The sequence below is a fragment of the Barbus barbus genome (genome assembly GCF_936440315.1).
Source record: "Barbus barbus genome assembly, chromosome: 36".
NCBI classification, from domain to species: Eukaryota; Metazoa; Chordata; class Actinopteri; order Cypriniformes; family Cyprinidae; genus Barbus; species Barbus barbus.
Window position 1 is genome coordinate 8,881,955 of NC_136714.1, and position 268,934 is coordinate 9,150,888.

At 39.6% G+C, this 268,934-nt stretch overlaps 2 protein-coding genes and 1 pseudogene across 4 annotated transcripts; 2 read left to right on the plus strand and 1 right to left on the minus strand.

Moving 5' to 3' along the window:
- The first annotated feature begins 29,922 nt into the window (after positions 1 to 29,922).
- Positions 29,923 to 31,116, plus strand: LOC306855597 (transmembrane and immunoglobulin domain-containing protein 1-like; annotated as a pseudogene). Its single transcript has 3 exons — positions 29,923 to 30,168; positions 30,637 to 30,921; positions 31,043 to 31,116. The product of its transcript is annotated as a transmembrane and immunoglobulin domain-containing protein 1-like (transcript).
- Positions 31,117 to 34,751: 3,635 nt separating this feature from the next.
- LOC306856128 (protein PIMREG-like) lies at positions 34,752 to 53,207 on the plus strand. Of its 2 annotated transcripts, XM_079395159.1 has the most exons (6): positions 34,752 to 34,870; positions 35,368 to 35,683; positions 35,793 to 36,088; positions 37,018 to 37,113; positions 37,930 to 37,961; positions 51,765 to 53,207. In XM_079395159.1, the coding sequence occupies exons 2-5, from the start codon at positions 35,396 to 35,398 to the stop codon at positions 37,952 to 37,954; spliced, it is 705 nt and encodes a 234-aa protein (XP_079251285.1). In that variant the 5' UTR covers positions 34,752 to 34,870; positions 35,368 to 35,395; the 3' UTR covers positions 37,955 to 37,961; positions 51,765 to 53,207. The 2 variants fall into 2 exon arrangements, with proteins under 2 accessions (XP_079251285.1, XP_079251284.1); XM_079395158.1 differs by lacking the exon at positions 37,930 to 37,961 and having other exon boundaries at positions 34,757 to 34,870; positions 51,765 to 52,842.
- Positions 53,208 to 60,609: 7,402 nt separating this feature from the next.
- On the minus strand, positions 60,610 to 219,632 carry LOC306855602 (membrane-associated phosphatidylinositol transfer protein 3-like; the record flags this gene model as incomplete). The annotated part of the gene is made up of 19 exons (XM_079394375.1): positions 60,610 to 60,960; positions 62,698 to 62,826; positions 63,053 to 63,236; positions 64,634 to 64,783; positions 64,920 to 65,068; positions 65,238 to 65,354; positions 71,487 to 71,603; positions 77,572 to 77,720; positions 77,884 to 78,069; positions 108,089 to 108,259; positions 108,412 to 108,554; positions 123,478 to 123,677; positions 126,100 to 126,222; positions 156,873 to 157,062; positions 166,771 to 166,991; positions 167,075 to 167,145; positions 197,562 to 197,666; positions 214,883 to 214,978; positions 219,509 to 219,632. The coding sequence occupies 19 exons, from the start codon at positions 219,630 to 219,632 to the stop codon at positions 60,610 to 60,612; spliced, it is 2,976 nt and encodes a 991-aa protein (XP_079250501.1).
- Positions 219,633 to 268,934: the final 49,302 nt, after the last annotated feature.

Below are 268,934 nucleotides of genomic sequence, written 5' to 3' on the forward strand. Positions count from 1 at the left end.
CATGAATTTTGTAGAGCAAAAAGTAACATTTGTTGGTATTACAAATAGTCATGACATTGACATAATAACTACACATAATGCTTACAAAAATTGACTTTGCCCCTCAGAGAAAGAGCTCAAGAAGCGGTGGGATTCATTGCGAACCCAGTACATGCGTTACAAGACACATGGACCCTCAGGAAGTTTTGGAGCTCAGAAGACTGGCAGGCAGCAATGGATACTGAACCGCCTGCAGTTTCTAGAGCCTCACACAAAAAGGAAGGAGAGCACTTCAAATCTAACGATCAGGGTAAATAAACAAATCTCTCTCTTTTTTTTTTTATATATTGTATTGCAGAATTATACAAACTATTTTAGTCATTATACATATTCCTGCATAGTTTTTAAATTATAAAATAATAGACAGAATTTTAGACATCATATAAGTGATTTATTTGAGCACAAAAAAAAATACAAAAATAATTATTTGAGTAATAAAGGAAAACAAAATAGAAAAAAATTGCTTTGTATATAGTATGTATAATGAAGTATATATTCTGATTGCCAGACATGAAGTGATATTGGCAGACATGGTCATATAGTCAGTAATCACACCCTAATGTGCGTCCATACAGATGAGTCCACAGACATGAGAAAGGAGCCTTTGCAAAGCACATACATAAAGCCAAATACTCCAAGGCCTAATGGGAAGCGCAGGAAGCTGCAGGACGAATCTTCCAGCGAGGAGTCCACATACTTGATACGCACCATCGGCAAAACTCTGGAAAAGTTGGCATCTCAGCTTACTGCAGAAATTTAGAACACAGAATGCGGAATTTGCCACCACGTGTACTGCCACATTTCCAGCATGAGGTTGACAATTTCATTTCAGATACTCAGTGGGCCACAACCAAGCACTGGATGCATCTGCCAATCAGTAAACACACCTGTAATACATATAGCAAACGTGTAAACAGATTTTTTTTAGCATATTGTAAGCTGCATTGTTAATATGTTATGCACAGTTGTAATTATAGTTCTTGCAGTCATTATAGTTCTTGCAGAATTCTATGTAGACTTTAAAGTATCTATTGATTTTTTTTTTTTTTTCTTAAATTTGGATAATCTTGGATTTTTTACTGATTTTAGTATCTAAACAGATTTGTTTATCATATTGTAAGCTGTATTGTAAATATGGCATGCACAGTTTTATTATATTATAATTCTTGCAGAAATCTGTGTAGACTTTAAAGTATCTACTGTTTGTGTTCATTTTATATCATTGCCTTGTAGCAAATTTTCTTTTAAATAAAACACTTTTGACTTTGGGTAAAAGGTACTTGCATTCACAATTCTTTATGTAAAAAAGGATCACAAAACACAATGATGTAAAAACCTAACCTTTATTTAGCAATGTCACACCACCTTCATAAAACAGAAACCAAGGTTTTTATCAAAGACTGGAAACAAACAAGTTTGTCACATGCTTATATTTTGCCCCACTGAAAGGGCACTGCACCAATGTCTGAATTAAAATACTGGCACAGTTTATCCCTGAGCTATTTGGCGTGTGTTGTACTGTTGGTTGTGTGTGGCAGAGAGGCCTGCTGTAGGCCAGGGTCTTGTCTCCATCTTCCTGGTAGAGTGTCATGATCTAGTCCTTCCTGGTCGATTCCTGCCATGTATACTTCACAGCACTCTGTACGCAGAAAGTTGTGCAAGGCACAGCAAGCCAAAACAATGTCCTCCACTTTGGTGTTGTTTTGGATATTTATGGTGGTTAGAAGGACTCGAAATCGATTTGCCAGGATGCCAAATGCATTTTCAACCACCCTCCGAGCTCGCGAAACCCTGTAATTGAATATGCGTTGCTCTACAGATAGCCTGCGGTTCAGATATGGCTTCATTAAGTAGTCCTTCAAGGGAAATGCCTCATCTGCCACAATGCAGTAAGGGGCCAGCTGGTCAGATTCAGGAAGTGGTGCAGGGGCAGGTATGTTTGATGTTCTTTTCTCCAAGGCATCCTGCAATGAGCATCCACCAAATACTCCACCATCTGAAATACGCCCATTGCAGCCCACATCAACATACAGGAATCTGTAATTGCTGTCAACCAGTGCCATTAGAACTATGGAAAATGAATGCTTGTAATTGTAAAATGTTGATCCAGTTCCTGGTGGGGGACGAATGTTGATGTGCTTCCCATCCAGAGCACCCATTAGGAAACAGTTTGGGAAGTTCCACTGAGCCTGGAATCCAATGGCTATTTGCTGCCACTCTTCCACTGTGCCTGGGCACTGAAAAACAACAGAATTAAAACAAAAAGTAGTTTTAATTGTCGACCCTTGATGACTTGTAGTCATTTTGGCATATTTCACTGTCGGAATGTGTACAAACTGCCCTATCAATGTTGAAGAAGAAAAAAGTAATAAAACCGATGCATGTATACCTTCAGGTATTTCTCTTTTAAGACCTGGTAGATTGCTGCACAGGTTTCAGGAACGAATTGCCGAATTGTAGTCATTCCCACTCGGAACTGGTAAGAAAGGCTCTTGAAGCTTTCTCCTGCAAAGATTACAATCACATAACTCTATTATCGTTGTTCCACACCTTTTACAGAGTCAAATCAAACACTTTTAATGCATTTTCATTACATTACATTAAATCAGATTATTGTTATCAATTATTAAAGGCATTGTGCTATAAACAACCACAATTATGTTTTATGTTGTCTCTTTTTAATAATGAAGGGAATTTATTTACGTTTGCAGACTTTTTCCTCAAGATACAAAATACCTATTACATTACAATTCAAGGTGCTTACTAGGGCCATACCTGCAGGTGTACATATGCAGTTCAAAAGCAGTGTATGTACATCTGCACTTTCTGTCCGTCCTCCTAGACCTGAACATACCTCAGTCGGCTCTCTGTTTCTCTGGGTTAAAGCCTAACAACTATAAAATTTCTACACCTTGTTATTTTTTTACTGGAATAATATCTTTAGTAATGTAAATTGGACTCAAGTTTGGCCATTACCTCAAAAATTCCTCCTTATAAATAAGCTTACGGAAATCTCACAAATTAATTCATAGAGTTTATCCTACAAAAGAATTCCTACAAAAATTTAAAATTGATGTTGATTTAAAATGCTCTTTCTGTGAATGCTCCACTGAAACAATTTATCATTTGTTTTGGTCCTGCCAATATACCCAGTATTTTTGGAATAATGTAGAGGTTTCCGTTGCTGATAATATTTTTAAAACATTTTCTTTATCATATAACCATGTGATTTTGGGTTATTATAGCAAGGATCACTCTTTAAAGGATGTTAGTTTTATTATAAATTTTATTTTTATTTAAATTTCACATTCATAAATGCAAGTTTACAAAAGGCAAACCTCTTTATGGTGCTTGAAAAAGAGATTACTATTTTTAGATTTTGATATCTACATACATTTTAAAGCAATTAAAATGATTAATATATGCTCCTCCTTTAACATTTTCACATAATATATATATAAAAAAATTAAATTAATGGTGCTGACCTGCAAAGTATATTTCTGTATTTAAACTGCATTGTAATATCCTATGGAAATATATATGTACAATATATATTTGTCTGAAAACGGATGCTTATGTACCCTCTCTTCTTTTTTTTTTTCTTCCTTGTTCCTTCTTGTTGAGGCATGTGAAATGTTTTTGTTATATAGTGGGATATGGCACTCTACATGCTACATGTTGACAATAAAGCATAATTTTTTTTAAAAAACTCATTCAGTTTAACCCTATAAACCCTACTGTATTATATTTGATATGGAAATGTCTAAAGCCTCAAATTGTTAACCTGAAAACCTGTTACAGTCTTCTACACAGTCTTCTGTCATCTGATTGATAGTTTACACTTTTGTTAACATGTTTTAGTATACCATAATTGTAAAAAATGCCAACCTTCAGGTTGTGGTACACATGTATTTTAGCTGTGAAATCCTTGCATATTTTAATAAGTAAATGTAAGAATAACTTTCATATTGTTAGTTTCAGAATGAACACCTATAGGATTGAAACAATTTAGGTTTACTTGATTATAGTTAAAAAGATCTCATTGATTTACATTACATTTCATTTTACTTTTTGGTCATATGAATATCAGCAACTGCACTAAATGGCATGCCTTTGATAATTGAGTTTCTGAATAAATCTGAGGGGTTTTTTTCCCCCACTGCGAGTTTGAGCTCTGTATTCTCCCATATCACACATGGGCCATAAAAGCCTGATGTATCAAAATATGATACTTGACTAAATCAATCAAATAGTCAATCAATATTTTATCCATTTCATTTCAAATAATATTTTTTTTTTCTGACTATTACGGTTAATCAGAAATACAACACAAGACAACACAAATGTGTGAAACCCCCTTCACACATCTACACACCTGCAAGGAAACCTCCGATCTCATAGACCCACCACTCAAAACAGAGCATGAGAGTGCTGGGAATAGCCAGTTTCATGCAAGAGCCCCACTCCTGCAGTGCTGCAGTAGGCCAGCCTGTAGGGGGCGACAAAGACAAACAGACACATTCTTTTAACCACACCAGTCATGTTCATAGTCTACATATCGCCTGTCATTATTGATTGACTAGCTATGCAGAATAATTGTGTTTGTGATCTGTGTTTTTTCATGTTTTCCTATTCACAGTGGTCATTGTGAACAGATCAAAATCTGATTTTGGATTTGGACATTTGGGAAAACAGCCTCACAAATAAATAAACAAAAAGTATTTTCTTTCACTGGAAAAATGGCAATTGGTGTCCATAACAAGTAGGAATTCATAGTAATAGATTAAATTACTGACAGTCTCTCTTGCTGTTTGCTGCTAGTAAGTCTTCCGAGGGCTGGGAGTCCAAAGCAAAATTGATTGTTTGATTCTGAGGCACTGTTAAATGCGAGTCCTTTGGACCTGCGGAGAAGATTTCACTCAAGCAAATTGACTTTACTGAAGGCCATCTCTGGGCATGATATGATTCAGACTGTGCCTATTATCAGCTAGGGTTCATCATAGTTCACCAAATAGATTTGTTGACGGATTCTTTTGGTGAATATTTTTGTAGGTTACATCACACCAGTAGGCGGCGACTAATATGTGGTAATTAAAAAAAAGGCAGCGGCTATTTGCACTAAGTGTAAATAGCGATAGACGCTATTTACACTAAGTGCAAATAGCAATAGATGCTATTTACACCAAGTGTGTCACGGTTCATGAATTCACTGGTTTCTTCATGTCTCGTGTATTGTTGTTCTCTGTGTGTGTGTGTGTGTGTGTGTGTGTGTGTATGAGTGGGCGTGACCGCTCACTCCAGTCATCAGCGCGCCAGCTGATCTCTATTCCCGCACCAGCTGCTGCCAATCTACTCACCTTTAAAGTCTCACCGCACTTTCCTCTCCTTGTCAGATCGTTGGTTGATGTCCTCCGTGTTGTTCATCGTGTGCCGTCTGCTTCAGTGTTCCTGGTCCTCGTCTGTCTGGAGTCTCCGTGGTTTTCGTCTCGTCTGGATGTTCACCTGCACTGGATTCACCATCACCACTCGTCACCAGCACGCTGTTCATCTAGTCCCTGCGTCACCAACCCACCCGAGAGACTTTGCTCAATTTGTGTCCTCTGACCAATAAAAACTAATTCTCACTTGCATCTTTGCTTCCTCCTCTTTTGTTGTGACAGAACGATCTGACCACGCTATGGAAGCAGCAAGTGGTTCCTCTCCCTCGCTGGAGGATTTCTTCAGAACCAGTGTTTTTCAGATGGAGACTCAGGAGAGGAACATGAAGGACTCGGGTCGGGCTATTCAAGCTCTTGTGGCGCAGGTGTCTGAGCTCACCCAGCAAATGCAACATCTGCAAAATCCCGCTGCGCCACCCACACCGCCAGCTCCCTTCGTACCACCGGAAAGCGTCTCCCAGTCAGAGCCCTGCCTACCAACTCCGGAACTATACAGCGGTGAGCCGAACTTTTGCCGTGCCTTTCTGACTCGCTGTGCTATGCATTTCTCCCTGCAGCCTAAGACCTTTGCCAGCGAGCAGACCAAGGTGGCGTTTGTGCTCACGCTGCTGACTGGGAGAGCAGCACTATGGGGAACAGCGGTGTGGGAGAACCAGGATCCATGCTGCGCCTCGTTTCAGACACTCTCCGCCGAGATGAAGAGAGTGTTTGACCGCGCGGTCGCTGGGAGAGAAGCCGCGCGGATTCTGGCGGATCTCAAACAGGGGGAGAGATCCGTCTCTGATTACTCCATTGAGTTCAGGACCTTGGCGGCAGAGTGTCAGTGGAACGAGGAGGCGCAGTGGGATATGTTCCTGCATGGGCTGGCTGATCGCGTCCAGAATGAGATCTATGCCCTGGACCTACCCCCCACACTCAATGGGCTTGTCGATCTGGCGTTGCGTGTAGACTCCCGACTCTCTCGAGTCGAGCGGCGAGGTTACCCGCTCGGCTTCCTGGGGAGACGTCTACACCACGAGCCAGCGGCAGGGACGCGGTCAGTCCCGTCTACGATCACGAGCCCATGCAGGTCGGGTGAGCTCGGCTTTCCCGGGAGGAGAAGGAGAGGCGGAGATCCCAGGGCTTGTGCCTGTACTGTGGCACGGCAGGACATTTCGCCACCAACTGTCCAGTAAAAGGGGCAAGCCCGGCAGTAAGTCTGAGGCTACTGTCAGGTGGGATCTCCGCTGAGAAGACCTCATCGACATCTACACTCCTCCCGGTAAGACTACGATGGTCAGCCCACACTCAGGACTGTCACGCACTGCTGGATTCTGGGGCTGAGGGTAATTTCATGGACTCTGCTTTTGCACATAGGACTCAAGTTCCCCTTCTACCCCTCACACAGACCATCGCAGTTCAGCCCTTCCCATCATTTCCTTCACCACCGGACCCGTCACACTCATCGTATCTGGCAACCACTCTGAAACGATCTCCTTCTACATTCTGGACTCCCCCCTCGCACCCATTGTTTTAGGTCACCCCTGGCTCACCAAGCACAACACCAGAATCGATTGGCAGCAGAGAACAGTATCGGAGTGGAGCAGTAAATATTATGAGTCTTGTCTTATGTCTGCTTGTCCGTCTGTTTCTGTTTCTACGTTTCAGGAGGAGGCAGTGGATTGGTCAAACGTGCCCACGGAGTATCACGACCTGAAGGAGGTGTTCAGTAAGTCTCGTGCTGCTTCTCTCCCTCCGCATCGTCCCTATGACTGTGCTATAGAGTTACTGCCAGGTACGTCTCCGCCTAAGGGCAAGTTATATTCACTTTCTGTTCCAGAGAGAGAGGCTATGGAGAAATATATTTCTGATTCTCTAGCAGCAGGGTTCATCCGTCCCTCCTCTTCTCCAGCGGGGGAGGGGTTCTTTTTTGTGGGGAAGAAGGACGGGTCCCTGCGACCTTGTATTGACTACCGGGGGCTGAACAACATCACGGTAAAGAATACGTATCCTTTGCCGCTGATGTCCTCAGCCTTCGAGAGGTTGCAGGAAGCGTCAATCTTCACTAAACTGGACTTACATAATGCTTATCATTTGGTCCGCATTAGGAGGGGGGATGAATGGAAGACTGCCTTTAACACCCCCAGGGGGCACTTTGAATACTTGGTCATGCCCTTCGGTCTGTCCAACTCCCCGGCAGTCTTCCAGGCACTCGTCAACGACGTGCTGCGAGATATGGGTGATCAATTCATATATGTTTACCTGGATGACATATTGATTTTTTCTTCTTCTCTCCAGGAGCACGTGCAGCACGTTCGACGAGTGCTTCAGAGGCTGTTAGAGAATGGGCTTTTTGTCAAGGCGGAGAAAGTCTGTTCCCTTCTTAGGGTACATTGTGTCGTCTGAGGGAGTGCGTATGGATCCTGAGAAGGTTAAGGCTGTGGTGGATTGGCCAAGTCCAGATTCCCGTAAGGCCCTACAGAGGTTTCTGGGGTTCGCCAATTTCTACCGGCGGTTCATTCGCAATTTCAGCCAACTAGCCTCGCCTCTGACCGCCTTGACCTCCCCCAGAACTACGTTCAGGTGGTCAAACGCAGCTGAGGCTGCGTTTGCCAAACTGAAAGGCCGCTTTGTTTCAGCCCCCATCTTAGTTACCCCTGATCCATCACGTCAGTTCATGGTGGAGGTCGATGCGTCAGAGGTGGGGGTAGGTGCAGTGCTATCCCAACGTTCTCCGGCAGACGACAGAATGCATCCGTGCGCGTTTTTGGCTCACCGTTTGTCCCCTGCCGAAAGTAATTATGACATTGGTAACAGAGAATTGTTGGCAGTCAAATTAGCATTGGAAGAATGGCGTCACTGGTTAGAAGGGTCGGGGGTACCTTTTATCGTATGGACCGATCATAAGAATTTGGAATACATCAGAACTGCTAAAAGATTGAACTCCAGGCAGGCTCGGTGGGCACTTTTTTTTTTTCGGACGTTTTGACTTTACTCTCTCGTATCGCCCGGGTTCCAAGAACATCAAACCCGATTCTTTATCACGTATTTTTGACCGTTCCGATCGCCCGTCTACTCCCGAGTGCATTTTTCCGGAGACCCTAATTGTCTCCACACTCACATGGGAGGTCGAATCGAAGGTCAAGACAGCCTTACAAGGGGTAACGCCTCCGGTCGGCTGCCCACCGAACCGGTTATTTGTGCCAGAGGGATTACGGTCCGACGTTATTCAGTGGGGTCATTGTTCCAGTGTGGCTTGTCATCCAGGAGTCAGTCGCACTACATCTTTAGTCAAGCAACGATTTTGGTGGCCACTCATGGCTCGCGATGTTCACAGTTTTGTTTTGGCTTGCTCAGTTTGTGCCACTGGTAAGACTTCCAATAGACCCCCAGATGGGCTCCTTCAACCGCTGCCGGTCCCTTCGAGACCCTGGTCCCATATCGCTCTAGATTTTGTCACCGCCCTCCCACCCTCTCAGGGTAACACGGTAGTTTTGACCGTGGTGGACCGGTTCTCAAAGGCGGCCCACTTTATTCCCTTGCCCAAATTACCCTCAGCCAAGGAGACAGCGTTAACAGTCGTTAACCACGTCTTTCGGTTACATGGCCTCCCGACGGACGTGGTTTCCGACAGAGGACCCCAATTCGTGTCCAAATTTTGGCAAGAGTTTTGTAAGTTACTGGGTGCTACTGTTAGTCTGTCCTCAGGGTTTCAAGGTTTTTTGCCCTTATTAATCCGCCAGCCCCGGTTCCCCCACCGCCGCGACTCGTAGAAGGGGAACCTGCTTATTCGGTTAATCGTATTCTGGACTCAAGGCGGAGGGGACGCGGATTTCAGTACTTGGTGGACTGGGAAGGTTACGGTCCGGAGGAGAGAAGTTGGGTGCCTGCTAGAGACATTCTGGATCACTCCCTTATTGATGATTACAATCGACAGGTAAGGGAGTCTGGGAACACCAGGAGGCGTTCCTAGGAGGGAGGGTACTGTCACGGTTCATGAATTCACTGGTTTCTTCATGTCTCGTGTATTGTTGTTCTCTGTGTGTGTGTGTGTGTGTGTGTGTATGAGTGGGCGTGATCGCTCACTCCAGTCATCAGCGCGCCAGCTGATCTCTATTCCCGCACCAGCTGCTGCCAATCTACTCACCTTTAAAGTCTCACCGCACTTTCCTCTCCTTGTCAGATCGTTGGTTGATGTCCTCCGTATTGTTCATCGTGTGCCGTCTGCTTCAGTGTTCCTGGTCCTCGTCTGTCTGGAGTCTCCGTGGTTTTCGTCTCGTCTGGATGTTCACCTGCACTGGATTCACCATCACCACTCGTCACCAGCACGCTGTTCATCTAGTCCCTGCGTCACCAACCCACCCGAGAGACTTTGCTCAATTTGTGTCCTCTGACCAATAAAAACTAATTCTCACTTGCATCTTTGCTTCCTTCTCTTTTGTCGTGACAAAGTGCAAATAGCATATTTTTTAGTGACAGATGCTATTTACACTAAGTGCAAATAGCGATGGATTCTATTTACACTAAGTGCAAATAGCAATGGATTCTATTTACACCAAGTGAAAATAGCAGTATTTTTTAACGATATGCTATTTATACTACTTATTGCAAATAGTGGCAATTATCTGCACTTCAGTATTGTAGTACATTATAAAACAGTACAATTAAAACATTATAAAACAGTGTAAATTTTAATTCAAATTTATTAAATGGATGCCACCTTATTGGGACAATAAAGCCCTCCCTACACCTACCCTAACCCTACCCGATACTTTATTTTCAACTTTTTGATTATTTCCTTCATTTTTATTGAAAATAAATGCCTTTCTGATGCGATATGAGATTTGAAAAGGGAAAAAAAAATGTTTGGCAAAAGGTGGGCTCGAACTTGGGTCGATCGTGTCAAAAAAGCATGTGCCTTACCATCTACGCCACTGAAACTGATGTTGAACTAACTTCTTTTTTTATTCTTGACTAACCCAATCACACGTTAGTGGGCGGAGTTAGTGTAAATAGCTTTTGCCAACAAGATGGGCTATTTGCACTTAGTGTAAATAGACACTCCGTTAAAAAAATTCTTGAGAGTCACTACAACAGACAACTTGCCGTTTTACAAATCAAAAAGACTGAGAAAAGACACTGCACTGAATTTCCTCAAACTTTTAAAAATTGATCTAATTCTATGTGAATAAGTAAGCATATACAGGTAAGCAGAAGGAAGATTTTGTTGGAATCGCTTTCAGAATATATATTTTTTCAGCTGATAAATTATATATATAAAAAAAAACACACAACAGCCAATCAGAATCAACTTTAAAGAGCACAAGCATGGACTCTAATCTAGCTTTCATTATAATTATGTTTAGAGGTATTGTTAGTTAACTATAAAGATGACTATAACACACGATGCTGCTCTGTTTAATATAAGTACACACCTTTAAGTACAGTATATAAGTACAGTACTTTAAATAGTCAAGTTCAAAGCTGCATTGATTCTGATTGGCTGTCAATGCTTTTTTGTTTCGTTTTTTTTATCGTTCATCAGCTGAGCTGGTAAAAAAAAAAAAAATTGAAATAGATTCCAACAATATAATTCCTCTGTGCCGGTATTGTTATAATTGTGGTGAGGATTCTGGTGTTCTTTTAAATGAGTTTAAAAATTAAATCATATTGTTATCGTTATAGTTTGTATTGTATATCATTATCGGCCTTTAGTCTGGAATCAGCTTCAATTCCAGTATCAGCACTACTGTAGGTCTTATTTTACCATTGTATCCAAATATATCAGATGAGGCATCACTGTCTGCACTCCTATTGCTGCTCATCTGCATACACTGGAGCTCCTCTAACTTTCCTGCATTGGTAACATCTCTCTAACTCACAACATTAAAAGTTAATCACTTTGTCGCTGTTGGATGTGAACACCCCCTTAGGGTATAATAATTATAGTTGGCTTAATGTAAAAATTGTATAAGTCAGTGACTCCATAATGACATAAAATCAAACATGAGTGTCTCTATGTGTGCAGCTTTCAATATATATTCCTCACCACCCCATGTGTTCACAATATGCAGCCTTTTCCAGCGTATGGAGCAGTGGCGGATGCAGAACGTGACAGATGGGTGGGCCTGGATTAAGTCGAGGTGGGCCTGAATCTATGGGTGTTCCGAAATCAAGGCTGGGTTTCCCGATAACGTTGTCTCTTAGCGCGCTACGAAGACTCTTAAGGTATAACTTATAAAAGGCATACCATTTATAGGCGTGTTCCCTGAACAATACATTAGGAAGCTGTTTAAGATATACCTTCTTACGTGCGACTCTACCAGGTGCTGTCCGTGGTGATAGTGCTGAATTGGTTGATATCGATTCCACGGCTCCAGAATCAATTATTCTCTGATGCACGGGCTGCTTCACTGCGTTATGTGAGAAAGCGGTGTTCTTTATAAAATAATCACTTCAGAAATAGTTGAAATTGCATGTATTAGGATAGCCTAGCCTACATATTTTAAAATTGTATCATATATTGCTGCCACAATAACCATTTAAATTTTTTACGTGCTTTCTTCTAGTTCACATTTGTTGTTTGTTGTGGTGAAGCTGCGATGAAATATTGTTCTTGTAAATACTTTCCAGCATTTCAGTAAAAAAAAAAAAAGTGTAGCCTAAATAAGAAGGTTTCGGGAAACGCTGAAACCTTGAGTCCTCTGACGTTACTAGGTGCTGTAGCCATTAAAGAAAACGTATTTAGGTTCATATATATGTTCAATATTATAATATATGTTTTTATTTATTTAATCTATTTTGGTTATGAAAAGTGAACACTGAACAGCATTATAAGAGGCGCAATATGACATGGTCAGACATGATTATGACCACTTCATAGGTTTGTTTTGTAGAAAGACTTTCTTTAAAGTGAATTTCGTTTTGTATAAATTGTATCTTAATTTTAATAAATTTTTCATCAACCAATTGCCTGGATTTAATGAAGAAGCAAATATACCAGACAATATAATCATGGAGGCGCCCGCGCGGTCACTTGCACTGCATGTTAACTGGAGCGCATCTCATCCTAACTTAACGAAACTCAGTGTATGCCTCACACAGACATGAGAAATACATCAAATGCACAAAGCTTGAAATGTCTTTAAACTAAATAATTCAAAACGAAAAAAAAATTAAGGTTATAACGTGGTGTTATTCAAAATACGTTTTCCACTTGTCTAGTTCAGGGTGCTTGCAAGAAAAGTTCTCAAAGTGATCATAGCTGAAAGTTGCTCGGGAATACTTTTCTCATTAGAACCATACTGTAACACAAAGAAACATTCAAATTGCTTTATAATGGTAAAAAAAATAGTTTATTAGCCTATTTATTTTGTAATTTAAATTGAATCTACTGTCAAAACTGAGCTAAATACATAAGCCTGTATAACATAGGCTATGGCTACCGAGCCAGGAACATATCATTCATAAAAAGGCAACATTGTGATGTGACAAAAAAACAACCACAACATAACACTCTATTCAGTGAACATTTAAAGTAATGACATGTTAACTGAACGAATATTTAGGCCTTGAACAAGAGGCTGAGGTCAACCCCCACGTACACGTTTAGCTTTCTAAAAAAGCAACATTATTTGAGCTCAGAGGCTCAAAGTAGCCTACTTAATAGTCTCATCCTGCTATCAAGCCACGGCCTACATGTAAAGAAAACCATGGCCTATACCTTACCCGGCTACACAAGGCGGAGTCGCCTGGGTTTTGAATTAAAGATGCTTATGATCTCGTCATAATCCAGTGTTTCTGTCAGTTCTCTTTCGAAAGATAACGGTCAAATTGTTCAAGCGTTCAGTCACCATTGATGCTCTCAAGCGAGTGTTGATCCTGTGAGTAGCGGAGAAAAGTCTTTCAACACTGCAGGACGTCATGGGTAGTGTGATGATGGCCCTTAACAGACGGTTCATTCCAGGGAAAATATCAGCGGCGCAGGCATCCAACAATTCAATTAGTGAGGGCATTTTGTCTTTGTCAGCTTTGCCCTTGATGAATTGGGTAAAAAAGGCAAATTCCGCATCACAGACTGTTATCCAATACAAGCTGCAAGGAGATTTGATCAGTTCTTGTGTGCCAAAAGTGGTGGATCCTGGGATGAGGGCAGCTGAAGCTCGCATTATTCCGTAGGTGTCGTCTTTAAATCGGCTGTTCAATTCAGCCATCTCGTTATCCAGAATACAGTTCCAGAGTGCTCTCAGATCACCATTATTCTTAATAGCGGATATTTTTCCCAATGTTGTGGTGACAATAGACTGACTAAACTTTGCAGGCAGCTTTCGCTCACGAGACATTATCAGATCCCAGCATGCTATCTCGTATTTATCCTTCAACTCCTCCGTCAATCTGAGAACTTTGTCAAAGTCACCATCTGAATCATCTCGAAAAGTGGCAAGGGTGGCTTTCAATGTTTCAATTAAGGAGATGCAGTCTGTCACACAGATTGCTGGACCTTGCAGCCCCTTTGTGGCAAAATCGCTGCACTGAAACAACTTGCAAAACAAAACAAGCATGAAAATTAACTTTTTTGTTTGCATCTGTTGTAATAGGTTATCTGCATCTAGTTTTGTCGGTCCGCTTGTCTCAGAATACTCAGCAAGAGTCTCAAGTAACACGTCTAGCATTTCTAAAACTTTATGAACAGATCCTGATTTAGAGCTCCACCTGGTGTCACATGACCTTTCCAGTTCCTTGCATGGGCGTTCTGGATGCATTTCCTTCTGAAGTTCCACAAACCGAGCGTGCCTCTGGGCCCCAGTGAAGAAGTTGTGTATCTGATTGATGACAGTGAAAAAAGTACTGACGTGTCCAGATGATTCCGCAGCAGCACAAAGCACTAAATTCAGTCTGTGGGAATTACAGTGTATGCACAGCTTTGGGAAATGTCTCTTTTAAGATAGATTGAACGCCTCCTCTGTGCCCAGACATGACCGATGCCCCATCAAAACAGAACCCGACACAGAGAGAAGGGTCCAAACCAAGTGGTTCTAGAATTTCAAGGATCCTCTGCGATATTCCTTGAGCAGACAGGTCAGCTGTTTTGACAAAGCCTAGCGCTCGTTCTTTGATTGTCCCACTATGAATAAATCGAACACAGACAGCAACTAGCTCGCGTTTCGAAACATCTTTAAACTCATCTGCAAGTATGGCAAAATATGTGGGCCTAGGCTGTTCTTGCATCTCCGTTTTTATCTTCCTGAGTAGAAGTGAAGCGGCAGCCTCAAGCAGCTTGTCCTGAATGTGGTGGGACATGAGTGAAGCATTTCGTGGCAGTTCAACAAGTTTTTTTTTATTTCTGGGTCGTACTTCGATATAAACTCGAATAGCTCCAAAAAATTCCCCTTGTTTAACGCTTCTTGAGTTTCCAGATGCCCTCTCAGGGGTATCTCCATTTTGGCACACTGCATGACAACATCCAGCACAACTTTGACGTGCTGTTGATTACGTTCAATGAACGAAATGGAATCTCCGTGCATCTGATTTAATACAGTACCGCTGCCTTGTTGCGCATGATTTGTTTGTAGGAGAGTAATTTTACAAGTGCAGAAGCATGTAGCTTGCTAGACTGATGCTTCTCACAGACCTGGCCGATACGTTTCCAATTTTTGAAACCCTCTTTAGTAAAAGTCCCCTCAGTGTGCTGTTCAGGAAAATGCCGACAGGCTTTACAAAAAGTCAGGTCTTTCGACTGGCTATATTCAATCCAGTTGAACCTTTCATACCACTTGGCGTTGAAGCTTCGATATTTCCCATCAATTATGGTACTCGGGAATGCTTGTAGATGAGGTTGGGTAGCAGGTTCCCCCAGAGCTGACAGATCCGACGGTGCAATCAAGTGTAGCAGTGATCGTCGATTAGCCATAGGCAGATCTGCTTGCCGGTTAGCATCAGTGGAGGTCGTCGGTTCGGAGTTAATCTCCGCTCCATTCTCAGAGCCAGCGGTTGTTCCATTACGATCCACAGATTGGTCCTCCAAATAATTATTAATCTCAATACGAGGTTTTTAAAAAAAATGAGTGAGAGTAACTTCTTTGGCCATACTAAGAAAAATCAAGATACCGTAAACTTCTAGCGAACGTTATAACCGTTGGTTGTTCGCGTCATAGATGGTTCGCGCCAGATTACAATAGAGCGTGCTACGTTGATGTTGCATTGACCAATGAAAACACGTCACCAACACACTTAAATTTTAAAGTTATCAGGCTTGCTTATAATTTTACTGTTTTTAACATAACATGTTATAGATGAAATACACCACATAAAGTAGTATCCATGTTTAACAATACAGAGTAGTATTTTATTTAATTTTTTTATTTCTGATTGGGCGGGCCAGCTGTCAATGTGGGCGGGCCCAGGCCCGCCCAGGCCCACCCACAGCTCCGCGCCTGGTATGGAGGCAGATGGAGATCTGTGAGATACTGTTAGCTGCAGCAGAGACACAAGCACCTGCTTATACTAAAGATCATTTATTTCCTGGCTTATGGCCATCACTAATTTATAGTGTGTCATGAATCTGGTCCATGCTCTCCCTGTCAACCACCACTAGAGGTCACCCGTTCACCACAGTGACTTTTACACTCACAGCACATTGGACTCCATTTCCCAAAATCCATTGCACAGATCACAGCTGTCACCATTCACACATCACACACACCTGATCACCATTTTCCAATCACCACCACACACCATATAAGCCTGGGACTTGCTCTTGCTCAGGGCCGAGTATTGTTTAGCATTTATCACTCCCCAAGCGATAGCTACTCTACAGAGCCATATTCTTAGTCTTGTCTTGCCTTGTTTATCTTGCCGTGTCTGACCCTGCCTTTGTTTCCTGGATTTACCCCTTTGCCTTGCCGTTTGGACTCTGGTCGCTCCCCGTTTGGATTATTGCTCTCGTCTCTGGATTATCTCTCTGCCTTGCCCCTTTGGATACTGTTCGCCGATCATCGACCCACGCTTGCGCCCCGGATTGCTCTGTCTTGCCTCTGCCATACCTGTTTGCTGTCTCCTGACCCTGCCTGTATGACCATGTTTTCTAATAAAGCTTTGCACATGGATCCGCATGTCTCACGTCTCGTCAGCCCCGTAACATAGTGCATGTATTGCGGTTTAGTATTGATAAAATGAATAGTAAGCATACATAAATAGTTTCATTGAGTGAAGGAGGATGTAGTTTGTTGCTACATTTAAAACGTTGGCAGCAACTGCTGTGTACATCTGTGGCAGGATGATGCCCTGAAACATAACAGTACATTATTTGTTGAGTTTACATGTTTTTTGCCGTCTTTTGTCCAGTGCAACATCTTGAGCTTACTAAGAGGTTGTACCTGGTTTTGCAGATAAGACACCTGCAGATGGTGCAGAAACATGGCCTAGAAAATTGAAGGATGGACAGTAAAAGACATCAGTACTGTCAGCAGTAGGGAAACTTGTGACAGTGACTGTGTGGTTAGGCTGTTTAAAGGAGCATAACAGTCTTTGAACAGTGTGATACCCCAAAAAACTGGATAATTGACACACTCCATAAATAGGATAGAATTACTTTTTTTTAAGCATTAAGGGCACAAATCAGATTGGTTTTGTGCAGTGTCGGGGAAAGTTACTTTTAAAAGTAATGCATTACAATATTGCGTTACTTCCTAAAAAAGTAAGTAATTACGTTACTTAGCTACTTTTCATGGAAATTAATACGTTACGTTACTTTTGCATTACTTTTTAAATATGAGCAGGGCTTGATTGTTTTTAATACAAGAAGTTCTATTTATAGCAAATGTAAAAGCCCTTTCACACCAAAAAGTGTAATGAATAAACCTCAGGCTGAAGGAAAAGTAAATTGACGTCTGTACAGTAGAACGCAGGAGAAGAAGGTTCAACACTCTTCAGAAATAAATAAAAAAATGAAGCACAATTGTTAGTTTATCTAAAGTCATTTTTGCTTATTAGTATGGTTGAACTGGATCATCAAAGGTCAGCAGCAAAGACATTGGTTAATAATAATGGGATTAGATACATTTGTGTTGTTTAACATATTTAATTATTGCAGGTTTGCGTCATATTCTGAGTTTGCACTTCACTGTTTTAATTCATTTTGATGAATACTAAATCTGTTTTTTGTGAGTGGGATGAATTAATACACATTCACGTTTAGTCTAGAACTACAGTAACAGCATGTTCACACAGCGCACTGTCAGTCAATAAATGGGGAAAAAAGTAATTGGCGTTACTTTTTTGAAAAAGTAACTCAGATATTTTCTTGTAAATTAAAAAGTAATGCGTTACTTTACTAGTTACTTGAAAAACGTAATATTATTACGTAACTCGCGTTACTTGTAATGCGTTACACCCAACACTGGTTTTGTGAGACCAATTAGATATCCCTTGCGGGAAAAAAGTAACTTTAGTATTACAATCATGAACTTAAATGTGCTCTATTTTCTTACATGAAATTAATTTGGATGCATTCATACGGCTAGGTGCCACTTCCTTTTTTAAACAAATCATTTAATCTCATTTCAAATCGTGATTTCATCTGGCTCAACATTAAAAATAAAAATTATGGAGTGCAACTTTAGGATTTAAAATGTGTATGTTAAAAAATAAGCAAGAAAATCCTTGGTTATCTCATTTCATTGGAGTGAAGCAAAAACTGATTACCCAGCTAATACTGCATTCCTCAATTAAATAAACTTATAGGTCATATGCAGACCTCTGTAGGTCATAAACCAATTTATTTTAAACTATCTGGACTCATTTTCACAGACCTACAGCTCAGAGAAATAAATAGAAAAGGTTATACATTGTTACACTAGTAACAATGACCATACTAAAAGTTCTGATTTAATAATCTAGTCCTGGATCAGTCTAACCTGGCCACCTCTGACTCTTGCTTCAGGGTGAGTAGTATTGACTCAGCGTTGATGAGTATGGCCCAGCATGGCAGGCAGAAGAGTAAGAGGATGACAATGCTTCTCTGGAGAATCTCCCCCACACGATTAAGGTTCTTAATGCCAAATGTCTGGACATCAACAACAGATAATTAGTTCATAATATAGATTAATTTAATGCCAAAAAAAAAAAAACACTGTAGATGTGCACAATTATGGTTGGTTCACCCAAAATGATTGAATGGTTCACCCCAAAATGAAAATTTTCTGAAAATTTACTTCAGATCATCCAAGAAGTAGATGAGAACAGGCACGTGCAGAAGGGGGGGCAGCGAACGGCAGCGTGAATTTCTCAAATTTTGGAGATGGTCCTCACTGCAGTACACAAGATCCAGGGGGTGTGGTTGGATCTAGATCCAACTCCTCCCACCTTACATTTACCTAAACCTACCCATCTCCACCCCCTGATCCCTAAACTCACCCATCCCCACCCCTAAACCTACCAATCTCCACCCCCTTGATGTAGATCAAACCCCGCCCCCTGGATATTTGTTCTGCAGTGAGGGGCTACTGAAATTTTGCAGGGAACTAACCTCAGCCTCATCTTCGGTATTGGTCCGGTCTTCTGTCACAATGCACTCTGGCGAAGGGAAACGAGGAGGTGTAGGAACTTCTTTCAAAACACTAAGACTTTATTTTACAAACTCACTGGAGACATGGAAGTACACAAATTGACAGTAAAACCAGACACAGACACAGGGAAACGCAGGGCTTATGAAGGGCAGACTAAACTAGATAAATGATAACAGAGGGCTGGGAACTAATTAACTAATGAAGACAAACGAGGAAAGGAACGGGAAGACCAAATATGGGCATGGAAACACAGGGAGCACGTGGAAACACAAGACACAGGGAAACAAGGTCTGACAAAAATATTATTACAATTAAAAAAAAATGTTTATCTATTTTTGCAGCAGCCATATCACCCTGCAGCCCAAGACTGGTTGCCCACTGAAGCTAAGCAGGGTTGAGCCTGGTCAGTACCTGGATGGGAGACCTCCTGGGAAAACTAGGTTGCTGTTGCAAGAGGTGTTAGTGAGGCCAGCAGGGGGTGCTCACGCTGCAGTCTGTGTGGGTCCTAACGCCCCAGTGTAGTGACGGGGACACTATACTGTAAAAAAGCACCGTCCTTCGGATGAGACGTTAAACCGAGGTCCTGACTCTCTGTGGTCATTAAAAATCCCAAATTTCCCCATTGGCCTCTGACCATCATGGCCTCCTAATCATCTCCATACACTGATTGGCTTCATCACTCTGTCTCCTCTCCACCAATAAGCTGGTGTGTGGTGGGCGTTCTGGTGCAATATGGCTGCCGTCGCATCATCCAGGTGGATGCTGCACATTGGTGGTGGTTGAGGAGGCCCCCCCCCCCTTCTATGTAAAGTGATTTGAGTGCCCAGAAAAGCGCTATATAAATGTAACAAATTATTATTATTATAAATTATTTTAATATACTTTAAAATATCATTTATTTCTGTGATGCAAAGCTAAACTTTCAGCATCATTACTCCAGTCTTCAGTGCATGATCCTTCAGAAATCATTCTAATATGCTGATATAATATAAATATTGGAAACAGTTGTGCTGCTTTATTTATGTATTTATTCTTTGGAACACATGATGCTTTTTGGGGGTTCATTGATAAATAAAAAATTAAAAAGAACAACATTTATTCAAAATAGCGATGTTTTCTAGCAATATCAATCTTTACTATCACTGTTTATATCAATTTAGCAACTCTTTGCTGAATGAAAACTAATTTCTAACAATCAAATATTCGTTCACTTTAATGATGCACAGATATCATTAAAACCTTTTCATTTATGGAGTCAGATGAAACAACGAGTTATTACATGTGAAAGAAATATATTGCATTTAATCTTGTTGTGTTGCTAAAAGGAAAGACAAGCAATACGCAGAGAAACCTTCCTCGTATTATTGGGAACCTCCATTGGACCAATAGACGAGCCTTACAAGCTCTATTTTTGCTGCGTTTGAGGTAGATGTCCTGCAGAGAGGGGAGCGCAGACCCTGAGATGCGCTAAGCGCACAACTCTCTGTAGTGCTTTGCAGTCCTGATTGGAGCTGTTTCCATACCACACTGAGATGCACTGAGTCAATACACTTTCTATGGTCCCTGAATAGAAAGTTTTCAGGATTGCTGGTGAGACCCTGAATTTCCTCAGCTGTCGCAGGTGGTACAGTCTTTTCTTGGCTTTCTTAACCTGTGTTTGGATGTGTGTAGTCCAAGTCAGGTTCTCAGAGATGTTTACACCGAGGTACTTGAAGCTACTCACCCTCTCCACAGGGGTCCCACTGATCATAAGAGGAGTGTAGGGCCGCTGCTGTCTCTTCCTAAAGTCCATGATCAGCTCTTTAGTTTTGCTCACATTCAGAGAGAGACAGTTGTCCTGGCACCATGATGTGAGTCTCTCTACCTCATCCAAGTATGCAGTCTCATCATTGTTGGAGATGAAGCCCAGAACCTCAGTATCATCAACGAATTTGATAATAGATGTGGAGCTGTGAGAGGATATGCAGTCATGCGTGTAGAGAGAGTAAAGCAGGGGACTCAGGACACAGCCCTGTAGGGCTCCTACATTCAGGGTGATGGAGTTTGAGGTGAACTGGCCAACTTTCACCACTTGAGGTCTGCCGGTGAGGAAGTCTTGAATCCAGTCACAGAGTGAGGAGTTTAGGCCGAGGTCTGTGAGTTTAGAAGCCAGCTTGATGGGGACTATAGTGTTGAAAGCTGAGCTAGTCAATGAATAGCAGCCTTACATAATTCCCATTGTTGCTGTCCAAGTGTGTGAGGGAAGAGTGGAGGACGTGAGAGATGGCATCGTCAGTAGATCTATTTGGGCGATAGGCCAACTGAAGAGGGTCCAATGTATCAGGTATGGAGGAGCAAATGTGGCTCTTTACAAGTCTTTCAAAAACCTTCATGACTATAGATGTGAGGGCAACTGGGCGATAATCATTCAGGAAAGAGGGTTTATTGTTCTTTGGCACAGGGATAATGACGGATTTTTTAAATGAGGTGGGAACCACGGATGTAGCAAGGGACTCATTAAAGATGGAAGTGAACAAACCAGGTACATCGTAAATCAGACAGTTTTAGATACTATTGACTTCCATAGTATAAAGTCAATGGTATCTAAAACTGTCTGATTACTGACATTCTTCTAAATATCTTCCTTTCTGTTCAGCAGAAGAAAGAAATTCATACAGGTTTGAAACAACATGAGGCTGAGTATATGATGACAGAATTTTCATTTTTCAGTAGAGTATCCCTTTAACAGTATAATAGCCATGATCTAGACTAGTGTTGTTCACTTCTTGATCTAGTATAATAAAAAGTGTCTGTGGTATTTATTTCATTTCATTTTTACTTAAAGACATCTCAAGATCGAAGGATGAAGAACCTGTTCAGCCATGTCTTGCCAGGTTTCCACGAACCCCATTTGGAAATTTTACAAGGTCATTCAACAGCTTTTGGTATAAGGGCAATCCATGGCTAGAGTACTCTGTAAGTCAAAATGCGAGTTACTGCTTTGCCTGCCGCCACTTTTGCCTCCCAGGTTCCACAGAATCTTCCTTTACATCTGAATGTGGGTTTTCCAACTGGAAAAAGGCATTATTTAAAGATTCTGGTTTTAAATGTCACTCAAGATCAGACCAACATGCAAATGCAATGTATGCTTGGGCAGAATACAAAAGAAGCAGGGAAAGTGAGAAATCAATATTTGATGCCTTAAATGAGAATAGAAAACAGCAAGTTGAGAAAAATAAAAATTACATCAAGACAATTGCCGAGGTCTTACTCTTAACTGCTACTCAAAACATTGCACAGAGGGGCCACAGGGAGGGTGGTGAGTCTGAGAATGAAGGCAATTTCTTATCCATTTTGAATCTCGTTGCAAAGCATGACCCCTTTATTGATGAAAGACTTGCTGCACAGGGCAATGCTAAGTACACTAACCACCAAATCCAAAATGAGATGCTTCAGGTTTTAGCAGATATGGTGCAGAAGCAAATTGTTGCTGAAGTAAAAGAAAGCGAAGTGTTCAGTGTATTGGCAGATGAAACAAAAAAAAAAAAATTGGCAGACTTGCAAAAAAAAGAACAAATGTCTTTACTGCTGCGATACTATTACAGCGGTGCTGTACACGAAAGCTTCTTGCACTTTCAGTCAGCAGAAAGCTTGGATGCAGAAGGTCTAACCAAAATGATAGTTGACGATAGTCCCGACCAGCGCGTCAGGAAGCAGCAGGCAGAGCAGCGATGATCCTGTAATCACCGTGTCGGAGGATGAGGTTTGGAGGGTGCTAAAGAGAGGGAACGTCAGGAAAGCAGCCGGACCTGATGGGATAACCGGCCGTGTTCTGAGGTCCTGCGCCGATCAGCTCGCTGGTTTGTTCACGTCTATCTTTAATGAGTCCCTTGCTACCTCCGTGGTTCCCACCTCATTCAAAAAATCCATCATTATCCCTGTGCCAAAGAACAATAAACCCTCTTGCCTGAATGACTATCGCCCAGTTGCCCTCACATCTATAGTCATGAAGGTTTTTGAGAGACTTGTAAAGAGCCACATTTGCTCCTCCATCCCTGATACTCTGGACCCTCTTCAGTTTGCCTATCGCCCAAACAGATCCACGGACGGTGCCATTTCTCACGTTCTCCACTCTTCCCTCACACACTTGGACAGCAACAATGGGAATTATGTAAGGCTGCTATTCATTGACTATAGCTCAGCTTGCAACACTATAGTCCCCATCAAGCTGGCATCTAAACTCACAGACCTCGGCCTAAACTCCTCACTCTGTGACTGGATTCAAGACTTCCTCACCGGCAGACCTCAAGTGGTGAAAGTTGGCCAGTTCACCTCAAACTCCATCACTCTGAACATAGGAGCCCCACAGGGCTGTGTCCTGAGTCCCCTGCTCTACTCTCTCTACACGCATGACTGCGTGTCCTCTCACACCTCCACATCTATTGTCAAATTCGCTGATGATACTGTGGTTCTGGGCCTCATCTCCAACAACGATGAGACCGCATACTTGGATGAGGTAGAGAGTCTCACATCATGGTGCCAGGACAACTGTCTCTCTCTGAATGTGTGCAAAACTAAAGAGCTGATCATGGACTTTAGGAAGAGACAGCAGCAGCCCTACACTCCTCTTATGATCAGTGGGACCCCTGTGGAGAGGGTGAGTAGCTTCAAGTACCTCGGTGTAAACATCTCTGAGAACCTGACTTGGACTACACACATCCAAACACAGGTTAAGAAAGCCAGGCAAAGACTGTACCATCTGCGACAGCTGAGGAAATTCAGGGTCTCAGCAGCAATCCTGAAAACTTTCTATTCAGGGACCATAGAAAGTGTATTGACTCAGTGCATCTCAGTGTGGTATGGAAACAGCTCCAATCAGGACTGCAAAGCTCTACAGAGAGTTGTGCGCTTAGCTGAGCGCATCTCAGGGTCTGCTCTCCCCTCTCTGCAGGACATCTACCTCAAACGCTGCAAAAATAGAGCTGTTAAAATCTTCAAGGACTCTAATCACCCTGGTAACCGTCTATTCACTTTGCTTCCATCTGGTAAGCGCTTCCGTAGCCTGATGGCAAAAACTGAGAGACTTAGGAGGAGCTTCTTCCCCCAGGCCACCAGGCTCCTAAACTCTAACTCTGTGTCATAACATCACTTGACTCCATGTAAATATCACCATATCAATAAGCTATTCATGATTTTTCTCTACCTCATATTGCAGCTATTTAAATACCCTGTACAACTTTTTTGCACATTATTTTTGCACATTCCTCTTATATTACTATTTAAGTCAACAACATACTGACCTGCACATTTATATTTATATTTTTTATCTTATCTTTTATTTTATTTTATTCTTTTATTTTATTTTTTCTACTTTTCTTCTCTTAATATTTGTATACTTTATAATTGCACTGTCCTTGGAGCGGACCTGACCTACATTTCACTGCTGGTTATACTCTGTATAATTGTGTATGTGACAAATAAAACTCTTGAATCTTGAATCCTCATCAATTATAAAATAACTATACTAAATCCAACACTAACTTAAGTTACAGGCATAGGTCAAAACTAAACATTCAACCAGAACCAGTCTCAGTTGGCAAATCTTTTGAATTTAAAGTTTAAAGTGAGTTGCAACACTTGGAGTACATGAGAGAGACATGGAACAAAGAGAGGACTCACCAGGGGCCCGGACAGATGCAGGACGTGGTAGAGCTCCTCTCTGTAGGCCAGGGGAACCCAGCAATGCACACAGCTGCAGCGGAAGAGTTTAGAACTAGGTGCTGTTGCCTCAGTGATTTGTTCATGGCTTGCCAGGGGCCCGCAAGCCTCAGGCATCCCAGCTTTATCCATTCAGCCGTTCAGTGCAAGAAAATAAGACAAAAAGGATGAAGAGAGAGCGGGACAGAGAAAATAATAGGAGCAATATAGGAATGAGACAGCCTCTCTGTTGCAGTGATTTTTCCAAAAATGTTGTTATCAGTCCATGGAGGCAGAAACAATCAAATCAAATAGCGCTGAGACACACTGTCTAGACTGTTTAGGTTTGAATCCCACAAGGATAATATGTCTTGTTGTCTGCCTGTGTTCCCTTCCTGTTTGCCCATATTTGGTTTGGTTCCTGTTCTCATTAGTTCATTGTCTTGTTATTAGTTGATCGCCTTCATTGTGTCCACCTGTCTGACCCTCGTTATCTGCCCTATATTAGTTCCTGTCCATTGAGTTCTAGTTTGTCAGTTATTGCTTATGTTATCTTGTGTGTGTATGTGTTGGATTTCTTCATCTTTGGATTATGTTAAATGGATTATTCTCTTCAATTGTTCATTGTGTGACTATTGTGTGTGCATAGCACAGAGACTGTGACAGAATAACCAAAGAGGAAAGCATAGCGCTGTTTCCCTTTTTTTTTTTTTTTCATTATCCTGCTGTCCTCGTCCTCCTGCTGGAGCAGGGGAACCACTCACTCGAGGACTTTGTTCCTGTCAAATTACACGCATTACCGGGACAGCTGCCTCTGCTTGTTTTATCAAGCTGAACTGAACACCTCCACGTGAGCACAGTTGTCCGGGAATGGTCCTCGGGAGAGCCTCGCCACCTTCATCGAGTGGGTACTGGTGTCCTGCAAGTCCCATCTAACAGTGGACATGGCAGACGATGAAACCAGCCCCACTCGGGACCCAGAGCCCAGTCATCTACCATCCTGCAGCACGGAGCTGCCCAAGCCTACCTCAGACGGAGAGCAGAGCCTGCCTCGGTCATTGAGCCATCAAGAGCGACAGAGCGGTTGACCGTCCCGGAGCTTGAGCCCAAAATGTCTGACCAAGTGCAAGAGCTGACGGCACAAGCGATGGTGGCTACAGCTGTGGAGATCGCGGGGGCCATGGAAAGCCCCGCCCATGGTGCCACCGCTGGGGTGAGCACAAACTGGACCTGGGAGATTTACTAGACTTTCACTACTTGAGATTCTTGTCCTTCAGCCATCACCTGAACTGTGTGCCTGGGAAAACATCCCACTCAACCTCCCTCTCCCACTGCCTCTCATTGATCCGTTCCCTTCCTCAATGCCCTTTCCGCTGGATCATGTCAGCCCCTCTGCTCACCATCTGTGGCGTGGGCTCGCCGCTGGTCTGCACCATCTCCAGCTCCATTGGCGTTGAGTCTGGAGGATCCCTCGACTCCGCCTTCAGCCTCCGAGGCCCAGACTCCACCTCGGTCCTGCGACCCAGATTTCAAGATTCAAGATTTTTATTTGTTACATACACAATTATACAGGGTATAACCAGCAGTGAAATCTCATCAGTCCACCAACTCTGCTGGGCTCCCTCGTCCCTCCGGCTCCGCCTTGGTCAGTCATACCCCTACCTCCACCTCGGAACTGCACTCCTCCAGCTTTGCTCCGTCCCTCTGGCTCCATTGGGCTCCTCCTTCCCTCCAGCTCCACTTCAGTCATCTGTCACTCTGGCTCCGCTGCGGCCTTCCGGATCTCCGCCTACACCTCGGTCGCTGAAGCCTCCGGCTCCGCCTTGGCCCTCCTGATCATCTGCTTCATCCTGGCTCTTTGGCTCTGTTGCCGCCTCGGGCTCCGCTGCCGTTGGTCGGCCCCCTGGAGTCGGCAGCCATTCCTCCACCATGGCTCCTCTGTGGGCCACCATCGTGACTGTGGCCTGGATCCCGCCTGGCTCCTCCCTCCATCTGATCCACCCTGGACTCTGTTAGTCGTCCTCTTCCCGGGTGTCCGTCCTCCACCTGAAGCTCCTCCAGGGTTGTCTTCCTGCCAGCTCTTTGCCGTCCCGTGTCACCATCCCACGTCCACTCCTTTATCCTCTTAAGTCCCTCCCTTTGTTCCACGGTGTGAGATCATGCCTTCTGGGAGGGGGGCGAACTGTCACCACCCGTTAGACTCATGTTTTGTTGTCTGCCTTTGTTCCCTTCCTGTTTGCACCTATTTGGTTTGGTTCCTATTCTCATTAGTTCATTGTCTTATTAATCACCTTCATTGTGTCCACCTGTCTGCCCCTATTTATCTGCCCTATATTAGTTTTTTTTTTTTTTGCTACAACTTTCATTTCTTCTTTAACATCATTAGCTTACAGTGGTCAAACTAGGCCCCCTGGTGGATAATAATCCGTGCCCTCCCATCGTTATATTTATGTAAACCACATATTGCATCTTTTGTTTTCAAATTGGGGCAATATGTGTAACCTACAACATGCACTAGAAAAAAGTATTGTTATATTTTGTAACGATTATTAATTTGCTTTTCAACCATCTGGTTGTTAACTATGCAATTATATACAGTACAGAATGCTACTTAAGATAACAGTATTTGTATTACTGTATAATTTGCTGTACATGTCCATAATATCATTACACTGTGTCACATTCACTCAGCACAGATATAACATAACCACTAAAAGAATGTATGATTCATTTTGGATTGGGACATATATTTTTATATTTAATGCTTTTGGCATTGACATTCATTATAGAACATTACATTCCTCTTATTACAAATGTTTTATGAGACTGTATCTTTATAGGATTTTTCTCTTTTCATCCTTCCCATTCCTTCTGGGGAGATTGAGATGACACTAAAAAAACATTCAGCCTATTTTTGCACAAGACTAAAAGGTCTGTGACCGTGAGGGGAGGTGATTTAAATTCCTGTTAAGTGCTGTAAAGCGACATAATATAAAGCATTGGTGTGAAGACACAAGCCCCTCCAGACTTCACGCAACCTTTGGATTTGGCATTGTCGTACAAAGCTTTGGTAAGTAAACGGTTTTTAAAAGGGGCTCTGAATTTCTGAGAACGCAATTAAGAATGCATATATTCTGTTAATAAAATCAAATGATTCAAGGACACAGAACCAGTACACAGTACACACAAAACACAGAATTGTTGACATTTTTGGAGATTTATTAAAAAAGAAAAACTGAAATATCACATGGTCCTAAGTATTCAGACCCTTTGCTCAGTATTTAGTAGAAGCACCCTTTTGATCTAATACAGCCATGAGTCTTTTTGGGAAAGATGCAACAAGTTTTTCACACCTGGATTTGGGGATCCTCTGCCATTTCTCCTTGCAGATCCTCTCCAGTTCTGTCAAGTTGATGGTAAACGTTAGTGGACAGCCATTTTTAGGTCTTTCCAGAGATGCTCAATTGGGTTTAAGTCAGGGCTCTGGCTGGGCCATTCAAGAACAGTCACGGAGTTGTTGTGAAGCCACTCCTTCGTTATTTTAGCTGTGTGCTTAGGGTCATTGTCTTGTTGGAAGGTAAACCTTCGGCCCAGTCTGAGGTCCTGAGCACTCTGGAGAAGGTTTTCGTCCAGGATATCCCTGTACTTGGCCGCATTCATCTTTCCTTCGATTGCAACCAGTCGTCCTGTCCCTGCAGCTGAAAAACACCCCCACAGCATGATGCTGCCACCACCATGCTTCACTGTTGGGACTGTATTGGACAGGTGATGAGCAGTGCCTGGTTTTCTCCACACATACCGCTTAGAATTAAGGCCAAAAAGTTCTCATCAGACCAGAGAATCTTATTTCTCACCATCTTGTGGTCCTTCAGGTGTTTTTTTGTGTCTTGCACTGAGGAGAGGCTTCCGTCGGGCCACTCTGCCATAAAGCCCCGACTGGTGGAGGGCTGCAGTGATGGTTGACTTTCTACAACTTTCTCCCATCTCCCGACTGCATCTCTGGAGGTCAGCCACAGTGATCTTTGGGTTCTTCTTTACCTCTCTCACCAAGGCTCTTCTCCCCCGATAGCTCAGTTTGGCCGGACAGCCCGCTCTAAGAAGGGTTCTGGTCATCCCAAACGTCATCCATTTAAGGATTATGGATGCCACTGTGCTCTTAGGAACCTTATGTACAGCAGAATTTTTTTTGTAACCTTGGCCAGATCTGTGCCTTGCCACAATTCTGTCTCTGAGCTCTTCAGGCAGTTCCTTTGACCTCATGATTCTCATTTGCTCTGACATGCACTGTGAGCTGTAAGGTCTTATATAGACAGGTGTGTGGCTTTCCTAATCAAGTCCAGTCAGTATAATCAAACACAACTGGACTCAAATGAAGGTGTAGAACCATCTCAAGGATGATCCGAAGAAATGGACAGCACCTGAGTTAAAAATATGAGTGTCACAGCAAAGGGTCTGAATACTTATGACCATGTGATATTTCAGTTTTTCTTTTTTAATAAATCTTCAAAATGACAATTCTGTGTTTTTCTGTCAATATGGGGTGCTGTGTGTACATTAATGAGGAAAAAAATTAACTTAAATGATTTTAGCAAATGGCTGCAATATAACAAAGAGTGAAAAATTTAAGGGGGTCTGAATACTTTCCGTACCCACTGTATATATATATATATATATATATATATATATATATATATTTTTTTTTTTTTTTTATATATATATATGATTGAAATTCAATAGGATTCAGTGTTGTTTAAGACCCTGTGCACCGACACTGAGTTTAAAATTATTTTCTTAGATATTTCTGGCAAAATATGAATTAAGTTGAAGAAAGTTTCCACATTGCAGACTTTTCATACATTTTTCCAGACTTTTTAGATGTCTTTTTGTCATTCAGGATATCTGGAAGACATACGAAGATGAAAGTATCGGTTAGTGTTTCTCTGCTCCTGCTGTGCTTTGCCTGTCGTGTAAAAGATAATGTATTACTACGTGTTTTCAAAGCCTGATGCTTCCAAGGAGATCCAAATACTGCTTGTTCTAACATTTCACTAGATGTTGTTCAGTATCAAAACAGAAAGAGTGTTTTAACCTGTAAGAGTATTAACCTGAGTATTATTATAGGACATATACAGAGTATTAGCATGTACTGCAAAAGTTTTAGTTTGTTATGCCTGAACGAATTGCTCAATAGTTAATTCTCTCTAAACAGCAGTCACCGTTGAGTCATGCTTCGGACAGAGGTTGAGAAAACCGTCACTCTGACTTGTATGACTGATAAAGGTATCGACCCATCCAACCAAAATTAATTGCAGTGGTTCCACAATGGTGCCCGGGTGAACCTGGCAGAAGAAAACGGTCCCGGAGTAGACTTTGTGTACAGCCTGTCACTAAAGAGGACAACAGAGTTGTCTTTATCTGTCAGCTGAAGGGTGATGCAAGTGTGAACAGCTCCATCGAGCTTGACGTTCAGTGTAAATTTAATGTTTACAATACTTGGGGGAATATAAGCAAACAAAAACATTTTGAAGGGTCAGCTGGCAGGTTTGGGAGCCATTTCATTTCCGTTCAGCAGATTCAGCATGAACTCCACAAGGAATCTATTTTCATTAAATGTACTCTGTTAACCAAGTTAAGGAATCCAAGGTTATATCCATTTTTACAACTTCATTGCAATGATTATGGGTCTCCAAACCCTAAACAGTTTTACAGTTTAAACAATAAAAATGCTTTAAATGTGTTATTAATGTAAGTGTTTTAAACTGACTGTAAAACTTTAAATCGGCCTTGGATTGGAATCTGGAATATGCCTCAAATATAAACTGGAATGGAACTGAGCCAAACTCTTGTGATAAATATGCTGCTGTAATGTGGGAGTAGCTGGTGTTTGCAAAACAAAATAGTTTGTTTTATTTTAAGCTTTGAATGCCATTATATTACAGATCCCCCAGACCTTAATGACACTAAGGAAGTATTTGTTGAAGAAACAAGTGATGTTGTTCTGTCCTGTGATGTCTGTGCCAACCCACCTGTAACTGTGGCTTGGAAAAAGGATGGTGAAGTTCTGGATCTGACGTCTGGCAGTTACAAAACGACCAATAACGGCATTACCGCTTAGTTATCAATCACAAAAGCTAAGCGCAATGTACATCAAGGAACATACATCTGCAAAGAAAATTCATCTGTCTATGGAATTATGGGCAGGGCATTTAATGTTACGGTTGAAGGTTTGTGTTCCTGTTTTATCCTTATTTGAACTTTGACTTTTTGTACTCTGTTTTACTTTTATAATTTATTTTCAATTATGTTAAATTTTTGAAAGGTATATTTAATTTTCTTATTCCTTAGATAAAGTGATCCCTGTAGGACCCATAATTGCTGGAGTGGTGGTGGTTTTATGTTGTATTCGCACTCATTTCTAGGAGGATTACAATTATTAAGGTAAGTCAGCTTCATTTATGATTATCGTCATGATAAAAATAAAGACAATGAGCATGTTTAAAATAAAAATATATAACTATATAAAATATATATATAAATATATAAAAGTTTATATAACAGATTTTTTTTTATTTTTTTTTTTATAAAGGCTTTGTCTTTTTGGTGTCCTATAGTGCATTAAATCAAACTGAACGTCTCCACATGGAATTGGAATTCTCAAGAATTCAGACCACAGCTCTTTGAGATGTTGAGCATGGAGAGGATCAGACTGGAACACAAATAACCATTACTGAACTGGCAAATGGGCCACCACTCTTAAATATAAATTAGTAATTCAAAAACAAACATCTCCTTTCATTCCTGGTTAGCCCCTTTGTTTTGTTATTGTTAAATTAGAATGTGAAAAGAAGTCTGTTAAACAACCTATTATACTTTTTTTTAAAGTTTTCATTGTGTGTTTCTTCTCAGATTCTAATGTTATTGAGCAATTGCACTAAAAAAGACATTATACTTTGTCTCTGAGCCAGCAAAGAGACAACCCACTGTTTTCACACCTAGATTGATGGCTGTGTTTGTTAGAGACACAGAAATAATCTCATTAAAGTGAATTGCAGGGTATTTTACATTCTCAAGGGCAAGATTTTTATATAAATTGGCCTGTTAAATGTACCTAGAAGTCACCTGTACCAAAATGTACCTGTTAACCTTCAACCCCATTTAGGGCCTCGCAGGTGAAAATAACCTACCTGAATTAAAATGGTAACAGTTTGTGACAAAGTGTGCTTACACAAACAAATTAGGTATCTTTGGAAAGAAGAGACTCTGGGCTTTACTATCTATCATCCAGAGTTGATAATGCTCAAAAAGATAAAAAGTTATAGACACTGACGTGCCTTGAAAAATATTTTTCCACACTGAATGTTTTTTTATTTCATATACAAATACATGAAATAAGTCCTGGAGCAATCCAGAAAAGTAATGGATCGAAAGCCATGTGTCTCATCAGTTCATATTTCAAATTTGAAGAAGATACCATGAAAAATGAGATTCCTGCAATATTTTTTCTGAAACTATTTATAGTCCCCCCCACCCCCCTGTTTGAGGAAAAATAACCACCAAATGGATTACAGAATTATACAAGCTATTTTAGTCATTATACATGTTCCTGCATAGTTTTTCAATTATAAAATAATAGACAGATTTATTTGAGCACTAAAAAATACAAAAATAATTATTTGAGTAATAAAAAAGGAAAAAAAATAGAAAAAAAATGCTTTGTATATAGTATGTATACTGAAGTATTCTTCGTTATTCGTTATTACAATGATAAATATCACTGCCAGACGTGAAGTGATATTGCCAGACATGGTCATAGAGTCAGTAAACACACGCTGATGTGCTTCCATTCAGATTATAATCAAACAGATGGGCCATATAATCAATAATAGCTGATCAATGAATCACAATGATAGCCGTCATAGAGTCGCTAATAAACACGCTGATGTGCGTCCATACATATTATAATCATGCAGACACGGCCACATTCCCCACACAATACACACACACACACATATAAAAAATGTAGAAGAAAAAAAAACAGTTTTTTATGGATAAAGCAGATCGCTAAATTATGCCCCGCTCAGATGACAGCGTGCGTCACAGAAGCGTCACTGCCGGCAGGAGGGAGCGCCAAATTCAAATAATCTATATTCCGCTTTTCTGAGACTTTTTTTTCCGTAGACGGTCTCATTATGTTTGTAAGACCGTATTCTACAACATCGTTTTGTTTTTTTACCACCAAGACGCTGTTTTTGAGCGTAATTTATTCCATAACGGACGCGAACAATAACTCTCTGAAGAAATGAAACGTAAACAAAGGAATATTCATCCTTATTACAACGTTATTGTTTCGCTGGACTAAAAGTGCTCGCTGGGATGTTGTTCTGTGGACCCTTACCTCTCTAACTAAACTGGGATTTCAGCAGTGGACGCGTTTGTGGCTCGTTATTACAATGATAAAGGTACGTACGGCTTTTTTACTCTGCGTGTTTGGATGTGTACTGCTTACACAAATGTAGCAAATTTGTGCCACTCATTCCTTATAAGCTTTCCATCGAAAAACAGCGATCTGTCGTCGATGCTTGAGGCTTAGACCCTCAGAATGATATATAGTTTGTCAAGATTAACTTTGTCCCGTTTCATTTATTCTATTAGAAAACAATGACACATGCAAACAAAGAGCGTTCAGTGCGAGGTCGCTCTGGTGAAGGCTAACAGGTTCCTTTAACCATCCACTCAGATCATAAATAATATGTGGTTGTAAACATAAAGAAATGTTCCATTCTATTCTAATAAGGCTGAAATAATTATATTTCAGATTTGTTGAACACACCTAATTTGAGTTTTTCAGTTGGCTAGATCAGTGGTTCCCAACCCTGGTCCTGGAGGCACTCTAATAGAGTTTTCAGGTGAGTCGCAGCAGGGAACGGAAAGTATCGGACTACAGGTCAAACAACTTCTCACATTCGACACCCATTACAGCATCCTCCGTCTGTTTCGCACAAAGGAGAGCAGCCAAACATTCAGGATCAAGCGGAATATTGTGTTAATTCTGGGAAGTCTCAAGGTAACTGTTATTGTGAGCAAACTTTCCTGTAGCTCAAATAGTAGAGCATGGCGCTAGCAACGCCAAGATCATGGGTTTGATTCCCAGCGAAAGCAAGAGCTGAATGTAAAAACTGTAACTTGAATGCAATGTAAGTCGCTTTGGATAAACGCATCTGCTAAATATGTAAATGTAAATGCAAGCAAAAGTGCACTCTCATTATCTGGAGGAGGGGATGAGCCAGCCAATCCCTGTGCAGCTGCTTTGATTTGGCGACGGCGATTGGCTGTAAAGTAAAAAGGTGTGGCAGCCACCTGCACGCTCATACTGTTAAAACATGCATCTGAAATATTGGGATATCCGCCCATAGAGACTCACATTTTGTTCGTGGGCGTTTTTCATTGATTGCACAAAGAGATATTACTCGCGTGTTTTGTATATTTTGCATGTCTCCTTAATCAAACACACCTGATTCAGGTCATCAGCTCATATAGAGACCTCCAAGACCTGGAATTGGTGTGCCAGAGAAAGGAGACATGCAAAATGTGCAGTGTTGGGCAAGGGCGTAAATTTTGTCTAACAGTAGGGGTGACAATAAACATAAAATTTCCCAAGAGCAGTTTTTGAAGGGGACACAAATAATACAACTAAAATTGTGCTTGTAAGGATACACAGAGGAAAGCTACTACTATTAGTGTAGCATGGAGACTAACGGCGTGTACTTGGCATCAAAAAGGTCTTGTGAAGTGGAACCTGATTTACAACGTCAAAAATAAATCAATCACAGCCGTTTTGGAAATATTTTGGGCATATTAAACACTTTAGAGGACTCCTAGTTAGTGTGTTAATTATAAGCTTTGGTATTTCTGGAATTAACAGTTCAAATTGGGCTCTATGAAAAGAGTTTATCAGAACAATGCAAGCGAAGCGCTCCAAATCAAAGAACCGGGCGTTATGTCACATTTCGAATGCGACGCAACGACACGTTCGGCCAATCAGCAGTGAGGAAACGGGACACAGTGGGCGAGTCTCTCTTCCACAGGGAGCGGTCCACCAAATTCAAACAGCCACAAGAAACAAAGCAAAGGATAGTCCGATTTCATCAGACTCTGCGGTGTGGAAAAACAACGGTAAGTTTCCATTTTAAAGTCGATGAAATGTAATAGTAAATGCAATTTCACGTTATAGATCTTTTTTATGGATTCTTTTTTGCGCGGTTTTGCGTGGAGTAAGGTAACTTTTCAGATGATCATTGTGCTGTGCTCTACACTCTGCTCAGCGTAAACATATTGGAGTAACGTTACTGTTTAGTTTCATTTTATTTCTTTACATTTTTCTTTTACAAATATAAAGATTCTGGGTTTTATACGTTTGTTTATCATTTCAAACTGAGGTGAAGCACTTCACAATAAACATCGCAGGGTTGCCACAGTCATGGAAAAACCTTAAGTGACTATTCTAATATACTTTTAACAGAAAAATGTTTACAGTAAAAACTTGTATAGAGTGAAATTCTGTTCGATTTAACTGAAAATGACATGCAACGTTACTGAACTGCTATAAATACAAATGAAAAACATGTACTTTTTATAGTTCAGTATTTGTAATATTTTTTTGGCGCAAACAGGCAATTTTCATCTCTCTAATATCTCATTATGACGTGCACGATTGTGAGCGGGGTCTGGAGGTCGCATGCAGTCCTCGATGAGTCAGAACCTGACAGCTCGCCCGTAGCAGCACAGCAGTTTAAGAAGATGCGCTCCTCCAGCTCGCTGAACTCACTGAGAATGTCTCTGCGCAAGCGGCTGCCCTTGAAACCAGTGCAATCCAACGTGAACATCTCTGAGACCCCCACATGGGAGTCACTACAGATGAACCAAAAGACTAGTGCTGTCCACAAAATGACCCGCAGTGCCAAAAACTCCATTGGAAGCGTCTATCAGGTGTGCTTTGTTTTCTTTGAATCTATGAATGCAGATTCATTCAATCAATTGTTGTAGTTATTCATGTAAGACAGGTGTTTAAAAATATATATTTTTATCTTCTAATCAGAGGTTTCAAAGGAGCAGACAGTCACGTCAGGAGTGTCTAGTCATGACACCTGGTAGAACGTCAGATGGTGAGGAATGTGATTGCATTGGGACATCACAAACCCCAAAACGATATACTGCTCGTACTACCATCACCCCCAGGCGAACTCCAAGGTCAACCAGCAAGCAGACCCCTCGAGGGGCCTGTACCCTAGAAGCCATTAGGACTGTGAAGACCACGGGCACCAGGAGGCAGCTGGTGCGAATGGCTGCACTCAGAAGCCCTTTTGCATCACCCAACACAATGAATAGTAGGAGGTGAGACTGCTCAACATCACATTTTTGCTTCTTTTTTTTTCTCATTTGCCATGACATCATTTGACGACAACATTTTTTTGTTCTTAGTAGTGACATATTTCTTTGTGACAGGAAGTTTGGTTGGGACATGCAGAAGGGATCAACCTTTTTTTTCACTTGTGATTTGCTACTTGCAGGCAGTATATTAGAGGAAAGGACTTTCACATTCTAGAGAGCATTTGATTGACTGTATTTGCCAAAATATTCAGTATAACAACAACAACACACTGTGTAGAATACTGGATCCCACAATTCTGTAAAAAAATAATAAATTATGATTGATTATATTAGTCAGCCAAACGTTTAGACATTTACATCAGATAGAATAAAAATTATTTTTTTATGAAAGATTCAGTGTTATTTTAGTACCATTGAGATACAATTTTAGTTTTTAATATTTTGAATTAGTTTTTATTTTTATATTTGCATTTTTGTTTTAAAATATCCATAGTTTCTATTCTTTGTTTCTTATTTTAGTTGTAGTTATTTACGTACATCAACTAAATAACTATTTGAAATAATAACATTTTACATTTTATTTCAGTTAACATTTATTTTAAGTAATGAAAATGTGTTTAAGGTTTAAGTTTTTAACAATAATAACTCCAAGCTGGATATTCTCAAACACTCACTTAACGAATAAATATTTGACTGACAGAATTTTTATATTGCTGCCTACCCTTCCCTATACTGTGTAGTATTCAGTATAAATAGTATGCTTGTATTTCATTCCAAACATATCTCATGTGACTGTAGATTTTAAATTATCCGTCTTTGAAGTACATTAGCATATAGATAACATTAACACCACAAAACATTATGGATGAGAAGTTCTGCAGATATGAACACAACACATGTATCACATAATGGTCCTCTCCATCCTGTGACAGGCAGTTTGATGAGGATCTGGATTGTGTATCCAAAGGCCTCCGGAGGCTGAAGCGTCTCTCTCAAGCCTTTGATAATGCGATTGGGAAAGATGATCGGTGAGTACAACAGAAGCCCAATTCAGTTCTCATTCTGTAAATAAAGAAAAGAATTACCCCACTGTTTGTTTTAATCTTTACATTTTATTAGCTTTATTTCTGTCATTTCGTGAGATTGGGTGAAATGTTGTGCTCACTCAGGCATAATATGGTTTTAGTTCCTGCTCATGACATTTGGCCTGTTTCCTGTTTGAGAGTGTGGGCCTGTTTTTTTTTTTTTTCCCGCCAACGGATGACTATACAGCAGCTGCTCTGTACTGAACCCTCCTTAAAAAGCCTTAATTTTGCACTTCTTAAAACTGAATAAGAATATGTCCTTTACTGCAGTTAAAGGAGTTTGCTTTTGGGAATTGTTGTATAAATGAAAGAACTGGAAGAACTGATCACCGCTCAACTGCTCTCGATTGGGCAGCAATGTGATTTAATTGTTTAATTCAAAGGATTCTGTCTTTAAGACACTGGTTTTGAAGCTGTTTTGTTCGCTAAGATTAGATGGTTTTATTATGCTGTTAATGTTAATATCTTCCAGCCTTTCCTCCTTATCTGAGGGACCCCATTCCCACCCCCCTTTGAATTTCACACAACTTTCTTCCCGCCAAGATTTTCAAATGGCTCAAAACTTTAATTCCTTGGTGGGAAGCCACTCTTAATCAATCCAGCTAAATGGGACAAGAGGATTTTAGGGCTGATTGAAATCCATTGTATTGCAGTCAGCAACTACAATTAAAAAAAAAAAAAACTTTTATGCATATCAACTTGTGACATCTTTCTGAATGAAGTCAATTCATAATTTTTCTCCTATTCTACAAACGACAGATTCAGGGAGTGTCTTATGGAGTAAAGCCAAGGTAAATGTTTTTAAGTATCTTTCTGAAGTGTTTTCTTGAAAATGTATAATTGTGTGCAAAATGCAATATTTATTCCAATTTGTGACTATCCATGCTAGTAAATTTACTGTAGCTCATTGGATCTGATGCAGTCAGTGCCACACTAAAGTTTATTTGTGTTGCATGTTTTAGTTATTAACCTACACCAAATACTTAAGGAGCTTTACTTTCTAATATCAAGAACTAAAACTCAATTTACAATGGCTGCTGCTTGTTTGACTATTTTCTCCCTTTTTCTTTTTACAATTATTTTACTTCTATATTGTGGTTCAGTTTTTCCTGTATAACACACAAGGTATTATTGTTCAAATGTCGAAGCTGCTCTTTTCCATATAATGATAACATGTATGCTGATCACAGCACGTTTGCTTGTTATACAGTATATACACCACTAAGTCAGACCTGTCTTGCACTTATATAAAGAACTTTTCATAAGTTGTTTTTTTTTTTTTTTAGTCATGGTGTCATATAAGATCCTATTTCCCTTCGTCCATGTCTGATCAGAAAGTTATCATGATATTTTGTCCTAGCTAATCAGAAAAAAGTCTTTTGTAGCCCGTTAGCAGTAAGCTCATAGGCTAAAGTCCAAAATATATTTAGTTTTTTTACACTGTATGCTAGGCATGGGACGATAACCGGTTTCAAGGTATACTGCGGTTTGGAAAAGTCACGGTTTCAAAACCATTTAAATTTTTTGTTATACCGTTTCTGCGCTATGCACAGTTTTTTATGTGTCGTCAAAGATGGAAAGTGCAGGACTCCCTCAGTTGTGTGCAGCGAAGAGTGAGTCGCACGACCCCTCCCCCTCCGGTTGGTGCGAGCAGTCAGTGGCTACGTTTACATGCAACCAAATAATCCGTTTGTAATCAGATTGATGGCTCAATCGGACTGAAAAGGCTTCAAGTAAACACCTTAATCAATCCGATTGAGCTCGATCGGAATGAAATTTCGATCGGATTGAAGGGGGTGGTTTATTCCTTTTCTAATCCAATTGAGCGTGCATGTAAACACTCTGCGCATGTGCAATGATGCAGAAATAGCATAATGACGTATGACGCGCGGAACGAGCGGTTCATCCTTTTGAATAAAGTGTTGTATAAATGGTTGTCCTGTCATTATAAAACTCTCCTTTCACTCGGCAACTGTGAAGTGGAGCAGGACAACCTCCCAACAGTCATTGTTTCAGACTCTCATCCACAGGCAACCCATTTTGTGCGTTGGGAGGGGCATTTTTCTGCGTGATAAATATGAGCAGCACTGCACTGCGGTTTATATGAATATTTATCCAGAAATGGAAAAATATTTATTCTGCTGTTAAAAACAAATAAAGAAACATGGAGTTTCTCACTTTTTGCACATAATAACCACTCTCCTACACTATTTATGCAGTGTGTGCATGTAAAACAAAAATTATTCCGATTTGAAGCCTGTGACATATAATCACGCACATCGACCCGATCACTTTATTTAGCGTTCATGTAAACACTACATTCAGATTCATAAATCGGAATGAATTGTGCATGTAAACATAGCCACTGAGAGTCACTGTGGGAAGGATGATGGCCGAAGGAGATGAATCCCTGGAACTTTTTCCCCCGTCGAAAAACACGAAGTCTGCCATATGGGATTTTTCCGGTAACAGACTAATCACAACGAGTTCCGTACAGATGACGTTTTAGAGCCGATCACTAAATAAATACTTCCAGGTTGTACATAAACCCTGTCATCTTCATTTCTCCCTCTTTTCACCCCTGATCAAGACAGAGACCCATTCGCTGTTTGTTTCAGTGTTGAAATAAATAGTATTTGGCTTGCTACCGAGGCAGATAACATGGCTAACACGTGCATGTACACGTTAAATGCAGAGCACAAATTCCGAGTATGGGTCACCATACTTGGCCACACACCATACTTGGCCTTCCCCTTTCCCTTATGGGGCAGTTGTGGCCTAATGGATAGAGAGCTGGACTTGTAACCCAAAGGTTGTGGGTTTGAGTCTCAGCAGAGACTGAAACTGACAGTGTGTTTCTGCTTCCCGAACAGCGCTAAATAGGAAAACGATCTCTCGCCCGCAGTTGATTTTGATATTCTAGGTATTATCAAATGGCCAGAGTTTTGCGATTGCAGTGGACGTGGAGGACTATAATGCGATAAGAGCTCACTCAAATACTGAGGTGCCAAACCATTCAGGGCTTTATAGGTAATTAACAAGATCTTAAAATGTATACAATGTTTAATAGAGAGCCAGTGCAATGTTGACAGAACCGGGCTAATGTGGTCAAACTTCCTGGTTCTAGTAAGAACTCTAGCTGCTGGAGTTTGAACGTGCAGAGCAAACCACCCAATAAAGCATTACGATAATCTAGCCTTGAGGTCATGAATGAATGAATTCATGTTTCTGCATTTGACATTGAGAGCATAGGCCGTAATTTACATATATTTTTAGATGGAAAAATGCAGTTTTACAAATGCTAGAAACATGTTTTTGAAGGAAAGATTGCTATCAAAAAGTATGCCTAGGTTCCTAACTGATGACGAAGAATTTACAGAGCAGCCATCAAGTAATAGACAGTGATCTAGGTTATTACATGCAAATGTTTTTGGTCCAATAATTAACACCTCTGTTTTTTCAGAATTTAGCAGTAAGAAATTGCTAGTCATCCAGTTTTTGATATCAACTATACATTCCATTAGTTTTGCAAATTGGTAAGTTTCATCAGGTCGCGAAGAAATATAGAGCTGGGTATCATCAGCATAACAGTGAAAGCTAACACCATGTTTCCTAATGATATCTCACAAGGGTAACATGTAAAGCATGAAAAGTAAGGGGCCAAGTCCTGAGCCTTGAGGTACTCCATACTGCACTTGTGACTGGTATGATACTTCTTCATTTACTGCCACAAATTGATGGCGGTCGAATGTTGTGGTCGATAGTGTCAAACGCGGCACTAAGATCCAGTAGCACTAACAGAGAGATACAACCACGATCAGATGATAAAAGCAGGTCGTTTGTAACTCTTATGAGAGCAGTCTCAGAACTATGATATGGTCTAAAACCTGACTGGAAATCCTCACATATATCATTTTTCTCTAAGAAGGAAAATAGTTGTGATGATACTACCTTTTCTAATATCTTTGACAGAAAAGGGAGATTTGAGATCGGTCTGTAATTAATTCATTCTTTGGAGTCAAGTTGTGGTTTATTAACGAGAGGCTTAATAACAGCCAGTTTGAAGGTTTTTGGGACATATCCTAATGACAATGACGAGTTAATATTCAGAAGAGTATCTATTACTTCTGGAAGCACCTCTTTTAGGAGCTTAGATGGAACAGGGTCTAAAATAGAGGTTGTTGGTTTAGATGATTTAACAAGTTTATACAATTCTTAATTTCCAATAGAAGAGAATGAGTGGAATTATTCCTCAGGGGATCTATAATGCTGCGATACTGTGGCTGACAGGTGCATGGTTACAATTTTATCTCTAATAGTTTCAATCTTGGAAGTAAAGTAGTTCATAAAGTCATTACTACTGTGCTGCTGGGTAATATCTGCACCTGCTGATGTTATATTTTTTGTTAATTTAGCCACTGTATTAAATTAATACTTGGGGTTGTGTTTGTTTTTTTCTAAAAGAGACGCAAAGTAAGCAGATCTAGCAGTATTTAATGCTTTTCTGTAGGATAGGGTACTTTCCCGCCAAGCAATACGAAATACCTCTAATTTTGTTTTTCTCCAGCTGCGCTCCATTTCCCGGGCTGCTCTCTTTAGGGCCCTAGTGTGCTCATTATACCACGGTGTTTGACTCTTTTCCTTTATCTTCCTTAAGCGTAAAGGAGCAACCGTATCTAAAATGCTAGAAAAGTGAGAGTCAATAGTTTCTGTTACATCATCAAGTTGTTCTGAGCTATTGGATATGCTGAGGAATTGAGATAAGTCAGGAAGATTATTTATAAAGTAGTCGTTTGTAGTAGAAGGGATGGTTCTACCATATTTGTAATAAGGAGTTGGCTTTACAGCTTTAGCTATATGCAATATACACAAAACTAGATAATGATCTGAGATATCATGAGATATCATCACTAACACAATTTAGCAAAATCAGACAATATTCTGTCTAATATATACCACATTAACTTCTTATTAAATTCTAGTAAATAAATATCACATTTGCAACTGGTCAGTGTTAAAAAATGCTGGGAATTCACTTCATGTAGCCCTACAAGAGTGATTATTGATAAACTACCTGAAAAAAAAAAAAGAAAGTCACGTTTTAGAGAAGAAAAAAATTACCCACTGAAGCTGCCACATAGTAATGACCTTGATAGAAATGTAGTGGAGTGAAAAGTACAATATTTGACAAAGCCATAAGTTTCCAGAAAAAATAATACTCAAGTACACTTTTTGAGTATCTGTACTTTACTTAAGTACAATACTCAAGTAAATGTACTTAGTTACTGTCCGCCTCTGCTCGTCATCTCCTTATAGACACGACTTTAGAGAGAAGTGCATCTTTATGGATTATGATTGTAATTAAAGAGTTTTTGTTTTCGATTTGTTTTATTTGGTTAAGTAGTAATTTAAAGCTTTCTATAGATATATTTATCATGTCTGTAAGGCATGTATCTGCTGAGTTTCGGTTAAGGGTGTTCAATATGACGATTTTTGATCGTGGACGATAAAAATCTCTCCACGATCTGCTTTTGAAGAGATATCGTATGCTACCGAGCACATTCTATCAATTACCGTTTTGGCGCCTCCGTCTCTATATACTGTACAACAGGACATACAGCTGTAGAGTTACTCTGACAAGACACTGCATTTATTCGCGATCGCAAAAGTACATTATTTGCATACAAGCCTTGCCTGTTAAATGTTTCATTCGCGCACTGGTCTGATGTGCGCTTTTTCTGAGCGCATGTATCAGAAGCGCGCGCTAAAAAGCCTGTCTAACAGCGCCTGATTGTGTGAGAGAGTTTACTGAGAGAGTGTTGGTTATTCACTCCACCACCTACTAGTGTTGTCAAAAATATCGATATTTCGATAAATATCGATACTGAAATATCTGAACGGTACCAATATTAATTTCCCGAAGTATCGATATACCGATACTAGCCGAGCTGTCACTTTCACTTCTCTCCAAAGGCGCGTGGACAAGCATCACACGTGACCGCACTCGTCTCCTTCGCTCTGGTTAAATAGCAAAAGTGAAGTGAATAGAAAGATGACTGTTCTGGTTGTTAAAGAACACAGCAGGAGCGCTATCTGTAGGGATCTATGATCTCCGCGATGCAGAGAACGCGCACGGAATCCAGTCATAAAAACGGAATTTAGTTTAATGCGGAATGTCACGGAATTTGTCAAAGTTTGGATGAATTAATCAAAAGTAGGTCATTACACTTAAACAAATCGCGATATGGACTAGTATCTGTAAATATTAAGCTGCAAAAGTCAATTTAAATATGAATCCTGCATGTTCTGCGCATCTCTGTGTGAATGTGCTGCACGTGCGGTTGTTTACTAATGTGGCGCTCGTGGTGATTTCAGCGTCTGCCGTCTCAATGAGGACATAAATACATCAACAATATCTCCAGAACTGATCTGAAAGGCACTTTACGAGCATTTTACCGTTTAATTTGAGCAAAACTAGCGTCATATCATACACACACAGAACTTTAAAAGTATTCACGGCAACCCGTCAAAATAAAAGTTGGGTTTAACTTAGCCTATTAAAGACCGTGTGCCAGAAATAGGCTATATTACTATTATTTAGTAGAATGTACATAATACTACTATTTACTACTACTGTTAATTTTTTTTAAAGAAATAATCACAAAATATTTAAATTTTAATAGTAAATCCCCTTCATTTGCCAAAAATGTAAATGTTTAATTTTCATTAATTCAAATATAAATTAATTAAAATTGTTTTATGCCTTCATCTGATATCCAGTAAAATTTAAATACACAACACAGAATTTCTGAGGGGGAAAACACAGTTCATAAGGCTACTGTAAGAATAAATAAAAATAGTTTGTATGCATTCAAATAATAGACATGCTAAAACACAGAATTTGGTAACAATAAAACATAAGGTGAGAAAAAAATAAAACATTTCATACGGCCCTAAACGTGTCATTTTTGTTACACTTTTAGTAAATTAAATGTTAAATTGTATAATTTTCATGATTTTAATGAATTAGACATGCTTTTAGATTAATAGCATTTAATTTGACCATTAAAAAAAAGAGTCCAGAAAAATTCAAACAGAAAAAAAACGGAATCCAGAAAAATAAAAAATTGAATGTAGAAAAAAATTAAACGGAATTTGGGGAAAAATAAAACGGATTTCATAGGGGCCTATATCTGGAAATATTTTGGTTATGAAGCAAATGATAATATCAACAAATAGAACATTGGATTTTAATTAGTACATGTATTAGTAAACGTTAGTTTCAATTAACATTTAACTAAGATTAATAAAAGATTAATAAATAAATCAACAAATGCAGTACCTCAAGACATTTTTTTGTTCATGTAAAATATACCGCATGTTCTCGACTTGTTACATTTATCTTTAAATTAAAAAAATTACCCCCTTAATATTGTGGCAGTTTTTTTCTCCGTGGTATCGAAAATGGTATCGAATTAGGGATGGGCGATATGGCCTAAAAAAATTATCACGATAATTTCAGGTATTTATTGCGATAACGATACACATGACGATAATATATATATATATATATATATATATATATATATATATAAATAGATTGTTTTAAAGATTAAGATTATTTCATATAGTATTATTAATGCAATTAACTTGAAACTTTCTGTACACAGCCAACTTATGGCCATGCTAATTATGATCAACAGCTCATCTACATTAATTGCTCTTATCAACCATAATAATGCGTTACGGACGCTTCATATTAAATCATATGCATAGGCTACTGGCACACGTTTACCACGTTGCTGATGACTGAAAGCCTGTGTATGGCTATACTGCTGTGATCTGTTTCAGGCTTTCCATATCATAACATTTTAGAAATTAATTCATTGTAATATCTCAGAAATGGCATATTTAACGAGAACATCGCGGAGATTTAGACTGCTTTGCTGTTTGGGTCAGAAATGCACAGGCGGACTGAAGGAAAAATCGCCAAAACTATTTTAAATGTCATATAATGTTCATTGTTAATATTATTATCTTATCTAAACTTTTTATGTGTTTCAAACAAACTTATGTCGCCATCTGCGTTGCATTCATGCAGAGAGCAAGATTTTTCGTGTTCACGCGCATGCTGAGTGAGACGCTCAAGAGATGTGGGCTACATCATTCTTATTTGTCTACATTTTTTTTTTCTTCATTACAAATCTTGTTTGGTTTTATTTTGTATCATTGCATGTTAAAAATAATTCACTGTTATGCAGATGCAAAACGCTAGACTGCGAATAAGATTAGCTACAGTTTCACATTTTATAAATATTTGAACAATATATTCAGCATATTTAACAACCTGTTTTGTATCTTTATTTAATGCATAAGCGATATATTAAAACAAGTTTATGAGGCTATGCTCTAGAGTCTAGACTATTATTCATATGCAAGTGTTTGTGCGGAAAATAATGCGCATGCATGACAGTGAGGTGCTCGCGCGGATCACTTGCATTTTTTCCTGATAATGAAACAACTTAAAATAATAATAATTAAAAAAAGAAAACTTAAAATTGGGGCTCGTCACATACATGAGAAATATTTCTCAGGGCTCTACGTTTACTTTTCTTTTTAGGAGCGCTTGTGCTTCTAATTTAAAATATTTAGGAGCACGGTCAAAAATTTAGCAGCACCTTCAAATCAATAATCAACAATTCTGATCAAAAATGAACCTTCCCATTACGAGGTGATATTTGACTCCTTAAAGTGATTTACAGGGAATTTTGTTTTTACCTTTGTAATGGCATTTTTCTAACTTTATTAAAAGTATGGCATCTTTTATGTCAAATTCAAATTGGACGTGTTTCCACTCTTTGTAACCACCATTTTTCTGTACACTTTGCATATTACGGTAGTTTGCTCCTCATCTGATTTTCTGTAACCAAACCAGTTGCAAATTGTGGAGGTAGCTCCTCGCGTAACAACAAGCTCCTCCTCATGCTGCGTTCACACCAGACGCGAATGAAGCGTTAAGCGCGAGTGATTTACATGTTAAGTCAATGCAAAGACACGAATAGACATCCTGCCGCGCAATTTGCGCGAATGACGCAGCGCGAATTGAGCGTTTAGAGCGAAATTCTATACATATGCTCTCTGTGGCAGTCATACATGTGCGCCTGGCAGAAGCCCCGCCCATGACGCGAATTCGCGTCTGTTGTGCAGTGAAATGTTCACGCGTCCAACTACGCGCGAATAGCGCGATCTATTCGCGCCCGGTGTGAACGCACTGTCAGCCTCACGTCCGCCTTCCGCCATGCTTGTTTTCACTCCGCACGTGAACAGTGAATCGGGCGCGCACAAAACTACGTCATCAACTAGACTTATCGTTATTATCGTGAGGAGACAAATTTTTATCGTGAGGAGAATTTTCAACGGTATATCGCAAACGATAAGATATCGCCCATCCCTATATCGAATATCGATATTTTTCAAGGTATCGTATCGAAGTTAGAAATTCCAGTATCGTGACAACACTACCACCTACAATCCCTGCCGGACCCGAGACTCGAACCCACGACCTTCAGGTTACAAGTCCAACTCTCTATCCATTAGGCCACGACTGCCCCTTTGAACATACTTTGGTTAAAAATTCTCAATGGTAGTGTAAAAAACACCTTTTTAAACCCGTCAAAATCAGCTCTGTCTTTAGCATGCTGATCTGCTTCATGTTTCTTTAAATCCTAGTGAGCTCTGCTGACTCCGGCCCTCTCTTCTGTGGAGTGACGAGCAGACCATAGATAGTGTAGATTCCCTATTCGACTGCTCCAGATACGTTGACGCGTCAGCCATCTCGCATTCACCATAATAATCACTGAATTTTCAAAGATATACAAGCGTATAACTTGCTGTTGTAGATGCACACAGTCAATGCGCTCAAAGATTTGCAGACTGTTCCAAAAATGGCGAATGGCTTACGTATCGCAGCCCATTGAAACAGTCCATAATGAGGCATCTAGGTATGTATATCTATGGAGCATACTAAACTTCATTTTGTCTTCCCCTGCACTGGAGCTGACACAATGGCTGACGGATGACAGCTCATTCAGGGCGGGTCTAAAGTAAGACGCTAGTGTCAATCAACTCTCGTGGGAGCGGCCTGTAAAGAACTACGTCATTCTGACAGGAACCTCAGAACAGCCTGATTTGAGAGAGGGGATTTTAAAATGGGGATTTAACAAAAAAAAAAAACACTGGGTGGATTTTTATCATTATAGGATAGATGTGTACACACTTCCAACACACATTTATGTTCAAACAATTTGAAAAGTTAATTTTGCATCCGATGACCCCTCTAATAAGACAACAAAACGCAAAGAGAAAAATCACTCACTACTCTTGACTGAAAAACTTTAAAACAGTTGCTTTTGGAATCAGTCTATATAGTTTTTTATTTTTTATTTGTTCATTCACGCTAAAACACCTATTGTACCTGAAAATAAAGCACAGTTTGTTTTATTTGTATTTTATGTGTATTTGTAATGTGTATCTTTTGTTCTTATTTTTTAATAAGAAAGATAAAATAATGACAAAGATTTTTATGTACACCCACTTTGGCCTAAATATCTGCCATTCTTTTCTTTCTTTTTTTTTGTTACCTTGAAAGGCTTTGTCTTTTTATAATAGGGAAATTAGTTTGGCTGTAATGCTCAGGCAACTTGCAAAATAGTAAATCCAACATGACAAAGAATCGTGATATTTCTTTAAAAAAAAAACGTGATATATTTTTTCAATATCACCCACCCCTAATTTCAGTTCATTTTTGTGAAGCGCTCCTGTTCAAGACGAGATGGCAGAAAGTGCATCATGTTTGTTTTCTTTATTTTATAAAAGCACAATGTTTTGTTGATATTGTGAGTGCACACAAATAAAAGTAGACACTTTACAGTTCCGAATGATGTATTACTCTTATGAGCAAAATGACGGCGTATTTTATGTTGTTTCCACTGAAAAAAATGCAAGTGATTGCGCTGGCATCTCCATGTTCTGCAAAGCGCGCTTAAGCCCTCTCTGCACAAACGTTTGGATATAGCACACATGCTTGAACTGTTTTAGTATATCTAGAGATTTTATTTTAGGCAAGTCGTGATGATTTGAGAAGGCTAAATTGATCAAACATGCTATCAGCTCACTGTCTGCCGATGGCCGCTTGGTTGTTACTTAAAATACGTATATTTAAAGCTGCAGCCCATAACATTTTTGGGTTAAAATTATCCGAAATCAAAATTTGAGCAAGTACATAATCAGCCAGTGTTCAAAACTACCGCCTTACTTTAGCCCGATTCACAACGGTTAGTTTATAATGTTTTCTAATTTGAGTGGTACAGGTAGGTTTCTGCGTGAAATTCGAGCATGGCACTGCTCATTACGTCATGTCTGTAAACATAAAGAAGTTGTACCAGCTTAGTAAGATATCGCATGTGAGGATCCTGCAGGTGGCAGATCGTTTAGCCTTTTCTCACAGCAACTAGAATAATTAAATGTATCATTTTGATGGGCAGATTGTAATCCAGAAAGGATTATGTTTATGAAACACATGTGAATGAAATTAAATTATATTCCAGTTTTAAATATGCTTCTGACTACAGATAGCCTGGGATTACACAGGATTTTTATTTTAAAGACAACCAGTTTCGAAGGGAGCATAGTTTGCTTTTTGGGTCAAAAGAATTTATTAATATGAAATTTGAATGGTATGACAATTAGATTGTCTGTACAAAATTAAAATCTGCATGCTAATACACACTATATTCATTTTCACGCAATGCTGATGTTGTTAACATGAATAATTTGAGAAAGTATAACAATAATGATTTGCACGGTTTGATGTGATATGAGCTAACCGATCGTTAGATTTAATAACCATTGGTAGCGCGATTTATTGTAATTCTTTTTTCCTCAGTTGGTCAGAACAAACATGGCAGACTTCTTACTTGTTCAGATGGCAATATATGGTGAAAATTCTTATTTGAGTCATATATCATATATATCCACGGGAAGTCGTGGCCTAATGGTTAGAGAGTCAGACTTGTAATCCAAAGGTTGCGGGTTCGAGTCAGTCGGACTTGTAATCCAAAGGTTGCGGGTTCGAGTCTCCGGCCGGCAGGAATTGTAGGTGGGGGGAGTGAATGTCCAGCGCTCTCTCCACCCTCAATACCACGACTGAGGTGCCCTTGAGCAAGGCACCGAACCCCCAACTGCTCCCCGGGCGCCGCAGCATAAATGGCTGCCCACTGCTCCGGGTGTGTGTTCACGGTGTGTGTGTGTGTTCACTGCTGTGTGTGTGCACGATGGATGGGTTAAATGCAGAGCACCAATTCCGAGTATGGGTCACCATACTTGGCTGAATGTCACTTCACTTCACTCATATTCCAAGACGTAGGCTAGAATCTTTGATTCCTGAGTACAGTATCCACACCGGTGCGGTTACTGACAGTTACACATTCACCTCAAAACATTAGATTCATCCACGCTGGAGTCGTGCCGGAACACCAGATCACAACCCAGCGCACGGAAGATAATTCCGCACAGAGCTGCAATTCCAGGTTTTCAAACAAATGGCGACAAAGAGGTCAAACTTACGGACTGCAACTTTAACGCACAAAAACTGCTCCAAACGTTTTTCTAAATTATATATATATTTATTTTTTTGTTGTTGTTGTTGTTGTTAATCACTTTGCCATTAGATACAAAACTATAGAACTATGTTAATAGCTGAAACAGTATAAGCGGTTTTGGGAGAAGGGGGAAAAAATAAGGGCTCTGGTTGTAGTCGGGCCAGTAATTCTGATAAGTTGTCTGACACAGGCCGGGCTAGGGCCTAAATTTGAGGTCCGTGCAGGGCTCTAGGGTTCCATTTGGGACAGAGTTAGCACATGACCACAGTCGGGAAAAGAAATGGAGGGGATAGAACAAGACCAACAACAAACTGTGTCCTGTTGTAGTCTTCAGTAGTGTTGACGAGTGCTTGTGTGAGGAGATTAAGAGAGACATGCAATTCCAGTTAAATGGAGTACAGAGACATTTTATCTGTCAACATGTCCGGAGAGAAATAGAGCAGACATGAGACGAACACTGTAAAAAATGCAATTGCACATTTTCCAGTTTACGAAACCTTTCGAGTCTCAAATACAAAAAAAATGCTATTTTCTTAAATCTACATAAAAACCCTTGTCATTCCAACAAAATAACCCCAAATGTTGTCCCAACTAGTCAAACACAGTTGTCTGAACAAATAATTTCATATCATTGAAATTTTAAGGCTTTGAGTTCCCAGCATGCATTGCAGCATGGAAAAAATATGCAGTTACTGTTATAGGATTATTGTTTTGCTGTTTGCTGACTTAATTTAAACAATTTTTGTTGTTGTTTTTTGTCATTATTGTTGACGTAAAGAGCTCATCTAACAGTATTTGTTGGTTGTCACCGTTCTTGAGGTTAGTGTGTCTAGTTTTGAGACCTAGAGAATGTTCAGCCACCTATGTACCTATATACCCTTTTCTTGGAAATCTTTTTCTTTGCTTGTAAAACAACTTACAAGACTATGTTGTCTACATATGATACTAAATTATCATTAAGGTTTATCATTCGTAAATATAAAATCAAAAATATGGTGACTTTCTAAACATTCTTTTTTTTTCTTCCAGGAAACAGAAAAACATTAACTCCAATGACATTAATTGTTTTTTCAGTTGCTGTGACAATTATATCTGGTAGCAAAATAAGACAATCAGCATTGCATGAACAAACAAATTTGCATTGGCTAAACAAAGTATCTTTCCTGAGAATAACTAAAATGCTATTGTTGAGAGAACTCAAAAGTCTTACTGCATCAAGTTAACCTTATTTTTTATTTTTTTTTTTTCTCAACTATTTATTTTTTATATTGAAGATAAATCTTTCTCGTTTCTAACTTTCTAAAACTTTTCTCTGTATTCGCATGACAACCTTGGACTTTTTGTCATTAATTACTCAGCATGTCATTCCAAACCCGAAAGACATTCGTTCATCTTCGGAACACAAATTAAGATATTTGTGATGAAATCCGAGAGCTTTCTGACCCTCCATAGATAGATATATAACTGAAACTTTCCCTGGCCCAGAAAGATGATAAGGACATCGTTAAAATAGTCCTTGTGACATCAGTGGTTCAACCTTAATTTTACGAAGCTACGACTATACTTTTTGTGCAAAAAGAAAACAAAATAATAACTTTATTCAACAATTCTTCTCCTCCGCATCACCATCTTCCATAGAGTATTTTGGGTGAACTATCCCTTTTAAAAGCTGTTGGCATAAAGACAAGGAATTGTTTAATTTGACCATCTTTATTTTTGGTTATCATGTGAATGTGTAAAATTAAAATACACAAATTAACTTATTTTTATATTTTTATAAGCATTTGTTTGTTTATAGTTTTTAATTAGGCACCAAATAGCTAGAGTACACTTAAAAATGTATTGGATATACATTAATGGGGAATAGGATATACAAACACACCTTCATCTTGTAATTTGCTCTATAAATAACCATTATTGGTGATGTGACTGCAGGGTCCAGGCCTTGGAGCACTACAAAGCGGTCATGAACATGGGCTATAGCTCCACCAAGAGCAACATTTCCAGAGGACTGAACAGGGCTTCCATCCGAAAACAGATCCAGCACATCCAGCAGACCGTCAGCAGCTGGACTGATGTGGCAAACATCCACAAAACCTCTTAAAAGAGGCACCTGTTTTCATTATGCTACTAAACATTTTATGTCGTCTTGCGTTTCTCAGTATATGCCAGAAGAGGCCTTGTCCAGTATTTTGAATGGACTCTTTTCCTATCTCTCTATATCTTTTAAGTGTTTAAAGCAAAGGGCAACTGAATACACTGTATCACTATTTAGGAATATTTTGCATTTACAGCTGCTAATTGTCAGATGTATGTGCATGACTTTAGTTAATACACATTCAAGGCTCAGTGTGCTTGACGTAATGAAGCATTTAGCAATTCTGCTGTGAAAAACCACCAAAAGATGTGAATACCAAATGTAAGCATATTTGAAATGCATGTGTGGAGAGGTTAGAAAAAAAATAGAAAAAAAAAGCTGAATGTTATTCATCAAAGACAAGACACAATATTCAGGTTTTTGGTGGATTTAGTTTTTTTGTAAAAATAAATATCCATCCGACACTAAACTGACATAGATACTGACTATGGGAGATGATACTAATGTTATTATGTTTGCTAACTGTCTAACCTATTTAGTTGAAGTTTATTAACAGTAAAATACCAAAGTAGTAAAATACTGAGTTTACAGTAAAACGTTAGTATTTGTGTAAAGGGAGAATAAAATGCAAATATGACATTTTCACAAATTCACCAAGCAAATATTAAGACACTATTATCATCGATTGTAATTATAATATAGTGATTCATATATGAACATTACCAAAGGAGAATAAGAGAATTCAAATGTGAGGTAAATTGTCTACAAAAGTATTACATGCATTTGAGTTTGTTTCAAAGTTGAAATGATGTTTACATGTATTGCTTTGCATTATGCATGTGATTTGTTTAGAAAAGGACAAAAACAGCAGAATTGTTTGCTTTTTTATACTTAATAAAAAACTGTTGAATATTTGATACATTTAAATGATTCATTACTTTTCACCATAATAACCAATAAATCATTTTAAAGGGTTACTTCACCCAAAAATGAAAATTAATTACTCACCATCATGTCGATCCAAACCCTTCGGTGTAAACTTTTCGGGGGTAAAGAATTAAATTGTGTTTTCTGAAGATGAATGTAAGATGAAGTCTTATGGTTTGGAACAACATGAGGGTGAGTAATTAATGACAGAATTTTCATTTTTGGGTGAACTGTCCCTTTAAGTATTTTTGAGTAAGATTTTTTTTCCATATCCCCTCATGGTTGTTTTTGTTTTATTTTGTTTTTGATTGACTCTAAAATGCAATAAAATAACTGGGATACAATTTGCTTTTAAAATTGCAGTCAGCCTCAGCAATGACCCATCAGTTTAAAAATGCTGCTTTACATGTCTGTTTTAAGGATGTGTAGTGATGTCCGATGTTAGATTGCCTAACACGGGGCACCACTAAATGCAGTGATTTTAGATTTAAGTAGCACCACTAGTGTAATGGCTTTGGGCTTAAATATTAATATTTAGTCTTGGTCATAATATTTTATGGGGCACCAGCCAAGGAATTGCACCTTGACGTTAAAGAACAATCATGGAAGATTGTTGAATAAATAAGAATTATAATTAAATTATAGGAAGTTGTAGTCTGACCAATCTGAAGGATTAATTTGTAGAGCCTTTTAACTGTATTATCAACACAAGGAAGACACAAGTGTAATAAAATAAAAAAAGTTTTATTAAGAAAGGGATAGACCAGAGTAACTAACAACTACTAAATGGATACAATGAATGGATAAAGTGCAAAGATTGATAAATGGAAGTGACTGAGTTGGAGGTTACTACGGACATAATCTTAATGAAAGATAAACGGAAGTTTCCTGGAAGTAATAAGGTATTCTAGGTTCACCTTATTCTAGGTTCAACAAATAAATCGAGGGATTATCTATTATTAACTGACATCAGTTATATAGAATCTAATGCAAATTAGATAATCATAAACTGACAGTACACTGATGCCAATGGTCTCTGGAAAGAGGTTTGGAAACAGTGATATTTACGTTCTGCCTGGTCATGTGCTGAGTCTGAGCAGCAACGTCTTCCTCTAGTCGTCGCAGTGGAATGAAAGGAGTTGGGGGGGGGGGGGGGGCTTCTTGCAGAACTTCTTTGTTTCTCCTTGGAACAACTTAGCTTAGCATAACTTAACGTACGGTTGACCACACCACTTAGTAGTCTAACTTAGCAACAACATCTTAGCACAAGAGCATAATTTACTGTACGGTTGACCACACCACTTAGTACACTTCTTTGTCTTGGAGAGAACCTTTTATTCCTTCCTTTGCAAGTTGGCACCTTTCAGATCCAGTATCCTGATTAGCTGATGCTATCAGAGGTGTCATGGCATGGCCTCTCTCTGGCATGAGATCTATTTACATAGCTTAAAGACCACATTTGCAACAATGTCTTAAAAGATTTTCCTATGCATCATTCACTCTCCAAACCAATTCCAGATTAACCTACACATTATGCTGAAAATATGAAGACCAAACACCAATGGGTAATGCTGAGCATTGATCCCCGCATTCATATATACAGTATATACATTAACAGGTAATGTTGCATGCCTGGTTGTATCACACACAGACTCGGTATATAAAGTTCTGTAAATTGATATGAGGAAGGTTTAGTCAATTTTGTGTCCCTTCTGTGTTCCCTTTTGTGGCTTTGGCCACATGGTAAAACTGTGAGGGGAATTTGTGATCATTCACACTTTGATAAGAGTAGTGGAGAATAAAAGAAGTTCCTAGGTGGAGGTTACAGTATGATAATGTTAACCCCCCTTTCCACAAGGTAAAACCGGTTTGGTCAGTCTGAGGTAGCGATTGATTGTTCACACTTTAGTCTCAAAAATGAAGAACTGTGATCAGTGAAAGACCACATGGTGATTGGATCAGTCTTTAATCCATGAAATACTGATATCCTTATCCTTCCATGAATTATAAGTTTGAGGGAGACTAAGGTAGTTCCTGCCTGGGGGTTGATGTATGTTAATGTTAACCCCCCTCTCCAAAAGAGGTAGTGTTGTTATGTTAAAACAAAAGGCATCCTTTATTGTCAACACGCCTAATGTCATCAGAACATAACTTTACATGTGTTGTGTGGAAAGGAGTCTTCCCATCTTGACCGTTGTTCACTACAGATGGTAAATGTTTGAAACTCCAGAGGGAGCAGCTGTGAAACCACATGCAAGGTTTCAGCTCATTCAACAATTTTATCAAAAATATTTTAATTGGTTTTGCCATCTTACTGTGTTGAAGGGAAGTTTAGGCTGGATTCTAGAGTTAAACGCTCATTCTGTGGTTGCAAATAATTGTTTACATAGGCTCAATCAATACAAGTGAAGCTATCAATGTTAAGGTGCAGCCATATTAATCATTGTACTACAATTTTTTGTGGACAAAATCTAGTCATTTTAATAGGAATCAAGGGGATGAGGTTTTCAAATTGGCTTCAGTTGGTCATGCAGATTCAACATCTTGACCAACAGAATTCTTTTTGTTTTTCATGGCATTAAATTCTTAAATCAAGATATCATCATGAGATGCAAAACAAATAATGTTTGAACAAAATTAAGTTATTTTATGCTTAAAACAAGAACAAATACTGAAAACTTATTTTTCATTTGAATTATTTTTTTTATTTAAGTCTATTAGCATATTAATTCCTTTTTTATTCAAACTTCATTTGGATCAGTTTGCCATAAAACAAGACTTATGTTATTTTTGTAACTTCATGTATCTTGATTTAAGAATCTTCAGACGTGTGATCCTGGACCACAAAACCAGTCATAAGTATCACGGGTATACATTTGTACTGGAAAACAAGACAAAATACTGAGGGTAACCACCCAACTCAACCCCCCCACATCCAAACCCCCCCCCCCCCCCCCTCCCTCCCTCGCTCTCCCTCTCCCTAAGTAGTTTTATAACATCTAATATCACAAAAAAAAAAACATGTACACAATTATATACAGTTTTTGTGCAATAGTCATTTTCACAGAACAGATTCTCTCTGAAAATGCCACAGATGTCAAACCACAGCAGGACATGTTTAAAGACTGTCAGCACATAATCTATTAGCACATACAGCACCGTAGATGAACAGTAGAACAGTAGCTGTAGTATTTACATAATGAATGGGTATGCAGCAACATTTTGACAAAGATAATCTAGGTTCAGCAAAACATGCAGACAGGAGTCCAAAACATTATATATATTTATAATGGCAGTTGGAATGCTCCTGGTGGTTCATTCTCCATCTAAGCTCATTTTACCTTACAGCTGTTAAAATCAGTGAGGAAACAAAGGGTCTTCTGAGAAGTGTGTGGGTCACCAAAAAATCGTAAAGAACACAAAGCCTCAGATTGGAGGACTGCTATAAATAGATGCAGTTCAGGTGCTCATGGATTTAAAATAATAATGGATAGATGACTTCTGAAATGTAATGTGGTACTGTGGTAGCTATTAGGCAACAACATGATATTATTGTACAAAGTAAAATACCAGTTCTGCAACTACTAGGTAATCCCCGTTACAAGCTAACATTTTAAAGCAATGTTAACTAGTGACTACCTTATGTAATTTGGTACCGATCACAAATTAAACAACTAAAATTGTCATCAGTAACACAAATATTTTGCATTTTAGTGATCATTTAATCATGATTTTCTCATGAGACCCAACCAATTAATTGTCATGTCTTAAATATTATTTTATAACCATGCAGATTATATTTGAAAATTATATATATTTATAATGGCAGCTGGAATGCTCCTGGTGGTTCATTCTTCATCTAAGCTCCTTTTACCTTACAGCTAGTTAAAATCAGCGAGAAAACAAAGGGTCTTCTGAGAAATGTGTGGGTCACCAAAAAATCGTAAAGAACACAAAGCCTCAGATTGGAAGACTGCTATACATAGATGCAGTTCAGGTGCTCATGTCCATGGTTACCTTCACAAAATACCATAACAGGAGTCTGTAGAAACCTTCGCCACACATGGAATAAAAGTAAATAAAAGATAACCCTGACACTACATTCTATAACTGCTCTCTGTCGTACTTCTGTCCTTGTCTCAATTATGACATCTATAAGAGTCACAGGGTGTTGTTAAAGCATTTAGTGTTGTTAAAGCATTCAGTCTTTAATGTTGCTGGTCTCAGACCAGGGTGATTGTTTGTTTTGGAGGTAATTTGCAGATCCTTGTGGCTCATCCAGTCTTGTCTACCATGGAGCTCATCTATTGAGTCTACAGATCATATGAACAAAAGGTCTTCTGGTTTGAGATGAGATCTTGATGTGTTTGAAATTATACTTCTTCTGTGTGTGCTGTGGATAGAGAAAAAATATGAAATTAGTATAGAAGGTTTGAGAGATTTACTACAGATGGTTTTTCAGCCTTACCAGCTCTAGTCAAATCCCGAACTGTTGAACCCACTTAAATATATAACACATGGTAGCAATGTCAGATATTAATATGGAATTCAATTCGAATTTAGAATACACATTTGAAGCATCTATATTCAATCTCATGAATTTAATTTGAATTTATAACAAGTCAGATATAAATAAAGTTTGTTTATATCTATATAATCTGCAGATGCTATTTCCAAAGAAAGTAAGTCTTACATCCCCAGAAATACAGCATTAAAAAGTTTAAAACCTGTAACCTGTGTAATTTAAAGAAGAGTATTAATTTAATTTGTAATAACAAAAAGACACAGAGAAACTAAAATATGTAAGCCTAAATTTATGTATTTGAACAGCATATACAACTTCTATCCATTTTGACTACAGAGTTTTAAAATAAACAAAGTAATAAACTTAATGTGATGCATATTTTTCAATCACACATAAATGAAATGGGTAAAAAATATATAAAAATTCTGCATTCCAAAAAATTGCATCTATTTTAATAATGATTTTCAAATTGCATTTATTCAGATTGCTCAGAATCGGAATAAATCTTTTGATGCCAAAACAATTTATTCATATATGAACATATATAATAATATACATATATATAATATATAAAATATGGTTGGCTGTGGAACACGCAATATTCATTTAGTTAAAATGTATGAGATTTAAGTAATATTAATTAAATAGAACAAAAGTGTTCAGTACAGTAATATTATTTTAAAGTTTTTTTTATTATTTAGCTCAGAAAACGTGAACTGCTACATGTTAAAATTATATTGTAGAAACAATTTTCACTCAAATTACTAGTAAATTTCACAATTAATTACTAAAGAAACGGCAAGTAACAATTTAAAAAAAAAAATACATTTTTTATCCTAATACCTTCAACGAGAAGAGATGAGAGGGCAGAACAGAGAGCGGACATGACCCCATTTAGAGCAGCAATAGATTAATATTGGCACATAACTTGAATAGTTTTGTATTGTAAATAGTCTATTAATGGCCCATAATTAATAAAGTAAGATTTAATTTACTTTCTTTACCCCTGTGCTATTCAGGGCCATCCACAAGGGATTCAGAGCGTAGGGCTACTGCTCAGAGCACTGGATTTAAGCACTTCTACCACAATTACTTGCTCCAACAGACTGTGAAAGAGAAACAACTCAAACCTCAGCCAAGAGGAACAGAATCTCAAAGTGTTCATCAGTGTTTCTAGAAACCAATTAAGCCCCTCCCTAAAAGTTGAAGACAAAGCCAACATTCGCACCCGCCCCGTCGCCAAATCACAGCTGGCAATAAGACAGCTGTTCCCCGGGCCTCTGGGCTGCCACGTATAGACACATGGACTCTTTCAGCCTGTGACAGTGAGTGGGGACCAGGGCGAACCAGAACAACTCAAGTGCATCACAGCAACCCAGATGGGAGCCAGTGGTCTTTTGTGAGCCAATGGGCTACTCGGGCTCTAAGTGTTGCAATACAATCGATGGCCAATTTCCAAATGACAATCTGCTCACTGCATTACAGGAGTATTTGTCAACGTACATCAAATATTACTGTGAATTTCTGCAGGTTTGTAGATTGAATGGAGCTCTACATTGGAGCACTTTCAAATTAATCACAAAACAGGTGTCTCCATGACAACAACCGAGAAACATCTCCAATGATAATGTCAGCATGCTGTCAATGCTAAACCATGTAGGGCATACAGATGAGTTGTGCATAGTTGATATTTAAAATCAGTGACCAAAAATAAGGATTTAAAATAACTCATGAAATAATAATGGATAGATGACTTCTGAAATGTAATGTGGTACTGTGGTAGCTATTAGGCAACAACATGATATTATTGTACAAAGTAAAATACCAGTTCTGCAACTACTAGTTGTAGGTAATCCCTGTTACAAGCTAACATTTTAAAGCAATGTTAACTAGTGACTACCTTATGTAATTTGGTACGATCACAAATTAAACAACTAAAATTGTCATCAGTAACACAAATATTTTGCATTTTAGTGATCATTTAATCATAATTTTCTCACGAGACCCAACCAATTAATTGTCATGTGTTAAATATTATTTTATAACCATGCATATGTCCTGTTCTCTCAAGGTGGATGGCAATGAAATTGACCACATTTTCTGAGTATTTATAGTGTGTATGATGATAAATTTGTTGCCTCCATCTCCATCTGTAGCCACCACACTTATTTGGAAGTGCTCTATCACTGACAGACAGAATTATTTCAACATGATTGAGTCCCTGATCAAAGTAGAAGTGAATTCTCTCAGCCATGATGCAGAGGTATACTATACTGCACTTCAAACTGCTTTTGTTACACTCAAGCTAGAAAAAGATTGGGAGAAGATATGTCAAGATCTTGAGAAAGCAGCTTTTATGTTGTAATCATGACAAAACAAGACAGAAAAAAAAATGCATGGTCACACTTCCCTACCTTTGGATTAATTTTAATCTAACTTTTATTTATTTGGCAGAACATGGAAGAATACTCTTTAAGTATATTTTAAGTAGTTAAGGTTGCACTTTAATTTTGGGACCAATTCCTAACTAGTTAATTAGCAACCAAGTCATCTGTTAACTGGTAAAAGTCAAAGTTAAATATAACTATTAGTTCACAATTTAATGAAAATGTCCTTAATAAGAGAAGTTAACTATTATTATACTTGAGTACAATAATATGACGTGTTTTTTCTAATTGTTTATGTAACTGATTTATAATTCATATCATCCAGATTTTGTCTAATGTAGTGAAAATCTAACTACTTATAAATGCATTAAAGAGCAATTAATACATATTTCATTATACATGAGTAAACTAGTTAAGCTGGTAAAGTTTAACTAGTTACTGTTATTAATTGTCACATGCAAGAATAACCCTGTGCTAATTGGACAAAAAGTAAAGTAGTAACTTAACTAACAACTAGTGTGCATTTGGCTCTGTCTTTAAATTATCAGTTTGCTAACTAGTTAACTAGCAAATTAGTCACTTGTCAACTAATAACTACTATTTAACAACTATGTTGAAAATTAAATTTGTTGGTAAGAGAAGGTAATTAGTAGTAGTAATAGAAGTAGTTAACAAGTATTTTACTTGATTAGAACATTAATATGACTTAACTAGCTATGTAATCAATTACTGATGGTAGCCCATTCACTGTCAGTGATAAAATGTGCTTAATGAGCAATTACTGTAATAAACAAAGGGCGTTGTTCCTTAACATACCTTTTCCCCACAACTCATGGAGTTCCTTTACAGTACAACATCCTGTATTCTCCCCTCCTCTTCCTCCTCTTCATCTTGATCATCGGTCTGTATGCGAATCTCTGGTCCATCTTTATGAGATTCAGGCTGGCTCTGAGCACGCTCAGGTTTGGGGGTGGATACAGATGATGAAGGCGGTGATGGATGCTGAACAGACATGGCTCGACGCAGCAGCGGAGTATGCTTGCAGGATAGGAAGTCCGGGGGTGGAGATAGGAATTCTGTTTTGGAGGAAAGGCCAAAAGATCCTTGACGAAGCACCATTCGGGTTTTTTTGGAGCGTGAGCCATGCTCAAACTCAAGAGTGGAGAGGTGAGCTGCATAGCCTTCACTCAGAAACTAAGTCAGATGAAATGGGAACAAAGGAGGACAAATTGTGCATGAAAAAATAGAGTACTGTTAAGTAATTGAGTAGACTAAGAGGAAAACACCTTAAGCTGGTAAACTAAAATGACTGTTGCATGAAAGCTAAAAAGAAATCCCTTAGTTATAAGGTTAAGGGTACCCTTAGTGAAACTTGGGTTGCTAGAAAAAACCTAAGGTCAACTTAAGGAACCTTAAAGTCTGCGTGAGCCAGAATGTGCTGCCGACTTTATTTGTGTAGTGACGTATTTCCAGATGAAACAGAATATTGAATAAAGGGTGTGGTTTTATTTGTGCACTCCTCCTCTCTGTCTCTCACTCATAGCAACCTAACAGTGTGTATTCTGCCCAAGCCATCAAACTGACGTCAGAGAAGGAATGCCATTCGAGCGGAAGCAAACGTTCAGGATTAATTTATGGATTTTTCACATCAAGATTAGCAATGTGTGCTAATAAAGTAAATAAAGTCCATTTTGATTTCATGCTGACTTTAAGGCTGTCATTAAGTATCCCCCCTTAATCATTTAAGTGTTCCCTTAAGTGTTGCTACAAAGTACTTCCCTGTTGACAGCTGGTTTGAGCTTAGTTGGTCATGAGCTGGTTCTGAGCTGTTCCTGAGCAGGAGCTAGTTTCTTAGGACCAGCACATGACCAATTTAAACTAGCTTATGACCATCTTAAATCAGCTCAAACCATTTACCATGCTTCAAAAGATACCAAACCAGCATATGCTTGTTTTTTTGTTGTTGGTTTTATTACAGGGTTAGTAACCATTTCACCTTAATAAATTTAAGGAACCAAAACAGCTCCCTTAAGTCATCTTAAACTCAAACACGATGGCTGACTTTATGTTAACTGAAGAGGAGGAAGTACCAAGGTGTGTTTTTAATGTTCAGAATAATCCCTTATTCGATCAATGAATGATGTGTAATTATTGAGAGAGTATCCGTTTGACCGTCAGTAAATCCTTCGTCTCACCACAGTCTAATTTGGTTTAGGTTTTTTTGTTTTCTGTGTTCTTGGTATTCTCCATAATGACAATATTTTACTACAACTGTGGTTGTAGCAAAGGTTAAGTTTGTGATTGGTTATGTTCTGTTTATTGTGAGATGTAGTAACTATAGCAATGGTGGCACCCCTTTTCAATATGTTGCCAGAAATGCCACTGGGGGCAGTCGTGGCCTAATGGATAGAGAGTTGGACTTAACCCAAAGGTTGTGGGATCGAGTCTCAGTACCTGCAGGGAATGGCTACCCACTGCTCCAGGTGTGTGTGCATTTTTGTGACAAATGAGGACATAAATTAGTATAATGACATGGGTATGACATTATACTAATTACAAGGAGAAGGGGACTTATGAGGACATTGCCCCATGTCCCCACTTTTCAAAATGCTTATAAATCATACAGAGTGAGTTTTTTTGTTTGTTTTTTTGAGAAAGTAAAAATGCACAGTTTCCTGTGAGGGGTAGGTTGAGGTGTAGGGTTGGTGCAGGGCAATAGCATACACGGTTAGTACAGTATAAAAACCATTACGCCTATGGGATGTCCCCACTTTAAAGAAATATATAAAAATGTGTGTGTGTGTGTACAAAAACAAACGTGTGTGTGTGTGTGTGTGTTCACTACTCACTTCTGTGTGTGTGCACTTGGATGGGTGAAATGTAGAGCCCAAGGCAAATTACTCAAGGGCTTTCATTCCAAGAGAGCTTTACCTGGCACTGATGCTGATGTTTCTTGGATGGCCTGCCCACAATGTATATCTGATTAGGTGCCAGTCCCAATGTGCTGTACACAGACATGTCCTTCATAGAGCCATACGCTGCACTGATCTTAATGTGACACTATGTGGAAAAACAAATTTATTCAGCATGTTTTTCCATCCCAATGGATAATTGAGGCATGCAAAAATAGCAAGCTAAAGATGAATTTATTTGTTTTTAAATAAATCTAAATAAAATATTATGTGGCTAATCATTACTAAAAACCAACAAAATTATCTTGTAATGTAACATATTATAATGTATAATGCAAATGTCCTGCTGTGTTGTGTACACGCCATCGGCAGACCTCGTTTACTAGACTCTTCAGAAAAATGGTTTTCTGACGCAAGGGGTCATGGACGAGTCCTTCTGAGAAGAAGACCATGCCATGAGGGAAGTTGTGCTGAGAGAGCCAAGACACCACCCTCTGCTTTTGCATGTCAGGACGGCCAGTAATGTAGATGATCAGATACCCAAGATCCTGCCAGTGTCTACAGAATAATCAAATCACAGTTATACAGGGGCTAACGACATCTATGAATAGTGTACAAAATAGGACCTTAAACTTGATCTGTGAAAGTAGTCTTACCCTTCAGAAATTGTATCTCTCATCAAATAAAATATAGCCCTGCCCCTAAACTTAGCAAACTTATCTAATACAGAGGTGCCATCACATTAGCAAAGTTTTGTGTGAAGGAATTGACAACAGTCAATAGGACTATTGTCACTAATGATGAATGAAGCACAGCTCAGTCACTTTCAAGCTAAACTGCTTTCTGTTTGTAAACTTGGCATAACCAGCTTGAACCCATTTTGAAATCTGTGGGGAAATGTTTCGCTACTACACAATAAATTTTCCATCACGTGGATTCAGAGGCGTCATGCCCATTCAAAATGCCCCTCAGATTTTTGAGCCAAGTGGATTTTGAATGCAGCTTCCAAAAGACAAAAAATAGCCGATTAATATGTTATATACTTAATACAATCACACCAGCGTGATTAGATCTTTCAGCGCGTCATATCATCAGCTGATAAATTCAAATCTGTGTTCGCTGGCTGGCACTGAGCCAGAGACAGACGTGTTTTTACAGCACTGCGCATTATAACCCTCTATGATTATAACCTATCACACGATGCTGTTGAGCTTATGAGTGCAATGACCAATCAGAAGTGTTCAGATGAGTCATTGCTAAAATGTTTAAATGTTTTTGTCACTCGCTCTCTGACTGAATACCTTTATCTGGCAAATTCTCTCATTAGAAACAATAAAGTGCAGATGTGTGTATGAATCTGTAAGATATTCATTTCACAGTGTAAACAGCTTCAGTGATTTTAATGGGAGTTTTTGAGAGTGCTTGAACTCTAGACTGTCAGTGAAAATGTGCTTTGATAATGTAAATGTTATTTGCTCTCTTTCTGTACAATGAAACTGTTATGATAAGTAGCCTAACTTTCAATGTTTTTATTCATATTAACTTTCAATGTTAATTCACATTAAATATAAAGTCAGTCGTATTAAAACTATGTTATGGCATGATGCCATATGTGTTACTTAAGTAAACAGACAGGTTTTTATACATAGGCTAGTCAATAGATTACATTATTAGGCTACTTTAACCATCGTCCACTACAGATCAACTAACATATAAAGGTGAGAATCGAGATTATTTCATGTTGTAGTTAATGCGTTTGGGAATGTTTCGAATAAAAAGGAAAAAAAATTAAAAAACATAAGAACATAAGTGCTATTGTGGCTGCTGGCAACATCCCCCCCCCCCCCCCCCCCCCCGCACTCGTGCCCCCTCAAAAATAATCTGTTTTGCACATGAAAAACAGTAAACCACACATTAAGACTTGTCTAACTGTTTATCATCAGTCACACATTTACCTGACCACATCCACAGCTCCAGGGCGAACTTTGGGATCACTGCCCATAAGGGAGACACTAGCAGCAAAGGAGCCATCAATACTAAACACCACACACTCCATTCCCCGTGGCAACACTGTGAGGAATGCCTCTGCATTTGTCTGATCACCTCTGTAAGGACAAATAAGGAAATGCAACCAACTCAGGTTAGAAATTCCTCCATTATTTATAAAGTGTTTTAAAAACACAATCTATAGATTGATATTACAGTTATTTACTGTGTTGTGATGAGAATGTGAATACTTACTTGACCACCATTTTGATAGGGTAGACACCCACCCCGAGTCTTTTATTATCAGGGATGGTGTAGGACACCCGTCCGCTGCTGCTGGTCACCACAGTGTCGAACAGCACCCAACGACCAGAGGCAGGCTGTGTCTTTAAAAACACATCCACCTGACAGACAGGATATTTGAACTCATAAAAATATATACCAGATCATAATTTTAGTTTCAGTGAAACTGTTTTGTGCTGTCTATCCATCAGAGTGGTAATGCTAACAGTTGTCTTTAATTTTGTAGCATTGGTCATGACAACAATACAGTTATGACAATGGCCATCTTACCTTCTCTCCCGTTAGGGTCACCATGTCAAGAGGGCCATACATAAACCGCCCTACCAGTGTCTGCGGGCCATCTTCTGTCACGATGACATCATGAACTCTGTGATTCGCCGTTACATTCTGATAATGAATAATAATAATAAGACAGACCTCCAAATCAAAGGGATGCTAATAAAACTATTAAAATCTATTTTAACAGGATTATTATAGTTAGCTAAAACTAAAAACACACACAAAAAACGTAAAATAAACATTAACTGAAATTAAATAAAGTATTAAAAAATATGTAGATATATTTTATTCAACTAGCTGCCAAGACGACATTTCTCACTTTGATTTAGTTAAAACTAAAACTGAAATAAAAAATTCATATAAATGATATAGACACATTAAAAAAAGCACATAACAAAATTGCCAAAACTTTAAATAATATAAAAAATAAATAAGATTAAAAATATTAATAAAAACTATAATAGTATCACAATCGTACTAAAATAACACCCATATATGAAGTGTTGTCTTCTTCATGAAAAAATTGACATCAGAAATGTTTTAATGGTTCTCCAGCACAGTGATGAAATAAATACTGCAGTAGATGAGCTTCAACATGATAAAACATTAATTTGCATCAGTTATGTAAAAACTCCTACAGTTTGAGCAAGGGGAGTTTAAAATGAGCTCTTACAGTTCGACTGACACTAACAGGAATTTCATCTGTACACTTTTACTCATATCACCCCTTAGAACGTATATTGCATACACTACTGTTCAAAAGTTTGATGTCAGTAAGAGATTACTGTAAGTTTTTGTAAGAGTTTTTTTTATGCATTCTTTCTGAGTAAAGGTATTCATTTAAGATAAAAATGGCAGTGAATACATATTATTATTATATTACAAAGGATTTCAAATAAATGTTGTCCTTTGGACCTTTTTATTCATCAAATAATCCTGGAGGGAAAATAGATTTTATGGTTTCCTCAAAATATTAAGCACCACAACTAATTCAGCATTGACAAGCAGAAATGTTTCCTGAGCAGCAAATATCCGCATAGACTGCTGTAATGATTTTTAAAAGATCTTGTGGGACTGAAGACTGGAGTAATGGCTGCAGAAAATTCAGCTTTGTCATCACAGGAACACATTTTAAAATATATAAAAATAGAAAAGTTATTTTAAATTGTAAAAATATTTTTTTAAATATTACTATTTTTACCATATTTGTGATCAGATAAATGCAGCATTGGTGAGCATAAAAGACTTCTTACAGAAAAATCTTACAGACGCCAAACAGTAATTTGAAACGTGATGCTCTGCAAGGGCATTATTTTTTTAATAATAATAATAATATATTATATTGCTATTGTTTTTATTATTAAAACCCTCAAAGACAGAGACAGCCGCCCGTGGCTAAAAATAACTATTGTTCTTAAATGTTTCATAACTTTTGAACCTCTAATCCTATCTGAGCTTTAAAAAGTGTTTTTAAACCAATGTTTTATACCACATTTGTCTTGTTTGGATATTCAGAGACTCCGTAGCGTACGTAATTACGTCATCACATTTTGATAACATTAGGCGCGTTCGACTTGAAGAGGCGCTGCGCAGAATGATCAGTGTATGACATCAAAGTACTGCGAGAGCGATAAGAGAGCAGATGGATCTTTATGCTTTCGAATAGCTCTCACGGAACCTTGATATCATACACTAATCATTCTGTGCAGTGCCACTTCAAGTCGAACACACCTTCCCTGCATCCCAATGTGCATACTATCCACCCTATCTGCCCTAAATAGTATTGAAAATAACTACTATCACATAGAATTTAAGATGGATAGTATGCACTTTGGGACGCAGGCCTAATAGAGTGGTGGAACTATGATGTCACTTTGTAGGTGAAAACCCGGAAGCGAGTTAGCATTTTAGCACTTCCGAACCGGAGTCCCAGAGTCAATGTTTTTTTTTTAATGAGATTTTGGTTAAATCCCTTAAAAAAGGTCCGTGGTTCACACAGGCTCAAGATACTTTCACGTTTTATTCTACGACATAAACACTAGTTACACCCCACTCATGATTTTTTTCAAACTGTTGTTTCTTAAAAAAGACGATCGCTAATATGTTGCTAAATGTGACTACAGGCGCTGTCGGAGACATTAAACGTCATCACGCCGAACAGTTTATCAATTTACAGCAGGGCTTGAAAAAGAAATAAAAAAGTCAATCGCTTCACTCCGAGCAGAATCGATATTTTAACGTTTCTGTTCCTGCGTTCCTCTGTATTATTACCATTCCGAAACCGGTTCGAGTAGAAAAAATAACGGTTAATACTGTTATTTTTAAAATTGTCTTTGCCTATAATAATAATAATAATATAGTACAGTGTTTTCTTTACAGAAAAAGAAAAAGATGGTATCTTAACCGGCTGCGCTTCGTCACAGCCAATACAGCATCATCTTTTCTAGATTTTTAAATTTCTAAATGTAGGCTTGTTTTAAAGACATTAAACTATTTTTTTTTAAGATATTTAAAAATGTTTGCTGCAAATTGTAAAAAAAAAAAAATGCTACTTGTATAAAATTACGTTTTGAAGAAAAAACAAACAAGCATAGGCTAAGCCGCATCGCATTTTATTAGGCTATTATTAAGAAATTATGTAGGCTAAAATGCTGGTAAATCAAAAATGTTTACAAACATTATAAACACAGTTATTAGTTTCTCTCCACAACAAATCCTCTAAATTTAAGGCTGCTATAAAAGGCTATAAAAACGTCAATCCAAAATCAAATTAAAGGTGAAACTGATGCCTACCTGTCTCACTCGGCACGAATCCAAATGCTTCAATATTCTCGACGTATACTAAAATATTAATTATTGGCTTTTACTTTCATCGACATAAAGCATCATCCTTCACATCGGCAATAACAGCACAGTGAGGCGATGGTCACGCTGAACGGAACAGATTGGACAACGGAGCATTTTAACTTTTTACACGTTCCTTTAACTGTATTTTATTTTGATAATGAACTGGCTGCAATGTCGCAAAAATATGTGTCAAAAATATGCACCGGCGCGATATGGCCATACCAATGCTGGTTGGTTATACAGATGCAAGACATCATTCAAAACTGTCAGCTATTGCAAAACACATAAAACTGTAAAGCTTTTGCAAAATAAAGAAAACTATGTTCTGCCATTTCGTTTTCCTTTCCGAAAATGTTGGAATGTGTCACAATGAACCGTAGACCTAACTCAGCATATATATTTTTTCTTTCGTTTTGTTAATCTGTCAATGATTTATGTGAAATATATTTATAGGCATATATATATATTCCTTTTTATGTAAGCCTATAGTTTTATTGTGTTTTCTCCGTTCACAGAAGCGCCGCAGGTGCGTAAGATCTGTTAAATCCATCTTACACTGTCGTTGGATAAACTTTAACGCCGGTGTTCTCAAGATTTTTGCTACCCTGTCAGATTTTGCTACCTCCCGTTAAAACAGATGGTAGCAGAATTCATTGCCATTGCGACTAGAGTTCACAGCTGAGCACGGGCAGGCATTTCACTTGCTGGATGCGTCAGCATCACATTTGCATAGTCTGTACTACTGGAATTCCTGATTGGTTGACAGCAAATTTCAAATATTAAATGGAACGATAAAATAACGTTATTAACCGGTTAATGGCCATTTCAAATTTTCGATTCTGTTCGGAAATATAAAATTTGATTTAGTTTCTGTTTCCAGTTCTGTTCCAGTCAAAATTTTGTTCGTTTACGATTTTCGTTTTCCTGCCTTGAACCGGTTCAGAGCTCTGATTTTCAGTATTTTCCAGTTGTAGTATAATTTATAATTCAATTCATTGTAGAATAACCAACGAATAGTTTCCTGCATTTTATATTGTCGTTCGACAATGTTTTTTTGTTTTGCCCCCCAAAATGCAACATGTCTTCGGATGGAAGATGCTCATTTTATCGCTTGCTGATTCGGCGACTCTGGGTAAGGTAAACTCATATTACGATTATTACATGTAAACACCACATTTGCTGGCTTTACTTGGTGAAAGTGAAACTTTAACGATGCATAGTGCTTAAAGCCACGTTAAAATTAAATGTTTACGGCCACATGAAGCTGTTAGAAAGCATAGATGGAGGATTTCCTAGAAGCAAGGATAAAATAACATTTTGTGTAACCACCCTAACAAAATGAGAGCTGAAATGTGGTACTTTGTTCACTAAAATAAGTTTAATCTTAACATATCCAAAAACTCGCTCACTCTGCTGTTATTTAAAAGATTACCCAGACAGCAACATAGTGTTGGCCCAGATCCGGCCCACATCTGGCCCGTGTGAAATCCATGCGGGCCAAGTGTGGGCCGGATCTGGGCTGGCACTGCTTGCTGTCTGGGTAAATACGTCAAGGATTTGTGGACAATCAAGGATTTATGGACTTTTAATGCACCTTATTTCGAAATGTACAGAAGTACGTGCTTTGAATGTCCTTTAGTTAAGATTATTTCATTTATTCACTATACTATTTATTACTAATGTCTCATTTCAGTTTTAGTTTGGCTCTAGTTTTGTATTTATTCCAGTTTATATGAAACGGTTCATGTAGTGTGGATTAAAATTCATATACAAGAGTAAATCCTTTTCCCTGAACTGTTAAAAATAAATTTGAAAAAGTTGTCGGGAGCGTGGTGGTGGTGACGTTGAAGGCAAGCGACCGTGGTGCAGTAGTTTGTTTATAGCTTAAGTTTAGCTTTTAAGTTCTGGCGCTTTTATTTAGGCTTCAAAATTCATCAAAGTTATATTATTTCGTGAAGATTATCTTGATGGGCAAAATGTGTAAATTTCATGAACTATGATTGAACACAGAGCTTATTTTTTGCGATAATCCAAAAGCCTATGGAAAAATCCTATTGACTTTTTGTCGAGGGAACCAGTTTCATGCTAACAGCCGATCCACCTACAAAGTGACGTCATAGTTCTCCCACTCTATGATTCCTCAGAAGAAACCAATGCATTTCGTCCCTCTGAGCCAAACATGAACGATTGTTGACGCTTAGTCCCACCCCCCGTGCCCAGATTGTCTGAAACTGTCACATATTCAACCAATAGGTCTTTTGAACCACCATTTACGGTGTTTCATTGGAAATTTGAGTTATGTGTGCATGAAAACAAACACAAAATAAAACATTTGATTGAGAGAACTCTCTGGAAAAGCCCAGAAAAACACACAACTGAGTACTTTGACATAAAACAAATGCAAAAACAAGGATGAAACAGCGGTACATATAGGATAAAGCACTGGAATTCATCTTCGCGTCGCTAGGCGATGTCCCGGTAAAATCGATTCCGAGGTAGAGTACAGCCAGCGGATCAATCCATTTATATTATTTATGTAAACAATAATTTTATAGTTCATAAAGATAATTTTCACTATTTTATTCTGTTGCACTCTGTATATTTCTCACTCATTTTGTGTGTAGTTTGCAAATAATTTGCACTGTTTGTATTTTTGTTGCAGAAGAATTTGTGCAGTTCTGTTCACTATTAGCTGCACAGTTTGTGTTTGTTGTTCATACTCAGATTGAAAATATATTTGTCTGAAAAAAGTAACTTTTTTACTGTTTTGTTATTATATAACACTGATTCCATTTTCTTTTCTCCCTAAATGTTTTTTTATATAGATACTGACACATCTATATTGTTAGTAAATTATATAGACCTGTTTTTTCTCTAAAAATCGCTTACAACAATATTGTAATAAATGGCTTGGGGAATGTTATATGTAGACTAAATTTAATTCGGAAGTGTAAAACACCCCGATACAACTTTCTAAAGAAAAAAATCCAAACTTCGGGATTTTCTGTTTGAGTACACAGTAAAATAGCACCCAATTGTTGCTTGCGTTTTTCTTAAAATTCAAAAAATTCATTCATTCTTAGAGATAACAAAAGGAAAATTGGGACTTTAAATTAGCTAAACTGAAACTTCAGGTTCTTCTGTTTATAATGATATATTGCACTTGATGCTGACTGCAAGAATAGGTCTTATAAAACAAAGAAAAGTGCAGGCGTGTCAGGTGCCCCAAAAATATTCTAGGTCTTTAAGGGTTAATTGCTTTTAAAAAGTTTTTTTTTTTTTTTTTTTTTTTTACATATATTTCCCAGTAAAGGAGATGTGTTAAAAAAATATTCACACTGTACAACTTTGTTTTATCTTAACTAATTGCAGGTAAGCTCTTGTGATACTCACCCGTAGTTTGACATGTGTCCGTCTGCGAAGCCACTTCTCGCGGGGGCTGGATGGAGAGATGGGAATAGCATCCGAACAATCGCCTTCCTCAGCCTTCAGACAGTCGCATCGCATTACCTGACAAAGTAGCAGAAAAACTGATGCTGTAAATTCCCAGTCTTATAAATTCAAGGCTTAGTCTGAATTAATCCCAACTCTGAAGAGTCTGAGACCATTATGGTAAAAACGTTTCTATTTTGTATTTTCTTTTTCTTTTTTCCTTCTTTTTTTCTCATTGCATATAACATTTTCATTCAAAAATGTCTTCTTTTTTTTGTCAAATTAAAATGTTTATTTTCAAATTTAAATGAAAGGATGTACACAGACACCACTGTAAATTTAATTATAAAATGTGTTTTATGTAGTATGCTTATAAGAACTGTATGAACTTTTTGTATTTAAGGTTATTTATTTAGTGTGTCTTTCTGCTCCTTTCTACTACATATTTCTCAATAATGTGTTGTTAAATCTGCTCCCGTGAGTCTGTGTCCTCTCTGGCATGACATTAGCCAACAATTGCTGAACACATTAGACATAAAGAGCCACAGTTCTTCTTGTCTTTTGACCGGATCAATGCACTTCTACACGTTTCTAAATATAGTCACTGGATGACTCATTTCAGCATTATTACATAGCTTGTGCTGTTTGGCCTTCTCAAATTTGCGGAAAGAATCTCTTTTGATCTAATCAGTCAAATGGGTTTGACTGAAAAAAGGTCTAAAGCTGTTTTTGGTTCAGTTTAATTCATTAAGAAACGTGTGTTGGTACAGCTTCAAACTGGGTGATGCTAGCCAAGCTAAACAGACTTGCTCTCAGCCCTTCAAAGTGACCTAGAGATTTGATCAGCTGTGTATTGGGCACCAATGTGTTAGAAACATTCAGAAAGCTGGCCTTCATATTTCAAGATGTAAGCTGTAAAAAATAATTTACTGATCCAGTTCAAATCTAAGGAAGCCCCAGAACCTTCAATACCAATTTAGTCAACAAAAAGAGAAAGATGTTTTTATGCCAATCTTTTCCCATTCATAAGGGTGTTTGCAGGTGACTACTAACAATACAATTCTTGAAAACAACTGACTATAGCTGACTGTAGAAACCAGGAATGACAGCCCTATTTCATTCAGTTCTGATTCCCATCTGTGTTATTGTCTGATCTGAAGCAAGTTAAAGGGGGCATATGATGCAATTTCAAGTTTTCCTTTGTCTTTGGAGTGCTGCAAGCTCTTCGTGCATATATAAGATCCGTAAAGTTGCAAAGACGAAAGTCTCAAAGCCAAAGATATAATCTTTATAAAATGCCTCATTTAAACACACCTCCACCTATCTACGTAACTGTTTGGAAAATATGCATCAGAGGTGTAAAATTCTTGAGTACTTTTACTTGATTACTGTACTTAAGTATTATTTTGGGGGATTTTTACTTCAAGAACAATTAAAAAACTGACTACTTGTACTTTCACTTGATTACATTTATGAAGAAAAAACAGCACTTTTTACTCCCTACAATTTTTGTTTTCAACTTAAAAAGTACATTACATATTTAATTGTATCTTATGCACATTAAATATGGGAAACGGAAGCTCAATCGTGCATGCTTGATGTGAGAACATTGTTTTCACGCATCAAGCACACAGTTCTACTTCAGTTATGACTTTCATCAGGTAAATGTCTGGATTCAAATGCTAACCATCAAATCTGAGGAAGCATGTTGAGGTAACAAAGTTGTGTTTTCCCCAAAAAAAGTTTATTCGTTATTCTTTCTGTTTTGATAGAGCCATTAGCTGTGTAATATATTAGCTGAATGCACAAGATTGAGTGCAAATAAAATCAGTGATAAACATTTAAATGTAATTAATATTTTTGTGGGAATTATTTTTTTAATTAAATGTTACAAATCTCCAAAAAAAAGTGTTTAAATGAACATTGTATGTTTACCTAATTGTAATTCATGTTTAGTGATGTTCTTACCAGGTATAGTGGATAAGTTGTATTAATAATCTGTTGTTATATGACACATTGAGTAGGAATTTGGACACAATTAATATTTTTTTAATCTTAATAATTACATGATTTGCTCAATCATTAATATATTTACTCACAAACAATTATGTAGCAATATTTGCTGAGAAAAATGCCAAACAATATGCCCCAAATAAACAATTAAAATATTAATTATCATTTTAGACAGTGACGTAGACAATACAAAAAAGTGGCCAAAACGTTAATGTTGTATGTTTTAATTCTATGACTCTCCTCATTAATTCAACCCATTCTTGCATTCTGTCTGGAATATGTTTCTAACCTCTGCATCACATTGTTATTAAAAGTGATAGTTCACCCAAAAATTAAGATTCTCATGCCGTCCCAGATGTTTATGACTTTCTTTCTTCAGATGAACACAAGCAAATATTTTTTTTGTCCGTATAATGCAAGGGGACAGGACCACTTCAGAAACCACACAAAGTGAACTCGACGGTAAAGTTTAAAAGATTAGTCTTTGTAATTTTCTTACATATGCGTTTCACTTAAGAAGACACTGATTCATTAACAGGCGTTGTATTAGTTACTGTCATATTCACTTTGTGTAGTTTCTGAAGTGTCATTTTTGGATGTCCCATACTTGTCATATGCAGAAAGATGATTTAGATCTTAGTTTGTGTACATCTGATAAATGAAAGTTATATATATATTTTAACTAACTGCATGGTTCTTACTCTACCACCAATAACCTACTCCTAAGTATAATGTAGAAACTTAAATTTTCTGTAAAGCTGCTTTGCAACAATTTGTATCGTGAAAAGCGCTATACAAATAAATTTGACTGAAAAAACCTGTGTGTGTGTATATACACTCACCTAAAGGATTATTAGGAACACCATACTAATACTGTGTTTGACCCCCTTTCGCCTTCAGAACTGCCTTAATTCTACGTGGCATTGATTCAACAAGGTGCTGAAAGCATTCTTTAGAAATGTTGGCCCATATTGATAGGATAGCATCTTGCAGTTGATGGAGATTTGTGGGATGCACATCCAGGGCACGAAGCTCCCGTTCCACCACATCCCAAAGATGATCTATTGGGTTGAGATCTGGTGACTGTGGGGGCCATTTTAGTACAGTGAACTCATTGTCATGTTCAAGAAACCAATTTGAAATGATTCGAGCTTTGTGACATGGTGCATTATCCTGCTGGAAGTAGCCATCAGAAGATGGGTACATGGTGGTCATAAAGGGATGGACTTGATCAGAAACAATGCTCAGGTAGGCCGTGGCATTTAAACGATGCCCAATTGGCACTAAGGGGCCTAAAGTGTGCCAAGAAAACATCCCCCACACCATTACACCACCACCACCAGCCTGCACAGTGGTAACAAGGCATGATGGATCCATGTTCTCATTCTGTTTACGCCTAATTCTGACTCTACCATCTGAATATCTCAACAGAAATCGAGACTCATCAGACCAGGCAACATTTTTCCAGTCTTCAACCGTCCAATTTTGGTGAGCTCGTGCAAATTGTAGCCTCTTTTTCCTATTTGTAGTGGAGATGAGTGGTACCCGGTGGGGTCTTCTGCTGTTGTAGCCCATCCACCTCAAGGTTGTGCGTGTTGTGGCTTCACAAATGCTTTGCTGCATACCTCGGTTGTAACGAGTGGTTATTTCAGTCAAAGTTGTCTTTGACTGAAATAACTTCTATCAGCTTGAATCAGTCGGCCCATTCTCTTCTGACCTCTAGCATCAACAAAGCATTTTCGCCCACAGGTCTGCCGCATACTGGATGTTTTTCCCTTTTCACACCATTCTTTGTAAACCCTAGAAATGGTTGTGCGTGAAAATCCCAGTAACTGAGCAGATTGTGAAATACTCAGACCGGCCCGTCTGGCACCAACAACCATGCCACGCTCAAAATTGCTTAAATCACCTTTCTTTCCCATTCTGACATTCAGTTTGCCGTTCAGGAGATTGTCTTGACCAGGACCACAGCCCTAAATGCATTGAAGCAACTGCCATGTGATTGGTTGATTAGATAACTGCATTAATGAGAAATTGAACAGGTGTTCCTAATAATCCTTTAGGTGAGTGTATGTATATATATATATATATATATATATATATATATGGGATGGCATGAGGGTGGAAAGGATGGAGTTTTCTTTTAATCCCTTTCCCTGCTATTTTTATGTGTATGTGTGTTTCACTGTGCTGCATTTGAATTTTTATTGCTGCACTAGATATATGTGTTTGACCTGTGCCATTGCATTTTGTTTCCAAATATGGAGTGAATTCCAAACGTCTTTTTTGCGCCTTTCAAGGGCACTTCGGGAAAGAGATGCCATTTGTAGAGACGTTCCAAATGAAAGTGAGCAACTGAATCCCTTCACAAAGGGCCTTTCCATAAGTCTGTTAGCGAAGGGAACATACAATGCTCACTTTACGGAAGTGATTTCCGTTTGTGATCATGTGATCTTCAGTTATTAGCTCTTATTATCTCATTTTAAAGCAAAGTTGGGGTTGATTTCGACTTCACATACAAACATAAGTAGAATAGGCTGATCAAATTTGTCTTTATTTTAATATGATACACAATATTTTTGTCAGTGATAGAAATATGATATAAGATGGTAGTGTAAATTTAAGTACATTTAGTTTCAAAAAGTTTAATAGTAAATACGACACAGTGAGACAATATTTAAATAAAATTAATATAATAATAATAATAATAATGAGAAGAAATATTATTTGCAACAACTGAAGGAGTGCTGAATGCTGCATGCACGCTCAGCGTTGTCAAAGTAACACAAGTTGAAAAAAGAACACACTTCAAAGGGCTCTGCCCGTCGAATGGAGTAGGGAATAGGAATGCTCACTTCCGTTTGGAATTCCCCCATGGTGTAACATTTCCGTCACATGCTTGAGGTATTCAGTCAGTCACAATACACTGGATAGCTGCAGCGAAGCGATGCATGATGCCATGGCCAATCAGAGCACACCACGCTTTTCAGAACGATGAGCTTTGTAAAAATCAATGCAATTCAAAGGCGGGGCAGAGAGGAGTAACAATATTGTATGTGGAAAATAATGTGTTTCTTGAACCTTAAACTGCGTAAACACATAGCATTACACCAAATAATGTTATTTTTAGCATTGTCAATGGCCCTTTTAAGGCTGAACTTTAGACTTTTTTGTACTATTGTTATGCTAGAGGGAAAAGCAGCAAGCATGAGTGAATAAAAAAGCAAATCAACCACTTTTCCAGAAGTTATGCAAATATTTGGGGAAATCTGGAGACAACACAAAGTTTATTGTGATATTCATGAGAACTCCAGCTTGTAGTTTCTGGCAGTAAGACCTTAAAGTCAGCCTGAAATAAAAATTAATATCGACCTCTTTCTTAAAATGGACATTTTTCATTCAGATCCATCCATCAACAACCGAAGGATTCCGCCAAGACCCCACCCTATAATCACTTGGGTCACAATATGGATCACATGCTACTTCTGTTAAATTGCAACTTTGATGTTATCTTAAAGGGATATCCATCTAAAATATGGAAATTCTGTCATCATTTACTTAACCCCATGTTATTCAAAGCCTGTTTTTTTTTTTTTTTTTTTTTTCTGTGGAACATAAAATATGGTATTCTGAGGAATAAGCAACACTGGAGTCATTTTACTTCCATTCTGTGAAAAACACTGAAACATTTCTTAAAATGTTTTCTTTCATGTTCTAAAACAAAAGTCATTTACAAAAACATTTTTGTAAAACATGAGTAAAATTATGATAGAATTTTTCACTTTTAAAGTTTAGTACATGTGATAATTGACAGGTGTGTAGGCATTCCTTTAACCCTGTCCCAGATACATGAGGATTAATTACAGTTTACACTACATATGCGATGTGGTCTGAATGTGGTTTACACCTAGTGCCGCTCACTTCAGATAACTCAAGATAGATATTAATATATAGTGTAAACAAGGCTTTTTTCCTCAAGTTGTGCTATTATATGTTATGCAACCTTTGTAGTAGAGCAGAGAACTCTACTTACCTGTCTAAGAATAAAAGCCACAGCATCCATGGACTCCCAGTATGATGCATGGAAAAGGTGAGGCAGTGCTATAGTGGGAAAGGTGGTGAGCACATCTGGACAGAACAGCACATAATCTAACCGCTTCAACCCCCACCACCTGCAACATACTGAGTGAGAAAGAAAAGAGAGGATTTATGGTATACATGCCTGAACCACACTTATTGATAGCCTATTTTTCCATAGCGTCTGACTTCCATGTGGAAATTAATAAAATATATGAACAGCCTGAAAGCACCTGTTTCAAGGACATGTTGTGGTCTTGAGACTCACTGTGTGAGATGCTAACAGGCTCGCTAGGGGCAGTTTCAGACCCCCCAGCATCAGTGCCAGAGTGGGCGGGGCCAAGTGGAACAACTCGATCGCTGCCCCTGCAGGACACACTTCCTCCACAGCACTGCTCTGGGGGTCCATCCACAGAAACACTCCTGTCTGAGAAGTGTCTGAGCACGGTGTCCACTTTGAGGAAAAATAAATAAAACACAACAGTTCCAATTTATTGACTCTAAGAATGTCTTGTGACATACCATCAAGTAATAACATATTTTCCACACACCTTGAATACATATATATATTTATATTTCTCTCTCTCTCTCTATATATATATATATATAGTGAGATATGGTTCCGTTTAAAACAGGTTTGGTGGTACGGTTAGGTTTTGGTTAGGTTTAAATGTGGGTTAACAATGGTGCCCTTTAAGGTGCTATTGTGCTCATTATACCACAGAGTTTTCTTTGATCTTCCTTAAGCGTAAAGGAGCAACTGTATCTAAAGTGCTAGAAAAGAGAGAGTCCATAGTTTCTGTTACATCATCAAGTTTTTCTGCGCTTTTGGATATGCTGAGGAATTGAGATAAATCAGGAAGTTTACTTACAAAGCAGTCTTTTGTGGTAGAGGTGATGGTTCTTCCATACTTGTAACAAGGTGTAGAATTTACAGTTTTAGCTATATGGAGTTTACACAAGACTAGATAATGATCTGAGATATCATCACTTTGCTGAAGAATTTCAACACCACTAACTTCAATTCCATGTGACAGTATTAAATCTAGAGTATGATTTCGACAATCAAAGAAAACAGTCCGACTCCGTGGTATAATGAGCACACTCACACCTTAAAGAGAGCAGCCCGGAAAATGGAGCGCAGATGGAGGAAAACAAAACTAGAGATATTTTGAATAGCCTGGCGGGAAAATACCCTATCCTACAGAAAAGCATTAAAAACTGCTAGATCTGATTACTTTTCGTCTCTTCTAGAAGAAAACAAATATAACCCCCGGTATTTATTCAATACAGTCACTAAATTAATGAAAAATAAAGCATCAACAGGTCTTGGCATTTCCCAAGAGCATAGCGGTAATGACTTTATGAACTACTTTACTTCCAAGATCGATTCTATCAGAGATAAAATTGTAACCTTGCAGCCGTTAGCCACAGTATCGCATCAGATAGTGCACTATAGATCCCCTGAGGAACAATTCCACTCATTCTCTACTATAGGAGAGGAAGAATTGTATAAATTTATTAAATCATCTAAACCAACAACATGTATGTTAGACCCTTTTCCATCTAAAAGATCTTCTTCCAGAAGTCATAGATCCTCTTTTAGCTATTATTAATTCATCACTGTCAATAGGATATGTCCCCAAAACCCAAAACCTTCAAACCTTTAAGCCTCTCATTAAAAAAACACAACTTGGCCCCAAAGGTCTAGTTAACTACAGACCGATCTCAAATCTCCCTTTTCTGTCAAAGATACTAGAAAAGGTAGTATCCTCGCAATTATATTCCTTCTTAGAGAAAAATAGTATTTGTGAGGAATTCCAGTCAGGATTTAGACCGTATCATAGTACTGAGACTGCTCTCATTAGAGTTGCAAATTACCTGCTTCTATCATCTGATCGTGGTTATATCTCTTTATTAGTTCTACTGGATCTTAGCGCTGCGTTCGACACTATCGACCACAACATTCTTTTAAATAGACTAGAACACTTTGTTGACATTAGTGGAAGTGCATTAGCATGGTTCAAATCGTACTTATCTGAACGCCATCAGTTCGTAGCAGTGAATGAAGAGGTATCATATCGATCACAAGTGCAGTACGGAGTACCTCAAGGCTCAGTACTAGGGCCGTTACTTTTCACGCTTTACATGTTACCCTTGGGAGATATTATCAGGAGACATGGTGTTAGCTTTCACTGTTATGCTGATGATACTCAGCTCTATATTTCTTCGCGGCCCAGTGAAACACACCAAACTGAGAAACTAACGGAATGCATAGTCGATATAAAAAACTGGATGACGAGTAACTTCTTACTGCTAAATTCTGAAAAAACAGAGGTGTTAATTACCAGACATAAAAACCCCACATGTAATAACCTAGAACACTATCTAACACTTGACGGCTGCTCTGTCAATTCTTCTTCATCAGTTAGGAACCTAGGTGTGCTGTTTGATAGCAATTTTTCATTTGAAAGCCATGTTTCTAGCATCTGTAAAACTGCATTTTTCCATCTCAAAAACATATCTAAATTGCGACCTATGCTCTCAACGTCAAATGCAGAAATACTAATTCATGCATTTATGACCTCAAGGTTAGACTATTGTAATGCTTTATTGGGTGGTTGTACTGCACGCTTGATCAACAAATTACAGTTGGTCAAAAATGCAGCAGCTAGAGTCCTTACTAGAACCAGGAAGTACGACCATATTAGCCCGGTTCTGTCAACACTACATTGGCTCCCTATCAAAGCTTGTATAGATTTTAAAATCTTGTTAATTACTTATAAAGCCCTGAATGGCTTAGCACCTCAGTACTTTAGTGAGCTCTTATCACATTATAGTCCTCTACGTCCGCTGACTGAGCCTGGTTTCTCCCAAGTTTTCATTTTTCTCCATTCTGTCACGGAGGGAGTTTTGGTTCCTTGCCACTGTCGCCTCTAGCTTGCTCAGTTGGGAGCAAGCTAGACAATCTAGCGATTATTGTCAATTTGATTTCACAGATACTATTTAAACTAAACTCAGCCAGACAATGACATCTCTGAATTCAACAATGAAATGCCTTTAACTGAAAATTTTGTGTTTAATCTTATTATTATACATTACTGACACTCTATCCTCCAATTTGATACTGTTAAGTGCTTTGACACAATCTGTATTGTTAAAAGCGCTATATAAATAAAGGTGACTTGACTTGACTTTTTCAAAACTACATTAGAACTCATTAAGATCGTCTGTCAGTTGTTGATTCTCCACAGTGCTGGGGGATGGTGTCTTGTAATTGGTGATGTTTTTTAGACCTTTCAACACTGAAGCCGTGTTACTGGAAGAGAATTGGATCCTTAACTTATCAGAATAATTCCTCTTTGCCACTCTGATCTCCTTTTCCAGTGTGTATTTGGCCTGTTTGTACAAGATTCTGTCCCCATTCCCGTAAGCATCTTCTTTGGCCTGACGGAGCTGTCTGAGTTTTGCAGTGAACCATGGTTTGTCGTTGTTATAAGTTAGATGAGTCCTGGTAGGAATGCACATATCCTCACAGAAACTGATATATGATGTTACAGTCTCTGTGAGCTCATCCAGATCATCAGCAGCTTCAAAAACACTCCAATAAGTAAGGTCAAGACAGGCTTGTAAAGCCCGCTCTGTCTCATTATTCCATCTCTTTACAGTCCTTAACACTAGAAGTCCCAGAGATTTGTAACCCTCCTTTAGCCAAATGGATGCTAACTGGCTAGTCTTTTGGCTATCATTAGCATCAATTCATGTGTAAATGTGGTCATTACCTGAGCAATCTGCAGGGGGGTTGGGGGTGTGTGTGTGAATGGTTGCTGGTGGCTTGTTTGTATGTGTGGGGGAGGGAGGGCTGCTATGCAGAAAATGCAGAGAAGACTCACCACTCGGCAGGCCTTGCAAATGATCCTGAGTGAAGTAAACCCTTGTGACTCAGATGGAGAAGACATAGAACTTCAGCCGGATTCGGACTCAGAGCTGTCTGATCTGTCTTCAGGTTAAGTTTCATTTCATATTATTTCCTATTTCATTTCAAACCAGTAAGTGGAAAACACCAAAAAAGCAGAGTGGAGTGACATAAATATTTACTCTGCCTTTTTTGTATTGTCCACTTTTTTGTTTGTACTACTTAGCAGACATTCACTACCATCTGAAGTGCAAAACATTATTAGTTGTTTCTTTGCTTTAGTTGTATCTTTTTATTTAGGAAGATATTTCAGACATTATTCCGATACAGAGAAGGAGACACTGGAATTATTATTAGTATCTATGCATGCATTTGTGATATCATTTGACTTTTCCATTGCTCACAATTTGAATTTGTTCACACTGCAGATGAGGAGACTGCTCCTCAACCAAAAAAGAAAGCCCGTTTGGGGACTGACCTGACAGAGACAGCGAAAGATGGCACAGTGTGGCGTGAAGAACAGGTGGGGACGCGTCTCCATTTCACCCCAAAGCGTACGCTGCAGATGGAGAGCCAACGGCTAAGGCCAGGAAAAGTATCTCGAGTCGCCTTCAGAGCTTCCTGTGTGTCATCACTCTTGACATGCTTCATAGCATTCAAGAATGGACTATTCAACATGCACAGGAAACGGAGCATGTTCATTGGTTCATGGCCCTCCACCCGGAGTGATCGAGCAAAGACTGATAAGTTTGCTGCAATTTCCAGTGTTTGGGGACCAAACGGAAGAAGACCGTCTACATTCTTAGCAGCATGCACAGCGTGATTCAGACTGATAATACCACCAAAAGGAAGCCAAACACTGTCACCCTTTACAACACCACAAAGTGCGGCGTGGATGTGATGGACTAGATGGTGCGCTGGCCAGTTGCCGTGTTCTATAACATGATTGACATGGCAGCACTGAATGCACATGTGCTGTATCAAGCATGCACCGGAAGGCAGGAAAGACGGGTGGACTTCCTGGTGGAGCTTGCAAGAGAGTTGGCTAACTCTCATATGTGTGCGAAGAAGGCAAGAAAAGAACAATTGCTTCGGACACAACCCTCCACACCTAGCCCTGGAAAAAGAGCCATGTGTCAGGTCAAACACCAATGCAAGAACAATCATGCCACTGTGCGATGTGTTCACTGCTACAGATACACATGTGGTAAATGCAGGCGGGAGATACCATGGCAGTGCCAGGATTGTGAGTGATTGCTGGAATGTACTCACTCACTTTTTAATATTATTTGTAAATATGTGTACAAATGGTTGGTTTCTTTTTTATTTTATTTATTTTACTGTTTTTATCAATAAATCTCAGCAACAAAGGAAAAAAAAAACATGTGTGTTGATTTCTCCCTAAGATGGCAAAGTGAAACACAAGTTTCCTTGAAGTGGCTCAGCATGGCCCCACATTGTTTACATAACAAAAGCAACTGTTCACAGCTGATTAAGGATATTAGCCTAAAGCCTTCCAGCCCATCGGCTGTCCTGCGGGTTTTATAGGTAGAAAAGCCAAATGGCTGCTCTCTGGGACTTCTAGTAATACTTGTTTAACAGATTTAAGTTTCTGCCTGTAGGTTGGAATAAAATGGACCAAACGGTGTTCAGAGAGTCCTAAAGCTGCCCGTGGGACAGAGTGATATACATCCTTTATTGCTGTGTAACAGTGATCCAATATATTACTGTCTCTGGTGGGACATATAACATGCTGTCTGTATTTTGGCAGTTCATGGGAGAGATTTGCTTTATTAAAGTCCCCTAGAATGATTAAAACAGAGTCTGTGTGTTGTTGTTCTGTGTTTGTGATCAGATCAGTGAGTTTCTGTAAAGCTGAGCTCACGTGCCTTGCGGTGGATTGTAGACACTCACGAGAATGAACGAGCAGAACTCCCGCAGCGAGTAGAAAGGTTTACAGTTGATGAAGAGCGTTTCTAGATCTGAACAGCACATCTTCTTATAGTCTCTCACCTCTGCTGCGATCTCAAAACTCTGGCCATTTGATAATGCATAGAATGTCAAAATCAACTGCGGGGGCAGGAGATTGTTTTCCTATTTAGCGCCCAAACTCTGGAACAATCTACCTAACACTGTTCGGGAAGCAGACACACTCTGTCAGTTTAAATCTATATTAAAGACCCATCTCTTTAACCTGGTTTACACATAATACACTATCGCATTTCTATAATTCAAATCCATTAAACGATTGTTAGGCTGCATTAATTAGGTCAACCGGAAACGGGAACACTTCCCAAAACACCCGATGTACTTGTTATGTCGTTAGAAGAATGGCATCTACGCTAATATTAGTCTGTTTCTTTCTTATTCCGAGGTCACCGTAGCCACCCAGATCCAGACTGTATTCAGATCAGATGGTGGATCAGCACCTAGAGATGACCTCTACAGCCAGTACACCTAGATGAGCCCCAGAGACTGATCCCCAGTGAAGACCCTGTCTCCAAGACGGCAATCGGGACAAGACCACAGGAACCAGATGAGTCCTTTGCACTGGCTAAAATCTAATGTGTTTAGTTACAGTGCATTTATTAAGCATTTCTCTAAAATTTCCAAACTCATTATATAGGTTTGATATTAAGGTTTTATCATGATAGACTGCGATTTAACACACAACATGCCTTTGTTAAAATTAAATTTAACCACTTCTCATAAAGAACATGAACATGGTGTTCTTTTTAATGAAATTTAAATGAATTATATAGGCTAATTATGCATTCTTTATAACAACTTGTTTACCATATTCTTCATTCTTTCAAGCAGACATATTTATTTCTATACATAAATTTAGATTAATCTTTAGGGCTACTAAAGTATTTCAGTCAAGAGCAGTGGGTGATTATATGTCTTTCTTTTGTCGCACTAATAGAGAGATACAACCACGATCAGATGATAAAAGCAGGTCGTTTGTAACTCTAATGAGAGCAGTCTCAGTACTATGATATGATCTAAAACCTTGACTGGAAATCCTCACATATATCATTTTTCTCTATGAAGGAACATAGTTGTGATGATACTACCTTTTCTAATATCTTTGACAGAAAAGGGAGATTCGAGATAGGTCTGTAATTAATTCATTATTTGGGGTCAAGTTGTAGTTTTTTAATGAGAGGCTTAATAACAGCCAGTTTGAAGGTTTTTGGGACATATCCTAATGACAATGATGAGTTAATAACATTCAGAAGAGGATCTATTGCTTCTGGAAGCACCTCTTTTAGGAGCTTAGATGGAACAGGGTCTAAAATACAGGTTGTTGGTTTAGATTATTTAACAAGTTTATACAATTCTTCATTTCCAATAGAAGAGAATGAGTGGAATTGTTCCTTGGAGGATCTATAGTGCACTATCTGATGCGATACTGTGGCTGACAAACTGTGTGCTTTCAAAATGAACACTGCTTACAACAAACCCCTTAGCGTGCCGTAGGTTTTGTGGGGGGTAATTGAGAATGAATGGGGAAAAATCACGTGAGAGGAGGCAATGATCATTGGATATAATCGGTTGTGATTGGTTCATGCGATAAATCCCACTTCTTGTTTTCATGCAAGCCCTCGGCCGGAATGAAGAAAATTATGGCATTATTGACTATTTATAAAGTAAGTAAACAAATCACCCGCTTAGATAGCACTGCTGTCTCACGTCAAAAAAAAACTTGAACTGGCCTGAAAACGTGGTGACTGTGATGAAATTAATGATGTATCTTAGTTTCTGTGACAGTGTTTAAGCTTTTATGACGATGACTCGAAAACAATTTGAATATTAAAAAGAACAGCTGAACATCAGTTCACTATTAAAAAAACTATTACAGCAGAGTGTCTATTAAAGCAAGTGCATATGGTTGACGAAGAGTATTAACACTAACTCCGCCCTTCAATGTAAGTTTATTACAAAAGACAATGGTTAATTTACAAGTCCAGTGACAAAGTCATTTTTGATGCGATCGACCCGGGTTCGATTCCACCCTTAACCAAACTTTTTTTTTCCCTCCATTTTCTCATATCACATCGAGTAGGTGTAGGGGGGGGGGGGGGGCTTATATTGCCCAGATACAGTGGCATCCATTTAATAATTTCAATTAAAATGATATTTTGTGACTCAATATGTTACTATTGCATACTAATTTAGCCAGCAGCCATACCACCCTGAGGGCGCAACTGAGCTAATCAGGAAGTGAGTGTACTGGTGCAGAGAGCTGGTGGAGAGTGATTGTTTGAAGAAAGATTCAGATTTTATTTCGGTTTAGTTTGTTTTTATCTTGAAAAGTGTTTTTTTTTTAGTTGTGTAGCTTAATTGCCCAGACAGCTTTTTGCTGTTTGGGGAACTTTTCTTTTTTTGTGTCGATAAACGATACAGACAGATAATAGGAAGATGGACAAAGGGCAAGGCATACGGAATTTGAGAGAGAATGAAGAAGAAGTATCAAAAAGATTAAACTATGAGAAGAGATTAACAGTGTTGGTGGAGATATTTTGCACTCTATCTGCCAGGCGCCTTATGCCACTTTATCGATCTAATTCTTGTTTTTTTTTCTACAATATCCTCATTTGTATATTTGTATAGTTGTATGTACATATGTTTAAACTGTATTTATCTGTATCTGAACGTGTTTAATGTTAACTGTATGCACCAAGGGTCTGAGAGTAACGCAATTTAAATTCTCTGTATGTATGTGCTGTACATGTGGAAGAATTGACAATAAAGCTGACTTGACTTGAGATTGTGGGGGAAGACAGAATTACTATGATGCAGTTACTGAAAAAAGTAAGAAAAGAATGTGGAGTGGTAATCGGTTGTAGATTGTGGAGTGGTAATCGGTTGTATTTATCTGTATCTGAACGTGTTTAATGTTAACTGTATGCACCAAGGGTCTGAGAGTAACGCAATTTCAATTCTCTGTATGTATGTGCTGTACATGTGGAAGAATTGACAATAAAGCTGACTTGACTTGACTTGAGATTGTGGGGGAAGACAGAATTACTATGATGCAGTTACTGAAAAAAGTAAGAGAAGAATGTGGAGTGGTAATCGGTTGTAGACATAAAAACCCATGAGAATATGAACTGACAATGAATGAAAACAAAGGAAAAGATCAAATACTGGATGGGCTAAAGATAAAAAATAGTCGGATAATGGCAAAGGAAATCAGCAACAATGAGAAGGTGGTTTCGTTCCTAAACTTGCTAACATATATTCAAGATGAGGAGATAGTGGGTGGAACAAGATTCCTGAAAGTCAAGATCACAGATACTGTTAAATCGCTGCCATACTCAACAAAGTTTGAGACGCTGGGAGGAACGGAGCACTTTCGAGTCATCCATGACAGACAGGTAAAGGTTTGCCGTCTGTGCATTCAACCTGGACATATAGTGAGAGACTGTCCAAACTTTAAATGTTTTAATTGTGGCAATCAGGGACACTATGTGCGGGAATGCAATGAAGGAAAATGCAGTGTGTGCAGGAGGAGAACTGCATTTTACACATGCAAAATTTCAGAAGAGAGGAAGGAGGATGAAAGTGTGGGAAGCTCCGTGGATCTGTATGAAGAGGTGGAGGAACTTTTAACAGAGGAGGAAGAGGAGAGAGAGGACACATGGATCGAAGGAGATATAACAGCAGGACAACAGACTGGTGAGAAAGAGAGCAGAGGAGAGGATGTCGACTCAAACCGAGAGGGGATGGAAAGTTTTAAGGAAGGCAATGGGAGAAACTTGAGGGAACAGATCACCGAAGAGGAAGATGGAGGGACAACCAAAAGTGATGGCAAAAGTGAAGGGGGTGATCGTAAAAAGAACCAAGGAACAAATCTCCATGAAGAGGAAAGTCTGAAGGAGAAAGAAAAAGGAAGAGGAAATGGACACAAGTGAAGGAAGTTTCAAGCTGCTGAAAAGGAAAATGAAAGGGGACGAAGAAAGCATTGCAAAAAGTAAGAAATTGGGATTTTAAATGTGTTGTCTCTTTCTTACATTTGTATTATGTGCAATGTGTGACATAATGAGCATTACCTGTTCAAACTGTAATACGTTTGAGCAGGTTATTGGAAAGCTGAAAACAGATGTAATTTGTTTACAAGAGACACATTGGTCTGAAGACATGATGGTTAATATAAAAAAAGTCTGTGAAGATGATATTTATGGAAATCAGAGGGCTTGTGGTGTGGCGATTCTGATAAAAAGAGGGAAAATGTATAATGTAATGATGGTAAAGGAAGACTGTTAGGAATAGATTTTATGTTCTACAATGAATTATTTAGATTAATTAATTTATATGCACCTAATGCAGAAATTGAAAGGAAATGAGTTTTTAAGCAAATGAAGCCTTTATGTACAGGCAACTGCATAGTAGTTGGAGATTTTAATGTATGGTGCACAAGACTTGATGTGTCTAGAAGTGCAAATTTTAAATCATATGCATCCAGACAGTGTTTAAATGAATTAATGCAAAGTGAGGTCATGGTAGATGCCTGGAGAGAGGAGAACCCATTTAAAAGGGAATTTTCAAGAAGGCAAATGGTGCTGGGAAACTGTCAAAAAAAGTCGAATAGATTTATGTTTAGTTAAAAGGGAAATATTACATTATGTGAAAAATGTGAGATATAAGTTTATTGGAGTAAGTGATCATGCTGCTATGATGGTAAAGATGGGTGTAATATGGAAGCAAGGGGAGGGGGAATGTGGTGTCTGAATTCATCTTTATTAAAGGAAGAAGCTTACAGGAAAAGTATTAATGGATGTATAAGGTGTGAAATGGAAAATCCATTATTTGATGAGAATGTGTGTGAGTGGTGGGAAATGATGAAAGGGAAAATAAAAAAAAAGTATAAGATATTCAAAACAGAGGAATTTTATGAAAAAGAGAGAAATGGAGGTCATGGAAGGCATGTTGGAGAAAGAAGCAGAGAAAATAGAAAATAACCCTGAGTCTACAAAATAAAATTTATTTCAGATAAAATCAGAAATTGAGATGTTCGAAAAGGAAAAGTGCGAGGGTGCAATAGTGAGGAGTAGAGCACAGTATGCGGTGAAGGGGGAAAGGTGCACAAAGTTCTTTCTGAATCTAGAAAAAAAAGCAGAGAAAAAAATATATTACAGAGTTGGAAAATGAAGGAACAGAATTAAAAGGTAACAGATTTTGTAGAAATAATATAACTAGTAGAATCATGTTATAAGAAACTCTTCAAGAAGGAAAATGTAAAACAAGAATGTGTGGAGGGAGTTTTAAATACTGTAAGTGCTAGGTTAACTGATGTAGAAAGAAATATGCACCGGTATTGACAAGGTTATTTAGGAGTATGGAAGAGAGAAGGGAGGTACCAGAATCAATGGGTTTGGGAGTAATTACTATACTGTACAAGAATAAAGGTAGTCTACTGAGTTTGAAGAATTACAGACCTTTGAGTCTTTTAAACACTGATTATAAAATTCTGACAAAAGTTATAGCCAATAGAATAAAAGGAGTAGTGGGGAGCATAATATCACCAAATCAAGCATACAGTATACCAGGAAGAGATATTACAGATACAATATGTACAATAAGGGATGTAGTGGACAGTATGGATAAAGATGGGGAAGGGGAGTTGGTGTTATGCATGGATCTAAATAAAGCCTTTGATAGGGTAGAACACTGTTTTATGGAACAAGCAATGAGGAAATTTGGATTTGGGGAGAGGATTCTGGGATGGATAAAGCTGTTATATAATAATGCAAAAAGTTGTGTAAAAGTGAATGGTGTTTTAACAAATCCGTTTCAACTAGAAAGATCAGTGAGGCAGGGATGTCCGCTGTCTGCAATGCTGTATTCAATATCAGTTGAGCCGCTGGCAACAATGGTAAAGAGTGATGGGGAAATAAGAGGAATTCCAGTACCACATGGGGGAATTAGTTTAATTCACCAGCATGCAGATGACACAACATTTACATTAAGAGATATGGAAAGTATAACAAGAATAATGAAACACATGGAAACATACGGAAAAGCATCAGGAGCAAAAATTAATATAGAAAAATCAGAAATAATGAGTATAGGAGGGGTAGATATGAGCAAGTGTGATGTTCCTTTTAAAGTGACAAAATAATATATATTGATTTTGGGAGTGAATATAGGAGTAAACGCAAAAGAAGCAAGAGATGCTACATGGACAGGGATCTTAAATAAAATAAAACAAGTATTACGATTTTGGAAATTAAGAGATTTAAGATTAAGGGGTAAAGTAATAGTTGTTAATTCCTTGCTGTTTACTAAATGTAATTATGTTTTGGGCGCAGTTGACTTACCAGTGTGGGTGTTAAATGAGATGCAGGAGGTCCTGAATAATTTTTTATGGGGAGGAAAGGGGGTTAAAATTTCAAAAAGAACATTAGTAGCAGAGTACATGGAAGGAGGTTTAAAGCTGATTGATTTAGAGGTCAAAACAAAAGCAATAAGAGTGAAAACAATGAAGAAGTACTTGTATGGAAAAGTGGAATAGGTTTTATGAGAGATTTTTTGGATAAAAGTAGTGGATGCGGAGAAGAAGGGGTATTTATGGCCTTAAAGAAGCCAATGTTTGAAATTATATCCTTATTTTATCAAGAAGTATTTAGTGCATGGGCAGAGTTTTTAATGGATGTGGGATATGAGTGCGAAAATATAAATCAAATACACAAGCAGCCAATATTTTTGAATCCAAAGATACAGATGAAAGGAAAAATGTTTTATAATAGTTTGTACATGAAAGCGGGAGTAAGACAAGTAAGGGATATGGAATATGAATATGTAAGAGTTTTTTTGCCAAATAGAGCTATTTATGACTATGTGGTGGATTGGGATGATGAAATTGAAAAATCAAAAGTGGATTCTGTATCTGAAAATATTCAAACGAGCTTGCCCAGGATTTGGGTAGAAATTATTGAGAGAGAGACTGTTAAACTGGGGAATTGGGGAATGCCAAAAAAAATTATTTTGGGAAAAAAATGTGAAAATAAATTTCTTATTGATATAACGACAAAAATTATATATAAAATATTTGTGAAAAAGGAAATTAAATTGCCTGCGTCAGAAGCTGTGTGGCCAAAACTGTTCCCAGGATTTAATGTAAAGACAATATGGAAGAACTTAAGTGTGAAGTATAATAGTCTGGAGTGTGAACATTTAGATTTTAAATGAAGACATAATAGAATATATACAAAGGCGGTGATTCATCAAATTAATAAAAATGAGAATAGAGAATGTGATGTATGTAAGACTGATACAGAAACTTTAATGCATGTCTTTTTTGAATGTAAAGAGCTGGATGTATTTCATGAAAAATTAAAAAAATTGATCAAGGATAACTGGACAAAAGAGGTAAAAGAAGATGAATGGAGAAAATTGTTCTTATTTGGTGAATGTAACAATTGCAAAGACACTAAGGTTAATTTGAGTAATTCTATTTTAAGTCATGCAAGATATGCAATTTGGGCGAGAAGGAATTTAGCATATTTTGAAGGAAAAAAGTGGACATTATTGTGATGTTTAAAACTGTGATGAGAAAGAATGTTTTTCTAATGTGGAAATATCTGAACAAGGATGTTTTTGAAAAAGTTTTCATTAATGGGTGTGGACTTATAAGTGTGGATGACAAAGGAGGATTAAGTTTAAATTTCTAAAAGGGAAGAAACATAAATATAAGGACAAATAAGACGTAGGAATGGGATTGATGGATCAGGGATTCATGTAATACTTTGATGGATATGCTATTCTATTTTGAGTGCGATTTGTATTGACTTGATTGTGTAACAAATATTTTGATAATAAAAAATAAAAGAAATGTAGCCCAAGACTGGTTGCCCACTGAAGCTAAAGAGGGTTGAGCCTGGTCAGTACCTGGATGGGAGACCTCCTGGGAAAACTAGGTTGCTGCTGGAAGAGGTGTTAGTGAGGCCAGCAGGGGGTGCTCACCCTGCGGTCTGAGTGGGTCCTAGCGCCCCAGTATAGTGATGGGGACACTATGGCTGTGTCCAAATTCAGGGTCTGCATCCTCCTTAGGATCCTTCCTACCCGGTTGAAGGAGGAGGGATCCTCCGACGTCCGCAAAACCTGGAAGTCGGTGTTTGTGAATTTGGACAGCCTACCCTTCTTTCAGTTCCCTCCCTTACCCGTTGCTCATATCCTGTCGCCTAGCAACCGTGACAGCGCCAAGCAAGAAGCGGGAAAATGGACAAACAAAGAGTTATTCTCCTCATTTTAATTCTTTTGGAAGAAATAAAGCAATTAAATAAATTAAATACTTTCTTTGCTCGTTGTCGGAGAGTTTTTTATATCAGACTACAAGACAGTCACATCCAGGTAAGCCATTATAGCCTATTTTTATTTGTTTTTAAGTATTCTACTAATTTCTCCTACAAATTCATTGAGCCGAAGCATAAACTTTAGCTTGTTTTGTCAGAGAAACTCCTCTCCCACTCCGCTACCGCTCGCTTCGTCCGCCATTACGGTCTGCCGAAAAGAATTATGGGATAGGTAGGACGGGAAAGGATCCACCACACCCATCCTTCCAATTCGGGGAAAAGGAGGACGTATTTGTGGGCCGCATTTGAAGGATCCTACGAATTTGGACAGCCTTCGTTGCGGCGCTGTGACGTAACATCCTTCAAATAAGTACTCCGAAGGATGCAGACCCTGAATTTGGACACAGCCTATACTGTGAAAAGCACCGTCCTTCGGATGAGACATTAAACCGAGGTCCTGACTCTCTGTGGTCATAAAAAATCCCAGGATGTCCTTCAAAAAAGAGTAGGGGTGTAACCCCTGCATCCTGGCCAAATTTGCCCATTGGACTCTGACCAACATGGCCTCCTAACCATTCCCATATCTACTGATTGGCTTCATCACTGTCTCCTCTCCACCAATAAGCTGGTGTGTGGTGGGCGTTCTGGCGCACTATGGCTGCCGTCTCATCATCCAGGTGGATGCTGCACACTGGTGTTGGATGAGGAGATACCCCCCTTACTATGTAAAGCGCTTTGAGTGCCTAGAAAAGTGCTATATAAATGTAACAAATTATTATTATTATTATGTTCTACAATACTTAGGTGCAGATAATTGCCACTATTTGAAATAAGCAGCAAATCCTGCTATTTTAACATAGTGTAAATCTATAATTATTTGCACAGTGTAAATAGCATATCACTAGGAAAATACTGCTATTTTCACTAAGTGTAAATAGAATCTAATTTAGATTAATAAATGCAGTAGAAGAACTAATGTTAGCCTAACTAATGAAGTCTTTCCAATATATTGTTCAAATTGATATCGCCTTTCGTTATTTTGGAATAAATGTAAAAATGCATAAAAACACTGAAATGCATAATTATTATTTAAAATATAAAAAACTAATGTTAATAAAATACGAATGCATCAGGGACATGCATTTTATTTATTTTATATATAGATTATGAACACGATATCGCGTAGCTTGTCAGTGTAAGTGTTTTTATTAATGCCATTAATGTTTTTGTTATATAGCCTACACTGTAGCACTAGTAAACTAAATGAATATAACATCGCAAAGACTGATTGAATGTATTTTTAGTCCAGTGCCTGTATATAAGATTAGTATTGACCAAGTTCAGAAGCTGTCATATGTGGATCAACTTACTTTGTTGTGTATTTTAAATATGAAAAAAACTTTTATATTGATTCAATGGATTTAGTGCATTTTTACAAGAGTTTTTATAATGAATCTTTGAAAATCAAAATCTGGATTTGAATTTTTAATGTTACTATAACCTAAATATGCTATGTGAAAGTTTGAAACAGAAAATAGTGGTTTTCATTTTGCCACTTTCTTGGTAGAGAAAACACATTTTTACTCAAATTAATCAAAATGGATTTACAGCGTTTTGGAACCAAAAAACTCTTCTCATATATATATATATATATATATATATATATATAAATATATATATATGTGTGTGTGTGTGTGTGTGTGTGTGTGTATGTATGTATGTATATATATATATATATATATATATATATATATATATATATATATATATATATATATACAGAGCTGGGTAGATTACTTACAAATTGTAATCCGTTACTGATTCCAGATTACATGACAAAAATTGTAGTCAGTAACATAATCTGTTACATTACACATTTTAGGTAATATAATCAGATTACTTTTAGATTACTTTTTATTTAACTCATTAATCACATTGATTTAAATAGCATTATCTTGTACCATAATGATGTAAAAAATGTGAAGAGTAAGAAAACTTGTTCCATTCATTGTAATTTACAACATAAAGTGCATGAAACATTATATTACATCAAGGTTTCCCAAACTAGGGGTCGTAAAGGAACTGCAGGGGGGTTGTGTGTTTAATGAAAAGCTGACAATTAATTAAATCATAAAAAAAAAAATTATAATAATTTTAAAACAAACTCCTTTTCGAGGAAAGTCTCTTCACTCGGCGGCCATATTTGCAACGCATTCTTAATCTTAATGAATGGGGGAATCCAGAAATCTTCAAAACTGCTTGCTGAACTCACAATTAAATTACATATGTCAAATCAGCAACAAAAATCTGAAATTAATGGCCCAATGAATGTTGTTTCTTATGCTCAAATAGCATTTAAAAAGCTTATTTTTCAGGCTAGATCAGCCAATGTGCATGCTGAATCATAACCTGCTTATACTGTACATGTGCATTAGCTGGTCTAGTCAGGTTTCTATGGGAAATTTGGCCCTTTCATTGAGAAGGTGGGACTATTCCTACATATTGCGCATTGCAGTTTCTTCCATTCATAAGTAGGCCTATAGGAGTGAATCGTCTTTGTATTTCTATAGTCTTTGTTTTAAATAAAACACTTACTAAAAAAGATTAAATATTTTTATTTACCTGCATGCCATGTGATCATTAATCAACATCAAAGAAACCGTGAAGATGCAAATGTGATACTTAATTATTGAAATATTTATTTAAAAATTTCAGGGGTACTTAAAGCAAATATATTCGGTGAATAAGGTATAGATGACAAAAAGTTTTGGAATGCCTGCATTAAATGTAACTAAGAAATAATGTGACTATGTGCATTTTAATTAGTTAATAACACATGGTTAAAAAAAACCTACAGAGTAATAATTCAAATAAAAATGAATGTGTTTATCAGTAGTTGATGCAATGTTGAAACCCTTCTTAAACCTGAAATTATTTTTGTAAATCCAGTGGTCAAATGCTGTCTCTGTGTGAATGTCCACAAAACTGGACTACATATACATGTATAATATGTATATAATCGCTAGGCTATTTTAGAAAGGAAAATGCAAAAGAGAAATTAGGGAGAATTAATCATTTATGAATAATTTATTGCAATTGTATGACTAATATGCAATCATGTAATCCATAAAAAAGTAACTGTAGTCTGATTACGAGTACTTTAAAATGTAATTTACTCTAATTACAAGTACTTCATTTTTGGAATCTGATTACGTAATCCAGATTACATGTAATCAGTTACTACCCAGCTCTGTATATATACTGTATATATATATATATATATATATATATATATATATATATATATATATATATATATATATCTACAGTGCCTTCCAAATGTATTGGAACAGTAAGGCCAATTCCTTTATTTTCGCTGTAGACTGTAAACATTTGGGTTTGACATCAAAAAATTAATATGAGATGAGAGATTAACATTTAAGATTTTATTTACAGGTATTTTCATCTGGATCTGATACACAATTTAGAAGATAGCACCTTTTGTTTGAACCCACCCATTTTTCATGTTACCAAAAGTATTGGAACATGTGACTGAAAGGTGTGTTTTGTTGCCCTGGTGTGTCCTATTAATTGATTATTCAAACAATAAATAGCACTGAATGTCTGCGCTCAGTTTCAGATCCGTGCAAACTGCATTTATAGTTAGTTAGATGTTTAACCAACATGAAAACCAGAGAGGTGTCTATGGGTGAAAAAAGAGCAATTGTGAAGCTGAGAAAAGATGAAAAATCAATCAAACCATTGCACTGGCAATAGCAAGTACAACCATTTGGAATTTCCTGAGGAAGAAAGAAATCACTGGTGTACTAAGTAACACACCTCAAACGGGTAGATCAAGGAAAACATCTGCAGTTGATGACAGAAACATTGTGACAGCTGTTTTCTGAATTTGCAAAAAAAAAAAGTTGTTTTCTAAAAAAGACCCTAAAACAACTGTTAGTGACATCAGCAACAACCTCCAGAGGGCAGGAGTGAAGGTGTCACAATATACTGTTCGCAGAAGACTTCATGAACAAAAGTACAGAGGCTACACCAGAAGATGCAAACCACTCATTAGCAAGAAGAATAGGAGATGAGTCTCAAAAATTCTGGGAAAAGGTTTTATGGACTGATTTTATGGACCAAAGTGATGGGAAGGCTAAAATTTGGAGAAAGAAAGGATCTGCTCATGTTCCCAAACATACAAGCTCATCTGAAACACAGTGTACACAGGTGTACATTATAGTACACATTACACAAGTAATGTAATGGCTTGGGCTTTCATCGCTTCTTCTGGGACAGGCTCATTAATCTTCATTAATGTAACACATGATGGCAGCAGCAAAATTAACTCAGAAGTCTACAGAAATATTTTGTCGGACAATTTACAGAAAGATGCAACCAAACTGATTGGGAGATCCTTCATCATGCAGCAAGATAATGACCCAAAACATAGTGCCAAAACAACAAAGGAGTTCATCAGGGGCAAGAAGTGGAAGGTTTTAGACTGGCCAAGTCAATCTCCACACTTAAACCCTGTAGAGTATGGATTTTACCTGCTAAAGAAGAGACTGAAGGGAGTGACCCCCAAAACTAAAAGAGGCTGCGCTGAAAGCCTAGGAAAGCATCACAAAAGACAAATGCAAAAGTTTGGTGATGTCAATGGGTCACAGGCTTGATGCAGTTATTGAAAGCAAAGGATCTGCAACTAAATATTAAGTCTTTTTACTTTAATCTATGTTAATTCTATCTGTTCCAATACTTTTGGTAACATGAAAAATGGGTGGGTTCAAACAAAAGGTGCTATCTTCTAAGTTGTGTATCAGATCCAGATGAAAATACCTGTAAATAAAAGCTGAAATGTTAATCTCTCATCTCATATTCATCTTTTGATGTCAAACCCAAATGTTTTCAGTCTACAGCAAAAATAAAGAAATTGGCCTTACTGGCCAATACTTTTGTAGGGCCCTGTATGTACATGTGTGTATGTATATATATATACACACAGTCATGGCAAAAATTTCGGCACCCTTGGAAAATATGATCAAAGGAGGCTGTGAAAATTAATTTGCATTGTTAATTACGGTGGCCGAGATGTGCAAAACAAATCCCGATTCTGAAAACAAATTACAAACACAAATGCAAATCTACAAAACAAAATAACAATTCAGAAAACACAACAACAAATCGGAAAACAAAATAACAATTCAGAAAACACAACAACAAATCGGAAAACAAAATAACAAGTCAGAAAACACAACGACAAATCAGACAAACCGGAAGAGGTAGGTATAGTTTGAGACAGCGCCATTGGTTTGGGAATAGATTACTCACCGCTGACTAGACGAGACATCTGTCAATCAAGGTGTACAGGAAGTACGAGAAGAACAGCAGAGTCAACTATTGGAATGCATCAGCTACAGTGGTGCAGATGGTAGATTGTGTGTCATTGTCTGTTTTGACGCGATCGACCCGGGTTCGATCTCACCTTTTGCCAAACTTTTTTTTTCTCCCTTTTCAAATCTCGTATCGCATCGGAAAGGCATTTATTTTCAATAAAAATTAAGGAAATTATCAAAGAGTTGAAAATGAAGTATCGGCTAGCGTTAGGGTAGGTGTAGGGAGGGCTTTATTGTACCAGTAAGGTGGCATCCATTTAATAATTTGAATTAAAATTATAATTTACACTCAGTACGTTATTATTGCATACTGTTTTTTTTTTTTTTACTACAATACTGAGGTGCAGATAATTGCCACTATTTGCAACAAGTAGTATACATAGCACAAAATCCTGCTATTTTAACAGTGCAAATACGCTATCGCTATTTGACAGAACTATGTCAAATTTACAGTTTTTTTTGTATTCTGATTCAAAGGTAATATAATACAGAGTGTTGTAAATGTACATGCATGTACATTTTTAGGCATCAGATATTTGCACTGTGTAAATAGCGATAGAGGCTATTTAACTAAGTGCAATATAGTAATAGATGCTATTTACACTAAGGGCAAATACCTATTTACACTATGTTAAAATAGCAGGATTTTGTGCTATGTATACTACTTGTTGCAAATAGTGGCAATTATCTGCACCTCAGTATTGTAGTAAAAAAAAAACAGTATGCAATAATAACGTATTGAGTGTAAATTATAATTTTAATTCAAATTATTAATTGGATGCCACCTTATTGGGACAATAAAGCCCTCCCTACACCTACCCTAACCCCAGCCGATACTTTATTTTCAACTTTTTGATAATTTCCTTAATTTTTATTGAAAATAAATGCCTTTCCGATGCGATACGAGATTTGAAAAGGGAGGAAAAAAAAGTTTGGCAAAAGGCGGGATCGAACCCGTGTCGATCGCATCAAAATAGACAATGACACATGATCTACCATCTGCACCACCAGAGCTGATGTATCAATTGACTCTGCTGTTCTTCTTCTTGTTCTTCCTGTACACCTTGATTGACAGATGTCTCGTCTAGTCAGCGGTGAGTAATCTATTCCCAAACCAATGGCGCTCTCTCAAACCATACCTACCTCTTCCGGTTTGTCTGATTTGTCGTTGTGTTTTCTGACTTCTTGTTTTGTTTTCGGATTTGTCGTTGTGTTTTCTGACTTGTTATAATGTTTTCTGAATTGTTGTTGTGTTTTCTGAATTGTTATTTTGTTTTTTAGATTAGCATTTGCGTTTGTAATTGGTTATTTTGTTTTCAGAATTGTGATTTGTTTTGCACTTCTCGGCCACCGTAGTTAATCCTTTTGATCTTTTATTTAAAGACAATTCACAAAAATCTAACATTTCATTGGATAATTTGAGAAATGGGGAGAAATATCATTATGAAATATGAGAGAGTGAGAGCGATAACACCAAATTTAACATACCTGCTCCCCATTCACACTTGAGACTGTGTAACACTAACGAGTCGCATGAAACCGGGGAGAGAAAATGGCTAATTGGGCCCAATTTGGACATTTTCACTTAGGGGACATCTTCCACAAAAGTACTCACTTTTGTGGCCAGCGGTTTAGACATTAATGGCTGTGTGTTTATGGCGTTATTTTACTGCCAAATATCGAGAGCGCATTTTTGTAGCGTGAAAGTAGATTAATATAATGCGCGAGCGCAAATCTTCCCGCTCGCACGCGGATTTCCTTTGCTCTCGCACAAAACAGAACGTGTTAATACGTGTCTCTCCTCTCGCTCAAGTGTGCGTGTGCGTGTTCAAACTTTGTCCTGTGCACTCGCACATCTCTACGTGCTCTTGCGCTAAATATTCATTCTTTTCGCACCTGGATTAAACGTCAAAAGTTATCAACTAATCAGATTTTTCTATGACTGACCTGATGAAAATACTAAGCCTACGTGAAGAGGGAACTGATCATGGAATTTCTCTACAATTTAATAATATTTAGTCATATCAAATGTATGTTAGAAATGGCTAGGAATCGGGTGCTTGGATGATTTACATATATATATATAACTAGTTAGTAATTGTTTGGTCAAACCCCTCTGAGCAATTTATCTAAACAAATAAACAAAAAAAAAGTATATGATTCTTAAAGTTCATGTGACCATACATGTATTGTGTACTTGGGTTGATATATATATATATATATATATATATATATATACAGTATTGGATAAGTATTGGAAGTATTGGAACAGTAAAGACAAAATTGCTCTGTTGGCTGTGGAGTCAAGACATTTACAAATATGATTAAAAGATGAATATGAGACAAAACTACAGAATGTCACATTTTATTATTGGGTGATTCAACACATAGATGTTTTACCAGCTAAGAAGTTCAGCACTTTTAGAGTTTCATCCCTCTATCTGATGTGAGCATAAGTATTGGAACCGTTGCCTCACAGGTCTTTCTAAGTGATCAGCTATGTCCTGTTGCATGAATTCTCCAGATATTAAAAGCAGGGAATATGTTGTATCAGTTATATCCATTACTTCTGTATTCTGAATCTTGCATTCGATGATGACACACACAAACCAGGATGAAGACGAGGAAGCTGACTTTGAGAGAAAAGCAAGCAATTTAGATGAAAATCTAAAAGAAAATCTAACTAAAATCAGAACTGAAAACAAAAACTGGATTTAAAAAAATAAATAGTTAAAAAAAAAAACTCCCAATAAATGTCCAAACAGCGATTCTATCAGAGCATTTAGTGTGTTATGATATCATCGTTTACAACTGTTTTTGCATTTGATAGGAATTGTTACTTACTATTGCCAACAACTAAGAATTTATTGCAATGATTTTAAATTAGGTTGAGATATCTGACATAATATGACATAACATTGACCTTTTATATGATGTCCTTAGAGCTATGGGCTGTTTTTAGAGAAATCGAGGGGTTTGACCAACCATAGTTGGACAGAGGTTATTTATACGTACAAATCATCCAAGCACCTCATTTCCAGCCATTTAAAATATACATTTGATTAACATTGCTAAATATTATTAAACTGGAAAGAAACATTTTGACAAAGAACAAAATACAAACATAAAAGATATAAAGTAAAACAAAGTAGCCTACAATAACCAGTGTGTTAAAACAAAAATGCAACAATAATAAAAAAATAAATCAAGGAAAGTCCCTAATGAAGAAATCTGTTTCAAGATACTTTTTAAAAAGTGCATAATGATAACTTTTGACAACGTTTAATTCAGGTGCGAAAATTATTTATCTTCATATATACCAGTGGTGGCTGCTGGTCTTTCAAAGAGGGGAAGCTCATTGTAGGCTCGGCCTACATCATAAAAATTGTCCATTTATTTATACATAAAGTCTGCCCTACATTCCCAGCAGTACATTTTCTCTGTCACAGCACTTCCAGTCAGCCAGCTAACTTTGTCATACCAGGAGAGCTGAAAAGACCTGTTACTTTTCCCTATCTTTTGCACTAAATCAATCTTAGGTGTTGATCTGCACTGCAGTTTAATTCTAAGTTTCTCCTCATAAGGAAGACTTTCTAATGGCTTCGCCAAAATCAGGTCGACAATATTAGCACTGTCTGCCATCGTGTGCTGTTTGCTAGCTGGCTAGTTCACCCCTACGACACTCGCCTAGCCTACTGTATGAATGAATGAACAAACAATCTAAAAAAAGAAAGATATTATACTCGACGGAGGAAATGTGGGAATTAGGTTAAACTGAAACAAGGAATGTGGTGTATAATTGTGTGAAATGTATGATGAAAATTGGCTAGCAATTTCGCCAAGCAAATACCAAGAAATAGATTGCAGCAGTTTGTCTTTCGACTGCACTTGCAAAATCCACTATGGGACTGAGCTCGAATAGCTTCAACGTCAGCGACTTTTTATAATACAAAATCGCTGTCAATCAAAAGGAGATGCAGTCTTTCGACTTTTCCACTCCTCCATTCACCCCCAGAGATGCTGAGCGTCCGTGGGCGGGACATAATCGCAGCATTTATCCAATGGCCGTCTAGTTTCGAAGCACTGAAAAAAACTGTTCAAAGCAGTCCCATTGAAGTCAATGGACGCTAGGCTTCAACAGGGAAATACACTGACGCTACAGGAATGTATGAGAAGGAAATTGAGTCAGCCGACCTACTATATGTAGCTGATTCTGAACGAACTCATCTTCGAGATGAACATGTTCTAACGCATTTTTACGTCAATAAAATGTTAACACAATAGTACATATTTGACCATTCATTTTTTGACATTATAGGGGAAGCCGAGCTTCCCTTGCAGTCTTAAAGAAATCCCCACTGATATATACATATATAGCTTATATATATATATATATATATATATATATATATATTTAATCCTAAGTACACAATACATGTATGGCCACATGAACTTTAAGAATCATATACTTTTTTGTTTGTTTGTTTAGATAAATCGCTCAGAGGGGTTTGACCAAATAATTAAACAAACTAGGTTTTTTTTGTTTTTTTTTATAAATCATCCAAGCACCCGATCCTAGCCATTTCTAATATACATTTGATATGACTAAATATTATTAAATTGTAAAGGAATTCCCTCTTTCTTTTGCCATTTAATCCAGGTGTGAAAATAATTAATATCTAGCGCAAGAGCACGGAGAGATGTGCGAGTGCACAGGACAAAGTTTGAGCGCGCACACGCACACTTGAGCGAGAGGAGAGACACTTTTAAGTGAGCGCTCTCGGATATACGCTGCTCTTAAAAGCGTCCGGTTTTGTGCTAGAGCAAAGGAAATCTGCGTGCGAACAGGGAGATTCGCGCTCGCGGCACTATATTAATCTACTTTCGCGCTACAAAAATGCGCTCTCGACATTTGGCAGTAAAATAACGCCATATGTGTTGAGTTATTTTGAGAGGACAGCAAATTTACACTCTTATACAAGTTGCACACTCACTACTTTAATTTCTAGTTTTAGTTTAATTTCTTCAGTGTTGTCACATGAAAAGATATAATAAAATATTTACAAAAATGTGAGGGGTGTACTCACTTCTGTGAGATGCTGTATACACACACACACACACACATACATATATATATATATATATATATATATATGTATGTATACACACACACACACACATATACAGAGCCCTCCAAAAGTATTGGAACAGTAAGGCCAATTCCTTTATTTTTGCTGTAGACATTTGGGTTTGGCATCAAAAGATGAATATGAGATGGGAGATTAACATTTCAGCTTTTATTTACAGGTATTTTCATCTGGATCTGATACACAACTTAGAAGATAGCACCTTTTGTAAGATATCAGAGACTGAATCAGACAAAGTGAAGAGGCGATCAGAACATTGAAACCTGAGGAGCTGGAATTCAGAGAGGCTCCAAGAAACAGGATGTAATAAATCTGTCCAGAGCCGAGCACCAGCTAGTTTGAAGCAAAATAACCAGCAAGCCTCTTTCACAGAATTGCTTGCAACATTGAGACAAAAGAACACTTATTAATAATTCCAATTCAGGAAGGAGACTGTCAAATTTGTTGCAAGTAATCAAGACTGATGGTCACATGTAAACCTGTGATAGAAAATCACGAGCTACAGACTCGCTTGGGCAGGTCTCCACACATAGAACACAGACCAAACCAAAATTCCTTTGTCTAAAAGAACATGCCTTCGTTCTCCATAGAACTACATAAAATACTTTCATTTTCAATTTTTAATGAAACTAATCATTTCTATGCATAACTGCATATTGTGTATGTAACACACATTTGAATATCATGCTTTAATCAAATATTATGTATGGTCTTTTTAATCATTATTGAATAGCTGAAGGATTCAAATGCATGATTGGTATGTATGAGTTTGAAAATTCATGCTTTAAATGTTTCTTCCAATTAATTCTTTGTCAAATGCATCATAGTCTTGTTATAGAAATCATGCTCAAAAGGTATACTTTGCAAGAGCCTGTAAAGTTCGGACCTCTGACTGAACAGATAACAAGTTGATTTATTAGGGGGGGTGGAGAAACAAAGCAATACCCCAAGCAAGGACAGTATCTAATTGGTCAAGACGTCCAGATGGGATGGTCTGAAAGCAGAGTTTAAAAACTCAGGACATCCATCAAACGCTCTCTTAGTCTCCTCTTAGTCTCTCTTACTCTCTTACGCTTTTGTGCTTCACTTTTGCCACCGCGTGCTGCTCTTTGAGCGTGCTCTGGCCCACATGCCAGCTGCTACCGCGATGGAAAGAAAACCAACCTAGTCTCGTTACATCCTCATTCTCGTTTGGCTCTGTTCGAAGGCGGTCGCATTTTTCTTCCCTCCCTCCCTCCCTCCTGAACTTCCCTGCTTGCTCTCTTGTATTGTCCTGTCCTTCTTAAGAGACTCTCGCTGCACTATTTACAAAACCGAAATTATGGATCTGATCAACTGGTCTCTTAACGCAATTGACACCATCTTCTCGACTAGGAAAGCGGGATCTGGAGAACCGGAATGTCCCGCTGGGACGTTTGCTGCTGGCTACACGATGGACGCATGGGAGAGATGGCGGGTCGTGTGTCTGGCGGCTCTCTCCGTGGAGGACATTGAAGACATCTTCTTATTCGGAACAATGATAACTGGGTTTCTGCTATTTGGATTAGGCGTTGCCCTAAATTATCAGAAAATTAAGGAGACAGGACTGGCTATCCAAAACCTCTCACGGCTGCCCGTCATGATGGAGGCTGTAGGCAGAGCGGTCACCTCGGAGACAGAGGCGATTAACCGCAATATGGATTCGATCACGGCTAAGCTCTCGGCTTTGGAAAGAAAAATTGATGGACAAGCAGATCAGAATGGACAATGAGAATAGCTGTGAAACTGGAAGACAGCTGTTCGCCCTAAGACAAAACAATCTTATCTCTTTCCGGCTTCCCACAACAGAACGGCTTGGCAAGGCCGCTCTGGTATCAACTCTCCGGTGAATACTGCAGGGAGACGCTCTTTCTTCCATTCCCTCCCCCCATCAAACACCTTGTTATTGTCGGGCGCTTGTGCTCTGTCCAAGGTCGTTTCCATGGCAATTGCTATGTCGCATCACAACCTGCGAACTGAGTCGACTGGTTTGGAGTGCTGGCGAAATGGATTTCAAGGCATACGAACTCACACGAACTTACACATACACACACTCATACACCTCCCTACCCCCATCCCACGCCTTCGTCGCTTCATCCTGTCAGTGATAACGGGTCCGTGTGTTTGCGCTGTAATGGCTGCTGGCCGGATGGCTGTTTCGTCTGAACTAGGATTACTATGCAAGTTATGTTCCTGTGTTGACTGTGCTTTATGCTGAGGTTTTTGTCTGTTCTCACACTGCACTCTCGTCCAGGAGCGTAGTGTGAGGACAATTTTTTTCTCCTCTCTTTCCTCATGTTATGCTGTATTTCTTCTTCTTTATTGCATTTCGTTGCCTTGTACCTACATGTGCAATGACAATAAATTGAATCCAATCCAATCCTTTTATTATTTTACTTTAGTTTATTTTCTTTCCGTGGAGTTTCGTGTTCTAATGTAAGTTTGCTACAAAGTCCAGCTCCGACTGCACTTGCTTCAAACTTCGACCAGACCAACTCTGCATCCTCAGCCAACGCCCAAGACCTCACTTCAAAGACTATTGAACTTCCAGCCAATCAGACACTTCGGGGAACCCCCCTGTCTGCAATGAGACACAAAGGAAACCCGTAACACAGGCAATGCAAGCAAGTAACGCCTCCAAGTTCTGAATTGGTGACTTTAATATAAATCTTAACCTCATTGAGAAACTTAAAGCGAGGGTTGATTGATGGTTGTTCAGGTCTATGCAATTGAACATATTGCTGTAAACTTGGGATTTCACATTTTCATTCTCTTAAACTCATCCTTTCCTCACTTTCTCTCTTTCTGCAACGTGTGAATGTGTGAATGCTTGTGTTCATGTGTTAGATTAGTTTATGTCTCAGGTTTATATAAATAAAATCTAATTTATATTGAAAAGAGAAATATCTTGTGTTTTCTGCTCACAAGTTAATGTCTTAATCTGCCGATTTTCTTACTGTGCTATTTAATAGTGTTTTCACTATATTTGAATTTTAATATCCAGTGCAGAGTTTGTTATACGGCTCGTTCAGTGAATCGCCGTAACAGTGAGTCTGTTCAAATCCCTATAAAAATCATAAATTATTCCCTTTGAGCTAAATTAAACTATTTCTTTAAATTACATATTAATATTACTTGTATTACGTTACACCTGCCAAGCAGGACCGGGTCACCTGTTCCTGGACTGACACGTGAGAAAAAGGTGGAAGGGGTGGTGTTGAAACATTCACCAACTCCCCCTGGAGAACTTTACCTCACGTTACCTCAGCCAAAAGAATCTGCTGCAGCCAGCCACAGATCATTGCATGGCTTGGACCTAAAAGACCTCGACAAGTTCACCAGGAACATTGGCAAATTCACCCTGAGCGTGCCAAGGGCACCTCAGTCGTGGTATTGAGGGTGGAGAGAGCGCTGGACATTCACTCCCCCCACCTACAATCCCTGCCGGCCTGAGACTCGAACCCGCAACCTTTGGATTACGAGTCCGACTCTCTAACCATTAGGCCACGACTTCCCCCGATATGATATGAGCAGGAGACAGATGTGCCTGCCTTGTTGTCGAATTCCATACCACGCCCAGATAAGTGGCTCTCTGTGGTGGAGAAAGCACACTTTTCCTGGCATGTAGCCTTAATCCCAGCTCTTGGGTGAGGGCGTGAGGATGACATCTCGATGCCGAGCCGCCAACTGCTCCGGCTGAGCTAAAATCAACCAATCATTGATGTGGTTGGTGAAAGTGCAGGGTGAGAGCACTCGAGTTAGTGACTCGGACTCGAGACGCACTCGAGTCGCATTTTTATAGACTTCAGACTTGACTCAGACTCGACCTGAAATGACTCCAGACTCGACTCAACTCGAGGAAAAGGGTCTTCAGGGACGATGCTGACAACAGGGAGAGATAGCTCGCAAGCATCTGTTCCACCACTGTTACACCTTTAACTGGTACAGATCTTAACTGTACAGACTGGTACACTGGTACTGAATGGGTGCTGTCAAAATGAAAGCTGATAAAAAAATTACAATAATCCACAAATAAATTACTTGACTCCAGTTCATCAATTAATTTCTTGTGAAAAAGTTCTGTGTTTGTCAGAAGCAAGTTTTATCATCAAGGCGTTTTAACTTGAAACAGTTCTGGCTAAAATATGAATCCACAATAATGCTTCTTCCAGTGAAAAGTCTATCCCATGTCGTCCGACATAATTGTTTAAAATTGTTTTGGTACTAGTTTTCACTTGTAAAGGATGCATGATTGTGCATATTTCTCTCCTGATAAGATGAGACAACTTTTTCACTGGATAAAGCAATATTATGAAGGAATGCCAAGTTTTGTCACGAAACTCTAGATGGTACAGGTTGATGGTTTGTTAATGCAAACTGATGATATTCATGACATTAAACTACTTGGCTCAAGCTGATCTGCCAAAACGACAGGTTGTGGCCAAACCCGACCACCGATTTGCACATGTAGTGTAAATAACGAGAGAGGCAAAAGCAGGTCTATGCAGAAATCAAACGATAAAGATGGGACCGAAGACAAAGAAGTGTATAGTATAACTTGGTATAGTGCCAAGTTGTGTTCTTACAATACCTTCCTTCTGATCCCAACATTAGAAAAGAGTGGATGAACTTTATTTTTAATAAAGTTCTAGACCACGTCACTAAGAACCTTTGTTCACTTCATCTTACCACAGATTCATTTACAAACAGAGCACAATTTGACACTGGATTTTCAGAAAGATTGAAACTAAAAGGCGATGCTGTGCGGATTATATTGGATCTGACAGTAATGTTGTACTACACAAATGTGAATCACTATTGCTTTGTCTGTTATTACAGATCATTTGATATGTACTGAGTATTAATATATTTTAACCTAAAACACAGCAGCATCCATCTGTGAAGGTATTTACTTCTGAGTCTACAATCTGCCACGCCTATTCAAACAGAGTGTTCCGATGAGGGGGGTCAAAACTGGATGGAAAATAGCCTATTACTTTAAAATTATGTTTTTTATGTAAAAACCTTGATAACATTATGAGGGCAATAAAAAAGGCAGCTCATGATGCCTTTAATACTTAAAGCACTGTATCGGCATATGTATTGGCAGTTTCAAGTTCCTGTACTTGCTTTGCTGCAGCAAAAATCTACAACAACAGCAATAACCAACAGCAGCAGCAATTCAGCAGCAGCAGTGTAGCAGATCTGTTCTGCAAAGGCCAAATACATTGTCATATCCATTACCATGCTAAAATCTTAAGAGAGTTGTCATGATAGAACAGTTTGAAGTTAAAAACATCCTAATAGTGGATATGTTCATTACAAACATGCTGCTTTTAGCTTTAAAAGATGACTGAACTAGTTGTGTGGATTACTTGTGGATTATTAAGATGTTTTATCAACTGTTTAGACTCATCGCCCATTCAAGTATCCGTTGGTGAACAGATGATGTAATGCTAAATTTATCAAAATCTGTTCCAATGAAAAAACAAACTCATCTAAATTCTCAGCAAATAATTTTTTTAGGTGAATTCTTTTATGTTAAATTAAATGTATGTACATTGTTCACTTTATTTACATGGTTAAAACAAATATTTTTGTTTTAAATTGTTAAAAATACAGCAGGATTTACTGGGTCATTTTACACAATAATTCAGCGATGCCTGTTGGGAAACTTAAAGAAAATTCTTACCCATGAGATTGGAGCGCCCATCACCCAGAGGGTACCGCTGGTAACGAGGAACGGGAAAGGGGGGCAGTTGTGTGAGAATTGGATGCAGTAAAGGTTCCAGACGTGAGGCAGAAGGATCCGATGGGTAGAACAGATTAAAAATCTGAGAACAAGCTGGCTGGAGCTGAGCCACTAAAAGAGATGAGATAACAGAGTAACCATTTATCAGACAATTATTAAAACATGACAATAAAAAAATCACAATAAATCACATTTTGTAGTTTGGTAAAAATTTTATATTTCTTTAACAATGAACCATTTGACTGTGTGCATGTGATTTGTACCATCAGTGGCAGGTAAAACAGTTCTCCTCATCGCTAGCACCAGCCCCAGTGGGCATCCCAGCAGAAAGCAGTCTGACACTTCAAACTCAAAGCAGCCTGGATTGAGAGCCTGCCTGGAGCCACACTGGTCGTCCTGCGACAGACTGTGAGACAGCGGGCATGAAAAGTGAGTTATCTTCATTTCTCATTAACTCTTTATTAATAATTAATCACAATTAATGCTTTAATTTTATGCTAATGACATCAAAGAGGCCCTCTGCACTCCCATGATAGGTCTGTTCTTTATCCTTGATATATTCCATAGCAATCATCAAATTCAAAATAATTTCTTAAGCATAGAGTTTATACATATTTTATAGGCCTAAAAATTCAAACCAATACATTTGTGTCTTATCAGTTAACAATCACCTTATTTCCTACTTTTTTTCTTCCAACTGTTGCCCGTCCCCTGTCCCACTTTAATAAAATGTAAATCCGTCCCCTGCACTTTTTTCAGGCAAGTGTGTTCACGTAGAGGTTTTCAAGGGCCAGTGTGAACAAATTTAGATTTAAATTCAAAGAGACAAGATAGTCTATGCTTGACCTGATATTTTATTCATATCCAAAATGGGGCAATGTGAATGTTATGGAGCGCTAAACACTCTCATGCAGAGTATGTTTCATTCATACTCGAAGCCAGAGGGCACTCTTCTGCACAGAAAATCCAAAACAGACTCATATACCTAATAAAAGTAATTGAGATCCAAAAATAACTACTGACCATGTCAAGAGTTGAAAAGAAAAGTTTTGAGTAAGGAAAAGAAGGGTTCAGTTCTGGCTTTACTGGCAGAGGGATACAGTAAGCGTCAGGTTGCTTCCATCCTTAAAATTTCAAAGACAGCCGTTTATAAGAACAAGGTCAAGCTGCTGATTTTGGGGACAAATCTATAGACTGGCATAGGGCAAAATATGGTGATATGGCTGCGCTATTCAAAATGTCTCGAGATTACATATGCAACTATGGTTACCTGAAGGGAACGAAAAGCTGCGTCGAACACTTTGGGAATGCCCTGGCGAGACCACGTTCTGAAGCATGTGTGAAATCAGTCCAATAGAGAAGCAAGACGTCACGAGCAAGGTGACGTGAGCAACCAGGAAGCATAAAGGTGCATCCAGCAAGTGCACGTGAGCTTCTACGGAAGCGAGCACCTGCAGGGAGTATGAGTAGTTGTAACCAATACCATGTGTCCGATTGATGATTTATGTCAGCGTTGATTGACAGGTTGTCATGTTTCAAATGTGTACATGATCAGATTTATGACCTGATTTATGTCTATATGACCCCTCTGTCACCCTGACTGTCATGTCACCAGGGTCCTGTCACCCCTGTTTGACATGACAGTAGGGTGTGTAAATCAAAAGTTCAAAACAGATGTTAGATTTGACTTTTGATGGATTTATGATGTTTTTATCTCTCACCTGTGAGTTTTTATGGAGTTCCTACATCACTATTTTGATTGTATGAAAACTGAAACATAGAATTAAAGAAAAGGTGCTATGTCCAGGCATGTTTTTGTTTATCAGCTCTGTGTGTATGCTAACACCTCTGTAGGATCAGAACAATCTAATCTGTTGGTTGAATAGATAAACTTATGAGAAGCAGTCTTAAAGGGGTCATATAATGCTACATGCACTTTTACAGGTAGTTTGAACTGAAATGTGTGTTGGCAGTGTGTGTACACAACCACCCTATAATGATAAACATCGGGGTCAGCAGAGCTCATTAACATTTAAAGAGCTGTTTTTGACACAATAAAAAAGGTGTTTTTTACACTACCAATGAAAAGTTTTAACCAAACTGTGTTACAGACTTTTCATTAAGACCCCAAAGAATAATATAAACTTGTGGAAAATTAGCATTATAGACCCCTTTAAGTTAAAAATTATTCAAACCACCAACTTCGCAGACCGCCCACCCTATCCATTTCCTTCTAACAGTGAAGGTGGTTGTGGGGTCTAACTGACAGTGGATATCCTCTATGTGCTTGTGTTAATGGCTTTACAACATCCACCTCATATAGATGTGCACAGAATCATGCTTTAGTTCAGTTCAGTTCACTTCATTTTATTTATAAAGCACAATAAAACAACAATGGTTGACCACTGTGCTGAACAATATCGTTTAAAAGAAATCTAATTACATTACATGATATGACAAGACAAACAAATAGACATTTTAAATAAGCCCTGCTTTAGACAAATAATCAACAGTTTGGCTGATTATTTGGGCTCTCTCACACACACACATGTTGGGTATCCATGTTTTATGGGACATTCCATAGGCGTAATGGTTTTTATACTCTACAAACTGATTTCCCATCACCCTACACCAACCTTGCACATAAACCTACCCCTTACAGAAAACTTTGTGCGTTTTAAGATTTTCAAAAACTTCATTCTGCATGATTTATAAGCTTGTTTCCTCATGGGGACAAAGAAAAAATGTCCTCACAAGGACAAGGATTTTGAATATTGCCATCTTTGTCCCCATAAAGTAGGGTATACCTGAGCCACACACAAACAGACAAATCTGAATATGTTAAATTTTAAATATGAGCAAAATCGTGTGTTATTTTTACTTTTTGTTGTTATTTAAGAAATGTTTTCATTTTAATCTAGCCTGTTGATAGTATGTGTACTATAAAAGAACAAATATACATTTCACTTAAAACTTCTCAGTAAAATAATTACACCTACAATTTTAAATGTTTAAAAGTTTAAACACGTTGTGTGTCACTAAAGCAAGTCATGCCGTCTATTGTCTTTAAATTAAACATTAGTTTCATTCTTTAATTTCTTTAAAATAGCCTGATGATAATGCACCCAAGTGCTTTTCTCACATGAGTAGAAAACTCTTTGGATGTGTTTGTGAAAAACACAAAGTTTTTACTTCAGAAAAGCTTTTGAAATGTATACTGAACTTTTCTCATTTGACAGACCTACGTTTCAAATTATTTACCCGAGGTGTTTAACAGCCACAGGGAATACATGTTGTTTTCTAATGTTCATGAAACCTTTATTGGTGTAAATTTCTCACCTAGAACACATGTCATTTGAAATGGTTTACTAAAATACTAAAGTGCCAGGATCTGTGTTTTCAACATGAAAGAGATGTACAAGCATGTTTCAACTATTATCGTCATTTCTTTTTGACCCTAATAAACTGGCAATTAATTTTCTATGGCAAGTGATACAATGTACAGTTCTCATACTGTGTGTGTAAATAGCTGTGCTAAAACATTTCTGAGTATTTTTGCATGCCAACAGATTTTATTAGGGATGCGTCGCATCTAAGAATCACAATCTTTTGTAAATTACATTTTTACTACTCCACTAGTTTTAGTCATATTATCAAGATTTCAGATGGCCGTTTACAATTTGTTTGTTGGCCTGTGTATGTTTTTAGATGAAGACAACTCTTTGTGAGCTGTCATCATAATAGGAATAAATGAAAATTAAGAAATTAAGTAACAGTCTTTTCTCTTTGAGATATTTCTTTTAGTACAACTTTGTGTCTGTCCACGATGTGCGAACACATGAAGCATCAACACGAAAATTAAGTCTTGCTGTTTTACCCTTAAAACTATGACAACTGAAACAAATCAAACTATTGCACTGAAAGCTGCACATTCATTTATGTTTGAGCATGCTAAAATTTCCACACTCTTGTAAAGAGTATTGATAAATTTCATCCATAACCTTTCATACATTCAAGAGACAAAATCACTAAGGAAGAGAGTATAGCAAGACAAGAAAATGTTTGGTAACACTTTAGAATACTGTTTCTTACTTACTGCATAACTAATAAGGAATTACTGAAGAACTAACAGGTAATGATTCATTAACACCTAACTCACTACTGTTAACTACTAAGGAAGATGTGTTAACTAATCAGTATGTAATACAATTTTATGATTGTGTTAAGTAACAGTTAGCTAAACAATAACTAATGTATTCTGTCACACCTCCTGAAGAACTACTATTAATTATCTACTAGTTAAGGTTCAATAAAAATAATTATGAAGTAACTACTAATGAACAGTCATACACAATTACATTGAGTTGTGACCCTTTCATATAAATGTTATTAGCAGTAGTAGCAGTATGAAAATGCAATATTAATAAATGCAATAAATTCTACAGAGGTTTTGCCTGTATAGTGAATTGTTTTGAGTTTGTTTTGTAAGAAATCAGCATCCAATAGGAACCCCACCACCTCCAGTGCCATTATTTTATTACATATTTTATATAAAGTACTGTATGTGTGCCTCCTCAGCATATACCATATTACTATTAATTCAATTTCTGTATGTAACGCAAGAACTGAGGGAGAGTGAAAATACAGGTAACCCATTAGTAATTAATAAAGGATTATTAGATAATTCCGCAAGAATTACTTAGAACCTGAAACAGTATTCTAAAGTGAAAACATAGGGAGCCCATTAGTAATTAATAAATAATTATCAAATAATTATGCAGGACTTATTTTGAACCTGCAAGAGTAGACCTATTCTAAAGTGAAAATATAGCGAAAACTTTAGTAATTAATAAATAATTATTAGATAATTCTTCAAGAATTACTTAGAACCTGAAACAGTATTCTAAAGTGAAAACATAGGGAGCCCATTAGTAATTAATAAATAATTATCAAATAATTATGCAGGACTTATTTTGAACCTGCAAGAGTAGGCCTATTCTAAAGTGAAAATATGGCGAAACCTTTAGTAATTAATAAATAATTATTAGATAATTCTTCAAGAATTACTTAGAACCTGAAACAGTATTCTAAAGTGAAAACATAGGGAGCCCATTAGTAATTAATAAATAATTATCAAATAATTATGCAGGACTTATTTTGAACCTGCAAGAGTAGGCCTATTCTAAAGTGAAAATATAGCGAAACCTTTAGTAATTAATAAGGAATTAAGTCGTTTAAGTCGTGACGTATTGTCAAGTATGGTGACCCATACTCGAAATTGGTGCTCTGCGTTTAACCCATCCAAGTGCACACACACAGCAGTGAGTAGTGAACAAATGCACACACACACACACACACACACCGTGAACACACACACAGAGCAGTGGGCAGCCATGCTGCAGCGCCCGGGGAGCAGTTGGGGGTTCGGTGCCTTGCTCAAGGGCACCTCAGTCGTGGTATTGAGGATGGAGAGAGCGCTGTACATTCACTCCCCCCACCTACAATCCCTGCCGGCCGGGGACTCGAACCCGCAACCTTTCGATTACGAGTCCGACTCTCTAACCATTAGGCCACGACTTCCCCAATTAATTACTTATACGGGAGCTGGGCTCAGGGAAACTGCCGTTAACTAGGCATTAACACAACACAAAAACTACCTAAGACTAAAAAACAAATATGACCCAACAGCTTCATCCCAGTGTTTCAGAAAATAAATAAATAAATTAATTGATTAATTAACAAACCACCATTTTACAGAGTGTACTGTATCTGTAGTAAGTTGAATAGTTATGGCAAGACAGTTGAGTTGCGGTTCCTTTCCGAAGCAGATTTCAGAACAAGAACAAGAAACAGAACAAGGAAATTATTTACCATACAGGCAAAAACATAAGGGGTGAGAACCAGAAAGGCTTAAGTGACATTTCACTAACTTTACAGGAGGGCCAAAACAAAAACTTACCATAGGTTGATCTGACTTTGTGCACTGATTTCAATCGTTTATAATAAAAATTTGTATACTCATGGATGACAGTATACTTTTGCCGGTATATATATATATATATATATATATAATCCATTTCACCCAAAATGTCACTTATGCCCTTCTGGTTCTCACCCCTCGTTATGTACAATTATAGTAATGAGTCCTTTTGGGTGTGCAGCAAACAAAATGCATATTTCATTTCCATTATAGGCTAATAATAGTAGTAGTGGACTGTAACAAAGTTGGTACTATAGTGTCCTTTTACTAAAGTAATTTTGAAAATGGATAGGCCTTATAATTTTACTGGAGTAATATTTTATTGGGTATCTGTACTTTTGCTCAAGTACTTGATTTGTTTATTATAGTGACTATTTGCGTATAATTGTTCATTAGTAGTTACTTCATAATTATTTTTATTGAACCTTAACTAGTAGATAATTAATAGTAGTTCTTCAGGAGGTGTGACAGAATACATTAGTTATTGTTTAGCTAACTGTTACTTAACACAATCATAAAATTGTATTACATACTGATTAGTTAACACATCTTCCTTAGTAGTTAACAGTAGTGCGCTAAGTGTTAATGAATCATTACCTGTTAGTTCTTCAATAATTCCTTATTAGTTATGCAGTAAGTAAGAAACAGTATTCTAAAGTGTTACCAAATGTTTATATATAGAATTGCATATAGAATTCAGAAAATATGTTTCATAAACAATTGTGAAAGTTTATTAAACTATATTTTTATTACTCCACTGGATTTAATCATCTTGCTCAGATAGCAGATAGCAGACAACACAATTCACATTTCACATTTCCTTTGTTTGGCCAAATTTGTTTTAAGACTCCTCCGCAAGTTCATGCTAATCCTTGCATGGGAAAGAGAGCATAACGAGCACATACTTATTCATTTAAGAAAATTAATGAACATTTGACTGAACTTTATTATTTTGACAAACCTCCACTTCAAATTATTTCCCTTGAGGTGTTTGTTCTCAGAATCTTTTTCAACACAACAACATTAAACATTAAAGAGTGTTATTAGTCACTATCGCCATCATCTTTGACTCAAATAAAGCAACATCTCTGGTGTACATCTACAATGTGTGCATGTGCTAAACATCTTTGTTTCTCCACTTCTGTCATATTTATTTGATGTAATGCAAACATATGAACTATGATGTGCCACGCATTTGTAAAGGTAATAGAAATAATTCAAACATAATCTTTGCATAGAAATTGTCTTTGCACAAAACGAATTGACTATGCTGATCGATTGCTTCTGTCCGTCCATGTCTTGTCATGCTGCTGAGAGGTTTGCGATTGTAGCTCCGTGTAGCTTCGCTTTTCTATATTATATATTTTGATAATATATAACTTAATTCCCACCATATTTCTGGTATTATCTATCAAACTAATTTGATCGTTTGCTTTTAAAAACCGCGAGTGCACCGCACGTGCATTGCGTTAGCATTTGTTAGCCGGTTAGCTTGTCACTCGCGCCTATTATTGATTTATTTTTTCTCGCTCCGTTTTTCAGGAGTTCATCAAACAACAGCGAATCATTCTTCAATCACGGTGCGTAATGGCTTCTTCTCCTGCTATTGCGGTTTGCACTGTTTGCCACATGTACAGTTTATCTCTCTCTGTCGGCAACGAGGGATTCACATGTGATAAATGCTGGGAAATAGTTAGGCTGACAGAGAAGATTTCAGATTTAGAGACATGCATCCAAACTTTAGTTGAGGACAGTAAGAATGTGAGGGCTGTAGATACTGCTTTGGATGCGACTAGCTCAGGGAGTCCTGTACATTGTTCGGTTCCGGTAGAGCCCGTGTAGCAGGGCAACTGGGTGACTGTGAGGCGGCCTAGTCGCAGGTCAAAACACCACTCTTTCGTTCCGATCAAAACATCAAACAGGTTCTCCCCACTCAGTGATGCACCTACTGAGAAACCTGATGAAAGTGCTCTAGTTATTGGCGATTCTATTGTACGGAAACGTGAGATACATGAGATACATAGCAGTCTGTCGTCACTCAATAGCTGTCTTAAGTAGGGCTGGGTATCGTTCAAAAATTTTCGATACCGATACCGATACCTTGAGTTCGATATCGGTTCCTGAACGATACTTTTTTCGATACCAGTTTTATGAAATCAGTTTTAATAAGATTACATTATCTCAAAAAACTATTTTTTTTAGCTTGTTGATATTTAAACAGACTCAAAGCCTCATCTCCTGAGCCAATGCACAAAGGAACAAAATATATCCAACACAATAAATAAATAAATTATTTTAATAAAGTTCAAATAGTTTTCAGTTTACACATCTGTTAGGCTACGTTTACATTAGTGCGTGTTCATTTTAAAACAAGTAGCTCAGACAGAATCATCATTTCTAGGTTGTTAAAGACTTCAAGAAATTTTAAATCTTCATCCACTTTCATAAGTGGGTGTTTTATTTTCTTTCACCATATGTTTTATTGTTATTAAATTCTGGTGTAATATGTCTAATTATTTGAATGCATAAAAACAACTTAGTTTATTTAAATTTATTCTTAAAATAGCCTTATGAAATGTTTTATTTTTCCTCAGAAATTCTGTGTTCTGTATCTGGTTTTCAAATGAAGACATAAAACATTAATTTATCTTTAAATTATTGAAAATCAAAGTTTATTTATTTTGGCAAACAAAGGGGGGTTACTATTAAAATTAAAACATGGAATAACTGTTGTGTGATCATTACTAAAAAAAAAAAAATGTAATTTTAATAGTAGCCTAGTAGTAGCAGTATGTACTGTCTGCTGAACAATATTAATATATTTCTGCCGCAGTCTTCCAAGTTAAACCAAACTTTTATTTTGACGGGTCGCCTGGAATACCTTTACAGTTCTGTGTGTATATGATATGACGTTAGTTTTACTCGAATCAAATGGTAAAATGCTCATTAATTGACTCTCACAGCAGTTCTGGAGATGTTGTTCATGTGTTTATGTCCTGATGTAGTGAGGCGGCAGACGCTGAAATGACCGCGAGCGTCACGCGAGCTTCAGTCTGTGTATAATAAACAAACCGCGCAATATAGAGAGTGGACTGCTCCGTACGCTTTATAATCGCTCTCGCGGAGGTCAAACACTGATCAATCAGCGCCGCGCCGCTTCTAGTCAAACACACCTAGTGCTGCAGGATTATTGGCTCACTGACGGTGATGAGATTAACCCCTTAGGTATCGAAATTTGGTACCGAACGACAAGACGTTTTTCGATACTCGGTGGTATCGAGGCAATTCGGTCGGTGCCTAAAAAGTATCGAACTCGATACCCAGCCCTACTCTACTTAATAACATAGGTTTCATAGACAATTGGAAGAATTTTTGGGGCAGACCTGACCTGTTGAAAAGAGATGGTCTTCATCCCTCTTGGGGTGGTGCCGCTCTTCTCTCTAGAAATATGGCACATAGTCTTAGAGTTCGTACTTGACTAACTGGGGCCCAGGTCAGGAAGCAGACAGACTGGCTAAACCGACTGTCTGCTAGCCGCCTCGTGTCACAGAAGTCAGTTAATTCTCAGCACATAGAGACTATAGAGACTGCGTCTGTTCTCCGAACTAGAAAATACAGAGAAAACATCCAAACCAAAGTAAGACTAACAATTTAATTGATGTTCAACAAATAAAAAACTGATATAATACACATGAACAAATGATAAAGCTTGGCTTATTGAATATTAGATCCCTTTCTATAAAAGCACTTTTTGTAAATGATATGATCACTGACCATAAACTAGATGTGCTTTGTTTGACAGAAACCTGGCTAAAACCAGATGACTACATTACTTTAAACGAGTCTACCCCCCAAGATTGCAGTTACAAACATGAACCGCGTCCAAAAGGTAAAGGGGGAGGTGTTGCCACAATTTATAGCAATATTTTCAGTATTTCTGAGGTCGGGTTTCAAGTATAATTCGTTCGAAGTAATGTTGCTTCATATAACGTTATCCAAAGAAAGAAGTGTTAATGATAAATCCCCTGCGATGTTTGTACTGGCTACTGTATACAGGCCACCAGGGCACCATACAGACTTTATTAAAGAATTTGCTGATTTTCGATCTGAGGTAGTGCTGGCTGCAGATAAAGTCCTAATTGCTGGTGATTTTAATATCCATGTTGATAATGAAAGAGATTCGTTGGGATCAGCTTTTATAGACATTCTAAACTCCATTGGTGTTAAACAGCACATTTCAGGACGTACTCATTGTCGAAATCATACTCTAGATTTAATATTGTCATATAGAATTGATGGTAGTGGTGTTGAAATATTGCAGCAGAGCGATGATATCTCAGATCATTATCTAGTTTCGTGTATATTCCATATAGCTAAAGCTGTAAAGCCAACTCCTTGTTACAAATATGGTAGAACCATCACTTCTACCACAAAAGACTACTTTATAAATAATCTTCCTGATATATCTCAATTCCTCAGCATATCCAATAGCTCAGAACAATTTGATGTTGTAACAGAAACTATTGACTCTCACTTTTCTAGCACTTTAGATACGGTTGCTCCTTTAAACTTAAGGAAGATTAAGGAAAAGCACACTCGGGCCCTAAAGAGAGCAGCCCGGAAAATGGAGTGCAGCTGGAGAAAAACAAAATTAGAGGGATTTCGTATTGCTCGGCGGGAAAGTACTCTATCCTACAGAAAAGCATTAAAAACTGCTAGATCTGCTTACTTTACATCTGTTTTAGAAGAAAACAAACACAAGTCCAAGTATTTATTTAATACTATGGCTAAATTAACAAAAAATAGAACATCAGCAGGTGCAGACATTACCCAGCAGCACAGTAGTAATGACTTTATGAACTACTTTACTTCCAAGATCGAAACTATTAGAGATAAAATTGTAACCATGCAGCTGTCAGCCACAGTATCGCATCAGATAGTGCACTATAGATCCCCTGAGGAACAATTCAACTCATTCTCTTCTATTGGAAATTAAGAATTGTATAATCTTGTTAAATCATCTAAACCAACAAACTGTATTTTAGACCCTGTTCCATCTAAGCTCCTAAAAGAGGTGCTTCCAGAAGTAATAGATCCTCTTCTGAATATTATTAACTCATCATTGCCATTAGGATATGTCCCAAAAACCTTCAAACTGTTATTAAGCCTCTCATTAAAAAAACACAACTTGACCCCAAAGAATTAATTAATTACAGACCGATCTCGAATCTCCCTTTTCTGTCAAAGATATTATAAAAGGTAGTATTATCAAAACTATGTTCCTTCTTAGAGAACATTATGTATGTGAGGATTTCCAGTCAGGTTTTAAACCATATTATAGTTCTGAGACTGCTTTCATAAGAGTTACAAACGACCTGCTTTTATCATCTGACCGTGGTTGTATCTCTCTATTAGTGCTATTGGATCTTAGCGCTGCGTTTGACACTATCGACCACAAAATTCTTTTAAATAGACTAGAAAATTCTGTTGCCATTAGAGGAAGCACACTGGCATGGTTCAAATCACACTTATCTGACCGCCATCAATTTGTGGCATTGAAGATATATTTGTCTATATTTCTTCGCGACCTGATGAAACTTGCCAATTTGCAAAACTAACGGAATGTATAGTTGATTTCAAAAACTGGATGACTAGCAATTTCTTACTGCTAAATTCTGAAAAAACAGAGATGTTAATTATTGGACTAAAAACTTTTGCATGTAATAACCAAGATCACTCTCTAATACTTGATGGCTGCTCTATAAATTCTTCGTCATCAGCTAGGTGCCAGGGTTCTGTCACTTCGGTCTAGTTTATTCATGGTTTTGTGACGGAGCCCTGACACTCCCTTCTTGTCTTGTTTTCTGGTGAGCGCGCGGCTTCGAGTGTGCTCGAGCTGCGCGCTCTCTCGTCTACGTGCTCTATTTCATGTTGAGGCGTGGTGTTCGGATCCCGGCACTCCTGTCTTGTTCAGACTCAGTTCTGGTTTCGTGTCAGGGTTCGGACACTCACGCTCCAGGTTTGTTCTCGCTGTGGGAGCGTGCGATTTCGAGTTCGCTCAGACCGTGCGCTCCTCTGTCCTCTGTGTGTGTGTTTTGTTCGGCACGCGGTTCGGTTTCGGCCGCATGCTTTTTTTCTCTTGTTTTGTCTTGTTCTGTGTGGCACGCAGCTTGTGTTTTTCACTGGATGCGTGCTTTCATGTTTGTCATGTTCTGTGAACATGCAGCTTATGAGTCTCCTCATTAGCTGCGTGTTCGTGTCCTGCTTTGCTCATGGCTAGTGATTTTGTTTTGCTGGCCATGTGCTTGTGTTTTTGTTTTGTGTGAGCACATGTCTTGTCTTGTTTGGTTCGAAGTGCCATGTCCACCTGTGTTTACTCATTACCCTCCTCATTTGCTCCCTTTTTCCTCCTGCAAGTGAGTCCTCATCCCTCTCATCACCCACACCTGACACTAGGAACCTAGGCGTACTGCAGTCGTATAAGCCTTCCCAACCAGGTTAGATGTTAGGTTTACGGGCCTAGTGGGAAGCTTCAGGGCTTTCAGGGACAATGCTGAGGACAGGGAGAGATAACTCATGAGCGTCTGCTCCACCGTCGGCATCGCCCCATAACCCTTCTCATTCAGCCCCATGACGTTTGAGTAGTTGATGACTGTAGGGCTGAAGAGTCAGGCTGAATACGGTTTCTCCCACGATCTTGACACCTTGGCATGGAGATCGGGAAACATGGAAGGCCCCGACGTGAAGGTTGTGATCTGGCTTTAAGGAAGCGCTCATCCAGTTTCCTTTTGGGATGAGCATCCTGTTTCTCGGCTGGCCAATCGATGTTGAGTTTGGCTACAGTGCAAGTCACAACCTCTCAGTACAAACCTACTTTTAACCATTAAAACCATTAAAAAAATGGTTTTCTGTTCTGTGTTTTGGGACATATTCCATTAGGATTTTTTGGTTTTAACAAGCCACCAATAGAGGGTGACCAGTTACCAGTAGAGACCAACAGGGTCCATTACAGTTTCCATTAAAACCAATACAAGTCCCATTACAACCAGTAAAACCATTACAAATTCTGTCCTGGTGTCTATTGTTTATTTCAGCAGCATATGCTAAAAAAAAGTAAAACCAGAGAAACATGTTTTGCTTACAGCATTTTAATTTGAGACATGAAATATATATATATAATGTAAAACAAACAAACAAACACACACACACACACATATATATATATATATATATATATATATTACACACACACACACACACACAAACATATATATGTATATTTCTGTATATATCTGCTATGGGTTATTTTATATGCTATTTGTGCAGCAGCAGTATGTCTTAAATAATCACAGCATTGTATCGCCATATGCATTGGCAGTAGCAAGTTCCCATACTTGCTTGCAGCAGCAGCAATAATCTACAATTACAACAATAACCATCAGCAGCAGCACTTTAGCAGATCTATTCCGCCAAGACCAAGTACATTAACATTGTCATAACCATTACCATGCTAAAATCTTCTGAGAGTTGTCATGATTGATATATATATATATATATATATATATATATATATATATATATATATATATAATACAAACCCGATTCAAAAAAAGTTGGGACACTGTACAAATTGTGAATAAAAACAGACTGCAATGATGTGGAAGTTTCAAATTTCAATATTTTATTCAGAATACAACATAGATGACATATCAAATGTTTAAACTGAGAAAATGTATCGTTTTAATTTCATGGCATCAACACATCTCAAAAAAGTTGGGACAAGGCCATGTTTACCACTGTGTGGCATCCCCTCTTCTTTTTATAACAGTCTGCAAACGTCTGGGGACTGAGGAGACAAGTTGCTCAAGTTTAGGAATAGGAATGGTGTCCCATTCTTGTCTAATACAGGCTTCTAGTTGCTCAACTCTCTTTGTCGCATCTTCCTCTTTATGATGCGCCAAATGTTTTCTATGGGTGAAAGATCTGGACTGCAGGCTGGCCATTTCAGTACCCGGATCCTCCTTCTATGCAGCCATGATGTTGTAATTGATGCAGTATGTGGTCTGGCATTGTCATGTTGGAAAATGCAAGGTCTTCCCAGAAAGAGACAACGTCTGGATGGGAGCATATGTTGTTCTAGAACTTGGATATACCTTTCAGCATTGATGGTGCCTTTCCAGATGTGTAAGCTGCCCATGCCACACGCACTCATGCAACCCCATACCATCAGAGATGCAGGCTTCTGAACTAAGCGCTGATAACAACTTGGGTTGTCCTTGTCCTCTTTAACTGGGACGCCATGTCATCCGGACTTTCCAAAAAGAACTTCAAATTTTGATTCGTCTGACCACAGAACAGTTTTCCACTTTGCCACAGTCCATTTTAAATAAGCCTTGGCCCAGAGAAAACGCCTGCGCTTCTGGATCATGTTTAGATATGGCTTCTTTTTTGACCTATAGAGTTTTAGCCGACAACGGCGAATGGCACGGTGGATTGTGTTCACCGACAATGTTTTCTGGAAGTATTCCTGAGCCCATGTTGTGATTTCCATTACAGTAGCATTCCTGTATGTGATTCAGTGCCGTCTAAGGGCCCGAAGATCACAGGCATCCAGTATGGTTTTCCGGCCTTGACCTTTACGCACAGAGATTGTTCCAGATTCTCTGAATCTTTGGATGATATTATGCACTGTAGATGATGATAACTTCAAACTCTTTGCAATTTTTCTCTGAGAAACTCCTTTCTGATATTGCTCCACTATTTTTTGCCGCAGCATTGGGGGAATTGGTGATCCTCATGCCATCTTGACTTCTGAGAGACACTGCCACTCTGAGAGGCTCTTTTTATACCCAATCATGTTGCCAAATGACCTAATAAGTTGCAAATTGGTCCTCCAGCTGTTCCTTATATGTACATTTAACTTTTACGGCCTCTTATTGCTACCTGTCCCAACTTTTTTGGAATGTGTAGCTCTCATGAAATCCAAAATGAGCCAATATTTGGCATGCCATTTCAAAATGTCTCACTTTCAACATTTGATATGTTATCTATATTCTATTGTGAATAAAATATAAGTTTATGAGAGTTGTAAATTATTGCATTCCTTTTTTATTCGTAATTTGTACAGTGTCCCAACTTTTTTGGAATCGGTTTGTATATGTAATTTCTAGTTTTTTCGTATTAGATCTTAGAAATGCACCTGCCATGTGCTCCAGGACATGGCACAAATGAATATATTTGTTCCAACTAAATTAGTGAAAAGATTTAAAGTACATCTATGTGCAACCCTTTCCCATCATATGATGAACAATGACACGTCAGTGAAAAAATGGACAAACCCATATCTCACCTGCTGATAAAGACTTCACGCTGACCACTGGCCACGTCTGCATCACACGAGTCACTTTGCTTACGGATGAGTCCAGACAAACTGTCTGGACAGACTCCAGACAGTGCATCACATGGGATTGAAACATCAATGTTGCTCTTACTCAGGCGCTTACTGCCTCGGAGAGTGGGGCTCAGAGAGCTCACCACACCTGGCTTTTCCTGAAAAAAAAAACACTGTATCCAAAATCAGTGGTACAGCCAGAAGTGTATGTTCCTCATTATCAAAATTTCATAGCTGTGGGTGTCATCTTGCTCCCTTATTATTATTATTTATTTTTCCTTTAGGTTAAAGTTCCCACCATCTAATATGTTTTCATATTCACAAATGGCCTCTAGAAACACTGTGGTCCTTAAGTGAGGATATATGCTTCTATAGATGCCACAAATTATGTGTGATTTCAATGTAAATTCTTAAAAAAGTAATAACCAAATTCCCATAACTGTTTAATAACTACATTACCTATAATCAGATAACCCATACCCATATACACTCACTGGCCACTTTATTATGTACACCTTGCTAGTACCGGGTTGGACCCCCTTTTGCCTTCAGAACTGCCTTAATTCTTCGAGGCATAGATTCAACAAGGTGTTGGAAACATTCCTCAGAGGTTTTGGTCCATATTGTCAGGATAGCATCACGCAGTTGCTGTAGATTTGTCGGCTGCACATCCATGATGTGAATCTCCCGTTCCACCACATCCCAAAGGTGCTCTATTGGATTGAGATCTGGTGACTGTGGAGGCCATTTGAGTAAAGTGAACTGATTGTCATGTTCAAGAAATCAAAAGATGATTTGAGCTTTGTGACATGGTGCATTATCCTGCTGGAAGTAGCCATCAGAAGATGGGTACACTGTAGTCATAAAGGGATGGCCATGGTCAGCAACAATACTCAGGTAAGCTGTGGCATTTAAACGATGCTCAATTGGTACTAAGGGGCCTAAAGTGTGCCAAGAAAATATCCCCCACACCATTACACCACCACCAGCAGCCTGAACCATTGAGACAAGGCAGGATGGATCCATGCTTTCATGTTCTTTACGCCAAATTCTGACCCTACCATCTAAATGTTGCAGCAGAAATTGAGACTCATCAGACCAGGTAACGTTTTTCCAATTCTCTATTGTCCAATTTTGGTGAGCCTGTGCGAATTGTAGCCTCCGTTTCCTGACAGGAGCGCCACCCGGTGTGGTCTTCTGCTGCTGTAGCCCATCTGCTTCAGGTTTCGGCGTGTTGTGCGCTCAGAGATGGTATTCTGCATACCTTGGTTGTAACAAGTGGTTATTTGAGTTACTGTTGCCTTGCTATCATCTCTAACCAGTCTGCCCATTCTCCTCTGACATCAACAAGGCATTTTCGTCCAGACAACTGCCGCTCACTGGATATTTTCTCTTTTTCTGACCATTCTCTGTAAACCCTAGAGATGGTTGTGCATGAAAATCTCAGTAGATCAGCAGTTTTTCAAATACTCACACCAGCCTGTCTGGCACCAACAACCACGTTCAAAGTCACTTAAATTCCCTTTCTTCCCCATTCTGATGCTCAGTTTGAACTTCAGCAAGTCGTCTTCACCACATCTAGATGCCTAAATGCATTGAGTTGCTGCCATGTGATTGGCTGACAATTTGTGTTACCAAGCAATTGAACAGGTGTACCTAATAAAGTGGCCGGTGAGTGTATATACATATTTTCTTTATAATTTCAGAGACTTTCAAGATATTAATTTTGTTTCATTGTTTCTGTCTTCATATTTCCTGTTTATTTCCCGTTCTCTTGGTTTCCTTGGTTCTGGTATATGCTGTGTATTTGTAATAAATTGCATCTGGGAGTTACTCTTTTGGTTTATCTTCTTGTTTCATTAAAAAAAAAAAACTACAGCTAGATCATCAGTTTCACTCCTTTCAGCTCAGCACACCCCATTTTTTGTCTTTTTTTTCTCCCAATTGTTTTCTCCTAATTCAATTCTTCCTTCGGTCTCCAAGGCTGCTGTAAAAGTAACTGGGTAATTTAACTCTTCAACAATGCACCTCAAGCAACTCTGATACATGTGTAACAGAGTGACTCATTGACCCCTAAACTGGGTTGTCTGTCTCTGTTCCACTGTTGCTGAGGCATCTGCTCATCAACTGATGTGTCATGTGGTGTATCTTTATCACACGCTGGCACTGCACAGGTGACTGAGCTTTTATTAAACCATCAGCACCAAGAAGCACAGATAGACATGGTCACTAGAAATCTGGCAATACTGTTGCAAATAGTAGACACACTGGGTAAAAATTAAACTCTGGACAGAAGGAAAGCAATATGAGTTGAAATAACATGAAGTATAACAAATTCAGAAACAAATCTTTAAAGACAGGGAGAGAGCTGAGGAGGAGACCAACTAGAATGGAAAAAAAAAATCCCTATGACATTTAGTCATGAGAATGGATAAAAAGCTTTGAAGGGTAGAGATGTGATGGATTCACTCAAGCAGACATGGATTTATGTCAGATGAGGACAGAATGACAGTCAGCTCTAAACAGAATTGAAAGGCAGGAGTTCAGGGTGGTTTTGTGTGTGTGCATGTTCATCTGAACCTTTAGACTCTCTGTACTGTTGTTTGTGCTGCCACCCTCAGGGCTTCTGTGCTGCTTGTCGCCACTGAAACACAAGGCGTCAAAACAAAGAACCCCACCAACACAATCTGCCACCAGGCACACCTGAAACAAGAACACAGCACAATATAAGCAGCAGAGAGAGACAACCTATATTCCCATTTAATCATTATACTTTTTAAACATATAAACAATGTTTGTGATGTTATCTACATTTCCTATTTTAAGAAAAACTGAAATATATTTTAAAGGAATAATTCACACAAAAATTACAGTTTGCTTAAAATTTTCTCATTATCAGGCTATCAAATATATACCAAATTCCCTTGTAGTTAAGGTCTGTGCTGATGCACAAATGCAAGATTTGGCCGCTATTTTGCCTAGGAGGTTGAGTGGAGATGCTTTAGCTTACTGGCTCTCCCTGTTTCCTGACATACAGCAACTATGAACTGTGTTGCTGCATTAAATTATGTGTGTTAACTGTGTTGCTGCATTAAGGTGGGCGATCTGGAGGCCTCCAGGGATCAAGGGGCAGGGCTACCTGCCTCCAGAGCGGGGGACAAATTTACAAAACTGAAATGGACAAAAATGTCCATAAGGTCGAACAAGGGTTAACTTAACTGACGCCCTCCGGCCTGCAAACTCGGGATCTGTAAAATGACCGTCTCATGACTCGCTCCCTGCTCTCCTGCGTGTTCATCTTCAACAATGGACAGAAAAGTTTAAAATAAACGATTTCAAAAGAAAATCATTTAAAATAATTTAAAGTATTGGAGCAATATACTTACTAATAATTGTGTTCTATGCCCTTTTATGCGCAATGTGTTTTATTGTAATCTTTGCCTTATAACGTCTCCCTTTTAAGCAGATAACCATTGTTTAGTTTTGTATGAATGGTCACGATAATTGCAAATCATTGGTGCAGATGAAATGGTCATATTATATAAACAGTAAGCATGTGATAATACTTTTATAAGAAGTTATTAAAGCTGGTAGAAATACTCCTCACGTGCATATAATGGATGCACAGAAAAGGAGCAGCACGGAACGTGGCTCCACCCTGCTGGGCCAATTTGATTGGATTACTCGCCGTGGGACGGACAAAAATCAGCCCACTTTAAGAACCAAGGAAACACAGCCCTCCGCTGCTCTGCGCTCTTGGCTTACTGCTCTGCGCTCTTGGCTCGCTGCTTACTCTCACTCGAATTTTGGCCCTTTCGTCTGCGTCTGATGACGGCAAGTGGTTGGCTGTGAGCGCACCCACTTGCGCTCACAGCCGTAACATCATTGGGTCATTGGGATTGGGTCATCCAACAAAACACTCCGTCAAACTTCTGACTGAAGAAACTTTTAGAAACCTGAAGCCACTCAAAGAAATCTGAGAAGAATTCCCAGAGCATCATCACGTCACTCTCAAGGAACCAGGCAACAGCCAGTCACCAGAGGGCATCCCCATAGTGGCATCACCCAACAGTGGCAACCTACAGCCGGGGTTCCCTCAAGCAGCCATCCAGGAAACCAGCCGCTGCATGTGTCAACTTGAACACAAGTAAAACAGATCTCCATTCTTTCTGAAGACTGGGCGAATTAATCGTTAAGTAGTAAAGATCGCTGAGAATCTCTGCTTGTGATCTTCCTCAGGTTGAACTTTAACGAACTAGCAAACGAGTGCTAGACTTAGGATTTTCTTCAAATCGCAAAAACTAATTTTCCTGAACTGTGTGTGTGTGTCACGAATCCAGTTCGTGGTCTTTTGTCCAACTGCCACAAGAGGTCGCCTCTTCATCATATTGGCTCTCACACCACACAGACTGTCATATATTACCCTGGACTGCATTTCCCAGCATTCATTGCACACAAGTACACACAGCTGTCTCAATCACACGCTCACACCTGAGAACCATCTCACAATCACACACCCTTTATAAACCATGGTCTTCTTTTCACAGATCGCCGTGTATTGTTCTGCGTATAGCACTCCCCAAGTGTTAGCTGCCTTACCGATCCATTCTGTGTTTATGTGTAGCTCCGAGTCTGGTTCTGCATTTAGCACTCCCCAAGTGTTAGCTGCCTTACCGAGCCTTCTGTGTTTATGTCTAGCTCTGAGTCTGGTTCTGCGTTTAGCACTCTCCAAGTGTTAGCTGCCTTACCGAGCCATTCTGTGTTCTCTAAGTCTAAGTTTAGTTTATTTTGTTTAGTCTCGTTTCCTGTTTCCCGCCCTTGTATCGTGGATTAACCCCTGTCTCACCGTTTCGGACTCTGTGTTTACCTCGTTTGGATTATTGCTCAGGTTATCGGACTACCCCTCTCCTCAAGCCCTCTGGATATTGTTCACCGATCGAGGACCCACACATGCCCTAGGATTACTCTTGTGTCTTGCCCGTGGCATACCAGTTTGCTGGTGTTTTGACCCTGTCTGTTATTTTTCTATGTTTATTAATAAAAGCTTGCAAATGGATCCGCACGTCTCACGTCTCGTTCACCCCGTTACAGTGTGTGTGTGTGTGTGTGTGTTTTCAATAGGTTTAGTTCATGTCTTGTAGACTAGTAGAATAGCAAATAAACATCTGTTTAATTTACAAAGAATCCTTGTGTTGTGTATTTTAAAATCAAACTTTGCCCAGATCATGTTACCTTTGCTCAAAGTTAACCCAAAGTACTTTAATAATAACTCTGTATTATTATCATTGGCCACGAAATAAGCAGAATTGATAAGATACACTAAGTGCTAGACACTGGACGAATAGTCGAAGTGTATGCTATAAATTTTGAATCAGTCTAATCAAATCAACCCGAATCTTTAAGATTCGATTCCCTAAAAGCTTAAATAAGAGCTAAAAGTCCTTACAACACGTTCAAGGCCCAGAAAGGTACCAAAAGCATAGTCAAAGTAGTCCATGTAACATCAGTGGTTCAATCGGAATGTTATGAAGCAACGAGAATACTTTTTGGGTGAAAAAATAAAATAAAATTAATGACTTAATTCTACATTTTCTTTCCGGTATGCCATGCTTTTTTTACTGTTGTAGGAAGACCACACTGGTTTAAGCCCCTTTCACACCAAAAACGATAACTATAAAGATAAATATAAAGATAACAAGCGTCCACACCAGCGAACGATATTGTCCGTTTATTCTAGGGAAAACTGGTTCACATTATCACTAGAGCCCACACACTCCACACAGAACACAAGTCTGTGCTGATTAGAGAAAGGGTTTAATACAACCCATTGAAATCCCCTGACTGTAAGTCATTTACACATTTATTCACTTGACAGCAAATCATTTCTTTTTTTTAAAAATAGCATAATAGCTGCAGGAATTTCATATACTATCCCACAATGAGCAATCAAATAAACTAATTTCAAGATGAAGCTAAAGTCTTCCCCTTCTCCGAACCATCACGAGTGCTAAGTTAATTGTCACTACCACTGATGTCAAAATTCTTTAGTGGATTTCTGTCAGCGTTTTCGTCTCTATTCAGAATGGTGATAATGACTAACTTAATCAGGAAAATAACAAAGATCTCTTTGTATCAAGAAGCACCTTGTGATCGCAATGTATGGAGCTATAGTCTGTCCAACAGGAAAAGGACAATTAGGCCCACAAAACACTAGATCTGTAACATGACCGTCACATGACTGCTGCGTGTTCATCTCCAACTGTTATTTTAATGGACAAAGAGATTCAAACTTGCAGCAAGATTTCTCAAAAGGACAATCATTTAAAATCATTTAAAGTGTTGGAGCAATATGCTTACCAATAAGTGTGTTCTATGCCCTTTTATGTGTGATGTATTAGTTCTAATCTTTAATTTGTCACCCTTTTTATTCTAGCAGGAAAAGCTATTAATGTGTGTGAAATATATCGAGTTTGATTTCATATGAATGGTCATGAGAAATGCAACAATTCGGTGTGAATTATGTCTATTTTCAACATTATACGAATGACGAATACTTTTATAAGAAGTTATTAGAAATATTCCCCACATGAAGATCGCAGAATAGATTAAATTTTATGTCCAAAGAAGGACAGTGCGGGATGGCGCTCCGCCTACAGGGACAATCTGACTGGATCACACAGCAAATGGGAGGGACTGAAATCAGCCCGATAAAAACAGACACAAAGTCTGCTTGCTGGGGCTCACTGGCTTGAAAAGAAACTTTGGCTCCATCACTGGTCGCGCTGCAACGCGCTCACAGCCTTTACATCAGGCTGACCATTCAACAACTACCAATAATTCATCAAACTTCTGAAGAATCCCTTGAAAGCCTGAAGCTACGCGGAAGAAACTCAGAGAAGAACTTCAAGTGTCGCTTCTCTCAAGGAACCAGGCAAGTGCCAATCACAAGAAGGCATCCCCAGTGACATCACGCACAACGAAATCAGCAGCCCGGAGGTTCCCCTCGAGCATGCAGGAACATGGGAAACACCAGATTAGCTATCGACTCAACCTGAAAAGTAAGTAACAAACAGTCTCCTCGGGCTGGTTGAATTAATCTTTAAAAGTAAAGATATTAAAGTTCCCTGCTTATGACTTCCTCAGGTTGAATTTAGAGAACTCTTGGAAAACGAGCATTAGAACCTTAAACTTTCTTCAAACCGCAATATCCTCTGAACTGTGTGTGTGTGTGTGTGTGTGTTTGCGCGTGTGTGTTTTGTTTTATTCAGCTTAGTTATGTATTGTAGAGTAACAGTTAGCAAATAAACGTGTTTCATTTTACAGAGCAGTGTTTGTGTTTTGTACTTGAGTGGTTACTGCCTTGAGCTGTTGGTCCTTTGCTACTTTGCTTAAAATTTGATAAATTACTATTTTGTTTGTTTTGATCGTGGCCACGAAGCAAGATAAACAAAATTGTTGAGATATACTGATTTTAACGACTCGCTGGTAAGGTATAAATAATATTGAATTAATATCAATTCAGTCAAATCAACCCTAATCCTTAACATTTAATTCGCCGAAGCTAAAAATAAAATAATAAAATAAGAGCTAATTCTTACATTGCATTGTGCTTTTTAACAGACCAGCTTGCAACTTTAACGAAACATACAAAAATTATATACTTACAGATTTGTAAATCATTAGCATATTACTTAATAATCATTTGTGAACGTATAGTCATATTTTGTAAATTATTAGTTCATTATTATCTAATCACTTGTAAATGATTTATAACTTAATCTACAAAACATAGATAAACATATTAACATTTCTTATTAATCATTTATGAACACAGTCGTGTTTTCTAAAAGATTAGTTAATCATTAACTAATCAATTATAAATGACTTACAACTGAACGTTATTATTAAGCAGTGCTTCTCAAAGTCCGGACTCCGGTCCGGATCCGGACCCGGAGGGAATTCAATCCGGACCCGCTTCTATTTCATATTTCAAGAACACTAATTATATTTCCTACTTTGATAAACGCACGTTAAACTTGTAAATCATTTGTTTATTTATTCTTATTTTTTAATGTCTTTTGGAGAAGGTCCGAAATTGCAGGCGAGATATTGAAACTTTTCCTTCATGACATTTGTTGTCATCATGACATCCAGTGAGCGTATGACGTTTGGCATAATCGGGCGACATTTCACCGCTAATATTTTTATTTTTTTGTTTTGTTTTGCTATCACTTATATTATGGCAATTTGTCATAGCAGTGCCCAGTGTATACATTTATTTGTGGCGGCTTGTCACAATATCAAAACTGACCGCTACAAATAGATTTTCCAAAAGGCTTATACTTCGTTGAATAAACTGAGCACTGCGCGTTTCAAAAATAAAATGCTGCATGGGTGTTTTTATATGAATGTATCTTTTAAAAGAACCGTCCGTTTTCTTCAGAAAAGCTTTGATGTCAATTTTAATTTGGTCTTTCCTGTAATGGCTGATAAAGTAGCGCTTATTTGATTACAGTCGTTACCGGGGAAACTATATATCACGCTCCAACAGCGCCTCCTGCTGGCAGAGAATCAACTTGCATTTGCTAGTCTGCGGGAAACACTGGTGTCTGTCAGCAAACATAAACAAAAAAGCATGCTTCAGAACTGTTTTGAGAAGGTGCTTAAGTTTTGAGCTATGTATTATTACTATGAATTAGGCTACTACTACTACTATTACTATCTTGTGCCCTACAATGACCATTTACGCAAACTCTCTTTTGATATAAAGGGAAAAAAAGAGAAAATCGGCCCAAAAAATCAGCATCATATATTGGCCATAGGCTGCCCTGATTTCTAAATATCGGCATTGGCCAGAGAAAAAACATTATAGGTAGACTTCTACTGCTGACACTTAAATTAATTGTTTTGCCACTTTTGCACTTGTTATTAAAGTATTTTGAATGCAAAGGGAACCTTTTTTTTTTTTTTAAATGAGTCATTATTTGTTATATGTTATGTATGTTTATTAAAAACACGTTTTGTAATAACCAATTGTTCCGGACCTTTGACACTGATGAAAATTCAGATTTGGACCTTTGAATGTAGACTTTGAGAACCCCTGTTATAAAGTGTTATCGATTTTTTTAAATCCAAGTAGCAAATGTTTTGAAAATAGCTCGAAAAAACATTGCAAATTACTTTATTGCATTACAGATGCTTTTAAATAACTTTTCACTATGACTTGGGTAGCTTGAATGTAGCTATAATTTATTGACATAAATTCGTTGCATTGGCCAGTTTCATTGGCCTATACAGATAGCAGAAAATACTTTTAGCGTAGCTTAGTGTAGCATGTTGTAAAGATAAATCATAGACAGTGTCTTAAATTTATAACATAGCCTACGTGATTCCCTAAAAAAAAATCTGAATTTAAATTTAGAATTTTTGAAATCTAAATTTGCTCAGATGCGCATGCGATCTTTCACTCAAAGACCCGCCGCCTTCAACTATTTTAAGGGTACGCTAATATGCTTTTTATTACCTATTTTTTACTGCTATATGCATTGTTTTATTATTATTGTGTTGTTGGAAATTAAAAAAGCTTTAATTGCGAGTCATGTCCTTAATGCACAGACTATTTTGACAGATTTTTTTGACCGATCCATTGCTATGTCAATTCAAGTCACCTTTATTTATATAGCGCTTTTAACATTGTAAATTGTGTCAAAGCAACTGCACAATATCAAAAAAGGAAAATAGTGTGTCAATAATGTAAAATGAAAAGATTAAAAAAAAGATTTTCAGTTAAAGGCATTTCATTATTGAATTCAGTGATGTCATCATCCAGCTCAGTTCAGTTTAAATAGTGTCTTTGCCATCAGGTCGACGATATCGCTGGAAATAAAGTGTCCCCAACTAAGTAAGCCAGAGGCGACGACAGCGGCAAGGAACCAAAATTCCATCGGTGACAGAATAGAGAAAAAAAACCTTGGGAGAAACTAGACTCAGTCGGGGGCCAGTTCTCCTCTGGCCAAACGAACCAGCAGTTCAATTCCAACTGCAGCAAAGTCAGATTGTAAGGGTTCAACTGGTTCCAGTGGTCTTTCCCGATTCCTTTCACCACTGTCTAAGTGGTGGTGTCCTCACTGGGGATCGTCTCTGGCGCTCATCTCAGTGTCCTGGTCTCCTATGACGTTCAGGGCTGTAGAGGTCGTCTCTGGGTGCTGATCCACCATCTGATCTGGATACGGACCGGATCGGGTGGCTACGGTGACTGGGGATATATGTGTAGAATTTACAGTTTTAGCTATATGGAGTTTACACAAGACTAGACATGATATCTCAGATCATTATCTAGTCTTGTGTAAACTCCATATAGCTAAAACTGTAAATTCTACACCTTGTTACAAGTATGGTAGAGCCATCACCTCTACCACAAAAGACTGCTTTGTAAGTAATCTTCCTGATTTATCTCAATTCCTCAGCATATCCAACAGCGCAGAAAAACTTGATGATGTAACCGAAACTATGGACTCTCTCTTTTCTAGCACTTTAGATACAGTTGCTCCTTTACGCTTAAGGAAGATCAAAGAAAACGACCTAGGTTACGTATGTAACCCAGGTTCCCTAAGGGAACGAGAGCTGCGTCGGAAGACGCTATGGGAACGCTCTCAGCGTCATTCCGCTCTGAATATCGTATGCAATCAGTCCAATAGAAAGGGCGAAGCGTCACGGGCGGGGTGACGTCACGACCAGGAAGTATATAAGCACGTGAGGCGGCGCCCGCGTTAGCTCCATGTCATGAAGCAAGCGCTGGCAGGGATGCCGGAAGTATGGCTGCGAGACGCAGCTCTCGTTCCCTTAGGGAACCTGGGTTACATACGTAACCTAGGTCGTTCCCTTTCAGGAACGTCGAGCTGCGTCGGAAGACGCTATGGGAACGCTATACCAACGCCTCCATACTGACAAGTCCCTGTCTGTGTCAGGACAAAAGGACAGAGGAGCCTGGAGTGGCTCGGAGATCAAGGTTGTAAAACCTCGCAAAGGTCAGGGGCATGGACCATCCAACAGCGTCGCAGATGTCCCGTATTGGGACACCTGCCCAAAGGGCCTTTGAGGCCGCCATACCTCTAGTTGAGTGCGCTCTGGCTCCCAGCGGATGGGCAAGCCCAGAGGCCTCGTAAGCAAGATTAACAGCATCCACAATCCACCTACTAAGAGTGGGCTTCGTAGCAGGGAGACCCCCCTTAGGCGGACCATAGCATACCAGCAACTGGTCCGACTTTCTCCACAGGGCAGCTCTGTGGATGTACGTGCCCAGTGCTCACACTGGACACATACGGTTGTGCTTCTCCTGGCCGAAGGGAGGAGGACAGAGGCCTGGAGTACGACCGGCTGTGGTACGACCGTTAGAACCTTCGGTACGTACCCCATTTTTCAGGGGTAGAGAAAGACTTTCGCCGAACCGGGCACACAGTCAACATCGAAGGGGCCGCAGACAGGGCCTGAAGGTGATCACCCTCCTCAGAGAATGATGGCTAACCAGAAGACGGTCTTGGAGGTGAGGAGTCTATCTGTTATCTCCTCGACATGCTCAAAGGTGCTCACACCGAGCCTCGGAACCGCAGCCAGGTCCCACGTGGGGACGTGATCGTACAGGAGGCCTCAGCCTCCGCGCACCGGAGGAAACATGTAACTAGGGGGTATCTGCCCACTGCTTGGCCACCGATAAGGGCGTGGTATGACAAATAGCTGCCACGTAGACCTTAGTAGTGGAGTGGGTTACCCCTGCGGAGAACCGGGCCTGCAGGGACTCCAGCACTGTACCAACTGGGCAGTTAACTGGGTCAAATTGGCGGTCTCCGCACCAGGAAGTGAAGAGTTTCCACTTCAGGCATACAGTTTCCTCGTAGAGGGAGCTCTGGATTGAAGGAGGGTCTCAACAACCTCAGTTGACAGACCGGAAGCTACGAGTTGCGCCCCCTCAGAGGCCATACCCACAGCTTCCATAGCTCCGGGCGGGGGTGCACCCCCCTGCCTGTGAGAGGAGATCTCTTCTGACAGGCACCGGCCACGGGGTGCCGTCGAGAAGAGCAATCAGGTCCGAGAACCATACTCGGCCCGGCCAGAACGGCGCTACTAGCAGTAGACTGACCGCGTCCCGGCGCACTCTCTCCAGAACTCCCGGGAGCAGAGCGATCGGGGGGAAGGCGTACAGACGCAGCCTCGGCCACGTCTGCACCATAGCATCCAGACCCAGCGGGGCTGGCGGAGCTAGAGAGAACCAGAGGGGACATTGCGCTGACTCTCGAGTGGCGAAGAGGTCCACCTGTGCCTGGCCAAAGACCTTCCAGATCTGCTTCACCACCTCTGGGTGAAGCATCCATTCCCCGGGCCTCAGCCCCTGCCTCGACAGAACGTCTGCTCCCACATTGAGATGCCCAGGGATGTGAATAGCTCTCAAGGATAGGAACTTGCCCTGGGCCCACACCAGGATCTGGTGCGCCAGCTTGTACAAGGGGCGCGACCTCAGACCTCCTTGGTGGTTGATATACGAGACTACTGCCGTGCTGTCGGTGCGCACCAGCACATGGCGGTCTCTTAGGTCCGGGAGGAAGTGCTTGATCGCACGGAACACAGCTAGGATCTCTAGCTGGTTGATATGCCACGATAGGTGGCGTCGACTCCACAGACCACGGGCAGGGTGGCCACTCATGACCGCACCCCAACCGGTGAGGGATGCGTCCGTCGCTAGCGAGACGCGGCGACACGGAGCTCCCAGCACCGGGCCCTGAACCAAGAACTGAGGATCTCTCCACATGTCTAAGGCACGGACACCACGGCGTGACACTTTGACAGCGCGGAGCGAGTCTCCCCTCAAGGAGACCCCTCTGTTCTTGAGCCACCACTGTAGGGGCCTCATGTACAGCAGGCCAGAAGGAATCACGCTGGACGCTGCTGCCATAAGCCCTAGCAGCCTCTGAAACTGCTTGACAGTGAATGGCTGGCCTTGACGCACTCTCCTGACTGCCGTGAGAATCGACTCGATCCGAGCAGGGGTCAAACATGCCTGCATCGTGGTCGAATCCCACACCACGCCTAGATAAGTGGTTCTCTGAACTGGAGACAGCACACTTTTCTTGGCGTTGAGTCTCAACCCCAACTCTCTCATGTGGGCGAGAACGACATCTCGATGCCGAACCGCCAACTGCTCTGTCTGAGCGAGAATCAACCAATCGTCGATGTAATTGAGTATGCGGATGCCCTGCAGTCGCAACGGGACCAGTGCCGCATCCACACACTTGGTGAAAGTGCGGGGTGAGAGTGCTAGGCCGAAAGGAAGAACCCGATACTGATACGCTTTGCCCCCGAAAGCGAACCTCAGGAACTTCCTGTGAGAGGGAAGGATGGATATATGGAAATAGGCATCTTTGAGATCTATCGAGACAAACCAGTCCTCGGACCTGATCTGAGATATAATCTGCCTGACTGTAAGCATCTTGAACTTCAGCTTTCTGACTGAGCGGTTCAGAGCTCGCAGATCCAATATGGGCCTCAGCCCCCCATCCTTCTTTGGAACAATGAAGTATCAGCTGTAGAAGCTGGCGCGAGTCTCGTGAGGAGGAACCAACTCGATGGCTTCCTTCCTTACTAAATTCTCGACTTCTTGTCCCAGAACCAGAGCCTGCTCGGGGCGGACCGTAGTCACGCAAACCCCGTTGAACGGCGGAGGTGGCCCATCGAACTGGATGGAATAACCATGCTCTACCGTCCGCAGGACCCAAAGAGACACATCTGGTAGCCGCTGCCTGGCCACTAGATGGTCTACTAAGGGAATCAGTCTCTCGAGACTGACCTCTGATGTTAAAGATATGGCCAGACCACTGTCTTGCTGCGGAAGTCCGGAGGAAGACGCGGTCTCTGGCGCTTGAGGCGAGGTTCTCAGGCCCGCAGTCACTACCGGCGGGGAATTCTGAGAAAAGCACTCGCTGGGACCTGCTGTGCCCTGGAGCTGCAGGGTTGACAGACAGATCCCCGGAGGACACCGAGTGGAGACGGTCACCGTGTGCCGCGGTGTAAGCCGCTCCACCCCAGTAGGGGTCATCCTCCGCAGTCCTGGGGCTCGCCCGTCAGGACCTCTGAACGAACCAGACCCTGCCAGGCAGGTCCCAAAGAGACACATTCGGCAGCTCACTGCCCAATGGTCTACTAAGGGAATCAGGCTCTCGAAACTGACCTCTGGTGTCAGAGAAATGGCCAGACCGCTGTCTCGCTGCGGAGCTTCGGAGGGAGACGCGGTCTCTGGCAACTGAGGCGAGTTTCTCAGGCCCGCAGTCACTCCCGGCGGGGAATTCTGAGAAAAAAACACTCGCTGGGACCTGCCGTGCCCTGGAACTGCAGGGTTGACAGACAAATCCCTGGAGAGCACCGAGGGGAGACGGTCACCGTGAGCCGCGGTGCAAGCCGCTCCACCCCAGTAGGGGTCGCTCTCCACGGTCCTGGGGCTCGCCCGTCAGGACCTGCTGCGCGAGGAGCTGGTATGCGGAGGAGGCTGCGCCCGCCCAGCAGCCGCCTGAATTTCGAGAGCGCGCATACCATCTGCCCTCAAAGATTCCACCCGCGATCTCAACACCTCGGTGGAGATCGGGGGAAACTGAAGGCTCTTGTGGCTCCTCACACTGGGGCGAGAGAGGCGGCTAAACCTCGTCAACGCTCGTCACATCCCTTTTCCTCGGAGGACGCAGCGTCAAGCCCTCGTCTCAGGGGGAAGAGTACCGCTTCCGAACCGCGAGACGGGGCGCCAGATCTGGTGGATACGGGAGAAGATAGTTTCTTTTCTCTTCTCTTCTAAATGCCCGCCAGCCAGATCAGCCTTTTTTTCTACGAGCCCAACGAGCGCAGCCGCCGCTCTGCCTCGGCAGAGTGGGGCTGGCTTTATTTGTGCTTGTGCAACACTAGAGTTTACAACGCTCATCACCGTCTTTCTCATCCACCTCCTCGGTAGGAAGACAAGCGGGGCGTCGAGCCCTCTCTCTGGGGAAGAGAACCGCTTCCGAGCACAGAGAGCGGGCGCTGGATTTGTTTTGATCCATTTGCGAGCCGTGCGAGCGCAGCCACCGCTCTATCTTTCTTTTGCACAAAGCGGGGCCGACAGCGCGTGGAGAGCTCGCTTTCCTTCTATATAAATTGGGGCGACAGAGGCGGCGAAACCTCATCAACGCTCGTCACGTCAACCTCCTCGGAGGAAGACAGACGAAGCGTTGAGCCCTCGTCTCGGGGGGAAGAGAGGGCAAAAGCGGGGCCAGCACCACGCGGGGAGCTCACAAAGACTCTCTTCTCGAAGAGAGCCCTCCGAGTGCGGAGTGTGCGCAGCGAGAGCCGCTCACAATGCGGGCAGTCAGCTCCCTCGAGAGCCGCTGCCTCGCGCTCCGCACTCAGGTAGACCACGCACAGATCATGTGTGTCCCCGCTCATAATGCTTTTTTTTTTTTCATAACGCAGGCAGTGGACTAGCACACAATCTGAAACGCGATCTAGGATCGCCCCCTGTTTTGGTCTTGGCTTTAGGGATGTCTAATTTCTTTTCAGGACATACAACACTAAATAAGACTCACAAAACAGATATGGACTGACAACACACAGAGCGCTTGCTGAATGACAAAAAGCTAACGCGGGCGCCGCCTCACGTGCTTATATACTTCCGGGTCGTGACGTCACCCCGCCCGTGACGCTTCGCCCTTTCTATTGGACTGATTGCATACGATATTCAGAGCGGAATGACGCTGAGAGCGTTACCATAGCGTCTTCCGACGCAGCTCGACGTTCCTGAAAGGGAACAGTCCGACTCCGTGGTATAATGAGCACACTCGCACCTTAAAGAGAGCAGCCCGGAAAATGGAGCGCAGATGGAAGAAAACAAAACTAGAGGTATTTCGTATAGCCTGGCAGGAAAATACCCTATCCTACAGAAAAGCATTAAAAACTGCTAGATCTGATTACTTTTCGTCTCTTCTAAACGAAAACAAACATAAGCCCTGGTATTTATTCAATACAGTCACTAAATTAACGAAAAATAAAGCATCAACAGGTGTTGGCATTTCCCAAAAGCACAGCAGTAATGACTTTATGAACTACTTTACTTCCAAGATCGATTCTATCAGAGATAAAATTGTAACCGTGCAGCCGTCAGCTACAATATTGCATCAGATCAGTGCACTATAGATCCCCTGAGGAACAATTTCACTCGTTCTCTACAATAGGAGAGGAAGAATTGTATAAATGCGTTAAATCATCTAAACCAACAACATGTATGTTAGACCCTATTCCAACTAAACTACTGAAAGAGCTGCTTCCAGAAGTCATAGATCCTCTTTTGGCTATTATTAATTCATCACTGTTATTAGGATATGTCCCCAAAACCTTCAAATTGGCTGTTATTAAGCCTCTCAACTTGACCCCAAAGATTTAGTTAATTACAGAGAGATCTCAAATCTCCCTTTTCTGTCAAAGATACTAGAAAAGGTAGTATCCTCGCAATTATATTCCTTTTTAGAGAAAAATAGTATTTGTGAGGAATTCCAGTCAGGATTTAGACCGTATCATAGTACTGAGACTGCTCTCATTAGAGTTACAGATGACCTGCTTCTATCATCTGATCGTGGTTGTATCTCTTTATTAGTTCTACTGGATCTTAGCGTTGCGTTCGACACTATCGACCACAACATTCTTTTAAATAGACTAGAACACTTTGTTGGCATTAGTGGAAGTGCATTAGCATGGTTCAAATCGTACTTATCTGAACGCCATCAGTTCGTAGCAGTGAATGAAGAGGTATCATATCGATCACAAGTGCAGTACGGAGTACCTCAAGGCTCAGTACTAGGGCCGTTACTTTTCACGCTTTACATATACCCTTGGGAGATATTATAAGGAGACATGTTGTTAGTTTTCACTGTTATGCTGATGATACTCAGCTCTATATTTCTTCGCTGCCCAGTGAAACACACCAAATTGAGAAACTAACGAAACTGGATGACAAGTAACTTCTTACTGCTAAATTCTTAAAAAACAGAAGTGTTAATTATCAGACCTAAAAACCCCACATGTAATAACCTAGAACACTATCTAACACTTGACGGCTGCTCTGTCAATTCTTCTTCATCAGTTAGGAACCTAGGTGTGCTGTTTGATAGCAATCTTTCATTTGAAAGCCATGTTTCTAGCATCTGTAAAACTGTGTTTTTCCATCTCAAAAACATATCTAAATTGCGACCTATGCTCTCAACGTCAAATGCAGAAATACTAATTCATGCGTTTATTACCTCAAGGTTAGACTATTGTAATGCTTTATTGGGTGGTTGTTCTGCACGCTTGATCAACAAATTACAGTTGGTCCAAAATTCAGCAACTTGAGTCCTTACTAGAACCAGGAAGTACGATCATATTAGCCCGGTTCTGTCAACACTGCATTGGCTCCCCATCAAACATCGTATAGATTTTAAAATCTTGTTAAATACTTATAAATCCCTGAATGTCTTAGCTCCTTAGTACTTGAGTGAGCTCTTATCACATTATAGTCCTGCTGCGTTCTCAAAACTCTGGCCATTTGATAATACCTAGAATATCAAAATCGACTGCGGATGGCAGATCCTTTTCCTATTTAGCACCCAAATTCTGGAACAATCTACCTAATCCTGTTCGGGAGGCATACACACTCTGTCAGTTTAAATCTGGATTAAAGACACATTTCTTTAACCTGGCTTACACATAACACACTAATACACTTCTATTATTCAAATCCGTTAAAGGATTGTTAGGCTGCATTAATTAGATCAACCAGAACCGGGAACACTCCCCATAACACATGATGTACTCGTTACATCATAAAAAGAATGGCATCTACGCTAATATTTGTCTGTATCTCAGTCCGTGTCCGGATCAGATGGTGGATCGGCGGCGGGAGATGATGTATATTTGCCTGATAGCCCATATCGTCGGCGGAGGCCGGACACCTGGATGAGCACTATGGTTATTACTTATTGCAATTTCCAGAGTAAATCTTTCATTTGAGGATGTCACTCCAAAAACTTTGAAGAGTGTACGTTTGGTTGGCATCTTGTTCTCTTAGCAGCATGAAAAACAATTAAAATTATGAATGGATTATAGCTATATGGCATATAGAGCTCCTTTTATAATAATTAAAAAGCTGTCACCCTTTCTTTGCGATCTCACACAGTTAAGTAAAGTTATAATCAACGAATCTCTCTACATGGCACAGTAAATTTCTTACATAAATAGCGTCTAAACTTTGCTATAAAGAGAGGATTCGCAAGCATTAAGAACAAAACTGCAGCGATTTGAGCGGTGACTGGATTCTAACATAAATAAATAAAAGTCATAATATAACATACAACACAAAAGTCGACAGATGATTGGCTACATTTCTAAACGCTGCAAAACACCCTGTAGCAAATAGAAACCTAAAATTGTTTTTTTTTTGCAGTTAATAAATTTATCTGAATTGTTGTTGGTTGATATTTTAAAATATGTTTTAATATAAACTTGATAAGCTATAATACAGGTTGTTATTGTTTTGGTGAATGTCTGTTTCTGAGATCATAAAAAAGTGTGCCCCCCCCATTGAGAATTTTCTGGCGACGGCCCTGGAATGGGCACAAGAAGTTCTCAGACTAGCACCTCTTCCCCCCCTTCAGTCAAAAGACTGGCCTGTCACCGAATTCATCTACAACCTTACCCAGTGAATTGCCTTCAGCTATGGTGTCCACAAAGACCACAGCACATGGGGACAATTCTTCTGAAGTCTTTACTGCAGTAAAGCAATTGACTGCTGATATGAAGGCTCTCAGGATGGAAATGAGTCAATTGAAGAGGCAACACGCTTCCTCCAGGCAGAGAGACTACTCACCTGAGCGCGGTACAGAACGCTTTACTTTCATCTCCTTGAGGATACCCATTATCACCTGCATTTCTCCACATCTTCAAGATGAGCTTTACTCCATCTACCGAGACAGTGACAGACGTCGAGGCTAAGGAGATTGTCACATGAGCCCATCTCCACATCATCGAGATCATCACATCAGTGCTTCTCCACATCATCGAGATGATTATGTTAGCCCACCTCAACGTCATCTAGATCGTCACATCAGCCCACCTCAACCTCATTGAGATTGTCACGCCGGCCAGTCTCCACAATATGCTGCTCGATATGCCAGCTTTACTGCTCTTCGTCACAACCAATGTGTCAGCTCAACCTCAACTCACCATGATCATTATGGCTGTCCAACCTCTAATCTTCAATTGCATCATGCTTTCCATCATCAGGATTGTCATACGAAAGAATGGCCCTCCAACAAGTTCTCTGGTGAGAGAAATAGCCTACGATCTTCTATTGACCATCTACCCTCGTCTGGTGATCATCATGTCAGTTTCGTTGATGAACCTGGGAAATGGCTGGTAGCAGATACTGTGGGCCAGGTATCTGCTGAGCCTATTCAGAAATCCTTTTTCTTGGCAAAATCAGTGACTGGTCTTAATCTTGACACTCTGTGTATGTTGCCTATTACTATTAGGCTAGGTGAGGAAGTGTTCTCACATGATGTTTAGATGGTTAGGAATGCTACACAGCCAGTTATCATTTGGGTGGGATTTAGCAAACATCATGCTGCAATTGACCTCAGAGAGAATCATTTAAAATTGTGGAACTGGACTGTTCCTCACTTGCATTTGCAGGAAATAGTCCTTCTTAGGAGTAGTGCTGTGACTTTAGAGCCCATTCTGGTCCCTTCCAGGTCTCAGATGAACATTTTGGCAAACATTCAGTCCAACATTGGTGAAAAAAGTTCACATACAATTATGTTGGACTCTTAGACCCTGAAATTCAGTCAGTACCTGGTCTTTTTTGTGAAGCTCTGTAAAAGCAGGTGTGACGTGTTCGCGCCATTAATCCGACAAATGAGGATTGCCATATTCCCTGTCGCACAAGGCTAGGTGAGTTTAATTCCTTAGTCACTCAACCAGGTGAAGAATACACAATGGTGGAACTGACAGTGGCTCAGTGACTTAAATTGATCCCCGTCCAAAACCCAAAGTAGACCTCAGTCAGTCTGCATTGGGCAGAGAAGAACAGAGTCAGCTAGAGACTCTGATTTCCAAATACTAGATGTTATTTAAATATTCAAATATAGATGTTTTCAGTGCAGATGATTATGACTATGGTCATACTGATTTGGTCAAGCATACCATCCATACTTGGAATGCACAGCCCATTAGGCAGAATGCAGTTGATTATGACTATGGTTGTACTGATTTGGTCAAGCATACTATCCGTACTTGGGATGCACAGCCCATTAGGCAGAGGGCTTATAGAACATCATTACACATTTGAGCGAAATAGACAGGCAAGTTCAACAGCTCCTTTCCCATGATGTAATTGAGAAAGTTGTAGTCCCTGGGCTTTACCATTCTGCACAGGGAAGGTAAGCAGCATAGTAATGCTGATTCCTTGGTGTGGCGTCCTAGCTCACCTGTAACTGAAACAAAAGCAGTGCAGTGTGCAATTTCCAGCAATACCACGGTTGAAAAAATCAGCTTTTCTTCTGAAGCGCCACTGGTTTGTGGAGTTTTTCCTGGCATGAGTCTGACACTGACAGTTGAATTTGGCTGAATTACAAGCTCAGCAAAAGGCTGACTTTTGTCTTAGTACTGTCAAGGACTGGAAAGAGAATGGTAATCAAAGACCCCCATAAGGCAGACGGAAACATTCCCCTGCCACACTGAGGAAACTCTGGCATGAATTCCCCAAATTATCAGTCCTAGAGGGTATATTGTGTCACAGAGTGAAATCATAGCCCACCTGGTTACCAAGTAGTCTTGCCTGAGGTACTCATTCTAACAGTTCTTAAGTGTTTTCATGGGGAGGAGTTTAGTGGTCATTTGAGTGCAGAGCATACTTTATTGAGGGCCAAGAAAATAAGCTATGGGCCTTACATGTCCCGCGATATCCAGAAATTCTGTGCTAAATGTGTATCCTGTCAGTCCTGTGCTTCTACCACTCCTCATGAAAGGGCCCCGTTACAGTCAATTCAAGCAGAAAAACCATTCCAAAGAATTGCCGCTGACATCACTGAGCTACCTTACTTCACTTGGGAATAGGTACGTTTTAGTTGTGATTAATTATTTTACCCGTTTTGTCAATTTGTACCCTCTGAAAGATTGGCGTGCAACAACTGTAGCACAGTACATTTTTGAGGATTACATTAAGCAGCACGGGGTCCCTGAGATCTGTGCAGTCAACTGGGCATTGAGAAAACCCGTACCTCTCACTTCAGGAGGTGGTCTGGGCCGCATTCCAGACAAAAACTGGACAAGTGTAAATGTATCTGGTTGTTGAAACCACGCATATAAATTTTACTCCTCTCAAAATGTTAAAATAATAAATGTGTTAGAGCGTGTTAAAGGCTATATGACATTATAGTCAGATACGAGCAACTGAGCATCTCTTCAGCAAGCCGAGACGCAAACTGCTGCAAATGAAACTGAAAGTAAGACACAGATGCTCAGCACACAATCATCTTCATTAAAAGTAGTAAGACAAACTTATCTTATGCTGATGCTATTGCGGTCTTTGAACTTGAAATGAGCTGATAATTAATAAAATGCAGCGCTTATCTTTTGATTTCGTTGACATGAACTCCGTTAAATTTAAATATAGCGTGGGTATTGAAGATCGGATTTATATCCATTTTGCGACTACACATTTATGTGGCCAAGTGTAAATGGTAACGTTTTAACAAATCAGATAGATATCCAATCAGCGAAAAAGCATGAAATGACCAGGTCCAAAAAGAACACTTATTGATATTCCCAACTCAGGAAGGAGATTGTCAAATTTGGGGCAAGTAACCAAGATTGATGCCATCACATGAGGAAAATCCTTAGTAGAGACTTTGTTGGGTGGGTTCTCCCCACCCAGGACAAGAACCAGACCTTCTTTGTTCCTTAGAACACATTCTCATGTCCAAAGAATGGCACAGAAACTGCGTTTTCCATATGCACGTAAAAGCATCTTAAAAGGACTTATGAGAAACTAATCATTTATATGCATAACTCCATATGTATGTAACCCACACATTTGACTATCATGTTCTAATCACTCATTAGCCCCTTTCACACAGTAATACCAGTAAATTGCCGTAAAATTACCGGAACGACTTTACCGGTAAATTAAAAAATGTGCTGTTCACACAGGCAATGACATTCCGTCTTTTTTCCGGAAAAGCACCATTCACACATCCATTCCAAAATACTGGTAAATTGTGTGACATCATTAAGCTCCAATGGCTGCGCTTGTATTTGTAAACATGGAGGGGTATATGCAGTCAGTCTTTTTGCTGATGGTTTCATTTTTGTTTAAAACTTTTCCATTCATGCAGCTGCTTTTGTCCCAAAGACATTGTAATAGACGACTACAAACCAGTGCTTAATTTGAAAATGTTGAGGTCCCGGAACAAAGCGGGGTGATGGATCCGGCATGTGATTAGAGGAGGGAGAGGTAACGGAGCATTCAGCCGATCACATTGGTGGGCAGCTTAAGTGATTAACAGCGTGCATCAGTTGCTTTTATTAAATTCTGAAAACAGCAATTTCCAGGCCTGGGGGAAAAAAAATACAAAAAAATAATGAAATTTTATTTCTAATTTTAGTTATAATTAATCATGTCCAGAATTTTCGTGGGGGATTGTGTGTATATTACATAGTTTTACTCATCCCCGCAAATTATGTCCAAAATTATACTCTGCAAGAGCGGGAAAGTTCGGACGATATGACTGACCAGATAACATGTTGATTTATTTTTTGGCCATGCTTTTTGTCATCCCTTTTTGCATTGTTCCAGCGTGCTTCGGCCTGCACGCCAGCTGCTACTTAACCACGATGAGAAGAAAACCCATCTAGCCTCATTACCTCCTTTCTTTCTTTTACTTTAGTTTCTTTTCTTTCCCGTTGTGAGTTTCGTGTTCTGAGTTAAGTTTGCCAATGCCGTGTCTCCAAGTCCGACCTCGAGCGCCCATCTAAAACTTCAACCAACCCACAACTCCGCAACTTCAGCCAAGAGCCAACGACCAAGACTTCACTACAAATGACCACTGAACTTTGAGCCAATCAGCAACCTTGGGAAACCCCCTTTCTGCAAAGACTACAACAAAAAGTAATCCCTTAACACAAAGGCAACACAAAGGCATGACTTATGTGAGGATCCTGTTCGTAGACTTCAACTCCGCTTTTAACACTATCATCCACTATCCCCCTTCAGAATACATTGACACAGCTCTCCTTCCCCACCTCCATCTGTCAGTGGAACACCAGCTTCCTGACAGACAGGCAGCAGCTAGTGACGCTGGAAAAATTCACATCCAACACCTGCACCAATAGCACTGGAGCTCCTCAGGGCTGTGTTCTCTCCCCACTGCTATTCTCCCTCTACACTAACAACTGCACATCTAAAGACCCCTCTGTCAAGCTCCTGAAGTTTGCAGATGGCACCACGCTGATCGCCCTCATTCAGGACGGTGACGAATCTGCTTACAGACAGGAGGTTAAGGAGCTGGCTGTCTGGTGCAGTCTTAACAACCTGGAGCTTAACACGCTCAAAACTGTGGAGATGATCGTGGACTTCAGGAGAAACCCTCCTTCTCTCCCCCCACTCACCATCATGAACAGCACTGTGACTGCAGTGGAGTCATTCAGATTCCTGGGCACCACAATTTCTCAGGACCTGAAGTGGGACAATCACATTGAGTCCATTGTGAAAAAGGCCCAGCAGAGGTTTTACTTCCTTCGCCAGCTGAGGAAGTTCAACCTGCCACAGGACTTGCTGAAACAGTTCTACTCTGCCATCACTGAATCCATCCTCTGCACTAACTGTCTGGTTCAGCTCAGCTACCAAATCTGACCTCAGAAGACTACGGAGAGTAGTCCGGACTGCTGAGCGGATCATTGGTAACAACCCTCCCCACTCTCCAAGAACTGTACTTATCCAGAGTGAGCAAAAGGGCTGGTAAAATTACTCTGGACCCCTCACATCCAGCACACTTCCTCTTTGGACTTTTACCGTCTGGTCGACGCTACAGAGCTCTGAGAACCAGAACGGCCAGACACAGAAACAGTTTCTTCCCTCAGGCAATCCATCTCATGAACACTTGACAATAAACGCAGAACACACAACACTATTATACATTATTTATTAATTACACATACTTTTTTTTCATTTCAAATTTGCACATATACACACGTACACACATAATTGTCTATATTATATATTGTGTTTTTGCTGTTTTGTACATTACCTATTTGTATATTATTCTTTCATTAACTGTGTCCTGTCCTGTTGCTGTCTTTCTGTTGCACTGTGGAGCTTCTGTCACTATAACAAATTCCTTGTATGTGTATACCTGGCCAATAAAGCTCATTCTGATTCTGATTCTGACATGTAACCTCCAGATTCTAGCTGAACTTGTGCATTTAATATAAATTTTAGCCTCATTGAGAAACTCAATGCAAGGGTTAATTAAGTGATTGATGGTTGTTCAGGTCTATATGCAATTGAACATACTGCTATAAACTTGGGATTTCACATTTTCATTCTCTTAAACTCATAATTTCCTCACTTTCTTTCTGCAACTTGTGTGAATGCGTGTGTTCATGTGTTAGATTAGTTTACATGTCTTAAATTTATCCAATAAACTCTTGTTTATATATCTTGTGTTTTGTGCTTACAAGTTAATGTCTTAAACTGCCAATCTTGTTACTGTGCTATTTAATAGTGTTTTCTCTAAATTTTGGATTTTAATATCCAGTGCAAAGTTGATGTTATACGGCTCGTTCAGTGAATCGCTGGCCGACTCAGTAATCAGCCGTAAAAAACATAAATGATTCCCTTTGAGCTAAATTGACCCGTTTCACTTACAGCCCCTTCTTCAGTTCCCCTCACTTCGTTGTCAGGTGCTTTATCTTTTCGACCTTCTATAACACCGTACGTACCTAACCAAACTAAAAAACAGACTACTACTAATGCAAGGGCTGAATGTTCAAATCCAACTGCTTTGTTATCTGAACCTCAAATGCCCCGGACAGGGCCATATTGCCTTCAGCAGATGCACCTCAACTAACCCGTAGTGGCCGCATGGTTAAAAAACCTGAAAAGTTTAAAGATTTTGTTTGTTGATGAGTTATGTATATATTGGTTGTCTGTGCATGGTGCTTTTACTGTACAGTATAATGCACATGACAAACAGTGTTGTGTTATAGGAGTCTGATACAGTCGTGGCTTAGAGAGTTGGACTTGTAACCTAAAGGTTGTGGGTTCGAGTCTCTGGTCCGGTAGGAATTATCAGTGGGGGGAGTGAATAACCAGCGCTTTTCTTCCACCCTCAATACCACGACTGAAGTGAGACCCTTGAGCAAGGCACCGAACAACCAAATGCTCCTTGGGCGCCGCAGCAATATGGCTGCCCACTGCTTTATGTGTTCATGGTGTGTGTTCACTACTGTGTGTGCAGTGCACTTGGGTTAAATGCAGAGCACAAATTCCGAGTATGGGTCACAATACTTGGCCACATGTCACTTCACTTCATTATATGAGCAATTTGTTCTAAGATGTAATTTGGTATATGTCAATATTGTGCAAATAATAAAACAATAAGTGAAGTGACATTCAGCCAAGTATGGTGACCCATACTCGGAATTCGTGCTCTGCATTTAACCCATCCAACGTGCACACACACAGCAGTGAACACACACACACACACCGTGAACATACACCCGGAGCAGTGGGCAGCCATTTTATGCTGCAGCGCCCGGGGAGCAGTTGGGGGTTCGGTGCCTTGCTCAAGGGCACCTCAGTCGTGGTATTGAGGGTGGAGAGAGCGCTGGACATTCACTCCCCCCACCTACAATTCCTGCCGGCCGGAGAATCGAACCCGCAACCTTTGGATTACGAGTCCGACTCTCTAACCATTAGGAAACGACTTCCCTCCAGTGAGAAAGTGTATCCCCTGTTATCCTCTCACATCAAAATCCACCGACAGAATTTTTAAAACCGTTTTGGACTGTTTTTGCCAGAAGCGATGTTTGAAGTTAAAAATATCTTAAAGCTGCAGTCCATAAGTGTTGCCTCTTTGTCGCCATCTCTGTTGAAAACCTAATATTGCAGCCATGTGCGGAATTATCTTTATTACGTGGGTTGTACTCTGGCACGGCTTCAGCGCAGATGAATCTAATGTATTGAGGTGAATGTGTAGCTGTCAGTCACCACACTGTGAATCAAACACATAGTAGTCACAGATTCTAGCCTACATCTTGGAGTATATGACCCAAATCAGAATTTTCACCGTATATCGTCATCTGAACAGGTACGTTAAGTGACAAGTCTGCTACGCTTGTTCTGCCCAACTGAGGGGAAAAAAAGCATTACAATAAATTGCGCAACCAACGGTGATTAAATCTAATCCATCTTCTCAAATTAATGTTAACAACATCAGCATGACTATGGGTATAGTGTGTATTAACGTGTAGATTTCAAATTAATGTTAACAACACCAGCATGACTATGGGTATAGTGTCTATTAACATGTAGATTTCAATTTCTGTACAATCTAATCTAATTGTCATGCCATTAGAATTTCATGTTAAGAAATTCTTTTAAACCAAAAAGCAAATTATGCTCCCTTCGAACTGGTTTTCTTTAGAATACAAATCTTTTTTTTTTTACAACTTTTTATTGAATTTTCTTCCTGAAACAGCAGTAACAACCAAAAAACAACTGTGCAAATTCAGAACCCAACCCAATCCACTATAAAATAATTTTCACATGGATTCCAGAAAAGATCACAACATCAAACGCTGAATGACACAAATTTACAATTTCCAGACTAGATCCATGCACACGAGAAGTTGAGAGTTCACAGGTTCATCCGTTCATTGTGTGAGGAGGACTCCAACGGTTGACTAAAAATTTTTTGCTGCTGTGAGAGCAGCTAAAAGTAAACATCTTTGTTGGACGAACAAGGTGAAGTCCCAAAAGTTATTCATGAAAAAAATGGCACAAAGTAAAACATATTAGATTAGATTAGATTAGATTCAACTTTATTGTCATTATGCAGAGTACAAGTACAGAGCTAATGAAATGCAGTTAGCATCTAACCAGAAGTGCAAGAATATAGTGTTTTATATACATATAAGTGCAGAGTAAGTGAAGATATGATTTACAGAATGTACAGTGGAATTGCTATATACAGTATTGAGCAGAGTATATACAGAATATAAATAGGAATGCAATGTAGGGATTGTATGTACATTATGAACAGAGCAATGTAGGATTATATATACACATTATGAACAGCAGAGACGTGAGAACAGTGGTAATAAATAAATACAGCTGGATGAGTGTGCAAAGTATTGATAGAACAATGTATTCTATGCAAAATAACAGTAGTGCAATATTTTATAGAAATAGTTTACTGTACTTTGTACAGTAACAACTTTAGATAGTTTATAGTGTAATAAATTTAACAATGTGCAGTCTGTGCAAAATATGAGTAGTGCAAATGCATGTGTGTAAAGTACTGTGACCAGTGCAGTAATAAGCAGGTGCAGGAGTTAGATTGGTGGTGTGGCGTTCAGAAGTGTCACAGCCTCGGGGAAGAAGCTCTTCCTGAGCCTACTAGTGCGAGAGCGTAGGCACCTGTAACGCCTGCCGGATGGAAGGAGGGTGAAAAGTCCATGGTTAGGGTGAGAGGCATCCTTGATGATGTTTCTTGCCCTGCCCAGACAGCGCTTATGATAAATGTTCTCAATGGAAGTTAACTGGGTGCTGATCCGTTGAGCAGTTTTCACCACCCGCTGGAGTGATTTGCGGTCAGATGCAGAGCAATTGCTGTACCATACTGAGATGCAGTTCGTGAGTATGCTCTCAATGGTACAGCGGTAGAATTCCACAAGGATCCTGGGATTCAGGTGAACTTTCTTAAGGCTCCTTAAGAAGTAAAGGCGCGGCTGTGCCTTTTTGACCAGAGTGGAGGTGTTATGGGACCAGGTGAGGTCATCAGAGATGTGGATGCCAAGGAACTTGAAACTCGACACACGCTCCACTACAGCTCCGTTGATGTAGATGGGTGTGTCATGACTCCTAGTCCGCCTGAAGTCCACAATGATCTCCTTTGTCTTCTGGGTGTTTAGTTCTAGATTGTTGGTGGCACACCACACAGCCAGGTGCTGCACCTCATCCCTGTAGGCTGACTCATCGTCATCCTTGATCAGACCTACCACCGTGGTGTCATCTGCAAATTTGATTATGGTGTTGGAGCCATAAACAGGAACACAGTCATGGGTGAAGAGGGAGTACAGGAGAGGGCTCAGTACGCAGCCCTGCGGCACGCAGGGTGATGATGGAGGAGGAGAGGTTATCTAACTTAACGGACTGAGGTCTGTTAGTCAGAAAATCTAGAATCCAATTGCAGATGGGTGTGCTGATTGCAAGCTGGCTGAGCTTGGAGATCAGCTTGGAGGGGATTACAGTATTAAATGCAGAACTGAAATCTATGAGCAGCATTCTCACATGTGTGTTTTGACTGTCCAGCTGGGTGAGGGCAGAGTGAAGCGCTGTTGAGATGGCGTCCTCTGTTGACCTATTGTGGCGATAGGCAAATTGGAATGGGTCTAGTGTAGCAGGGAGACAGGATTTTAAGTGGGATGCAACCAGTTTCTCAAAACACTTGGCAATGATGGGGGTGAGTGCAACAGGACGGAAGTCGTTAGGGACCGAGGCAGTGGAGTGTTTCGGTACTGGTACGATGGTGGAGGTTTTGAAGACAGTGGGGACAGTTGTTTGGGCCAGGGACAGATTGAAAATGTCTGTGAAGACCTCAGCTAGCTGCTCCGCACAGGCTTTAAGCACACGACCAGGTATTCCGTCAGGGCCAGCTGCCTTCCGCGTATTCACCTTACGCAGAGTGAAGTAAACATCTGATGTGGAGAGTGTGAGAGGCAGTTCACTGGGTTGATGCTCAGCTTTGAGTGAGATCTCATTATTTTGATCAAAATGAGCATAAAAGTGATTGAGCTCGTCTGGGAGGGAGGCAGAGCTGGAGGGGGGTCACAGAGTTAGGTGATTTGTAATCCGTGATAGATTGTATGCCTTGCCACATACGCCGGGGGTCTGAAGAATTGAAGTGATCTTCAATCTTCTGTTTGTGGGTGAGTTTGGCCTGGCAGATACCCTTCCGCAGGTTGGCTCTGGCTGAGCTGTAAGCCTCCTGGTCTCCAGACCTGAAGGCTGCATCTCTTGCTTTGAGCAGGAGGCGAACCTCTCTGTTCATCCAGGGCTTCTGATTGGGGAAAATTTTTATTTTTTTGTGTGTGGTCACTCTGCTCACACATCTGTTGATGTGCTCCAGGACAGAGTTGGTGTAAATGTCAATGTTAATCTGAGAGTTTGTGGTGGCCTGGGCAGCAAACTCACTCTAGTCTGTGTGCTGGAATTGATGTTGAAGAGTGGAGTCAGCACCTTCCAGCCAGATTTTAACAGTCCTTATTGTAGGTTTCACACATTTGATGACCGGGGTATACTTGGGGAGCAGGAACAATGAGAGGTGATCAGACTGACCCAGGTGGGGGAGGGGTGTGACTTTGTAGGCATCACTCACATTAGTATAAACGTGGTCCAATGTTTTATGTCCCCTTGTAGTGCAGGAGACATTTTGATGAAATTTAGGGAGAACAGATCTAAAAGTGCAGTGATTGAAGTCCCCAGCAACAATAAAGGCTCCATCCGGGTGCAGGGTTTGTAATTTGCTAACAGCAGCACAAAGTTCTTTCATAGCCACGTTAGCATTAGCGTCCGGAGGTACATAAACTGCAGCAGAAACTATGCAAGTAAACTCACGTGGTAGATAGAATGGCCTGCACTTGATAATCAGGAACTCCAGATCAGCAGAGCAGTAGGTATCAACAATGACAGAGTCTTTACACCATGATTTATTTACATAAATGCATACTCCACCACCCTTGTTTTTACCAGAGGTTGCTGCTACTCTGTCAGCCCTGAAGAGAGAGCGTCCATCCATAGGCACCACGCTGTTTGGGACATAGTTGCAGAGCCATGTTTCAGTGAAGAACATAACATTACAGTCCATAAGCCGTTTCCGTGTGAGGGTCCAGATCTTTAGTTCGTCCATCTTGTTCATCAGAGACCGTACATTGGCAATGAAGATGCTGGGCAGAGCTGGTCGATGTGGTTTAGCCTTAGCTTAGTACGCAGCCCTCCACGCTTTCCCCGTCTTTGTTTACGGTCTCGACGCCGAGCACTTCTGGACGGTACGAGTGATTCGCTTGTCCGCGGTGATCTCAGTAGCTCCGGCGGGAGTTCGCTGAAGTCGAAAGGATGATCTAAAACTATGTTGGAACACTGTTTGTTGATGTCCAAAAGTGACTGTTTAGTATAGCTGTAGTTCGCATAACTGAATCGTGCGAACACGAGTGAAATAACCAGGTAAATTAACACTGTTTTCCTAAATCTGGTAAGACGCTGAACCTCGCGATGTGTTCGCACCGCCATCTTGGTACTCCAAAATATCTCAGTACCCAACAAATATAACAGGTCCTGTGAGAGCTGAGTCCAAAAAGATGAGCGAGAAGGGCACTCCCCCGAAAAAAACCAAAAAAAAAAATGTGAAAATGTGCCTAAAGATCCTTGCGAACAGAGAATACACTTAGGAGAAGATGACAGATTCATATTCAGAAAAAAAAAAAGACCTTGAGAGTGTGATTCCTTTGGTCCAGATCTATCTAGGATATGCAACATTACAGAATTCTTATCTGCACCCAATACAATTTCAAAATCCGAAAATTTCAAGAAATAGGTTGACAAAACCGGGTAAAGTAAGGTCAGGAGTACAAGGGGCATAAACTGAAAGAAATACAACATTCCTATTCTCCACTATTGTTTTTATATGTGTTATTCTAGCCGTCTGTATCACAACCTTTGTCTAAAATAGTAATATTTAAAGTCTTCCGCGCAATATTAGGACACCCTTGGTTTTAGTATCCGAAGATGAGTGAGATACCACTTCATAAAACGTATTATACCTGTGTATATCCTCCTCTTTCAAATCGGATTCTTGAACTAACACTAGATCAGTCTTCTTCGCAAAAGATCCAGAAAACCTGTATGTTTATGAGGGCCTATTACAACTCAGAATATTAAGGTCAGTCATAGGTATCGAACATAATTACTGCATAATAAGACAAAATACAAGTTTGAGAATAAAACCAGTTGAGTCTAACATTAAACCACCCCCCACCCTTCAGATCAAACCAAGAACAAACCTTGATCTGCCAGCACCCCTTAATATGGTCCGTGGCGTCAACAAAAACCTGCACATTACTGAAGCACCAACACTGGCCCCATAGTCACATATTGACTAGGTAGTATCTCTATAAAAAAAAAAAAAAAAAAAAAAAAAATACAAATAAAAAAGGGAGAGAGAGAGAAGGAATAAAACTAGAAACAAATAAAATCATAATCAGTAAGTGATACTGTATGCACAATGAAAGCTTCTAGTAACTATGAATTAAGACGTGAACATTAAAGTGAACAGTGAAAGAGACAGTCACCCAACCATTTATAGCATCTCTTCTCCGATTAGACCGCAAATGTCCAGCTGAAGCTCACTGAGAGTTGGTGGATGAATGGGATCTGAGAAAAACTCTTGCTTCTTCTGGGGGGTGTAGCATTTTAGGTTCACCTTGATTGAGAATGACCTTCAGCATTGCAGGATAGACAAGAAAATTCTGGATGCCATTTTCTGTCATTTCCTTCCTAATTGGCGCAAATGTACTACTACTTTTTGCAGTGATTGGAGAAAAATCTGGAAAGAAAGACAGCATTGCTCCGTCAGATGTTTTCACCGGGGCATGAAGAATGAGCTCCCTGTCCAAGTACCGCAGCAGTTTAAAGATGAAAACCCGTGGTTTAGTGGGATCTGAGGAGTGCCTTGTGTACACGCGATGCGCTCGCTCCACTTCAATCTCTTTGTCCGCCAGAGATGGGAGCCACGTCAGTAGCGATATTCTCAAAAAGCCCATAGGGTGGTCCTTTTCGGAACCTTCAGGCAATCCATCCAGACGCAGATTGCTGTGCCTATTGTGATCCTGTAAATCCACAACCTGTTGCTCGAGCACGGCAACGTGCCTATCGTGATCTGCAACGACTTTCTTTTGTTCTCCCAACTCCCCTGTAAGAAGATTTAGTTTAGAGCATTGCGACTGAACAACTGACATGTGAGAAGCGAACTCGTTCCGCAATCCAAAACCAGTCCAGAACCCTAAAATCCAATAACCCAAGCAATAGTCCCAGCAAGGTTCAAACATAATCCAAAAAGGCAAGACAAAGGGAAAATCCACGACTGAGCAATGATCAGGAAACAAGCAATGATCAGGACTAGACCGATTTAGACAACTAGCAAAACTTTAGCAGGCTCCGTAAGGTAGCTATCAGCTATGACAGTGATAAACGCTAAACAATACTCAGCAGTGAGAGAGAGAAAGTCCATAGCTTATGTAGCATGTCTGATTGGAATCAGCTGTGTGTAATCAGTGCATTCAGCTGTGTGTGTGTGTGTGTCATCAGTGCAATGGATGATGGGAACTGTAGTCCGGGGGGAAGTGCAACAGTTAGTGTAGTGCAAGAGTCCATGTGGTGAGCGGGTGACATCTGGTGGTGAGTGAACGGAAGTTCTTAGACCGGATTTGTGACATTTCTACTGGCAAAATAACTGTCAACCATGACTGTAAAATTTTTTATTATAAACAATTGAAATCAGTACACAACGTCAGATCAAACTATGGTAAAATTATTGTTTTGGCTCTCCTGTAAAGTTGGTGAAATGTCACTTATGCCTTTCTGGTTCTCGCCCCTCGAAATTATAATTTTTGGGTGAACTATTTTAAGACCAGTTTAGCTGAATTTTTGACTTTATTCTTTATTCTTGACTCCTGCAACACGTAATCAGGCTGGTGATGTCATTCTGAAGGTAAAACTGATAAATATGTTTGTCTTCATTGATAAACCTATAATTATTTTTGCGTTAAGGCAGATAACCTATAAATAGCTAATTTTAAAATTCTATACTATCTAGACTAAATAAAGGTAAAACACTTTAATAGATTGTTTTAAATGCTACAAGTGAATTTAGGTTTGTAACATTATAATGTGCAGTGTGAAAATTAGATATTAATTTTAAGACCATTTAACAGTGTTATTAAATTAGCAATGTTATCCAACAGTAACCAATGTTTACCTGTCCTGTGAAGCCCACACCTTCTGCTGACTGAAGAAAGTTTTGGTAAACTTGATTGGCCTGAGCAACGACCGCTGCTACAGCATTCTGATAATGAGGGGCAGCAATGGCCAGGATGGGAAGGGAAGCCAGTGGCAAGTGATCCATACTGCTGGACACGCAGGTTTCATCATAGCTGTATGGATTCAAACTACAAGAAGACAAAATGAGATAATCCACAGAATGATGTTTGAATAGCTAACCTCCTAGTCCTCTGCTTTTTTACAGTGTTTAAAGTTCTCATTTTCTGCATTGTGTCACTAGAATGTCCCCTAGCACCCTTTTTGATATATATATTTTTTTTTTTGTCTTATCTAGGTTCTATGCTCTTGTTGTTTTTGAGTTCCTGTTTCCTGTCATGTTAATTTTGCTCACTTGTCCCATGTGATGATGCAATAATGGATGGTGTTATTATTGCTGGGGACCATCTGACTAACGTGTTTGTCTAGCAGCTTTCTCAGACTCTATTTTTCAATGCAATTTCATGGCTGTGCAGTACAAGTTCAGTCTACCAAAAAGAAGCAGCTCATAAAAGTAATATATTCACTAATCAGTTGGGCAACACTGTTCATGCTGTATATGTTTGATTTACTAAAAAGAACCGACTCGTTTGAGTAATTTCTTCAGGAATTGGTTGGATTACACTGGTCATGCTGATTCAATAAAAAGAACAAGCTCATGAACATCGTATACTGTATTAGTTTGATTCACTAAAAAGAACCAGCTCACACCTGTCTGTATTTGTCTGATATTAATGTCATGAATGATATGTTGATACTCTTATTACTCTTTGATATGCAGATTGATTTAGATGTATTATTAGCTAAATGTGCTTTAAGACAGTTCAGAGGTGGAGATGGTCGTCCCTCAGGAAATAGGAGTCTCTGTATCAGAAAGAACTATGAAGAATGTCTAATAATTAGCATACTAAAGCTCCTCTATATTTAATCAGGCCAGTTTCCTGTCACAGAATGTGGTGGTTTGATTAATAGTGCAGCACTCTGCAATGGAGTTGTTAAAACACTTTTAATGTTTTCTTAAGTCTATATCATCAACAGCAACAGTTATTTCTCAGACAGTGTTGGAAGTTTCAGTCGGACACAGAATGATTGCTAAACAGGTGACTCCTTCAAAACAGATGAACAAAGTAATTAAATTAAAGAAAATAACATGAAAAAAGTTGGATGTCTTGAGCATGCTAATCAAGTCCTTTTTATGGCTCGAGCAATGAAGGCTTAGGCTCTGTATATTTGATAACCAAAATCATTATAATACTTGTCTGGATATTCCCCTCAGCTCAGAAATGGAAAACCAGCAAGAGGCTACAAAGAAAATGTCCAAATGTCATCATGAAAAATTCATTGTGCTTTGACAGGGTATGTGGCCTTGTGTGCTCCTGCTCTAGTGTTCTGACAGAGGCACAGGATTGTGGCACATTTTGACATTTTGACTTATGTTTTATAAGAAGCGCTAGGCATAACCTTTTATGCCTCATTTAATGGAAGTAGATTGTGGTTCTCTGGGAATAACTGAATGCTTGAAATTTTCCATTATGGTTCCAAAGTGCTACTACGTTGTCTTGAAAAAGCATTTTCATTCTCAAGTTTCTCTGATCAAAAATGTTCATGCTGGCAGCTTAGCATGACTCCAAAGAGCAGATCAGTAGGTTAATTTAACTGTCAGTTAGAGCTAAGAATATAATTTGAGAATTGAAATAATCAGGTGAAAGCTTTTGATTCTGGAATCATGGCATCTCACACAGTCAATAAAAGGTAATATGCTTGTATTGGGATTGGCACCTCAAGGAATTTAACAATTACATTTACATTAACAATTCTATGTAGTAGATTTGCATACAAAATAATGGACGGGGGGTGAATGTTACTCTTTATCTTTTTACAAGCATATCACATCAACAACCATTTAGTAACTGTACTGATTTAAATTATTAGTCTTAAGTATAACATGTTGCAAGCTATGTTTGTTTGATTCAATAAAGAGCAGAGGTGTAAAAAATACTCTAAAATTTTACTCAAGTGAAAGTAAAGATACTCAATTACTCAATTAAAAGTACAAGTATCTGGTCAAAAACATACTTTAGTAAAAGTAAAAAAGTACCATTTTAAATTGTACTCAAGTATTAAAAAAGTAGAAGTACTTTTTTTCTGACAGACATACAGAAGTTTGGTTAAAGGGAGAAAATGAAACAAAATGCAATGGCACAGGTCAAACACATATATCTAGTGCAGCAATAACAATTAAAATGCAGCACAGCGGAACACGCACACACATATAAAAATAGCAGGGAAAGGGATTAAAAGAAAACTCCATCCTTTCCACCCTCATGCCATCCCATATATATATATATATATATATATATATATACACACAGGTTTTTTAGTTCAAATATATTTGTATAGTGCTTTTCACGATACAAATTGTTGCAAAGCAGCTTTACACTGCTCCGGGTGTGTGTTCAAGGTGTGTGTGTGTGTTCACTGCTGTGTGTGTGCACGTTGGATGGGTTAAATGCAGAGCACGAATTCTGAGTATGGGTCACCATACTTGGCAGTATGTCACTTCACTTCAGAAAATTTAAGTTTCTACATTATATTTAGGAGTAGGTTATTGGTGGTAGAGTAAAAATCATGCAGTTAGTTCAAATATATATATGACTTTCATTTATCAGATGAACACAAACTAAGATTTAAACCATTTTTCTTCATATCCAAAAATAACACTTCAAAAACTACACAAAGTGAATATGACAGTAACTAATACAATCCCAGTTAATGAATCAGTGTCTTCTTAAGTGAAACGATAGGCATATGTAAGAAAATTACAAATACTTTTTACTACTTTTAAACTTTACCGTCGAGTACATTTTTTGTGGTTTGTGAAGTGGTCCTGTCCCCTTGCATTATACGGACAAAAAAAATCTTTGCTTGTGTTCATCTGAAGAAAGAAAGTCATAAACATCTGGGACGGGATTAGAATCTTAATTTTTGAGTGAACTATCACTTTTAATAACAATGTGATGCAGAGGTTAGAAACATATTCCAGACAGAATGCAAGAATGGGTTGAATTAATGAGGAGAGTCATAGAATTAAAACATACAACATTAATGTTTTGGAAGGCCACTTTTTTGTATTGTCTACGCCACTGTCTAAAAGGATAATTAATATTTTAATTGTTTATTTGGGGCATATTTTTTGGCATATTAAATATGTAATGTACTTTTTAAATTGAAAAAAAAAATTGTAGGGAGTAAAAAGTACTGTTTTTTCTTCAGAAATGTAATCAAGTAAAAGTACAAGTATAAGTTTAAATTGTTCTTGAATAAAGTAAAAATCCCCCAAAATAATACTTTAGTACAGTAATCAAGTAAAATTACTCAAGTATTTTACACATCTGATAAAGAGAACCATTGTTTGTTTGGGAATTGGCTCAAGAGAGTCATAGTAAATTAATTGGATTACACTGGTCAAGCCATCAAGCCAATTTTTATTCACTTTGATTTACTTTAAGAAATTACACATTAGAGACATAGTTTGGCAATCGTTTGGAATCCAGTATGCTGTATGCTTTTTATTTACTAACACAAACTTGCTCATCACTTATTGATTACACTGGTCATGCTGTGTGAGACTGATTAAAAAATAACAAAAAAATAGCCTAGCTGATTAGAGAATTGGATAGACTACACTGGTTGCAATGTATGAATTAAAAATTGTATGTAATAGGGATGTGCATCTCATGACTCAGGCCGATACAATACGCATCTCGATGCATAGCCAACGATATGATACATTAAAGATACATATGAAGCAGGAACCGATGCGATACGATACGATTCACCGCTTTTTACGATGCAGTGCGATCCGATTTTCTATTCGATTCGATTCAACACAGTGTGATTTGATGCAATACGATGCAATGGACAAAATATGATCAACTGAACTGTCAGGCTAAGCTGAGCTCCTCGAACACTGACCAAAAGGAACACAATGATATTACCACTGTCTCGCATACTATTATTTGAAAGTTTTTTGTTGTTTTTTACAGTTTCTTGCCATGCAGCCTTTCTCTGTGGTTTTATGACAGCTGTACCTTTTATAATTTGCAGAACAGATAGCAGAACATTAGAACATTATAATTTAAAATTGCTCTATAAAATTTTAAAAATTAAAATAAATAAAGAAAATGACTACATTTTAACAGCTATAAGAAACACACATTGACTCATTTGAGCTTAGTAATTAGTACTGTAGGCTACTAGCTTACATTTGATTTACCTAGTAATAGTCCCTTTATAGTTATGAAATGCCAATCCTGCCATAATTAGAAATAAACAAATAAATGTACAAAGAAATGTAAAAAAGCAAAAATAAATAAATAAATATATAAATAAATATACAAAGAAAAGTAAAAAAGCAAAAATAAATAATTATTTATAATTTTATTTCCTTGTGTTTTTTTCACATTTATTTCCACTTTTCCATTTTCACATTTATGTATTTATTTATGTATTTATTTATTTATTTCCACATTTATTTAGTTCTACATTTCTTTGTCTGTAGGGTAACGAGGTGGGCGTGTTTTATGTCACAAAAAGCCATAGTCGTCGAGGGGTAAGCTTGAGGCCACAGTGACACCTTGTGGTGTCCAAACGAAGTACAAGAAGTGTAGCCTACATGTACATGCTCTCTTTTGAGCGCTGTTTTTTTTTTAGGTTTCCCTTTCAACGCATTCAACGCATGTTTCCAAGATTCAGAATAGAAGGAGGTTATTGTAGAAGATTTGTCATCTCTCGCCAATTTCCGTGTGGATAGTCACCGCATCAACTGATTATAATGGGTTCTCTTGGTGTAGACACAGCTTTAGATATGGATTAATCACAAGTCTGGAAATATCCAGAATTAGGTCAAAGTGAAAGAAAGTGCAGAATTAAGAATTATTACATTAACCCATACTGCACATACCCTGCAGGCCAATATGTAGCCTAATATTCTTCCTTTCTTTGTTATTATTATTAGTAGTAGTGTTAGTATTATCATCAGCAGCAGCATCATTATCATTATCATAGCCTATATCCAAAATAAAATTAAGGCAGCAGCTATTGAACTAAGTGTAAATAGCATATTTTCTTAGCGATAGATGCTATTTACACTAAGTGAATCCGTAACGCTTAACTGTAAACCGACAGTAAAAAGTTTAATTCAATTAAACCAGGGGTGGCCAAAGTCGGTCCTGGAGAGCCACAGTAACTTCAGCTCCATCCCTAATCAAACACACTTGAACAAGCCAATCAAGATCTAGGGTTAAAGCCAGGCAGGTGAGTTTTTAATGTTGGAGCTAAACTCTGCAGGACTGTGGGCTCTCCAGGACCAGTTAAACGGTTTAAAAAGTCATTGGTTATTTTTAAGGAATAGCCTAAGTGATAACCATGTTGTGTGTGCATAAGACGCCAGTGCAATTTGAACTGTCTAACTGCGGAACAGCTTTTTCTTTCATTTGGTTAATTAGGCCCCTGAGTGAAATATATTTTTTGTATTTATTCCTTTTTATTGTAGCCTATGAATTTATCCTGGGTTTTATTTTTTTGTTCAAAAAAGCGCAGGTGCATGATGTGCTGTGTGAATCTTGTTCTTTTGTGTATCATATTTCAAGGCAAGGCATAATAAAGAAAGAAAGTAAGAAAGAAAGAAATTATCACTAAATGGATTTAAAAAGCTGAATGGATGGGAAAGATAGTAATGTTTTTCTAGGCATGCCACACGTCTTATTTTTAAATGTATTGATTATAACAAGGTTCATAAATGTTGTCTGTGGACTGCATAGCCTATATCCACAACATATCACGCGCACAATGTACAGGTAGGTTAATATAATATTTTCTTAATTCTGCACTTTATTCAATTCAAAACATTTTTTAATGTATTCGTAATATCAGTTTCTGAATATCCAAGGTTGCTATGGTCACACGGGTTTGTGCATTAAATACATGGCCACGAAATAAATGTTGTTCTCTCAACATAAGAAGTCATGCTCCCCCGATCATGTCCCCTACCTGCCATCTTTTTGATAATTTTGTCATGAAAAGATTTTTAATTTTTTTAAATAGGCACATTAGGCCTACATATAATTATCACAGAAACAAATCCACAGCTGAACCGCGGCAACAAGTGGTGTTTTCGTTATCAGCGTAACCTATTTGAAGGAATCAGGATTGAACTCAGTGACTTGGCGCCACCTAGTGTCTATTTTACTTTCATATTAAACTTATAATTTAATTGAATGACAGACATATTTCTGCCTTCAAAATTTAAAACATTAATTTAATAAAATTGTATGCATTTGTAGGCTAATTGCATTGTAAATGCATTCAGTAATGATGTCTCTGATGGCTTTTGTTGACACTGATTGGATTTTTACTAGCAACCGCCCTTTTTTATTTTAACTGAATTTATCGATTGGAATTAAGAACGTGGCATTCCATATTCATGATGCATACATTAAAACGTTTTTTTTTTTTTTTTTCAAATGCCCCTGGACATCAGTTTACGGGTTTGTTTCTGATGCTGTCAATGTTGTTTTTGGTTTTTGGTGACATTAAAAAAAATACAATTAGCTGAAAAAGCTGAGGGCACACGACAGGCGTTGTTTGGATGAGCATGATGCTTGTATGCTCAATGCATGGCGTGTGTGCTTCACTAGCTCCGTTCCCATGGACACCTTTTGTGTGACCTAATTCTGGATATTTCCAGCCTAAGACTTGTGATTATTCAGTATCTTAAGCCGTGTCTACACCAAGAGAACCCATTATAATCAGTTGATGCGGTGACTGTCCACACAGGAAGTGGCGTGAGGCAACAAATCTTCTACAGTAACCTTCTTCTATTCCGAATCTTGGAAACATGCGTTGAATGCATTGAAAGTGAAACCTAAAAACAAAACAGCGCGCATAAGAGAGCGATTGCACGCTTTCCCGAGCTTCAGCAAATGCACGCGATCACAGATTGCACGCTTCCCAGCCGAAACAACCCCCCACGTGAAACTTAAATAATAAACGTGATATAAGATTTTGGCCATATCGCCCATCTAAGTCATTCATCCCACACTATCAACAGGTGCGTCATGTAGGCTACACTTTAATACTTCGTTTGGGCACCACAAGGTGTCCTGTGTCACTGTGGCATCAAGCTTACCCCTCGACTACTCTGGCTCCAGTGCTTTTCCTGACGTAAAACATGCCCTCCTCATTACCCTACAGACAAAGAAATGTATAAATAAATAAATGTGAAAATAAATAAATGTAGAAATAAATAAATGTGGGAAAATATAAATGTAGAAATAAATAAATATGTAAATAAATACATAAATGTGAATATAAATTTTCTTTGTATATTTATTTATATATTCATTTTTGCTTTTTTACGTTTCTTTGTACATTTATTTATTGATTGATTTATTTATTTCTAATTATGGCAGGATTGGCATTCCATATACAGTTACTGCTATCATAAAAATATACTCAAGATTCAAGAGATCAAGATTTTTCAAGATTCAAGATTTTTTTATTCGTCACATACACAATTATACAGAGTATAACCAGCAGTGAAATGTAAGTCAGGTCCGCTCCAATGACAGTGCGATTGTATAGAATACAAGTGTTAAGAAAAATAAAAGTAGAAAAAAATAAAAGAATAAAATAAAATAAAAGATAAAAAATATAAGTATAAATATAAATGTGCAGGTCAGTGTTGTTGACATAAATAGTAATATAACAGGAATGTGCAAAAGAATGAGCAAAAGAGTTGTACAGGGTATTTAAATAGCAGCAATATGAGATAGTGAAATATGAATAGTGAGATAGAAAAATATGATGAGATAGAAAAATATGAATAGCTTATTGATATGGTGATGTTAACATGGAGTCAAGTGATTTTATGACACGGAGTTAGAGTTTAGGAGCCTGATGGCCTGGGGGAAGAAGCTCCTCCTAAGTCTCTCAGTTTTTGCCATCAGGCTACGGAAGCGCTTACCAGATGGAAGCCAAGTGAATAGATGGTTACCAGGGTGATTTGAGTCCTTGATGATTTTTACAGCTCTATTTTTGCAGCGTTTGAGGTAAATGTCCTGCAGAGAGGGGAGAGCAGACCCTGAGATGCGCTCAGCTAAGCGTAAAACTCTCTGTAGTGCTTTGCAGTCCTGATTGGAGCTGTTTCCATACCACACTGAGATGCACCACACTGAGAGTCAATACACTTTATATGGTCCCTGAATAGAAAGTTTTCAGGATTGCTGGTGAGACCCTGAATTTCCTCAGCTGTCGCAGATGGTACAGTCTTTGCCTGGCTTTCTTAACCTGTGTTTGGATGTGAGTAGTCCAAGTCAGGACTACTTTAAACCTACTTATATGTAGGTTTAAAATTCTACAAAAGACGCATTTAATGTCCAACAACAAATATTTTAGGAAAATGTAAATTTTACTCAGAATTATTGTGCTCCTATTCGATTGCGCTCCGTCTGTTTAGTGTGCATGCGCGCAGCAGCACTCGTTGCTCTCGCGTGCCTCCCCACTCCTGACAGCAAAATGGATGTTTGCATCACTTTCTAACATTTACAGCTGAAAAATATACTTGTGACATGTAAGTTATGCACTGAGGAAAACACAACGCATTATGCAAATGCATTAAACAGCACAGATATATTTGTTGTTTGCCATGGTGAATCAATTTGATCCATGATCGACATTAAGGGCTGCTTAAGAATAAGAGTGCACAAATTAGTGAAATTGTGTGAATTTAATTTGTCCTTTATGGAACCGCTTTAGTCCCAACTGATTTGTTAGGTTATTTCAAGTCAGGTTTTGGACTTTAATCCCCGATTTTGTTCAGGTCTCCGTAGTGTTGTTGTGATTCGTCATATTCACGCAGCAGCGTTGATGAGAGAACGCACTTGAGAAACCGTTTTGAAAGGAGAAATCAGTCAGATTATTAGTCACTTTCTAAATAAAAGTATAGCGCATCCACTAGTAATTATATATAAATAAATAAAAAAATTCACCGTTGCAAATATGTTAGAAACGATGCATCGCGATATAAATGCCAACTTGTAGCCGATGCATCTTTTTAATCCGATGCATCACATTGTTACCTTTTTATGCCGATGCACGAGCGAATCGGGGAATCTTCCCATCCCTAGTATGTACTAAAAAGAATGGACTAATATCGACTAATAACATAATAAGCTCATTAAAAAAGCACTGATATGAATGGAGTCTTCTCTGGAGTGTACTGTAGATTTTTAAACAATTTTCAAAAGTACTGTACATTTATTTGGTGGTAAAACTTTTTCATTGAATAAAATATTACTAAGCGTACCTTTAAATTGTAAAGTGAAAGCTTCAAATTCTTAAGTCAGGACACTGAGAACCCACACAAGGCTAATCTTTAAATGAAGTTCCAAACGTATAGTTCGAGAGAATCCTAAACATTCAGTCCTGTCAATCATCATTACGGGTGTATATAAGCAGCAGTCGTTTTGCTAACCCAGCAACAATTCTTCCATCATCCCTCCACCTCCCTTTCTCCTCCTCTATTTCTTTCATTCCTCCTTCACATCATACAATTATAGGGTGGTTCTTACTCAGAGCTCAAGCCGAGCCTCAGGTTCAAGCCTTCTTCGAGGACAGCAAGCCAAGTTTGTTTAGCATTATCTAGCAGGACTGAATGGGCAGGCAAACTCGTGAACCAAAACAAGAGTTACCATGCTAGCAATAATGCTTTAGCATTAACATAATCATCAAAAAGGAATAGCATATTTGACCTTTGCATTGTTATTTCTACACCTTACTTTGAGATCAAAGAGAAGGCATCAGCACACACGGGCGGGCAGGGCACCAGTCTGACCAGCATACTGTCTGCTGCTGCCTGGAAGTGCGTCCGTGCCACACGCTCCAACACGGACGCCAGAGTGGCAGCGTCACCTGCCTTTCCTCCAGGGTCGCCACCTCCGGAATCCAAGATATGACCTCCATGAATCAACAGGATGAGCAATTGTGTCCTGCACTTCCTCTGCAGAAGAGAGAAAGAGATGGAATTAGTAAAAACTGAGGGAATAATTCAATGTGATTAGAAGTGGGATAATGAGGACTAACCTCCATGTCTTCCAATCCATCCACACTGCTCTGTGGTGCACATCGGGGGTGCCGCAGCCTGTACAGGCTCTCTAGTGGTCAATGAGAGACAGACAGAAATACTGTAGTGAGTGGTTGAATAGACTTTATGCTTCTCTGCAGTGAAGCAACAGTTTCTACCTCAAACCATCTGTCTTATTGATGACTGATGGGACAGTTGTATTCTCTAAGAAGAACCTTTGTTCTCTTTTCCTCAAACCAGTATGGAATTATTTTTTAAAAAATCAGTTACTTCCATATTGTTGAGCCAATTTGGCTAAGTCTTCTTCATTACTGCATTATCTCACTCTTTAAGGGCTTTTCACACTTGAAATAATTAACTTCATAATTATAAATAATTAAATCCAGGGTTATCTTGCTTCATGCTTCGTACTGCTTATAATTTAGCCAGGTTTAACTATAAATCTTGGGTATTCAAAAGACGACATTTACACTGTACATTCCTAAACTGGGTAAACATTCTTATTTGCAGTGTCACCATCATTGATTGGCTGAAACTAGAGATGCACCGATGTATCGGCCAACAATCGGTATCGGTGGATAAAAGCAATTTATTTGTGATAGATATATAGGATATAATCGGCCCATGATCAGGGCCGATTATATCCTATCACTCAAAAGGCGGCGGAAAAACGTGTCAGACTGCAACTCATACTGTGAGTGAAGAAAATCTCTGTTGAATTTAGGGCTATCAAAATTAACAAGACAATAAGGCATTAACAGTTAAAAAAAAAGCTACATTAAAGCAGGCTCTATTTGACCAGATGAATCACTCGTAGTTCAAGTCAGCATTGCCAGATCCACAGTTTTTCTCTATACACTAAACATTTGTACCACGCCTCGCATCCAATAATCACAAAGAGTTGTGCTTTCTTACTGTGAGTTCTGTGCTTTTCTGATAAGAAACAAACTCTCAGCTTTCAAATCCGTACATTCCATCACGAAATACAAATAATGAATGCTGTTTTGACGCTTTTAAATGTGATGTGACAGATCGTTATTGCACCTCTGTTCAAGTTCAAGTTAATAAGTTAGCAAATACACATGAATGTACTTCATACTCGCTTTCCTTCGTTTTAAATAGCCTGCAAGCGCCGTGCGCATTTTACTTACGCTTTCAAATTAGTGGCAATTCGGCATCAAGCAGTTGTTTGCTTTTAGTTCATTTGAGTTTTCAGTCTTTCCCTCACTTTCCTTCCATTTTAAATAGTCTAGTTTGAGAAAGAACCCTGCACATTTTACTTTCACTTAGTTTGTTTTTAGTTTGTTTGAGTTTTCCCTCTTTCTCTCACTTTCCTTTGCTTAAATAGCTTATAAAAGCATTGTGCGCATTTTACTTTCACTTTTAAATTAGCAGCAATTCGACATCAATTGCTTGAATTCAATTCAAGCAACAACTAAATACAACGTAGAACATAGAACTTTTATTAACAAAATGAATAAAAATACACCATGCTATGCCTAATATAAAATAACAAATAACTTACACAAATTTAAATAGGTATACAAAACTAAAAATCAGTAAAGAATGAGGAACAAATAATTAAGAAATGTAGAACGTTTATAAGCAAAACGAATAAGAATGTTTGGAGGCACGGACGACATACACCTTGATGCAAAATAATGAAGAAAAAGAAATACACAGTTTAAATATAATAAAAATCAGCAAATACTGTGTAACCAAATAAATGAGAAACTAATGTTTAAAAAAAACGTCTCGGTTACGTACGTAACCCTTGTTCCCTGATGGAGGGAATGGAGACGTTATGTCGTGACGACATAGGGGATTTACTTGGAAGCCCCAAACATCTCTGACTTAAGAGAAAACGCCAATGAAAATTGGCTAGTGGATTTTGCATACCTGAGCCACTCCCCGTACATACGGGTATAAAAGGCCGACAGGTGCATCCACTCATCAGGTTTTACCCGCTGAGGAGCCAAGAACGAGTCCTAGGCAACCAGCGATGGTTCAAGATTGTGGCATGGGGACATAACGTCTCCGTTCCCTCCATCAGGGAACGAGGGTTACGTACGTAACCGAGACATTCCCTATCTGTCGGTCATTACAAGTTATGTCGTGATGACATAGGGGTCATATGAAAAGCGCCACAACCTGAAACCCGTCACGACCTTGTGGCATGCAGATGTTTGACAAGCTAGCGCGTGACAGGCAAATGCCATGCGAAGGTCGCAACCTTCCCATTGCCCCAGCGCAAATTCGCTAACCTTGGTGCCCGCAGGGACCACTGAGTACATTGCTGCTGGAGATAGCCAAGCCGCTGTTCCTTTCCCCAAGAAATCGGAAGGGATTTCGACCTTCTATGAAAGACCGCGTCAAGTCTTTCCTATTTGTTGTTACAGCTTGGCAGTAACGACAGGGAAGCGAGCCTTCCGGAGAAGGGCGCTACGGAGGCCACATCCTGCCTGAAGGGAGGTAACATGTGGAGACACTGATATGGACTGGCCCAGGCCTGGGGCACTACTACATACGACTGGACCCTGGGGCAGATCCTACCTAGGAGTAGGAAGGAGGGCTGCCAGCAGGGCCTGACAGAGCTCTGTCAAAGGGAAGACACGGGTTTACCGCCAGGGAAACTGTACCATGGACGAATACACGTGTGGGGAATACAACGCCAAGGCTGAATCTGCCTCCTCCGAAGACAGTGCTTGCAGGTTTACCACCTGATCGCGGAAGGGCGTGGTGAGAACCTTGGGCACGTATCCAGGCATTTCGCTCACCGAAAATGCTTGGACGTCCCCGACCCTTTTGATGGAAGTGAGCGAGGTCAGGAGCGCTGTCTTAGCCGACAGAAATTTCAGCTCGACTGAGTCCAGCGGCTCAAAGGGACCCCTCTGAAGTCCAGCCAGGACGATAGAGAGGTCCCAGGAGGGCATCAAGGGTGACCTAGGGGGATTCAACCTCCTGGCACCCCTCAGGAACCTCACGATGAGATCATGCTTTCCCAGGGACCGGCCGTCCACTGCATCGTGATGGGCCGCAATAGCAGCCACATACACTTTCAAGGTGGAGGGTGACAGCCTACGCTCCAACCTTTCTTGCAGGAAAGAAAGCACTACTCCAATCGTGCATCTTCGTGGGTCTTCCCGGGGAGAATAACACCAGTTCGCGAACAGACTCCACTTCAGTGCATAGGCTTGACTTGTTGAAGGAGCTCTAGCCTGAGTGATGGTGTCTACCACGGCCTGTGGTAGACCACTTAAGTCTGCCGCGTCCCGTCCAGGAACCACACATGAAGGATCCACAGATCTGGACGCGGGTGCCATATGGTGCCGAGCCCCTGAGAAAGGAGTTCCTTCCTCAGAGGAATGCGCCAGGGAGGGGCTGACGCGAGGAGAATGAGTTCGGGAAACCAGGTCCGGGTGGGCCAATACGGCGCGACCAACAGGACCTGCTCCTCGTCCTCCCTGACCTTGCACAGTGTCTTTGCGAGCAGGCTCACTGGGGGAAATGCATACTTGCATAAAGCCCGAGGCCAGCTTTGTGCCAGCGTGTCCGTGCCGAGGGGCCCCTCGGTCAGGGAGAAATGTAGCTGGCAGTGGAAGGACTCGTGGGAAGCAAACAGGTCTAACTGAGCTTCCCCAAATCGACTCCAGATCAGTCGGATCGTCTCGGGATGGAGTCGCCACTCTCCGAGGAAAATGAGCTGTCGTGAGAGCGCATCGGCCGCACGATTGAGCTCCCCCGGAATGTGGACAGCGCGCAGCAATCTGAGCTGCTTGTGACTTCAGAGGAGGAGATGGCGGGCGAGCTGTGACATGCGCCGTGATCGTACACCTCCCAGCTGGTTGATGTACGACACAGCCAAAGTGTTGTCCGTACGGACCAACACATGCTTGCCTAGCAGCAGTGGCCAAAACTGCCGCAAGGCCAGATGCACTGCCAACAGCTCCAGGCAATTGATGTGCCAAAGCAGTCGAGGCCCCGTCCAGAGCCTCGAGGCTGCCTGCCCGTTGCATGTAGCGCCCCAGCCCGTGCTGAAGGCATCTGTTGTGACAACAACATGCCGGGACACTTGTTCTAAGGGCACCCCGGCCCGTAGAAAAGCAAGGTCCGTCCAGGGGCTGAAAGAGCGGCGACACTCCCGTGTGATATACACCCGAAGTGAACCGCGGCACCATGCCCACCTCGGGAGTGCAACCAGTGCTGAAGTTGTCATATGAAGCAATCCGAGGGCCGTGACTGCAGCTGCGGATGCCATATGCCCCAGGAGCCTCTGAAACTGTTTCAGTGGCACCACGGTCCTGCCTCCGAAGGAACTCAGGCAGTTCAGCACTGATTGGGCGCGCTCATCCATGAGGCGTGCCGTCATACTCACCAATTCTAACTCCACACCGAGAAAAGAGATTCTCTGCACAGGGGAGAGCTTGCTCTTTTCCCAGTTGACCCGAAACCCCAACTGGCTGAGGTGCCATAACACCAGCTCCCTGTGATCGCACAACTGCTCTCGGGACTGGGCCAGAATGAGCCAGTGTGAAACACCAAGTCACAGAGTTCTACAGGGAACTGAGACCCACTCAGCGAGAAAGGGCACAGAACGGAGGCAAAGAACCTTACAGAATGGCGCAACAGAAGGAAATCACGAGGCTTCAGGAGGCTCTAACAGCTGCTGGACACCAAGCGCAGCGTGAAAAATCCACCAGACAGGACCTGCAAAGAGAATTATTTCACACAAAGACACTGTTAAAAACAGCATATGTGGAACTTAACAAGAGGGACACCAGAACTAAGGCCTTAGAAGGCCATCTGCACGCTTACTTAAGAGAAATTGATTTCCACCTGCAGTCTTGGACCAGTGTGAAACACCAAGATAGACTCTATCTGCTCTGGATCACCGCTAGCTGAGAAGTGTAACACTTCCTGGCCCGACAGCCAGAACACATCCAATCAGACTACCAGCAGCTTAAACAAGCTATCATAAAGGAATTCTCAGAGCCAGAGTCAGAACACGGACTGATCGCTGCCCTAGCCATCGAACAGGGCCGTCATGAAAGACTTCGACGAGCTTACTTCGGAGCTCACCATGAACCTGGGATGGAGGAGGATACCATCTTCAAGAACATTTTCCTCCGGAACCTCCACCCCATTGTAAGTCACCATTTAAGCATTATGGCCTGCCACACAATGCCTATTCAACAACTGCGTGATCTGACAAAGAAGGCCTTTAACAAGCACAAGGCCTCTACCAAAGGTGTTTGTAAGACCCCACTGATTCTGAACTGCACAACCCAGAATCCAAAGCAGGCACCAGAAGGCACCCAGCATTGCCACAACGCAAGGCCCTTCAACAGAAAGCCACTAGCCAGCGGTTCCAGACCAACCACTGGCAGAGACCATGGAAAAGGCCATCCTCGTCCTGCGAACACCACGGCATGTCCAACGACAGTCCCCCTACATCATCCTCCTCCACACCCTTCACACAGGTGCCAAACAGCTGGACACGCCTACTTCTGAGTTACAGGAACTGCTGTCTCTAGCAAAAGAGCTCTGTGAACAAAACTCAACTGAGGAGTACTGCGAAGGACAGACCTCTGACTCCTTGCCTGATGCAACACAGCATCAGACCCCTCCAAGGGTCCCTTTAAACCAGTCGACACCCCAGAAGCAGCCAGACAACATTGGATGGAGCAACAGGCCCACATGCCCAACAGCGAAACCTCTACCAACACAACTCAGGCAACGTTGGTGGGTAACGTTATCAAATCACTAGCCAATTTGGCGGGTTACTTTTCCTAAGTTATGTTCACTCATTAATGTCTTGGGGAAGTTCATGCAAGCAAAATCTGCTCAGGTTTAGCGCAAATACTGAACTCGTGAGACATCATGACATTATGGAGTATATTGCAAAAAACCAAACAAAACACACCTACAGAGTTCAGTCTATGTGATGAAGTCTGGTTAGACTAACTTAGTGTGCGGGCGTTCTTTCACTGCATGATTCAGTCTATTAATATGCATTAGGAATGATCATAATTCAAGATAAGGGGGCAGAACATGTATATAGTTATATCAATTCTTTAAGTTAATCAATATCACACGAAGAGTGCCGCTTAAAAAATCAGCATGGTTACAAATGTGATATTGATTTTATTCAACAGTTCAATAAACTATAAGTTACTATCAAGAGACTTACGTTTTAGACACCATATTTCCTGTTTTTGTGCTATTTCGACAAGAGAAAAAATTCCAAACACAGCCACAGCACTGTTTTGCGTCTCTGAGCAACATGATGGTGTTTGAATCCTGAATGACATTTACATTTACATTTAGTAATTTGGCAGACGCTTTTATCCAAAGCGACTTACAATTGAATACAATGAATCAACCGTTTAAATGATTCGGTTCAGTCGCAATGACTCACTTATTAACAGTGACTTGATGCCACCTACTGGCGGTTTAAATTTCACATTTACAGTATCTTTTCATTATTTAAATAATTTCAAATATTTTTAATGTTTCATGTTTAAAATATCAAAACATTATTTATGCATTTCTAACTGCAAGTTAAAGCATTCCATGTCCCTCAAAGTTGCATTAACATGTGAAAAAAACATCTAAATGCCACTTCAGATGCGTCTTCTGTAAAGATAAATTTTATTGATACTGATTTCGTTTGTTTGGCAACAGCCTAAATGTATTATTATTATTATAATTGACTGATTAAATGTAAAAATTTTACTCAAAAGATGATGCATAAAAATGGCTTTATAAAGGTAAAAATGCCCATAAAAGGTACAAATCAATTTAAATGTATTGGAAAAGATTAATTTCTATCACTGCTGTGAACTGACCACACAGAATATGAAGAATATCAAAAACATTAGGAGGCAGCTGTCCACAACAGTCCTTAAGATACCAGCACAATAACACACTCAGCAAAATATCATCTAATTATCTTTATCGATAAAATCCCAGAACATGTTGAGATTATTGTTTTATCAATATTGCACACCCTTAGTCCTGACACAAAATGATTTGCAATGGTCGCTTTGTCACTTACAGTGTAGACAGCATCAAGCTGTTGGTTTATTTCGGTGTTTTGTTTTTTTTTGGCTGATAGAAGTTATGAATGGCCGGTAACTTAAAAATTTAGTAGCCAGATTGGCTGGTGAGTGAAAAAGTTCATTTCAATCCCTGGACACCACAAACATCAGACTTCTGGTGACGTTCCAGCAGAACAGAGGGCTAACAACCACCTGCTGCCCTTCTGCCATCATCACAAGGTCAGTCTGAAACTCTCTGCACTCTCACCAGTGAGAGTCTAACCCGGCTGTTCCACACCGCGGGTACCACAGATAGCCTACTGGCTAACAACATCAACAACCATCTGACCCGGACCAACTCACTTCAGTACGACAGGTGACACTGCCTCGACACCTGCTGCACAAGCTCGAGGACCCACACCCTGCTACAGCTAACATTACCACAGCACCACAACCACTCCTGGAGGCAACCAACAGCCTGAGAGCCGCCACTGTCTCCCAGCTGTGGGTAGCAGGTGCGTGTTTGATTGTTCTGCATCTTTAACGTCGCTCGCTGTGGTCAATTGGACGGACAACAACGTTCGAAAGAGGGGAATTATGTAACATTTGGACCAATCACACAACTATTTGTTATATTTAACAAATAATCTCTTATGCCCCCTCACCTAACCAAAAGGCCAACTATGAGGGTCTGTGGACCCTTCCCCTGAAATGCATCTAACACCTAAGAAGGCAGAACAGGGCTCTGGTTTCATGGCAACCCATCTGATAACACTTGTTTTATTGCTCAAAAGAACGCGGGAACTCACTTCTTTTCCCCTTAGGAAAGAGACATGGACTCTTCTCTAATTAATTCATAGAAAAGACTTTCTTTGAATGAACACACATATCTCCAGGTCATTGTGTATATTATTACTGTTCTTGTATATGTTTTTGTGTATTGTATCCTGTTTTATGCATGCTTATGATAGAACACTAGTTAATATTACCTCATGTATATCATGTTTGGTCTCTATCAATTCGTCTTCGGATGATCTAATTGAGAGTGTATATTATATGTTGATACCTATTCAACATATAAGTGTTCTAAGAATCTTTAATAGTTTGTATATCAACGTCCAATCCTGTTCATATGCAAATTACCATGCATGGAGACAAAGAGTCGTAAACTTTCCCTCCAAAAGTTCAAGTCACCGTAGGCTCTTTGACCCCCCAGAGGTGTGACCGCTATAGCAGATAAAGCTCTCACGTAAGTGACGCCCCGGCAGTCTGCGGTTCTGGTAGATTCTGAGAAGATGAGGATGTGAGCTAAAACTCTTCTGAACACTCTTACGTTTTTGTGCCAGGCCTTGCGGCCTTGACTTTCCATTCAACAAAGGATCCTCGGACCTCAGCAGATCTCTTTCTTAGCTCTTTTCCACTTTCTACCAGGAAAGAACATTTCTACCTCAGAACATCTTTGGAATTCATCACCCTTCAACCCACAAGAACGTGATCGGGAGTCCAAAACCTTGAAACCATTAAGACTTTCATCTGAGACTGCATTCCTGACACTCGTCACGACAAAATGCATTGCAAGCATTGTACATTTAACTAAACAAAACAGAGGTTATTAGTACAAGTTATAGACCCCGTTATAAACGGTGCTGATGGTTTTACTCAGGTGGTTAAATGACCGCATTCTCTGGTTTTCCTGATGGTTTCATCCATCAACTACCCATGTATGAGTACGTATGTATGTTTGATAGACTAGTTTGCGTTAGTGTTTAGTTACCGTAATATAAGTTGTGTGCACAAATTACATGAGTTATTAAGTGAAGTGAAGTGAAGTGAAGTGACATACTGCCAAGTATGGTGACCCATACTCGGAATTCGTGCTGTGCATTTAACCCATCCAACGTGCACACACACAGCAGTGAACACACACACACACTGTGAACACACACCCGGAGCAGTGGGCAGCCATTTATGCTGCGGCGCCCAGTGAGCAGTTGGGGGTTCGGTGCCTTGCTCAAGGGCACCTCAGTCGTGGTATTGAGGGTGGAGAGCACGCTGGACATTCACTCCCCCCACCTACAATCCCTGCCGGCCCGAGACTCGAACCCGCAACCTTTGGATTACTATTCCGACTCTCTAACCATTAGGTCACGACTTCCCTTAAATGCAAATTAAATGTCTCTTTACGATTTTGACCCTTACTACATGCTCTAATCTATTAATACTTGGGAAAGTGTTTTCTGTGGCCAAGAAAATATCGTTTCTTAGAATTTTTTTTTTTTTTTTTTTTATTATTTCAACAACATTATAACAGAACAAAATAGGCTAACAAATACAACTGTAAATCCTTTCAGACTGAGACATTCATATTATTCATACTATAACAGAGAAATAAACCACCATACCAGATATTAATCCAAATGAAACAAATAAAATAAATAAAGAATACATTCATGCATCCTTAAGCAACGTAGGGGATCAAACAAAATCACACTTATTAAACAAATCAAATCATTTCTTGGCCTTTTCCTTTCTCATAATTTTTAGGGCCTCTATATACATGGCAAGCTCCTTTTTAAATACAATAAGCTGGGGTGCTATTTTCAAAACTTTACACTTGTGAATAAAGTATTTTAACATGAGAAGTAAACAGTTTACAACAAAGTCTAAACTTTTGTTCTCCAAATGAACTCCAAATTTCACCATGTCCCAAGTAATAGATGGAAAAATAGATATTCTTTGTTTAATCCAAATACATACTTCAGTCCAAAATGAATTAACCAGATTACAATGAAGAAATAGATGTTCAACAGTTTCTGCATCCTTATTACAGAATTGACAAATATTATCGTCCACATTAAATCTTAATCTCAAAAATTCCTTAGCAGGATAAATATCGTACAAAATTTTAAAGTGCACTTCTTTATATTTTGGTGGAAGAGGGAATAACAAATACTTGCATCTAAATTCATTAATTGATTTCCTATTTAGATGTTGAAAAATATAGTTCCTTCTTATTGGACCAGGATGGCATTCCTGCACAAGACAATTTCTTAAAAACTTATTAGTACATTTCTTGTCTACAAAATTTATACTGCCTAATTTAAGATCCAAAATCTTGGGAATAATACTAGAATATGTTAAAATCCCCTTTAACATATTAAGGAATGGTAAAGGAATACTCTTAATAACTCTCAAATAAACTTTTTCCTCACACTTAAAATTGAATTTGGTGCAGAAATCATTAAATCCAAGAAGGCAGCCATTCTTATCCATAATGTGCAGCACTGACCAAATACCTCTTTGCCACCAGTCCTCCAAAAATAAAGATTTCCTTTGAAATAAAATGCAACGATTATTCCATAAAGAAACATTGTGAGGACTGAAATTATGTTTAAACAACATTTTCCAATACAAGAGGACTTGTTTATGAAAATCCGACAGTTTAAATGGAATTTTAGATATCTCAAGTCACAATGTAGAAAAAACTTTATACCTCCAAATTGTTTAAACAAACTGGATGGAATTGCAAACCAGTATGAATGCTCATTACTAATAAAAGACTGAAGCCATTTAAGTTTAAGTACCCCATTCATAATATCAAAATCTATTGCCTTTAACCCACCATCCTCATATGCTCTTATTATATCATTTTTCCTTATATAGTGGTACTTCTTTCTCCAGATGAAATCAAAATTAAGTTTATTAATTGCTTTTATCTTTCTGGAAGAAATTGGCAATGAAAAACCTGGGTAAATTAATCTAGAGATACTATCGATTTTCGATAACAATATTCTCCCGAAAATTGTGATATCCCTCTGTAACCAAGAATTCATAATTAATCTACATTTTTCAATTTTTTTGTCAATATTTAACATTTCCATTTTCTTTACATCTTTTGAAATTGTGATACCTAAATATTTCACCTCCTTCTTAATTGAAACATTATATAATGAAGTCAATCGAAGCTCTTGAATAGCCATAAGTTCACACTTCGATGTATTTAGCTGTAATCCTGATGCTTTGGCAAAACACTCTACATAATGAAATGCTAATGGGATTTGCGTATGATCTTTTAAAAAAAGGGTTGTATCATCAGCCAGCTGACTAATAATAAATTGATGATCCATGAAATTAATTCCAGCAATAATTCCATTTTTAACTAGAATGGCTAGCATTTCCGCAACCATAATAAATAACAAAGGTGAACTTCCACAGCCTTGTCTTATGCCTCTGTTCACCTGAAATCTTGGACAAGTTCCCTTGGGAAGAGCCACCGAACTATTAATATCATTGTAAAGCATTTTGATGATATTAATAAATTTTGGCCCAAAACCAAAATGACTAAGTGTCAGAAAAAGAAACGAATGTTCTACCCTATCAAACGCTTTTAAAAAATCTAAAAATAAAATAAAACCATCATTTTCAATTAAATTACTGTATTCTAAAATATCAAGCACCAAACGAATATTGTTGTGAATTGATCTACCTTTAAGGAACCCAGATTGAGTCTCACTAATTATTTGAGGAAGACCCACCCTTAATCTGGCAGCAATCACTCCTGAAAATATTTTGTAATCAGTGTTAAGAAGCGTGATAGGTCGTAGATTTTCTAAAATTCTTTTGTCTTTTCCAGGTTTTGGAATTAAAATAATAAGACCCTGCTTCATAGTAGGCAATAGATTATTATGTCTAATACAATCTTGTAGTGCTTCAAATAACAGCAGTTTTAATTCTTCCCAAAAGAACTTGTAAAATTCCGAGGTTAGGCCATCTTGCCCAGGGGATTTACCGGTTTTCATTTTTTTTAAGGCTAAATCTAAATCTTGAATGGTCAAATCAGAGTCACAAAGATCTTTAAATGAATTCTGAATGATAGGGATATTATTTTTAACTTTCTTAAAGAAATATTCAGAATCAGCACTAGAGTAAGATGAGGTATATAAATTAGAGTAAAATTGAAACACCTCTCTTGCAATAATATTGTTATCAAAACATTCAATCTGATTTATCAATAAACTATCAACAGCATTTCTTACTTGACGTCTCTTTTCAAGATTACAAAAGTATGAACTATTTTTCTCTCCCTCCTCCATCCATTTTGCTCTTGATCTCACGTATGCCCCCTTTGCCTTCCTTACATAAAGTTCATCCAGTGAAGAATGTAAATTAATAAGCTTTTTCTTATCTTCATCTGATAGAGTAGATTTGCAGCAGCATGTATTAATCTTATTTATTAACTGAATTTCTTTCGCTAATCTCTTTTTCTTAAGATTTTTCCCGTATGTTATTGAAAATTCTCTAAGTTTATATTTTAAATACTCCCATTTACTACCCCCTGGCATACATTTCTTACTGATATCAGTTATAATCTTCTTTATATATGTGCAATAGTCATCTTGAGTTAGAAGGTCAGCATTAAATTTCCAGTACCCTTTGGAATAATTAGAGTCACCTTTTTGTTTTAAAGTTAATTCAATCATACAGTGATCACTTAACGGAGCACTAGAGATAGAGCAATTATATACATGCTTATAGATAGCCTCAGTGCCAAGCCAGTAATCAATTCTTGATCTCACATTTGCATTGGGTTTAAACCAAGTAAATCGTCTAATGCATGGATTCTGAGTTCTCCAGATATCAATCAGAAGATTTGAAGAGCAAAAATTTTGAACAATGTTATTCACTTGGGAAAATTTAAATTTGGAAGGATCTCTATCTAGCCACTCATCTGGAGTCAAGTTAAAATCTCCTCCAATTAGAATAAACTCTGTGGGGTAAATAATCTTCAACTCATTTATAATGTCAGTAATTGAAGAGAGAAAATCACTATTCTGATTACGATTATTATATCCGTACACGTTTATCACAATAAAAAAAGACTTGTCTAAACTGAGAACGATTGCCAGCCAATGTCCCTCAACATCGGCTTTGTGAAAAATTATCTTACCGGGACAATTGTGCAAACAAATAGCAACACCCGCAGATCTATTTGTGCCGTGACTAAAAAATATATCATCACCCCATTGATTACGCCAGAAAGGAGTATCCGAAGCTTCCGAGTGAGTTTCTTGAAGAAGAATTAAGTTTGACTTTTGACTTTTACAAAAAAGAAAAATACCTTTCCTTTTAACTGAATCTTTCAGTCCCCTACAGTTTAAAGACAAAAATGAAACATTAGATAGTAACGAGAACATAGAACCGGTCGTTAATATTAAACTCTGCAAACGCTAGAAGAAAGTTTCAACGAAATAATACAGAGAGTCCCTAATCACTTATCGTCCCTCTCACTTATCAAGTGAAAATCATTGTCCAAATACCCATTAATTTTCTGAAATACGTTTTCCATTTATGAAACCGAAAGGTCCACGAAATCCAGCTGTCTTTCCTTCTTTCCTGGCCTGCTCAATCTTCGGCCACAGCGCATGTCTTGCTAGTCTGTCTTCTCTTGTCAGGTCCTCCGCGAATCTGATTCCCGCATCCCTGCACACCACCGAGTCTTTCGTTCTTTTCCAGATCTCATCTCTCACTCCTCTACGCGCAAAGAGAACGATCACTTCCCTGGGTCTGTTGGCTTCTTTTTTTCCAACCCTGTGCACAACATCCACAGCATCACACATGTTAGAGGATAATTCTGGGGTAATTTTAACAAGAAGTTGGATCACATCTTCCCGAATGTTCTCGACGGATTTTTCCTTCATTCCTCTGATGCGAAGGCACCATCTCCTCTTATATCTCTCTTGGTCTAGAACTCGATTTCTCAGATTGTCGTTCTCTTTGGTGAGCGTCTCCACTTGCTTTTCTAACATGCTCACCTTATCTTTACATTCTTTTACCTCTTCCGCATTAATTTGTACCGCTTTTGCCACACTGGCAATCATCGCGCTGTGCTGCTTCAGCTGCCTGCTAATATCTTCATGCTGCTCTTCCACTTTGACACCGAGTGCTTTAATTGCATCAAGGATCGCAACATTAGACACACTGTCAATCAGATCAGTTCCAGATGATTTTTTAGCTTTTTTCCCACTTTGAGATTTCAACGGAGTGGATGGGTTGGAATCAATTCCCCGATCTCTTTTACCTGAGACTTCATCAGTGTCCATTGCATAGCAGTGTTCCTCCATCTTCAAATTAGAATCGATTACAAACGGAAAACTTTTAACAAACTAGAAAATAACAATGCTGGGTATACTGGACTAACACTTGAAGTTAACGAGTGGAGTGCAAACTCATCACTTTTAAATAAACACAGGACTCATTTACGGAACTGATAACATGACGACCACTCAGTCCGCCATCTTGCCTCCTCCCCTCGTTTCTTAGAATTAATATGAACTTGCACTGAATGTTTGCTGGACGGACAGATCAGTTGATGGCAATTTTTATTCTGCTACAGTTATTACTGTCAGCCGATATAAATAATTGTAATTAATCATAATTAATTGTTTATTTATATATAATTATTTATATACAATTCCCTTTTAAGCTAATTTGCTACATAATTCAAAACAACAATTAACCATTAACATTATCAAATCTTGCTCTGATTTAAATTAGAGGTTACATTTACAGGGTGGGTAGCTGTTTGCTGTTTCTGCATAGCTCTTTCTTTTGCTTGCAAACAAGCTGTGGCTGTGAAATCTTTCCCTAAGCACCCATTCCTTCAGTTCACTGACTAACACCATGAAAAAGTAATGTCAGTTTACCAGGGCCTTTTTATTTGGACATAGTACACGTATTTATGTAATATTACACTATTAAAAGTACTGTCAAAGTTCATAATGTACACTCGGTGGACATACAGTTATATGTCCATATATATTTGGACACAGGCACAATTTCTATTATTACCAATATTTCTTCAACAATTAACCAGGTAAAAGGTCTGGAGTTAATTCTAAGTGTTTCATTTGCATTTGGAATCTGTTGTTGTGAACCCACATTATGCAGTCAAAGGAGCTCACCATGCAGGTGAAACAAACAATTGTTTGGCTTCAAAAACAAAACAAATCCATCAGAGATAGAGAGAGAGATAGCAGGAACATTTGAAGTGAACATTTTGAAGTTTCTGAGAAAAAAAAAAAAGAACACCCTGGTGCGCTCAGCAACATAAAAAGGCTTGGACGTCCACGGAGGACAACAGTGGTGGAGGATCGGAGAATCCTCTCCATGGTAAAAAACTCTTTCACAACATCCAGCCAAGTAAAGAATACTCTCAAGGAGGTAGGCGTGTTACTGTGAAAGTCCACAATTAAGAGAAGACTTCACGAGAGCAAATACAGGGGGTTCACTACAAGGTGCAAACAAGACCTGATTAGACTTATCCAAAAAAATATTTTAAAAAAGCCAGACCACTTCTGCAAAGCATTCTTTGGACAGCTGAAATTAAGATCAACCTGTACCATGACGACAGGAAGAAAAAAGTATGGAGAAGGCTTGGAACAAAGCATACAACATCATCTGTGAACCACGGTGGAGCCAGTGTGATGGCATGGGCATGCATGGCTTTCAGTCGTGGCACTGGGTTACTGGTGATGACGTGACAGAAGACAGAAGCAGCAGGATGAATTCTGTATATAAGCTTTTTATGTTATATTTTTGTTCAACCCCTTAGATTAAAACTTAAAGTCTGCACTTCAATTTCATCTTGATTGTTTCATTTTAATACTATTCAGCCAAACAAACACACACACACATCAGATATTTTCCATCAGAAAACTGAAGCTGAAAAACACAAAGGTTATTTCTGGGTATTGTCAGTGCTGCTTGATCTATTTATAGTGGCAAGTACACAAAAAGAAGGTTTGCAACATGTCTGTAAGTATGTGTCATGGGCACAACACAAAGGGGGATGCCAAATTTATTGTTTGTTTGTTTTTTAATGTCCTACAAAGCCCAAATGTACATTAATAGACCTTAGTCAATGTAGTGTTATATTTAATCTTCGACAGGAATGAAAATGAGGATAGAAGTACAGTGCATTAAATGGATTGTACTGTTGTTTAACAACATACAGATTGTTCCACTGAAATGTTTAATATGCAAAAACTGTTGTTAGTTGTGAGTTAAAAGTTGTGAGTTGTGAAAATTACATGATATAGAACGCTTTATACAGTGCAAGCCATTTTAAAGACTGTAAATCTTTCCCTCCCAGCTGCGTTTTCACTTGTAATAAATTAATATTTATCAACACCTAACCTGACTAAGGACCATAATAATAACAGGAGTTAAAAAAAGACAAACATTTCAGCTATCTGCCTATGTCAGTGTGACAATTCTTCGTTTCTCAGTGATTATATGACAGACGACGTACATCAGGTAATTATAATTAATCAATCCACAGACTACACTATAACATCATTAACTAATTAATGCAAACAATAGCACATCAGGAAAAATGGCATTCATAAAAATGACAGAAAGTTAAAAATCCTCATTTAATCCCAAAGGTGACATTACCTTTAAATAAATAATTCAGAATGCCGGTGAGATGGTGAGAAACTTTCACTTCTTCATTGCCTATAAATTTAAATTGTTCTATATCGTGGTTACAATCAATAAAATGTCTGTTATACAGGATTGAATCTGATACACTTTTTTGTGGAAAGACATGTCAAGTTTTTACATTGTAACACAGAAGAACATGAACGTACAATTCTGACATGGAAAACAACTCTGTATGTATGATTACATACTGTATAACATGTTCTACTAAAAAAATTATTTATTTACTTCAATGCTCTTGTCCATTGGTGTATGTTGGAAAGACACTAAGGTCATTAAAAATCAGTTATATTAAGACATGATGTTACTTCCCCTGATTGCTAGACATTTTATTGATTGTAACCATGATATAGAACAATTTAAATGTATAGGCATTGAAGAAGTGAAAGTTTCTCACCATAATGGAGATACTGATACTGTATATACACACGTGGTCTGAATCGTTGGTACCCATGGTTGGTACTCAAGGCTGTGAAAATAAATCTGCATTGTTAATTATTTTGATCTTTTATTTAAAAAAATCACAAAAATCTAACCTTTCATTGGAGAATAAGATTTTAAAATGGGGGGAAATATCATTATGAAATAAATGTTTTTCTCTAATACACATTGGACATAATTAACAATACCCTTTTATTCAGTACTTTTTGAAACCTCCATTTGCCAAAATAACACCTCCTATAAGTTTTCTCCTATAATGTCTGATGAGGTTAGAGAACACCTGACAAGAGATCAGAGACCATTCCTTCATCCAGAATCACTCCAGACCCTTCAGATTCCCAGCTCCATGTTGGTGCTTCTCCTCTTTAGTTCACCCCACTCATTTTCTACAGGGTTCAGGTCAGGGAACTGGCATGGTCATAGCAGAAGCTTGGTTTTGTACCCAGTGACCCATTTTTGCGTTATTTTTAAGGTTTGTTTTTGGATTATTGTCTGATTGGAAGATCCAAACATGGCCCATTATAAGATTTCTAACAGTCCCTTTTAATTTCTAGTCTGTCACTTTTTGATTTTTATCTATTGGTATTTGATAGAATCAAAGATGCCATGTATCTAAACAAGATGTCCAGGACCTCCAGCAGAAATATAGGCCCATAACATTAAATATTTTATTGAACATAGGGTACTTTTTATCCCTGTGTTCACCAAACCCATCTTGAGAGTTTGCTGCTAAAAAGCTAATCTGACCATAGAAGCCAGCCCTGTTTGAAGTTCTAGTCGTGTCTGACAACTGAATATGCTGGGGATTGTTTTTGCATGAGAGCATTTTCTTTTCTTTATTTTTTTTCTTGAAACCCTCCCAAACAACATGTGGTGTAGGTTTGATATATTTTTTTAAGGTTTTCTGACCCTGAGACTATTTTCTTAAATTCTCCAGCTGTGGTCCTTGGAGAGTCTTTAGTCACTCAAACTCTCCTCCTCACCATGCATTAGGATGATATAGAGACACGTCCTCTACCAGGCAGATTTATAACATTTTCTGTTGATCGGAACTTCTTAATTATTGCCCTGATGGTGGAAATGAGGATTTTTTTCAGTGCTTATGATCTATTCTACGATCTGTTCTTTTCTAACAGCCACTTTCTATTTTGTGAAGCTCAATAAACTTGTTCTGCACATTAGAATTATATTCTTTGGTTTTACTCCTTGTGATGGATGATTAAGGGAATTTGGCCTTTGTGTTCCTCAAATTCATAATCCTAAGGAACAGGTAACAGGAAGTCACGGCTGGGCAATTTCATGCTCCTAGTCACCCTGGTGTGCCAAAAAAAAGAGAAAATTAGTGGAAATATACTTCAGAGATATTTTACTCATAAGAATTTCTATGGGTGCCAATAATTGTGGCCAACATGCATTGGAGAAATTTCATAATGTGAGTTTCCCCCCTCTTTCAGTTGTTTTACGTCAATGAAAGGTTAGATTTTTTTTTACTTTTTTGAATGAAAGGTCAAAAAGAAAATAATGCAGATTTATTTTCACAGCTGCCTTTGCTCATATTTACCAAGGGTGCCAATATTAGTGTAGGGCACTGCACATTTAAACTATTAAAAATTATTTTTAAGTATTTTACAGTGTTGTTTACAGTATGTTTTTCATTTGTTTTAAATTTTTAATATGATTTTCAATGATCTATGACTGAATTTTGTCTGTGTGACTGTATTGTGTCTGTTTGGGTGTGTTATACTAAATTTTGTGTCGCAAACCCCCTTAACAAATGGGTAGTTGTGTCTCTGAGAGGGACTGTTGAGACTAATCAGAGGTCTCATTCTATTTATTTCTAAGAACTTTTCTTGTTTTTATCGCAGTGCTCACAAATGAGCCCCGACTCTCACTTTTTTTTCACATCTTGCTTCCACTTTCACTCGCGTTTTCGCGATTTCTTAAGCTCACTGTGCTCAGGTGTGTTTGAATTCACCGTTCAATGGAACGGAAATGTGGGTTTATCATGCCAGAAGACTCTAGTTTTGTTTGCTGGGCTCTACGTAGAGGTGGGCAATATGGCAAAAATATCATATCATGATTTTTTATTAATTTTTTTGGAAATATCACGATTTTGTCACGATTCTTTGTCGTTGGTTTTACTAATGTGCAAGTTGTCTGAGCATTACAGCCAAACTAATTTCCCTATTATAAAGACAAAGCCTTTCAAGGTAACAAAATATAAAAAGAATGGCAGATATTTAGGCCAAAGTGGGCCTATTGTATATTATTGTATCTTTGTTATTAAAAAATGAGAACAAAAATACACATTACAAATACACATATTATACAAATAAAACAGTGTTTAATTTTCAGGTACAATAGGTGTATTTAGCAGGAGCATTCAAGAAATTGAATGAACAAATATAAAAAGTAAACACTATATTGATTCCTCTTAAAGCAACTGTATTAAAGTTTTTCAGTCAAGAGTAGTGAGTAATTTTTCTCTTTGTGTTTTGTTGTTTTATTAACATTAAAGGAACAATTCGCCCCAAAAATAATTTTTATACCATCATTTACTCACTCAAAAGTTGTTTTAAACCTGAATGAGTGTCTTTCTTCTGCTAAACACAAATGCTATTTTGAAGAATGTGGAAAACGTACTAGGTTACGTATGTAACCCAGGTTCCCTGAAGGGAACGAGAGCTGCATCCGAAACACTCTGGGGAACGCCTTCAGCGTGACCACGCTCTGAATATTACCTGCAATCAGTCAAAAATAGACGGGCGAGGCGTCACGGGCGGGGTGACGTCACGACCAGGAAGTATATAAGCACGTGCGGCGGAGCCGGCGTCAGTTTCAAGTCATGAAGCAAGCGCTGGCAGGGATGCTGGAAGTGTGGCTACGAGACGCAGCTCTCGTTCCCTTCAGGGAACCTGGGTTACATACGTAACCTAGTACGTTCCCTTCCAGGAACTTCGAGCTGTGTCCGAAACACTCTGGGGAACGATATACCAACGCTGCCACACTGACAAGTCCCTGCCTGATGTCAGGACGAAAGGACAGAAGAGCCTGGAGTGGCTCGAATGTCGAGGTCATAGAACCTAACAAATGTCAGGGGCGTGGACCACCCAGCAGCGTTGCAGATGTCCTGCAGGGAGACACCTGCCAAGAAGGCGTTGGAGGCCGCCACACCTCGTGTTGAGTGCGCTCTGACTGCCAACGGCGGGGAATGTTCAGAGGCCTCATACGCCAGATTAATGGCATCCACTATCCACCTACTAAGAGTGGGCTTCGAAGCAGGAAGCCTCCTCTTAGGCGGACCAAAGCACACAAGCAATTGGTCCGACTTCCTCCACAGGGCAGCTCTGTGGATGTACGCGCCCAGTGCTCGCACTGGGCACATACAGTTGTGCCTTTCCTGGTCTGGCTCCCCGAAGGGAGGAGGACAGAAGGCCTGGAGTACGACCGGCTGTGGTACGACTGTTGGAACCTTCGGTACGTACCCCGCACGGGGGTAGAGAAAGACTTTCGCCGAACCGGGCACAAAGTCAATACACAAAGGGGCCGCCGACAGGGCCTGAAGGTCACCCACCCTCCTCAGAGAAGTGATGGCCAACAAGAAAACAGTCTTAATGGTGAGGAGTCTGTCCGAGATCTCCTCAATAGGCTCAAATGGTGCCACGCACAGAGCCTCCAGTACCACAGCCAGGTCCCACGTGGGGACACGTGATCGTACAGGCGGCCTCAGCCTCAGTGCACCGCGGAGGAAACGTGTAACTAGGGGGTGTCTACCCACTGTCTGGCCACTACTAGGGGCGTGGTATGACCAAATATCTGCCACGTAGACCTTAATAGTGAAGTGGGTTAACCCTGCGGAGAAACGGGCCTGCAGGAACTCCAGAACTGCGCGAATCGGGCAGTTGACTGGCTCGAGCTGGCGGTCCCCGCACCAAGAAGTGAAGAGTTTCCCGGCCAGAACGGTGCTACTAACAGTAGACTGACCTCGTCCCGGCGCACTCTCGCCAGAACTCCCGGGAGCAGAGCGATCGGGGGGAAGTCGTACAGACGAAGCCTCGGCCAGGTCTGTACTAAAGCGTCCAGCCCCAGAGTAGCTGGAGGAGTTAGAGAGAACCAGAGGGGACATTGTGCTGACTCTCGGGTCGCAAAGAGGTCCACCTGTGCCTGGCCAAAAACCTTCCAGATCTGCTTCACCACCTCGGGGTGAAGCATCCATTCCCCGGGCCTCGGCCCCTGTGTCGACAGGACGTCTGCTCCCACATTGAGATGCCCAGGAATGTGCACAGCTCTCAGAGATAGGAGCTTGCCCTGGGACCACACAAGGATCTGGTGTGCCAGCTTGTACAAGGGGCACGACTGCAGACCTCCTTGGTGGTTGATGTAAGAGACCACTGCCGTGCTGTCGGTGCGGACCAGCACGTGGTGACCTCTTAGGTCCGGGAGGAAGTGCTTGAGTGCACGGAGCACAGCTAGGATCTCTAGCCAGTTGATATGCCACGTCAGGTGGCGACCACTCCACAGACCGCGGGCAGGGTGGCCACTCATGACCGCACCCCAACCGGTGAGGGAGGCGTCCGTCGCAAGCGAGACGCGGCGACAAAGAGCTCCCAGCACCGGGCCCTGAGACAAGAGCCAAGGTTTCCTCCACATGTCTAAGCCACGGACACAACGGCGTGACACTTTGACAGTGTGGAACGGATTTCCGCTCAGGGAAACCGCCTTGGTCTTGAGCCACCACTGTAGGGGCCTCATGTGCAGCAGGCTGAACGGAATCACGTTGGACGCAGCCGCCATGAGCCCGAGCAGCCTCTGAAACTGCTTGACAGTGAATGGCTGGCCTTCTCGTACTCTCTTGACTGCCGTGAGGATCGACTCGATCCGAATAGGGGATAACTGCGCCTGCATCGTGGTCGAATCCCACACCACGCCTAAATAAGTGGTTCTCTGAGCTGGAGAAAGCACACTTTTCCTGGCGTTTAGTCTTAACCCCAGGTCTTTCATGTGGGCGAGAACGACATCTCGATTCCGAACCGCCAACCGCTCTGATTGAGCGAGGATCAACCAATCGTCGATATAATTGAGTATGCGGATGCCCTGCAGTCGCAACAGGACCAGAGCTGCATCCACACACTTGGTGAAAGTGCGGGGTGAGAGTACTAGGCCGAAGGGAAGAACCCGATACTGGTACGCTTTGCCCCTGAAAGTGAACCTCAGGAACTTCCTGTGAGAGGGAAGGATGGAAACATGGAAATAGGCGTCTTTGAGATCTATTGTGACAAACCAGTCCTCGGACCTGATCTGAGAACCGACCTACCTACCTGTGAGCATTTTGAACTTCAGCTTTCTGGCTGAGCGGTTCAACAAACGCAAGTCCAGTATGGGCCTCAGCCCCCCATCCTTCTTTGGAACAATGAAGTACCGGCTGTAGAAGCCGGTGTGAACCTCGTGAGGAGGAACCAACTCGATGGCTTCCTTCCTCAGCAAAGTATCGACTTCCTGTTCCAAAACCAGAGCCTGCTCGGGGTGGACCGCAGTCACAACAACCCCGTTGAACGGCGGACGTGGCCCATCGAACTGGATGCAATAGCCATTCTCTACCGTGCGCAGGACCCAAAGAGACACATTCGGCAGTCGCTGCCAGGCTGCTAAATGATCTACTAAGGGAATCAGTCTCTCGAGACTGACCTCTGGTGTCAGAGAAGCGGCCAGACCGCTTCCTCGATGCGGCGCACCGAAAGGAGACACGCGATCTGGCGGCTGAGGCGAGTGCCTCAGGCCCGCTGTAATCACAGTCGGAGAAACCTGAGGACGATACTTGCTGGGACCCGCTGTGCCCTGGAACAATGGCAGGGTTGGTAGACAGGTCCCCGGAGGGCACCGAGGGGAGACGGTCACCGAGTACCACGGTGTACGCCGCTCCACCCCAGTAGGGGTCGCCCTCCGTAGTCCTGGGGCTTGCCCATCAGCACTTCTTTGTCGAGGACCTCTTGGGCGACAAGACAGCCCTCAGATCTGCCTTCGGCCACGAGGTCCCTGCGAGGTCCCCAAGTTCTGCTTCTGCTCTGCCCTGTGTGAGGAGCTGGTATGCGGAGGAGGCTGCTCCCGCCCAGCAGCCTCCCGAGTTAGAGAGCGCCGGGGGAGGAACCGCTGGAACGCCTCTGCTTGTTTGCGAGCCTCCTGAAACCTGTCGACGACAGAACTCACTGCGTCGCCGAACAGGCCAGAAGGCTGAAGTGAGGCGTCCAGAAGGCAGACCCTGTCCTTCTCTTTAATATCGGACAGGGTCAGCCATAAATGCCTCTCCGTTGCCACCATAGCTGCCATGGAGCGGCCGATGGCACGGACCGACTCCTTGGTGGCATGGAGGGCAAGATCAGCAGTCCTCCTGAGCTCGGAGATTTCGTCAGCTCTGATATCCCCGCCCTCATCTAACTCTCTCAGCAGTTCGGCCTGGTACGCCTGCAACACTGCCATAGTGTGCAGACACGCACCGGCCTGACCTGCTGCCGCATACCCCCTGCCCATTAAGGAAGATGTGGTGCGCAGAGGCTTAGTGGGCAGAGTAGGAGCCTTCAGAGACGATGCCGTGGAAGGAGACAGAGCGTCTGCTCGATCTGGGGCATCGCCTTGTACCCGCACGCACCCAATTCCCGCACATTACCGTAGTAATCAGATGCAGGAACGAGTGGGCGGGACGAATAGGGTTTAACCCACGATCTCGACACCTCGGTGTGGAGATCGGGGAAAAATGGAAGGCTCCTGCGTAGAGGTGGTGGCCGCGAGCATAGAAAACGCTCATCTAAGAGACTAAAATGCGGTGCTGATGTTTGCTCGGGGGGCCAACTGATGTCGAGTTTGGCCACAGCCCGAGTAACCACCTCTAGCAACTCCTCATACTGGGGCGAGAGAGGCGGAGAACCCTCGTCAACGCTCGTCACATCAACCTCCTCAGAGGAAGAGAGACGAAGCGTTGAGTCCTCATCTCGGGGGGAAGGAACCGCTTCCCCGAGAGACGGGACATCAGATCTGGCGGATACGGAAGGAGATAGGGACATGCCCGTCTCACTCTCGCCAGCCAGATCAGCCTGCGAGCCCCACGAGTGCAGCCGCCGCTCTGCCTCGGCAAAAGCGGGACCACCGCGTGGGGTGCTCACGAAGGCTCCCTCCTCAAAGAGAGCCCTCCTGTTTGACAGGCTTTTTAGTGTGCGCGCTTCATGTGTATGCGCTCAGAAAAAGCGAATGTCAGAACAGCGCGTGAATGAAAGGCTTTAAAGCACATGCGAATAATGTGCTTTTGTGAAAGAATAAGTGCAGTGTCCCGTGAGAGTAACTCTACTGCAGAGTTAACACTGATGTGAATGTATGTCGCGCTGTACAGCATATTGAGATGGAGGTGCCAGAACTATATATATATATATATATATGTATATGTATATGTACAGAAGGGTTGAGCCTGGTTGGGAGACCTCCTGGGAAAACTAAGTTGCTGTTGGAAGAGGTGTTAGTGAGGCCAGCAGGGGGAGCTCACCCTGCAGTCTGGGTGGGTCCTAGCACCCCAGTATAATGACGGGGACACTATACTGTAAAAAGCACTGTCCTTCTCTGTGGTCCTAAAAATTCACAGGATGTCTTTCGAAAAAGAGTAGTGGTGTAACCACGGTTTCCTGGCCAAATTTGCTCATTGGCCTCTGACCATCATGGCCTCCTAATCATCCTCATATACTGATTGGCTTTATCACTATCTCCTCTGAACCAATAAGCTGGTGTGTGGTGGGCGTTCTGGTGCACTATGGCTGCCGTTGTATCATCCAGGTGGATGCTGCACACTGGTGGTAGATAAGAAGATCCCCCCTTACTATGTAAAGCGCTTTGAGTGCCTATTTGTCACACTTTAATTATTCAGATTATCAAACAAATTTTAATATTACACAAAGTTAACCAGAGTAACTTTACAAAATACAAAATGGAGTTTTGAAATAATGATTTCATTTATTAAAAGAAAAAAGCTGTCCAAACCTGCCTGGCACTATGTGAAAAAGTAATTGCCCCCTAAATCTAATAACTGGTGGTGCCACCCTTTGGCCCACCAATTTTGGCCCACTCTTCTTTGCAGAATTGTTTTAATTCAGCCACATTGGAGGGTTTTCGAGCATGAATGGACTGTTTAAGGTCATGCCACAGCATCTCAATCGGATTTAATTCCGGACTTTGATTTGGCCACTCAAAAACCTTAATTTTGTTTTTCTTGAGCCATTCAGAGGTAGACTTGCTGGTGTGCTTGGGATCATTGTCCTGCTGTATAACCGTGAGCTTGAGGTCACAAACTGATGGCGAGCATTCTCCTTTAGGATTTTCTGATTGAGAGTGCAGAATTCATGGTTCCATCAATTATGGCAAGTCGTCCAGGTCCTGAAGCTGCAAAGCAACCCCAGCACAACATTTCATAAAAAGAACATAATACCAACAGTCAAACATGGTGGTGGTAGTGTGATGGTACACTACCACCACCATGTTTGACTGTTGGTATTATGTTCTTTTTATGAAATGTTGTGCTGGTTTTATGCCAGAAGTAATGGGACACACACCTTCCAAAACTTTTGTTGCATCAGTCCGCAATATATTTGCCCAAAAGTCATGGGGATAATCAAGATATTTTTTGGCAAATGTGAGAAGATCCTTTGTTATGGAGTCAATTTAATGCCACATATAAATGAAAAAGTATAAAGTTTTGCAAAAGAAAAGAAAATTTTGCAAAAGAAAAATAAAGTATTGCAAAAGAAAAATAAAGTATTGAGAGAAAAAATTAAGTTTTGCAAACAGAAATAAAGAATTGCAAAAATTAAGATATAATTCATTGCAAAAATCAGTGACTGTTGTAAAAGAAGCTTATGAACTTTGATTCTATTTTATTTTTGCAACATGTATTTTCCATGCTCAAACCTACTAATTAATTTGCAAAGCTACATTCGCTCTGGCCGCCCTACCAGCAACACTGTAGAAAGATTTGTTGACGCTCTGACGATCGAGTGCTTGGTCTTGTATTTAAAGGAGCCGCAAAGGAAACAAGCAGGTTGATCTTGTGCAGACTGACCACAAGTAGGGTATAAGTTAACCTCATGAAATATTTTAATTGTGAAAGTAAGAAATTGATCGCTGAAAAGAACTTAATTATTGTTATATGTTTGATAACTAAATAAACCAATAAAAGCCATTTGTGGTGTGTATTTGTGTTCATGGTTAATTGCTAAGTTAGTCTAATTTCAACATGCAGTTTATAGGAGACTTACTAGCCTAGGTCTTTAATTAACATTAACATTAATTTGTGCGCAGCCTACATTCCAAACTGTCCTGGTTGAAGTGTAGCCTAAATGCAATTGGTCAAATCGGTGTTGTTTTGAGGAAATTAATTGCATTTCCGCTGAAAAACAAGCGTTCTAGCGTGAAAATGCTTGGGAACTAATGTGGTCGGAACCAAAGTTTACAGAACTGCGTTCTCTGGAACCCTCTCAAGCGGAGGACTTCTACATTCCGATTGGTTGTCGCCCAACCACGTCATAGCTCATTACCATAAAGTTGACCTGACTTCAACTCTCCTCGACGTCCTCACAAGCGGAGGACTTCTATATTCCGATTGGTTGTCGCCCAACCGCGTCATAGCTCATTACCATAAAGTTGACCTGACTTCAACTCTCCTCGATGCCCTCACCGTCCAAGACGCGTCGTGCCGCTCTCGCCGGAGCTCGCCATTGAAAATGAATGACTTCTGGCCACTTTGACACTCTTGCCGGCGGCAGTGTGAATGCATGGTTAAGTATCCCAATAGATGCTGATTTCATTTGATGAATGAACTGTACATTTAGTGCACCTCCCATCCAATAAATCGCAATAGACTAAGCTTTGTGCGTTGCTACTTCTGATATGAAACAAAGCCTCAGATTTCAAATTCTGTCCATTTTATTGGGAAATTTAAGCAATAAATACCGTTTTGGCACTCTTTAATGTGGCGTGATAGATCGCTGCAGATCAAGTGCAGCGGCAGCGCACATGAACTGATCATCTCTTTCACTTTACTAGTGGGTACTCTTCTGTGCGTAATCCGTGAATGAATGTTCCAAAGTGAAGTAAACTTTACCGGATTTCCCCTGCTCAAAGAGTAGGGAAAAAGAACACTGTGTAGGGACCATGTCAGTCGGTACACAGTTCATGCATGGAGCTTTCTTCTAACGAGCTGGTTATCTGAATCAGGGGTCGTATGTATAAAGCCACTCAGAGTAAAATTTTAGTCATTTTAGTCACAAAAGTGTGTCAAAATTCTAAGAATGACGTAATTTTACTCTTATTCCTAGACTAAAGAATAAGAGTGATTCATAAAGGTTCCTAAGTGTTAAGACTAGGTCTCAGCTCCTAAATTATTTAAGAGAGCTGAAGAGGTCTCCTAACCTAGTTAGGAGCAACAAGATGGCAGCAAAGAGAAGGAGACAAACACTTTCCAGTGAAAATATGACATATTGGACTTATAATGTCCACAAGCCGTAACACAAGGATGCGCTATTTTCGTTCAAATCAAAGTGTAAATACACATAGAAAACGTATCCTTGTGTTACGGCTGATAAAGAAGAGCGTACGCAGTTTGCATCCAGTGGAAAATGTCCAAAATGGTGCTACAGTGACATGGCGAAAAAGAGAGGAGACGAATTGTAGAAAAAAAGTCGTTATTTTTATTTTCTTTGCATACAAAAAGTATTCCCGTTGCATCATAAAATGATGCTTTTCATACATTTCTGGGCCTCGACGGTGGTAATTACTTGGCAGTCAATGAGACAGTCACAAGCCTCCCGGTTTTCATCTAAAATGTCTTAAATTGTGTTTCGAAGACAAACTAAGCTTTTTACGGGTTTGGAACAACATGGCGGTAAGTGATTAATGACAAAATTTTCATTTTGGGGTGGAGTATTCTCGTTTGGCTCTCAACGAAGGCGGTCGCATTTTTTTTCTCTCCATCTCCTCTCCTCCCCTTACCTTCCCTTCCCTGCTTTGCTCTCTCGTCTCATCTCGTCTATTGTCTAATACTTGAGGGACTCTCTCTGCACTGCTCTCCAAACTGGAAAATCATGGATTTGATCAACTGGTCTCTCAACGCAATTGACACAATTTTAGGTTCGGGGGAATCTGATTGTCCCAGCGGAACATTTCTGTGGAGGACATTGAAGATATCTATCTATTCGGAACCATGATAACAGGTCTTCTGCTGATTGGATTAGGCTTTGCCCTGGGTTATCGAAAAATTCAGGAAACGGGTGCAGCTGTCAAAAGCCTCACAAGGCTGCCCGTCATGATTGAAGCAGTGGCCAGAGCGGTCAGCACTGAGACTGAGACTATTAACCGCAATATGGATATTATCACGGAGAAGCTTTCGGATTTGAAAAGAAAAATTGATGGATTTGGAGACCAGAATGGACAAAGAGAGTTGCCGTGAAAATTGGAATACGGCGACTCGCCCCAAGACCAAACGATCTTATCTTCTTTCGGCTCTCTCATACCAGCACTGCCTCGGACAAGGTCTTTGTTGGAAAACAACCCCGGGATGAGCACTGCAGTGAGGCGCTCTTGCATCCCTCCCCCCCTTCCACAGACACCTGCGGATTGTTGACTCTGTCTGGGTCCTGATCAAGGCTGTCTCCATAGCAACTGTGTCGCTATCACATTCTGCGGACTGAGACGACTTGATTTGAATGCCAGCGTGGCGACTCTCCAGGCATACAAATACATACATACACAGACACATATATGCATTCATCTCCCCACCCCCGATCCATCGCCTTCACCGCTTTGTACCGCCAGCCTGACAAGCGGGTCCGACCGGCACCGAGAATGGCTGCAGGACCGGATGGCTGCTTGCCAGAACTGAATTACCTTCCCTGTTGCAGTCGTGTGGCTATTTTGTTGATTGACTATGTGCTTTTTGTTGCTGGGGTGTTTTTCCTGTTTTCACACTGTACTCCCATAGGAGCATAGTCTGTGAATTATTTTTTTTCTCCCCGCTTTCCTCATGTCATGCCGTATCTCTTCCTCACTCTAAAACAAATTCCTTGTATGTGTAAACATACTTGGCGAATAAAGCTCATTCTGATTCTGATTCTGAGTAACCCTTTAAGTCTTTAGCAATGCATATTACTAATCATAAATGAAGTTTTGATATATTTACAGTAGGAAATTTACAAAATATCTTCATGGAATATGTTCTTTACTCAATATCCTAATGATTTTTGCATAAAAGAAAAATCAATAATTTTGACCCATACAATGTAGCTTTGGCCATTGCTACAAATATACCTGTGCTACTTATGACTGCTTCTTCTTAATTACAAATTCACAAATTGGGCCATGCTTAAATCTTATAGAGTAAATAAATTAATTAATTAATAAAATGTTTATTTTAGTGGTGGGACTTATCCCTGCTCTCTTTAAATCTGAAATATGTTCCAGATGTGAAATGATTACGGATAATTGTTTGCAGTAATCCTCTCTCTCCTCTCTCTCACTGTTTCACTCATTTTTCTTTCACCATCTCTTTATAATCTGTGACCTTACTATCATGAAATCCAAAATAACCAAATCCACATGATATTAATTTTCTATGCTCCTCTAAGTCATCTATAAATTCTGCCAAAAATAACAGACCTGTGGCGGGGGGAAAAAATGTACAGAGATCTTCCTCCACAAGTGTGAATGAAGATGAATCTCTCCCAGATTATGAAAAAAGTTTTCTCAAAACATACTTCTCAGCTAAACTAAAGCAAACACAGCTGATGATGGACCCATCTTTTGTGGCCGAGAAACCCTGATAGGTCGCTTGATCAGGCTGCCACGTTTATGCTGTCTTATTGCTCTATTGTAATACAGTAGAACTGTTTTACAGTCTGATGAAATACATTTTTCTTAAATGAGTGTCAAAAAGTGAGCTGCCTATTTCTCCTCATTTAAAAGTAGCTGCCGTGCAGCATTACAGAAAGTCTAAATCGCTCGTGCAATATTAGAGAGTCTCTCTAAAGGGAGTTAAATGTGTGAGAGAGTTATATGGTGTCACTGCATGTCCTGTGGTATTAATACAGCTTAGAGAAGCAAAACAGTGATTATGCTGCATCTGTAGCATTAGTCACCGCTGATTCTCCCTTCACTGAACTTCCCCACTTTAAGTTAGACAGCAAATAAACTGTATGCCATGGAAACTGTTGTTTAGGGTAAAGTAAACTAATTAGGGAGGAGAAGCATTGAGATTATGTTAAGATTTCACATTATACAATGAAGTTTATTGAAATGAATGTGGCGTAAAATCACATCATCAAGCTACTCCTAGAGTGATCCTGACTTGAATTTAGTACTGTGGTAAATTCAGCTTTACTTTGTCAATTAAAGTGTTTATAATACCTTACAGGATCCATAATTTATTCATGATACAATAAAATGTAGAAGAGATCTTCTCAGGAGTCCCTGGTGCTTTTACCTCTGGAGTGCTCCAGGAGTCCCAGTGTTTCAATCTGCTCCACCAGGTCATTAGAGTTCCATTGGCTCATTTCCAGAAGTAACGCTGTCTTCCCTTCCATAACATCTGTGGATCAGCAGGACATGAGAAGCCTTTTATTACACAAATTTAAAGTATAATATATCATAATATATCACAATCTAATATCTAAAAGATAACAGTGTATTAAGGTTGATGTAATCTGTTGAAATTATATAACTTTTACATTTTATAAATTGATATAATCTAATATAATAATAATAATAATTATTATTATTATTACTATATAATTAAAAAATGTACCATATTCTGCACACAGCCCTGTTATTGCATAATTTTTATTTGAAAACTTTTAATATCATGTTTCGAATACAAGTGGATAATCTCATTCCATTTGTCTCAATTTTTACACAGATTATAGAGTTAATTATGTTTGTTGTCGTTGTTGTTTGTAGTTCAAACACACAGACTTCACTATAGGTATAAAAAGTACCACAATTTTGTTAAAATCATCCACTATAAAAATAGTGGCTTCTTTTATTAAATAAGGACTATTTCTAGGCCATGATTTTATAAAGTACCCTCAAAACCAAGTTAAGAGAAAAATGCTCTTAGGGAATCATTTAAAAGAGGTATGGTACAACACACAGAGACAAAAGGCAAAAAAAATAAATAAATAAAAAATCCTCAGCCAAAAATAGATCACTGAGATAGCAGGGCAGGGAAGAAGGAGAGACTGTAGAATAAGATGATAAGAAACAAATGAAGAGGGATCTCCAGTTGTAAATTAGTCAGTTTTTGAAGATGAACTCTGTCTCCTTCTCCAATAATCTAAAGTTTATAAACTTTATTTTGCTCATATCAGTCAGTCTGATGCTAAAGGCCATGGGGTCATTCTCTTACCATCTGTGACTACAGCATTAGCCAATTGCATAACCAATTAGAGGATTATTCATTATGTTTGAATGAGTAGTACATTTTGCTCCCAAGGCACCAGATATGACGAAAAAGATAAATATTAAAGACAAAAGACAGTCAGTTCCCCTTTGAGATACATTCATATAAACTCACACACCCCCAACCGTATTGCGTATTGCATTTAACATCTCAACTGATTTGAATCGTCACATATTTGTATCAATTTTCAACCGGCTCAGGGTGCATCGCTACTATGAAATGGAATTGGTAACTGCAATGTGGAACCGTATGGCCATGCTGATATTCACTAGGGCTGCAATTCAATTCAAATATTTTTTTTATTTTTAAAGCAACACAATGTAGTTCCAAAGTGCTGTACAGAATCAAAAGATAAATAAAACCACAAATCCACAAAACAACACTCAAAGAATAAAAGAAGGGGGGGGGGGGGGGGTTTAAAAAGTTTTACACTAGTCTCCGACAATGAAATTGTTAATTATTTTTGATAATTAGTTGTCACAGTGTTAATATACACTAAAGCAATACAACTGATATTAAAGGGGTCATCGGATGGCCATTTTCCAAAAGTTGATATGATTCTTTTGGGTCTTAATGAAAACTCTATAACATACTTTGGTTAAAATTTTTCTCAATGGAAGTATAAAACAACACACTTTTTATCCATTTAAAAACAGCTCTTTTCAGAGCAAGCTGTTTTCTTGCATGCTGCTTTGTGCAAATGAGCTCTGCTCACCCTGCCCCTCTTTTCCGAGCCGCTCTCTGAGAGACGTAAACTTTAGCCGCATTCATCGTGAAACTTGCCAACTAGCACGTTATTAGGAAAGGCGATTTGCAAAGATTCATTAAAAAAAAACGTATATTCACTTCTTCTGTAGGTGAAGCTGGATCACGAATGATTCACGCAAGCATAGACACATTTAGGTAGATCGGGGGGCGCATTCCTTTTAAAAACACAAGTAATCCACTGCGTCTTCAGCGGCTCAGATTATCAGGAGTAAATGACGACTGCTATGTTCATTATTACATCCAACAACAAAACACCTCAATTGCTTAGGAGCCATTCTTGTTTACATCTGCTCCGGCGTCGAAACAATGGCGGACTGAGCTTACTCAGGGCGGGTCTAATGTAAGACACTAGTCCAGTCTGAGCTGGAACGCTAGTGTCAATCAACTATCGTGCGAGGGCCTGGGTCTGTGTGACGTCACACAGACAAGAAGCTGAGAATGGCTTGATTTGAGAAAGGGGTAATGATTTTTGTAGATTAAAAAAAAAACACTGGGTAGAATTGTATCATTATAGGATAGTTGTGTACACACACTGCCAACAAACATTTATGTTCAAACAACATGTAAAAGTGCATTTCGCATTCAATGACCCCTTTAAGTTTGATATTCAATTTAAATAACATTTAATATCAATATTTAAGACAAAATTTGGCAGTTAATTGCTTTTTTCTGCCAATGAAAATATTACCACATGGAAAAAATAAAAAATTAAAAAATAAAGGTTTGTTTGCCGCCAAGCAACGCAAAGACTGGAATAGAGTAAAGCGAAGTGATGCCAATTTCAGAACAGTGGAGCATCCTAGTGCTGTTGACCTGTTCGAAGCTATTCAGCCAATCAAATTTAAGTACCAGAATTAAGTATTGTATGTTGAATGTATTGTTTCCATTCAATGTTTCATATAGAACCGATGAGGAGAGATTGAGGTGTAATGCTGTAAGGCTCTGGGAAGAGGCACGGGCGTTTGACCAGAAAAGCATCAATAAGAATTTTCTTCCCTCCAGAGGTGACTATCGGACTGTTTGCAGATGGTGAGTGAGATTGTGACCAGGGGGCTGATTGTGTGTTTGAGTGTGTGGAAAAGACAATTTCAAAGAACACTAGCCTGCTTTTGTCAGATGCAATGCTCACACTGCTGAGTGTGTAAACTATGTGTCAAATAATTGTGCCTACATGCATTGTGGAGTTAGTTCCATTCCAAAATTTTATTTAGATCTAAGATGGCGCAGCAGATGGCAGCTACTGTGCTTTGCTCTTTTTTTACATCAATGAGAGGTGGTGTACAGATGTAACTAGGGATGGGTATCGTTAAGGTTTTAACGGTATTACTACTCTTATCGATACTGCTTATCGATCCGGTACTTTAACGGTATTCTTATCGGTACTTTTTGTTTTACTTTGTTTCTTTGTTCATATTCTTACAGTATCTTATCTTATGTATATAAAACACTAAAAATGCCTGCACTTCATCAATTTGTAAATGCACCAGTGTGCAGGTATTTTTAGTGTTTTATATACATAAGATAAGATACAGTAACAACATGAACAAAGAAACAAAGTAAAACAAACTGACAAATACAATAAAACAAACACACAAACGAAATGAAATAAACAGTGCTTTCATTTTTCCATGAAGGTCTACTAATATTAATGTTCAGGTAAGTAATAGTTACAAAAGTAATCAAATGTAAATGAGCACTGCATAGTTTTCACTGTATGTACTGATAGATTTATGCTTATTAAAGCTATAACATTGTTCAGATTAAGAGCTGTGGGTGATTTTCTCTTTGCATTTTGTTCTTTGATTAACATTGATGGCTCAAGCTCCAGTCTGACACTTTAAGACAATATACTGACACGCATCGGATTTTCTCCCAACTGTTCTCGTCCACTTAAAACATAAAAGTGAAGACTCTCATAACCGGCCATTTTGACACATTGTGTGTGTATTTTTTGGCATATTTTTGTGTGTTATTTCGACGCACCCGAAGCTCAAAGTGTGCTTGTCCGTTTTGGAGCACGCCGCCGCGCAGGCACACGCGCGCACACACATTTCAGCCTGGGGAACAGCAGATTGTACTTTCAACGTTTTACTATCAAATATGTCCTGCAATGTAGCAACAGTAAAGACGGCATTTTATAACAATCACTGATTGAGCTGATTCAGATGTTAAGTTTTGATTCGGAGGAACGAATCCGCGCCGCTATGAAGGGAAGGGAGTTGTGCTAGAAGAAATGCGGCTATAATACTTGGAAGCCAAAATCGAAAAAAAAAAAAATACTTAGCTTAATATAACAGCCACAGGCCTAAAGTGTGAGCAGATGTTTGAATAGTTGGTTCTCTCTTCTATCATAATTAAACAGGACTTTCATGTTGCGTGTGCTGAAGCTCCGCGTGAGCGCGATCTGGCTTCTGAATTGCGCATAGCAAAAATGCATCATAGACAAATGTTTGAATATTATTGCACATAAAAACAGCTGGCGACATATATATATATATATAGAGAGAGAGAGAGAGAGAGAGAGAGAGAGAGAGAGCGAGCGAGAGAGAAAGAGAGAAACAATAAATGTATGTGTGTTTTCTTAATTTCTCCAATACCGACAGAAGTACCGATAACGTCAGAGCGTATCGATACTCCGGTCTTTCATAATTTAGCCCCGAGACCGATTTAATACCGAGTTTCGGTACCCATCCCTAGATGTAACTGTGTTAAAGAAGATGTGCTGTTCAGATCTAGAAATGCTCTTCATTAACTGCAAGCCATTCTACTTGCCGCGGGAGTTCTGCTCGTTCATTCTCGTGAGTGTCTACATTCCACCACAAGCGCACGTGAGCTCAGCTTTACAGAAACTCGCTGATCTGATCACAGACAGAACAACAACACGCAGACTCTGTTTTAATCATTCTCGGGGACTTTAATAAAGCAAATCTCTCCTGTGAACTGCCAAAATATAGACAGCACATCACATGTCCCACCAGAGAGAGTAATATATTGGATCACTGTTACACAACAATAAAGGATGCATATCACTCTGCGTCACTCTGGTCACTGTTTGGTTCATCTTATTTCGACCTACAGGCAGAAACTTAAGTCTGCAAAATCTGTATTAAGAACTGTTAAAATATGGACTAATGAAACAGAACGGGATTTACAAGCCTGTTTCTCTCTCACTGATTGGACTGTTTTTGAAGCTGCTGTCTGATCTCCATGAGCTCACAGAGACTGTAACATCTTATATCAGTTTCTGTGAGGATATGTGCATTCCTACCAAGACTCATTTAACCTACAACAATGACAAACCATAGTTCACTGCAAAACTCAGACAGCTCCGTCAGGCCAAAGAAGATGCTTACAGAAAAGGGGATAAAGTCTTGTATAAACAGGCCAAATACTCACTGGAAAAGGAGATCAGAGTGGCAAAGAGGAATTATTCTGACAAGCTAAAGAACAAATTCTCTTCCAGTGATTCTGCTTCAGTGTGGAAAAGTATGAAAGATATCACCAGTTACAAGACACCATCCCCCAGCACTTTGGAGAATCAACAACTAGCAGACAACCTTAACGAGTTCTATTGCAGGTTTGAAGAAACAACACCACACCTGAACACCTCTCCACACAACCATTCACACTTCCAGCAACCCCCCTCTCTCCCACATCTACAATTCAGTTAAATGAAGTTAAAGTGTGCCAGGTCTTCAGAAAGAATAAAAGAAGGAAAGCACCAGGCCCAGACGATGTGTCACCAGCCTGCCTAAAAATCTGTGCTGACCAGCTGGCCCCATCTTTGCAGACCTGTGGCTCTAGCGTCTGTGGCCATGAAATCAATTGAAAGACTGGTTTTGGATTATCTAAAGGACATCACTGGACCCTTACTGGACCCCCGGCAGTTTGCCTACAGAGTAAACAGGTCTGTGGATGATGCAGTCAACATGGGACTGCACTTCACCCTGCAGCATCTGGACAGACCAGGGACTTATGTGAGGATCCTGTTTGTAGACTTCAGCTCCGCTTTTAACACCATCATCCCGAACACTCTTCAGAATAAATTGACACAGTTCTCCGTTCCCACCTCTGTCTGTCAGTGGATCAACAGCTTCCGGAAAGACAGGCAGCAGTTAGTAATGCTTGGTAAATTCACATCCAACACCCACACCATCAGCACTGGAGCTCCTCAGGGCTGTGTTCTCTCCCCACTGCTCTTCTCCCTCTACACCAACGACGGCACATCTAAACAATTTAATTTAATCAATTAAATTTTTTCATTGATATGTTTATTATTGAAATGTTTTTGTTATATGCATGTGTCAATTTTATTTAATTTCTTTATTTTCTTAAATATGTGGGTAGATAGTATTTATAGAGTTGTAACTTTTTAGTTTTAGTTACTTTTTCTTATTTGTAAGTCGCTTTGGACAAAAGCGTCTGCTAAATGACAAAAGTAAAAAAGTAAAGAGTGTAAAGACCATCGACTCTACCGTGCGACTCCACCAGGCAGGGACACCGGCAAGGGATAGTAGTAGCTTTTTATTTAATTTTTTCATTGATATGTTTATTATTGAAATGTTTTTGTTATATGCATGTGTCAATTTTATTTAATTTCTTTATTTTCTTAAATATGTGGGTAGATAGTATTTATAGAGTTGTAACTTTTTAGTTTTAGTTACTTTTTCTTATTTGTAAGTCGCTTTGGACAAAAGCGTCTGCTAAATGACAAAAGTAAAGTAAAGTAAAAAGTAAACAGCCCTCTGTCAAGCTCCTAAAGTTTGCAGATGACACCACACTGATTGGCCTCATCCAGGACGGTGACGAGTCTGCTTACAGATGGGAGGTTAAGGAGCTGGCTGTATGGTGCAGTCTTAACAACCTGGAGCTTAACAAGCTCAAAACTGTGGAGATGAGCGTGGACTTCCCTGCTCTCCCCCTCTCACCATCACGAACAACACTGTGACTGCAGTGGAGTCATTCAGATTCCTGGGCACCACAATTTCTCAGGTCCTGAAGTGGGACAATCACATTGACTCTATTGTCAAAAAGGCCCAGCAGTACTTCCTTCGCCAGCTGAGGAAGTTCAACCTGCCACAGGAGCTGCTGAAACAGTTCTACTCTGCCATCATTGAATCTGTCCTCTGCACTTCAATAACTGTCTGGTTCAGCTCAGCTACCAAATCTGACCTCAGAAGACTATGGAGGGTAGTCCGGACTGCTGAGCGAATCATTGGTACAATCCTCCCCATTCTCCAAGAACTGTATTTATCCAGAGTGAGCAAAAGGGCTGGTAAAATCACTCTAGATCCCTCACATCCAGCACACCCCCTGTTTGAACTGTTACCATCTGGTCGACGCTACAGAGCTCTAAGCACCAGAATGACCAGACACAGAAACAGTTTCTTCCCTCAGGCAATCCATCTCATGAACACTTGACAATAAACGCGGAACACACAACTATTATACATTATTTATCCACCACACTTACTTTTTTTTCTCATTTCAAATTTGCACATATCACACCTGTACATACATAATTTTCTATATTATATATTGTGTTTTTGCTGTTTTGTACATTGCCTATATGGATATTTGTATATTATTCTTTATTATCTGTGTCCTGTCCTGTTGCTGTCTTTCTGTTGCACTGTGGAGCTTGTCACTATAACAAATTCCTTGTATGTGTAAACATACTTGGCCAATAAAGCTCATTGTGATTCTGATTCTGATTCTGAATACATACAATCAGACACAACAACAGACAGTTGCTCATTTATTACGACTAAAAAGCATTACAATATCTACAAAACAAGCCTTTGTATGTTGAAACCATTTTCATATTGAACAATATTGCTGATTGCTGAAGGGTTTGTGAGTTTCTAGCATGCATTACAGCATGAATAAATTATATGGTGTCTGCTACAAGAATATATTTTTGTCTTTTTTTATTTTTTTAAACTTCATTTTATGTCTTTACAAAAGAAAATGCTATGCTCGAGATTCTGTGTTGAGGGAACAACATCCATTTCTTGTGGCCAGGACTTCTTATGTTGAGGGAACGATGTACAGTAGTGTCTGAAAGGCAGCTGAATTTCTGCCCTATCAGGCAATGACTTTGTGGGCAGCATTTTTGCATGAGTGCACCTTATGAAACTGATTTCAGACAGGCTTCTGAGGCAGTGTAACAGTTTAATGATCTACAACAAAATAGAACGAGTTTTGGTGATAACTAAAATATTTAATTACTATAATACTGATTTCTAGCAAGAAATAACATCAAAAGTGCAAAACGTTAGTCAGAAATATACATTTACACACAAACTGTCCACCATACGCAACTTTCAGATGCCATCTTTATTTTTTATTTTTACCTCAACCATCACGGAATGGAATGGACAGGATTGTGGGATATCAAAGGCAGCGAAGGATACATCTATGCTGCCTTCAAAATGCCTCCGGAAACTGGAAGTAAAACCGAATTTGGTTTCGAGCATGCCTTGATGTCTTCCTGCCTTGAAATGCTGCCTCCGAAGGCTGCATTTTAGAGCTTTTGGATGCAGGTTTAATGTGTAAACAAGTTTAATGTGTAAACAAACCTGGGATGACTACAAATGTATAAACATTTTTATATAATATATTTTAAATAATAAATTTTTATCTATCCCACAGTTTTGTAAATCCGTTAACTGATTGTGTCTTTTTATTTAATATTTATATTATTGTTGTTGTTAGATTAACTGGTTAGGGCTATATTTTTATATAATGCTTATTTCCCGTTTCCATTCGTGAATTGCTTTACCTAATTAACGTTCTGTATAATTATGTTAGTATTATTAATATGCTACCATATATTTTGCAAATACTGTAAACGCCTGACAAGTCAAGTCACCTTTATTTATATAGTGCTTTTAACAATACAGATTGTGTCAAAGCATTTAACAGTATCAAATTGGAGGATAGAGTGTCAGTAATGTATAAAAATAAGATTAAATATTTGGCATGATTAAGGCATTTCATTATTGAATTCAGAGATGTCATTGTCTAGATCAGTTTAGTTTAAATAGTATCTGCGAAATCAAATTGACGATAATCACTAGAAATTAAGTGTCCCCAACTGAGCAGGCCAGAGGCGACAGCGGCAAGAAACCAAAACACCCTCTGTGACAGAATGGAGAAAAAAAAAACCTTGGGAGAAACCAGGCTCAGTTGGGGGGCCAGTTCTCCTCTGGCCAAGTGACAATTATGCCAATCAATTTTTGACTTTATGATTATATTTACGCCCGTGTGTGATGATAAATGAGTGTGTTGTGGTTTCATTTACAAATGAAACGTGAATGATTCATTCAAAACACTATATAATTTATAATTATAGTCTGTTAATTAGCTGAAAGAAAATTGAATATGTTAAATTTAACTTTTTAACTACACTTCCAGTAAAGCTTCCAGTCATATATTAGCATAATCAAAGCTTTATTTGCATAATCAAAGCTTTATTGTCAGGCATTCACAGTAGGCTATCCAGAGCATTAAGTAAAAATGAAGGGGGAAAAAAATGTAATACATAACAAATATAACCAAAAATAATGATAACACTATACAAAATATTACGGAAAAAGACGACCAGTAAATGGACTTATAAGACTGTGGGATGGATAAAAATATTTTCTTGTAGGCCTATTTTATTTTAAGTAGCCTAATTTATGCAACATTTATTCATGATAAACTTCATTCGAAAAGCCCTAGCCATCCTCTCAATTCATGTCTTATCCTTCTCCCATCAGGTCGCAGATACAGACACTTACCACACGAAAAAGCATACTATGGTAAAAGTTTTGTAACCTCGGCCATTAGAGTGTTAAACTCACAGAGTGTCTAATTTAAAAACTATATTGTTTGGTTGCTGCTACTACCTCCGGGTAAGAGGTGCTGATGTATATTTGGTGCAGGATGTGTACCACGGCACAGTATCATGTGCACTGATTTTGTTTCTGGTGTAAATGTGTGTATATTTGTATTTGGTGTAAATATGTATGTATCATTTGTATTTGGCGGAACAAATGTGTGTATTATGTGTAATACAGCTTGGGTACAGTCTGTGAAAAAAATGTCCTCTTTCTGAGGACAATAAAGAATGAATCTGAATCTGAATGCTGTCTACATTGTGCATAATACAGTCTAGTAGCCTAGGCCCATGGTTAATATAATAATTTAATAATGTAATAATTTCTAAAATAATTAATATAATTATTTAATTCAAAATAAAATGTTTATAAATCCATGTCTAATAATTACAGGTAGCTATGGTCACACAGGTTTGTTTACCTATTAAACTCGTGGCCACAAGAAAAAATATGTTGTTCCCTCAACATAGCACTTTGGATGCGTCAGACCTATGGACATGTTTATCTGTGTTTTCTCCCTCATGTGCTCTGTAGACAAAAAGTAATAAAAAACAAAATTCAAACATCCCAGTTACCTAGAGTTGCTGAATTCAAAAATAATTGTGTGGCCTTGAATTTAGTTTAATTAATTTAGTGTAAACTGAACTTCCACAATCTCTTACATCATGTTTCCATCAATTTTTTTTTACAGTGCATACGTTTGCATGTTAATAAAGGACAAGGGAGAGACGTGTAAAGAAATAGATACAGAGAGATACAGATGGATATACAGAAAAAAAAATGGAGTGATGACATGTAGGTGGATGCAAGGAGAAAATTCATGCAGAAAGTGTTTAAGAATATTTGCAATAACATCATAAACTCGCAGCATGGAATAGAGAAGATTTGAAACTGAAATTGTCAAGTCGTTTCTACAGATTTACATTTACCAACATGAAGAGAACATTTTGCCAAGAACTTGCACAAATAATCAATATTTTGAGAAAAATGACAGTCAAGACAACAAGCACGAATGGCAAATGACGGGGCGAGACAGAAATACAAAACAAGAAAAGGAAATGAGACAAGCTCCGGCAAGAGACTGAGAAAGCAAAACAAACCTCTCCACAGACAGACACTGAAGAAGCATTAATGTGAAAATATAATTCTATCAGGATGACTTTCGACATGTTTTGTCATATCGCTAGATGATTTCTCTTAAAGGAACAGTTCATCGCAATATTCTGTTGTTATTTACTTACTCTTGTGTCATTTAAAACTTAAATGACTTTATTTCTTAACAGAAGTGAGCTACATATATTCCAAGCCTTGAGAAAGAGAAACAGACCAAATTGAAGCTTTTATTCACTGACAATTTTCCCCTCCAGTGAGCAGGTAACCACGGCAACTGAATCTGCAACAGAGTCTGAACCGGATCATTAAACCAAATCATTGGAAACCAATTTGCAAACAGACCATTCAGACTGTGTTTTTTTTTTTTTTTTTGGGGGGGGGGGGGGGGGGGGGGGGGGCAGATCAACCACTTCATTGTAAAGACCTGATTTAAAACAATAATTTGGTTAAGCACTGTAACCAATTCATTTAGTTAGTGAATCTAAACCAGGTTAATGTATCAAATCATTCCAATTTGTGAAAAACCCTGTTTTTTTGAAGCAGACCGCATTGTAAAAAAAAAAAAAACTAAAAAGAATCATTTAATTAAGCACTGCAACTAAATCATTATCATAATTGAGTTAGTGAGATTAAACCAAATCATTGAACTGAATCTTTCCAATTTGTAAAAAAAAATTATTCAAACTGGTTCTGCAAAATAGGTCAACCAATTTATCGTAAAGATGTAACTAATCAAAATGACTTTGTTAACCACCACAACCTAATCAAGAAGTTAGTGAGTTTGAACCAAATTATTAAACTGAATCATTCCAATCTGTAAACAAATTATTCACAGTGATTTAGTGAAGTGGATCAACCAATTTTATTTTAAACATCTGACCCAAAAAAATAATTTGGTTAACCACTGTCACAGATGCAGACGGACTCCAAGGTAGGTGCAATAATAATGTCTTTATTTACAGGACTTGGGTGCTGGTGATCGTGAGACAAGGGGAGTAGCTTCTTTGTCGTGAATCTTGCGGGTGTTGGATGACAGTGCTAATCGGGTCTTCTTGCCTTGCAGGCGGGTGGAGCGTGACCGGAGAGGAGTCGGATCTCAGACTGTTGATCACACACAGACGGGTCTGAAGACAGAGAGGAGGACGGGACGGAGAACAGTAGGTTAGTACACAAGGCAAGTAATCAGAGATAATACTCATCGACTGGAGAGCTTCAGAGTAGAGTCCGGTAGGTAGCAACGAGATCGGACAGTTTCTGTGACTGGGGTGAGTGCTTATGTAGTGTCCATGATGAGGGTGATGACGAGGTGCAGGTGCGCGTGATTAATGACTGAGGGAGACCAGGTGAGGGCGTGTATCCGGATTGGAGAGAGGGAAGGACAGGCAGACTCGTGACATTACCTCCCCCTCCCGGAAGGTGCGTCCCGCACCGTAACATCGGGGAGGGGGGGCGGGCGTCCTGGAGGCCGGAACAGGGCCAGGACAAGGAGGAGAATAGGGAAGCCTCCAGGGCGGATCAGGGGCCTTGGGAGGCCATGGCAGGACTGGAGACTCGGGAGGCCATGGCGGAACTGGGGATTCGGGACGCCATGGCAGGGCTGGGAGCTCGGACGGCCATGGCGGATCGGGGTCCTTGGGCGGTCTTGGCGGATTGGGGTCCTTGGGCGGCCTGGGCGGATCGGGGTCCTTGGGCGGCCTGGGCGGATCGGGGTCCTTCGTGGCCTTGGCCCTTGGCCTGGCCACACAGGCTGAGACTATATGGCCCCCCCCCCCAAAATTTCTTTAGGGAAGTTCCCCTCTGGCGGCCATATTGGAGGAGCGGGCTCATGAGGGCGCTCTGGAGGAGCGGGCGCTTGAGGGCGCTCTGGAGGAGCGGACGCTTGAGGGTGCTCTGGAGGAGCGGGCTCTTGGGGGCGCACGGGAGGAGCGGGCGCTTGAGGGCGCTCTGGAGGAGCGGGCGCTTGGGGGCACTCTGGAGGAGCGGACTCTTGGAGACGCTCTGGAGGAGCGGACTCTTGGGGGCGCTCGGGAGGAGCGGACTCTTGGGGGTGCTCGGGAGGAGCGGACTCTTGGGGGCGCTCGGGAGGAGCGGGCACTTGGGGGCGCTCCGGAGGAGCGGGCACTTGGGGGCGCACGGGAGGCGCGGAGCTGGACGGCACCAGCGGAGACGAAGGAGAGCTGGACGGGACCAGCGTAGATGCAGGAGGGCGCTCTTGCAGCGCGGACACTTGAGGGCGCTCTTGCAGCGTGGACACTTGAGGGCGCACGGGAGGCGCGGGGCTGGACGGGACCAGCGGGAACTCAGGTGGGCTGGACGGGGCCAGCGGGAACTCAGGTGGGCTGGACGGGGCCAGCGGGAACTCAGGTGGGCTGGACGGGGCCAGCGGGAACTCAGGTGGGCTGGACGGGGCCAGCGGAGACGAAGGAGAGCTGGACATACTCTCAGGCGAAGGGCTTGGACGACGGGGAAAGGATCTCAGCGCTGACCTGACTGATATTATAGATGGGTCCAAGACTCTCGCCCCCAGGTCAGCGCTGTTGGAAACACTCTTTCGGGCTCGTGGACACCTAGAGATCTCCTTTGTCGTCTCGGGCGGTGGAATGTTCCTCGCCCCAGATGGTGGACTAGCTCCGACTTGGGTCCGGTAACTCCCCAGACACTGGAAAATCCCCCGTCTCCAACACAAGCCAGAAGTGTCTGGGAGGTCCATAGAGTAGAGACGACGGATCCCGAGTCGGAACAGCTCGAGGATGGCCACATCATGCAGATCCACCGTTGCGGCGAGCTTGCAGAACTCCTCTGTGAATTTATAAAATGTGGGGTTCTGCTGGATTAAGGCGTCGAGGCGGACGATAAACTCCATTGAGATGAGTGCGTCGTCCGCGTCCTCGGTAATGGTCCGATCTTCTGTCACAGATGCAGACGGACTCCAAGGTAGGTGCAATAATAATGTCTTTATTTACAGGACTTGGGTGCTGTGATCGTGAGACAAGGTGAGTAGCTTCTTTGTCGTGAATCTTGCGGGTGTTGGATGACAGTGCTAATCGGGTCTTCTTGCCTTGCAGGCGGGTGGAGCGTGACCGGAGAGGAGTCGGATCTCAGACTGTTGATCACACACAGACGGGTCTGAAGACAGAGAGGAGGACGGGACGGAGAACAGTAGGTTAGTACACAAGGTAAGTAATCAGAGATAATACTCATCGACTGGAGAGCTTCAGAGTAGAGTCCGGTAGGTAGCAACGAGATCGGACAGTTTCTGTGACTGGGGTGAGTGCTTATGTAGTGTCCATGATGAGGGTGATGACGAGGTGCAGGTGCGCGTGATTAATGACTGAGGGAGACCAGGTAAGGGCGTGTATCCGGATTGGAGAGAGGGAAGGACAGGCAGACTCGTGACAACCACTGCACGGAATCAATGAATTAGTGAGTTTGAACTAGATCACTGAATTTAATATTTCCAATTTGTAAAAAAAAAAAAAAAAAATAGTTCAAACTGGTTTTGCAAAATGGATCAACCGATTTATTGTAAAAATCTCACTCAAAAGAATAATTTGGATAACCACTGCAACCAAATCACTGAGTTAGTGAGTTTGAACCGGATCATTGAAGCTAACTATTTTAATTGGTTAAAAAACTATATATGTGAATGGATATATAAATATCTGGCTCAAAAGAATCCTTTCGGTCATGAAGTCAGTAATTCAGTAGATAACAACTTAGATTTTGTTCTGTTTCTCACACAATTGTGTACAATTCACATGGACCACTTTTATGATTCTTTTGCATGTGTTTTCAAGCTGACAGCTTTAGTCAAAATTCATTATAAGCAATCAGTACAGTCTTCAAATCATTTACATTTATTCATTTAGCAGATGCTTTTATCCAAAGTGACTTACAACTGACAAACATCTTTTATGTTGACTCACTGTAAAGATCAAAAACATCTTCTTTAATGTTCCTCAGAAGAAATAAGGTCATACTGGTTTGGAACAACAAGACAGAAGTAAATGATGACAGAATATTCCTTTGTGGGTAAATTAATCCTTTAACATTGCTATCAAGCACTATAATCACTTTTCGTCAGCAAATTGGGCCCAAATCATGATCATACAAAGATGCAACTTGATTACTGACCAGGGAGCAGAGGCTAATTAGCATGCGATATCATACTTATTTAACTTAATACCTGCTGGCAGCATAGAGCACAGCCTGTCAGGTGTTGCTGTAATAAATGGGCAGAGCTTCAAAGGCTGTGTGCCCGTAGGGGCCTATCTAGATAACAGTATGATGCAGACAAATGGGTGGCCCTGCTTTTCAGTCTTGTACCGATGGGTTCATTAAATATTTGGGTCAACGTCCACATTCGCACCAGGATGCTGTAGAATGTAGAAACAGTACCATACACGTCTAACCTTTTACTCTATACAGATGTAAAAAAATATATATAATGTATTATTCTGCTGCTCTCAAGAAAATATTACATGCATTAAATATTAAAGCGGCTACCCTGTACTTGACGTTGTCATGTATTGTTTCCATTCACTATTTTCAACTTATTAAGACCCAAACGAATGTGGAGTGCAATGTTTACAAGACTCCAAAGGCTTCATATCCACGCACATTTTGCAAAAGCTACCATTTTGAACTTCCACAATGATTCTGCAGAGATTACAGCCATGATCATTCGTAGGTACTTTACCACCAACAAAAATTAACCTTAATGTGTGCGAGATAAGATACCGGCTGCGAATGAAACACTGAAGCACCTTTAGTGCACTTCCAGACAAATTACTCTTGGGATTAACAAAAGAACCATTTGTCTATAAAAATTCACACAAACACTACTTGAGAGTGGTCGATGCTTGAAAAATACCACTGGGCAAATTGTACCCCATGAATAACTGAACTGAACCAATTATAATCCTGCTGGTTGCTACCCAAGAGACACAACAAATGACTTCAACATATGCAAGCGAGTCATTAATAAGATTACTTTTTTGGTTCACTCTGTGTGAATATTTTTTAAAGAAACTGAGACAATAGCTCTGTTTTTTACAAATGTAAATCTGAGCCTGAATTACATGCTCATATTTTGGCATAAGTACAACTGATTTTAATGTTTTTCAAATGTTTATTCTTGAGGACCGTAACACCCATGTATGTACATTGTTTGTTATATATTACTTTAGCCTTTTCCTTAACCAGTGTTGTGACTGGCTGTCAAGCCAAAGAAAGATGGCTATGGATCAGACTTCCCTAATCTTTTTGCAAATGAAACACAATTTCTAAACCTCAGGTACCTTCACATGCTGATGTCATATCCACCTTATAATTAAGGACATGGAATCTAATGAGTTAGAAATGCTATTTGAGTGGCTCTCAGATGCAATGACGTATTCTCGCTCGATTTGGTTTTTACTTTAAGCATCTGTACATCTCTTTCATTTGGATTCTATAGATAAGTGGCTCCTTTAGAATATCCCCTTCTTTTCGTTGTTTATAAGTCACACAGCCTTGAGCCTTCAGAAATTGCTTGACAGTTTTCTTTGAGCTGTGCGGTGTCCTAATTCCATAAGGGATTTCAGCTGCTTTTTAAGGGTATTTTGAGTATAATGCACACTTCAAACAAACCCTGCTGAATGCTCCAAATGCTATTTGCACCTCACACACAATTCATGATTTGCAAAGCATAAAGCTTCGAGTTTGAATCCCTGTAAATTAACTGACTGACAGGTGTTTTGAGTCATGTGTTCTCTAGCAACTTAAAGAGAACTTTCAAGTGAGTTTTTATAATTAAATTCCTAGAAAGACCAGGGCCCATGTTCCTAAAGATTCTAAGAATCCTTTTAGAGAGCTCCTAATTTAGCTTAAAAATTTCTAACTAGGAGTCTTAGCTTAAAAGTGATTCAGGACCAATCTGAGAGCAACTCTGAGCGAGGAAAAGACAAAAACCTTTATCTTAGTGAGGAGGCGTGACCCCGTTGCTAGCTATGACACATTCTTTTGAAGACTGTGATTGGTTTGTTGTCAAGAAGGAAATAAAAGAGTGCTTTTAAGAGTAGGGTATATTATAAGCCTTCATTTTGAAATTACAGGCATAATTTTTTTCAGTTTTACCGTATTCTCTCTCGCTCTCTCTCTCTCTCACACACACACTATATATGTATATATATTCTTTATTTTTTATTTACCATGCTGTCATACTTACCGTATTTTATAGGAAATTAACAGATACATAGCCTAATAAGTGCTGTAACAGACCCAAATCATCACTGCTGCATAGTTGCATTTTTCCAGTTGCCAAATATGTTAATGTAGTGATTACGTCCATTTCTGGCACTATGGCATTTCAGCGCGGTGTCTGAGATGTTAGCGTGTCTCTAATAAGATCAGTCACAAACATGATCCCTGCACGATCTAATGTGTAGCGTCTTATTAACTCACTGTTATGCAGAGAATTCTAAGAATTTTCTTAGAATTTTGTTACTAGGAGCAACTCTTAGCACTAAGATTTTTCATGAATACAGGACCAGAGCTTTACACTATTAAACAACAATCAGGAACAAGATCATCTCTTACCCCGGGCATCAAAAAACTCTTCGTCAGAGCTTTCAACAGATTCCTGGGCGATGTTCTGGAGTCTCCAGTGAGAGGCGCTATGTTTTCGTGAGGGCACTAAAAAAACAAAAAGAGCAAAATTGGGCACAAATCACAAAAACTGACAGTTTAACCATAGAATACAAGATAGTACACAAGCCTGTTTATCTTAGTCCAGCATTAAATAGTTTTTTTCCTGTTTAATTAATATTGAATGTAAAAAAACGTGTGGTAGTGCTGTTTTTGTCTACCTATACTGTATATATATATATATATAGAGAGAGAGAGAGAGTTCAACAGGGCTAAAGGCTCCCCAGGGTAAAAGGCGCCTTTGATATTATTTTCCTGTAAACCACCGTTCACTTTTCAAGACGCATGTGCAAATGTGGCTGATCCTTGATGTGATCGCAGGCAGCAGCGCAAAGTTGATTCTGTGCTTACTTGATCTAATATTTAATGTTTTTTTAAATGTTGTAGATTTAAGTAGCAAATGAGAATCGCTAAAATGATTGAATATATTTCGAGACAAAGGTCTTCTTAATGATTTACAGTTTTTAAATAACGAAAGAATTTGTAATAGTATTGTATTTGTTGTAAAATGCACCCCTGCTGTTGGGGCTAAAGGCACAGTAATTAACATGATAATTAATAGAAGGCTGACTTTTCCATTAGTTGACATGACATGGTTAGATTCAGATGGTAAATAACCTATATTATGTTGGGTGTCCATCTTAGAGATAATTGCCATGTTTAGAATGAAACCATCATATTTAAAAACATGATATTAATCATATAATAAAAAATTATTTGTTGTTACAAATCTATATTAAATTATTATGGGATCTCCTTCATGATTTCAGAATCTTTACTTTTTAAAATTATTTTGTTTCTGTATTTTAAAGTATTAATTTAAAATTATTTTATTTATCATAAGCTAAAGTGATTGTTTTCAACAAGTATTAACTTTACTATCATTATAAAAAAAAAAAAAAAAACATTATTGTAGCAAATGTATTTGTATCAATACGGTGTGCCTTTTAGCCCATACTGGCGAGAATTTTACCCCGTGCGGAGAGTAAAAGGTCCCCACTGCCACATTCATAAATTTACAAAATTTTTAAACAAAATAAACAATTTGTATGATTTATTTTCTCACAAAATCTGTTGCTCCATAAATGTTCAATACAAATGTATATATTTTTTCTGCAATCATACACTTTGGGTGTAGTGAAATGCAATTTTTTTCTTAGGGTGTGCCTTTAGCCCTGTTGTACCCATATATATATGTGTGTGTGTGTGTGTGTTCACTAAAACAAATACAAGGAAAAAAACACAGAATTCTCCTGTAATGCATGTGTGTCTGCTGTTGGACATTATTAATGGACAAATTAAACTAGTAACAGTGGGAAAAGTGTGTTTTAAGGGTTTACATTCTAAATGTCCACTGGGCCAAAAGTGTATAGCCATATATTATTTCAGTATATTATTAAGATATTTTCTAAAGATCCCACCCTGTTAAAACAGTTTCTAAAATGTGCACAATGGCAATAAACATTGTCTTTTAATTGTGTTTTCTGTCACTTAAGAGGGGCTATAAAGACCTCAGAAAACATTGGTGCATAGCCTTTTATAATATTCTCTTTGCTAAAGTTTCCCATTGTAGCAGATACAGTACATCTCCCTCAGGGAGCACCACTTTAAAGCTGAGTGTGGCTAATTAAAAGGGAATAGCACACCTACACTGCTACTAGAGTAGCAAATAGTGAGGATTTTGCTGAGCTCTGATAAGACTGCAAAGAACTTGCATTCTTCCTGACTGCTTTGTAGATTTGTCACATTTTTCTCTCTTCACAACTCAATCTGGTTGTCTCTGTTTGAGACATTAGCAGTGCTGTGAGATGAGAAGAGTCTTGCACTCTCTGTCCAACAAATCGCTTAAATAATGTAAATGTGAAACATACATTACAGTGCACCTTTGGGAGAGTGAATAATCCAGTCATAAAAAATTGAACAAAAACTTCTATAAGGTCAGTTAATTAAATAAAAATGAATCGGGTCAGCATAGACCTAGGAAGCATGTAAAAAACAAAGTTGTGATTCCTGTGCTCTAACTACGATTTTGAGTTCTATAAAGTGCTAAGCAAAATGTATATATACTTTCTCAAATGTCTTACTTTTCAAATGCAACAAGTGCAAGAAAACGAACAAAAGAGTTGGTCATGCTAACTTTTCCATATGTAACTTAAAGGGATAGTTGACCCAAAAAAGAAAATTATCTCACCATGATCGGACCATCATGTTGTTCCTAAATGACTTTCTTTCATCTGTGGATCACAAAAAAAGACAGTTTCAAGAACGTTTTAAATCCAAAACAACACTGAACCCCATTAACTTTCATTGTGTGGTCAAAAACATGGAGTTATTTATTTATTTATTTTTTAAATATCATCTTTTGTGATCCAGAGTAGAAAGAAAGTCATACATGTTTGGAACGACGAAGATAAGTCAATGGTGGTGTGATGCTCTTTAGTTTTCACCTCACTTTCCTCCAGCTATGTCTTTCTGTCCCTTCAAATACTGACCCATCCACAATGAATTCCTTGACGCTTGATGTGGCTCTCTGACCTGTATTGTCAAAGCCATCCTGTCACATTTCTTCCAGCCCTTTACTTTCTGATATTCTTTTCTGTGACACAACAAAACTAAAAAAGGTAAAAACCAATTCACCCAAAGTGCTACATACTTTGCTGTGATCTTTCCCTGACAACTGAAAACATTTGGGCTTCAAAACTTTCAACATCTTCAATCTGTTTTACACCTTTTCATTCAATCTCTATTCTTCTCCACCATCTAAACTTAACAATGAATATTATATGACCCACTTTAAAAACAAAGTGGCCATATGTAGCTCATTCTCATTCAGGACTGACACAACCCACCACCTAGTCTCATTAACAACTTCAACTGCTGACCTCAATTGAAATGGTGTGCAATGACAACATGCTCCAGCTCGTGCAACTACCGTATGTGCTCTCTTAATTCCCTCACATATAAGTACTGTTGCTTTAGATCATAAATCACACACTATGGTAAAAGTATTTTACTTTACTTACTTTATTTTTGTCATTTAGCAGACGCTTTTGTCCAAAGCGACTTACAAATAAGAAAAAGTAACTAAAACTAAAAGTTACAACTCTATAAATACTATATACCAACATATTTAAAAAAAAATAAAGAAATTAAATAAAATTGACACATGCATATAACAACATTTCAATACTAAACATATAAATGAAAAAACTAAAATAAAAAGCTTCTATCCCTTGCCGGTGTCCCTGCCCGATGGAGTCGCACGGTAGAGTTGATGGTCTTTACACTCTTTACTTTTTACTTTTGTCATTTAGCAGACACTTTTGTTCAAAGCGACTTACAAATAAGAAAAAGTAACTAAAACTAAAAATTACAACTCTATAAATACTATATACCCACATATTTAAAAAAAAAAAAATGTCATAAATAGTATTCTTCAAAGAACTGTGCGAACATAAGTAATTATCAATGAATAATTTTCTCATATAATCAGAATTTGTGAACAGGAATACAATTTGTGGGGTATTGTTGCCTCTAGTGTTTATTTCAACTTAAAACTGCAGTAAATTGTATGCACTTTATAGACTACACATTTTCTGGAGTTTTGCAAAAATGTCGTTTGTGTTGTGCACAAATGAGTTTTGCTACAGTAATACCACAAAAGGGGTAGCAAAAGTCAAAGCGCTAAGATTTGAAGTTGTACTGCCAGATCTGAGAGGTTGTAAGTGCTGACTTGAGGTTTTACAGTGAAACTGAAGTAAAGTAAAGTGCAAAAGTAAATATGTCGTACACATTTGTGTCTCATTTTGTTTATGTGAATGTCATTCTACACATTTGTAACTATTAATCTGCAACTTTGAGTTCAAAACACAGGTGTTTTGATTATTGTCTGGGTGTACAAATCGAAAGATTCAGCTTTTCAGATCAGAGCTGTGAGTGTAGATTTCAACTTACAAATACGAATGTTAATATGACAAGTTCTCACATTCAGATCAACAAGCTCTCGAGTTTTGCTACTGATTTACCTTCATACTATACCCTCAAATAGTTCACTATTACAACACTTCTACACAGAGTATAGAAGACCAAGAGGCGAAACTCTGTAGAACAGGTACTGATTTTGAGATCAGATGGCACCTGTGTTCGGCTTGCTGTATGTTGCTCGCGTGTGTAATTGTTTGGTTGTTTGCTCTGTCCCTGAACTGCTGCACGCTTCTAATTTATGACCGTCAAACACTCTTGGATATCCGCAACTCTCTTGTGGACACTTTCACGAACTCTTACTCTCTGGATGCGGACTGCCTCTTTGAAAAAACGTCGTTCCGAACGGTCATCCCGGATTGCATTCGCCGATGTCCCCTCAACATCCCGTGGAGAAAGCGAAGGAGGAAGCGAGGCAACCGCGGAGGATACATTGTAAAACTGAAAGCTCATCTCCGGACTCGCTTTCTCTTGGACCCTTCCCATAAGTTATTTGATGGCGGCTCTTCTACCTGGCGCCCGCTTGATTTGGCCTACCGATGGCTTCGTCCTGTTCTCTCCCGGCACCTGAGTTTTGTTTCTCGTGCTGGTCTCCGCTGCGGCTCCCGGCGACAAGGAGTAACTCATGATAATCTGCACTCACTGAGAAGAGCGTCCTCATCTCCTGTTATTATTCCCTCACCGAAGATGGCATTAATAAATGCCCGTTCCGTGGTGAACAAGACCTTTTTACTAAACGACTTCTACTCATCTCACAACTTGGTTTTTGTGTTTATCATGGAATCCTGGATAAAGGTTGGTGATCTAACTCCTTTCTCTGATCTGATCCCTGCTGACAGTACATTTTTTAACTCTCCCCGTCTGAGTGGACGTGGGGATGGGATAGTAACAATTTTAAAGAATTCTCTCTGCACGCTGTCGATTGGTCCCTGTAACGGCCTTTTCCAGTTTTGAAGCTCAGCTTCTCCACTTAGACTGGAACGGTCCGGTTTGTTTAGGGGTGATTTACCGCTCTCCTCACCCTTCTAAGGATTTTATATAACAATTCACTGAACTTATCGGCAAAATTGCTACTAATTATGATCGCTTTCTACTGGTGGGCGATTTTAATATATATGTCTGCTGTACGTCCAACACTCTATCGCACAATTTTCTTAATCTAATTGATGCTTTTAAACTATCCCAGTGGATCAAAGATTCTACTCACATCCAGGGCCATACATTGGATCTTGTTCTCTCCTATGGATTTGATGTGACTAATATTGTAATCTCAGACTTTCTGCTTTCTGACCATAAGCCTATACTATTCTCATTGACTCTTCCGGATCTCTCTCATCTTTCTACTACACCTAACGCTGTCTCGGTACTACTCTCCACAGTTTAGCTCAAACTTCAATTTGTGCTTTGCTGAATTTGCTAAGCCTCACAAGCACAAGCCAAAATCTGAACCATGGCACAACTGTGATACCCGTCTTCTAAGACAAAACTGTAGAAAGGCAGAACGCAAATGGAAGAAGGACAGGCCACATATCTCTCTCCAAATGTTTAAAGACTCGCTTACATCTTACCAAACTGCTGTTAAGTCTGCTAAAGCTGCATACTTTTCCAATCTAATTTAAACTAATCACTCTAAACCTAAGGTTTTGTTTTCAGTTGATGCCTCTGATGCTCTGTGAAAGCTTCTTGAGATATTTCAGTGACAAAATTACTAATTTGAGACTTAGTGTCTGTCCCACTTTAACTGTCTCTCCTACCCTATCATCTGCCTCTGCCTTTTGGGATGCTTTCGTCCCTATCAATTTCCAGTCACTGAAGGATGTGACTGATATGCTCAAACCCTCATTTTGTTCTAACGATATTATTCACCCAAGATTCTTAAAATTAATCCTTGACTCAGTTGGCTGAGTCTGTCCCTGCCAATCTTAAAGTGGCTACGGTCACTCCCCTGCTCAAGAAGCCTTCACTGGATTCTTCTGTTCTAAAAATTTTTTAGGTCTATCTCTGTTTTACCATACCATGAGTAACTGGAGCGTTCCCTATCGAAAGGTAACTCCCATTGCGTCGTCATTTTTATTGAGGACTGCTTATGGGGAACGCATCCAGTAGCGCTGTGCTATAAGCAGAAGCAGAACTAAGCTTGCTCAGCTCAGGCACGCTCAGAGTGGGCCTTGTGAGTCCGGGCTATAAAGAGACCCTAGAGGGATCTGGGGTCTGCTTGTCATAAGCCTTACCCGCCTGAAGGGAGGAAAGTAGCATTAAGCAGATACCACCCGTGCCTGCAGGGCAGGGACGTCCAAACTGTAGAATCTGATAAAGGTTGACGGCCGCACAAATCTCCCCAATAGAGATTCCACTGGACCAGGCCCAGGAGGAGGCCATACCTCTGGTGGAATGGGCCCTCACACCTATAGGGCATTGGATATTCCAGCATCATTGAGGTATGGCATGGAAGCGATCAGCCTGTGGCACTGATGAGGCACTATTGAGCCTTCAGCTTGTCTGGATTATTGGATTGACTGTTTCTCATCTTTCTCTTGAAAATATCCCATAGATTCCATATGGGGTTCAGGTCAGGCATGTTGGCCGGCCAATCAAGCAAAGTAATATCATGGTCAGCAAAGCACTTGGAAGTGGCTTTGGCACTGTGGGCAGGTGCTAAAGTCCTGCTGGAAAAGGAAATCAGCATCTCCATAAAGCTTGTCAGCAGATGGAAGCATAAAGTGCTCTAAAATCTCCTGGTAGACGGCAGCATTGACTTTGGACTTGATAAAACACAAAGGACCAACACCAGCAGACGTCATGGCACCCCAAATCATCACTGACTTCGGAAACTTCGCACTGGACTTCAAGCAGCTTGGATTCTGTGCCTCTCCAGTCTTCTTCCAGACTCCAGACCTTGATTTCCAAATAAAAAGCTAAATTTACTTTTATCTGAAAAGAGGACTTTGGACCACTGAGCAACAGTCCAGTTATTTTTCTTCTTAGCCCAGGTAAGATGCTTCTGACAATGTTTCTGTTTCAGAAGTGGCTTGGTAGCCCTTTTCCTGAAGATGTCTGAGCGTGGTGACTCTTGATGCACTGACTCCAGCTTCAGTTCACTCCTTGTGAAGCTCTCCTCACAAATCCTGAATTTTGAATCGGCTTTGCTTGACAGTATTCTCAACCTTGCGGTCATCCCTGTTGATTGTGCACATTTTCCTACCCAATTTCTTCCTTCCAGTCAACTTTGCATTTAATATGCTTTGATACAGCACTCCTTGAACAACCATCTCTTTTAGTAATGACCCTCTGTGACTTACCCTCTTTGTGGAGGGTGTCAATGATCGTCTTCTGGACCATTGCTAAGTCAGCAATGTTCCCCATTATTGTGGTTCAAAGAACAAAAGATACCCCAAATTTGTACTGTATGGATGGTCATTTATTGAAACTCAAATGTAAATATTCTAATATTTTGATATACTGATTTTTGACTTTCATTAGCTGTAAGCTCTAATCATCTAATCAAATTAAAACAAAAACTTTGTGTTTTACTTTACATGTAATGAATATAAAATATTTAAAAGTTTCACTTTTTGAAATAAGTTACAAAAAAAACTTTCACCATATTCTAATTTTCTGAGATGCACCTGTCTATATATATATATATATATATATATATATATACACATACACACACACAGTCATTGCCAAAAATATCTGCACTCTTGGTAAATATGATTAAAGGCGACTGTGAAAATTAATCTGCATTGTTAATCCTTTTGATATTTTATTTTAAAAAATTCACAAAGATCTAACCTTTCATTGGATAATAAGAATTTAAAATGGGGGGAAATATCATTATGAAATCAATGTTTTTCTCAAATACACGTTGGACACAATTATTGGCACCCCAGAAATTAAAACATATCTCTGAAGTATATTCCCATTCATATTCAAAATTTTGAGCACCCCAGGGTGATTATGAACATGAAATGATTCAGCCATGGCTTCCTGTTTCACAGAAATATAAATAGGAGGGAAAACTAAGCCCAAATTCCCTTAATCATCCATCACAATGAGAAAAACCAAAGAATATATTTCTGATGTGCAGCAAAAGATAATTGAGCTTCACAAATTAGTGAAGTGGCTTTAAGATAAGAGCTAGAGCTTTGAAAATTCCCATTTCCACCATCAGGGCAATAATTAAGAATTTCCAATCAACAGAAAATGTTACGAAACTGCCTGGAAGAGGACGTGTGTCTATATCGTCCTAATGCACGGTGAGAAGGAGAGTTTGAGTGGCTAAAGACTCTCCAAAGGCCAAAGCTGGAGAATTACAGAAAATAGTTGAGTCTCGGGGTCAGAAAACCTTTAAAAAAATGATTGTCAAACAGCACCTACATCACCACATGTTGTTTTGGGAGGGCTTCAAGAAAAATTAGCTCATTCAATAACAATCTCCAGCATATTCAGTTATCAGACACGACTGGAACTTCAAATGGTACTGGCTTCTATGGTCAGATGAAACTAAAAAAATGAGCTTTTTAGCAGCAAACACTCAAGATGGGTTTGGTGAACACAGGGATAAAAAGTACCCCATGTGTACAATGAAATATACTGCTGTATTTTTATGTTGTGGGCCTATATTTCTGCTGGAGGTCCTGGACATCTTGTTTAGACACATGGCATCATGGATTCTATCAAATACCAGCAGATATAAAATCAATAAGTGGCTGACTCTGTTAGAAACTCTGTAACTCTAGCTGACTCTGTTCTCTTATAATGGGCCATGTTTGGATCTTCCAACCGGACAATCATCCAAACACAATCCTCAAAAACAACACAAAAATGGGTCACTGAACACAAAACCAAGCTTCTGCTATGGCCATTCCAGTCCTCTGACCTGAACCCTGTAGAAAATGAGTGGGGTGAACTGAAGAGAAGAAGCACCAACATGGAGCTGGGAATCTGAAGGATCTGGAGAGATTCTGGATTAAGGAATGGTCACTGATCTCTTGTCAGGTGTTCTCTAACCTCATCAGGCATTATAGGAGAAAATTTAGAGTTGTTAAACTGGCAAATGGAGGTTTCAAAAAGTATTGAATAAAAGGGTGCCGTTAATTGTGGCCAATGTGTATTAGAGAAATTTTTTTATTTCCTAATGATATTTCCGCCCATTTTAAATTCTTATTATCCAATTTAAGGTTAGATTTTTGTGATTTTTTTAAATAAAAGATCAAAAGTATTAACAATGCAGGTTAATTTTCACAGCCTTCTTTGATCATATTTACCAAGGGTGCCGATATTTTTGGCCATGACTGTATGTGTGTATATATAGAAATGCATATATTTATGTAGTGTGAAGTCTGATCTTTGAGAAAATATAAAGGGTCACTAACTTAGTCAATTCTTTCACTGCTTTTTTTTTTTACTGAATTGTACCATAAATTTGTCCTATGGTGTGACATAGGAAAAATTAAGAAAAAAATCTTCATAAATAGCAAGAGAGAGATTTATATTCATTGTTAGGAACGTATTGTCATATAGTGCTATTTATTGAAATTATAATTAACATCATTTTTTCCCATGACTTGTTGGACAATTTTAAGACAAACTTTGCTGTCATTCGTTCAAAACTGCTGAAAATTATATCGTTGAGTGATATTTGTATCTCCCATATTGCAATTCTCAACTGTTTTGTTAAGATATTTTGAGATAAAAAAATAAATAATTATATCAACAAAATTCAGTCTCTTAGTCAATCAAAATGTTACTAAAACTCTTCTAGCCCCCCGCTGCATGTGCGAAACAGCTAAATATGATTGATATTCAAACTATATTCATTTTTTAAACTATATGGCTACTCTTTTTAAGGCATCATTTTTTATTGTATTTACTTTCTTTTAGGATCTCCTACCATCTTTTTTTTTTAAAGTCGTGACGTATTGTCAAGTATGGTGACCCATACTCGAAATTGGTGCTCTGCGTTTAACCCATCCAAGTGCACACACACAGCAGTGAGTAGTGAACAAATGCACACACACACACACACCGTGAACACACACCCGGAGCAGTGGGCAGCCATGCTGCGGCGCCCGGGGAGCAATTGGGGGTTCGGTGCCTTGCTCAAGGGCTCCTCAGTCGTGGTATTGAGGGTGAAGAGAGCGCTGTACATTCACTCCCCCCCACCTACAATCCCTGCCGGCCGGGGACTCGAACCCGCAACCTTTCGATTACGAGTCCGACTCTCTAACCATTAGGCCACGACTTCCCCACTGCATTCCCCACTGGTTAGAGGCCTAATGTCTGCGTGGTTCCCTGTTACTTTTCTTTATATATTTCTGTGTCCTCTCTCTTCCACTAATTTATCTCCCTCAATAATCTGTTTTGAAAACAAAGTATCACATTTCATGACACTTTATACAGTACAAGTTTTCTGTAGAAACATCAGAAAATAGTTTAATGTAATTATTGCATTTAAGAACACTGAAAATTATCAAAAGAATAAAAAGGAGTTAAACAGATCGGTAATATTTTACAATAAGGGTGCATGAATAATCATGTACTAATGCCTAAATTAATACTTAATTCATCACATACTAATGATTATTAAAGGAGTTAACTAATTATGAACCTACGAAGAGCTATCCATAACTACAACAGGAGTCATATGGATTCATGCAATAACGGCAGCCTACAAGTTAGTACATGTTTGATAGTTAATGCATTAATTAACATTTATGGTTAAACTAAATCAAACAGCCTCTTTAAGAAGCAATAAGAAGTAACATACTCTGACTTTTAAATTAATTTAAATAATTTAATACTATCATAATTAGAGCATTTGACATCTTCAGCTTTGTCATAAACATTATTGGGTGACAAAGGATTAGTTGATCCTCCTCATCAAGTGTAGAAAATACTAAACAGAGGTATAAAATACTTGAGCAATTTTACTTGATTACTTAAGTATTATTTGGGGGGATTTTTACTTTATTCAAGTACAATTTAAACTGACTACTTGTACTTTTACTTGATTACATTTCTGAAGAAAAAAATTTACTTTTTACTCCTTACAATTTTATTTCAACTTAAAAAGTATATTTTATCTTATGCACATTAAATATGGTAAACGGAAGTTCAAAAGTGTGTGCTTGACGCGAGAACCAATGATCATTGTTTTCACGCATCAAGTTGGATATTGGAAAGTTGCTTTGACAATCTGTATTGTTAAAAGCGCTATATAAAGATGACTTGACATATATATATATATACTGTATATTAGTGGTGTCAAAATTAATGCGTTAACGAAATAACTGACAAACAGCAAAATGTTAAATTGAATTTGTTCATATGTGTGCAACTGTCCCATATTGACATGACGCCTTACTATAATTAGAAACTACATATAAATGAGAAATTGTGTCTATTGCCACTGTAGTTGTACTCAATATTAAAGGTTGTCTGGGACATTTTTTAAGTGAACGACATCTTTACATGCCCGACTGGACAAGTTAACCTGACTCAAATTTGAGTGAACCCCCCCAATACTTTGTTCTATACCCTTTGTTGGCAATGACAGAGGTCAAACGTTTTCTGTAAGTCTTCACAAGGTTTTCACACACTGTTGCTGGTATTTTGGCCCATTCCTCCATGCAGATCTCCTGTAGAGCAGTGATGTTTTGGGGCTGTCGCTGGGCAACACGGACTTTCAACTCCCTCCAAAGATTTTCTATGGGGTTGAGATCTGGAGACTGGCTAGGCCACTCCAGGACCTTGAAATGCTTCTTATGAAGCCACTCCTTCGTTGCCTGGGTGGTGTGTTTGGGATCATTGTCATGCTGAAAGACCCAGCCACGTTTCATCTTCAATGCCCTTGCTGATGGAAGGAGGTTTTCACTCAAAATCTCACGATACATGGCCCCATTCATTCTTTCCTTTACACGGATCAGTCATCTTGGTCCCTTTGCAGAAAAACAGCCCCAAAGCATGATGTTTCCACCCCCATGCTTCACAGTAGGTATGGTCTTCTTTAGATGCAACTCAGCATTCTTTCTCCACCAAACACGACGAGTTGAGTTTTTACCAAAAAGTTCTATTTTGGTTTCATCTGACCATATGACATTCTCCCAATCCTCTTCTGGATCATCCAAATGCTCTCTAGCAAACTTCAGACGGGCCCGGACATGTACTGGCTTAAGCAGGGGGACACGTCTGGCACTGCAGGATTTGAGTCCCTGGCGGCGTAGTGTGTTACTGATGGTAGCCTTTGTTACTTTGGTCCCAGCTCTCTGCAGGTCATTCACTAGGTCCCCCCGTGTGGTTCTGGGATTTTTGCTCACCGTTCTTGTGATCATTTTGACCCCACGGGGTGAGATCTTGCGTGGAGCCCCAGATCGAGCGAGATTATCGGTGGTCTTGTATGTCTTCCATTTTCTAATAATTGCTCCCACAGTTGATTTCTTCACACCAAGCTGCTTGCCTATAGCCGGGCTCACACTGTGCGATTTTTAATAATCTTTTGCGATTGTTGCTTGTCACACTGTACGAACATGATCCCCATGTCAGACTGTAGGATCTCAGTTGTCTTAATGTCAGACTGTACGACAGGCAAGACGCGACAAAAACGGACGTACTCAAGAAGACTTGTCCGGAGTTTTACGTCATCAATACGTGACCCGCGTTCTCTCGCTATAATGGTAGCTAGCAAACAACAGCAACGTGTAGCGTTAGTTTTATTAATTACATGCCTTGATGTAAAAAAAAAAAAAAAAAAAAAAGAAAAAGACGACGTGTGTGGAGCAAGTCATGGCTGGGCAAAAGAGGACTTTATGGACTTCCAGTTCTACAGAGCGAACTTGAGGTAATTTTGTTATTCGAGTTTAAACATCCTGCCCCTTAATAAATAAACTTTAAGTAAACTTCACTTTGTACATACATTGTTTTTACAAATAATGAATGGTTTGACGTTGTCGCGCTAATTGCGTCATCAAGTTCAGTGCGATGTCACACTGCAGGAAACTTGAGGAAAGTGTCTGAAATCTTCTGACACTGCCAGAATTTAATCGGAGGAAAAATCGCAACGGCCATTAATCGGCTGTCTGTGAACATGTCAAACCAGCGATCTAGACAACCGATTTTAGCCTAGGATTATAGGAATCTTTTAGGATTTTAGGATTTTCAAAATTTGTCTCAGACGACCAAATCGTGGCCAAAATCACACAGTGTGAGCCGGGCTTAATGCAGATTCAGTCTTCCCAGCCTGGTGCAGGTCTACAATTTTGTTTCTGGTGTCCTTCGACAGCGCTTTAGACCTTGGCCATAGTGGAGTTTGGAGTGTGACTGTTTGAGGTTGTGGACAGGTATCTTTTATACTGATTACGAGTTCAAACAGGTGCCATTAATACAGGTAACGAGTGGAGGAAAGAGGAGCCTCTTAAAGAAGAAGTTACAGGTCTGTGAGAGCCAGAAATCTTGCTTGTTTGTAGGTGAACAAATACTTATTTTACTGAGGAATTTACCAATTAATTCATTAAAAATCCTACAATGTGATTTCCTGGATTCTTTCCCCCCATTCTGTCTCTCATAGTTGAAGTGTACCTATGATGAAAATTACAGGCCTCTCTCATCTTTTTAAGTGGGAGAACTTGCACAATTGGTGGCTGACTAAATACTTTTTTGCCCAAATGTATTCTCATTAATTCTGTAAATCATTTGATAAACTTGTATTTTAGATTACATTTATATTGAAATAATGTATTGTAGGTTACATTATTGTTTATATTTATTCATTTCAGGTGCTTTTGACTGTTTGAGGGTCAGATGGTTGTGAATTCATACCTCAAGTTTGTGGCTGGATTTGCAATCTTATTACAACTTCAGTCTGGCGTCCCGGGAGCTTTTGCACACTTTTTTCAAAGGTAACATGTTTTACTTGAGTAATTTAATTAGTGAAAAAGGTTACTTATTTAGTTTAAGTACTGGTAAATGCTGATTGTATTGTATAAGTGGCATTTTTACATTTATTTTATTGAACTGGTTTCATTCAATACTGAACTTTATCCTAAAGCTTCTGCTTGGTTTTATGTGCAGATATTTTGTTGGAATCACAACACTCACTGGATACAAGAAGGATACATAGAGGCAAAACAAGTGGAAAGGTCTCAGAGAAGAGGGACAACCCTCATGTGTGTGCTCATCTCAGAAAGTTGATGGACTTTCAGTATGTATTTATTAAATTGTCTTTTGCAGGAACATTCTTAATTTAATAGAACATAAGCTCAGAAAACAGAATTTGTGATATAATGTTGATTCCAGCATTTTATTTTAATCCTTTTCTTTAAAAAAAATAAATCTTTTACCAAAATTATACAAATTGTTGATTAACCTTCATTTGTATAGAAAGGTAATGTTCTACTATATATGTAGGTATATGTAGTTATTTTGTGATGCTATGTCATTTTTAATGATAAGATTTTAACTGTTGAAAGACTGAACATTTTATTTTACCAGTAAAAGCCTTGCAATGTCTTTCTGCCAGTTTTAATAAATACTTATTTGCAACATCTTTGACTTGGTTTTTATTCATTTGTAGATGTATTACGATAGTGATAATGCATTTAAATCAGTATTTTACAATTTACAGTTTACTGTTAAAAAGATTCTTTACAGCATTTTCATTGTTAAATTATTACAACATCATCTTGGATTTAGGGGTATTTACAGGATTTTATCTGCAACTTTAGTTGCCAGGTAAATACTGTAATTTAGTGAAATTACAAAAAAAATGCTGTAAAATATATTTACAGGATTTTATTGGCAACTTTGGTTGCCAGGTAAATACTGTACTTTAGTGAAATTACAAAATATTGCTGTAAAATAAACTTTAATTCATTTTAAATGTAAAGTTAAAAGTAAAAATAAAGTTTAATTCAGTGTTACTGTAAAAATACTACAAATTACTGTACTTCACATACAGCAATTAACTGTAATTTGCTTTGCAGTATTATACCGTAATCCATTTTACAGCAATTAACATTTAATTATAAGGTAAATTATTTACAGTGTGTGCTCGTAGACCATGCTCTTCAAATTGCACGCACAAATGTGCACGCGCTCTATTAGGCTATATTAAAGCACTGTATCATATTCAGTGGCGGAGGCAGGATGTTTTCATTTGGGGTGGCCATGAAGGGCCAGCAACCAGTATGGGGTGGCACAGAAATTCAGATATAATTTGTTTTTGTGTTTTGTTTTGCAGTATCACAAGGATCTGACAATGCTTCTTCCAAAAAACAGGACAAAAGCTTCAGAGCACAACTGTCCAATCCAGTGTATGTGGCTGAACCAGTGCCACCAAACAAGATCTTCACTCACAGGGCACAACTGTGCCTTTGTGCTTGTAATTAATGTATGTCTGATCAGACATGTACTGAGTGAGGCTCATAAGACAGAGACACAGGTTCATTTAGGCTATTGAAACATCAGATAAGACAGTGAGTGATGTTTGATCTACTTGAAACTTACATCTTGAGACAAAGTATTGTATAGTCAGCTGAGGAAAACTGTTTGGAATGTGGATTGATATTTCTTTTGCTTTGCACTCATGTCAAATTGAAAAACATTATACGACCTCAAAATGTCAGAAGCAATAATTGTCCCCAAGTACTTCAAGATATCCTCATTTTTTGTAATTTGATTTTCCTAGGATCATATCTTAGATGGATTCCCAAATACAGTGTAAATGGGGCAAGTGTACTTTTCTCTGTGAAATTATGGCCATACAACAATAGTTTTAATGGAATCTACTGTGACAGAATTTAATTAAAGCATTTTCCTGGCAACCATGTTAACAGCATTCTATTTATGTCACCGCATGCGTAAATGTATAAATAAAAAACCACATGCAATGAGCAAGAAGCATATATATATATATATATATATATATATATATATATATATATACACACACACACACACACACACACAGTGCCTTGCGAAAGTATTCATGCCCCTTAACTTTTTTCACGTTTTATGTTGCTGCCCAATGTTAAACTGCTTTAAATTACTTTTTTTTCCACATCAATCGACACTCCATACACTAAATAATGGTAAAGCAAAAAAAAAAAAAAAAGTTTTTTAACATCTTTGCAAATTTATTAACAATAAAAAATTTAAATGATTCCATTGCACACGTCTTAATAAAAGGTCCAACAGCTGATAATGCATATCAGAGCAAAAACCAAGCCCTGGGATCAAAAGAACTGTCTGTAGAGCTCTGAAACAGGTTTGCGTCAAGCCACACATCTGGGGAAGAGTTCAGAAAAAAATTCTGCTTCATTGAAGGGTCACAGAAGCATGTAGTCTCTGTTACCCTTATTGGAAGAAGTTTGAAACAACCAGGATTCATCTTAGAGCTGGCCTCCTGGCCAAACTGAGCAATTAATGGAGAAGGGCTTTGGTTAGAGTGGTGACGAAGAACCTGATGGGCACTCTAGTTGATGTCCATGATCATATGTGGAGATAGGACAAACATCACTGCAACACTCCACCGATCTGGGCTTTATGGCGGTGTGGCCAAACTCAATCCTCTCCTCAGTGAAGACAATTTACAAAAAAGCACCTAAAGGACCCTCAGACTCTGAGAAACAAGATTCTCTGGTCTTATGGACCTCAATTCTAAGCATCATGTTTGAAGGGAACCAGCTCTGCTCATCACCTGCAGGATACCATCCCAAAAGTAAAGTGTGCTGGTAGTAGCCTCATGCTATGGGGCTGTTTTTCAGCAGCAGGGACTGAGGGACTCATCAGAATAGAAGAAATGCACCAGAATATTGAGAGCCTTAATGAAAACCCAGTCCAGAGCATTCAGAACCTCAGACTGGGCAGAAGGTTCACCTTCCAACAGTACAATGACCCTAAGCACACAGAAGGAGTGGCTTATAGACAACTTGTCCTTGAGTGGTCCAGCCACAGCTTGAGCTTGAACCCAATCAATTATTTCTGGAGAAACTTTAAAAAAATGTGCATCTGACCCCATCCAACCTGACAGAGCTTGAGAGGTGAAGAGGTGAAGAGAAGAATGGCAGATAATTCCCAAATGATGATGAGCAAAGCTTGTCGCATCAAACAAAAAAGACTTCAGACTGTAAAAGTGCTTCAGCTAAATATTTAGTTAAGGTTATGAATTTATGCAATACTTTTTTTTTCTTTTTTTTTATAAATTTAAGAAGTTGTTACAATTCTGTTTTTGCTTTGTCAATATGGTGTATTGAGTGCAAATTGATGTGGAAAAAAGTTATTTAAAGCAGTTTAGCATAAGGCAGTAACAAAGTGAAAAAATTTAAACTTTTTGAATTTGAAGATCAGGGTAAATTTAACTTATTTTGTCTTCTGGGAAACATGTAAGTATCTTCTGTAGCTTCTGAAGGGCAGTAATAAATGACAAAATATGATATTTAAGCAAAATAAGAAAAGTGTACAAATATTCATTCTGTTCAAATGTTTTCACTCTCCAATTTGTATAATTTACAATAAATATATATTTTATATAAAATATGCATTATATCATAAAACATACTGATGACCATAGAAGGCCACATGATGAATAAAATTTTACATATACACACAAACACTGCAAAATGCAAAACACTTAAAAGCAGTTAACTTTTCTTTTTTTACAATAAATTATTCAATGTGTGTTTATATATATATATATATATATATATATATACATACATACATATACATATATATATATATATATATTAGGGCTGTAATCAACCAAAGAAAATCTTGGTCGACTGAAGTCCTGAAACTTTCGACTAAAAATCGACTAAAAATGACGTGGGGAGAAAAAAAAACGTACGTTACATTAATTAGATACGCACTGTGCTCAGTACTTGGTAGCCTTGTTGTCTGCCTAAATTAATTATAAATAAACATAAAAAACTAATAGGCTATTTGCAGTATATTAAATCGTTTTTGACCTAATTATTTTGCACTGAAATGAGTCTGACACACGAGTCTGTCGTCTCTGACAGCGGTGCATCACGTGCACCTGCGCAATATCATAGCCTGTGATTTCTGAAAACAGTACTATGTTGTCAACTAGTGATATCACAAGAACTTTTGAGGAATGTGCAACATAATTTAGAAAATTATTTTTGTCATATGTTATAAGTATAACTGTCAGACACTATCATTTCAGCCGCTCTGCGCAGCTCGAACAGAGCGAGGCTGAACATAAGAGCTCAGCTTCGCGGCTGAGACACGAATAGACTTAAAGCTTTTACTCTTAATAAACACAAAAGGCGCGTCCACTTTAATAAAAAAGAATATTTATTAAACAAACAAGAGCAGAAACCAAATAAAGTGCATAACTGAAAAATAAAGCATCTTAGGCTCAAAACTAACACAAACAGTGGGCACAGCGCAATTGCGCAATATTGTGAGAACTGAGAACTGATCGCGCGCTGTGTGAGAACTGAGAAAGTGGAGCACTTCTATCAGAGTGATTCCGCCTATCGCGCCTTCACTAACTTTAAGTTAATCAACAACGAATTGTGACTCCTGGGAAAAACGGGATGTCTGGTCACCCTATCCCTATAACCATTCAGTTGCTGAGGCCATTGTTTCAGATCGCTAGTTTGCGTTTTGGTAGCGTATCCGCCCACTGCGGCTGCCATACTGTGAGATATACAAACGCCCCTCATCTGATTGCGATCCAGTGACAGGGACGCACATTTTAAAAGACAAGACAGTCAACTTAGCCTATAGGATGTATTTTGAATGTCCGGTAGTCCTCAAATAACATTTTAGTCCCGTCTCGTCTCGTTAACGAAGACGCGCATACATTTCGTCATAGTTTTTATCATCAGATATTAATTTTATCTCGTCAACTTCTCGTCTTAGTCACAGAAAAAAGGTTCGTTAACGAATATTTTTCGTCGTCCTCTTCGTTAACGAAATTAACACTGGTTCTTTGGAAGGAGACAGCTTCTTGTTTTTACACTAGCTTATTATTAAATAAATAATATTCAGCATCAAACCTTCTAAAGCCTACTTATCTGTCTCTCTTCTCCAGTGGGTTGGGCTAATCCAAAAAAAGTGAAAACAATGGGGGTGTTCTGAAAACAGACTGTTACCTGTGAAACAGGGGTGCTCTGAAAACACCCCCATTAGCAATTAGTGCTTTCCACCTGATGAAATGAGCGTGGCCAAACTGATGAAATGAGCGCGGCAAAAAATCGACCAATCAGATTTTTGGTCGAACCAGACCATATCGACCAATTAATCGACTAATCGACTGGGACGTTACAGCCCTAATATATATATATATATATACATACAGACAGTATATATAGTATATATACACATGCTGTCACGAATCTGGTCCATGCTCTCCCGGTCAACCACCACTAGAGGTCACCCGTTCACCACATTGACTTTTTCACTCACAACACACTGGACTCCATTTCCCACAATCCACTGCACTGACGACACGCACAGCTGTTCACTATCTCGCCCACACCTGATTATCATTTCACTATCACTACCACTCACTATTTAAGCCTGGGACTTGTTCTTGCTCACTGCCGAGTATTGTTAGCCCGTCTACCTTACAAAGCGTTTCCCTGTTTTCATAGTTAGTCTTCCTGTGTCTTGATTCCTGCCCGTGTTCCTGGATTATTCTCTCTGCCTTGCCCTGTCTGGATACTGTACGCTGATCGTCGACCCACGCTGCCCTTCGGATTTTTCTGTGTCTTGCCTCTGCCATACCAGTCTGCTATTATTTGACCCTGCCTGTCTTGACCATGTTTACTAATAAAGCCTTGCGAATGGATCCTCACGTCTCGTCAACCCCCGTAACGCATGCATGCATATATATATATATATATATATATTAGTGCTGTCAAACAATTAATCCCATCCAAAATAAAAAGTTTTATTTACGTAATATGTGTATGTACTGTGTATATTTATGTATATATAAATACACACATACAGTATATATTTTGAACATATTTAGGCCTACATGTATTTACGTGTGTGTATATATATACATGCAAGGGTGTGTATTTATAAATAAAAATTTGGATGCGATTATTTGTTTGACAGCACTAATATATTTACAATAGTTCCCTGTAAAACTACATGCATAGTTCCAAATCAGAAGAATAGAATATGATATGGTCATACATTATTGGGCAACTAATATTTTTATTTATTTCTGTGAGCCTAATTTCTGCACTTTTAAAGTATTTTTATTTTATTTTTTGCTGTATAATTTTTACATTCGTTTTCCAGTAAACTTATTATGTAAAATTATTGTTATTAGATTATTACAGTCCATACATGTTGTTTAAAAGCTTTTATAATATTTAGGCTGCAGGACTGTGATGTTAGGCATGAATACAGAGTAAATAAAATGAAAAACAAAGCATTTTACTCCTTACTGTCATTAGAGACCGAACCATAACTACATACACCCATGATAAATGAACATTTCATTGGATTATTTTAAGTAACTTTTGAAAAGCATTATTTGGTATTTCTCCAGTTGATGCTATTAACCTAGACAGTGGGTGTGAGCAGATTCACCGGAAACATGCACGTACTATCAAAATACTGTGATGGTTAAAAAAAGAATATTATATTAGTGATTAGTATTTAGAAAAAAATAATCTCATCCGAAAGGTTCAATAAGAATGCATAAATCATATGCGTAACATATAGGCTATTTACAATGCGTGATCACTTAATGTTGGCTCTTTTTCAAAAGATCTCATAAATGCCTTGCTGTGTCATTGAGTTAATGAATGCGTGCTGGCATATTGATGACCGTCTGAGATGATATGCATTTCAACAGTAATTTCCTATCCGCGTCGCGGAGGCATTCACATGAGAAGATGGATGAATGAGTCGGACTTACCTCGCGTCTCTTTTGCCATCCTGTCCGTATATGTAAGTATCGGCGGTAGTTTCAATTCAACTGCTCTTTCTCAAACCGACTAACTCTCTACGCATATTTTTGGAAACCACCTGCCTGCTCGCACAGGTGACCTAGCATTAGTTACCAGCTACGCCGAGCAGATGCCATTTAAGTGCAGTCCACTGTTCCAATATCTGGACACTTATATTAGTCGCCGATGTCAGAATTAAATCTCCAGAATCGCGCCAAAAGTGATACGGCTGAGAACTACTATGGCGCATCAATCGGAAAGTAGCCTATCATGTCACACGAACGCATCTCTGACGAGCGTACCCGAGCCTCAGCACTATGACGAGCATCACAAATGATGCTGGGAAGGTATCTGCTGCATATGTGCGTGAATGATCACTGTGCATGTTATCATTAACACAGGGGAAGCTGTCCTCATGGATTCCTGCATGCTCATGACAGTTCATTATAGTTTAAAGGCTTCATAAATTCCCTAAAAGCCTCTCACGAAACTCCCAGCGACACATGCCAGCTTTGTGAAATCTAATTAGACTAACTGGAACATCAGGAAACACATAGGCACATAATTGTTAAAATAATCTAACAGTGTGCAGATTATGCAATAATTTTGAACAGGGTCGAATTTTTAAAACAATTTTCACCTATTAAGTACATATGTTAAAAATATATATATATTTGAAATTATGTAAACCATGTTCATGTTCTTATATTTGTATGAATGATATTCTGATTAGTCATGAGACATACAAGAGTCAACATTTAGCATCGATTTCCATTTTTGCATATGCTTAAAAATGTTTTGAATAAAGTCATGCAAGTTTGAAACAACTACAGGAGTAAATTATTACTCTTTCCCTTTGAAGTCTGATAACATTTAAATATTCAATATTCTTAAATTATGTTCCTATGTATAAAAATAATTTTCCAGAACAGATGAACAGTACTGGCACATCAAGAGAAAATACAAGAAAAATAAAAATTCCATGGCAACGGTACTTTTTTACAATTGCCTCTCTAGCGTGAAATACTGACATAAACTGGTCAGTTTTATTGCTTGGGGGAATACACAGCAATCTGTAATGTCCTTGGTCAAACACAAGACAAATCTAAATTAACCCTAGCCAACCTTCTGTAGAGATATGAATAATAATTGATGCTTGAGTTCCCAAACTCATCAAATATTGGTCAAGAGAGCAGCAGTTACACCTGTCTGCAAGGGTAAGCACCATGGACAGAGATTTCTAAAACTGATGTAAAGAGTGAAGAGGTTAAAGAAAGGTCTACCTGAATATCTGTTTTGAACTCACAGCTGCAGTTTCTATTGGTGAGTAGCTACAGGTCCCTAATTTTTTAATCCCATGTAAATTGCAACACTTCATTGAGTCCCTTCAAAGTAATGTGGAACAAGAACAATTGCATCACTGCATGTGTGACTATTGTACTGTATGGTTATCAATGAGCAATAAAAGGAAAAACTGGGTTGCAGAATGGATTATCACTTCTTGCTTTGCTGTTAGGGTTATTTCTAGTGGGTAATTTTTTCATGCTGCCATGAGTGGGAATTTTATGAGTGGGAATCTGGGCCATTTTCCCACCTGTTATACAGCCAATTTGAATAGGTGGGTTTGGTTGAAAGTTATACACACAAACACGGTTATACACACACACACATACTGTATATATATATATATATATATATATATATATATATATATATATGTGTGTGTGTGTGTGTGTGTGTGTGTGTGTGTGTGTGTATGTGTATTTATTCCATGGTCTGTCTGAATACTTGATTCTGATTGGCTGGCAGGTATGCAGTAAAACCGTTTAATGCACAGGTAGTTCCAAGTCAGTTTAATCACCGCTCCATATTAATGTGCTGCTTTAATTGATGCACACTAACCAACACGCATCACTCACTCACACACACGGAGAGAGAGAGAGAGAGAGAGAGAGAGAGAGAAAGAGAGGTTGGAGATCGTAGATAACGGTGCACACACACATAAACTTGTTGTCAACGCTTCCCTACGATTTTTATTAATAAAATAAAATATAGATACTAGATCGCTAGATGTTTTTGAAGTAGCCTAGTTGTTTGTAGAGAGAGCAGCAGCAGACGCAGTAAGCAGATAGGCTACACAAAACTGTCATCTCTCTCTCTCTCTCTCTCTCTCTCTCTCTCTCTCTCGAGATCGATAATTAATTGAAATGCATGCTATAATTCATTCAAATGAATGTGGTCTTACCGCACTATTTCATCTGTGTGTCTGATTTGAAGCAGGCAGAATGCTAGACCTAACGAATCGTAACTGACGAAAATAACTAATTTTTACCCATTCGGTCAAATATTGCACTGCAAAGAGCAAAACTACTTTTAACTTGTCTATAACTTGGCAAATGACCATGGAATAAGCGGGACAATCAACAGCTAGCCGTTGATTATCCCTTACATATGTGTGTGTTTGTATAACCTCTTTCAACCAAACCCACCCATTTTATTTAAAGACAAAATATGCAGCATTATTATTATTAATTCCCATAAATATGCATCATAAATACAAACATTTTAGAAGTTATATTGAAAGTTTATCTACTTCCTACACTTTTCAAGAAACTACTGGGCATGTTAATGATGTCCATACTATGAAATATGATACTTCACCATTGGTTGTAAATTGAGTCCTGATTCTTGCCTTCTTCCCACACATCCATGTGAGAAAAGAGAGACGTTAAGGAAGGCATTTGTGTTGCCTAATCCTCAATGGAAAAGACACTCAAGAATCATATATTCTTTATGTGCCAGTGCTTCTAAAAGCAGGGCTAAGTATTGGGAGCTTGAGGCTGCCTTGTAGATGTTACAACAGTGGAGTTGTTTTCTCTGTCTCTCAACATGCACTATTTGTTTTGGCCCAGAGAATATGCATAATCAATTAGATGATCCCATTCCTTGTGGCAACACTCATAACACAAACACTGCTGAATTATTTGTAAAGGAAGTGTTGTCTAGCGCTTCAGTGTTTATATTGGCACCATATATATCATGTACTTTTAAAAACTGAAAACCTCTGACTCAAACTGCTGTTATAATAATAAATAATTAATATTTGACATACAAAAAGAGTCTTTATATATCTGTATGTATAATATATATATATATATATATATATATATATATATATATATATATATACACACACACCCACACACTGGCCACTTTATTAGGAACACCTTGCTAGTGTAACGTCACTGGTCAGACACAGAAGGTAAGTTAAATCACACAGTGTTTATTAACAAAGTGAGCAGCACACAGGAGCAGTGAAGAGTCTTCAGACTGGGTGAGTATCAATCCGTGAGATTAACGTGAGGTGAATGTCCCAGAAACAGAAACGTCTCTCTATCTTGACAGATCCAGTAGAGCGGCAGCATCAAAGTGGCAGAGACGAACGAGCGCACACACAGGACACCAGGAACGGGAGAAGAGGATGACTGGAGGATGACAAGACAGACGGTAAATAATAACAGGTAATAATAACACGCAGTTGCTGCAGATTTGTCGCCTGCACATCAGTGTTAATTTCGTCGACGAAGACGACGACGAAAAATATTCGTCAACGAACCTTTTTTCTGTGACTAAGACCAGACGTTGACGAGCTAAACTAATATCTGATGATAAAAACTATGACGAAATCTATGTGCGTCTTCATTAACAAGACGAGACGGGACTAAAATGTTATTTGAGGACTACCGGACATTCAAAATACATCCTATATGCTAAGTTAACTGTCTTGTCTTTCTAAATGTGTGTCTCTGTCATTGGATAAGGTGCGTTTGCATGGCAGCCGCGGTGGACGGATAGGCTACCAAAACGCGAACTAGCGATCTGAAACAATGGCCTCAGCACCCGAAGGATTAGGGAGTGGGTGACCAGACGTTCCGTTTTTCCCGGGAGTCACAATTCAGTGTCGATTAACTTAAAGTCAGTGAAGGTGCGATAGGCGGAAACGCGCTGATAGAAGTGCTCTCTCTCTCGCGCACGCTCCACTTCTTCAGTTCTCATACACACACAGCAGTCCAAATGTCTATCATATAGAGTATCTCACGGAAATACAGTCCGTTATGGTTTAAGTGAGCTTAAACAGGTGGGTGAAAACTGAATGTATGTCAGTAGGCTATTACATACATACCTTCCGTCTTAAATGGACAGCATTCCTAATTATCCTGTCATAAATGTTAACCAACAAAAGATGTTAAATAAATGTATACTTGTTAAGTAAACCTACTGTATCTGAAAAATGAGTTTAATTTATATCTCTACCAAAAAATGAAAATTTATTCCAGTTTTTCCAAATTCAATCCTTGATTCAAATTTCTCATAAGCTAAATTGATTTGGTCTAAAGAGAGAAGAATTAATGACTATTTTTGTTAGAATACTACATATAAAATAGCTTCCAAAATAAATGTTGGTAACTGCAGTTTGACTAAAAGTAATGGCTAAAAGTTGACAAAAATGCAATGACTTTTCGCTGACTAAAACTATGAAAGACTCAAATGACTAAAACTAGACTAAAACTATGAAATACTCAAATGACTAAAATGTGACTAAGACTATTAAGCATTTTTGTCTCAAGATAAAGACTAAGACTAAATCAAAAATGCCTGCCAAAATTAACACTGCTGCACATCCATGATGCGAATCTCCCGTTCCACCACATCCCAAAGGTGCTCTATTGGATTGAGATCTGGTGACTGTGGAGGCCATTTGAGTAAAGTGAACTCATTGTCATGTTCAAGAAACCAGTCTGAGATGATTTGAGCTTTATGACATGGTGCATTATCGTGCTGGAAGTAGCCATCAGAAGATGGGTACACTGTAGTCATAAAGGGATGGACATGGTCAGCAACAATACTCAGGTAGGCTGTGGCGTTTAAACGATTCTCAAATGGTAGTAGGGGCCCAAAGTGTGCCAAGAAAATATCCCCCACACCATTACACCACTACTTGCCTGAACCATTGAGACAAGGCAGGATGAATCCATGCTTTCATGTTCTTTATACCAATTTCTAACCCTACCATCTGAATGTCACAGCAGAAATTGAGACTCATCAGACCAGGCAACGTTTTTCTAATCTTCTGTTGTCCAATTTTGATGAGCCTGTGCGAATTGTAGCCTCCGTTTCCGGTTCTTAGCTGACAGAAGCGGCACCCGGTGTGGTCTTCTGCTGCTGTAGCCCATCTGCTTCAGGGTTCGACGTGTTGTGCGCTCAGAGATGGTATTCTGCATACCTTGGTTGTAACGAGTGGTTATTGGAATTACTTGGAATTGGAATTATTGCCTCTCTATCATCTCTAACCAGTCTGCCCATTCTCCTCTGACCTCTGACATCAACAAGGCATTTTCGTCCACACAACTGCCGCTCACTGGATATTTTTTCTTTTTTGGACCATTCTCTGTAAACCCTAGAGATGGTTGTGCGTGAAAATCCCAGTAGATAAGTAGTTTTTGAAATACTCAGACCAGCCCGTTTGGCACCAACAACCATTCCATGTTCAAAGTCACTTAAATCCCCTTTCTTCCCCATTCTGATGCTCGGTTTGAACTAGAGCAAGTTGTCTTCGCCACATCTAGATGTCTAAATGCATTGAGTTGCTGCCATGTGATTGGCTGATTAACAATTTCTGTTACCAAGCAATTGAACAGGTGTACCTAATAAAGTGGCTGGTGAGTGTGTATATATATATATATATATATATATATATATCTGTGTGTGTGTGTGTGTGTGTGTGTGTGTATATATAATATATATATATATATATATATATACATACACACACATTTAGATTGTGGGCAATTTAATACACAAATCATCTCATTTCTCAGAAGTTGTTGTACCCCTCTCTATTGTGATAGTCTTTGGAAGTAGAAGCCTGCAGCCTCCACACAGTCTTTCTATTATCTTCACATTCACACCATGTTTGTGTCTCCATATACCACTTTTCAATGCCAATTCAGATAAATATGGCATATCAACAGTGCGAGCAGCAGACAACCAACAACCATGCCAAATTCAAAGTCACTTAAATCACTTTTCTTTCCTATTCTGATGCTGGGTTTGGACTTCAGCAGATCGCCTTGACCATGTCTACATGTCTAAATGCATTGAGCTTCTGCCATGTTCATGCCATCAGTTTCTGGCTGATTAGATATGCGTCTCTGTCCTGGCACCAACAACAGAATTTAAAATAGTCATCTTACATTTATCCAAATCGCTGTACTGCTTGAGCCTATCAAGTGCTATATTTCCAATCTGTAAATTGGTTCAGGTGTCTGCTAAATGATTGAATGTAAATGCACTGAAAGTAAGCACATATATATTTAGGTCAAGTGCCTTTAGTTTTCTGCAATCCTACTTCAGGAAACTCTTTTAGAAATAACACACCTGTTTTGTCTAAAAGTCCCTAAATGGTTCCAATCAGTCCCTTTGGTCCTCACTAAAAGGATGTGCTGACTGATGCAAGTTCTAAAAAAGGGAAACAAGTCTCAGTTGAGTGACCCATTGTCAGCAGCTTTCGAGACAAAGCAAAACATCATTGCAGGTGAAAAGTGAGTAATTAAGAAAGATGAATAAGGAGGATATAAAACCATTAATAATATCAGTTCCCTTAGACGAATAGGGTTTAGCATGTATGTAGGTACAATTAAACCACATCCCACTGTGAGAGAATTGCCACAATGATGACATCAAAAGCTGCTCTCTTCACTGCTCTCTCATTTCTCTCTTGCTCTATTACTATTTATAGACTCTCATCAGCAATGGCTGGAAGGTAGTGTGGCTGCTTCCCTCCCAGTATTTTCTCTCCATGGCCACATCTGAATAGTCTGTCACAATGTCCATTTCTGTTCCTCACATTTTGTTACCTTGAAATTCAATTTTCAGAGGTTGAATAGCTGTCAGATGGTGTGGGCTGATGTGCTAGTCAATGTGGGCTAGTCAAACTATATCTTTAGGCAATCATAACATGATTTAAAAGAATATTACAATAAACTTGAAGTTTTTAATCTTGACTGCTCCCTCTGGTCAAAAACTAAAATGATATCATTTCAACCTCTGATGTGTGAAATTCATTTTGTTAAATTAGTTTGTAAAACTGTTTCTAATGCTCTCAGGAATACTTGATTTTGATTGGTCAGTTATGTAATTTCAAAAGAAATCCACACATATGGGACTTTTGCATTAGGGTGAAAGGTTTCCACATGCAGATTTCACAACGGGTTCAAGTTTATTACGAAGATTCACCATGACGACTAACAGAAAGCTGCTTGGTTTGAACGTGACTTGTGTATGAAGCACAGCAGCTCAAACATCGTTACACTACTGACATTGGACTGTTCTTGCCTGCGAAAATGACAAAATTTCTAATTTCATGCAAACTCTTATTTTATAACAAGCACAACTAGACTCATGCATCTAAGTTATCGACTGCAGTGAAAACTAATTTTTTTTGTGAATTTCAACATTAAAATAAAAATTTATTTGCAGTGTTCATGTGTGGTCACATTATCTAAATTTAGGCAAAATATTGTAAGTAAAAAAAAAAAGTGTTGTCAATAACAGCAATTTTTTTCTTAATGGAAACCTTACATACGGAAGGAATTAAAAAAAAAATAAAATTGATTGCATTTTAGCCCTTACTAAATAATAATAATAACAATAATAATAACAGCATTAAATTCAAAAGTGTTGAATAGTGATATTATGAAACTTTATTATGCATTCCATGGTATTGTGACTGAAATTCTTTTAGTAGTGATGCACTGTAGGCTAGAAATAACATCAAGTACCATACAGGTAGCATGACTACGTCAGACTTCGTACTTCCGCTCAATTTCATTTTGCTTCTGTACTCAGTCTGATATAGCACACCAGCTCCCAGATTATCTCCGGCTCCACACCAGCCATCCAACCAACGAACAGAGGGGGGCTGAGAGCCGTGACATAGACGCTAAGCGCCGTGTCTCCGACAGTGTCTCCTTTCTTTTCCAGTCCTTGAATATTGCCATGTCATGCTGTAATCTTGCAATTAAGTTGCAGCATTTCCGACAGACTCTAAATGAACGAAGAGCTGTGTTTAACAGAACTAATCCTAACTTTGACAGTTGGCTGCAAATATTTTCTTGTCTCTACTGTCAAATATTAGTATAGATGCACTAATTGTACCGTGGATGCGTAGATTTACTTCACATAAATGATGTTTTATTAACAAGGTTCGGGAGGAGCGCGTCAGATACTTAGCCTAATTAACACAGGAGGTTCCCACTCCAGTTAATCAATGTCCGGCTATAAATACAGCTGACATACCTCTGTTCACTCGACGGATAATCAGCATTCGGTTTGCACCTTTTACCACGACATCTCAGACTCAACGCGTCCCGTCCAAACAACGAGACATATACTGAGGATTTTTCGGATCTTCGGGCCGCTCTGCCGGCCCCATGATCGGTCTTTTTCCGCCAGACACAGCCGCCGAGCTTCAGTGCTTTGCCGCGGCCGCTGCTTCAGCTCGACGCCGAGGCTACCTCGTCTCCACTGGCGTCGCTTCCATCCTCTTATCATTCGGACGCAAATATCCGTGCCAACAATCCGTCCGATCGGAAAGTGGTTCGTATTTAAGCCTGTGGCAAACGCTGATTAATTCCGGCGCAACGTCTTCGCGAGAGTAAACAAATCGGATTTACACTATCTACTCTTCACCGCGCAAACCAGCCTCCCTCCTAAATCCACTCCAGCCGACAAGGCGGCCAATAGATCGAGAAAAGCTCTGAACTGGCCTCGCTCGACACCACCGTCGTCTCCACGAGCGTTGGGGTCGCAGCAGCAGGCCTTCAACGAGCCTGGGCCGTGCCCCCAGTTCTCACCGCAACAAAGCCCCACTCGCTTCCCGTTTCGGCTCAGCCTTCACCGCGGCTCTCCCGGCCGCAGCGCCATATGCAGCCGGACCTTTAGCTTCTGCTTCCAGCATGCGCGAGGCAGCTCCCGCTAGCGGCGCAACCACCAGTGTTGCCAAATAATTCTCAGGTAAAATCGCTAAAGGCAAGTAATTTGTTGATCAAAGTGTTAAAAGACGTCGCGACATCATTGGATGTTAATGTCACTATGTAACTGTGACACCCTAAAGTACGTGCACATTTTGGGTATCGTGATTTTGTAAGAAAAGGTTTATTTTCCATATACTGTGTCGTATCTTACATATATTTTATGTCAAATGTATTGGGAAGCTGAAAACCGCTGTCTATTGTTGAGTGAGATCGGGACTTGTATTTTGAAAATGAGGACTCGTACAGGGCAGTAGCCTTGTGCTTGCGCCGGCGCTCTCACAATTTCTGGAGATGATGTGCGACACAGACGCACTTGCTTCGGTCTCCTCAATTCTCCTGTTTCTACAGGACTTTCTGATCTGTCAACACGGCCTTCTGTGTGGGGTGCGTAACATAACCATGACACAAGTGCTCAGGATACAGACTGGATTACTCAAACTTTCCTTATTTTTCACCAGCTTTTTTTTTTACCTATAATTAATTTACACATTGCATTTCAATAAATGGACATAAGATGGATAAATTAATTTGTTTTATGGTTAAAACCAACAGTGGAAAAGAGAGAGTTTCTCACAGTGGACCAACAGTAAATGATCAACAATCATAAGTACAAACCAAAAATTAAGGCAACAAGCACGACTGCATCTTAATTCATACATGAAGCGTGTACTGCTAGGCACCTCTCCCAAAGAGTAAGTTACCATGTGTGATTTAAAAAAAAAAAAAAAACAAACCTCATTGCTTTACCAAATAATTTTTAAATCACATTTGTTGCTTGGTAAACAAGTTACTAGGCTAGTGCAACAAATGGCTAAATCGGCGACACTGCAGGCTACCTGGACATTCCAGCATGTCCAGCTAAAAGTCTCAAACCACTTTCGTGGCTGCTCCCGCAAGAGCCCAATCCGTATTTCCCCACTGCCGCTGCAGTGACTGCTCCCGCAGGAGCCCTATCTGTATTTCCCCACTGCCGCTGCAGTGACTGCTCCCGCAGGAGCCCTATGTGTATTTCCCCACTACCGCTGCAGTGACTGCTCCCGCAGGAGCCTTTTCTATTTTTCCCCACTGCCGCTGCAGTGACTGCTCCCGCAGGAGCCCTATCTGTATTTGCCCACTGCCGCTGCAGTGACTGCTCCCGCAGGAGCCTTTTCTATTTTTCCCCACTGCCGCTGCAGTGACTGCTCCCGCAGGAGCCCTATCTGTATTTCTCCACTGCCGCTGCAGTGACTGCTGCCGCAGGAGCCTTTTCTATAGAAACTAATAACCCCATTTTATTTTGTTTTTTCAGTGGCCTCCAGCTCACGAAGCAGACACTAGCGTGAGGCTACCTCCGCTAGCAGAGCAGGCTTCTCAAATTATTCAGGACTCTCTTCCCATGGCTTATAGCTATGGCCGGTGTAGCAAGCACCATATGACGCGTGAGGCTGCCTCTAATGGAAATTTGGGCCCCCGCTTCTCTTCCTCTCAGCTCTTTATTTAATTTAAAGTCACAATATCCTCTTTTACAGCAACATCACTGCCCGTCCCACCAAATGCTGTTACCTCGGAGCCACCGCTAGTGGCTTACAACATCCGAGTACGGATCCAGGCAGTTGCGGCCATAGACCCCTCATCCAAGGCCATCACTAACAAGCAATTCGGTAACAGATGCATTGCAGGCCACAATAGGCCATAATCGTTTTGAATAAAGTATCAAAAGTAACTTATGGTTCCGTTGAACTAACTTAATAAATATCAAACAACATCATCAAACATGCATACGCATTTCATCAAAGCCTACAGAGGACTCAAATAGCCCGACAATCGTCTAATTGTCACTGTATGATCTAATCCCCATTCGGCTAAACAACTCTTAATTCAAATGTCCACTTAATCTTAATATTGGCCATTTCCTTATGACAGAAATGCTGTAACAATCATAAGTCATTGAACGTGGACATCAGAGTTTTTCATTACGTTCAGCTGTTTCACCGTTATAATCTGTTCATCTTTTCCTCTATAGGCGGAGCAATTAAACAAGGGTTCATGATCAGCCTTTTCAATGATCACCTTCTCAGCATTAGCCCATCGGTGTGGCTGCTAGGAAAATTTCCGGGGTAAGAAATGCATTCTAATCGATCTATCAGCTCTGCATAACTCCCCGTTTCAAGCATAAACGCCTCGATTTCCTCTCGACGATTCTCTCGCAATAGTAGGACATTGATCAAGCAATCCATTTGATATAATCATGGGTCAGTGCCTGGCTGTCAAAAGTTGACATCACCTCCGCTTCCAAAGCCATGCCTATCCATCCAAGGCATTTATTTGGGCTACGCTAGCACAGGAAGTCCTATTTTGTCGTATGCTTAACTTCGAACGCAAGTAGCACCAAGATTTGACGTCATCACAAGTAGCTTATTGGATTGTCTACATTTGCGCAAGTAATCCTCATAGCGTCTCCCCTTTTAGTCGACTCAAATTACCCTGAGTATCGAACTCTCCGTCAGATGCTCCAAGAGCGCTCCCGTTGGAGCATATACGTTTCCGTCAACTACCGGCAAGGCTCACCTCCAACGCTTTGATTATTGAATTCCTATCAAATGCCGGCGAGAGCCTCCCAGCCGAGCGCTTAGCCGTCCAATGCTGCGAGTATTGATCTCCCATCGAACGTGGCCAGAACCTTCCGAATATGTTTGTCTTTTAACAACCGGCGACGCCTACCCGCTCGTGCCATGGGTATTGAACTCCCGTCAAACGCTACAACAGCCTCTCGGTCAAGCAACCCGTGCCCTTTAGTCGGTCTACCGGCGAGGCTCAACCATCCGACGCAGTGAGTATTGATCTCCCGTCGGATGCCGTAAGAACCTCCCGGCCAGACAACCCTAACCTTTTCCATCCCACGGTCGGCGAGGCTTACCCGTCCGACGCCGCGAGTCTTGCTCTCCAGTCGGACGTCAGCGAGAGCCTCCCGACCACACAACTTTACCCTTCCGTCCTACGTTTTGGCGAGGCTTGCCCATCCAACGCCGCGAGTATTGATCTCCCGTCAAATGCCGGCGAGAGCCTCCCGGTCGAGCAACCTTGCTTCTCCGGCCGACTACCAGCTAATCTTATCCATCCGATGCCGCGAGTATTGAACTCCCGTCGAATGCATCAAGAACGTTCCGAAGATGGTTTTCTTTCAACTAACGGTGAGGCTTACCTATCCGACGCCATGAGTATTGACCTCCTGTCGGATGCTGGCTCGAGCCTCCCGGTCGAGCAAACCCGTCCGGCGCCGCGAGTATCGAACCTCCATCAAACGCTTCAACAGCCGTCCAGTCAAGCAGTCTTGGCTTTTCAGTCAGCCTATGAGCGAGGCTTAACCATCCGATGCAGCGAGTATTGATCTCCCATCGGATGCCTCGAGAGCCTCCCGACCACATAAACTTTGCCCTTCGCTCGGCGACGTATTCCCGACCGACGCCGCGAGTCTTGATCTCCCGTCAAATATGACAAGAGCTTTCAGAATAAGTTTCTCTTTCAATACCGGTGACGTTTTGCCTACTTGCGCCGTGAATATCGAACCACCGTCAAAACGCTAAAGCAGCTTTCCGGCCAAGCAATCTTGGCTTTCAGTCTGCCACCGGTGAGGCCCAACCATCCGATGCAGTGAGTATCGATCTCCCATCGGATGCCGCGAGAGCCTCCCGGTCAGACAACCCTAACTTTTTCCATTTTTACGTTCGGCGAGACTTACCCGTCCGACGCAGCGAGTATTGACCTCCAATCGGACGTCGGCGAGAGCCTCCCGATCACATAACTTTGCCCTCCCGACCTTCGCTCGGCAAATCTTTCCCGACTGACACCGTGAGTCTTGATCTCCCGTCAAATACAAGAGCTTTCAGAATACGTTTCTCTTGCAATACCGGTGACGTTTGGCCTACTTGCGCCGTGCGAATCAAACCACCGTCAAAAATTCTAAAGCAGCTTTCCGGCCAAGCAATCTTGGCCTTCAGTCTGTCACCGGTGAGGCTTAACCATTCCGATGCAGCGAGTATTGATCTCCTGTCAGACGCCGGCGAGAGCCTCCCGGCCAGACAACCTTACCTTTTCAAGTCCCACGCTCGGCGAAGCTTTCCCGTCCGACACAGCGAGTCTTGATCTCCCGTCGGACGACGGCGAGAGCTTCCCAGCTAGACTAAACTACTCTATCCTTTGACGGTCGGCGAGACTTACCCGTCCGACACAACGAGTCTTGATCTCCCGTCGGATGTCGGCAAGAGTCTCCCGACCACATAACTCTGCCCTCCCGTCCTTCGCGCGGCGACGCATTTCCGACCGACGCTGCGTGTCTCGATCTCCCGTCAAACGCAACAAGAGCCTTCAGAATACGTTTCTCTTTCAACTACTGGTGACGTTTGCCTTTCGTGCCGCGAGTATCAAACCACGTCAAACGCTAAAACAGCCTCCGGCCAGGCAATCTTGGCTTTCAGTCTGCCACCGGCGAGGCTTAACCATTCCAATGCAGCGAGTATTGATCTCCCATCAGATGACGTAGAGCCTCCCGGCCAGACAACCTTACATTTTCCATCCTATGGCCGGCGAGGCTTACCCGTCCGACACAGCGAGTCTTGATCTCCTGTCGGACGTCAGTAAGAGCCTCCCGACCACTCATCTTTACCTTTCTGTCTTACCTGTCCGATGCGTGAGTCTTGATCCCCCGTCAGACGCCGGCGAGAGCCTCCCGGCCAGACAACCTTACCTTTTCAAGTCCCACGCTCGGCGAAGCTTACCCGTCCAACACAGCGAGTCTTGATCTCCCGTCGGACGACGGCGAGAGCTTCCCAGCTAGACTAAACTACTCTATCCTTTGACGGTCGGCGAGACTTACCCGTTCGACACAGCGAGTCTTGATCTCCCGTTGGACGTCGGCGAGAGTCTCCCGGCCGCCCTACTTAACCTTCCGTCCGACGGTCAGCGAGGCCCAGCCGTTTGATGCCAAGGGTCTCGTCCCGCCAGCCGAACGCTGTCCGAACCTCTCAGCCAAAACCTCACACCTTTTACCCCGCCTGGCGAGGCTTACCCGTTCGATGTCTCGAGTCTTGATCTCCCCATCGGATGCTGCGAGAGCCCTCCCAGTACCGGTTTTCCTTTTCTCCCTACCTGCCCGGCGAGACTTACCCGTCTGACACAGCGAGTCTTGATCTCACATCAGACGTCGCCGAGAGTTCTCCCGGCTGGGCTCCTATACTCGACGCCCGCAAGCGAGGCTCATCCATCCGATGCCGTGAGTCTTGATCTCCCGTCGGATGTCGTGAGAGCGTCCTTGCCGGGCGACCCAAACTCTTTTTATCTTGTCAGGCCGATAGGACCCACTCGTCCGACATCCGGAGTCTTGATCTCCAGTCGGAGGCTTCATGGGTTCTCTCGGTCAGCTACCTGCCCTCCGTCCTCTGATTAGCGGGGGCTAACGGCCAGCAGGGCCCGCACGCCAACTCTGTGAGCTGCTCCACTCAAGGCAACGCGGGCCCCACCGGTCAGGGCCACAATGACGCTGCTCCTCCTCCTCCATCGGCTAGTAGGGCTCACCCGTTCCAACCCAGTGAGCACACTGTCGAGCACCCGACAGAGCACCAACCACGCAATCCACCAGCGGCCGGTCGAGCCTACCCATCCTATGCCAAACGGCTCCCACGGAGCACGCAAATTTGGCCTATCATACAAGCGATTCTCAAAACTATCTCCCGCCAGACCTCAGTGCGTATTTGGGGGGTTCTTAGTCTGGCGGCTGTCTATTACAATTGCTTTTTGGGGGGTACTCTGGGTTCGGGCCATTCCTGAGCCCGGAGCCCTTCCCCAGGACAGCACGCCAACTACGCATTACTATACACACCAAATACGCATTACCTTACTCGTGCTAAATATATGTAAGTGTGAACTCGTGAATCTGCAAAAGTCGGTCACAGCCATCTTCACTCCGGTATTTCGCTCGATGGTTTTGTTTTCGCCGCATACCTGTGTTTACAGTGGAAGTTCGAGGTGGCTGAGCCGGCGCATAACATACCTCATAACCAAACGTTATGTGATTGGCTTATGGGTACACCAATGATTTTAAACTTCAGACAAGCCCCCCCCCCCCCCTTTATGCCCTTCCAGACGAAGCAAAGCGAAGTAGCAGAGTTTGGTATTACCAGGCTACCATACAGGTGCATCTCAAAAAATATATTCATATATTCTAGATTCATTACATGTAAAGTAAAACATTCTAAAAGTTTTTTGTTTTAATTTTGATGATTAGAGCTCTCAGCTCATAAAAGTAAAAAATCCAGTATCTCAAAATATTAGAATATTTCCCAAGATCAATCAAAACAAGGATTTGCAAAACAGAAAAGTTCAAGTTCTTTAAAGTATGTTTATTTATGCACTCAATACTTGGTCAGGTCTCCTTTAGCACAAATTCCAGCATCAGTGAGGTGTGGCATGGAAGCGATCAGCCTGTGGCACTGCTGAGGCACTATTGAGCCTTCAGCTCGTCTGTAATGTTGGATCAACTGCTTCTCATCTTTCTCTTGAAAATATCCCAGATTCCATATGAGGATAAAGTCAGGGCTCTTCCTCCAGACCTTGATTTTCAAATGAAATGCAAAATTTACTATTATCTGAAAAGAGGACTTTGGACCACTGAGCAACAGTCCAGTTATTTTTTCTCCTTAGCCCAGGTTAGATGCTTCTGAAGTTCTTTCTGTTACAGAAGTGGCTTGATAGTCCTTTTCCTGAAGACGTCTGAGCGCGGTGACTCTTGATGCACTGACTCCAGCTTCAGTTCACTCCTTGTGAAGCTCTCCCAAGTGTTTGAATCGGCTTTGCTTGACAGTATTCTCAAGCTTGCAGTCAACCCTGTTGCTTGTGCACCTTTTCCTACCCAGATTCTTCTTTCCAGTCAACTTTACATTTAATATACTTTGATACAGCACTCTGTGAACAGCCACCCCCTTTCAGTAATGACCCTCTGTGACTTACCCTCTTTGTGGAGGGTGTCAATGATTGTCTTCTGGACCACTGCCAAGTCAGCAGCGTTCCCCATTATTGTGGCTTCAAAGAACAAGAGATACCCGGAATTTATACTGTAGTGATGGCCATTTAATCAAGCTCAAATGTAAATATTCTATTATTTTGAGATACTGGATTTTTGACTTTCATGAGCTGTAAGCTCTAATCATCAAAAAAATAAAAATAAAAACTTTTGAAACATTTTACTTTACATGTAATGAATCTAGAATATATGAATTTCACTTTTTGAAATGTTACAATAAAAAAATTAACTTTTTCACGATATTCTAATTTTTTGAGATGCACCTGTACATAAGTTAATACTGTAGAGGTTAAACTGGCAGTCCGAGCTTAAATTACATTATCAATTTCTCTATTGATCCCTGCGCCTGGTTTCCATTGTTGATTGAGGTCATTCACATGTAATATGTTCCAGCTCTTACTATCCTGCCATCTTTAATGGAAAATGAAAGTGAAAAAGCATGTGTAATAGACAGAATGGGACTATGTATGCATTTATGGAATTACATTTTAGATGACACATAATTAGCTTGTAATGAATTCCTCTTTCCTTCCTAATCAACAGCTGGGCTCTCATTCCACTTCATCAAGCTGCAGTGATCATCACATTCTAATACAATTATCAGCCAGCTTGATGACCAAAAACATGTAAAGCACTCACATACGTATACTGTATATCGAGACATATAAAAATCAATATTTGTATGCAGAATAGTGATTTCACAGTTGATTCTATATACACACCACGATTAATTCAAACTCAAAATGCAATACTATTGCGTCCTCTAGTGGTTGTATTCTGAACCTACTTAGAGAGGCCTAAATTATTTCACACCTTTGTAAAGACACAGACAAGTCTTTTCAATTTTAATAATCTGTAGTTTTAGGACTTCAAAATTTCATGTAAGATTAGGACTGATATTCTCATGCAAAAAATAAAGAAATTCAATCATAAGATACAATTTCATAAAATGTCATGAGATTACATTAGTAGTGATAGTGACAAAATTATTAATGGCTTTGACTTTGTGACCTCATAATAATAATAATATCCATATGTGACCTTTGATCTCATAACGAGTTTCAGATGCGGAAATCGGGCAAGCGTGAAACTCCGACGTGATCTGGGATGAGATATGTTGTCCTTCCGGTGTTAAAACCATAAATAATCTGTCGAGTACTTTTATGGCGCGTTTTGTATCTTCCTCATAGGAACATCTGTGAGGATGCGCCCCTCCCATCTGCGGCGCGTGTGTCCGGTTGCGTTCCAAGGCTCGCTCTATCTCTCTTTGCCTCTCTGTCTCTATGGGATCCGTGAGAAAAAACAATAATGAACAAGCAATATTAAAAAGTCATGAGAACATATCACAATATACTCTGTTGGTTGTATAAAAATAATTGAAATAAAATAGGCTATCAATGAGAAGGGATAGAAAAATGTTTAGCTTAACAAATAAAATGGTTAAAAAATATAAATTGTCTTACATTCTTCAGGGAAACAGAGAATACATGTCTTCACAGTATTCCATTGGGTCTCAAATGAAATGATTACAAAAATGGTCGTTTAAACTTTAATTCTGTCTCTCTCTCTCTCACACACACACACACACGTTTGCTTAGCCATCTAAAATGGTGATATCACACAGAATCCTGATGTTTTTATCTACAGATAATTATACGTTACAACCCATCACAGAAAACTTCACATCTTAGAATATAAATAAATAATGTGCTTTATAAGTAATTCACTCATGGGCTCAAAATGTTCCTTCTCTCTCTCTGAGAGGATGCTTGCCCCCACACCGTAGGTTAAACAAGTACACAGACACACATTCAATTGTCAGAGCCTTACTCTTGTCTTTTAAATTAATTTAATAAATGTAAATTATGTGATCACACACGATATAAAACAAAGCAAAACATTGACACTAGTTTTAGGTAACAAAAAGTGTGTAATGAGGAACCAGCAACGTCGAAAAAAAATTATATTTTAACAGGCAAATGGTAAGGGATATAGTGGATACGACATGTCGGGCATGCCATTGTCATGTTTGAAGGCTATAAACATTATTTATCAATGTTTTATTTCCATAGACATTTAAATTCAATTCACATTTGTCTGTATAACTTTTTCACAAAACAAATAGTTGCAAAGCAGTTTCACAGAAAAGTAAAGTTTCTACATCATATTTACAAACTTTTATATTCATATTTACATTATATTAATGGATTTTATACTGTATCATCCCCCTAAACCTACCCATTGCAGTAAACTTTCTGCATTTTCTATTTACATAGACATCATTTAATATAATGTAAAAAGCTGTTATGATCGTGGGGACAATTATTTGGAGTATTACTACACACTGGGTTTTTGTCCACTTTTTGCTTTTTTTTTACACATAATCTATTTTGTATATTTGTATATGATTCTTTTTATTATCTGTGTCTTGTCGCTGTCATTCTGTTGCACTGTGGAGCTTCTGTCACTAAAACAAATTCCTTGTATGTGTAAACATACCTGGCCATAAAGCTCATTCTGATTCTAAACCTGCCCATCACAGTAAACTTTCTACATTTTTTTTTTATATATTTTCATGAACATCATTTAGTATAATTCCAAAGCTGTTATGCTCAGGTCAAACATTTGATGCATTACTACGCATTTGGTTTGTGGGGACACTCCATAGACAACGCTTTTATTTTATTTTACTTGTTTTTTTTACTGTACAAACTGTACGCCTACCCATCACACAAAAATGTCTGCTTATATATCCATTTTTGATAAAATATTGATTGTAAGCTATAAACATTTCAAGCTAAAAAGAGACTCGAGTAACAAACTTGTTTAATTTTTTATTAATTAACAAGCATGTTACAGCAAAGCAAACCATTTATCAAACATTTTAAACAAGTATTTTAGTTTTTCACTAACCACACATAAATGCTGTTTTCTTAAAAACACAAACATGTATGTTCAAGCTGATGGCATATTATTGTAGCCCAGTTTGTGCTGAATAAAGCATAATCAGACTTTAGCCATTAATACACTTTTAAAATTCAGAAAAAACACAAATGTCAGGGACATGACAACATTTCTACAGGGGTCCCCCAAAACCCCTCAGACCCATAGAGGGTTAAAGAAGGTGGTGATAAATATATAATTAAATATGACGGCGTTACAAAAGCAAATCATTCATCGTACATTTTAAACGTATTCAGCATTTATTTTATATATTAAGCTTATTAACATTATATAACATACTAAAGCAAATCATTTATCATACGTTTTAAACTCATATTCAACATGCATTTAAGTTTATTGAACTTATAAAACAAATCATTCTCTTCTTTTAAAGATGTTAATAAAATGTGATTATATGTAACATACTATATAAAAATAAACATTTACAATAGTTTTCAATTTTTCTGTGAACAATGATGTCCATTCTGTGAATTAAAGATTTTCAAAAATGAAAATAAAAATGTTTAAGTTGAAATATAACAAAAACGATCAAAAAACTAACGCTTCAGACCACTCAGAGATGGGGCGGAGTTACAGTGCATGTGTCAAGTTAGTCTGCTACCCCTTTTCAGAGTGAACGTCTTGATTGTATGAAATTTTATTATTAAAGCATAATCTTAAGAGTTTAAATAAGATCTTTCAAAATGAAAAGATTAATTAGACGAAATCTTAAATCTTAAAGATTTTACTTTTTTGATTGCAAATTTAACTAAATTATGATTTTTTTTATTCAACAGTACCTGTTGAAAAGAAAATTTTATATTTATTTTATTTCAAAACGTCTTAAAAGGCTAAATAAAAAAGTTTCCATATCTTAGATACTAGGGTGAGCCTTTGATCTAGTTAGTAAAGTAAGTAAAAAAGTAAAGTTCTACGCTTTTATATCAGACTTTTCTGAACTGACCTTTATCGCCGTGATAAATATCATATTCTATCAATATACTATTATCTACTCGGAAATCTATGTAGAAAGTTACCATATGTCGATGTATCCGCTCGGATGCTGGTCTTTGAAGTGAGATTTTATGATTTCACCAGGAATCTACCCCATAACGTTCCAGCTCATTTAACATGTTTGTTTAAGTCAACTACAGACATGTGAAAAGTCTTTACAAAATCGTCCATGTCACCATGACACACATTCTTCAGAGTTGTAAACTACGCTTGAATAAATCAGCACATATGAGGAGCATCTTCTGTGGATAAATGGGTCTCCTGAGAATATTTAATTGTGCTTAAAAAGCACAGATCAAGCTAATTTAAAAATGTCAGATGGTAGAAAATACCTACACCGTTAAAACCTATATACAATATGTATTAAACATATGCTTTTGTTGTTAAGACTGCTTATTAATAGTGGTAATAGTTTTGTTAAGTTTTAAGGGTTCATAAGTGTCATAGATCTACATCATTTTCATTTATTACTTTTCTTATTTTACAAAGATTTCAATTCAATTCCTAGTAAATATGAGGCCAAAACATGATATTTCAAAATAAATCATGTTGACAAATGTTTTTAAAAATAGGGAATGCCAACTCCAAACAGATCCTCACACGCACACACACACACACACACACACACACACACGCACCATTCAGGAAGGTCAGCAGTTCAGGTCAGCAAATGCAAGTTTTCAAACTTTTTTTTTTTTCACCCCAAAATCAAGTATTGTGCATTTGTATAAGATTGACTGTTTTAAAGCATAAACTTCCTTTCAAGCTTGAATAAAAGGTTACCAAATGTAGTTTCATACCTGTGTTCTAACAAAGTCATTAATCGGTTCTCTTTGTTTTATACAATTTACTTTTATTACTTCTACGAAGGTTCACGATACTTTTATAAGTTGTATTTTTTTTTAATACAACTAAACCAGATAAAAGATTATTCTTTCTTTTGACAAACCTACATTTAAAAGTATTTGATCTTAAAATTATTTGCTCTTACTTTCTAAGTTCTAATAGATGAAACGTCTTAACCGAACAAAAAAAAAAACATTTTACATTCATTCATCATATTTTATCCAATATTTTTGCACGAGTATCGTGGCTTCATGCTCTTATTTTTTAAAGGCCTGTCTATTACTGTAGATGCACAGAATGCGGGTTTTTCACCATCCAACACGAATTTAAAGAGTTGTATCAGATGCAAATTAGCTTTATAGCTAACTCTGGCACAACACTTTTGTTGTGCATTGTCCCTGTATAAATAAATGAAATGAACTAAAAAAATCAGCTGAGCTTGTTTCACCTTTTTATTACTATTTCTTAGGTTATTATTATTTTTGACTCGCATATAGAATAATTATGGAAACCTTATTGTCCATGCTTTCCCCCTTTACAGACCCCAAAGATAATATCCAAACAAGTTCTATGGGGGCACGGATGTAAATTCAGGACGCCTCAGTAAGTGTTTACATCATATAAGAAAAGGGTCATAATGAATACAGTATACAGGAAAAACCTCCTCTCGATCTACTGTGACTGTCATTTTGCTATGTCTTTACACATTTTGTTTGTTGGACTGCATATGCCTTTAAGTGAGGGCTTCTTTCTAAGAGCAGTCAGCATTCAGTGTTTATAGAAATAAATGAAAATAAGAAAATTTCTACTTGATAGCGTTTGACTAAGTCGGTATTACTTTTAGGACAATTGTCCCTCTCCATATCCATAGGATGATAAGTCTTGTTGATTTACACATACAACCGAACCGTGTCTCACCATCGAGCTCAAAGCTACACATTCAGTAAAGTCTGAGGTTGTTAAAAGTTCCACTCTCTTGAAAAAGCTACAGACACAAAATATCAAGGAATTTTGTGAGAACAAAAACCCCTACGTATCTCAAGAGACCAAACTACTAAGAAAATTGCCATATGAATACAGGCAATTCCACTCGTGGGCAATTGTGTATATTTTTGTAAACGTTGAATTAATGACTTTTTTCCTTACGTCACTAGATTTAGACCCCTTGTTCAAGATAGCTGATGACGATATTCAGATTTTATTTTGTCGTACTTGTTTCTTTCAACATTTCTGTTTGCCATTAAATATTAGGCCTATGTGTACTACCCATCGGTCATAAGCATAAGCATCTACCGCATGCTAAGATTTTTCTGGGCGGTTTTGCTAGCGGGACAGTCGCCTTGTTGTAATGTGATCACAATTAAGAACCATAACATTATACTACATTCCCTTTGAAAAGGTTATAGACAGTCTTTTATACAAGAAATATGTTTGTACAACAGAAATATGAATCGGTATAACAAATACCTAATTCTGAAATACTCTCTTCTAAACTACTGTTAAAGTTTTAATGTTGATTTTGATGGCCTACCCCGCTAGCTGTATGCCACTCTATACTTTTTTCATTGTTTGTTTTTAGAGGAAGACTATTCTCACAGTCTGGTCAATCATGCAGCGAGTCTTTGCAGGAAAACATGAACAAATACAGCATAAGATAATTAAATCAAAGTCATTTAATTCATTTAATTTAAACTGAGATTGTGGTGTACTTGAGTTTTTTCTGGTCGGACTACATAGCGGCCGCGAGACACAAGGCCTCAATCTTACTATTTCACTCTTACATCTACATCATTAAGAGCACATAAAGTTACACATTACAAGTTGAAGATAGCGTGGAAACACAATTTTCTTTGTACGCATTTATTAACATGACTTTAATAAAATCACTGTTGTTTTAAGCGAAAGCGATGATTCAGTCAGTTGTATTCAGTCATTGTGTTTTCAGCATGCGCCTATTAGTTTTGTTCCAGGAAACAGGTACGGCTGTAACTGTCTGTTCTTCTTTAAGAACACATGCGGCCAGCAGTTTTTAACATCTCTTAATTCTCTTAATTTTTCACAATTGCAAATATTTGTTTAGCTTAAATATTAGTTTTTAGCAAAAGTGTCAGGCATGAAGTTTATATGTATTTTTAAATAATTACAATAAAGTTACAGGTTTCCGGTACTTGGGCGAGCGCTTGACAGTGACATTCAATGGGATATTTTATTAAAAGATAACGCAAAGGACTGATTGAGAAACACTCTAAGACAAATTCTGTAACAGCGTTCATAAATGAATATAAACGTACAAATCTTTATAGAGACAATAAGAACAATATGGTCTAACACAAACGCTTGTTCTAACTCTTTCACACACCAGACTGGTCCCTGGTAAGTACGCCTAAAACTGCTAGATAGGCCTATCTTTACTTTAATGACATTACTGAGCTAGGCCTTGTCACACCGTTGTGAGATATAAACCGCAAAGTTTTTTCATAGGCCTACGCTTTGAAACCAGAACAATTCCATGACATTGCGCATTCTTTCTGTTTGAATTAGTTTACTGCAGTTTCACCACTCTTGTTGTATTTTCCCCATCTAATGGTAATTGTTAGGCCTTATGCTTTGCTTCCTAGTTTTTTGCTGTTATGTTAGCGGGCTCTTTGTTCATATTTCTGTTAATTAGCTTGATTTAATAAAATATGGCTTTAACAAACTTATCAGGGAGTTTGCAGAATGTGCGTGAACTTAATATATATAGAGGCTTTCTGAGATTTTGAAGCATATAAGATTTAAGAACAGAATGCAGCTCAGTTAAACATCTTGCTGAGGAAGAATGCCTCAGCAAGCATTTAAGATTTTTGTTATTTTTAAATTTTACTTGTCAAAAATTTTAAAACATGATCTTAAAATGTTTTAATGAAGTCTCTTATGCTCACCAAGGATGTATTTATTTATTCAAAAATACAGTAAAAAAAACAGTAATATTGTGATTATTATTACAATTTGAATTAACTTTGATCTGAATACATTTTAAAATGTAATTTATTCCGGTGATGGCAAAGCTGAATTTTCAGCATCATTACTCCAGTCTTCACTGTCACATGATCCTTCAGAAATCATTCTAAATATGCTGATTTTCATTGGTGCTCAACTATTAATTATGGTTCCTATTCAGTTGGTTACGTTTGACGTCATGTCGGAACGTACTGACAAATTGGGATCTTGCCTGAGAGCCCTATCACCTTTGAGTAGGGATGGGTACCGAAACCTGGTATTAAATCGGTCTTGGGGCTAAATTATGAAAGACCGGAGTATCGATAAGCTATGACATTATCGGTTCTGCTGTCTGTACTGGCGAAATTAAGAAAACACATACATTTATTGTTGCTATATATACATTATCTCGCCAGCTCCAAAACGGACAAGCAAAGTACACTTTGAGCTTCGGGCGGATCCAAACGATCAAATATACACTAGGGATGGCTCGATACCATAATTTTAGCTTCGGTACGATACCAGAATGTAATACTTCGTATCGATACCATAGGTGACAAGTAACCAGCCTCAAAAGATAAGTGAATTTAAAACAGTTTTATTAATAATAATAATAACAGATTCATATCTTAATACCATATTTTGCTTAAATCTATACACCTTTCACTTTAAGAATAAAACAAAAGATGGATTCATTGTTATTCTTAATTAAAAAGCACAACTACAAGAAAACAGTAGGCTGCAATGACAAACTGTCTTACATAACATTTATTAACAAAAACAAATAAGTTTTTTAATAACAGGACTTGCATGTTTTGTTTTGTTTTTCCACAAGAATACCAACATGTTCACCTTCTCTGGTTAAAGAAGCGGTCTTTTACTTTAGTTTGAAAACCAAATCCTCCGTTGCGCTCCGTCCGGGGGGCACACCTTCGCGCTCGTGCTGACTCAGCGCTCTCGCTGAAATTGCCTCTCTTCAAGTGATCAGTGAAATCGGACTCCGCTACAATCTGCCGCAGCTCTGAAGCTCGCGCTGTATGAAACCGACGCTTTGGACGCAGTCTAGAGCCCTGTCAATTCAAATCCAATTAATATTCGATTGTATGAAATGCAAGAGCATATATTACGTGACCAAAACTTCACTGGTTCTAGCGTCACACATGCACATTTGAGCTAGTGTATCATATCTGTATGTGCGTTGATCAGTTGTAAATAAAAGTTCAAATTAAATCTGAATTTATGAATGATGCACTCACCTGTCGATCTCTTAATTCTCTGAAAATATCAGGATGAGCAAGCGACAAATGCTGGGCATTATAGTAGTATTACAGTATAACGCTTGCATAGTGGTGCAGTAAGGCCAGTTCGTTCACCTTTGTCATCTGTTTTGTATCCAAAGTAATGACATATTTAACTTCTACTGTTCTCTTTATTTATTCATTTCTGGTGCGTTGATAGTTTAATCTGTTTGATCCATCGTGTTATTCTGTTGTCACATTTACCGGTTGCACAGCAATTTGGGAAGCACTTTGCATTTTGTGACTGCAGCGTATGAAATACCCAATTGAGCAAAATTATGATATCGTACCGTTTGAAATATAATATATACCAGTACTTTTCCAGTACCGGTATATCGCGCATCCCTAATACACACGAAATGTGTCAAAATGCCCGGCTATGAGAGTATTCACTTAAACACAGATTATGTTTTAAGTGGATGAGAACAGTTGGGAGAAAATCTGATGTGTGTCAGTATATTATCTTAAAGTGACAGACAAAATGCAAAGAGAAAATCACCCACAGCTCTTAATCTGAATAACGTTATAGCTTTAATAAGCATTAATCTATCAATACATAAAGTGAAAACTATGCAGTGTTTATTTACAGTTGATGCTTCTTCGGATCACTCCTGATATGTGCCTCGTTGGATTATGACAGACCGCTAAAGCGTATCTGTCCATCCCAGAGACGCTTTCCTCCCTCCATCCTTGCCGCTAGATGCGTCTCGAAGAGCACAGGCCACTTCCCCTCTTCTGCGATCGTTGAAGGTGGGAGACACTTCAGGTTTTCTCCCCTCAAGGTTGCTGCATGCACTGTTCGCAGACTGAATTATTCCCTCTACAGAGGGGAATTCAGGATGGTGACGCTCAAGAACATTCTTTCCCAAGTCCAAGAGTGGGGCTGGTTTGTCACTGTCAACTTAAAGCTACTTCCACATTCAGGTCATTCAGAAGCACAGGAAGTTCCTCAGGTTTGCCTTCAGGGGAAAGGCTTACCAATACAAGGTTCTTCCCTTCGGGCTAGCTCTGGCCCCAAGGTTGTTCACAAAGTGTATGGATGCTGCTCTGCTGAGGCTCCAGAGCATCCGAATTCTCAACTACCTGGATGACTGGCTCGTTCTAGCCAGTTCCAGGGAGCAGGTGATTCGTCACAGGGACTCTCTCCTTCTCCACCTTCACGCGCTTAGCCTCCGGCTGAATGGCCAGAAGAGCGTGCTCACTCCAGCCCAGCAGACCACATTTTTGGGGGTCTGTCTGGACTCAACCTCGATGCAGGCCTGTCTGGCTCCTGCTCTAGTCGAAAAAATCAAGTCGTGTTCGACCTGCTTCAGGCTAGGTCGTCACATGTCAGTGGGCTCCTAGGCCTCATGGCAGCAGCTTCCCCAGTTCTTCCCTTGGGGCTGCTCCATATGAGACCATTTCTCTGGTGGATGAAGTCCCTGGGTATTCGTGCCTCCAGGACGTCTCTTCGCCTACTCAGAGTGTCAGGTGGCAGTGACCTCCGTGCCCTCTCAGTGTGGCGGGACCCCGACTTTCTCCAGAAAAGACCTGTACACCTGGAGCAGTGGGCAGCCAATGCTGCGGCGCCCGGGGAGCAGTTGAGGGTTCGGTGCCTTGCTCAAGGGTCTCACCTTAGTCGTGGTATTGAGGGTGGAGAGAGTGTTGGTTATTCACTTCCCCCACCTACAATCCCTGCTGGACCTGAGACTCGAACCCGCGACCTTCGGGTTACAAGTCCAACTCTCTATCCATTAGGCCACGACTGCCCCCATGGGAGTAGTCTGGCATCGCCAGATGATTACGATGGATGCTTCCCTCTCAGAATGGGGTCAAGACAGAAATTCGGGTCAGGGGAATGGATACTGAACCGCCGGACGGTGGCTCAGATTTGGGAGCGATTCGTCATGGCAGAGGTGGACCTCTTTGCGTCTCAGGAGTTGACCCAATGTCCCCTTTGGTTCTCCCTTTCTCACACTAACATTCTGGTGATAGACGCTCTAGCGCACCCTTGGCTGAGCATGAAACTATACGCTTTCCCTCCGGTCAAGCTCATCTCATCTCATCTTGCGCAGGGTGAAGATGTGCGGAGTCCGCCTTCTCCTAGTAGCCCCGTTCTGGCCTTCCCAGACGTGGTTCTCGGAGTTGGTCTCTCTTCTGGAAGGCGATCCATGGGAGATTCCAATCAGGAAAGACCTGTTGTGTCAGCTCCAGGGCAGAATTTGGCACCCACGTCCAGAGATCTGGAAGTTGTGGGTATGGCCGATCAGAGTTTGCCCATAGCCTTTGATCTCTCGGATGGAGTCCGTGAGACCATTAATAGTGCCAGGGCCCTTCCACTAGGAGGCTCTATTCCTTCAAATGGAAGGTTTTTGAATCCTGGTGCTTGGCGCATGCTGTGGACCCAGTCAGCTGCCCAGTTGGTTCAGTGCTCGAGTTCCTGCAAGATAAGTTTTTGGCTAGAGCGGCCGCTACCACCTTGTCTACATTCCCTGGAGGATATCAGTATGGTGAAACTTTTGTGAGGTTCTATAACCTTGATGTGAACACGGCTTCTGGCTCCCAGGTTCTTTCTGTTTGAGCCAGCTGTATTTTAGTGTTCTGGTCTGTAATGGGCCAGACTTGGCAGCGTGTTAGTTTGTGGTATATCAATCACGTTTCTCACTATCACAATCTCACTATCTATGTCAATCACGTATGATGTAGGGATGGTATCTCATGCCATCAGCCAATGAATTGGCATGATTCTATATGGGCTTCAGACAATCGTCACACCTGGGGGTATTCCCATTGCGTCAGCTACGCAGCATCTCGTTCCCGATTCAGAGAAAAAGGGTTACGTAAGTAACCTGAGACGTTTTGCTTACTTGGTTGATTTGGAAATTGTTTCTTAATCCTGTTTAATGTTTTAGATTACATACAGATACTGTTACTGCAATTATTTTTATTAAAAGTATCCATGTGTACATTACATTGTCATATGGCTCACATGGTGAAATCCATTTAATGAATTATTGTTTTGAAATCATTTCTTCTTGCTTCCAACAACATAACATTATTACAGTGTAAATCAGATATACAAATAGGTTAAATAGAAAATTGCTTACTTCAGTGTCACTGCAAGTTTTTCCTTTGGCCCAATTGGTGTCTGGTCATTTATAGACATCCCTGTGATGTCAGGTCCAATAACTGACAGCAGGTCCTCCATTTGCGGTGTACTCATTCTGAAGTACTGCAGGTGCTTTTCCGGGCTTATTTGCAGCTGCTGAACAAGGTGGTGGTAAGCGCCAAATTGTGTCCTTTTTTTATTTAGAGGGTGTACCCAAATGCGATTGACTCTTTTGGGGGTTATTTGTATTCTTCAACATAAAAGTAGCAGTGCAGCAGTTTTTTTGTTGTCACACAAAATTTGATCTGTTTGGGAAGAACAGGAAAAACAGGGCATTCATACAAAAACCTTAATGTGTTACATAAGTTAATTATATACACATTTATGTCTGATGCATTTTTCTTGGCAACTAGGGAATACACAGCATTGTATATATTTATATCTAGGACTATACAAACATTCAATGGCCACACCATGGTCTTATCTATTTTCTTTATTTTCATCAGATCAGCTAATTATTTTGTATATACATTGTGCATTATTTAGAAGTGAATATTCTTTATTACCATAAAAAAAATAGATATTATAAACTGAAACCTAAACTAAAATGCAGTACAGTACATTTGTTTCATTGAAATAAAAACTTTACAAGGTGTTTGGTTACGTTTTCACTCAGGCTGGCTAGCTAATGTTAGCTAAACAATACTGCTACCATGTAACAGTTGCCTAGACAACAGATACAACAAAACAATAAAAGACTTATAACAGATTCTTTTCATTGATTAACGTTCAAAACTCAGCTATTATCATTTAAAATAATATATTTAAAATAATAATAATAAATTAAGTTAAAACTCACCCATCTTGCAGCTCAGAACTTGATTCGAAATTGAGCTTGCGTGTCCGGTGTACGACCCCCTTAAGGAGCGCTTCCACCTGGAGGGTTAAACCCACGTCTCCCATCCATGGCCTGTAAGTTCTCGCCCGTTCTTATGGCCAAGGCTTATGGAGCCGATGTACAGGCTGCCTCCGCCTTGGACACCATATCTCTCCTGCATTTACATTTATATTTAGTCATTTGGCAGACACTTTTATCCAAAGCGACTTACAATTGGGGAATACAAAAAGCGATTCATCTTGAAGAGGCAATCAGACAGAGGAAGTACTCGTAACACCAAGTCTCAGTCATTGTTCAAATAAGTACAAGCTAGTAAGGGAGGGAGAGAAGGATAGAGGGAAAGATTAAGGTTTTTTTTTTTTTTGAGTTTAGGATGAAGTCAAGTACTGCCGAAAGAGATGAGTTTTCAGTTGTTGCTTGAAGATTGACAGGGATCCAGCATTCCGGATAGGGGTGGGAAGATTGTTCCACCAGCCAGGAATGGTGAACGAGAATGTTCTGGAGAGTGATTTTGAGCCTCTCTGTGATGGTACCACAAGGCGTCGCTCACTAGCAGATCTCAGACTGGAGGGGATGTAGGTTCGTAATAGTGAGTGGAAGTAGGAGGGTGCTGAGCCTGTGGTAGTTCTGTATGCAAGCATCAGTGTCTTGAACTTGATGCGAGCTGCCACTGGTAGCCAATACAAGGAGATGAAGAGAGATGTAACATGCGCTCTTTTGGGCTCGTTGAAGATCAGTCGTGCCGCTGCATTCTGAATCATTTGTAGGGGTTTGATTGTGTTTGATGGCAGACCAGCCAGAAGAGCATTGCAGTAGTCCAGCCTAGAAACGACAAGGGCCTGGACAAGAAGTTGTGCAGCATGCTTTGTCAGAAAGGGCCTGATCTTTCTGATGTTGTGTAGTGCAAACCTGCAGGATCGAACAGTCTTTGCAATGTGCTCTTTGAAGGTCAGCTGGTCATCAAAGATTACACCAAGATTTCTGACCGAAGTTGATGGGGTAATCATTGATGAGCCTAACTGAATCGTGAAGTCATGCTGTAGAGTCGGAGTGGCAGGGAAGACAAGAAGCTCCGTCTTTGCCAGGTTGAGCTGTAGGTGATGTTCTTTCATCCATGTCGAGATGTCCGCCAGGCAGCCTGAGATCTGTGCAGCTACCGTTGTGTCATTTGGTTGAAAAGAGAGATAGAGCTGTGTGTCATCGGCATAGCAGTGATAGGAGAAGCCATGTGCATGTATGATGGGACCCAGCGATGTAGTGTATGTGGAGAAGAGGAGGGGTCCAAGAACCGATCCCTGAGGAACTCCAGTGACCAGTTGATGTGGTTTGGATACCTCCCCTCCCCAGGCCACCCTGAAAGATCTACCGGTGAGATAGGATTCAAACAAGTGAAGTGGAATCCCAGTGATGCCCAGTGATGAGAGGGTAGACAGGAGAATCTGATGATTGACAGTGTCAAAAGCAGCAGAAAGATCCAGCAGAATGAGGACGGATGATTTGGAATCGGCCTTTGCAATTCGCAGGGCTTCAGTGACTGAGAGTAGCACAGTCTCTGTTGAATGGCCACTCCTGAAACCTGTCTGTTTAGCATCCAGTTTGTTGTACTGTGAAAGAAACCGTGAGAGCTGGTTGAAGACAACTCGTTCGAGTGTTTTCCCTACGAATGGAAGGAAAGAGACAGGTCTGTAGTTTTCTAAAAGAAAAGTGTTTAATGTAGGTTTTTTGAGCAGTGTGGTTACCCGAGCCTGCTTGAATGCTGTGGGGAAGATGCCTGTGAGGAGAGATGTGTTGATAATGTGTGTGAGTGCCGGTAAGAGTGTGCGAGAGATTGTTTGGAGAAGGTGTGAGGGGATTGGGTCGAGAGGACATGTTGTAGGATGGCTGGAGAGGAGAAGTTTGGATACTTCTGCCTCGGTGAGGGGACAGAAGGAGAAGATGGGAGTTAGAGCAGTGGATGTGGTTGATTGGAGGTCTCGTGGAGTTGAGAACTGGTTACTGATTGTTCTAGTTTTGTCTGTGAAAAAAGTGGCAAAGTTGTCAGCGGTTATCAAAGTGGTGGGAGGTGGAGGAGGGGGACAGAGGAGAGAATTAAATGTTCTGAAGAGATTACGCATGTCTGGAGCGCTGTTGATCTTGTTGTGGAAGTGTGAGGATTTGGCAGTGTGGACTTCAGTAGAGAAAGATGAAAGCAAAGACTGATACCTACTCAGGTCCGACGGATCGTTTGATTTGCGCCATTTTCTCTCTGCCACTCTGAGTTTGGTCCGATTCTCACGAAGAACATCGGATAACCAGGGGTTAGAAGGGGCAGCCCGTGCTGGCCTGGAGGAGAGAGGACAGATGTCGTCTAGACAAGAGGTTAAGGTAGAGCATAAAGTGTCAGTAGCTGCATTCACATCCAGAGAAATGGGTAGGCGAGGGAAGAGAGGAGGATACTACAGAGGAAAGAAGGGAGGTGAAAGGGAGCGTAGGTTGCGTCTGAAAGTAAACGGTAAGGGAGATGGTGGCACCTGGGTAGCAAAATGTAAAGTAAATGTAATGAAGAAATGGTCAGAGATATGTAGTGGTTGTAACCAGAATGTTGTTATCTGTAGTATAATTGCGTGTGTAAATTAAGTCAAGTTGGTTACCTGATTTGTGCTAGTAGTGGTGAGGCGTTTGAGATCAAATTAATCTAGGAGTGAATGGAAGTCTGTAGCATAAGGCCTGTCTAGGTGAATATTGAAATCGCCAAAGACTAAGAGTGGAGTGCCATCCTCCATGAAAGAGGACAGCAGTCCGTCCAGCTCATCTAGGAAGGTGGCTAGAATTTGGCCAGGGGGACGGTAGATTACCACAATCTGGAGTTTTATAGGAGCTGTTATAGTAATGGCATGAGACTCAAATGAGTTGAGATTGCCTAGGGGAGAGTGGGTTGAGTATTTCCAATTGTTTGAAATGAGCAGACCAGTGCCCCCACCCCGGCCAACTTGCCTAGGGGTGTGAGAGAAAGAGAAATTGTGAGAGAGAGCAGCTGGGGTTGCTGAGTCTTCTGGACGAATCCAGGTCTCAGTCAAGCCCAGGATGCTGAGTGTGGATTGTAAGGAAAAAGCAGAAATGAAGTCGGCTTTGTTGACAGCTGACGGGCAATTCCAAAGACCCACAGAGAAAGAAAGAGGTGCAGTGGAAGATGTAGAGATAGGGCGCAGGTTAGCAGGGTTACGTAGCCTTCTGCGTGTGTTTTTAGAGCGAGGTTGAGAGAGAACCGGAATGGTTTGGAAACACATGATAGAGGTGGAAGGATAGAGGATAGGAAAGTGTTAGGGAAGATAAAAACGATACTTAAGTGTGTGCTCGGTGTCGTTGCTCGGTCAAAGTCGCGCAGGAAAAAGTTGTCTGTCTTTACACTCGTTGGTCTTCACACAAGGAGGCGGAGCACGATGGCTGAATGCTTCCGCGTCAGCACTCGGACATCAAATAAATACAGTCTAGGAAACTACAGTGAAAACAGCTGTGGCCGGCTTCTGATCAGCCCAGCCAATAAGGTTAAAGGACTGCTAATAGCTCAAGATGAAACTAACACTTTGCACAATCACACAGGCTTGTTTTCATCTGAGGCGCAAATTATTCTAATTACCAGTAAGTACAATCAAACATAAAAACCTCAACGAAAATGCAGAGTAGAAATAGGTAGGAAACAAACTATTCCTTCCTAGCAGCAAGTAAATAATTTAAACAATAGAACTGCGACCAAGTATTTTAAACACTTACGCGAGCTGTCGTCCGTGTCTTCTGGCGACTAATCGGTTTTCCCAATTTAGAGCAG

Excerpts from the sequence above, each read along its gene's own strand:
- LOC306856128 (XM_079395158.1), top strand. The coding sequence starts at position 35,396 with ATGACGTGCACGATTGTGAGCGGGGTCTGGAGGTCGCATGCAGTCCTC. Across the intron at positions 36,089-37,017 it reads AACACAATGAATAGTAGGAG|GCAGTTTGATGAGGATCTGG; the intron begins GTGAGACTGCTC and ends ATCCTGTGACAG. Across the intron at positions 37,114-51,764 it reads GCGATTGGGAAAGATGATCG|GGTCCAGGCCTTGGAGCACT; the intron begins GTGAGTACAACA and ends ATGTGACTGCAG.